Consider the following 281,658-nt stretch of genomic DNA (forward strand, 5'->3'; position numbering starts at 1 on the left):
GTCTGTTAGAGTGTTAATCCACCTGGAATTTACTTTAATATATGATTTGGCAGCATGATCTAATCTTCCCTCCCCCAAATGGCTCAGTAGTTATGAGTCAACAAGTTGTGAGATGACTTTTTAATGAAGGACGCTTTCTCCACTAGTTTGACACATACTAACTTCTGATTTATGTTTCCAGGCTTACTCCTGAAAGTGAGTTAGTCGCTCAGTCATGTCCAGCTCTTTGTGACCCTATGGACTGTAGCCTGCCAGGCTCCTCTGCCCATGGAATTCTCCAGGCAATAATACTGGAGTGGGTTGCCACTCCTTTCTCCAGGGGACCTGCCCTCCCCAGAGATCGAACCCAGGTCTCCCGCATCATGAGCAGATTCTTTACCGTCTGAGCTGCCAGGGAGGCTTACTCCTGATATTGTATTCTGCTCCACTGGCCGTTTTGTGTGTTCCTCATTATAAAAAATTACAAAACAAAAACAAAAAAAAAATTACAGAAACTTTATATGATGGAACAACTCCCTCCTCATAACTGTTATTTTTCAAAACCATCCCAGTTCTTCTTAGGCATTCAATTTGGTCAAATTCAACATTTTAAATGATAACATTTTAATGAAAAACTACTTTTTAATTGCAGAGGTTCACTTGGAGATGACAAAGCATATTTACAGATCCTGTTATCTAAGTATAAGTTTTCTAACCAATTATGAAGGATCTCTTTTCTTCTTCATCCTCAAACATTTTCCCCCAGCAATAAGCTCCTCTCTCCAGCATAAGTAATTGACCCCTTCCTGGATTATTTTAATCAGCAAATAAACACAATTTACTTTCTATCTTCCTTGGGGAAAAAAAAAATTATCCCAAACTCCACACTCTCATATCTCTCTTTCCTTGCACGTTAAAACCTTTGGGAGTAGAGTCTCAGATGTAGAAAACAAACTTTGGCTACCTGGGGATGGAGGGAGGGATAAATTGGGAGATTGGGACTGACATATACGCACTACTATATATAAAACAGATACTTAACAAGGACCTCCTATATAGCCCAGAGAACTCTGCTCAGTACTCTGTAATGGCCTATATGGGAAAAGACGCTTTAAAAAGAGTAGATACATGTATACATATAACTGCTTCACTTTGCAGCACACCTGAACTAACTCAACATTGTAAATCAACTAGACTCCAATAATGGAGAAGGAAACAGCAACCCACTCCAGTATTCTTGCCTGGGAAACTCCATGGACAGAGGAGCCTGGCGGGCTACCGTCCCTGGGGTCGCAAAGGGTTGGACATGACTTAGCGACTAAACAACAAATACTCCACTAAAAATTGAGAAAAAAAAAAAAAAACAACCTTTGGTGAGAGCTGTCTGCAGTCTGCAATAGCTACCACTTATTCACCTCTCATTCACTGTTTAACATACTTAAAAGGAGATTTTTCTCCACGAAATCACTTTGTTAACACCAGAAATTAACACAACGTTGTAAATCGATTATACTTCAATTTAAAAAGAAAAAAAAAGTTTTAAAAAAGGTAAAAAACAAAAAAACTTTAAGATTCTTCTCACGACGGTCATCCACCATGATTTCTGAAAGGACATCAAAAACCTCCTCATTTCTGACCTCCCAGCAGTAGGCCCCTGGCTGCTAGGAAACGCTCTAGCTCCTGCTCCTGGAGTCCCACAGCAATGCTCCTCCTCCGGCCTCATCACTGGCCAAGCCCATGAACAATTCACGGGAAATAAACATAGAATCTGGGTAATAAAATAAAAGTCTTACCTTTCTTTCCCTCTGTGCGGAGTCTAGTCTCTCTGGCTCACAGCGGGCAGCTTGCAGCAGAGGCTCGGATCCGGGTCTTCAGTCCAGACTTCCTGGTGCGAAACAGGCTACACCTGCACCTTAGCTACGGGAGTGGGGCGTGTGCAGAAGCTCCGCCCACAAGGCTCCATCCAAGATGGCGGCCACGGGCCGTGTGCAGAGACACTGCCTGGCACTGAGATCTCGCCCCAGCTCACGAGAACCCAGTCGACTCTCCCAGCCTAAAGGCAGAAAGACCCTGGTGGAGAACCGACTCAGGAGGGTCAGTAACAAAATGCTGACACCCTAGATGGGACAGGCTGGCCTTATTCACCTGCACTCCTCCCTAGGTTCCAGGCCCACCCTGACTCCAGCGGGGAAGATAGCAGAGGTTTGGGGAGCTTCCTCTAATCCCAGAGGACACTGTGACTGAGTGGAATGCGGCTGCCTGGGGCCAAATCCAGAGCAGCTCTGCCCAGGAACCTGATGCTAGGGTGTGGAGCACACACGCCTTAGACCCCAGTCCCCCTTGAGGGGACCACATTGTGGCATATTTGGGGTTGGAGACTGAAATGACATGACTGCCACTGCCTCCGGCTGGCCTTCCCGTGGTGTCAGCCCCAGGGGCGGAGGGAACCAAGGGCAAGAGGGAGACAGGGCAGCCTCGCCTGCAGTATCGCTGGGAGTGTGGTAGTCTCTACCTTTCTATGCCACACCAGTGCGTTGTGTCCTCTTTGCTCACCTCCAGGGGTCAATGGTAGCATCCTCCATGGTCACTTCTGGTTTGGTGAAGGATGGGACAGCCCAAGAGCCGAGAGGCAAAACTGGGAAAAGGCCCAGGTAATGGGGACACCTGACAAAACGGAATAAGGACTCTTGATCTGAGTTCGGGAAATGACATGGGGATGCCCAGGGCAGAGGGTCCCAAGGTGGGTACAGACCTATGAGGTGGCCCCACCCAGGCAGTGCTGGTTTCTCAGAAGTGAGCTGGGGGTCCTGGGGGCCCTGGGAGCCCCTCAAAAGGCCAGGGAGCTGCTGGCAAGAACAGGAAACACTCATCGGCCAAGGTTCCTGGGCTCTTCTCCCAGAATCAAAACAGGAGGATCCCAGCTGCCCTGGTGATCAGGTGAGTACCACGGGGAACCCCCCACCCCACCCCATACCTTTAGCTTTCACCTGGCAAGGGGTCTGAAAACTTCTCCTTTTCGACCCAAAGGAGGAAAGAGAAGAACTCCCCCCCACCCCCATCTGATAGCAGTGCCACCCCCTAAGGGACCAAGCTGGTCAGGAACTACAGAGGCCAACCCTCTCTGGCCAGATGTTCTGACTGAGGAAGGACTAACTAGCTCAAGCTCCAACCATTACAAATAGAGGGACCCCAGTTACATCAGAGTTCACACCATTTGGACACCTCCTATTTGGATCTTTTGAGGAATCCATTAACTGTTTGCTGCTGGGTCCAAATGTCCCAAGCCAGAAATCTTCTCTGGGTCTAATCTTATGGCATTTGTGTGACGACAGGTCAGTCCAGCTGGCCCCCTTGGAAACAAATCTAACATAGAGCATCTAAGGGATGGGGCACCAAGGGTCCACTGAGCTGAAGGGTCGCCCATTAGGGTCCATCAGGAAGAAGCATCTTACCATTCTGTGTGGTACAGCCTGGGCCCCAGACAGGCTGGGAGATGGGAAGGTGGACCTGGCAGTGGGTAGCAAACTTGGGTGACCCACCTCAGCTTCATCCTCACGGAAAGCTGGAGAAGCCACTCCAGAAAGGAACCAATCCATTTGCAGCCTCACTCCTCCTAAAAATGGAAGACAGCCTAAGGGTGTCCTGGGAGTGTCCGGGTCCTGAGCATCTGGGTCTGTAACTATGGCCTAACAGCTGGGCCTCTAGGTGGCAAGTTGAAAGGAAAGGATAATGATCTTTTTGAATAGAATTCAGAATGCAAAGGGGCCTTTGGAGAATTGAAAAAGCCATTAAATCCGGCACTGACCTTCTCAGATGGAGCTAAACCCTTTGACCTTTACTTCGAGAGAGAATGGGATCATCATGACTGTCTTCATATGTGTTAATATATGATCTTTGTCTTTTTCTGACTTACTTCACTCTGTATAATAGGTTCCAGATTCATCCACCTCACTAGAACTGACTCAAATGCATTCCTTCTTATGGCTGAGTAATATTACATGCCACAGGCCTGGAAAAGATCAGTTTTCATTCCAATCCCAAAGAAAGGTAATGCCAAAGAATGCTCAAACTACCACACAATTGCACTCATCTCACACGCTAGTCAAGTAATGCTCAAAATTCTCCAAGCCAGGCTTCAACAATACATGAACCGTGAACTTCCAGATGTTCAAGCTGGATTTAGAAAAGGCAGAGGAACCAGAGATCAAATTGCCAACATCGTCTGGATCATTGAAAAAGCAAGAGAGCTCCAGAAAAACATCTATTTCTGCTTTATTGACTATACCAAAGCCTTTGACTGTGTGGATCACCACAAACTGTGGAAAATTCTGAAAGAGATGGGAATACCAGATGACCTGACCTGCCTCCTGAGAAATCTATATGCAGGTCAGGAAGCAACAGTTATGTCCAACTGGACATGGAACAACAGACTGGTTCCAAATAAGAAAAGGAGTAGATCAAGGCTGTATTGTCACCCTGCTTATCTAACTTATATGCAGACTAAATAGTGAGAAATGCTGGACTGGATGAAGCACAAGCCGGAATCAAGATTGCCAGGAGAAATATCAATAACCTCAGATATGCAGATGACACCACACGTATGGCAGAAAGTGAAGAAGAACTAAAGAGCCTCTTAATAAAAGTTAGAACTGAACGTGGAGCAACAGACTGGTTCCAAATAGGGAAAGGAGTACATCAAGGCTGTATGTTGTCACCCTGCTTATTCAACTTATATGCAGAGTATATCATGTGAAATGCCAGGCTGGATGAAGCACAAGCTGGAATCAAGATTGCTGGGAGAAATATCAATAACTTCAGATATGCACACACCCACACTTATGACAGAACTTAAGAGAACACACTTATGGCAGAAAGTGAAGAAAAACTAAAGAGCCTCTTGATGAAAGTGAAAGAGGAGAGTGAAAAAGTTGGCTTAAAACTTAACATTCAGAAAACTGAGATCATGGCATCTGGTCCCATCACTTCATGGCAAATGGATGGGGAAACAGTGGAAACAGTGTCAGACTTTATTTTTTTGAGCTCCAAAATCACTGCAGATGGTGACTGCAGCCATGAAATTAAAAGATGCTTGCTCCTTGGAAGAAAAGCTATGACCAACCTAGACAGCATATTAAAAAGCAGAGACATTACTTTGCCAACAAAGGTCCATCTAGTCAAAGCTATGGGTTTTCCAGTAGTCATGTGTGGATGTGAGAGTTGGACTATAGAGAAAGCTGAGTGCCAAAGAATTGATGCTTTTGAACTGTGGTGTTGGAGAAGACTCTTGAGAGTCCCTTGGACTGCAAGGAGATCCAACCAGTCCATCCTAAAGGAAATCAGTCCTGACTATTCCTTGGAAGGACAGATGCTGAAGCTGAAACTCCAGTACTTTGGCCACCTGATGTGAAGAACTGACTCATTAGAAAAGACCCTGATCCCGGGAAACATTGAAGGCAGGAGGAGAAGGGGATGACAGAGAGTTAGGTGGTTGGATGGCATCACCAATTCAATGGACATGAGTTTGAGTAAACTCTGTTAGTTGGTGATGGGCAGGGAGGGAGGCTTGGCATGCTGCAGTCCGTGAGGTCGTGAAGAGTTGGACACGATTGAGTGACTGAACTGATATGTATCACAACTTCCTTATCTATTTATCTGCTGATGGACATCTAGGTTGCCTCCATGACCCAGCTATTAGAAATAATACTGCATTGAACACTGGGGTACATGTGTCTTTTTTCAATTATGGTTTCCTTGGGGTATACCCCGTAGTGAGATTGCTGGGTTATATGATAGTTTTATTCCAGAGGTTTTTGTTGTTGTTGTTGTTGTTTTAAGAAATTTCCATTTTGTTCTCCACAGTGGCTATGTCAATTTGCATTCCCAACAGTGCAAGATGGTTCCCTTTTCTCTACATCCTCTCCAGCCTTAATTATTTGTAGATTTTTTTGATGATGGTCATTCTGACCGGTGTGAGATGATACCTCATTGTAGTTTTGATTTGCATTTCTCTAATAATGAGCGATGATGAGCATCTTTTCATGTATTAGGATTCAGTGGGGGAAGGGAAGAGTGGGGTGAAATGAGAGAGCAGCACAGAAACATACACATTACCGTATGTAAAATAGATCACCAGTGGGAATTTGCTGTATGATGCAGGGAACCCAAAGCTAGTGCGCTGTGACACCCTAGAGGGGTGGGATAGGGAAGGAGGTGGGAGGAGGGTTCAAGGAGCGGGGGACATATGTATACCTTTGGCTGGTTCATGTTGATGTATGGCAGAAGCCATCACAATATTTTAAAGTAATTATCCTCTACTTAAAACACACACACACACACAAAAGAGAGAAGGGGAATCGCCCTTGGGTGTTAGCTCAAAAAGTGAGGCCCCTTACTCAGGTGGTTGCTTATTTCCCTAAACAATCACATTGATTGATAAGGAATGGTGTCTGCCTACGGGCAGTAGCAGCTACTACAACCCCACTAAGGAGGCTGGAAAGTGAATGGTTTGCTCAGCTGATAACTATATGGACTCCACTCTGGGTCCAGGCTTTGGTAAGTTCTAAGGGAACAGGATGACTATCCCCAGAAAGTCAAGTTCAAGTTCAGACTTGAACCCAGTGGCTACCTTAAAAACGTGTGTGTGTGTGTGTGTTAGTCATTCAGCTGTTCCCAAATCTTTGCAACCCCATGGACTATAGCCCATCAGCAGCTCTGTCCATGGGATTCTCCAGGCAAAAATACTGGAGTGGATAGCCATTCCATTCTCCATGGGATCTTCCCAACCCAGGTATCAAACCTGAGTCTCCTGCACTACAGGCAGATTGTTTATCATCTGGAGCCACAAACTTGTCACATGCTAAATCCTGCTATCCACAGAAATGGATATATATACTAAGATATATATGTCAAAGAAACAGAAGATTTTATTCGAGTCATGTTTGAGGATTATAACCTGGGGAGAGCATCTCAGAATGCTGAAGAACATTAGAAATCCAGGCAGTTATAGAAGTTTTTTTGAGATGGAAGGTTGAGCATTAACTGATGTGTTATAGATAGTTTACATGATTCAGATCTGCAAGTACAAAGTGGTTGGTCATCGTAATCCCTTATAAGAACAGAAGGAGTGTTATCTTTTAAGTTGAGTTGTTGTTGTGATGAGAATGTTTCTCTTTATGGTTGAGCAGGTGTTTCTGCCAATGAGGGAGGTTTGGTCAATACCTAATGCAGACACAATACACAGTGGGGAGAGGAGAGGCCAAAGGGCAAAGAAAATTTCTTATATTTAAATTATTTTTGTCTTGCCATAAAATATGAATTTATTTCTCATATGCATGCCAAGTCACTTCAGTTGCGTCTGACTCTTTGCGACCCTATGGACTGAAGTCCACTAGGCGCCTCTGTCTGTGGGATTCTCCAGGCAAGAATACTGTAGTGGATAGACATTCCCTTCTCCAGAGGATCTTCCCAACTCAGGGATCAAACCTGTGTTTCTTGCGTTGGCAGACAGGTTCTTTACCACTTAGTGTCTGTGTGTGTGTATGTGTGTGTGTGTGTGTGTGTGTGTGTGTGTGTGTGTGTGTATACGGGTATATATACTGGTATATTTGTTGGCATTTTATTTAGAATATTTGATTTTGCATATGAATCAGTCTCTCTATTCCATTTTTTATCCTATATATGTTAGGCTCTATGATCAGAGATATGAATTTTTTTCATTTCTTTCTAAAGATTTGGCTTGCTTTGTAACATAAATAACTGTTTCACAAAAAATGAAGTACTGACCCCATAGACTATCTGTAGTTAACTCTTTTTTAAAGAGGATAGAGGTTTGGGTTTTTGTCATAAATATTTTTTCTTTACTGCATTTCTAAATTCAGCAATCCTGTTTGTTACTAGAAAAATTTCTGATCTCATGTCAGCTTTCATTCCCTAGTTTTTGTTCTGTTTCCATTTTTATAGGGTTATTAAAATCACAAAGATTAACTTTGATGTTTTCCCTTTCCAACAAAAGTCTAAGAGTCTGATTATTCTTTGAAATGTATTTAAGATGAAAAATATTTTCATATGCTTTTATCAAGATTACTTCATTTGCTCCTTATCATAAGCCAGATAGGGCAATTTATATAAGATAAAACTTAGAAATGCATGAAATATCACAGCTTGGACACGAATTAGTTTGATAAGAATTTAGGAAAATGAAAGAGGAAGTGAGTTTATAGACATGTGTAAAAATGGAAAGTTTAAAAAAGTAAATGATTAAGTCCAACATCTGGAATACTATGCAGTTCAATAAATGTTATTGAATGAATGGACAAAATTCCCTTAGCTGTTAAGTCAGTTGGATTTAGCAGTGGAAGATAATTAAGCCTCAGTCTGACCTCTTATTTGGGATTAGTATTCACATCATGAGCCTCTTGTGAAAAGCAGAAATTTGAAAACCCAGATAAATACACCCAGTAGAAAAAGAAATATTTCTTTAAGTCTTTTACAATTTTCTTTCTATTATTGGTCTTACTGTATATTTCCCTTTTCCATTTGTCTTCTGTTTTATTTCTATGACAAATCAGCCTTCATTTCTGGACAAATTGGACTTCACTGTTATCAATATTGTTTTTCCATATTTTCATTAACAAGCTTAAGGGCAGTGATGAGATGCGAAGTAACCTTCACCTTTGGACTGAAAAAATCAGGTTTGCAATAACCGCTCAATTTCAGGTTCATCCTCTCCTGCAGTCAACCTGGAGAGGTGATCATGGGTCTGCATTGGGGGCAGCCTGGAGGGTGGTCTGCGAGAGTGAGGTTGGGGTCATTGCAGGGGCAGGGTGATGGGTCAGGCTTTCCCTGCTGCACCTGGAGGATTTATAAATGGGGATATTTTAGTCTTGGCACAGGCCACTCCTTAGCCTGAGAGAGCACAAATATTTACAGAAGGAAAACCAAATAAGAGCACACTGCATTGCTGGGCTGGGCTGCTGGACTTAATGACGGGTTTCTTTCCCCCTATGGATTTCAAAGCAGCCTGCACTAAGGATACCAAAGCAAACAGCATATCTGAGATTTAATGGAAAGGAAAACAGGCGTGTGGCATAAAAGCCCCATTATCATCCCTTAGCACTTAATTTTGGGTGAAGTGCGTTGCGGTGACTTTTTGATGCACCCTTCTGTCCCCCTGCCTCTGAAGCAGCCCAGCTCCTCAGGCAGTGACTGGGTTTGATGGCATCCATCACCAGCCTCAGCCTATTGAGGACCAGGAAGCGGTGATGTGCACCTAGGCTGGATGGATTTATAGAGCTACAACACCTACCAGCAGGGCCAGGGAGCAAGCCCTGGAGCCTGCGGTGATCTCAGAGAACCTGTCAGCTATGATGAGAAAGCCAGGTCTGCCAGGTGCCCTATAGTTTTGGGACGTAACTTGATAAATTGCTTTTTATCCCCCTCTCCTTTAGTCTTTATGTTTTTGATTGGCATAATTAACAAGTAGTAACAAACGTTACCACAGCACAGAGCAAGATAGAAAATATTTCCATTTCCCCAGAAATTTCCTTGAGTCCTTTCTCACCAATCCTCCCCCAAAACGAACCACTATTCAAATTTTGATGACCAAGGATTACTTGTGCCTCTGCTGGCATCACACAACACATACTCTTTAGAGTCTGGGCTTCTTTCAGTCAATGTAGTGACTGAGATTCATCTGTGTTGCTGAGTGTAACAGTAGTTCATTCTTTTTATTACTGAGTAATATTATTTTGTACAAATGTGTAATAGTTTACTCTCCTATTGCTAGATGTTTGGGTTGTTGAGTTTAGGCTTTTAAAACAGCTGATTTGAACTGGTTTTGTGAGAATATCTTTTGATAACTTGTATACGTGGAACAACAGACTGGTTCCAAATAGGAAGAGGAGGACGTCAAGGCTGTATATTGTCACCCTGCTTATTTAACTTATATGCAGAGTACATCATGAGAAACTCTGGGCTGGAAGAAGCACAAACTGGAATCAAGATTGCCGGGAGAAATATCAATAATCTCAGATATGCTGATGACACCACCCTTACGGCAGAAAGTGAAGAGGAACTGAAAAGTCTCTTGATGAAAGAGTTGACTCATCGGAAAAGACCCTGATGCTGGGAGGGACTGGGGGCAGGAGGAGGAGGGGACAACAGAGGATGAGGTGGCTGGATGGCATCAACGAGTCGATGGACATGAGTTTCAGTAAACTCCGGGAGTTGGTGATGGACAGGGAGGCCTGGCATGCTGTGACTCATGGGATCGCAAAGAGTCGGACATGACTGAGCAACTGAACTGAACTGATACCTTCTTTGCATACAGTTTGATTGAGGTTTTTTGCATATTTTTAATTGTGTTCTTTGTTTTTGGTTTGCAGGATTTATTTTTCTTTATCATTCTGGCAATGAGTTCTTTGCTAAATACTTCTTTGCTAGATATTTAGTAAATATCCCTTAATTTTGTACTGTAATCTATCAGTACAGTTCAGTTCAGTCGCTCAGTCCTGTCTGACTCTAATCTATAGAACAGGCCTAACACTGCTAATGAGGTGTTATGTATGGTGCCTAGTATCATTAGGCTACATTTCCATAGCCCTGAACACAGCTTCCAGGACAACAAATCTTGGGTATAGCTTCCCTGGTGGCTCAGATGGTAAAGAGTCAGCATGTGATGCAGGAGAGCCAGGTTCAATTCCTGGGTCAGGAAGATCCTCCAGAAGAGGGAATGGCAACCTACTCAGTATTCTTGCCTGGTGAATTCCACAGAAATAGGAACTGGGCAGGCTATAGTCAATAGAGTCACAATGAATTGGACATGACTGAGCGACTAACACTTTCACTTTCCCAACACTCTGCTGTTAGATGGAGAAATTATATTAGATATAAAATATATCACAAGTTATTTTTCACTCAAATAAGTATGACAAAAGGAATCAGGATGCCGAGCAAGTGCTCAGTCAGTGTTGTTATTGGTGGTGTCATTGCTGCTGTAGCTGTGAACATCGTCAACAGAATAAGGCTTCAAAACTGCCTGTTACACTTAAGCATGAGAGAAAAGGTTGTATTTTCAGTAAGTTATTGTTGAAAGCTAACTATGTTACCAATTTCCAAGTAATATTCCAGAAATATTTTAATTATAGTCATTAATTCTCTTATTTATTTAAAAAAAAACACTTGAGCACTTACTATGAGCCAAATACTAAGGATTTGGTAATAGAGATTTCCTCAAAATAACTTTGCCATCATAGGGTTTTTCATTCTATTTGGAGAGATGGGGAGGGAATTAAAATGTAAAAAATGTAAGTAACAACAAGTGTTACAAAGGAAAAATATCAGAAAAAAAATGGGTTTGAAATATTAATGTGGGGGTGGCTTGAAATATTAGAAATAGAAATGGAGGTCAGGATAGCCCTCTCTAAGACAAAAACTTTTGAGTCAAGACTTGAAGAAATGGGATGAACTGCCTATGTGGGTGTCCTGAGAGGAGCCCTCCAAGAAGGGACCAACGGCAAAAAAAAAAAAACAAAAAAAAAAACCTGGAAGAGAAAAGATGCTCGTGAGGGATGCCATGAAGATTCCTATGGCTGGAGCAAAGTGGATGGAAGTGAGGAGAGGAGCCGTGGTTCTTCAGGTCCCCTTTAGGTCTCTGCAGAAGATGGGAAATCCTTGAAGGGCAGAAGAGACATGTTTTAAGAAGAATAGCCCTGTGTTGACAACAGACAACCCAGAAGCAAGTACAGAAGCAGTGAGTCACCTGGAGAACCATCTCGGTCACCCTACAGGAGATGAGGGAGATGTGGACCCAGGTGGTGGCGATGAGACTGGTAACAAGAAGTCATTTCCCAAATATATTTTGAAGGTGGGTGGTGGTGGTTTCATCTCTAAGCTGTGTCCAACCCTTGCGACCCCATGGACTGTAGCCTGACAGGCTCCTCTGTCCATGGGATTCTCCAGGCAAAAATACTAGAGTGGGTTGCCATTTCCTTCTCCAGGGGATCTTCCTGACCCGGGATTTTCCTGACCCTGACCCAGGTCTCCTGCACTGCAGGCAGATTGTTTACCAACTAGCTAGGAGGGAAGCCCATTTGAAGGTAGAGCAGCTCTAAATTTATTCCCCTGTCCCTTTCTAAAATATGTAGCATCAAGGTATATTGTTCTAAAACAGCCTTTTAGGTTTCATAATGTATTGTGGCAAATTTTTCCACTTGAGTAAATGAAGAGCTTTCTCATCTTCTTATGCTTATGCTTTATTCCATCATATGAGTGTTGCCATAATTTATTTAAGCAGCCTTATACTGATGGATATTTGGATCACTTTCTGACTTTTGGCTACCACTCTGTGTGCTGAAATGAATAATCTCATATATGTGTCACATTAGACATTTGAGAATGTGTTGACAGGATAAATTCATGGAACAGAATTTTCTTAGTCAATGAGTTCTTGTATTCATAATTTTGACAGATATCTGACCTAATGATTGCCATCCATTAAAATTGTTCAAGATGACACTCCCACTAGAATGCAAGAAAGTTTCTGTTTCTCTAGAAATTTGAGACTAGATCCAAGATCATAGAGGTTTCTTCTGGCCCCACCTTAGCAACAATGTAACAAAGATTTTCTAGCTTTTTGCTCCATGTATTTATGAAAACTGAGTATTTATGTATCACTGTAGGGAATTCACTTAAAGATTGTCCACAATGTTGTAATACAAGTTTGACATTTGATAAAATTCAGTATTCATTCCTGACTTAAATCTTAACTCAGAATAAATGGGCATTCCTTGTACTTAAAAAAAGATTTTCTTGAAATTGAAAGTAAGCACAGTTTTAATAGTGAAATACCTGAAGTATCCCCACTGAAGTCAGAAACAAGGCAAAGATGCCCTATATTACTGCTCAGAAAGTCCCTGACAGTGCAAAAATAAAACACAAGAAAGTAAAAGAAAGGAATCAAATCTGATTATTTATGAGTAGTGTAATGATCTACATAAAAATAACATCAGAGTAAAGCTTTTAAAAGTTCCTTCTGTCAAAAATGAAATATCTGACATTATTACAAATTCTATTTAAATTAAATTTAAAAGTTAAGTATTTAACATAAAACAATTTAGCTTACAGTGATTATATGGATAACAAATTATGGTGCTGCATCAGTTCAGTTCAGTTCAGTTCAGTTGCTCAGTCGTGTCCAACTCTTTGCAACCCCATGGATCGCAGCACGCCAGGCCTCCCTGTCCATCACCAACTCCCAGAGTTTACTCAAACCCATGTCCATCGAGTCAGTGATGCCATCCAGCCATCTCATCCTCTGTCGTCCCCTTCTCCTCCTGCCCCCAGTCCCTCCCAGCATCAGGGTCTTTTCCAATGAGTCAACTCTTTGCATGAGGTGGCCAAAGTATTGGAGTTTCAGGTTTAGCATCAGTCCTTCCAATGAACAACCAGGATGGATCTCCTTTAATATGGACTGGTTGGACAGTAAAGCATCTGCCTGTAATGTGGGAGAACTGGGTTCGATCCCTGGGTTAGGAAGATCCCCTGGAGAAGGAAATGGCAACCCACTCCTTCCATGGATGGAACAGCCTGGTAGGCTAAAGTCCATGGGGTCACAAAGAGTCAGACACGACTGAGCAACTTCACTGATTCACTGGTTCATTGCAAAACTGAATTCAAAGCCATGACATTATATTAATTGAAATTGAAGCTGTGCTTGCCAAAACTTACCAATGTTTAAGATAATTTTAAAGATTAAGTCACATTGAAAAATACATTCTCAAGGAAAATACCAGTGGCAAGATATTACAACAAGAGATGGCTAAAACATTGGTCATATAAATATGTATCAAAATATTCATTGTGTTTGTTTGTTTTAATTTTCAAATAATTTATATTTGTTCTGCTCTTAGAGGACTCTTCCCAGGCATCTTATTTTTCAGTTTTCTCCTGCACACTAACTGCCCCATAGTCTAGGATACACCTTCATTAGATTCATTGATCTCTTCCTAGTTTCCTTCACCGTAGTCTCTCCTGCTTTTTGAGAGGTCTTTGGTTTGAATTTCTTGGATGTGTAAAATATGGACAAAGAATATGGATAGACATTTCTCTAGGGAGAATATAAAAATGGCCAAGAAGCACATGAAAAGATGCTCAATGTAATTAGTCAGCAGGGCAATGTAAATCAAGACCCCAGTGAGATACCACTTCTCATCTACTAGAATGAGTCAAATCAAAAAGTCAGATAAGATGTAGGGAAATCAGAACCATCATACACTTGTATGAGGGGATGTAAAGTGGTCCAGTTGCTTTGAAAACCAGATTGGCCATTCATCATCTTATTCATGGTCGAACTCTACTGGCAGGTGCCTACAGTCACCTGAGTTGTCTTCATGCTCACCTGTGGCACTTACTCTCAGCTTTATTATACTCAACATTACCAAAAAACAAACAAAACCAAAACAAACAAAGCAATGTTTCCTGTATGAATTTGTCTTGTAATTCTGTCTTATGTATTATAAGTCCTGTCCCATTTTCACTTGCATTTTAATGTCCTCTACATAGTAAAATATGACCACAGGGAGTTGAATGTGACCCCAACAAAAGACACATCCACCTCTTGAGCCCCACCCTCTGTCCGTATGACCTTATTTTGAAAAAGCAACTTTGTAGATGTAATGAAGTCAATGGTCTTGAGATGGGAATCATCCTAGATTATCCACTGGGACCTGATACCAATGACAGGTGTCCTAATAAAAGACAGAAGGTGAGAAGACAAACACAGAAGTGAATGCCATGAAGATGTAGGCAAAGATGGGGGTTAGGCAGGTGCAAGCCAAGGACTGCCAGGAGCCTCCAGAATCTAGAAGATGCAAGGAAGTATTCTCCATCTTGAACCTTCAGAGGGAGCATGGCCCTGCCAACAGCTTGACTTTGGACTCTTGGTCTCCAGGACTATGAGAGAATAAATTTCTGTCCTTTGTGAGAATTTGGTATGGCAGTCCAAAGAAACTAAGTGACATTCCTGCTATGGCCATCTACAAAATCAACTAATCTCTAGACTGACTTTGTTGGCCCTGCCTTGCAGCATGCTGGATCTTAGTTCCCCAACCAGGGATGGAACCTCTGCACCCTACATTGGGAGCTCAGACTCTTAACTGCTGGACCACCAGGGAAGTCCCTACTAATCTCTAAATTTTTGCAGTCATGTATATGTGTTAGTCACTCAGTCATGTCCAACTCTTTGAGACCCCCATGGACTGTAGCCTTCCAGGCTCTTCTGTCCATGGAATTCTCCAGGCAAGAATACTGGAGGGGGTTGCCATTTTCTCCTCCAGGGGATCTTCCCCACCCAGGGATCGAACCCAGGTCTCTTGCATTGCAGAGAGATTTTTTTACTGGCTGAGTCACCAGAGAAGCCCCTTTGTGCTCATAACTAAGTTCAATTTCTAGCAGCTAGAGATATTCTAAGCTAGACCAAGAGAGTCAATATGAGCCTGTTTTCACATTTTTACATCAAAATGAATCCTGCTCTTATTCTACGTCCATGATATATTCCACTAATCTTCCAAACTGTGGATTCAGTTCAGCTCATTTCCCACTTATTGATCCAGGACAACAGCTTTATCAGGCTGAGTTCCAAATTCAGATTAATTTTCCTTTTCACTAAGCCTTTTTAAATGGAGTTTAATGATAGCAAAGTGCACTTTCCAAACTCCTTTTGAAAATTTTAACTCCATACCTAGTTGGGAAACCCGAGAAGATTTGAACAAATTATCAATAAATATCCCATTTTCGGCCATGGTCCATCCCTATCCTGTGTCTCACAGCTGGTTTTCACAGTTTAGAAATCTAGTAGTCATTTGCTTTTTAACCCAAAATTTAGTGTATCCCCACAGTCACGTTCTGATATGCTTTTCCCAGTGGAAAAAAAGAGACACCTCAAAATTGTTGATATTTATACAGAAGTGTGTCCTTGTATGGAGCTTCCCAGGTGGCTCAGGGGTAAAGAATCCACCCACCAATGCAGGAGATGACGGCTCGATGCCTGGATCAGGAAGAGCGCCTGGAGGAGGAAATGGCAACCCACTCCCATATTCTTGCCTGGGAAATGCCATGGACAGGGGAGCTTGATGGCTACAGTCCAGGGGATCATGAAGAGTCAGACACAACCTAGCAACTGGGCATATATACAAAAGTCATTGTGAGATCATCTTTCTCACATACCTGAGAAGAAAGAGGGTGGGGAACCAGTGCTTTATAGAAAACCACTGTGGCAGGAAGAGGAAATGCAAGAATTTAACCCTGGCTTCTCCATGACTTGTGTAATCTTTGGGAGGTTTCTTGAGGCCTAGCTTCTTCATCTATAAATGAAGTTGGTAATAACTGTCTTGTAGGGTTGGAGTGGATTAAATGGGATGTTCATGCAAGCAACAAGGACCAGTGACTGGCACATTATAGGCCTTTAAAAATGACAAGGCTTCTTCCCCGAACTTCATTCCCTCTTTTTCTCCTTCCCAAGCCTTTCTGAAGTCCTTAAGCTTGAACACACATGGCTCCATTTGTAGACTTAGTGCTGAGAAACTCAGTCCTGTCTGACTCTCTGTGACCCCATGGACTGCAGCCCACCGGGCTCCTCTGTCCATGGGATTTCCCAGGCAAGAATATTGGAGTGGGTTGCCACTTCCTCCTCCAGGGGATCTGACCCACCCAGGGATCAAACCCACATCTCGTGCATCTCCTTCATTTGCAGGCAGCTCCTTTACTCCTGAGCCACCTGGGGTTTGTGGACTTAGTTTCCTTTAATTCCTAATTGAAGACCATCAACATCAGGACTTATAAGTCCCTCACCAACCTCATTGTTTTGGAATGAAATCACCCTACCAGATCTAGGATCCAGCCCCAGAATTCTTCTAGACCACCAAGTTGACCCAGAATCATTCCCTTTCCACCCCCTCCACCCCCTGCCATGGTTCCTTATCCACTGGAGTTTTTACTGCTTTCTCTTTATAGCATTCCAATCCATGCCCTCTCCAAACTCCAAAGTTGATTGGCCACCAGAAAACTACTAGAGCTAATCAGTGAATTTAATAAAGTCATGAGTTACAAAATTAATACACAGAAATCTTATATTACTCTACATTAACAGTGAAACATCAGAAAGAGAAATTAAAAAAAAAATAATCCCATTTATCATTGCACCAGAAAGAATAAAATATCCAGGAATAAGCCTACTTAAGGAGACAAAAGACGTGTATGCAGAAAACCATAAGATACTGATGAAAGAAATCATACGACACCAACAGATGGAGAGATACACCATGTTCTTGGATTGGAAGAATCAATATTGTGAAAATGACTATACTGCCCATAAGGGTGATAGGTAGTTTCCCAGTTACTGCCAACCCTCTCCCCTAGGGATAGGGTCAAGTTCATATTAACTCATTCCCCTGACACCCGCCCCAAGTTTTGGGCCACCACCTATATTACCCATTTGCCCCTCTTATCTGAGTGGATACTAGTACTGAGAATTCATTGATTCAATTATTCAACAAAGTGAATAGCAGCAGATACTGTCTTAGGAGCTGTGTGTGTTAGTCATTCCAAAGTGTCTGACTCTTTGTGATCCCATGAACTATAGCCCACCAAGTTCCTCTCTCCATGGAATTCTCCAGGCAATAATACTGGAGTGGGTTGCCATTTCCTCCTCCAGGGGATCTTCCCAACCCAGGGATTGAACTGTGTCTGCTGCATTGGCAGGCAGATTCTTTATCACTAATACCACGTAAGGACATACTGATAAAATAACGGTGCTCTCATGTAGCTCATAGACTATGGAGAAGATGGAAAATGTGTTCATAAGAAAAATTATAAGAAAGATAAATGAAAAGTTCCTTGAAGAAAATAAATAGGGTGATGCAGTGGGTGGCAGGAGGGGACATTTGACCCAAGAGCTTAGTGAAGGGAGGAAGCTAGCCTTACAAAAGTCTGAAAGCTGAGTCTTCCTCCAAAAGGTTAGAGCTCCTTGTGCTGCCATGACTGGGGCTGGCTTTCAAGGCCAGGTAATTTTTTGAGAACTCCAGTCCCCTCCAATGAGTAGATGTCTGTGGGTCACAGTTCTCAAAATGCCATCCAATCTCAAGTCTCTGAGGTTTTAGAATACTTTAAGCACTTTTTTCACACTCACAACAGCCTCAAATCTTTATTCACTCATTAATCCATTCATTCAAATGTTGATCTAATGTCAACAGTAATGTAAACAAAATAATAGGTGATGTGGGTTACAAAGATGAATAAGACATGGACCCTGGTCTCAAGGAACTTACAGGTAAAGTTGACCTTAATCATAGGTTGAGGGACTTCCTATCCCTGGGGGTCTGGTGGTTAAGACTTTGCCTTCCAATGAAGGGGCGTGGGTTTGATCCCTGGTTGGAGAGCTACAGTCCCACATGCCTCGCAGCCTAAAAACCAAAACAAAGAACAGAAGCGATATTTAATAAAGACCTTAAAAAAAATGGTCTACATTAAAAAAAAATAGGTTGCATTTAAAGGTTCAGTAGAGATACTGTTGGGTTAGCATTAGCTAAAACATTGGGAGGGTGAGTGGTTAGAAGCCAAGTAAAAGCGATTGAAATGAGAACCACTGAAGAGTTTAATACACAATAAAATGATGATCAGACAGGAGAATAATCAGATAGGCCAGGTGAGAGCTGACGAGCATCTGAACTAAGGCAGAGGCAAAGAGCATGGCATGGAGGGGCTGGATATAGAAGGTTTTAAGAGGTGGAATAGATTGGGTATTTCTAAATATCTGACAGTCTAATGAGGAAGACATTGCTGCACTCTTCTATCCTCCCTTAACTGAACATAACACAACATGGAGTTGCTAAAGCAAAGAGCTGGAATAGAGATAGAGTGACAGATGAGACCGGATCCTGCCTGGCAAGGTTGAGAAATATGTAGCCTTGGGCTTTCACTCCCAGATACCACATCATGGCAGACATCCCCTATCAATCATGGTGCACCTTCTTATTGAGTTCAGATGTAGCATCAGATCCCTTTTCAACAAGAGGCTCCAGGCAGGGAGGGCAAAATCCATCAGGGTGGGTGCAGTAACTGAAACCTAATCACCAGTTTGGGTGCTGGGCTTAGAATGCCGTAAGACAAGCCTTTGTCATTACTCAACAGGCAACAGGAAGCTATTGATGGCTTTTGAGACAGAAGACTGACATACAAAGGACATTATTTTTGGTGAAAATGTGAAAAAAGGCAGGAAGAGTAAGTGACTGGAGGCATGCAGATGGGTCAGAACATTAATTACTGTCTTTGATGGCTAGTAACCAGGAAAAGAGAAAATGATGTAAAGATTAAGCCATAGTACATCCTCGTGGGCTTCCCCAGTGGCTCAGCAGTAAGGAATCTGCAATGTAGGAGATGCAGGAGACACAGGTTTGATACCTGAGTCAGGAAGACCCCCTGGAGGAGGTCACAACAACCCACTCCAGTATTCTTGCTTCGAGAACCCCACGGACTGACAAGCCTGGCAGGCCACAATCCATGGGGTTGCAAAGAGTTGGACACAACTGAAGTGACTGAGCATGAACGCATCCTTGTATTTGCCAAAACATCTATATTTGTATTTGCCAAAACATCTATATTTCATGACGCTGGGTACCAATTTATCTTTATGTATCTTATCTCTGAGTACGTTTATGCACATGAAGCTTGATTATGTTTTGTGTCTACCTGCCACACAGTGGCAGTGAAACTGACAGTGAAATCTGATGAGAGCTACTGTTACAGAGGGGCTTCCCTGGTGGCTCAGAGGTTAAAGCGTCTGCCTGCAATGCTGGAGACCCAGGTTTGATCCCTGGGTCGGGAAGATCCCCTGGAGAAGGAAATGGCAACCCACTCCAGTATTCTTGCCTGGAGAATCCCATGGACGCAGGAGCCTGGTAGGCTACAGTTCATGGGGTCGCAAAGAGTAGGACACGACTGAGTGACTTCACTCACTCACTGTTGCAGAAGGTCAGCAAAGCGGACAAGATTTTGCTAACAGGTGGCTCTGGGTTTTCCTCCCAATACTCAAGTCCAACTCAACCTGCCAGCAGCTTCTGATCTGAGCATTTCAATGCTGTGGACTTCCCTTTGATTTTCAAATCAAGATGACCTTGTTTAAGATGACACCTGCTACAGACAGGCCATCCACGTGTGCAGAAAGGGCATTGGATCAGAAATTGGGAGGCAGTCACATGAGGTCTCTTTTGTAAGGGCACTAATTCCGTTCCCGGGGGCTCTATGCTCCTGACCTAATCACCTCCCAGAGGCCCCACTTCCTGGCACTATTACATTGAGGGATCAGGATTTCAACATGCAAATTTTGGGGGGACACAAACAGTCTATAGCAAGTGTCAATAATCAAGAAGATGCAAAGAAGTGGAAATGGCACATTTCTACAAACTTCATTTTTATCTGACTTCAGCATAAATATTTTGGCACTTGGGTCAGAAATTTTTGTTCTTTTCTTTTGCAAGCATTCTTCAGGGGTTGAGTTTAAGAGAATGGCAATTACAATATACTTTCCATAAACACAGACCAAGTGGTGATTGCAGAACTATACTTGGTAAGAGGAAGAAGCCACTCTCGGATGAAAAACCTGGATAAAAGAGAGGACAGTGGTAGATAATCAGGAGTTGGCTTATTGTATATCTCCATATTACATATGTAAGCATGTATATACATATGTATGTAGCAAATTAACATAAATATTATATGCATCAAGAAGATAATTGGGAGGCAGAAACCCTAAGATATGAATAACGGATGAATTACGTACCCTTGCCTTTTTCTTACTTGGAAAAATAGAGTCGAAATAAATGTTCTCTAAACACACTCCAATACTTTGGCCACCTGATGCAAAGAGCCAACTCATTGGAAAAGACCTTCATGCTAGGAAAGTCTGAGGGCAAAAGGAGAAGAGAGCAACAGAAGATGAGATGGTTAGATAGCATCACTGACTCAGTGGACGTTGAGTTTGAGCAAACTCCAGGAGATAGTGAAGGACAGGGAAGCCTGGCGTGCTGCAGTCCATGGGGTCACAAAGAGTCGGACACAACTTAGCAACTGAAAAACAACAGAAGACCCTCATGTGATCCTAATTCTCTCTGGCTCTCCAAGTATCGCTGAAAGCTGCCATGGGAGTGGCCTTCAGCTGTAACCAAGAGGAGTGGGCACCTCCGGTTATGAAATAAAACCCGAGGAGGACAGCAACACAGAGGATTCTTACCCCTGCTTTGCATCTCACATCTCCAATTTCACCCCAAACTTCTGGCCATGGACTGAGGATTCTGATAAGATCCCAGAATACATGGGGTCTTTCCAAGGCACTGACATAATCATTTATATGTTTTACAGAGAGCCTGTCCTTAGGGTGTGCCCCCACATCTCCTTATCCCACAGAAATCAGGAGGCATTTGCCGTGGGGACCTCCAACTCAATGAATGATGAGGCCTTAAACAATTTACCAACTCTTCTGTAGCTAGCAGAGCAGCCAGTGTTTCATCTTGCATCACTCTATCACGACACCAAATCAGCTCCATATGGTGGGTGAGACCCAGATCACAGAACAGAGGGCCTGCCCATGAGGACATCTGGAAGTCCTTTAACACGTGCGCCCAGAGAGACTTGAATGGATCATTTATAGTCGGTCCTGGGCCCATGTGCTGGAGATACCATTACCGTGCTTTATCTGCCATGCAGAGGACTTCCTGCCCAAATAATGCTTTCATTTTGGTTTTATCATTGCTGTGTATTGGAGGGCTTGCTTTCTTTGGAATATGTGATCTTTATGTGGTAAATGACTCTGAACCCATCCCCAGCCCCCAACATTTAGAGCCAGATGGTGCCAAGTATCTATGGTTACAATAACCCAGAGAAAAACTAGACATGGATCCCAAGGATTCTGGGGATCACTGATACTTATTGGGGTTTATGAGATTATGGAGGGAATGAATCAGCCTGTCTTGGAAAGCAGCCTGGGCATCAGGAGATGTAATTCGGTGTTCAAGTTTCTGTGGAAGTTGGAAACTGGGAGATCAACTTGACGGGTGTTGGCTCTCTTATTGGGGTGGCCCACTTGATTTCCCTCTCCAAAATTTTACAGAGCACCAGATATCATAATGTTGCATTGGCCAGTATCCCATAAGAAGATGATATGGGCTTCCCTGGTGGTCCAGTGGTTAAGAATCTGCCTGCCAGTGCAGGGGACACCGGTTCAATCCCTGGTCCAGGAAAATCCCACAGGCCATGGAGCAACCAGGCCCGTGTGCCGCAACTACTTGGCCCATGCTCTGCAACAAGAGAAATCTCAGCAATGAGAAGCCCGTGCACCTAGAGAGTAGCCCCCACTGGCCTCAACTGGAGAAAGCCCACACAGCAACGAAGACTGATGCAGCCAGAAATCATTAAAAAATTTTATAAGAACATGTGTACAGGCACAGATACATACTCTGAAATTCATAATTACTATAAAAATGAAGACCAACCAGCAACATGTTCATAGAACCCCAAAGAATTCACCATTGTTGGAATTTAAGGAACTAGAATTATCCTTTTATTATACACCATCTCTGTGCTATAAGTACAGCAGAAAACTCCTGAAAGTAGATGGAAAATATTTACTAAGCACCTTAGTAGGCTGAGGGGCTTCCCCAGTGGCTCAACAAGAAAGAATCCTCCTGCAATGCAGGAGACACAAGAGACACATGTTTGATTCCTGGGTCAGGAAGATCCCTTGGAGGACGAAATGGCAACCCACTCCAGTATTCTTGCCAGGAGAATCCCATGGACAGAGGAGCCTGGCGGGCTGTAGTCTATGAGGTCACAAAGAGTCGACCACCACTGAGCAACTGAGCATGCACACACACACACACAAATACACACACACCTGGTAGGCTGAATAATGCCCCGCAAAGATGCGTGCATGTGTGCTAAATTGCTTCAGTCATGGCCGTCTCTATGCGACCCCATGGATTGTAGCCCACCAAGCTCCTCTGTCCATGGGATTCTCCAGGCAAGAATACTGGAATGAATTGCCATGCCCTTCTCCAGGGGATCTTCCTGATTTAGAGATCGAACCCAAGTCTCTTCTGTCTCCAGCACTGGCAGGTGGGTTCCTTACCACTATCACCAACTGGGAAGCCTACCCCACAAAAATACCAGGTCCTATTTCCTGGAACCTATAAATGCTACCTGATAAAGAAAAAGGGTCTTTGTAGGTGTGATTAAGTAAATGGTCAGGAGTCGGCGAGATTATCCTGGATCATCTGGATGGGTCTTTGAAACAGCCACAAGTGTCCTTATACAACAAAAGCAGAGGGAGATTTGACGCAGAAGAGAGGAGAAGGCAGCGTGGCTTCAGGAAAGCCCAGTAGCCTCCAGGAACTGGAAGAGGCAAGACGTGGATCTCGACCACAACCTCCAGAGGGAATACAGCCCAGTTGACACCCTGATTTTGGCCTAGTGAAATGAATTTCTGACCTGTGGCCTCCCAAACAGTGAAAGAATATAATCCTGTTATTTTAAGCCACCAAGGGTGGGGAAATTTGTTAACAGCAGTGACAGGAAACTAACATTGGAACTAACATAGGTACATTAAAGTTGCTCTGGGACTTCCCTGGTGGTCCAGTGACTAAGACTCTGAGCTCTCAAGACAGGGGGCCTGAGTCTGAGCCCTGGTCGGGGAATTAGGGGGCTTCCCAGGTGGCTCAGTGGTAAAGAATCTGCTTGCCAATGCAGGAGGTGCAGAAGATTCCAGTTCAATCCTGGTTGGGAAGATTCCCCTGGAGAAGGAAATGGCAACTCACTTCTGTTTTCTTGCCTGGGAAATCCCAGGGACAGGGGAGCCTGGAGGGGTACAGTCCACAGGGTCACAAGAGTCAGACACAACATACACACACACACACACACACACACACACACACACGGAATTAGATCCCACATGCAGCAACTAAAAATCCCACATGCTATGTGCTACAACTAAGACCCAGTACAGCAAAATAAATGAATTTAAAAATGAAGCAGTTGTTTTGTGAATTCCCTAATGGTCCAGTGGCTAAGACGCTGCATTCCCAATGCAGTGGTGGGCCTGGATTCAATCTCCGGTCAGGGAACTAGATCCCACATGCCACAGCTAAGCCCTGGCACAGTCAAATAAAAAAATATTTTAAAGGGGTTGTTTTACACTAGTCGTCCGTTGTTGTTGTTCAGTCGTTAAGCTATGTCTGGTTCTTTGCGACCCCATGGACTGTAGCCCACCAGTCTCCTCTGTCCATAGGATTTCCCAGGCAAGAATACTGGAGTGGGTTGCCATTTCCTTTTCCAGGGGATCCTCCCATCCCAGGGATCGAACCCACCTCTCCTGCACTCGCAGGCGGGCTCTTTACCATCTGAGCCACCAGGGAAGCCCCTGATTTATGCTAGTACTCCTTCCTGAAACTGCTCTGCCTAAAAACGTGCTGTGGTAGAGCTGCATGTAGATCTCCTCTCTCTCTCTCTCCCCCTTGTGGTGTCCCCTTCACCCTCTTTTAGAGAGAAAAATGTACCTCTCCTCCACCCTGAACCTGATTGTACTGCAGTACCCCAGGCTGTGAAAATGTCCCAGGGGACAGACCTTTCCAAATGTCGGTGTCTGAGAAACTTCTTTTAATCAAGCCACTATAACCTCCATCTGAGGGTTGAGTCATTTCCCACATTGGTGATACTTCTATTAAGGTCAAAGCGTAGTGATTCCCCCTAGGTTGAGACACTAAATCCAGACACACTGTAGATTGAGGTGGCAGGAGGGATGGGAATGGGAACTTAATGGCTTTACCTCTTCGGCGCCCCGACTACAGTCTTGTAGTCATCACCCCTTAGGGAGAGTCTGCTGAGAGCAAAGCAAAGGAGCTGTCAGTGTGAAATACTGGAAGCCGTGGAACTTCACTTTAACACGGCCACAAACCAAGGGCAAGGGTCCCTGCCTTATCTCTTTATCTGTCTGTCGTGCTGTTAGAACGGTCAGGATTTACACACACAGATACACACACACACACATCAGGGGAAGAACCCTCTGCTGCAGGCACATCTTCTCTGCATTTTCACCATTCTCAGGAAAAGTAAAAAGTCAAATGAGTGTGAGGTGCATATTTTATTTCATTTCAAGCAGGAGGAAGTAAAAACTCCTCCCCCTTCCCCGTTTCTTCCAACAGATCAACGTTGTGACTTGGAGGAAAAGGAGAATAGATCAGAAGAAAGAAAGAATTTTATATCTTCTTGATCATTTGTTGTTGTTGTTCAGTCGCCAAATCATGTCCAACTCTGTGCCACCCCATGGACTGCAGCCCACAAGGCTCCTCTGTCCTCCGCTAGTTTATGTCCATTGAGTCCGTGATGCTGTCTAACATCTCATCCTCTGTTACCCCCTTCTCCTTTTGCCTTTAATCTTTCCCAGAATCAGTCTTTTCCAATGAGTGGTCTCTTTGCATCAGGTGGCCAAAGGATTGGAGCTTCAGCTTCAGCATCAGTCCTTTCAATGGATATTCAGGGTTGATTTCCTTTAGGATTGACTGTTTGATTTCTTGATTATTTACTCAGCCCACGGAAGAAATGATGTCATTAACTTTTACCAGTTGGCTGTTGGAAATCTATATTTACCTCTTACTGGCAACACATCTTCTGCTGTGTTTTCCAACACCTCCTCCTTTCTTCACTTTGCTTATATACTTCTCAGGTCTCTATTAGCATGATTGGAATACTCTCCAGGGGATCTTCCTGACCCAAGGTCAAACCCAGGGCTCCTGCATTGCAGGCGGATTCTTTACCATTTGAGCCACCAGGGAAGCCCATATATATATGTATATATTAACATAATGCTTCACAACAGGACCATTAATGTGCCTGTTATAAGCTCCTCAACTACTAGCTAACTAGCAGCCTCGAATTGTCTCTTCTTTATTTGCAATTTATTTCTACAAGTCCATTAAACTCCTCCTTCAAAATGAGAACAATTATTAATGTATGGATGTATAGACAAAGCATTCCAGTATGCAGTCTAAATGATGTATGTTGGGGAGTGGCTACAATTTAGAAAACACCTTTGTTTAATTTGAATTACTTCCACCTCCTCAAATTTTATATCACTCTAATTCTGTCAAATTGTTTTCAACCATGAAATGAACTTGATAGTATGTGTTATGTGTATAAATTCTCAAGTGTCTGACTGTCATTTATAAAGATATCTTGAGATAACATGAAACATAAAACTTTGAGATGAATAAACAGCTCATTGTTCACAACTTATTTTAAGAAAATATAAAAATGTGAGATTTCAAATTTCATAGGGACAATTTAGCTCTGATTTATCTAATTTTAGCTTTAATAAAAGGTGACTGTCAGTACAAGAGTAGCAAGTAAAATTAATATCATCTGATAAGATTCAGTAAAGATTTGTTGTGCCTTCTAGAAATTAAGAAGATTAATGATGAATGATTGCGTTAACAAACTGGAAGTCTGAAAATTTTACTTTGATTAATAATTACTTATCAAAATCCTATTTGCTATGGAATATATCTTATTAATATGCAAATATCTTATTTGATCAGTTACTTTGTAAGAATTATGATGATTATTTAATCCTGAATAAACATTTAACACATAAAGCCTTATAGTCAGAAGAAGGAAAGTCAGGCCTTCCCTGGTGGTCCAGTGCTTAAGAATTCACCTCTCAATGCAGGGGATGCAGGTTCAATTCCCGGCCAAGGAACTAAGATCCCACATGACACAACAAGCAGGCACAAGTACCGCAGCTACCAAGCCCACGCCCGCCAGAGCCCGCTTACCGCAGGACGCAGCAAAGATCTGGCGTGGGACACAACTCAGCAGCTCAACAGCGATCACTGAGCTAAGAGCTCTAATGGATAAAGCGGACACTGTGGGAGAACAGAGGGCAGGGGACAGTGGAAGCAGGGAGATGAAAAGTCGAAGGAGGACTCAGAAAGAAATGCTAGAGATCAAGACGCTGTAACATGCCTTTGATGGGTTTATTAGTAGACAGGGCTTGGCTGAAGAAAGATCTCTGAGCTTGAGGATATGTCAATAGGAACTTCCAAAATGAAATTACAAAGAGAAAAAAAAACTGGAAAAGAAAGCCAGAGTATCAAAGAACTATGGAGACAGGTGCACAAGGTATGACAATGCATGGGGGGTAGGGGGTTGGGGGAGAAACCAGAAGAGAGATCTGAAGCAGGATGACTGAGAATTTCTCCCAAGCAATAATGTCAGACACCAAGCCACAGATCAAGAAGACTCAGAGAACACTAAGCAAGATAAACACAAGAGAAAAAAATGACACCTTACTATTCAAACTGTGAAAAATCAAAATTTAAAAAAATTCCTGAAAGAAGTCAGAAGGGGAAAAATTAAAACCTTACTTAAGCGCCGCGGGAGCCTCGGTTGGCCTCGGATAGCCGGTCCCCCGCCGTCCCCGCCGGCGGGCCGTCGCCCGCGTACCTCGGGGCGCGGCGCGGGGCGCCCCGCCGCGCGTCGGGACCGGGGTCCAGTGCGGAGAGCCCTTCGTCCCGGGACACGGGGCGCGGCCGGAAAGGCGGCCGCCCCCTCGCCCTTCACGCACCGCACGTTCGTGGGGAACCTGGTGCTAAACCATTCGTAGACGACCTGCTTCTGGGTCGGGGTTTCGTACGTAGCAGAGCAGCTCCCTCGCTGCGATCTATTGAAAGTCAGCCCTCGACACAAGGGTTTGTTAAAAAAAAGAGAAAAAATAAAAAATAAAAAATAAAAAAAAATAAAACCTTACTTAAAAGAGTAGGAAAGATAAGAATTACCTGACTTCATCTCAGAAGCCATGCAAGCAAGAATAAAGCAGAATGAAATACTTAAAGCTTTGAGAGGAAAAACAAAGCAAAACTACTAACCAGGATTCTATATCCTGAGAAATTATCTTTCTAAAGTGAGGAAGACATAAGACTCTTTTGGATGAACAAAAATTAAGCGATTAGATGACCATTAGACCTGCCTTATGATTGAAAGAAAATGATATAGGTCAGACATGTGGATCTACATAAAAGAAGAAAGAGCATGAGAGAAGGAATAGTGAAGAAAAAACTTTTATTTTTCTTATTCTAACAGATAACAATTTGCTGTTTGTTCAAAATAATAGCAACAACATAGTTAATAATTAGAACTTATACAAAAGTGGAAATGACAGGAATGACACAAGGAACAAGAGGAAGGAATCAGGAATATTCCATTATTATATGGTACTTGAACTGTTCATGAAATGGTGTGAGGTTACTTGAAAATAGACTTGGATTTGTTGTAAATGTATATTGCAAACTCAAGGGCCAACACTTAAAAGTAAAAAAAAAAAGTATAATTGATATGCAAAGAAAGAAGAGAAAACTGAATGATGTTTAATTAAAACCACAAAAGGCAGAAAAAGAAGGAAAGACAAAAATAGAAAAAAAGAACAAGGACAATAAATAGGAAACAGTAATAAACATGGTAAATATTTTTTAAGATTTTTTTTAATGTGGATCATTTTTAAAGTCTTTATTGAGTTTGTTACAATATTGTTTCTGTTTTCTGTTTTGGATTTTGGCCACAAGGCTTGTGGGATCTTAACTTCCCCCCAGGGATCAAACTGGCACCCCTGTTGGAAGGTGAATTATTAACCCCTGGACAGCCAGGAAAGTCCCAACATGGTAGCTATGAATCCAATAATATCAATAATCATGTCAAAAGTAATTTGTTTCAATATGCCAATTAAAAGAGTAAAGTCAGTGGATGAAAAAACAAGACCCAACTATATGTTGTCTACAAGGATCCCATTTAAAATATAAAGACACATTAAAATTTAAAGTAGAGGAAAGGAGAAAGACATGCCTTGCTAACACTAACCAGAAGAAAGTTGAAGTAGCTATATTAATTTCAAACAGACAAGACTTCTGAGCAAGGAAAATTATTAGGGTTAAAGAGGGGCATTTCATAATGCTTAAATGGCCAGTTCTCCATGAAGACATAACAATCCTTAATTGTTAATTTGACAGAGTATCAAAATACATGAGGCAAAAACTGGTATTGTTGCAAGAGGAAATAGATGAATCCACTACTCTAGCTGAAGACTTCAACATGACTCTATCAGAAATATACATGTCCAGTAGCCAGAAAATCAATAAAGACATAGTCAAACTCAGCAGTATCATCAATCAACTGGATACAAAGGACATCTATCGACCACTTCATCCAACAACAAAACACACTTTCTTCTCAAGCTTATGTGGAACATTCACTAAGCTAGAGCACATTCTGGACCATAAAGCACACCCCTTGACAAAAAAGCATAGAAATCATTCACTCTGCCACTTCAGCCACTCACAGCAACATCTCTGAGCCCCTTCTGCTATTCTGCTGCTTCAGCCCAGCAAAATTCACACCATGGATCAGCTTAACTTTCACTTTCTCTATTTCTACTTCTCACCTTTAAATAGTGAAGGACAGGGACTTCCCTGGTGGCGCAGTGGTTAAGAATCTGCCTTGAAATGCACAGGATGTGGGTTTGATCCCTCATCAGGGAACTAAGATCCCACTTGCTGCAGGGCAACTAAGCCCGAGTACTATAACTAGAGTCCACGCAGCTCAAGGAAAGATCCCAAGTGCTGTAACTAAAGCCCGACACAGCCAAATCAATAAATGCCTTTTTTTTTTTAAAAAAATACATAAATTATGTACAGCACATAGAACTTTGATAAATGTTACATGGAAGCCTGGATAGGAGGGGAGTTTGGGGGAGAATGGATACACATATATGTATGGCTGAGTCCCTTCACAGCTCACCTGAAACTATCACATTGTTAACAGCCTATACTCCAATACAGAATAAAAAGTTCAAAAAGAAAAAAAATAATAAAATTTTAAAAAAGTAACAGTGAAGAAATCATACAACCTCATGAAATGGTAGGATCTCAAATCCACAAGAAACTTTTCCTGAGTCTTCAGTACGCTATGACAATTTTTCTGTGTTTCTCTCATAAGAGTTTATCTCCTGTTTTTCATGGTCACGATTTCAAACCTACATCATAGAGAATCTGTGCATTGCTACACCCCATCTCTTTCTCAACAGACCCCCAGCTTCCCACATCTCTGTAAAATAGAAATGATAAGATGGAAACACTTTATACGTTCCTGTGTCTCATCTGCAAACTCACCAGTCTCCCTACAGGTCATATTCACCTTACTTATAAAAAGATGGGCGAGGGGTCTCCTCTTAACCTAAAACTAGTCCTCCTACTTATGACCTGGATCTCATTCCCAACAGTATCTTTGGGGACTTAATTCTATTAATTACCATCTTTCTCACCTCAAGTTTCAACTCTTCATTCTATACTCTTTTCCCCCTTTAGAATTTAAAGGTGCAGTTTTTTCATTTAAAAACTCCCATAAGCACATGTCCCTCATCAAATCTTGCTCTCACACCTGATCCTTTGCACAGACTTGAGGAAAGTGTTGCCTGCAGGAGCTGTGCACACCGCTCACCAACACCCGTTGCACTGAGGTCTGTTGTGCTCAAACTTCACTGAAAATCCCAAATTTGTGATTGCCAAAGACTACTTATTGCTGATTTCTATCATACTTGACAAAGGCCTCAATAAAGATCCTCAACAAAAATAACATTAAGCTCTTATGTTTCCTGCATTGGCGGGCAGATTCTTTACCACTAGTGCCACCTGGGAAGCCCAGTGATGATTATACTTTAAAAAAAAAAGTGACAAACATAGAATCAAGCATAAAAAAATTCAAAGCAAAAACTATGACATAGGAAAGGAAGACTCATATTGTATTCATAAAGCTTAAAATTGGTAGAAAGGTTAAACTGATTTGAATCTTTATAGACGAGTTGTACTGAAATATATAAAGGGAAAATAATTTGTAATATTTGGAAAAATTGGCCAAAAAATTGAAGTAAAAAACTGTGATCCAACTCTCTAAGTCTTTGTATAATTAAGTAGTTCCCTTAATTAGTCCCTTCCCAAAAGTACAGAAGATATAAATAAGTCTAAATTAAGAGATGGATAAAGTCAGCTTTTAGTTGCTTTAATAAGCACTATTAACCATATTTTAGATCAAAGAAAATGTAAATAAATTCCTCCCAAACCAAATCGTTCATGCCATAGTCTTTGGCCCCTTATTTATTAAAACTGGGTGTTAAAAACAAAAAAATTTAATGAAATTTCAAGTGAAAAACTCAACCACCTTGAAATAGTAAACTACTGTGTTACATGTGTGTATGTATGCTAAGTAGTTTCATTCATGTCCAACTCTTTGCAAGCCCATGGACCGTATGGACTGTAGCCCTCCAGGCTCTTCTGTCCAAGGAATTCTCCAGGCAAAAATACATGCCCTCCTCCATATATAACTCCTATGATACATAACTGCTACTTTAAAGACAAAATCCAAGCTGAGATCATAGTAATATTAAACATCAGTACTTATTGAATAAAAGCAAATTTGAATTCCAAGAAAACTCAAGCTTTAAATTGTTTTACTGTAAACCAGATATATTGAAAATAAATAATCTAAACATACAACAAAAAGAAGTTAATAAAAGGAAAACAAGGGAATTTCCTGGCAGTCCAGTGTTTAGGATTCCATGCTTACACTGTGAGGGCTGTTTCAACCCCTGGTGAGAGAACTAAGACCCCACAAGCTGCATGGGACAGCCAAAGAGAGAGAGAGAGAGAATTCATATGGCATTTTAATGGTTCATGGTTTAATGTCAAAAGTACACGGACAGAAAGCTAGCAAAATCCTGATGCCATAATCTGAAAAACATTGCTTTAGAAAAAAAAAAACTTAGTCAAACTTTTATTTGTTGGTATAGAAGAAAGCTGCAAAATATTAACAAAGCAAATCTAAACCATAGTAAATAAATCACATGCAATGAAAAAGCACAAGTCTTTCTACAGAGTTGCAAAAATGAATCAGTCCTTAGAAAGATCTATGAACATAGTTAACTATATTGATGGATCAAAGGAGATTTTTCTAAAGCATATAATCATCCTCAGAGTTGCTAAAAAGATTTTTGAAATGGAAGAGTTGCTCCTAACCTCTTTGAAAGTATGGTTCTTTGTCAAATAAAAATAGGCTATTCAATTAATGTGATACATTATATCTATCTAAAACCAACAGCAAATATTACTCTTAACTCTAGGAGTCCAGAAGCATTCTTATTAAAATCAGGAGTGGCATAGATTGCTAGTAACTGCTGTTATTCAAAGTGAATTTGGAAATCTTTGCCAACACAGTCAGAAAGGAATATGTGTATGTGTATATGCATATATTTACATGTGAATATGTGTCTATGTATATATACACATAAATATGTTGGAATTATGGAACAATATTGTCATCATTCACAAATTAAATTCATGAATCCATTTTGAAAATCTGAAAAACCTATTGAAAAACCATTGACATTAATAAAAGATCTTGCTTTGGTCACTTGTGGCAGAATATGTGAAAATCAATAGCCATTTTACATTTCATTAATGATCAGTGTATTATTCAGGATTGCTTTGGTTGCAAATGACTGAAATCATTCTGAAAGAAATTGGGCGAAATAGACTGTTTTGGAAGGACATTTAGTAGCCCACGTGACCTTCAGTCCTTTGGTCCCATGAGCTGTCAGGTAAAGTCAAGGGCAGCTAGGAGCCTCTCGACCACGAGTCTCCTGGAGTCAGGTCCTGAACACTGGTGGTCTCGACCCAACTCTTGTTTGCTTTGATCATCAGTATCTGTCACTATAACTTGGGTTTCTCCACCTGGTTTGAAGTATGGTATTCCTCAGGTCCCATGTCTCACCTGCTGTATCTTCCACCACCAGAAGGGGTCTTGTTCTCTGTGTCCCAAGTTACAAGACATTGGGAAAAGACACTGGCTAGAATAATTTATCCCCATCAGTTTCCTAAAATCCTTCAGTGGATCGGTGGTGATGCAAGAGATGCAGGTTCAAACCCTGGGTCAGGAAGATCCCCTGGAGAAGGAAATGGCAACCCACTCCAGTATTCTTGCCTGAGAAATCTTCCATGGACAGAGGAGCCTAGTGGCTACAGTTCATGGAGTCAAAAGGAGTCAGACATGACTCAGCGACTAAACCGAAACAGCAACAAAATCCCTAAGAGAGTTGGAAACAGAGGTTGAAGCTGAAACTATCTACATATCTTATTTCAGAGTGTTTCACTCTAGATCCCACTTAATTCTGGAGCCAAGAGAAAACAGAGAGGTGAGCTGTTCTGATAACAGGGTCTCATCTCACCTCCAGAGCCCAAAGGCTGTTGAGTTTCCCTGAGATTTCCCTCGCAAATAATTTAAAAAGAATACATTTCTCAGAACAAACAGTTTAGGAAATATCTGTTGCGGTAATGACTGGCAGGGAGCATTGATCTGAGGTAGGATATTGGCTGTCAAACTGCCACCCAGGCAGGCAGAGAACCTCAGCCCGTCTTTGATGTGGAAATCCAGAGGGCGAGGTTCCTGTTGAGTGGGCTTCTGCAGCCTGTGTGCAGACAAAGGACAGACGCAGAGTCAATAAAGTCCTTTTCTTGTTGGTGGCAGCAGCTTGGAATCTGGCTTCCTGTGGACCAGATCCTTTTGATTCTACTGACATCTATGGGCTGTGACTTAGCTATGCTCTTTTCTTTTCTTTATAGAAAGAAAGAAAAGCAATGCTCCTATTTTTTTTTTTTAAGGTTTTCTTGTACATATGTAGTTTTCTGAAGATGATAGAGTAAAACTACTATTTTTCAAACATGGAGCTCTTGCCTTTCTGTCCCCCAGAGATAAGCGAGGATGGAAAATTCTCAAATCAAAAGCTGTACCCAGGGAGAGAAGGGAAACCTCCTACACTATATGTGCATATGTAAATTGGTACAGCCACTATGAAGAACAGTATGGAGGTTCCTTAAAAAACTAAAAATAGAGCTACCATATGACCCTGCAATCCCACTCCTGGGCATATATCCAGAGAAAAGCATGATCCGAAAGGACACATGCACCCTAATATTCATTGCAGCACTGTTTACAATAGCCAAGATGTGAAGCAACATAAATGTCCATTGACAGAGGAATGGATTAAGAAGATGTGGTACATATATACAATGGAATATTACTCAGCCATTAAAAAGAAGGAGACTGCCATTTGCAGCAACATGGATGAATGCAGAGATTGTCATAGTCCATGAAGTATTAATAAGTCAGACAGAGAAGGAGAAATATATGGCATCCCTTATATGTGGAATCTAAAAAAAATGATACAAATTAACTCACAAAATAGAAAACGAAACTATGACTGCTAAGGGGGAGGGATAGTTAGAGAATTTGGGATGGACATATACACATTGCTATATTTAAAATGGATAATCAACAAGGACCTACTGGGTAGCAGCCGGAGCTCTGCTCAATGTTATGTGGCAGCCTGGATGGGAGGGGAGTGTGGGGGAGAATGGATACATGCATTTGTATGGCTGAGTCCCTTCGCTGTTCCCCTGAGCTTCCACTACAGTGGACATGGGTTCAAGCCCTGGTCAGAAAATTAAGGTCCCACAAGCTGCACAGCAAAAAAATAAAGAAGAAACAATCAAAACTGCACCCATGATTACCCCCTTCTCCACTCTGCTTTCTTCAGTCATGAGGGATCTTAGTTCCCCCAGTTCCCCAATCAGGGATCAAACCCAGGCCCCCTGCACTAGGAGCATGGAGTCTTAACTTCTGGACCACCAGTGAAGTCCCACTCCATCGCTTTTTAAAGTGGTTGACCACATGTGAACATTTAACTGCAAAAGGAGGGAAGAGATTTTCTTTCTCAATCAAGCAACCTTGTTTCTTCACTGAGGGTAGTCCCAAATAATCTTTCATTCATGATGAGAAAATTAGCAAATCACAAATAAAAATATGAACAGCAGCATGTTCCAGTGGGCTAGGCTTTAGCCAAGAACTTCAGTGGTCCATGACCTCTGATTTTATGCTCAGTGATTGGTCAAGGATGTATTTGCCAATTGGAAAGACACCTTTCCATCCTGGGATGACCTGAAATCACAGCCACAACAAACATTGGAAGGTTGTAAGAAGACAACACTCGGCTTGATGACCACCTAACAAGAGGAACCATGGAACACCTCATTTCCTCCTTACTTTGTAGGCAGGATGTAGTAGAAAGACCATGTACTTTGCAGTCTGATAAAGCTGAGTTTGAAACTTACTTCTGCTCCTAAGTGTGTGTACATGTGTTAGTTGCTCAACCATGCTTCTAAGTATATGTCATTGTTGTTGTTTAGTCACTGAGTCATGTCCAACTCTTTTGCGACCCCACAGACAGTAGCCCACCAGGCTCCCCGTCCATGGGATTTCCCAGGCAAGAATCCTTGTGTGGGTTGCCATTTCTTTCTCCAGGAGATCTTCCCAACCCAGAGATCAAATCCACCTCTCCTGCATTAGCAGGTGGATTCTTTACCACTGAGTCACCAGAGAAGCCTACTAAGTATATAGATGAGCCTAATCAATTGACTTACTTTCACTGAGCCTTACAGTCATCAGCTGCGAAATATAAAAGCTAAGGATTTTAACCACTCAGTCAGTTCCATCCCCATTCTCACTTCTGGGCCGAGGAGAAGTGACAGCCCCCACAGGGCCCTGGGTGAACAAAGGACCCTTGTGAGAGATGAGTCTCAGCTTCCCCTCATCCCAGGAGCATCCCAGTCTCTGGCTCCTTAGCCTGGTATTTCAGGTCAGGGTTATTTTATCCTCAGGAATAACTGCAGCCTTCGGATGATGAACGCTAAGTCTTTAGGGGCCATTTTTAAATCCACTGTTAATATGGAGTGACACTGAATTCCCTGATAATCGGATTAGTGTATATTGCTCAAACTGTCATTCAGAACTCAAGCCCCTTTATCTCTTTGCTGATATGAAGCTAAGCTTCTTGACTCACTTTGCTGCTGTCTCTTCGGAGTCATCAAGAATCTGACTTCTTCGAGCCAACAATTTTATTTGCTTAATCTTGGGTGAAGAGATTAGGGATTTAGAGAAGATTTTTCAACATCCCTGCCATTCCTAGAGAGAAAGCAAATTCCTTCCTCCTGCACCCTTCTCTCTCTGCCACCAGTGCACACACACCAACTAGAGGAATGCAAACACCCAACACACACAACACTACACTCAGGTACAACATGCAACACAACACACAAAACACAGATGCTGCAAAAACCAGTTTAGGAGACAAAGAGGAACGCACGCCTGCTGCTTGTTTCATCGAAAGGTGGCATTTCTGTGGCTCCAAGAGAGCAGTTCTCAAAGTTTAGGAGGCCACTGAGATCACTTGGCTAAAATGATGCCCTTCCATTGTAAGACCTGTGAACAAAAGGGTGCTTATATCCATATACTCTGCCAGAGGCCAGCTTTAACCACAGCCTGGCAGCTTTCAAATGTGGATGCCATGAGATTAGAATGGGAGAAGATACAAAACTTCATACTATTGAGACCTGTTCAGTAATGCTCAGCAAATCCCCTGATGCCCATGGATCCTTCATTCACCATATTGCATTAGACTATGTAGTGCTCAACTCAGACTGGGCTTTGCAGCTTCACTTAGCCTCCTTCCAGGGACAAAATAAGACAGCCACGTCGTGAAAAACAAAGCTCTTTCCCAACTTAAGGACTGACAGTAACATTTTTTATTCAAAGAGGTGTTTTTGTGTAGCTAGACCAGGGTGGTCAGGACTTGGCAAAACCTAGTTTTAAAAATGGGATGTAGGGGCTTCCCTGGTGATCCAGTGGTTAAGAATCCACTTTGCAATGCAAGAGACAGAGTTCAATCCCTGGTCTGGGAAGATCTCACATGCTGTGGAGCAACTAAGCCCCTGAGCCTGCTCTCTAGAGTCCAGGGAACTGCAACTGCTGAAGCTTGCATGCCTAGAGCCTGTGCTCCACACCAAGAGATGCCACCATAATGAGGAACCCATGATCCACAACGAAGAGTAGCCCCAACTCGCTACAACTAGAGAAAGCCCGCACACAGCAACAAAGACCCACAAAGCCAATAAAATAAAATAAATAAATCCTTAAAAAAAAAAAAGACAGGGACAAAACACCTACTTAAAAGAAAAAAAAAAAGATGGGCATGTGAGTCAGATGAACTCAGATCCCCCTGTGTACCTGGCACACATCCAGGTGTAGATCCACTTTGCTTTCGTACTGATGGGCTGGGCTGCATCTTCCTCCTTCAGCACTAGTTGTGCATCTAAACATTCAGTAACTCTGAATTTATGGCTCAGAGTTGCAGAGTCCCTCCTCCTTTGACTCTACTTGTCTCTAGGAACCAGGGTAGACAAGTTAGAAATCAGATATATAAACATAAGTTACCCAATGTCAGACAGTCTTTCTCCACCCCTCCTTCCACAGCGTGCTGGGTTATGTTACCCAGGCCCTGCCCTGGATAGTGTCACACACTGTCAACTCATCAGACATCATATACCTCCACATCTCCCAGTGCTCTATGCCTCAAAGAGGTGAGGAAATGACTCTCAATTCCCAACGTGCTTTCCTTTAGCTGTCTTTATCTCTCCTAAGTTTCCTTGCCAAAATCTACCTGTCATTCTGCTATCTACTTTACCTCCTACTCTTGTGTTTGAGGGACACTAGTTTTATATGCTAGAGCTTCAAATTAGCAGAAATTGAGCCTCATCATCGCAATGAAATGTATTAGTAGTGCTTCAGAGGCTGTTCTATAGTGTCCGCAGTTCTACAAACAGGTGTTCGGGAAGCAGAATGAACAATAAACATGGTATTGTATCCATAACAATGTTCTGAACTGCCAGAAACAAAATACTTGACTAAAAGTGGCTCTGACAATATTATCTTCCATAATAAGATGTCCAGAAGAAGGTGGGTGCTGAGTTAGTGCAGTGGGCCAACCAAGGCTTCAAGGACCAGGCTCCTTTCATCTTTCTCCTCCATCAGCCCACGGATCTGGTCCTTAAGCTTACTGGCTCATGATCACAAGATGGCTGCTACTGTTCCAGGCATCATATCTTCATCCAGAGGCATTCAAAGACAGAGAAAGGCTGTTATTTTTTCTTCATCTCTGTTAATTGACTTCCCAGAAGCTTCCCTGTGTATTTCACTTTGATCCCACTGACCTACATTAGATCATACACTCAAACCCAAGCTGCAAATAAAGCTGTGGAAACAAATGTCTGGCATGGTCAGCTTTTATGTTCAGGGGAAACCTCTATCTTAAGCAGGCAAGCCCAGTAGGTTGACCATCTCATCCTGGTTTTAAACCAGAAATTTCCTGGTTTTAAAACTGGAAGCTCCACATCCTGGGAAACCCCTCTGTCTTGGGAAAACTGGATAGCATCACCCATCTATCATGGTGGATGCCTGTAGGGTGTTGGCAAAGAGGAACAGGTAGTAAGGATATGCCTACAGCCTCAGGAAGGGGCTTAGGTACAGTAGGTGGCACTTAGGAGGGATTTGAGAGGGGGAGGAGGGGCTGTTGCATGAGCTACTCTGACTAGAATGGATGGGTCAGGATTAACATTTAGCTGTGAAGCAAGAAGGGGTCATTCATGACTCAGGGGTGGGGGGAATCCTGTCTCAAGTAGCAAGAATGCCCACTTATTATCTCATAGTTCCACGAGTCAGAAGTCTGGGCACAGAGTGGCTCAGCTGAGTCTTCTGTTCAGGATCTCACAAAGCTGAGATCAAAGGGTCTATGCTTTTTCAAGTTGTTGGAAGAATTATCTTCCTTCTGGTTGTGGGACTGAAGTCCCAGTTTCCTTGGCATATAATTTTCTTCATCTTTCAGCCAAAACAGTACATTCTACCTTTTCCTGCCTCAAATTCCTTATTTTCCCTTATGGTACCAGCTAGGGTAGGATTTCTACTTTTAAGGGCTCATGCGATTTGATTAAGCCCATTCAACAACCCGGGATAATCTCCCAGTCTCTTAAAGACATTTGATTAGTAACCTTAATCACACCTGCAAAGTCCCTTGGCCATGTAGCGTAGCATATTTATCAGATTAACACCGAAGGGTGAAGGTCACGGGAGACAAAATTCTCCCTACAGATGGTTAGGTAGACAAGTTAGGAGATCGCTGGTCACATTTTGCCACAATAAAGAAGAAAAAGGTTTCTAACAATAGAAATAAGCCTTAGGTTAGATGGTCTGTCTTATGAAGCACTGAGCCCTCAAAATCTAGAGCCACCTGAAATGCTCTTAAAGAAATTCTTGCAGTGAGCAAGACGGGACTGGATGATTCCTAGGATTCCATCTAACTCTAAGATCCTACAATTCCAGTTTTCAAACAGTTATATACCTGCCAAGTAGAGAAAAATATAGTATGTTTGATTGATGAAAAGACAGAAATTTTCAGAAAATGATCAAACCCTTCTAATACAGGTGTTTTTACTTTCTCTGCAATGACTTGCAGTAAAACTTGAAAGTAAAGACTTGCAGAAACTGACCTCTCCTTTCGCATTTCATGGAGTTATTGGCTCTGAGAAAAAGCTTGGAGACACCTAGAGATCCCCAATATTGCCTGTCTTAGACTAGACCCTGGGTGATTGGGAAATATTATGAAACACTCCCTCAGAAGAAGCTGTTAGGATAGCTCACCGATTTGTAGTTGTAGGGACCTTTCCCCTTTAGGTGACAGGCAGAGTGCTGAAAGTGGAAACAGACTCTTGTGGCCCGCCCTGAGACCAGGCTTTTATTGATGGTAAGGCAGGAAGTGGTTGCAGGCTGGATGGAGCTGTGAGGAGCTGGAGATGATGGATCATGAAAATCTGCTTTGAAAAAGGAGAATTCTCATGGCTCTAAAACTCTGTGAGAGTGGGAATTTAATTAGGATATCTTTAGCTACTCAGTTCAGTTCAGTTCAGTCGCTCAGTCGTGTCCGACTCTTTGTGACCCCATGATTCGCAGCACGCCAGGCCTCCCTGTCCATCACCAACAAACACTAATATCAAAGCACAGGACACTAATTTCTGTCATATTCTTGCCAAGTGTTCATAACCTCAATAGAACCTGAGAGAGCATTAGACAAACCCAAACTGAAGGGCGTTTTATAAAATGACTGACCAGTATTACCCAAAAGCATCAAGGTCCTAAAAACTAAGGAAGAGTCCAGGTTGGAGGAGGCCAAGGACATTTGAAAACTGAACACAATGTGAGGCCCTGGATTGGTACACACTAGTCAAAACATTGCACAGGATGATTAAAGTCTGGTGTTTAACCTAACAGTATGATGCCAGTTTGAATGTCCTAGCTTTGAGAATTGTACCATGCACATTCATTCCATTAGAGAAAGCTGAGGAACTCCAGACTAATTTTGCTAACTTTTCTATAAACCCAAAAATGGTTCAAAATAAAAACTTTAAAAATGCAATGACAGGCTCTTAAGAAAATAACAATAATATTTAAAGTTGTACTCTGCAACCAATGCTAAACTCAAACAGAAATCCCTATTCTTCAATGCCTTTTGTTTTTGCCACACCATGAGGCATGCGGGATATTAGTTCCTCAACCAGGGATCGAATCCATGCCACCTGCAGGGGAAGTATAGATTCTTAACCACTGAACCACCAAGGAAGTCCCTTAAATGACTTTTATTATTAGAAAGAAAGACTGGAAATAAAAGAATCAAACATTTTTCATTCAGAAAATTTGAAACTAAACACAGATAGCTGTACATGCATAAAAGAAGAAAGGAAAAATTACAAGAGCAAGTATTAATAAGCTGAAAAAAAGAAAAACAGACTAAAGCTAAATGAATCAAAAGAGAAAACATAAGTACACAATCTAGAGTCAAAGAAAGGGATATTACCATTTATATCCATATATAGCCGTGGATAGAGAGACAATTTTTAAAATCCTAAACAAATATTGTGTATTAACCTTTCATTTTAATGAGTGGAAAATATTCCAGGAAAACATAAATTATGAAAATTGACATAGGAAAGTTAAAAAGCCTAATAACAATGGAAGAAATGGTTTTTTAAAAATTGTTAAAAACCACAAAAAGGACAATAGTCTTTAGTTTTATGAATGAGTTTTTTCAAGTGTTCAAAGAATATTGAATTCTCATGTCAATTAAACTATTAAGGGCATGGAAAAATATAGAAAATTTATCAACACATTTTCTGAAATGAGAATGATTCTGATGACATAAATTTGGTAAAGTATAAAAGTGAAAGTGTTTATCTTACATATGCAATATAATTACTATCTCAGAGAGCTTTGCTTCCCACTTGTAGAATTTTCTTCAGTTTCTTTTAAATTTAGAGATTGCAAAATATAGAAAACAGAATAAAAATAAATTTTAAAAATATTTGAGTCATTCTTATTTTACTACATTCTCTCTTAACCTATTACATCACTTGCCCTGGGGAGAGGCCTTATATATTCCTTGTAATTCTTGTTCTGGATGCATCTTAGGAAACCCCAGTCTTCTTGGTGTTGTTTTCAAGTCTCAGCATCTTTCTATTTTTACACATTCATACCAACCTCTCTATTTCATGTGCCCTCTGTTTTCTGTCTCTCCTTATACCTCTTGTACATGTTCTTTTAAAATGGGAATTATGAGAAAGTCTAGCCACATTGATTTTTTTATAGATGTCTCCCCCTTTTCTTCTTCATCAAAAAGATCATTCATAAGTATATTGTCAGAATTTAATTTTTGAGAGCGTTTCATCCTTTGTGGATGAAAGGGACCATTGTTGTTGTTGTCGTTGTTATTCAGTCACTATGTTGTGTCCAACTCTTGCACCCCATGGACTGCAGCACACCAGGCTCCCGTGTCCCATCTCCCAGAGTTTGCTCAGGTTCATGTCCATTGAGTTGGTGCTGGCATCCAACCATCTCATCCTCTGCTGCCCTCTATACAAGCACAGATATGTATGTATGAACAATATCGTAATGTTTTGTGAGTTTTTGAAAGCTGTATAAAGATACTGTAGTTCACATTCCTCTCTCTCCCTTGCTTTCTCTCTCTCTCCATACATATATACATATATATATACATATATGTATGTGTCTATATGTGTGTATATGTACATATATAGATAAGCCATAGATAAATGGAGGGATGGCTAGAGGGAGGGATGAATAGGCAAACAGACAAAGATAGATAGGTAGATAGAGATAGATAAACAGTATATATAATGCTTTCTGGTTTTACTGAAATGTAAATAAATACAGGCATTCATTGTCCCCTCCACCTGGTTCACTCACTGCTTTTCCTTTGTGGAACCTGGTACATGAGTCACCACGGTGTATCCATCAACACCCCCCTCCCCCCACTGAGAGACATTTGCCATTTCCAGGTTTTCTGATTACAAACAATGTCAGTAGGGGCATGTCTTCCAGCCCCTGTCTGGGAGAGTTAAGTATCCAGACCTAGAAGTGGAATTGCTCATCGAGAGCAGAGGTCAGCACAACACGTAGGAAATATTTTGGTATTTTAGGTCTTGGTCAAAGCTACTCAGCTCAGCTCCTGGAGCACAAATGCAGGCAATGCAAAAGGGAGTGAGGGCCCTTGTGCACTGGAGAAACTCCCACCTCTGCCCCCAGCAGAGCATCTTCAGCATCACTCCCATGGCCAAACCCCTCCCCAAGTGGTGCCCACTCAGCCTTCCCTACAGTCTTGCTTCCATCTATTTCCCTTCATCATTTCTTGTCTTAGAGATGTTTGCAGAGCTGAAAATAGAGGCTGCCCAAGTCAACAGTTTCTCCTATATTTTAGGAGCCTGGGTTCATTGAAAAGATTGCATGCTTGAGGTTCAGAGAGAAGAGGTGTATGTATGTTTGTGTGAGAGAGAGAGAGGCTTTGAAGGCCACCAGAGGGGTAAAGGAGAGATTCCCCAGACTGTGATCGGTTGCTTGCTCCCTTGAGCAGGGGCACCCTTAGTCCCTGGGAACAGGATGTGGCAGGATCACAGTGGAATGACTCAGAGGTGGCCCAAGAAGGTTCCCAGCCTCCAGGAAGAACAATCCCAGTTAAGGTGCCAGACTATATCCCAACCATCACCAGGGTGGGAATAAGAAGAGAGAGACTCCCCGCCCCCGACCACTGCAATGACCTGAACTGTTAACCGTCTAGGATTATTATGTGATCTGGAGGAGGAGAGAAGGAGGAATCCCCATTTAAAAATGTCTCTTGAGCTTGGAAAATTATTTTCCAGGTAAAGAAAGAACTTTGATATTTACACATTATATTAATGGAAATGTAATCATAGATTATTGCTTGGTTCTGCAAAGAAGAGTTGTTACATTATCTAAAAAAGGATAAATGCTGTGGCTGAGTTCTCAACTTTTAGAACCAACTCTAGACTTCATGGGTGGAAACCTTGCTTAGATAACAAAATGTAAATTTATAAACCTTGATGAAGGAAGCATAAAGTTGAGGAGGTAGATGGGAGCATTGGTGAAGTATGGGGGAAGAAAATTGCCAGTATGCAATGGAGACATCTTGGGGTATCTAGGAAAAGAAATGGACATCAAAGGACTACTTTGAATATGTAGGTGTGACTAAAGAAGGATCTGGGTGATGCTAGTCATACACTACACATAGGGGATAGGATTGGTGGTGATAAAAGTGACAAAAATCCTTATCTATCAAACTGAAAGGCAACAGGTAACAATTAGAGTGGATTAAGGGACTTCCCTAGTGGTCCAATGATTAAGAATCCACCTTGCAATGCAGGGGATGCAGGTTCAATCCCTGGTCAGGGAACTAAGATGCCACATGTGGCAGAGCAACTGAGCCTCCAGGCCACAACTAGAGAGTCCACCCACCACAACTGGAGAGTCCACGGACCACAACTAGAGAGGCCACGGACAGCTAGAGAGGCCATGGACCACAACTAGAGAGTCCACACACCGCAACTAGAGAGTCCACGGACCACAACTAGAAAGGCCATGGACCACAACTAGAAAATCCACATGCCACAACTAGAGAGGTCACAGACAGCTAGAGAGGCCATGGACCACAACTAGAGAGTCCACAGACCACAACTAGAGAGCCTATGCACCACAACCAAGATCCTACATGCTGCAACTAAGAACCAATATAGGCAAATAAATTTTTTTTAAACTGATTAGAGTAGATTTATTTGGAGTTGGTAGCCTAAATGTACTCTTTAACTGTGGTGTATGAGAAGACTCTTGAGAGTCCCTTGGACAGCAAAGAGATCAAACCAGTCAATCCTAAAGGAAATGAACCCTGAATATTCATTGGAAAGACTGGAGTTGCAGCTGAAGCTCCAATACTTTGGCCACCTGATGTGAAGAGCCAACTCACTGGAAAAGACCCTGATGCTGGGAAGGATTGAAGACAGGAGAAGTGGATGACAGAGGATGACGTGGTTCAATGGTAATCACCGACTTGATGGACATGAGTTTGAGCAAGCTCCAGGAGACAGCAAAGGACAGGGAAGCCTAGCATGCTGCAGTCCATGGGGTTGCAAAGAGTCAGACACAAACTGAACCACAAATCTATAAAGAGACAACACCCAAAAGAACAGATACACACACAAATACATATCTGTTAATCAAGGAGTAAACTAATGTCAACCACAGACTGCAACGCTTTTTAAAAAATATAGTAGGAAAAGTACAATATGCTGATGTCATGAATTTTGCTGGGATCCTTCATACTTTGGTGAAAGCTATTTTCTTCCATCAAAATCTGAGGGTAGAGGGGAGGAGTGCAGAGCCAGGATTGAAAATGAGAACAGGGGAGGCAGGCAGACAGACCAACTCAGGGGAAGCTGCCCCACGCAGGTGGAGACACTCCCAGCCAGATGGACCTTAAGTTGAATCAGGGATAAACTTCGGAATGGGAGACGGTAACCAGGAATGCAACGTCTGGCATTTTGTAATTTCTGAAGAATCCCAGTTAAATTCCCTTTCCCTTCAGTAAACAAGATGAAAACCACTGTCAGCCATGTGTGTGGTCTCCGTGGCACATAGGAGTCAAGGTCACAGCCAGGACAGTGAAAGGGAAACCCAGCAGCCGCTGGACCCCAGGTGCTGAGAGCAGGGGGCATCACCCCCTCTACTGGCATCCTGGGGGGACTGCCACTGGGAGGCTGAGCCCTGGCTTGGAGATGGGAAACCTGGAAGCCAGGAAAACTTGGACAGCGAGCTTCTCGGCCAGTAGCAAACAAGGTAACACCTTCCTCTACTGGGAAATTCCATTACGGAAGAGGAAACAAACCGAAGCCATCTTCACAGCCGACTAGAAATTTTGCAAAGAAATGATTTATTTTTAAATGATTGTAAAACTGGGTTAGAATCATCATCATCATCTTTTATTTGCCTGTGACAGTTACTTTGCAAACACTCTGACATTTGTCATCTCATCATACCCCTAGCAATTACTATTTTCCTCCTTCGCAGAAAACACAGTATCCCTAAAGTGTGACAACAATGCATGACTAAGGTCCTGCATCAATCCCAGGCATGCCCTTTAGTTTTGTCTCTGCTGTACCATCCAACCCAGAGGCCCTAAGAAGAGCCCAGTAATCAGAAAACGTTTGTGACTGCCCCTCAGGTTCACAGTGATTCCTACATCTGTAAGCACAGAACCCTCGAATGGACTGGAACCCAAAGGTGATTCCTGTTTACTCCACCCTGGTGCAGGAGGCTGCACCAGGAAGAAGAAATGAAGCCCAGGTTTTGGGATTTGTGGATTATTCACAGGCACCCACACGCGACCCACACCTCCCCTGCTTTATGGCATTGCAGGAGAGTTCATAAAAGAAACAGGCTTTTCTCCACAGCAGAGTTGCATGTTTTGAAATTATAAGACAGTAAAAGGAAGCTCAGATGAAAGAGTGGGCTGGCTGCACTTTTTCCCTGTACCCACCATTTAAACTTTTGACACCCAATCACCCTGCTGTTTCAAATGGGGAAGCCGGGTCGAAGCTGGTGAGATGAGAACCGTCAGTAGCAGATCAAGCAAAGCCTGCTTGTCTTAGCCCAGCGAGGTGGTGAGCCCCTTAGCACCTTGTCAAACACTAAATTTAATCCCAGCTTTATTTTCGAATCGCTTTTTAAAAATACACTAACCATTAAGCAATCTGGGGAAAGGTCCTTTTAAAATGATTTATTACGTGTTAACAGCTAAAGAAAACCTAAACAATGTCTCCATAAAGACCCACGATCACGTTTTTAATTAAGAGCCACAACTTTTAATGGAAAGCATAATATGCCCATTCATTTCAGGGTGCTGGTGGCAGCGGGGCCAGGCAGCTTCGGACTCCCCGGAGCACCGCAGCTTTGATTCACACCTCAGGGTCTTCTGCTAAAGAAAATAACAATAAAGTCAGATCCCTTTAAGCCTTGAGTTTGGGAATTGCAACCCAGAGAAAGGACACATTTTGTTCCACTACAGAGACGTTTGTTAGACTGTTGCTAAAGTGCCCACAATAGCTCACTCAGTGCTCTGAGTAACTCAGACGCCCCCTGAGTTTTAGTATGTGACTAGGTTGTTCTAAATGTGACCCCGGGACTTTCCTGCCCAAGCTCAGGGGAGGCTCTGCCCTCTGAGAAACAAATCATCACTCTGTCTTTCTCACACTGGCCCCTTAGATGGTTTTTCTTCTCCAGCTCTTTTATTTAAGGTTAAAATTCCATGATGGGGGAGAACAGAGCTGAGTCCCTCTGTATGGTCCTGCAGGGAAGCCACGATAGTACCACCAGCACAGATTGGCTGCTTCCCACGATCCTGGTTCTGCAGACTCTGATGAGGGCCCCAGAGCATCATCTCACGTGACCCTGGTGACAAGGCAGTAAACAGCGTATCACCCCCCGTTTGCAGATAAAACACTGAAGCTTGGAGAGGGTGAGGAATTTCCTCTGGTTGCTGAGCAGCCTCACAGCGGCAGGCTGCGGATGGGTAGGGTGGGGCTGGACCCAGTCCTTGCCCCAAAAGAGGTTTAGGTCTTGCTGGGAAGACAGGACTTGAGCACATTGAAACAGAGCCAGCCACACAGGACTGTGGCTGGAAGAATCCAGTGACAAAGCGGACAGATAGCCGCGTTGTTCCTAGGTACCTACGGGGAGTTAGTTCCAGGACCCCACAGATCCTAAAATCCATAAGTGCCCAAGTCTCACATAAAATGGTGTGGTACTTGCATATAGCTTACACACATCCTCCTGTGTCCTATTTTTATATTTTTAATATTTTACTTTTATACAATATAAAGCTTATTTTCCATTTACAGTTATTACAAAATATTGGCTATATTCCCTATGCTGGACATCTTCAAGCTATCTTTTAAAAATAAATAATTTTATTTATTTATGTCTGTGCTGGCTCTTCGTTGCTGTGGGGCTTTTCTTTGTTTTGTTGGGGGGGGGTCTTCTCTCTTGTGGTTGGCAGACTTCTCATTGCATGGCTTCTCTTGTTACAGAACAAGGGCTCTGGAGTATGTGGGCTTCAGTAGTTGTGATTCTCAGGCTCTAGAGCACAGGCTGAACAGTTGTGCTGTTCCCATCCTGGGGGACCTGGGAATGTATATAGGATATACCACGCCTTTTATTTCAGTAGCTTGTACACTAAAGAATACTACTTAGAGCATAAGTCAGAGGTGACAGTTAAATTAGATATGAAAGAGGACTAGCAGCTGGACAGGCAGGAAAAAGAGTAGGACCTTCAGCCTAAGGAAACATTTTGTATGCAGGCAGGTCTAAGGAAGTTTCTGTCCTGAGTGGCTTGCAGTGTACGGCTTTCGGTCCCGGGAGGGTATGGCCACGGAGCTCCCATTTGGCATTCTGCACAGCTCTCCTTGTCCCTCTGCCTGCCCGGCTAGCTCCAGAGGGTGGATTGAGCTGGGGTGGAATTCTAGGCTCAGGATGAGCACCAGGAGAGCATTGCCCAGAGAGCTGTGTGGAGCAAAGGTGCTCAGAGTCCAGACAAAACCCCACCCACAAATGTCCACAACCATGGTCTCCACAGCAGCAAAGGTGGACACAGCCCAAACGCCCAACAGTGGATGAGTGGATAAACAAAATATAACCTGTCCATGTAGCAGAAGACTTCTCCACCTTTAAAAGGGACCAAGTGCTTTACAAGCTGTAATATGGATGAACCTTGAAAACATTATGCTCAATGAAGGCAGCCAGGCACAAAAGCCCTCTTATTAGGTAATTCCATGTGTATGAAGCACCCTGAATAGGCAAATCCGTAGAGGCAGAGAGCAGATTAGGGGCTGCCAGGGGAAAAAGCGAGGTGGCAGGGGGACATAGTACCACTCAACAGAGTGGTAAAGAAACTCTTTACCACTGAGCCACCAGTAAAGCCCCTTCAACACAGGTTTTGAAATGCAAAAGCTATCTTTTTAAAGTGGGTGACGAGAAAACTAGACCTCGCTGTGGATTTGCGGAAGGCCCTCGGGAGCACACAGGAGAGCCACAGTGAAGGCGACCGTGCTCCCTGATCTGGTAACCAGAGCAGTCTCTTTCCTGTAGCAACTCAGAAGGGATGTCTCACGGGGTGGAGGGATGGGTGAGCTAGGAAAGAATCAGAACCTGGGTTGGTATGTTCACTCTGCCCCTCTCGAGGTGTCTGATCTTTGGCAAGATGTTCACACTTTCTTTGAACCCTAACCAGTCACCCAGGACATCCGGCTTCTAGTCAGCCTGCCCCCAGCCTCTCCCCTCCCCAAGCCAAACAGCTACCATCAGGGCAGCCCTGAGCCTTCTCTTCCACCCACTGTGACTCCTCCTCTCCTCTGCCTGCCTTGGAGTCTCTCCAAACTCCAGTGCCAAGCCTACTGCCTTCCCAGGGCCAGGTCAGCATGAAGAAGAGACTTCGCTGCCCCATTTGGTTGGCCTGCATCACAGTTCTCAGACATGATCCAAACCATAGTTATCGACCTGAGGGTCACGGGTGTCTCCTCCTCAAAGACTCCTCCCCACTCCACGTTGGGTTAGATCTGTCTCCCTTAGAGCACCTCTCCTCTCTCCAAAACCCAAGAAGACAAACTTCCAACTCAAGATCTGCACAACCTTCCCATGATTCTTCTGAAATAAAAAAGCAGAGAAGTTCAAAAAGCACTGGGACCAGAGCATTTAAAATAACAAGTCTCCTGCAATGCAGGCAGATTCTTTACCACCTGAGCCCCCAGGGAAGCCCACGAACACTGGATGGAGTGGGTAGCCTATTCCTTCTCCAGCAGATCTTCCCAACCCAGGAATCGAACCAGGGTCTCCTGCCTTGCAGGTGGATTCCTTACCAGCTGAGCTACCAGGGGAGCCAATTAAAGTAACAGGAGGGGAAAACCATCAGTGCCCACAGATTTCCAGAAGCTGTATATAATAGAAAGGATATGAGCGTATTGACAGGTGAAGCAGACCAACAACGAAGCTGAAAGTGGCAGCCTGGAGCCCGAAGTGAGCAGTTCTGAGCAGATGGAGACTCCCGAGTGGGGAAAGATGGGGTAAAATGTGATGCCCCAGAGGGTCTTGGGAAGGTCTGTGTGTGGAGGGTCTGTTAGCATCAGCATCCCTACCCCACAGGCAGAGCTCAGGCAACTGATATTATCCACCAGTGGGAAAAATCATGAACATCTCTTTCTCTTAAAAAAAAAATGTTAAAAATATTAAATGTAGTAAAAGTGTCTTTAGGAAAGTCGATTTTTAAAATTGCTTTAAGACCCCCAAATTTGCCTCACTCCTCTAGCAGGAAATGCTAGAATTGCAAATTCTCTCAAAGGGGGACTGATTTTTAAAGTAAATCAATTTAAGGACTTCCCTGATGATCTAGTGGTTAAGAATCGGCCTCCCAACGCAGGAGACCCAGGTTCAAACTCTGAGTTGGAAAGATCCCAGGAGAAGGGAATGGCGACCCACTCCAGTGTTCTTACCAGGAGAATCCCATGGACAGAGGAACCTGGCAGGCTACAGTCCATGGGGTTTCAAAGAGTCGGGCATAACTGAGCGACAAACGCTTTCACTTTCACTCTCCAGGACTCTTGCCTGAGAAGTCCCATGGACAGAGGAGCCTGGCAGGCTACACAATCTATGGGGTTCCAAAGAGTCAGACACGACTGAGTGCACATCCACACAGAGGTGGGCTGACATTCATGCTTCTGCCCCATTCTGCCAGCAGAGTAGCTCTGACTTGGGTCTGACACCCACAGGGCAGCAGCCATGCAGCAGGTGGTTAAGGGCAAGGCGTGTTCATGGACCTCATCTCAGCTGCACACAGCTATGTGTCTTTGGACGAGTTATTCACTCATGTACTTCAGCTTCTTAAGCAGTCAAGTCGGGGATAATAACACTGTCTCATCATGAGATCATCCTAGAGGACTGATTCCTCTAAATGCATAACGTGTTGACATCAGTGCTTGGCACTCACAAAACCTGAGGGAAATCTAGGCATCTAAGGTCTCAGCCAACTCCTCGCCCTCCACCAAAAGCCTGTCTGCACTTGGGCCATGCTGGGGGGAGGACAGAAAGGCTGTGGCGCTGGGAAAACCAGCCGGAATGTCCATCACTCACATCTGTGATTGTGTAGCAGGGGACAAGGTAACTTATTCCTCCCCACACATTTTCCATTAACAAAAAGAAAAAAAGGAAAACCTCTGGCACCATCCGGTACGGCCGTCCCCTGGGTTTTGTTCAGGGAATGGCGAGCAATGACTAACTTAATATCAGAGGAGCTTGACAGCCAAGGACTTAATTTATGAAGTGTTTAGTACGTTTCTGACGAAAATCGGCTCCAAAGTATGGACACACGTTCATTCATGCCTTATGGTTCCCAGCTGCGGTGCTGCAGCCATAAACACACGTTGTTGGAAGGTTGGGGGAGGCTTGGAGTGGATTTCCAGGAACGACCGTTTCTTCGAGGGAACGGGCCAGAGAGCAAGGCTCCCTCAAGACCAGGGCCCCCCTGGCTGGAGCAGGAGGAAGGGGGTGGAGTCTTGCTCCCTCTTGGTCTCCAACTCTGCAATTCTGTTGATGACCATAGCGGGCTGGGGTACAGGCCATGTATTTCCCTCTAATTTTCAGAGAGGAATGCCGAGACCTAGCATTTCCTGGAGTGGATTTGCATAAAAGAAGTGTCACCCACTTTCGTTCTTGCTGTTGTTCAGTTGCTAAGTCATGTCCAGCTCTTTGAGACCCCATGGACTACAGCACACCAGGCTTCTCTGTCCTTCACTCTCTCTCTGAGTTTGCTCAAATTCATCTCCGTTGAGTCAGTGATGGCATCCAACCATCTCTTCCTCTGCTGCCCCCTTCTCCTTTTGCCTTCAATCTTTCCCAGAATCAGGGTCTTTTCCAATGAGTCAGCTCTTCACATCAGGTGGCCAATGTGTTGGAGTTTCAGCATCAGCCTTTCCAATGAATATTCAGGGTTGATTTGCTGTAGAATTGACTGGTTTGATCTTCTTTCTGTCCAAGGGACTCTCAGCCATTTAGTAGATCAGAAAACAAAGACAAACAGGGGCTTATCTGGTGAGCCAGTGGTTGAGAATCTGCCTTCCAATGCAGAGGACTCAGATTCAATCCCTGGTCTGGGAACTAAGATCCTATATTCTGTAGGGAAACTAAACCCTTGTGTCACAATGCGACCCAACACACCCAAATAAATGTAAATAAAAATTTAAAAAGAAGAGAAAAAAAGAAAACCAAATGTGTTTTTAAGGCAATTTGGGACAGAGTCTTCAACAGGCTGAGAAAAGGTGATTTTAGTGGGAAGATAGGAGATTGAATTGTTATTCAATTACTAAGTGTCTGACTCTTTGTGACCCCATGGACTGTAGCATGCCAGGCTTCCCCGTCCTTTGCTATCTCCGAGTTTGCTTAAACTCATCCATTGAGTCAGTGATGCCAGCCAACCTTCTTGTCCACTTCTCCTGCCCTCAATCTTTCCCAGTATCAGGGTCTTTTCCAATGAGTCATCTCTTCACATCAGGTGGCCAAAGTATTGGAGCTTCAGCTTCAGTGTCAGCCCTTCCAATGTATAATCAGGGTTGATTTCTTTTGGGGTTGATTTCTCTTATCAACATTAATCTTTTGATATTTGATTACCTTGGGTTTTATGTGTTTTTTTTCCTTAAGGTTTTTTTTTTTTTTGATGTGGACCATTTTTAAAGTTTTTATTGAATTTGTTACAACATTGCTTCTATTTTATGTTTTGGTTTTTTGGCAGTGAAGCATATGGGATCCTAGTTCCCTGACCAGGGATTGAACCTGTACTCCCTGCTTTGGAAGGCAAAGTCTTAACCACTGGACCACCAGGAAAGCCCCTGTTTGTTTGTTTTTGGTTTTGCAAAAACTCCTACATACCCTGGATATGCCCTGGCTCTTCCTTCATGTTGTTATTAAATAACTTGGGGAGGCAGAGGATGGCTCATCACATACAAAACTTCATCTCCTCTGAATCCACCCCTTACCTCATGGGGAGAATTATCTTTACTCACGTGATACTGCTGCTGCCTGAAGTTTGAATAACGGAATGTCATCCAGAAACATCCGTTTGTTTATAACTTCTTTACATAAAAGTCTATGAATTAAGGAAGAATTAAGGAGGAAAAGTGGGATCTCAGCAGGGGCACACAGGGTGAATTGTGGTGGTGAGTGCTGAGTCCTTGATGATTTGTAGCTCATAAGATGAGAAAAGAACAGAGCTGGGGGGAGGGGTGGTGAAATGCCTGGGCTGTGAGGCACTTGGGGGCCCAAGACCCCCTTGTACCAGACACAGGTTCTCCCAGGTCCATCCCCCTATTCAAGGGTATTATCCATGGACACACCTATTTTAGAGACAGGAAAATTGAGGCCTGGGAATGATCATAGGAACTGACAGCAGGAGGTCTCCATGGCTAAAAATCTATGGGCTAAACCTAGAACTTTAAACGACCAGTGACTTAGTAGTCAGTTCATGTGTAAAGTTAAAAGGACTACCTAGGGACTTCCCAGGTGGTCCAGTTGTTAAAAATCCACCTGCCGGACATGTAAACTGATACAGCCTCTATGGAGAACAGTATGGAGATTCCTTAAAAAAAAAAAAGCTAGGAATTAATCTACCTTATGACCCTATAATCCCACTACTTGGCATATATCCTGAGGAAACCCTAACTGAAAAAGACACATGTAACCCAGTCTTCATTGCAGCATTATTTACAATAGCTAGGACATGAAAGCAACCTAGATGTCCATCAACCAATAAAAGGATAAAAAGGTTTGGTACATATATACCATGTGATATTACTCGGCCATAAAAAGGAACAAATTTCAGTCAGTTCTAATGAGGTAGGTCAACCCAGAGCCAATTACACAGAGTGAAGTAAGTTCAGAAAAACAAATATCATATATTAATGCATATACATGAAATCAAAAAAGATAGTACTGATGGACCTATCTGAGGGCAGCAATGGAGACACAGACATAGAGGACAGACTTTGGACAGTAGGGGAAGAAGAGGGTGGGACGAATTGAGAGAGTAGCATGGAAACATATACATTACCATGTGTAAAATAGACAGCCAGTGGGAATTTGCTCCATGACGCAGGGAGCTCAGGCCTGGTGCTCTGTGACAACCTAGAGAGATGAGATGGTGTGGGAGGTGGGAGGGAGGTTCAAGGGGGAGGGGACATGTGTAAATCTGTGGCTGAGTTATGCTGATTATGAAACCAGCACAATATTGTAAAGCAATTATCTTCCAATTCAAAAATAAATAAAATTTTAAAAAAGAATCCACCTCCCAATACAGGGGACATGAGTTTGATCCCTGGAAGATTCCACCCGCCACGGAGCAACTGAGGCCATGCCCCACAACTACTGACTGAGCCTGTGTTCTAGAGCCAGTGCTCCAACACTAGAGAAGCCGCTGCAATGAGAAGCCCACACACAGCATCTAGAGAGTAGTCCCTGCTCACTGCAACTAGAGAAAGCTCATGTGCAGCAACGAAGACAGTGCAGCCAGAAAACAAACAAGCAAAAACCCATGTGCTCAGCTCATAGCAGCCAATTCTCCCGGCAAGTCTAGAAAATAATTCACACAACTGCCAGCTTAGTCGTTTCTCAAGGCAACCTAAGCGGCAGGGTCGTGGCTGAGCTGCTGGGAAATTAACATCACATGCTGTCCTGTGTGCGTCTCATTACGACTAGTGTACACACACACACTTGCACACGCCCCACCTTTTGTGGGCTTCTTGGGAACCCTGGCTATCCTTTAATGGGAAGAGTTGGTGCTAAGTTGGATCTTGGCTCCCCTGGCATTTTATTCTCGGTAAATGGTCCATCATGGCACATAGGTCCTCTGGCTTGAAGCAGAAAGCCCATTAGCGAGGAGACAGGCTCCTAGTGGTGTTCAGCGATGCCTCACTGACTCCCTCCAATCTGTCTTTCTTCTGTTGCACAGCTGTCCCCACATAGCGCCTGGAGAAGCGCCTGAGGACGGACCTGGCTTCTAGCCGTGGTCTTCCCAGCCCAGCAGGAGGGCTTGATAAGCTGCTCTCCAAGATCCCTTCCCACTCTGATGTTTTATGAGGCTGCGATTACCTAAGATTTGTAAAACTGACACCAGGGTCTTTTATGCACGTAAAAAGAAACAGAGCTTTTAGCTCAACAATTCCACTCCTAGGAATTTATCCTAAAGAGATAATCTAACATGTGTGCAAAGCTGTAGGTATAGGAATGTTCACCGCGGTGTTATTTATGGCAGCAAAACTTGGGAAAGCTCAGGATTCAGCAATAAAGGACTGGTTAACTCAGCATTTCCCAAAGTATGTTCCGTGATATAAATAGGTATGACTGGGAGAAAGAAAAAAGAAGAAGGAGGAGGAGGTTGTGACATGACATTCCGTGGTCAACGATTTTAAAGAAGCATCACCTTAAACAAAAGAAGAGTTTAAAGGGTTTCTTTCAACCAGTATTTCATTGGACTTTTATGCTGCAGATATGAAGTACTCGATAAAAACTGTTGAATGATTGAAAATCTGTTGAATGATTGAACAGGAAGTGAATGTTTATAGTCAGCCAAAAAAACTATTGGCTTCACTGTTTCAAAGCCATGGAACATTATACCTTCCAGTATGGGAGAATGGTCATTTATAGCACCTAACGATCGTAGCCTCTAGATTATGTTTATTTCTGTCTTTATTTATTTTCAGCCTCTTTTTTTTTTTTCCAGGAAAAGATTTAAAGTGGGTGAGTGGAGGGGTTACACCTTATAAAGTTCCTGGAGGGCAAAAGACTTTGCCCCAGGCACTCCTTCAATGCAAAGACCCAGGCCTGGAGAACAGACAAGCAACAAAATATATTGTTCATATGCCCCTCCAACAAGCCCCTTCTGTTTCCTATAAAAATGATTAGTTCAGAATGGAAATGTATATTTGTTTGGAATCCCAGATCTCAGAGTCTTCAACTAGCACCTACTGACATTGCCGCTTTTCACAGGCAGTATGTATGTTCTAAATAAGACGAGGGATATTTATATTATTTATGACCACAAGCCTGCACTCCCAGGCTCTTCTCCAGACTCGTATTCCTGGTGAGTCAGGCTGGACCACATGTGAGGTAGAAAGACTTCTTTGTGCTCCTGACCCAAGACTGAATCTAAAAGTAAACATAATATATGGCAGAATCAAAAGTTTATAAACATCTTAACAGGCTGGAACATAAGACCCAAAGCAAAAAAAAAAAAGTTATTGGCCACAGTAATGCTGCTAACATTTATTGAGTGCTTTGGGTATGCCAGCATTGTTCTAGGCAGCTTTATAAGAATTAACTCAGAATTCTTACAGAAATTCTGTGACCTGAGAACAATAATAACCCCCTTTTTCACAACTGAGAAAAACTAAGGAACAGAGAGGTGAAGCAACTCACCCAAGGTCACCCAGCTAGTGACAGAACTGAGGTTTAGACCAGCAGTCTTTCTACAGACTCCATGCGCTTAGCTAGCCTACAATGCTCTTAAGTGAACCTAGGTTAATAATTGTTTAAATTGTCCTGTAGAAAATACAGCAAATTTACAGCACAGCTTGAGGAGTTTTATAAAGTGAACACAGCTGAATAGCCACCATTCAAATCACAAAATAGAACATTAGCCACAGCTCAGAAGCCTGCCTATGACACTACTTCAGGTAACCACCGGTTTGACCTTTATCACCCTAAGTTAGTTTTGCCTGGTTCTGAACTTTATTTGAGTGGAGTCATAAAATCTATGTTTCTTTTTGTTCAGTCTTTCTTCACTCGACACTATAATCTGTGAAGTTCATCTATACTGTCGAGTGTGTAGCAGCGGTTAGTTTCTCTTCATTTCTTTTTAAAAAAATATTTATCTATTTGGCTTCTTCAGGTCTTAGTTGTGGCATTTGAGATCTTTTTTGACTGCAGCATGTGACCTTCTAGTTATAGCATGTGGGATCTAGTTTCCTGACCAGGAATCGAACCCAGGCCCCCTGCATTCAGAGAGCAGAGTTTCAACCACTGGACCACCAGGGAAGTCCCCTAATTTCTCTTCATTCATTCCCAAGGAGAGAAAATGTTTTTGTACAGCCTACAAGCTAAGAAGAGTCTGTATAGTTTTTAATGGTTGAAAACAAATGCTTTTAAAGGGTAACAGTTTGCAATGTGAAGATTATATGAAATTCAAATTTCACTGTCCATAAATAAAATTCTAGAGGCACAGCCATACTCATGCATTTGTGGGTTATCTGTGGCTACTTTCACACTAGGACAGCAGAGATGAGTGCTTGTGTCAGAGGCAGTATGTCCAGCAAATCCTAAAATATTTACTCTCTGACATTTACAGACACAAGGTTCAATGCATAGCTGCCTAGGAAGGTAGTCATGCCCAAAGACAGAGCCTACCAGTGCCTTGATTCTGGATGTTCCAGCTCCTGGAGCTATAAGAAATATATGCTGTGGTTTATAAGCTGTCTGCAGTACTTTGAAGTAGCAGCCCAAACCTGCTATACAGTGCTCCATGGTACAAATGAACTATCATTTTTTTGTTCCCTTTTTGTTTTGTATTGGAGTATGGCCAGTTAAGTTGGACACAATTTAGTGACAGAACAACAAACACAGCCAATTAACAATGTTGTGATAGTTTCAGTGCACAGCAGAGGGACTCAGCCATACATACACATGTGTCCATTCTCCCCCAAACTCCCCTCCCATCCAGGCTGCCATGTAACATTCAGCAGAGTTCCCTGTGCTACACAGGAGGTCCTGGTTGGTTATCCATTTTAAACACAGCAGTGTGTGCATGTCCGTCCCAAACTCTCTAACTATCCCATCCCCCAGCCTCCCCGCCACCCCCACCCCCGGCAACCCTAAGTTCATTCTCTGAGTCTGTGAGTCCACTTCTGTTCTGTTAATAAGTATGAATGAGCTATAATTTATTATCCATTCAATTGCTGATAGGCATTTGATTTGTTTCCAATTGGCAGCAATAATAAATAATAAACAGTGATCTCATGTATATTCTTGTACTTATGTACACATTTCTGTCGATATATCTAAATATGGAGCTGCCATTAAATATTCATGTGTCTAAGGAGATCAAACCAGTCAACCCTAAAGGAAATCAACCTGGAATATTCATTGGAATGATTGACACTGAAGCTGAAGTTTTACTACTTTGACCTGACGTGAAAAGCCAACTTATTGGAAAAGATCCTGATACTGGAAAAGATAGAGGGCGGGAGGAGAGGGGATGACAGAGGATGAGGTGGTTGGATCACTGACTCAATGGACATGAGTTTGAGCAAACTCCCAGAGATGGTGAAGAGCAGGGCAGCCTGGTGTGCTGCAGTCCATGGGGTCACAAAGAGTCAGACATGACTGAGCCACTGAACAACCACAGTCTTATTAGATACAATCAAACGGTTTTCCGAAGCTGGTGATCCAGTTTACACTGTCCCCAGTGACATAAGTGGTAACCTTGTTTAGGTCATGTGACTGAATATATATCAGGCACATATGTCTTATGTCTATTCCACTTCACTGATCAATGTTCCTATCTGTATATTAGAAAAACCACAATCTTCATTACTACAGCTTTTTCATAAATCAAAAGTATAATCCTCTTTATTCTTCTTCTACCACAGCGCTTCTTATCATTTTCTTTTCCCATATGAATTTTAGAACCAGTTTGTCAATTTCCACAAAAATTAAATCTGCTGGGGTTTTGATTGAGATGCCAGTGAATATATAAATTGATGTCAAGAAAAGAAGATAATGTAACAAGATTGAATTGTCCAATCCATGAACATGGTATTTCCTTCCATTTACTGCCAGTCATTATGTAGTAGTTTTTTGTGTACAAGTCCTGAATATCTTTCTTTGGTCATTTCCTAGGTATTTGATTTTTTAAAAAATACTCTTTTGAATCACAGCTCCCCATGAGTTCTCCAAACCAATGAAACAGCTTTATTCATTGGTGCCTGAGAATCTCTGAGATGTCCTTTTCAGATCTTTTTTTTTTTTTTTTTGAATATTTATTTATTTGGCTGTGCTGAGTCTTAGTTGTGGCATGTGGGACTTAGTTCTCTGAATAGGGATTGAACCCAGGCCTCCTGCATTGGGAGCAGAGTCTTAGCCACTGGACCACCAGGAAAGCCCCTTTTCCAGGTCTTCTGAGATGACATCCTTTTTGTTTTTCCTACCTTCTAGGATTTCAGTAGGAGATGCAGGTTAGATCTGTGGGTCAGGAAGATCCCCTGAAGAAGGAAATAGCAACCCACTCCAGTATTCTTGCCTGGGAAATCCTATGGACAGAGGAGCCTGGCAGGGTGCAGTCCATGGGGTTGCAGAGTGTCGGACACAATGGAGCACACACACACGCCAGATTTCAGTTATATCTGAAGTCCAGGAAAAAAAAAAATTTCATCTTTTACTTGAAATCCTCCCAGACCTCTCCAGTCCTATGGGAATGCCCCATTGCCATCAACTGGTGGCACCTATTAACTTATTGCTGATTTGCTAATTAATGATCCTCTGTTACTTGGCCTTTTCTTGGGAGTAAATTTTTTTTTTTTTTTTTTTTTACTACACCACAAAGCATGGGGGATCTTAGTTTCCCAACCAGGAAGCAAACTCCCATTCTTTCATTGAAAGTTCAGAGTTTTAATCACTTAATCACTGGACCATCAGGGAAATCTTCTGAGTAAATTGCTAGAAAAAAATTTTTAATGTATTTATTTATTTTTGGTTGTGCTGGGTCTTCATTGCTGAGCAGGCTTTTCCTCTAGTTGCGGTGAGCAGGGACTACTCTCTAGTTGAGGTGTGGGGGGCTTCTTATTTCAGTGGCCTCTCTGGTCTCAGGGTACACTCTCAAGGGTGCACGGGCTTCAGTAGTTGTGGCAACTGGGCTCTAGAGTGCTGGCTCAGTAGTTGTGACAGACAGGTTCAAGTTGCCCTGCGGTATGCGGGATCTTCTCGGACCGGGGATCAAACCTGTGTCCCCTGCATTGGCAGGAGGAATCAACCACTGGACTGCCAGGGAAGCCCCGCTAGAAGCCTTTTCAATGTCAACACACAACTTCTGAAGTCTTGTCTCCTTCCAAAAGTACACATCCACTGAAGATAAATATTCACTATCTTTTACTTTTGGTGCCCCTTAAATATTCTTCTAGATTAGTGTGTTCAGAAGGAACTTAATGTTAGCTCCTTCTTTGACTGAATCCTAAATTAATTTTCCTGAACATAGTTTAGCTGGAGATTGATATGAAATGGTTAGCTATTTCCTATTCTTTCTATAATTGGCTCATATATCATACACATAGTAATTCATGGATTTAAACTTGTCTTGTGCTTTAAAGCTAAACTCTTCAGTGAATTAAGACAAACATATTTTTTTGTTTTTCTTTTTGATGAAAGAGGTAGGCAGCTTTTTCAAAAAGAGATTTGAGGAGGAAAAGAAACCATTTTATCATTTAGCCTATTTTTTTTTAAGTTCCCTTGAATGACGCCATGAAATTATGGAAGATGCAAATCTGTTGCTCATAATTTGAAGTTGTTGACATGCAGGACCGCCCTGTGTGGGTTCAGAAATCATTTTTCAAAATGCCAGGCAGCAATTTTTGGCTCATAAACAGCAACGGTGGCCTGTGTGACCCAAATAATTTGTTTCTTCAACTGGGAAATCCTTAGATGTAGCCAGGCAAGTTTAGAAGAAAGAAAAGCAGAAATACAGAGAGAAGGAATTGGATCGGGATTGGATTCTATTTTACTCCCACACTGACTTCCATAAACTGGGATCAGGCCAAATGATGGGCGAATAAAAATTAGAAAGATTGAGTTTTTGACAAAGGGGATTTTCTGGAGAGTCTATACACAGATCACTTGGGGCTTATGTTTTGTTTAAAAAAAAAAATCACATCACAACAACCAGCCCGATCTCTCAAAATGTTCCCAGCAGCTGGCAACTAGAGATAAGCAGAGGTATTTCACAGTCTAATACTAATCATATTTGAGCACTTCAAGTAAGATTGGACCATCTATTTTTTTCTTTCATACTGTTTATTTTTAAGTTCAAAGCAAGGGCTTGTTATATATATGAAAGATCCTCTTGAATCTAAAATATGAAACAGAGGGAGAGAGAAGTGGGGATGCAGCCTGAAGGGGGGAGGGTAAGAATGAGAGAAAAAAACTTGTCTCCTTCCAGCAGAACCTAGTCATTAATGTTGGAACTCTTATAAAAATCCAGGCTGCCCCAGCTGATACCCACATGAGGGTGGAGGCTGCTACTGAGGCTGCCAGACCTCTGGGATGAGAGGGTGGAGTTCAAAGACCAGCAGTGTCCTGGGATGTTCTAGGATGTCACAAAGAGGAGGACCCGAAGGGGAGGAGACCCATTCTGAATCAAGATGAGCAGCTTTATTCCTCTGCCAGCCCTGCAGACCCATGCTCCCCACAATCAACCATCCTGTAATTCTACATACTCGATGCTTCATTTACTTGGACCATGATTGAGGGGAAAAAAAAAAAACCTGTTGTCTATGCCAGAAAGTCTCATTATGAACTCCCTTTACACAAAACCATCCCTTCCCAGTCTTGTCCATGCTACAGGGCTCATATGTTTTCCTTCGTATATGTTAATCCAGGTATGAGTCAATGGCTTCAGGCTAAAAAAATTTTTTTTAAGCCCATCATTAAATTAGGTCAACCTCGGGACTTCACTGATGGTTCAGTGGCTAAGACTCCATACTCCCAAAGCAGGGGGCTCTGGTTCAATCCCTAGTCAGGGAACTAGATCCCACATGCTGCAACTAAGACCCAGCACAACCAAAAAAAAAAAAGGTCAACCTGGAGATAACCTGCTACTGGCCATCTTTAAAGCTGCTTCATCCCACTATTCTAGCTTTTTGTTCCAAATTATCTCATGAAATCCTACCACTCCCCAATCCCGAATCCATGTGGGATCAAAATGGGAAAATCCTCATCTGCTAATCCCATTCACCGTCACAGAGATGAGACATCACACCTCTGTAACTGTTGTCGGTTGTGTTCCCTTCAGGACCTAAAATGCTTACACTTCTGTCTCTGCTGGTTGAACTCCTGGTGTTATTCAAGAGCAGCACAGACCATTGCCTTCTCAGGGAAAATTCCTCTAAAATTCCTAGAAAGAAAAATCTTTCTCTGTTGTGCTGTCTTAGCCTTCTCCGTATAGCACAGTTGTGATACTTGACAAATAATCAAATATTTAAAAATCAACTCAGTGGTCAATCCTACCAGGTAGTGAGCACAATGGAAGGCAAAATTATTTCAGTAATATTACTGTATCCGTAATCTCCAGTTGTGGCTGATACACAATGGATATGCAGTAAAATATTGAATGAATAGATGGGTAGATGGAAGGATGGATGGATGGGTGGGTAGATAGAAAGATGGACAGCTATGTGGAAGGATGGGTGGATAGGTGGATGGAAGGATGGATGGATGGATGGGTGGATGGAAGGAAGGATGGATGGCCAGATATGTGGAAGGATGGATGGATGCTTAGATGGAGCTACAGGGAGATTGGTGCATTGATCTTCTATTGTTGAGTAATAAAGTCTGATTCCAGTTTTTGATATTTGACTGCTGACAGCATGTAAGCATCACCCCACACTATCCTCTTTCTGCCCCACATCTGGGAAAGTGGATAAGAATTGGTAGTAATGGGATAGGAAATTCACTCTGTCCCCACTTCCTACCCACCACAAAACCTCCACCCAGTCTTCTTTTCCCACTTTCTCAGACTGTTTTGGGACCTGCTTGGGAGCCACCCTGAAAGCTTCACTATGTAAGTAACAGATCTTTTCACATCCTTTTGTTGTTTGTGTGGCATCATCAGTCTCAACATCTGAACCAAATTTTGGGTGGGGGTCCACCTGTCCCAGAAGGATGGCTATCGCATGCTGTGACAAATTACCACAGACTTAGTGACACAGCTCAGAATATTATCTACAGCCCATGAGGAGGAACTAAAGGTCTTTGACTTTGTTTAATGACTTTATTATTATTGAGTTGGCCAAAAAGTTCATTTGGTTTTTAAACCCAAATGAACATTTTGGCCAATCCAATATTTTGTCCTGCTTGACTGCTTTTCTTTGCCTTTGTATGTTTTTTCATTTCTCTGATTAAATTTATTCTTTGGCAAGAGCAGGCAGAGGACATGGTGGGGTGGGTGCGGAGGGAGATCTGTTTTGGGAAGGCCCCACAGGGCTCTGCTCCATGACAGAAACCTGCTGCTGAATGAGATTCTGGGATTGGAGGAGGACAGGCCTGGGTAGAGAAATGGAAAAACTGAGCAAATTCAAAGTTAATATCTCATCGTTTTTACACAGAGGCAGTAGAACCTTTCAGTTCCTCATGTTGTCCCCAATCTTTTCCCAGAGAAAGCTATATTTATCTTTGTTTTGCCCCAGTAAGTAGCATGAATATGAATATTGAACAGGGCACAATGGTTTTCCTTGTCTATTCTGCTGACCCCATTATACCATCCAAGATTTTTAAGCTATAAAAAATGATACAAAGATGAAGTCATCACAATTATTACTATTATTACCATTATTAGACCAGAAGAATGTAACAGAGTGGAGGAAACTTTGGACCACGCATCAAGAAACCAAGTGCACCCATAATGAACTGGGCGATTTTGGGCATATCAGCTGACCTCTCTCTGCCCAGGGTTCTCCATCACCAAGAGGGGAGTTAGGTCACATGATTTCTTACGGTCCCCCCCCCCCAACTCCAAAATGTTCATTATTTTTGGCATATTTGGTGGCTTGTCTAAAATGCTGGTTCTGGATTTTGTAGTCTGAATGCATCTGCCATCCAGTCCATTTTTAGCATGGGTGGTCTTTTTGATGTGTTGGCCTCAGCAGAAGCACGTGTTAGCAGCAGTTGCTTTACCCTGGGCCCAGCTGCCGGATTAAAAGAACACAGCACGCATGTGCAGATCTCCGTAACCACTGTGTTACTGCACAGAACGCTTATGTTCACAGAGTCAGGCGTGGTCATTCCCAAAGAATACTCCTAGAGACGTCAGCATCATTTGAAAAGAAGGGAAGCTCAGGGCTTCCCCGGTGGTGCAGAGGTAAAGAACCTGTCTGCCAATGCAGGAGACACATGGGTTCGGTCCCTGACCCAGGAAGATCCCACAGTCACAGAGTGGCTAAGCCTGGGCACAACTATTGATCCCACGTGCCCTAGAGCTGGGAGCCGCACTAGAGAGCAGCCCCCACTTACTGCAACTAGAGAAAAGCCCATGCAGCAACAAAGACCCAAAATAAATAAATAAATAAAGTATAAAAAAAGTAAATAAAGTATAAAATAAATAAATATAAATAAATTTATAAATATATAAATAAATAATAAATAAACTATACATAAAAATATATAATAAAAATATAAATAAATAAAAATATATGATAAAAAAAATAAAGTATAAAAAAAGAAAAAGGAAAAAAAAAGGGGAGCTCGGGTCTGAGTTCTGCTCCCACTGGTACCACTTAGAATGTATGGAATGATGGTACCTCACCCATTTCCCTCCATCTCACTCAATCTCTCAATAGCCCTGGTGTGTTTATAAACTTTTACACGCCACAAAGATGAATTGAGAGGAGGGGGGGTGTGGGGGGTGGGGAGGAAGAAGAAATCATCTGGCCAGCTTCCACTGTTCCCTGCCCACAACCATCTGACCCACTGTTTGAGCCCTCTAGCTGGGCTCAGTTCCACTATTCAGTGTTTCCGCTGTGCTGTGCTAGTCGCTTCAGCTCTTTGTGACTCTGTGGACCAGAGCCCGCCAGGCTCCTCTACCCATGGGGATTCTCCAGGCAAGAAGACTGGAGTGGGTTGCCATGCCCTTCTCCAGGGTGTCTTCCCAATCCAGGGACTGAACCCGCATCTCTTACGTCTCCTGCATTGGCAGGCGGGTTCCTTACCACTAGTGCCATCTGAGGAGTGAGCTTTCTACTGTGTTATCCACAAGTTTCATGAGCCTAAAATCCCCTGAAAACTTGACATAAGTAAAAACGTCCCATGGGGTAGAGTCCTGTATGTCATCATTAGAGATGATCTCCCAGCTTGAGGCTGATCTTTGTTCTTCATCTTTCAGACCCAGATACTCAACAAGGTGCAATTCTTCCTAATTATTTAGTCATTCAAGTTGCTGTTTTCTGTGTATACGGAGACATTAGGAAAGCACAATTCTAATACCTTAACTCAAATTCAGTGAATTAGTTAAGCAGGAAATGGGAGGTAGTGGGAAGGGTGTGTGCGTGTGTGTGTGTGTGTGTGTGTGTGTGCACACTCAGTCCTGTCTGACTCTTTGCGACACCATGGACTGTAGCTTGTCAGGCTCCTCTGTCCATGGAATTTTCCAGGCAAGAAGAGTGAAGGTAATTAAGAGGCACAAACATTCACTTATAAGAGAAGTTCTGGGGATGTCATGTACAACATTATGACTACAGCTAACAATACTATATTGTATATTTGAAAGGTGCTAAGAGAGTAGATCTTAAAAGTTCTCATCCAAGGAAGAAAATTGGTAGCTATGTGAAGTGATGAGCAATAACTAAGCTTATTGTGGTAATCATTTTGCAATATATACCTGTATCTAATCATCACATTGTACACGTTAAACTTATAGAATGTTATGTGTCAATTATATCAGTAAAACTGGGGTTGAGGGAGAGAACCAGAACAATAGCAAAAATGCAAATATAAAAAATAAGAGATGTTCTAGGATTGCTGTATTCCTTGATAGATCCAGTCTAGCAATTCCATCAAAAAATGAATGGGTCCAGGACTTCCCTCATGGCCCAGTGGCTAAGATTCTGCGCAACCAATGAACGGGGTTCAGGTTCGATCTCTAGACAGGGAACTAATTCCCACATGCAACTAAAACCTGGCACAGCCAAATAAATAATCAGTTCAGTTCAGTCACAGCACGCCAGGCTTCCCTGTCCATCACCAACTGCCAGAGCGTGATCAAACTCATGTCCATCCAGTCAGTGATGCCATCCAACCATCTTATCCTTTGTCGTCCCCTTCTCCTCCTGCCTTCAATCTTTCCCAGCATCAGGGTCTTTCCCATGGAGTTAGTTCTTTGCATCAGGTGGCCAAAGTATTGGAGTTTCAGCTTCAGCATCAGTCCTTCCAATGATTATCTGGGGTTGATTTTCTTTAGGATTGACTGGTTGGATCTCCTTGCAGTCCAAGGGACTCTCAAGAGTCTTCTCCAACACCATAGTTCAAAAGCACCAATTCCTCAGTGCTCTGCTGTCTATATTTTAAAAATCGATGGGGTTGCAAAGAGTCAGACATGACTGAGTGACTGAACAACAATTTTAAAAATGAATGGGTCCATTCTGGTACCACATGCATAACAAACAACTTTATCTGTACTTTATTGTATTTTATCTGTATGGTCATTTCTATCTGTAAGTGCTCCGAATGCCGTCAAAAGTCAGGCAGGCAGGTCTGATCAAAAGCCAGACAATGGGTTGGGCTAACAGCCTGGCCTCAGGCATTTTTAGGCACTGATTGTGGTCTGGTTCATAGGAATAGTTTCAGTGGTTTCAGTCCTGTCCAACTCTGTGATCCCATGGACTATAGCTCACCAGGCTCCTCCGTCCATGGAACTTTCCAGGCAAGAATACTGAAGTGGGTTGCCATTTCCTACTCCAGGGGATCTTCCCGACCCAGGGATCCAACCCAAGTCTCCTGTGTCTCTTGCATTGACAGGTGGGATCTTTACAACTAGCACCACCTGGGAAGCCATAGGAGTAGTGAGTTGAAAGTCTCTCTTGATAATCTGAGTACTGGTCTCTCTCCAGTTTCCTCCTTTCCACCCAGTTCTCTCAATACCTCAGTGTGCCCTGGTAGCAGTTCTGATCCAATAACATTTAGGAATTTACGGAGAATAAGCTACAATTTCAGAACAAGATCAACCTTAAACCCTTACTAGGCACTGAATCAGGATATTTATATAAAAGAACCGAGGGTTAAGCTATTCAACCTAGAGATGGGGAAGATGGCAGTGGAATTTCTAAGAGATTTATTTGGTATGAAATGCTTTGCATAGATGTAAACATTGATCAAATTCACATGTTAATGATCTGACTGGCCACTTCTGTTTGTATCTTCTCAAGACGCCTCTGGTTCCAGGCCAGGAAGCCAAATTGCCTGCAGCTTGGCACAGGAGAAGCCTCGCTCCTAGGACAGCCCTGGGTGTAGCTAGCTTCTTGATGATGTTAACCAGAGCTGGCTTCTGGGATCTTAGAGGATCAAAAGGAATTTTTAAAAATTGCACATGAGCCCAGAAGAAAGTCCATAAAATCACTTCCTTGTGTCTGTGGGTTCCACCCAATAATAGCCTGCCAAACCCAAATACCTGAGAAGGAAACAGGATAGAGGGAGAGGAAAAGGAGAAGTTGACTGTAGAGGGCAAATGAATCAAACCCCAAATTCTGTATTCGTCAGCAGACAATAGAGGCCAATGGGGAAACGTCCTTCCTGTGTGCATCGTTGATGTACGACTTTAGGGAGAAATTTGCATTGTCTTCTACCTCTAGCTAATGGTCCTCATCAGTGTTTTAAGAAATCCAGCCAGCCTAGAAAACTGCTGCTGAATGAGGTCTAGGAGAAGAAAGTGATAAGGACAGAAAGAGGAGTGGAGACACTGAGCTAATTCAAGGACAATGAACATCTCCCCAAAGCATTAGATTCCTTCTGTTCCTCGTTTTGTCCCCAGTCTCTTCCCATTATTTTGCTTTGCCCTGGTATATCTCTTGACTCAGAATATTAACAAGGCACAATTTGTTCGCCTTATGCTGACCTCATTAAACCATATAAGATAAGCTCTGACTTTGCAGTCTTCAAATTGAATTTAATCACAAAGTCCACCTCCTTTCAGCTCAAGTTCTCTGCAAAACAGACTGTTAGGCAGGTTGAGCAGTCGGCTCCAGTGTGCTTGTGTGCATTTGCATAAGCTGTGCCCACAGTTCGCCTGCTTTTCTCCTTTCCCCACCTAGTCTCATGACTCCCCCAGTCCCGACTCCCACCCACCCGCTCTGTAGCTCTGTCTCCTTGCCACCCCCCAACAAGCAGGCAAGCGCCCGCCTCCCTGCACCAACATTTCTCTATGTTCTCATTAATATTTGTACTTCTGCTGGTGTGATGTCCTCTGTTGTTGTTCAATCGCTCAGTCCTGTCCAGCTCTTTGGGACCCCCATGGACTACAGAACACCAGGCCCTCCTGTCCTCCATTATCTCCTGGAGTTTCTCCAAACTCCAGTCCATTGAGTCGGTGATGCCATCCAACTGTCTCATCCCCTGTCGCCCCCTTCTCCTCCAGTTCTCAAACCTTCCCATCCTCAGAGTCTTTTCCAATGAGTCAGTTCTTCACATCAGGTGGCCAAAGTATTTGAGCTTCAGCTTCAGCATCGGTCCTCCCAATGACTATTCTGTGGAGTGACTCAATGGCAAGATTCTCCTCTTATTCATCTTTTTTATTATTAGCACCAGCAAATGATGGTTAAATGAGTAAGCTTTCATCAGAGGAAAGCCAGTCTGCCCCCTGTTTTTTTTTTTAAATTTCAGCCACACCCCATGGCATATGGAATCTTAGCTCCCCAACCAGGGACCAAACCTGTGCCCTCTGGCTTGGAAGGCAGAGTCTTAACCCCTGCACCATGAGGGAAGTCCCAGCTAGCCTCATTCTTTATCTTATTATGAATCTTGCCCGTCATCTTTTGTTCTCAGTGAGGACAGTCCATACATAATGGACAGGAAAGATCACGGGTAATGGTCACTGTACCATCGTCTGTGCATGTGTGTGGTTCTATAGGTGGTCTGTACATGGAGCATAGGTGCCCTTACCTTCCAGCATCTGTTTATTTATTTGTTTCTCCCCTCATCATCCAGCAAGTCACACTCAGTTCAAAATGACTGTAGTAAGAACTGAGGCATGTGAAGTGACAGTTTTGGTGCATGCTCAACAAATGATTGTTGAATAAATTAATTGAATGATGGAAGGAATGAATAAAATGTAATTTTATTAGGGGCAAGTTTAGAAGATGTTGGAGTCATTTCCTGCCATTGTCTTTATAGCATATGTGCTGGATGGGGCACAAATGCTGAATAAATGTTAGTCATCATCACCACCATCATCATCAACATTGTCATCAGCAGTGCCTGCTATTTCTATTTAGCAACAAACCCCTTCCCATTAGAGCCTGATGTCCGCCATTACAGTTAATAGTCAAGGTTCTGGGACCTCCAGCCAACTGCAATCAGACAAGCAGTAACAGACTGTGTCTGTGCCAGGTACTAGGCTGTGCCTTATGGACAATATTTCATTTAATCCTCAGAAGATCCCTATAAAGTAGGTATCATTATCCCTTTTTACAACTGAGGAAACAGCCTCAGCAACTGGGTAAAAGGCAGGAGGTTTGAGTTAGTAGGCAGTGCAATAGGAATTTACCCAGGTCTGTCAGTCTGAAACAGTGATGCTTCTTCTTTTTTTAAGTACTACACTATATTGATCTAGAATAAGAAAACAAAATGTCAAAATTCTAAATATTGACATATATTTCTTGCAAATAAAATGATCATCTCTTTGCCAAGCCCAAGATATTCAATCTAAAAATGATTGCAATATCACAAAATATAATGGAATTGAAAGACTTCTCTCCCTTCCCCCTCATTCCCTTTGGTAATCATAAGCTTATTTTCTATGTGTGTGAATCTATTTCTGTTTTGTAAACAAGTTCATTTGTATTATTTTTTTTTAGATTCCACATATAAGTAATAACATATGATATTTGAAAAAAAATAAAGGTCTCATTCAAAACAACCGTTTTTTGAAAAATTAAAATATTACATCATGTGCCCCAGTCCAGGAAATTTGCTTTCTAGCATGGCTCCCAGTCCAATTCACCCTTATTTTCCAGCACCACTCCAGAAACTAGGGCCAAGTTTTTGGCTAGGTGGGAGTGAAATTTATAAGCAATGTTCAAGGCTGGGAGAAAGAAAACAACTAATAAACTTCAAAAAGTGACATACAAGAATGAGAACAAAAGATATACCATATTCCTAGATGAGAAGACTCAATATTTATAAAAAGTCAAATATTCACAAATTTAGTTTTTATAGAAACAATGCCAATAAAAACTCTGACAGGACTATTGTCTGACATTTCACAAAATAGTTTCAACATTCATATTGGAGAACATGCAAACTAGAAAAGTAAAAAATATTTTAGAAAAGAAAAGTTACAAGAAGGATTTACCACACAAATATTAACATGTAATATATAGCATAATAATTAAATCAATATGTTATTTGTTCCAAATTAGAAAGAGTAATAGAATAGAATAGGAAACATACAGCAGACCCAAATATGTATATAAATGTAATATTTGATAAAGGTGAAATTTAAAATCAGTTAAAGAAAAATAATAATAATTCAATTGGTGGTTTGAGTGGCTAGCCATTTAGAAAGCAAATGTAAGTATCAAACTCACATTACACCCTAAATAAATTCCAGATGTACTAAGGTTTTAGGAATGTTTAAAAGGTAAACTATAAAATATAGCAAATATTTATATATAATTTTTAGCAGGGTATATCTAAGTGTCTTATCAAAAGTAGAAATCTAAGGAAAAAACCAGAGATTTGACTAAATGCAGTTTTATAATGTTTGTAAGAGAAAGGAAAAGAATTGACAAATGAACAACAAATCAAAGCAAGCCTTTGGTAAGTGCTATGGTAAGAGGTAAGTTCTATGGTAAGAGACTTAATTCCTCCACATATAAAGACCTTACATGAATCAATTAGAAAGGTATAAATATTTCAGTTAAAAGCTCGGCAAGGGGTCTTCCCTGGCAGTTCACTGGTTGAGGCTCTGTGCTTCCAACCCAGGGTTCAAGAGTTCAATCCCTTATTGGGGAACTAAGATCCTGCATGCTGTGTGATGTGGCTTAAAAAAAAAGCTCAGCAAAAGCAGGTCACAAAAGAAATGCAGGTGATTTTAAACCCAAATAAACACTAGAAATCCAAGAACTGCAAAGCAAAGCACCTTTGAGATACTGCAGTTTTGATTTTAAAAAATTATTATCGAAGTGGCAATAATTTTTTAGATTATTGACTAGATTAGAGTAAGGAGTGCTTTTGTATCCTGCTTGGGAGGAGTATAAATTCATGCTATCTTCTGGAAACTGGGGTCTCCCTGGTAAAGTGCCTACAATTCATGAAATGCAGGTTCAATCCCTGGGTTGGAAAGATCCCCTAGAAAAGAGAATGGCTAACTACTCCAATTCTCTTGCCTGGAGAATTCCATGGAGAATTCCTGGCAGGCTATAGTCCACCCGGTCTGAGTGACTAACACCTTCATTTTCTAGAAGTTAATTTTGTCATAGGTGTGAAAATGACCTAAAAACCCTGTAGTCTGCTTTGGAAGAAAAAGTAAAAAAGCAATCACACATAGCAATCAATATTTAGCGTTTAGCAAGTTTATTCAATCACAGGGACAGACCAGAAATTATCTGAATTTTGAACCTTAGAGAAATGGTTTAAAAAGTGACTCAATAGGGACTTCTCTGGTGGTCCATTGGCTAAGACTCTTCACTCCAAACGCAGGGAGCCCAGGTTACATCCTGGTCAGGAAACTAGATCCCACATGCCTCAACTAAGACCTGGTGAAGCCAAATAAGCAAACTTTTTTAAAAAGTGGTTGAATGTGGTTGAACACAAAGGAATACAATGCAGTCGTGGAAAAGGCTAATGTACAGTCATATTTAATGAAAAGAAAGACATTCAGTAAGTGAGAAAAGCTCACAGGACTGTATATATGAACAGTGCCATCCAGCAGAGTTTTCTGTGTGGATGGAAATGTACTTTATCTGTACTGCCCAGTGACTACAAGTGGCTTTTGAGTATTTGAAATGTGGCCAGTGTAACTAAGAAACTGAGTTTTTGTTTTTATTTAATTAATTCTAATTTGAGTGGCCACATGTGGCTATTGGCTGCCATAATGGATGGTCAGATCTATAGTGTGATCATACTTTTATCTACATATACCATTTTGCTGGTAGCTCAGATGGTAAAGAATCTGCCTGCAATACAGGAGATGTGGGTTCAATCCCTGATTTGGGAAGATCCCCCAGAGAAGGGAATGTCAACCCACTCCAGTATTCTTGCCTGGAGAATCCCATGGACAGAAGAGCCTAGCAGACTAAGTAAATGGGATCAAAGAGAATTGGACATGACTGAGCAATTATCACTTTCACTTTTTACATCATTTCGAAGTGCTTATGATCAGTCATGTCCAACTCTTTGCAACACTTTGGACTGTATTCCGCCAGGCTCCTTTGTCCATGGGATTTTTCAGGCAAGAATACTGGAGTGGGTTGCCATTTCCTCCTCCAGGGGATCTTCCAGATTCAGGAATCAAACCCCTGTCTCCTGTGTCTCCTGCATTGCAGGTGGATTCTTAACCCACTGAGCCATGGGGGAATACATGCAGTAATAATATCAGAAAGGTGTCCAACAAAATGTAAGCCATGGTTATACCTAAAGACTGGGACTGTGGGTGTTTTATTTGTTTAAATATGATTAAATTTGCTTTAATATGGGGGTGGGAAGAGTTATGTCCCAAATAAGAGTACAAGGTGCTAGGAACTGTTTTGAAAACACTTTTCTGTGCAGAGAGTGGTGAAAACCCTGGGTCTACCTCATGGGTCCCCATGGGTTTGCCTGGCCACCCAGGCTAAGTCATATTTCTCTGGAGCTCCCAGTTTTTTCCCCAAAGACCATTCTAGATGTCACTGCCCCATATCCTGACACACCAAAGATCACTTCCCCAGCGTCATGGCCCTGGGCTTTGGTCAATGTTACTTTCATAACAGTTTTCTTAACTGATAGGCAGAGAGAAAGACAAACTAGTGTGAGTGACGGGGACGGAGGCCTGGTTTTAATAGAAGTTGTGGGATCAGCCGTGCATGCTTCCACTCAGCACTTCTTATCTCATCCACTGTCAGAGCTTTTCATCACATCACGGGCCTCGATCCTGCGAGATTTGCTTCTCATTATGGCCCCCGGCCCTGTTCTCCATCCCAGGAGGCAGGCCCAGGCATGCCTCTAGGATGAAAGATTACCCAAGCTGCTGGTACGGTGGGAGGACTAATCCTCCCACTACAGGCACTTCGATACACTTAAGAACCCCTCTGGTGCTGAAGGAAGTATCACTGGGTAGTTGTGCCAGATGCCCACACCGTGGGCTCCTATAGAACTTTTATCTTTTTAGATATTCATTTATTTATTTGGCTGCATCAGGTCTTAGTTGCACTATCCAGGATCTGTCTTTGCAGCACACAGACTCTCTAGTTGCTCTTCAGCATGTGGCATCTTAGTTCCCTGACAGAGATCAAATCCACATACCCTGCACCACAAGGAGGGTTCTTAACCACTAGACCACCAGGGATGTCCCTCCTCCAGAACTCTTGAGAGACATCACAGGATACTCATTTTGTCTTCATGTGTCTCTGCTGCCCCCCAACACCAGCACGGAGCAATCAGGCGTGACTATAACCTTCCTCCCCTCTCCTAACTGTTTCGTTTACAGTCACTGTACCCTCCTCTGCTGAGTCCAACAAGGCCTCAGCATCCTTCTTGACAGAGGACAGTCTTCACCCATCACACCAAAACAAATCCATTTGACCCCCTCCACCAACTTAAACTTTGTTGTATGATTGTTCAGCAATAGTAGAGCCCCTATTCCAGGAGAGACTCTGGAAGCCAGAGTCTATATTTTTGTGTATATGCATACTCAGTTGCTCAGTTGTGCCGACTCTTTGTGACCCCATGGACTGTAGCCCACCAGGCTCCTCTGTCCATGGCATTTTCCAGGCAAGAATACTGGAGTGGGTTACCATGTCCTATTCCAGGGGATCGTCCCCATCCAGTGACTGAACCTTCATTTCCTGTGTCTCCCGCATTGACAGGCAGATTCTTTACTACCTGGAAAACCCATATTTGGGGGGATTTGAGAGCAAATAGTAATTTTCTATTGTGTTATATTTATAACCTGCCAGAGGTTTATAAGGCACTCTGTGCACATCTCTTGTTGTTCTTGTTCAGCCGGTAAGTCATGTCTGACTCTTTGGAACCCCATGGACTGTAGCACACCAGGCTTACCTGTCCTTCACCATCTCCCAGAGCTTGCTCAAACTCACGTCCATTAAGTCAGTGATGACATCCAACCTTCTCATCCTCTTTTGTCCCCTTATATCCTGCTTTCAGTCTTTCCCACCATCAGGGTCTTTTCAGTGAGTCAGCTCTTTGCATCATTTGGCCAAAGTATTGGAGCTTCAGCATCAGTCCTTCCAATGATTATTCAGGGTTGATTTCCTTTAGGAGTGACTGGTTTGATCTCCTTGCTATCCAAGACTCTTAAGAGTCTTCTCCAGCACTCCAGGCTTTTGTGTTCGAAAGCATCAACTCTTTGGCACTCAGCCTTCTTTATGGTCCAGCTCTCACATCCTACATGACTACCGGAAAAGCCATAGCTTTCACTATATGCAGATTGCTAGGTTGGTACATTTTGTCTAGATCATGTGACTCTAAACACAGGGTTCTCTCTGCAACATTGCACTGCAGCTCCACTCAGATGGCAGCAGGAAAGTCCCCAGGATCCCCAGGGCTGTCCACATCCAAGAGTAAACCAGGGGAGTGGTGAGGAGTTGGTTAGCCTCTAGCACTGGGTTCACAATTTTCCTTCACCACTTGCTAGTTGTGTGAACCTGGGAAATTCCTCAGCCTCTATAAACTTTAGTTACCCTAGCTGCAGAAAGTGAATAATCACATTATCTCCCTCACAGAGTTGTTGTGGAAACAAAATCATATTTAGCATGCTGCTGGGCATACAGTGGGCTTCCCAGGTGGCACTAGAACCCACCTGCCCGTGTAGGAGGCATAAGAGACATGGGTATTTGATCCCTGGTTTGAGAAGATCCCCTGGAGAAGGGAATGACAACCCACTCCAGAATTCTTGCCTGGAGAACCCCATGGACGAAGGATCCTGGCGGGCTACAGTCCATGGGGTTCCAAAGAGACACACGTGACTGAAGTGACTTAGTGTGCACGCATACACGCAGGAAAGCTCTATCACCAGTCCAATTTGAGAGCAACCCCTGGAAAGTGACCTGCCTTCCAGCCAAAGAAGATGATCTTTGCACCTGGAATCGCTGAGTATATTCCATAGAAGACTGAGAAACCATCCAGAAGAGAAGGACTGGGATTTGATCCTGGATCAAGAAGAAGGTCGCTTCTTAGACTGGAGTCATCTTTCAGGTTCATGCTGACATGATCGGGTCTGCCTTGTGACCTTGGGGACATCAAACCTGGGACCCCAGGAGTAAAAGGGGATCCAGTATGCTTGGAGGTGTGTGTGATGTGCAGGCACCGCCTGGAGGAAGGTGCTCTTGGGTTATTGTCAGCTCTCACTGGATGAGCACAACGAACAGTTGCTTCCTCTCTAGGCTCCTGCATCACAACAGGAAGACGAACCTTCTCCCAGAAAATCTGACATTTGACAGTATGCCATCCCATGCCCACCAGTGGTCATTGCAATCTTATGGGTAGCCAAAATATTTTTGCTCCAGAGGGAGCTGGGCTGGCTGGAGAGTGGGGGAAAAAAGTGGGAGCTCTTTAACCTTTTAATCTTATAATGATGAAGTTCCTAATAACACTTTGTGGTACAAAGTAGAGATTATTTATTTGTTGACACTAGTTCTTATTTGACTACATCCTCTCTCTGTCTTTTTTCCCTTACCACGTGGCATACGGGATCTTAGTTCCCCAACCAGGGACAGAACCAGTGCCCCCTGCAGTGGAAGCATGAAGTCTTAACCACTGGACTGCCAAGGAATTCCCATATTCTCCATTATTTCTACATTGGCTGAGAGTAATTTCTTTCTGGGAGAGGCAATTCACCATTCCCTGGGCTCAGTGTCCCTGCATGCTCTAACTCTGTCTACCTAAAAAGCAGCATCCTGACCACTCTCTGCCTGGTAATCCATTTCTCAAGGTTGTGTTTGCAACAGGCAAGCTTGAGCAATGAAGTGCCAATCCCTCTTGGCCAGAGAGCGACCATGCTTACCACTCACACCAAGTTCAGGATTCCTCTTCTTTTATGCGACCCACTGGGTATGAAGGCATCCATCTAGGTTCATCAGTGTGACCCTCCCATGGGACTGGGGAGCCAGGGGAATGGACATGACAGGAAGCTTGTGCTGCTTGCTATACTATGGTTAAGACCTTTGCCTCTGACCCAAGAATACCGGGTCTTCTGCCAACATCCATGAACTAATAATGGGTTTGCCTAAGAGCCTACAAGTAGGATAGACTCCTAGATTCTTTATAGTTCTTGGCACTTATACATTAACAAAATTTAGCAATTTGTTGTGTTATGTCCTGTATGGTTTCCTAACTGGAGGATATTGTAGTAGAAAGGATTACCATGGTGCCTCCAAGACCACAGCCTCTTCTAAGTGGAACCGTGTCATGAAGATGCAGTTTGCTACAGGCCAGCTGAGTATTCCCATGTGTGTGTGTGTGTGTGTGTGTGTGTGTGTGTGTGCTCTCAGAAGTGCCTGACTCTTGCAACCCTATGCACTGTAGCCTACCAGGCTCCTCTGTCCATGGGATTTCCCAGGCAAGAATACTGGAGTGGGTTGCCATTTCCTCCTCCAGGGGATCTTCCCCACCCAGGGATTGAACCCACATCTCCTGCACTGGCAGGCAGATTCTTTATCACTGAGCCATCAGGGAAGCCCCATTTTTCTATTATATCCCACTTTTTGGACCATGTCACCCTAAACCATGGACAAAACTATTCCAAAAAGTAGCAGCCTATGACACATTCCTCAAAGCCACAGTCACATTCACTGACTCTTTTTCCACATTCTCATTTTCCTTCTTTCCAAGCTTCTGTCCTACATTTCACATCAAATACGACAAACCACATCAGCAAAACCCAATCCAAACCACACGTCACTCTAGGGCAAATTAATAACAGCCTCAAGTAAAATAATAGCAGTATTGAGCAGAGAGTTACATTTAAAATGAGCTTAAGTCATTCCGATGGAGAAAGTCAGTAAACCATCATGCGAAATCAAACCCAGCAGTCTGAGAGGAATCAGAGCAAATGATTTTAAGGGCATTTTCTCAGAAACGTGGACAAGCCTTTCCAGTCAAGCATAGCCCGCCCTAGTCCATAATGCAGGTAGCATCTGTTGAACATGAAATTCCCTTCCAGTCCCCATGTTAACATTTCAGGGTTGATACCAACCACAGTTTGTAACCAGTGCGGTTCAAGATTTGCATTGTTTCCAGGCAGCTCAGCCCTCACTGGATGAGTCATTTTCAAGGGATGGGATGCATGCTTATCTCAACGTCTCCGAAGCTGTAAATTTCTTCGTGATGTCCATTTACTCCTCTGAATGAGCTGTTAGAAGGCTGGACTGATTGTAGAGGCAAATCAACCTTTAATGGGCTGCAGCATAATTACAAAACAAAAACAGTTACACACGTTCGATTCCTCTGCATATTGACGAGGAGTGACTGCAATGATTCTTCCAGACCCATACCAGTTCCTCGGTGTTTTGATGAGGTTGAAACATTCTGGTTTGGTCTCAGCTTTCTCAGGGGTGAGGGATCCTGCTTCTGCAGGAATGACTCTGTGTTTTACCAGTTTTTCCTTTCCCCCAAGAAACAGTACTTATTTTATGATCTTGTGGATGATGCATCATTGTATAGTAATATTTCATTCAAAAGCAACTGTTGAGGATCAGTGACTGAGAATTTGGGCTTCTGGAAACAAATGACCTGGATTCAAACCCTGGCTGGATGACTAAATAGCTGTGTGACCTTGAACAGGGGGTTTAATCTTTTTTACGCTTTAAGGTTGACAATCATTTAATGGATAACACTTTCACTTAGAAAAACACAATTTGCGTGTACAAGGAAGATTGGTTCTGAGAACACAACAGAATATTAGAGACAGTCAAGCAATCAGAAAAAAAGATCAAATCTCGTGGGGGAAAAATGAACTGCATTCCATGCCGGTGACTACATTAACTTGGGAAGGAGGAAGAAAGATGACACAGGATCACAATCTATGTAGAAAACAAATGTGGGTCACTCAGCCTCAATGGCAGGAACTTCTAGGATCCAGATCTCACATTCTGGCCTGACCCATTTCATGAATGATGATCTGAAATATAGCCACTGGTCTCTCCCTTCTCTTTACTTCTAAGACCCTAAAGATAACTCAAGAAATTAACTCAGTTTCCTCAACGCCAAAATAGGGATAATACTGTGTGCCTCAGGGGATTTGGGTAAAGATTGAGTCTTTCTTGGGACTCAGCTCCGTATCTGCATGAGGGGAGCATTCAGTAAATGTCAGCTACATCCTGCACAGAATATTCTTTTTTAAAAGAATATATTTATTTATTTGTGGGGTGGGAGGGAGGTTCAAGAGGGAGGGGACATAAGTATACCTATGGCTAATTCATGTTGCTATATGGCAGAAACTGACACCACAATATTGTAAAGAAATTATCCTCCAATTAAAAATAAATAATTTAAATTTAAAAAAAGAACAGTGCTAAGACAAAAATTAAAATTTATTTGGCTGTACCAGGTCTTAGTTGTGGCATATGAGATCTAGTCCCCTGACCAGGGATCGAACCCTGGCCTCCTTGCATTGGGAGCAGAGAGTCTTAGCCACGGGACCACCAAGGAAGTGCCCCACACAGACTATTCTTTCCTTGTTTTAACACAGAGGATCACACAGAACATCCTACACTTAAAGCAAGTGTCTCACTGATTTCCCCCTCTAACCTGTGGAGGCTCACGGACCCCAGAGTCAGAAGACAATGTTACAGATGGGCTGCGGCCACAGGTCTGATGATGCTGAGGTTCCCCAAGGATGGATTTAGGACTCTGCCACGGCCATTTTCCAGGCTACCCCACTGTGGGAACATTCTCCGTCATGCTGGCCAGATACCAACTCCACGGAACGTGACCTCTCACACACTCCGTGTTTTAATTAACCTTGGATCAGCAAAGCACTATCTGTTCTCCAAATACAGTCATATTTTATGCAAGCAGTGACAAACTAATTAAGTTAATTATTATAACACCTATCTGTATAATGAAACTAAGGTTGGATGATTCCAGCTGCTCCTCCTTAAAGTGCCTCCCAGTGATGATTAAAAAATAATTAATATCGCAGCAAAGACAGGAACAAGAAGTTAATTAAAAGACGGAGGTGCAGTCTTAATGAAACATATCCAATTGTGTTCACTACAATGCTCCACGGCCAAATCCTCCTCTGAATAAAGATGAACAGCCGTGAACACCAGTTGTTTCCTGAGAGCATTTAGAAAACCTTAACATCTCCCATTGGCTCCATCCGGCAAACATTCTAGAAGTCTCGTTTTGCCTTTTAACAAGATAAAAGAAACTTGTATTTATTTGGGCAAAGTCAGTTTGTTGAAATGAATTCCAAATCTGGACCAGGAATATTACTTTGGGGTGGACCTACGTTATCAAAGATTGGGCTTTCCTGGTGGCTCAGATGTTAAAGAATCTGCCTGCGACACAGAAGACCTGGGTTCAATCACTGGGTTAGGAAGATCCCCTGGAGAAGGAGTTGGCTACCCACTCCAATATTCTTGCCTGGAGAATTGGAAGGACTGATGCTGAAGCTGAAGCTCTGACACTTTGGCCACCTGATGCGAAGAGCGGACTCACTGGAAAAACCCTGATGCTAGAAAAAATTGAGGGCAGGAGGAGAATGGGGCAGTAAAGGATGAGATGGTTCGAGAGCATCATTGACTCAATGGACATGAGTTTGAACAAATTCTGGGAGACGGTGAAGGACAGGGAAGCCTGGCGTGCTGCAGTCCATGGGGTTGCAAAAAGTCAGACATGACTTACCAACTGAACAACAAATTACCAAACCTGTCCCTTCACTGGTGGTATCACAGACTCCCAAACACGAAAGTTCTGTTTCCATTTTTAGGTAGTTAATTGCCCTATTGGGACTTCCCAGTGGCTCAGTGGTAAAGAATCCCCTTGCCAATGTAGGAGACACGGGTTCAATCCCTTGGTCGGGAAGGTCCCTTGGAGAAGGAAATGACAACCCTCTCCAGTATTCTTGCCTGTAAAATCCCAATGGACAGAGAAACCTGGTGGGCTACAGTCTGTGAGGTTGCAAAAGAGTCTAACACAATTTAGCAACTAAACAACAACAGTTGTCCAATCTTCATACAGGAAAAATTAAATAAAACATCATAGTTAAGGACATTTGGAACTCTACTTTGATTTCAGCTAGTTCAGTGTACTTGTATTGCATTCCAGGCACTGGTTTTACTGGCAGAAGGGGCCAAGGATGCTTTTGCTGGCTGGCTAGGGTCCCCAAGGCCATGTCTGTAGGCAGTAGGATGGCTTGTTAGGTGGCCATGTGGGTGACTAGAACAGGTGTGGTGAATGCAGAAGTCAGTGGAGAATTCCAGGGCATCAGCCACACTCGGCCAAATCACTTTGCTTCTTAGGCAGAGGAGACAAATTTCATTTGTGAAGGAGGAACATCCCTGGAGGTCCAGTGATTGCAGAGTCCACATTTCCACTGCGGAGGTTGCAGGTTCCATCCCTGGTTAGGGAAAACTAAGGTCCCCCATGCTGCACGGCCACAACACTTTAAATAAAATAGTCATTTGCAAAGGGAAGGATTGGGAATGAGCAAAGTTCTATTTTAGCCAAAATAAGAGTCAACAACCAATCTTCCTCAAAGTTGGGAGACCGTGTTTCTGGGCGTCCTTCGACCCCTGAGCAATTTGTGTCCTTGGACAGAGAGCTTTGCTCCTCCGAATTTCCATCTCCTCGCTGATAAAAGGAGGAATCAGGATGTTACTCGAACTACGGTTGCTTTTCATGCTCTCGCTCTATGGACCTGAGCCATCACCTTGGTGTTTGTAAGGTTAAAATGAGATGACGGGGGAGATATCATCAAACCTATTCTACAGGTGAACAGCCTGATCATCATAGATCTTTCAGAATTTTTGTTCAAGTTACTCAGTTCTCTGAACCTCAGATTTCAGACTCAACAACAGATACTGCATTCGCAGCAGGTGCCCAGTTGTGACGTTCAGAACAATGTATCCAGGAGCGTCTTCCAGCCCTTCCCCTCTAAGGAAACCCCCTGCCTTGACAGATCACAGGATCTGCGGGTCCACCGGCAGCGTTCCACCACAAAGCCAGGTGGGTGGGGTGTGTTTTATTCCTTCTGCTTCCCTCATGTGGGAGGCTCCCTCACAAAGGGGAAGGGGTTCTGCTCAGGACCACATAAAAAGCGAATGTAGTCCATCATGTGGGACTTGGCTACAGTAACAGATCCTGTGGCTCTCATCATTAACACCTCATTTGCAATGAGGTTCTCACGGTCTTCCTCTCAGGAAGCAATTACACACACGTGCGCCGCTGCCTAGAAATTGTATCCTGGCTTCGGGTGGCCCGGGGCACCGGCAAAACCTGGCGGGAAGGGGTTTCTTTCTCATTTATTTGGAATGGGGGATATGCGTGCTGGTGTCCCATGAAAGGTGAAGACATTTTAGAAGGACTTTGATGCCTGGAGAAGGATGGAGGGGGAGGAGACTGTTCAGTGGCAGAACCCCGATATGTAAACTGAATTCTAGAAATTCAGACAGAGAAGGTCATTGTTTGCTTTTGTTTTGTTTTTGTTTGGGTTTTTTTTGTTTGTTTGTTTGTTTTTGCCTGCACGGCATGCGGGATCTTAGTTCCTCGACCAGGGATCAAACTCACACCCCATGCATTGGGAACTTGGAGTCTCAACTACCAGATGGCCAGAGAAGTCTTAGAAGATCATTATTTTGAGGGTTGGGATGCAAAATAGCATGGCATCCTTGGGGGACCCTCTGCTCCTCCCTGGTCAACACCCTTCCTCTTTAGAAAGTTCCTGTTATCAAAGGACCGAGGACAGGTTTCCAGGCTCAGAGGATCAGGCCGGTGGGCTGCATTGACTGGGTGCTGAGAAATGACCCTCCCGTGTTCCTGGGAAGGGAGCACAGGCAGGGAAGAATCTCAGGCAGGTGGGCACCTCCTCCACACCTGTGCTGGTCATGTTGCCAAAATCTTGACTCCCCATCCGCCCATGCCAAATAGAAAAACAGAGACTGAGTTGGAGGAAATAGAAAAGGAAAAGGAAACCCAGCAGGATAGTGCCTCAAGGACTGTGCCCCCCTTTCTCAGGAATAGGGAGAGGTTTTATATCCTCCTGAAGGTCTTGATTTTTTATTTTCTTTTTCTTTTGCAAAATTTCAAAACAACCACAGCTGGATCAGGCAACTCAGTAACTGGGTCTATGAACCTGAAGTTATCAGCCCATGATGTTCTTTCTGAAATGCAGTATACTCTAAGAGAGTAGGGGGAGAAGAATGCCAGGTGCAGAGTGTAATCTATATGGAGTCAGAGTAATCAGCTCTGTGGAGGATGAATCCAGCTTCAAGTGTTTGTTAGTAGTAACAGTTAAAGAGGGCTTTCCAGGTGGCACTAGTGGTAAAGAACCCTCCTGTCAAAGCAGGAGATGTAAGTAGATGCAGGTTCGATTCCCTGGGTCAAGAAGATGCCCTGGAGAAGGGCATGGCAACCTACTCCAATATTCTGGCCTGGAGAATCCCATGGATAGAGGAGCCTGGCAGTCTGTAGTCTGATCACACAGAGTCAGACACAACTAAAGCGACTTAGCTCACACACATGTACAACAGCTAAAGAATAACCAAGATTGTTTAATTCTTGTAGGAATGGTTGAGTGGTTTATGCCAAAGGCTGTTCACTCATGTGTTTTTGCTGCAATAGTCACAGCAAAGAACAGGCACCTCTCACAGCCACCACCTTCTCCCTACCGCACACAGATCAAACAGCTATTTTCATTATCCCCACTTTACAGATGAAGGGACTGAGGCCCAGAGGGGGAACATGGCTTGTGGCCAACATGTTACATGGATCCCAAGCAGCACGGTCACGACCTGGACTGGGTGGTTTGAATTCAGGCATCTCTACCGGTGGACCTCCTCTTACTGTGCTTCACAGATACTTATTTCTAAAAAACAAATTGAAGGTGTGTAGCTACCCTACACTGTCAGATGATGGGTTAGCATTTTTTAGCAATAGCACATTTTTAAATTAAGGTACATATGCTGTTTTTTTAAGACATAATGCTATAGTACACATAATAGTCTACAGCTAATATCACTTTTATATGTATAGGGAAACCAAAAAATTCATGCCACTTGCTCTATCATGATATTCTGTTTTTTGCAGTGGCCTGGAACTGACCCCCAAATCTCTCCAAGATCTGCTTGTACCCGAGCCCTAACCCACAGAAATGTCTCTCCCCCCCAACTCCCCTGAAGACTGCACTTTCTGATGCAGGAATTCAAGACATGCAGGTATCTTTAGAACCCTTCCGCACCATCCCTGTGTCAGAGGTCAAGACACCTGGATCTGTGAGGAATGAAATGAAATGGGTTTAATAATTCAGTTTTGCTTCCCTAAGAAAACCATGCCTTCCTTTCTGCCTTCCCTCTTCCCCTAAGCTGCTCTGTACACAGACTCGTTTACATTTTAGCCTTTTCCCCCAGGTGGTGCCCGGGAGAGTCCAGGTGGTCCGAGTCACTTCAGTAAGCAAGTGCTGAGTCGGAGGGCCTGGGAAGGAAGACCTTGGTCAGACCCCAGGGGTCACATCCCAGCTCTCCCAGGAGGTAGCGTGGATTCTGACCAAGTGGCTTCATCTTCCCTCTCCTGCGACCTCATCTGTAAAAGACAGGTAATAATTACAGTACTGCCTCCGAGGCTCCTTCTGAGGGTAGAATGAGATGGATGCCCCTCTGGCATACCACAAGAATTCAATGTTTGCTATTGCCTTTACAGGGAGAGCTCAATAATGTTCGCTCTTATTCTTAGCAAAAGTGAGGTCCGGCTGCTTGCCGCTCTGAAACCGATAAAGAGGCAAGCTTGGTGGAAAGTTTGCTTTATTTTGGAGGCCGGCAAATGGTGGTTGGAAATCGGGGGGTGGACTCCTGTCCAAAGATTGGCTCCCCTTCCCGGACAACCAGTGGGCAAGAGCTTTTATAAACCCAGGGAGGGGCTCCATGCAGAGATTGCACAGTCAGCTCTGACAGTCATCTTGAAAGTGGTCACCGGTGGTCTGACCAGCATCATCTTGATTGTTTTAAGTACATTTAGTCTTCAGTTCCAGGATCGCTTTGTCCCATTTTTCTTGAGGGCAGCTCTCTGAATTGTGGCAGCTGACGTCATAGCTACAGTCTGGTCATTATGTAGTTAACTTCTTCCACTTGGTGGGGGGTTTCAGTATCTACAGCACAGCCCATAGTATATGGCTTGGCTTCCCTGGCTCGGTGGTAAAAGAATCCACCTGCCAGAGCAGGGAATTGGGTTCAATTCCTAGTCTGGGAAGATCCCCTGGAGAAGGGAATGGCAACCCCCTCCAGTATCCTTGCCTGGGAAGTCCCATGGACAGAGGAGCCTGGCGGGCTACAGCCCGAGGGGTCGCAAAGAGTCGGACAGGACTGAGCACGTAAGCACAGCCAGCAGCCTACAACAACAACACCATCCATCGCCCTTGAGGAGGAACCAAAGGTCCTGTCTGTGCTGACCGACTAAACTCTTCTTCTTATGTCTTCTAGGGCTGTTTTCTCTTGCTCCTGCATTTTCTCATTTCTCTGATTAAACTTATTCGTTGATTAAAGTTTTCCCACAGACGAAAGGCAGGTGGAGGACCTGGGATGAGGGGAGGACCATAGGCCAAAGGGTTCCCTTTCACTAGTATTAGATTTCATACAGTGGCCTGCTCAGAGATGAAGGAGGCAGAAGTCTTGCCTCAGGGAGTTTACAGTCTAGTGGCTAGAATAACGCACAACGCAGGACCCTGTACTTAATAGGGAAGAGTGATTTTCTAAATTGTGCCAGCACCTGAGTCCTCTGGCAGGGACTTCAAAACTTAGGGCCCTCCTGTGTTTTTATTTTTGATTTATATGCTGCGCCCGCCTAGAGAGTGTCTGTTTCAGAAAGTCTGGGGTGGGGCCTGAGAACATCCATTTCTAACAAGGTCCCAGGTGACGCTGCTGCTCCGGGGGATCCCACTTTGAGAACCATTGCTATGGGCACGAAGGCACAAAGCCTGGTCTGCCCTTGAGAGCTGCCTGATCTTGAACTGAGCTCCTGTGATGGGCACGTTAGCAGGGAGGATGAATGTAAGTGAGCTCATGGGTGAGGACCCTTGCTGCTGGTCCACGTTGATCTTTGCCAGCCGGGCGAGATGTGGCAAAAAGAAGAAGAGAGGCTGATCTGGTCTCGGGTGGAGGCCTCCAGCAGGAAGTTAATGTCCATGGGATGAAAAGCATCTGGGAGTCAAAGTGACAGTCACAGAGATGCTTTGAGCCCTTGAGTAGCAAACCCCTTGGCTCCTGAGTCCGGGAGCAATTGCAGACATATTGAAGTATATTTTGATTGACTTCCACCCATCTGAACCTTGAAATATGAGTGATGGCTGGAAGCCAAAAGGCCCCCAACTCTTTCCACCGTAATCCGTGTATAAAGTCTTCGGTGTAGTGTGGCTCCGCGAGGCATGAGGGCAACATTTATCATCCCTGCAGCCAAGCTCCAGAAAGGGGCACCACAGCAAGGAATTTTTTTTTTTTAATTAAAAAACAAGTTGCTTTGTAACCCGAGCCTGTTCGCCGTTGGCACCATGATCCATTCATTCCACTCACTCATTGTTACAATTCAACACTTCATTCACTCGCAGCTCGAAGATGTTGATGTAAAATGTGGCAGCCATTTCCTGAACACACCAGAAATTTGACAACCAGCTCCCAGAAGAGTCATTTCGAATCGATCAGCGAATGTGCCCACAACCGAACCCAGGACCCTGTAGTCAAGCTGTGTCTCTGTGGTTACAGTCCTCCCATTCATGGACATTTGCCGGATCCTGAAGTCACTGAGAAAGGAGTCATTTGACATTTGGCAGCTCCTGCAAAGATGCGGAGATGTCGGCCGGGAAGAGGGGTGGGGGGCTCAGCCCCACCTGAGAAGGAGCTGGGGCGAGGGCTGCACGCATTCTGGGCTTCCAGCTGCAGCCAAGTGAGCTGAGCCTCAGGGAGGGCCTGACGCCGCCGGGCCAGCGGAGCCCTCCGGCTCACACCTGCGTCCGGGACCGCAGGGGCGGAGCCTGGGCGCGACTGGAAGAAATTGAGAGTCTGGGCTTTGCTCCAGCCCAGAGCCCGTCGGGTCACTCCCCTTCAGGAGCAAACCAGCGTTTCTCAAACACTATTTCCCGAGGTGCCCATGAGCAAGAGGTCTGTGGAGGGCCTGTCATTTCCACACACACACAAAAAAAGTCAGAATCGCTGTCTGTTTCCTTGAGACCTCAAACCAGATGTCTGCAGGCGGCTACTGGCAAGTTCCTCTCTGTCTCCCAACTCCTTCCCGGCTTCTTCCTTCCACAGCCGTCACTCATTGCCAGTCAAACTACTCCGTCAAGAAGATGGGCAGTTAGGTGGGTACATCCTGCCTGGTCCTCCTCCTCGCCGCCTGCAGAGCCCACTACATAAAAGAGCAAAAGCCACATCTCTGGACGCCACAGCTCCACAAACTGACAGGCTCTGAATCACCTGGGGCTCTTGCTGAAACGTACACTCTGCCCTCATTCAGCGGGTCTGGGATGGCGCCCGAGCTGCTGCTTGTTGGATACGCTCTCAGGCGATGCTGGGGCTGCAGGTCTGCAAACCGCACCTTGAGTGACACGGGTGTAAAGGATGACAGGGAAGTATTGAAACCACAGCAGCTTCGCACTGTTATTCCGGGTCATCCCCGGGGACACGGAGCACAAAGCTAAATGTATGACTCTTGTCTTCATGATGGTTTAATGTAAATGGATTTTACTTGTGCAGTGGCTGCCTGTGGCCATGTTAAACTTCAGGGTCATGCATGTCCTTTTGGGGGCATTTCTGGGTTATACTGAAAGCAGAAGTGAATTATACGAAATGACGCCCAACATGATGGGGTGGACACTTGGAATCAGAAGTTGATGGCATTTGAGTGTTAACCTTGCCCCATCGCTAGTGGGCGCTGAGTGAGTCGTTAACCACTGGACAGATGGACGGGACCAGTGACTGTCTTACTTACCCTAACAGGGCTGCTTAGGAGATGAAATTAGGGAAAATTTGGAAAATTTCCAATGCAGTTTCAAATGGTAATGTATTGACAACCCCCTTTGGACTCTGGGAGGATTAGCAAATATAGGATGTAAAATAGCCTTCTTAGGGACTTCCCTGGTGGCCCAGCGGTTAAGACTCAGAACTCCCAATGCAAGGGGGATGGGTTCAGTCCCTGGTCCAGGAACTAAGATCCTGCATGCTTCTCAGCATGGTTAAAAGAGCAAAATAAAAGTTTAAAAATAAAATAAAATAGCCTTCTTATATAGAAGGCAGCAAAATTTTCACTGTCACACATGGTGCCACTCTATCCCAAACTGCATCTTAACACACCACCCATATTTTATTATTCTTCTTACAGGATAATAATGGCTCTTACAGCCAAAGGAAATATTGTATTATTCCAATAGCATTCACATAAAACATAAAGAGATCAAAGTCCAGCTCATTTTCTTAATATCATAACAGTGAGATTTACACAAGTCTGGCTTAATTCAGCCTTGGCCATCTTTCCGACTAAAACGTCCCTGGAGAGTGAACATTTTGAAAAAGCGTTCTTTTTGGCCTCATGTGAATTCCTTTCTAATGTCAACCCTTCAGGAAGTAATTATTGGAAGTCCCCCAGCCAACCACACATCCAAGTGTTCCTCTTTGTTTGGGAAGATGTCACATTCTTGGAAACCTTCAGGAGGACCAGAAAGGATAACTTGAAGGTGCTCATTTGCAGAACTGGCCATCGGAAAAATGAGTCTAGCTTCCTAAAACTGAAGTCCGGTCAGAAATAAAAATCTCTCTGAAGATCATCCCTGGGTAGCATTTACCAAAGGGCCCCAGCTTCTGCGTCTAATTTGTATCACATTTAGACAAGCGATGTTACAGTGCTGGTCCTGTGTATTATACGGTTACGGAAATGTGATCTGCATTATGTTGTTAGAGTGTGAGTTGCTTCTTCTCTGGCCATGCTCTCTGCAGACCATCTGCCTATGCAGCACGGTTATTGCTGCTGCTGCTAGGGTCTTGGTGCCATATTCGTCCAGCCCCTTTAAGTCCTGTTGGGGCAAACTGGAAGTCCTCCTCGGCCCCCTGGGTTGGTTTTGATTGGACTCAACTTCTGGGAGAAACTGGACTCCTGCAAAGCCCAGCCAAGTAAACAGAGCTCTCCCTCCCTGGTGTCATTAACCCTTTTCTGGGCAGGCAGCGATCCACACAAATTTAAACCAGATGGGTGAAAGAGTCTTTGCAAGGGGGAAGGAAGCCCTTTTTTTTTTATGGGTTCCACATGGAAAACCAATAGGAGTGTGTTTCATGCATTTGTCGTCTGTTTCAGGAAATCTGTGCCGAGCATAGTGTGATGCTGGAATTGGCTGGAGGTTCAGACCTAGTGGGGAATGCGGTCTTCACGAATCATGGATGACGACCCCTCTGACTATCCGAACAGACTTCAGGACCAGGATGTGGCAGGTCAGGCTGGGTCAGTTGCAAATCAAAACTTAGGTTGATAATATCAGTTCAATCATCCAGCAACTATTTATTGTGTATATTCAGGGCAGAAGGGTCATCAGGCTTCAGACAGGGTTCAGCCTCAGGATTTCAGAGCAAGGTCAGGAAATGTCACCTTTGCAAGCTGAAGCTAATAAGAAGAAATGTGAAGTTGAAGCAATTAGCCATCTGCAGGAGGAAACCACCCTTTGGCAATGTGCTGCAGATGAGCCTGGGGTGTGCCCTGAATCTCCACCTAAGAATGGACACCCCTGAGGTCTTCAGAGGCGTTCAAGAGCAATGAACTTTAAGGAACACAGAGCCCTGATTATCCTGATGCTCTCAGAACTGGTGGGAGGTGCCCTGGCAGGTGGTGGTTTGAGAGAAACATCTCAACATTGAGGTCAGTTCATCTAGGTGCCTCACCTGGAGAGAAATAAAAAACAACCAACGCCCTTTGAGTTGTTCTGTACTTGACAAGCAAACGACCCCACTGACTGATCCCAGGACCCCTGCCCCAAATAGTTCCCGTGGTGAAATAAAAAGTGGATATTCCAGTAAGTGAGACTTGCTTGATTCTGAGGAACAAATTTACAGTAATTAAGTCTGATTGTCCCTAGCTAGATTCATAAAACTGAAACTGGTGCCAGAGAGGACCATACCCCAAATCAGACAGCTTCATTCATTCATTCTCTCACTCATATATTCCATGAACTTATAATGGAAATTCACCTGTGTATTGGAGACTGCCTGAGGCATGAGGGACCTCAAGGAACCTTCACTCACCCTGTTCCTTCTACAACGTGAAGGGTCTGATTCCTATCATGAATCCTGTATTCTGTGATTTTTTTTAAAGCTTGAAAAACACTTTACTAGAAGAAATATTAGACAGTATTTATAATGATTTGTGTCCATGTCCCTGGTGGCTCAGATGGTAAAGAATCTGCCTGCAATGCAGGAGACCAGGGTTCAATCCCTGGGTTGCAAAGATCTCCTGGAGAAGGAGGTGGCAACACACTCCAGTATTCTTGTCTGGGAAATCCCATGGACAGAGGAGTCCCGTGGCTACAGTCCACAGGTCACAAAGAGTCGGACACAACAGAGAGACTGACGCTAGCAGTTCTATTAAGAGATGTAAAACATACAAAGAAAGTCCAGACAGGAAGTGACATTAACAGGCAGGAAAGGCTTCTTAGAAGAAATAACCTTGAATGAGGTCTTGAATGATGAGCAGACACCCAACAGTGTAGAAGAAAAAAGTATTCATGTCACTTGTTTAAAAAATGGTGAGGAGGGGTTTATTCAAGGGGAACGACTGTGATAGGTGGATGGATCGCTGCAACGAGGTTTTTTTTTTAATTTTTTTTAAATTTTTTTTTTATTAGTTGGAGGCTAATTACTTCACAACATTTCAGTGGGTTTTGTCATACATTGATATGAATCAGCCATAGAGTTACACGTATTCCCCATCCCGATCCCCCCTCCCGCCTCCCTCTCCACTCGATTCCTCTGGGTCTTCCCAGTGCACCAGGCCCGAGCACTTGTCTCATGCATCCTACCTGGGCTGGTGATCTGTTTCACCATAGATAATATACATGCTGTTCTTTCAAAACATCCCACCTTCACCTTCTCCCACAGAGTTCAAAAGTCTATTCTGTACTTCTGTGTCTCTTTTTCTGTTTTGCATATAGGGTTATCATTACCATCTTTCTAAATTCCATATATATGTGTTAGTATGCTGTAATGATCTTTATCTTTCTGGCTTACTTCACTCTGTATAATGGGCTCCAGTTTCATCCATCTCATTAGAACTGATTCAAATGAATTCTTTTTAATGGCTGAGTAATATTCCATGGTGTATATGTACCACAGCTTCCTTATCCACTCATCTGCTGATGGGCATCTAGGTTGCTTCCATGTCCTGGCTATTATAAACAGTGCTGCGATGAACATTGGGGTGCACGTGTCTCTTTCAGATCTGGTTTCCTCAGTGTGTATGCCCAGAAGTGGGATTGCTGGGTCATATGGCAGTTCTATTTCCAGTTTTTTAAGAAATCTCCACACTGTTTTCCATAGTGGCTGTACTAGTTTGCATTCCCACCAACAGTGTAAGAGGGTTCCCTTTTCTCCACACCCTCTCCAGCATTTATTGCTTGTAGACTTTTGGATAGCAGCCATCCTGACTGGCGTGTAATGGTACCTCATTGTGGTTTTGATTTGCATTTCTCTAATAATGAGTGATGTTGAGCATCTTTTCATGTGTTTGTTAGCCATCTGTATGTCTTCTTTGGAGAAATGTCTGTTTAGTTCTTTGGCCCATTTTTTGATTGGGTCATTTATTTTTCTGGAATTGAGCTGCAGGAGTTGCTTGTATATTTTTGAGATTAATCCTTTGTCTGTTTCTTCATTTGCTATTATTTTCTCCCAATCTGAGGGCTGTCTTTTCACCTTACTTATAGTTTCCTTTGTAGTGCAAAAGCTTTTAAGTTTCATTAGGTCCCATTTGTTTAGTTTTGCAATGAGGTTTTGCAGTGGAGGAGAGAGCCTGGACTCAGTGCTGTAAACGACAAGGAGAAGTGGGAATTTATAGCCAAGGAGCAGGATGATGGGGTGGGGGGTCGGTCAGTGCATGGGAAATCGGGGTAGCTCTGGGCTCGGACCTGGGCTGTGGCAGAATGGCGAAACACAACCAGAATGTTGGAATTGTGGGCAAATATGGGGCCTGTTATGGTGCCCCCCTCGGGAAAATAGTGAAGAAAATTCAAATCAACCAGCAAGCCAAGTACACTCACTCCTTCTGTGGCAAGACCAAGATGAAGAGACGAGCTGTGGGCATTTGGCATTGTGGTTCCTGCATGGAAACAGCAGCCGATGGTACCTGGACCTACGACACGACCTCTTGTCACCGTGAAGCCTGCCATCAGAAGACCCCAGGACTGAAGGACCACTAGACGCACCATCATTTGATAACATTGCTAGCCTATGATAAATGGGTTACTTTGTGTATCAACAACAACAATAAAACAGCGCCTGGGGAGCAGGGATTCTGGTCGACTGACCAACAGGATTCTCTCTGAAGGAGGGCAGGTGGTCAGACATGACCTGGGAGACGGTGGAGGATGAGGCTCTTGGTGGTAGAGGGTAATCAAGTGTGGAGGATTGGGATGCTGGCTAAACTGACTTAGCCAGATTCTTGCTAAAATTGGACAATGCGGAAATGAACATGCAAGTCCCAAAGTCAAAGCCTTGGTGGAAAAGGTCTCAGAGAAGCCTGCACAGAGAATCTGGTCAAGGAGAGCATCTTTGTCACCAGACAAGGACTCTCAGCTGGAACAACAAATCTGCTTCTTTCCTTATCACCCTATTTTCTCTCTCTTCTTTTTTTAAAGACATTTATTTATTGATTCAGCTGTGTCTGGTCTTAGTTGCGGCACATGGGACCTTTTGTGATGGAGCAGAGACTCTCTAGTTGTGGAGCATGGGCTTAGGTGTTCTGTGGCATGTGGGATCTTGGTTACCCGACCAGGGATCAAAGCCAAGTCCCCTGCATTACGAGGTAGATTATTAACTACACTGGACTGCCAGGGAAGTCCCTCTCACCCTATTTCTTAACATGAGCACCTAACTCCAACCCTAGGGGCTTCCCTGGTGGCTCAGAGGGTAAAGAACCTGCCTGCCAATGCAGGGGACATGGGTTTGATCCCTGACCCGGGAAGATCCCAGATGCTCCGAGGCACAACTATCGAGCCTGTGTTCTAGAGGCCAGGAGCCGGAACTACTGAGTCCACAGCCTGAGCACTAGAGCCGGGGCTCCACAAGAAGAAGCCACTGCAATGAGACGCCCACGCACAGCTAGAGAGTAGCCCCCACTTGCTACAACTAGAGAAAAACCCACACAGCAACAAGGACCCAGCACAGCCGATAGATAAATACATAAAGTTATTTAGACAAAAAAGGGGGGACACACATTTCTCTGGGGCAGCATGTCCACTGACCACAAGGAGAGAAAACCAGATGTCTCAGACTGGGTCTCTGGAAACAGACATTGAGATGGGAGTTGTGTGCAGAAGGGTTTCCAGGAAGAGCTCTCTGGTTGCCCGTAAGGATGTGGAGGAGGCAGGAATGGGGAGGACACAGTGTGGATGCAACTGAGGCCCCGGCTAGTCCAGTGGGGAGCTCTGCATTTGGGTGGTTAACCTCGTTTCATTGACTGTGGGCTGGACCTTAGCAGGGTGTGTATCCTTGGCTGAAGGAGGGCCCTGTAGCACAGATATGGACAATGCTCAGTGAAGGACCTAGCTCTGATCCATCACTCCCACAAGCAATATTCCCAGGACCTAGAAGATGGGTGCCTAGGCCTTGCGAAGGGCAGCTGGACACTGCATACCAGGATCTAACACAGATCTAGTTTCAGCTTGACTCTATGTTCCTGCTGACATTCGGCTCCAAACCTGAGTGTGGCTTCCAGGTGAGTTGGCTGGCCTGGAACACAGGACACGTTTTTGCCAAGGCTGGGCCAGATTCAGCCCATGTGACTCCACTGCTATAAACACAGAATTCAGAAAAGCATGATGAAGAGAAACACAGCCCCCCAGCAGGAAGATATAGCAAAGCCCTCTGGCAGAAGAGGTGTATCTAAGCCCAACCCAGAGAGCGCAGCAGGTCCCCAGAATGACCAGCCCCAAGGAGAGGGTGTGAAGAACCATCTGTCATTTTTGGATGCCCAGAGTCCACTGGCTATGGAAGGGCATAGCGTGCATGCTCAGTATTGTCTTGACTCTTTGCAACCCCATGGACTGCAGCCCAGCAGGCTCCTCTGTCCATAGGATTCTCCAGGCAAGAATACTGGAGCAGGTTGCTATTTCCTTCTCCAGGGGATCTTCCTGACCCAGGAATTGAACCCACATTCCTAGCATCTCCTGCATCGCAGGCAGCCCTGGCTATGGTACCACCATTCTGATTTTCCTTTAGCGGACCATCACTCTTTTGCCATCATCAGTCTCTGGGGTTCAGGTGGACTGACCCTTTCCCTTCACTCTGTATGTTGGCAAGTTGACCAGTCTTGGCAGAGAAGAGTGAAGTGTCCCTAACCCCTGGCAGCCTTTTTCTGCTGGAGTTGCTAAGATAATAGACCATCTTTCTGGAACTGTGGATGCCCATCTGCTCTTCCCTGGGTAGAGTCCATCTGAGGATGAGGCCAATAAAGAGAAGCAGGCAGCTCAGAGGCAGAGAGCAGGACAGGTTCCTGGGGATACCTTGAGAGCACCTGGAATCCAGCAGAACCTGAAGACGTCTTACCAGCTCTACCGCTGGACTTTGCAGTCAGTTGAGCTAGTGATTGTCCTTCTTTGATTAATTCTTTAAGTTGTTTTTTGTCACCAAAATATTGGGATGGTATATTCTGATCCCTTTCGCAAGCACAGAGGAAACTATCTGGTCCCAAGTGCAGGTCTCTGCAAATCTGGAGATGGATTCTGAAAGCCGTGGAGAATGCGCCGTGTTTGTTAGGAGGCAGGCAGCCTCCTTCATTCTAGAGTTAATCCCTGCTCTGCCATCTAGCTGGGTGACCTGGGATGGTTCCTTATACTACTTGTGTCTCAGCTTCCTCAACTGTAAAACAGGAATAAAAACGACTTTCGCCTTCTACACTTGCCTCAAGGATTAGGTGAGTTAGGGGACATGAAGGGCTTAGGAAAGGGCCTGCGTGTGTGAGTGCTCAGTCACTTCAGCCATGTCTGACTCTGCGACCCCATGGACCATAGCCCTCCAGGCTCCTCGGTCCACAGGATTTCCCAGTCAAGAATACTGGAGTGGGTTGTCATGTCCTCTTCCAGGGGATCTTCCCGACCCAGGGATCGAACCTGCATCCCCTGCATTGCAGGCACTACCGCTGAGCCACCAGGCAAGCCCTGGCACATAGTTAATGAAGAAATAATATTGGTTAGAATTATACCTCAATTGACTTGAAAGCAAATGTTCTTCAAAGACAGATATTCCAGGGACTTCCCTGGTGGTCCAGTGGTTAAGAATCCACCTTCCAATGCAGGGGATGTGGGTTCAATCCTTGGTGAGGGAACCAGGATCCTACATTCAACAGGGCAAGTAAGCCTGCAGGCCGCAACTAGGGAGCCCACGGCACACAACTAGAGAGAAGCCTGCATGCTGCAACAAAACATCCCACATGCCACAGCTAAGACCCAATGCAGCCAAAAATAAATAAATATTTTTTTAAAAAGGAAAAAAAATATTCCTTCAATTTCTTAGTTTCTCTAGTTCTTCCTACTAAGGAAGAAAGCAAGACTGATCGCTGGATTCTGATCTTTACTGGGGAATCATGTCCCATCTCCACACTGTTCGGGTGTGGACTTGGAGGCTCAGAGACAGGAAGTGACTTGCCCCGGGGTCACACCTCAGTTCTGCCCCAGCACACACGGGGCTGGGTGAGGATTTTGCTTCCGACCCAGGGCTCTGCTTCTCTCCCCTCTGATGCTGGGACACCCAAGAAGGGCAGGGGGACCCTGTCCCCTCAGCGATATACTGCCCACTTCCTGCAAACCCAGCACCTTCCTGGTCCCCGTGTCCTGTCCCCAAATGCTGAGCCATCCCACTCTCCTATTTCCAAGGCGAATGAGCATCACCTCGCAAAGTTCCCAGCGGCAAAGCAGGGACACAAGCCTGGGGGGCCACCTCCCTTCCCCCACACCTCAGGGGCCTCAAAGTACCGTCTCAACCCCACCCCCGCCCCCGCTTCAGTTTAATCCATTTCCAGAAGGAAAAGGAGGCGAACAGCCCCTCGGGTGTCACTCTAAACCTTTTCATAACAATAGACTTTTGGAGATCATAACCCTAATTAAAGAGACGGAAGAAGTCCGTTGCCTCTGTGGCTGGAAAAGCAAAGGGTGCAGCAACCCACGCTCACCGCTAGGTGGCGATCGTGGAAGCAAATGCTCAAATACGGCGACCGGCCTGGGGGCCTATGTTTGGCTTCCATGCCTCTCCTTTTTGGCCCACAACGTGTTTATATATGTTCTCAGGAAATTTTGCATACAAATCTAGTGTTCCAGGCTCACTTGTAAAACAGTCCCAGGATCTGGCATCATCTGGGCCTGCGTCTCTTGGGGAACCAAGTCTTGCTCTGGGCAGAGCATCGCTCCCATCGGGAGCACCAGGCCAGGTTTGCTCGTCCTCCCCTCATCCTCACCTCCTCCTCCCCTCGTCCTGTTGATCGTTCACTCATGCCACCTGCCTGGCTCTGCAGGCTAACAGTCTGCCACCCCAGTGACCCCAAAACCTCCTAAGGGGGTGTCTGGTGAGGCATGTAGGTGTTTTTTAGACCATTGCTGACTCAGAGCAGCACAATGGGGGTTGAGAAGTGCTTGTGTATATTTTTTTGTTGGTGACTGCAGCCTTGAAATTAAAAGACACTTGAAGAAAAGCTATGAAAAACCTAGACAGCATGTTAAAAAGTAGAGACATCCATCACTTTTCCAACAAAGGTCTGTATAGTCAAAGCTATGGTTTTTCCAGTAGTCATGTACAGATGTGAGAGTTGGACCATAACGAAGGCTGAGAGCCAAAGAATTGATGTTTTCAAACTGTGGTGCTGGAGAAGATTCTTCAGAGACCCTTGGACTGCAAGGAGATCAAACCAGTCAATCCTAAAGGAAATCAACCCTGAATATTCATTCGAAGGACTGATGCTGGAGCTGAAGCTCCAATACTTTGGTCACCTGATGCGAAGAGCTGACTCATTGGAAAAGACCCGGGAAAGACTGAAGGCAGGAGGAGAAGGGGACGACAGAGGATGAGATGGTATATATGATAGGATAGCATCACCGATTCAATGGACATGAGTCAAATTCTGGGAGATGGCGAAGGACAGGGAAGCCTAGCGTGCTGCAGTCCACTGGTCACAAAGAGTCAGACACAACTGAGTGCCTGAGAAACAACACGGTTTCCCTCCTGACTCAGGTCTTACTGTCTGCAACCTCATTTCACTGCTGCTCAAAGCTGTGAGGGGCCTCAAACTTGTGCCCACAGCACACAAGAGGTTCTCTACTGTCATGATCACGGGCCTAGATTTTTACTGTCTCTCCCATTAATCTGTAAATTCTCCGAGGGCAGGGACCAAGGTAATCCTGTACCTGGCTCTTCAAAGGAATTCAACAAAGAAAGAAGGTAGGGGAAGAAGATAAGAGTGCTAAGTCCCTTCTGTCGTGTTGGACTCTGTGCGACCCTATGGACTCTAGCCCACCAGGCTCCTCTGTCCATGGAATCCTCCAGGCAAGAATGCTGGAGTGGGTTGCCATGACCTCCTCCAGGGGATGTTCCCGACGCAGGAATCAAAACCGCATCTCTTCTGTCTCCTACATTGGCAGGCAGGTTTTTTTACCACTAGCGCCACCTGGGAAGCAGGTAAGGTGGGGGAGGGTGTACTCAAACACCCTGGTTCTCAAGCCCAAGTGGGCATCAGAATCCTCTCCCAAGACTTCCCTAGTGGTCCAGTGGCTAAGACTCAGAGCTCCCAATGCAGCGGACCCAGGTTCAATCCCTAGTCAAGGACCTAGATTCCACATGCCCCTACTAAGAGTTTGCATGTTGCAACTAAAGATTACGCATGTCACAACTAAAACGAAGAAGACCCCACATGCCGCACCTAAGACCTGATGTAGCCAAATAAATTAATGTTTTAGAAAATAATAATAAAAAGATGAATTTTATGGTAGGCAAATTACATGTCAGAAAAATAAGAACCCAAGAATCCCCTCCCTGGAGCAGTGGCTATAGCTCCAGGCCACTGGTGCCCCCCCACCTCTCCACCTTGGAGTTTCAGATTCAGTAGATCTGGGTGGGCCTGAGAGTCTGCATTTGTAGTAAGATTTTGGGCAGTGTTCATGGTATTGGCCCAGGAGTCACATCTTTGAGAACGTCTGCTCTTGGTGGCTCTTTTTCAAAAGATAAGTTTCCAGAAATAGCTTACAGATTTTTAATAATTCACTCACCCTTGTCTTTCTATTTTAGAATTTAGCAGGCACTCAATAAAGACTGACACACATGGGTGCCTTTTGCTCCCCCTGCCTGCCGGGCTCTGGAGGAAGAGGGCAGCTACAGTGATTTCCTCCTGCCTGAAGCAGAGGAGTGGGTTCCTGTGTGAAGTGAGGAAGGCCTACCACCCTTCTGCCTCAAGCAGTAATGTTCTGGACACAGAGGACAAGAAAAAAGAAAAGGAAGGAGCAGGAGATCAGATTAACGTGCTACTCTGTATCCAGTGGCTTCCCAGGTGGTGCTAGTGGTAAAGAACCAGCCTGCTGATGCAGGAGGCCTGGGCTCGATCCCTGGGTTGGGAAGATCCCCTGGAGAAGGAAATGGCAATCCACTCCAGTATTCTTGCCTGGAGAATCCCTGGGATGGCAGAGCCTGACAGGCTACAATCCACGGGGTCGCAAAGAGTTGAACACAAACACGGCTAAGCGCGCGCACATTGTTGTCCATTCCTTGTGTCCTGTATCAGGATGCTACTCTGAACCCAGCATGTCCCCCTGCTACGCCCCGCTTCCCAATCACATGGTGAAGTGCAAGTGGCAAATCTGGGTGATCAAGCCTCAAATTCCTGCTCACGGAGCCTGGACTTAGGTGGGGTTTAGAGCAGCCACCCTCTGACAGTCTGAGATGTGCCCGCTCTCTGCCTAACATCCTGGAAAGATGCTTGTTGAGAAGAGATTCCAGAAACCACTGCCCTCCTTAAATCCTGGACCCAAACGCAACATCAGGAGAGACGGAGAAATCCATGATGTTCTGGGGGGTCAGGGAGGGGTTACGCTAACAGAACACAGTGCCACCGAAAGCCTTGGTTAACTTCAGGGTGTTGGTCACACGGATGCAGTCGGCAAAGGAATTCTGTGGAGAACTGAGTAACAGATGTCAAGCGAAGCCCCCTGAGAACAAAGCCCAGACTGGCAGGAACTCTTCTCCCTCCTGGGGAGGCTCAGCTGCCAGCCAGATGGAGGAGGATGGGTCCGGGCATTTTTCGCCCCCAACCGCAGCCCGTGGGCGAAAGACGTGGGTTCGCTGCCACCAAGTGGTCACTGCTGGTAACACCCCGCGGCTAAGGAAATAATGAAAACCAACCAAGGCCCGAAGAAGGGATGCAAGAGAGGATAAAAACTGTAATTATTTTAGTCTGTCCTAGTGAACACATGTGTCCGTTTCTTGTGTATAAAACACTGGGCGACAGTGATATCCAAGGAAGAGAGTCGAACTCTTTTTTAAAGATCCCAGAGCAAATATTACTGACCAAGAAAGAATGGACAGATCAGGAATTCAAGCCTCTTGGATCCCATCCAGATGTTCAACCAGCTGGTCACACCGAGTCCCCTCCAGTCAATTACTTTTCTTGATGTTTCTAATCAGCAGTATTATATATGTGATGCTATAAACTTTTATATTTAATATTAGCTCATAACTCAGGATCCGAAACCAGATGTTTTGGGTGAGAAAGAAATTGATGACTTATCAGTAGATTGAACCCAGGCCACTGGCTGCTTTCCAGGCGTTTTACCAGCTGAGCTGCAAAGCAGAGGAGTTGCTACCAGCTCCCTTCAGTTATGGAGACAGAAAAAACGAGAGAGAGAAGGAAAATGCTTATGAACAAAAAGCAGCATTCAAGGTCTTTTATGATTTTTTTTTTCTCTTATAAAGTAAGAACTTGTGGTGTTGAGTCAGTAACAGGCAGGTGTTTCCAGACCTCAGAACGCATCCTCCTCTTCTCTATGATGTCACGAAGTATGGGTGCTGGGGACGCAGAGGAGAAGAGAGTAAAATACAGGGGGATGTGGCTGACAGTCACGAATCAGGTGGGATAATGTTGTTAAATTGTAACTGACTTTTCCCCCCAGGATTCCCGTCTGCCTTGGGATAAAAGGAGCCAGGCCCACTGACGGGATGCATTGGGCCAAGTAGAGAGCAGAGAATGAAGAAATTTTCTGGACGGTGGTTTCAGGCTCCTGAAAGAGAGGAGGAATTCCTGCCTCAACATCCCTCTGGAAAAATAACCCCCAATCTGTGGATCTGGGAGCAGGACTTCAGGTGGGTTTCAGAGAAAGTTTCTGCAGCTGCTTTCCTGGGTCAGAGTCCCCGGGAGGCCGCAGAGCCCAGACAGGGTGTGGCTGTGTACACGCTCCCACATGCTGCAGCATCTAGACAGTGGCGGCCAGGGAGCTTCCCAAGGAAAAGAACTTATCAGGTCCAGAGGATGAGTTCAAAAACCTACAGCTGACACTGCTTTTGTGTGGGCACTCGTGTTTCAGATGCCTCTAAAATCACCAAAGCCAGCTCCCTGTGGGATGCCTGCCCAGCAAAGGACAGCTAGCAGAGGTTCCCTGCCCTCCCCAACAATCCTGGCATCTTTCTTTTCTCCTCCCATCAGACAAGACTACTTTTAATTCAGTTTCGTAAATAAGCCCATCTAAACCAATAGGTGATGAATTTTATATGTCAACTTGCATAGGCCATGTGAAAGTCACAGTCGTGTGCGACTGTTTGCGACCCCATAGACGGCAGCCCACCAGGCTCCCGCGTCCCTGGGATTCTCCAGGCAAGAACACTGGAGTGGGTTGCCATTTCCTTCTCCAATGCATGAAAGTGAAAAGTGAAAGTGAAGTCGCTCAGTCGTGTCCGACTCTTCGCGACCCCATGGACTGCAGCCCACCAGGCTCCTCCGTCCATGGGATTTTCCAGGTAAGAGTACTGGAGTGGGTTGCCATTGCCTTCTCCATACAGGCTGTCTACTGGTGAAAAATTAGAGTAAATCTCTCTATTACCTATGAGGTTTTTAATCTTGGGTGAATTACTCCCTTTCTGCCTTGGTTTTCTCATCTGTGAAATGGGATAATAATAGGCTAGAGGCAGCAGGACTGTGGTGAGGATTAGATGAGATATACATTTAAATTCACAGAGGCATGCCCATCACAGAGTAGACACTCACGGGATACATCCCCATCTTTCATATCTCCTTGCTGTTCCCTCTGGCTGGAATAACTTTCCTCATCTTGCCACCCTAGACATTTCCTGTTAATTTTCCAAAATCCCAAGCATGCCTTATGTTCTGTAGACTTCCCTGGCGTTATCCACTGTGCCCAGAAAATAACCATCACTAAGACACATACTTATGCTATCAGTGAAAACAACAACAACAACAACAAAAATGACTGTGTAGAAAGCCATAACTAGAGTTCTTCTACCTTCACATATTTCTTCATCCTTTTAAAAATATTTATTTGGCTGCATCCAGTCTTAGTTGCGGCACGTGAAATCTTTGGTTATGGCCTACAACCTCTTAGTGGCATCATGTGGGATCTAATTCCCTGACCAGGGATCAAACCCAGGCCCCTGGCATTGGGAGTGCAGAGACTTAGCCACTGGACCACCAGGGAAGTTCCTACCCTCACATATTTCTGTTTTAAGCCACCATGCTGGGTTGGCAGAAAATTCAGACCTCACGGTTTCTGAGTCCTCAGGCTCCCCAGGGGCCATGTCAGCTTCCTGGAAGTGGGGTGTGTCAACTTTCTAGGCTGATTGCTATACTAAACTACCACAGACAGAGCAGCTTAAATAACAGGAACATGTTCTCTCACAGTTCTGGGAGCTGGGAGAGTGAGATCAAGGTTGGGTTTCATGAGAAACCTCTCTCCTTGGCTTGCAGATGGCTGTCATCCCCTGAGGTCCTCACTAGGGTTCTCCTCTCTCCTGGAGCATCCCTGGTATTTCTTTTGAGTCTTAATTTCTTTTTCCTACAGGGACACTAGGAGGATTGGATTAGGACCCTAAGGACTCATTTTGACTGAATTACCCATTTAAAGGCCCTTTCTCTGAATACAATCAGGGTACTGGGAGTTAGGCTTTAACACATGAAATTTTGAGTGGGGCTTCCCTCGTGGCTCAGATGGTAGAGAACCTGCCCGCAATACAGGAGATCCTGGTTTGACTACTGGGTTGGGAAGATTTCCTGGAGAAGGGAATGGTAACCCACCCAAGTATTCTTGCCTGGAGAATCCCATGGACAGAATAGCCTGGCAGGCTACAGTCCTCGGGGTCACAAAGAGTTGGACATGACTGAGCGACTAACACTTTGCGGGGGTGGGGCACAATTCAGTCCATATGTTACCAAAAGCTCAACCTCTCTGAACACTGGTGCCGAATCAAATCCCGGAGACAAGGTTTTGGGTAAAGCAGAAAAGGATAGCTTTATTTGCCAAGCAAAGGGAGACATACCAGGCTTCTGCCTTGAAAAACTATGTGACTACTCTAGAAAACTTGATGAGGGTTTTCATTAACAGTGGGTCAAAGGTGGGGTCTGACAAGATCAAGGTGTGAGCAGGGCTTGCATGCCCTTAGTCTCAGGTGGTCCATCTCCTAATCTTTAGGAACTTCTCTGGTCCCTTTAATCATGCTTTGGGTGGTTTCTCCTCCCTTGACTAGCAACCTGCCCTTTGGCACTCAGGGAAGGTCATAATGACTGGAAAGAAAAGAAAGGGTTAGTCACTCAATCGTGTCTGACTCTTTGCGACCCCATGGACTGTATCCCGCCAGGCTCCTCTGTCCATGGGATTCTCCAGGCCAGCATACTGGAGAGGGTTGCCATTCCCTTCTCCAGGGGATCTTCCCGACCCAGGGTTTGAACCTGCATCTCTTGTGTCTCCTGCATTGCCAGGCGGGTTCTTTACCACTAGCACCATCTGAGCGAAGTGAAAGTCCCTCGGTCGTGTCCGACTCTTTGCAGCCCCACGGACTATACAGCCCATGGAATTCCCCAGGCTAGAATACTGGAGTGGGTAGCCTTTCCCTTCTCCAGGGGATCTTACCAACCGAGGAATCCAACCCAGGTCTCCCACATTGCAGGCGGATTCTATACCAGCTGAGCCACGAGGCAAGCCCACCACCACCTGTGGGTGTTCAATGAACACTTGAAATATGTTTCAGTATATACTGAAGGGGGGAAATATTACAGTTCACATTTGCCAGCCTCCCACCAGTCCGTAAACCCTTGGGTAAAACACCCTAAGTTTTTCTTACGGGCAGCAGCGTGCTAAGCACACTTGGTCGCGCAGGAAGTGAACTCTAAAAGGAGCTAACACTGAAGGGAGGAGCCACCGCGCCCTCTAGTGGCGATGGCGCGCGTTGCACCCCTCTGGACTTTGCCTGAGCCCTGACCCTGCGCGGGGACCAGTCTGAGTGGGACCGGTCCTCCGGGTCTGACTGGGGGCTCCGGGCAGCCAGGGTCAGAGGGCAGGCACATGGTAGGAGCCACCCAGAACATGCTCCGTGGAGGATGTGGGACGGCTCTGAACACGCGCTGAGGATCTGGACGGTTTTGTTGCTGTTTTTTAATTGAAGTAAGAGTTGATTTATAATTTTGAATCAGGATCTAGAAGACTGAACTGCTCCAGTCTGGCGCCAATTGAGAGCGCCTACCGCCTGAGGGGAGGAGCTCGCTCCCCTGCCGCGGAGAGCAATATTCCCATCAGATGTCACAGCCTGTCTCAGGCAAGAGACTGTGAGGCCCTCATTTCAGACCAGGTTCAGAGCTACCTGCTGGGCTCATAGCAAAAGAGGAACCAAAACGTTCTCCCTTTGAAGGTCGAGGGGCAGTAGACACAGGAATGCTGAGGTGTCCTGAATAGAAGGGCGCGTGGGAGAGGAGAGCTGGAGTCAGCTGTTAGGGGCTGAATTGTGTTCCTTCCCTGAATTAATGTGTTGAGGTCCTAACTCCCGGGACCTCAACATGTGACTGAATCTGAAGAGATGAGACACCCTAGTCTGATGAGATGGGTGTCAAGAAATTCAGACACACAGAAGGTGCCGCCAGGGATGCACAGAAGAGAAGCCCAGGGAGGAAGCAGCGAGGAGGTGGCCATCTGCAAGCCAAGGAGAGAGGCTTCAGGAGAAATCGGCCCTGCTGACACCGTGAGCCTGGACTTCCAGCCTCCAGAACTGTGAGCAAATTAATTTCTGTTTGTTAAGCCCCCTGGTCTGTGCTGTTATGTTATGGCAGCCTGGGCAAACGAATACTGGGCAGATCCTCTGTGCCCTCAGCAGACGTGTACAGGGTTCTCTCCAGGTCTCAGCTGTTGTTGTTTAGTCGCTAAGGGACAGTGCTTAATGCTGAGCATCTAAGGATGGATGGAGGGACTTCCCTGGTGGTCCAGTAGTTTGGTATTGTTTCTGTTTTCTCCCCAGCCTTATTGAACTTTGACTGACATATATCATTGTGCAAGTTGAAGGTTTACAATGTAATGACTTGATATAAGTACATATTGCAAAATGATTACCACCATAAAGTTAGTTAATATATCCATCACCAAGCAAAGTAACCTTTGTGTGTGTGTGATCTTTCTTCGTAACTTTCAAGTATACAATACAGTATTGCTAACTATAGTTACTGTACTGTACACTACATCTCCAGAGCTTATTCATGTTGCAACCAGAAGTCTGTACAGTTTGAACACCTCTACCTATTTATCCATGCTCCCAGCTTCTGGTAATCACTAATTTCCTCTCTGTTTCTATGAATTCCTTTAAGAGTCTCTATATAAGTGAGATCATATAGTATTTGTCTTTCTCTGACATTTCAGTTAGTATAATACCCTCAAGTTTCACCCATGGTGTTGCAAATCCTTGTTATGGCTGAGTATTATTGCATTGTATATATTTACCATATTTTATCCATTCATCTATTAGGTTGTGTCCTTGTCTTGGTTGTTTCCATGTCTTGGCTATTGTAAATAATACTGCAATTAACATAGGGTTGTAGATATCTCTGAGATACTGATTTCATTTCCTTAGTGATTTCATTTCTATATATACCCAGAAGTGGAATTTCTGAATCTTATAGTAGTTCCATATTTAATTTTTTTTAAGGAAACTCCATACTGTTTTCCATAGCAGCTGCACCAATTTACATTCCCACCAACAGTGCACAAATTTCCCTTTTCTCCACATCCTGACCGATACCTGTTATTGCTTGTCTTTTTGTTAAAAACCAGTCTGACCAGTGTATGGTAATAGCTTACTGAGGTTTTGACTTTCATTTCCCTAATGATTAATGATGTTGAGCAGTTGTTCATATACCTGATGGGCATTTGTATATCTTCTTTGGGAAAATGTCTCTTCAGGTTTATCATTCATTTCAAAATTTTGACTTTTTGCTATTAAGTTGTATGAGCTCCTTATGTATGTTGGATATTAACCACTCATCAGATGATTGGCACATACTGATTGATATTTTTCTCCCATTCCATAGGCTGCCTTTGGTTTTCTTGCTCAAATGTTTATTTTGAATACTTTTGAGGATGGTAGTGTCATTATTGTTTCAGGATTAAGCCCTGGAAATGTTTAAAATAACAGAAATGTGTTGGGAGCCGCCAGGATGCGCCCAGTCCGTGACAAAGTCATGGGACGAGAGAGGACCCTGCAAGGCAGCTCTTCCTCACACGGGGCTGCCCCAGGGACAAGGTCACGGGACGAGAAAGGAATCTGCAAGGCAGCTCTTCCTCTCGAGGTTGTCCCGGGGGCCCGGTATGTCCCTTTCTTCTTTCTGTCTTACTGTTGTTGGGCTTTCTATTAATTTTTGGAAATATAATATATAGTAATAAGGCCTCCCTGGAAAAGTCCAAGCCTTTTTGGAAATGCTGATTGCTCTGGTTCAGGACATGACCATAAACATCAAGTCAAAAAAAAAAAAAAAAAAAGAAAGAAAGAAAAGGCCACAGGTATAGTTTGGCTACTTGCTTAAAAGATTATAATGTTTTAGAATAGAGAAGAGTAGAGGCATTTAGATTTAGAAGTAGATATACTGCTTCAGTTTACTTGCTCCTTGGTTGAGAGGGTTTTCATTATTGCTATTTCTATGCTGCTATTTGTTCATTGTTTCCCTTTCTTTAAACAACATGGAAGAGTATGGGTATTTTTGTAGAGTTAGGAAATGGTGTACATAGGATTTCAATAGAAGATTTATATTAACGAGCTTCACTGCCATTATCTATTTTTCCATTATCTCACTATTAATAGAGGTGTTTTGCTGCTTTAGAGGTGTTTTTGCTGTTTAATAGTTAATCATTGTAAATTGAGATTTTGTGATTTCAGGTAAAGAAAAATATCAAGGTTTTTCTCATGGTACTATTCTCAGAAATGTCAAACATGTTACTGTGAGCCTTCCCATGTATTGTTTTATTGTCCAAAGAATTTACACTATACCTGAGATTTGTAGAACATTGTTTTGTTAGAATGAAAATGTTAGGGCATTGAGGCAATTAGACTAATGTACGGGACATTTAAGAAAAAAACCCTGGAAACATTATAGATGAATGCATAGGGGAAAAACATGGGAAAGAAAAATATTGACAGAAGCACGAAACCAATATCTGATGTAATATGTGGTGACTTACGGGGGAGGCAACGTTCATTCTATAAAAACTGAGCTGTCCTAAAAATAAAAAAAGCTGCCTCTTCTATGCAACCTTCTGTGTCTGTCTTCTTCTTCGCCGACGCCATTCATCCCTTGGGTATTCCTGGACCCGCTGGGGCTGGACCCCGGCAGAAATGAAGTTTTCCTGATCCTTTCAGCAAAGATTGCTTCAAGAACAAAATGTTTTTACACAGTTGTGTGGTATTCTTCCACAGAACCAGTTTCATATTTGATTAGAATGTCCAGGTAAAGGAAGGGTCATCCCCATTTAAGAAGTTCCTTGTATTCCAAATGGTTTAACTGAGATCTCTCAGGGGCTTTGAAAGGGGACCTAGGTATTGTTTGGCTTTTCAAAAGGTCTCTATTGGGCCGTCTACCCCATGACTGTCCCTGGCAACATTTCTTTAACTCCCAACAGCTTTTAAAAATATTTTATGTCGGTTGAAACACTTTATTTCCTTCCCAATTTTTACCACCATTCATTGAGTGCCTGGTCCATGACAGTGCCACTCAAAGCTATTAATATACCATTAGGTGATTTAATTCTAAAACCTTATGAAGTATGGGACTTCCTCATGGTCCAGTGGCTAAGACTCTATGCTCCCAATGCAGGGGGCCAAGGTTTGATTCACTGGTCAGGGAATTACACCACACACGTTGTAGCTAAAGATCCTGCGTGCTACAGCTGAGACTTGGTACAGCCAAATAAATACACAAAAATATTAAAAAATAAAACCTTACGAAGTAAAAACTGACTACCCCCACTTTACAGTTAAGGAAACGGGCTCAGAGAGGTCATGATCACTCGACTAATAAAAGACTCTCTTATCCCAGAGATTGTTCTCTTAACTCCCATTCTTGCTTTTCTTTCCAAAACCCAGTAAAACACATCTGAAACGTGTATTCATACGAACTGCAACGTAAAAGTTAGCAAAACTCCTATGGTAAAGCTCTATATAGTTTATCTCCTCACATCTAATCCTAACAACCACCACAAGGGGTTGACTCGTCTAAGGCAAGAGCTCAGGCGGCAACCGCTGACCAGCGCCTGAACCTAAGCCGACTCCAAGGACTCGCTCCTCCGCCCGCATCTCCTTTTCCGGTCCTGTGCCCCTGGAAGTTCTGCCCCGCGCCCCCGGAAGCCCCGCCCAGACGAAGGAAGATTTCCGGAAAGAAGGCCGGGGAAACCAGAAAGAGACCAGGGGCGGGGCCGTTCAGGGCGCTCTAGCATTCTTCCTCTCTATGACCACCGCCAACTGACAGGGGCAGGGCGGAGCGGTCCCTCCCTATTGGACGTGCGGCCTCGCGAAGGCGGGCAGCTAGGCTGGCGGCGCGCTGATTAGCTGGGGCGCCCCGCGGGGCTGGAGGGGCGGTGCTCACGGGGCATGCGGACGGAGGCCGCCGGCTGCGCTCGGGTCCGGGAAGAGGAGGCTGCGCATGTGGGCGCTCCGCTCGCTGCTGGGGCTGCGGTGCGCGGCCGGGCGCACCATGTCGCAGGGGCCGGCGCGCCGCCCGCGGCCGCCCAAGGACCCGCTGCGGCACCTGCGCACGCGGGAGAAGCGCGGCCCGTCATGGGGGCCCGGGGGCCCGAACACTGTGTACCTGCAGGTGGTGGCAGCCGGCGGCCGGGATGCGGGCGCCGCCCTCTACGTCTTCTCCGAATTCAACCGGTCCGTGCGCCGCGCCGGGGCCCGGTGGTGGTGGTGGTGGGGTGTCCCCTGGCCGAGCCCCTCCTCCCTAGGCTTGGTCACCCAGTTGTCAGTGTGGATGAGAGAGCCCGCACCCCGTACTGCCCCGTCCGTGCGGCTCCGGGAGGCGCCCCTGATCTTTAGGCAGAGCCCTCTCGTGTGCGCCCCATGGCCGGGGCCTCTTAGTCCGTGTGTGAAGTGGGCAGGTGTGCGGAGGAGATGATGGGAGAGGACCCCGGCACCGGCCCACCCCAGCCCCCTCCCCGCGTCTGCCGAGGAGGGTTCAAAACCCAGCGTCCTAACAGCAGACTCTCGGCCGGTAGCACCACATGGGTTTTCAGGGGTTTTTTTCCCCCCTCTACCGTGTACAGCAGAGCATCCGATCGGTGGCAGAAGCTTTACAGACTCTGACTCTCTGGTGCGATGTTCATCTTCTAGGTATCTCTTCAACTGCGGGGAAGGCGTCCAGCGACTCATGCAGGAGCACAAGTGAGCCAGCCCTCTTCCTGCGGGGCGGGGATGACTGTGCGGCTTTGACACGGGGGTCAGCAGAAGAGAGGGGCCCCGGCCAGTGTGTTGTGTCCTGCTCCAGCGCTTTCTCTTTCTTAGGCTGAAGGTGTCCCGTTTGGACAACATATTCCTGACCCGAATGCACTGGTCTAATGTTGGCGGGTTGTGCGGTGAGTCTGTTCTTGTCCAGGTCAGGCTGGAGGGAGGTCTCTGGGATTTTAACCTGCCTCCTCCCCCCACCCCATATTTTTTTGCCCATCGCTGGAAGTCCAGGGGAGCTGGAATTCTTTTTAATCCCTGCCCCTTCAGCTATAGTAGGAAGCATCCAAAAGTGTGGCTCAGAAGAGTAGGTGTTAATGTGGAGGCTGCCTTTAGGTGTTAACCACCTACCTCATTTATTGAGTTGCTGGACTGGAGGTGCGGGACTGACTGGAGTGTGTGGTCACAGTAAATCACAGGAAATACTGGGTTGGCCAAGAAGATGGTTTGGGTCTTTGCGTAACAGACTTTTTGGCCAACTCATTATGTCTGCCACTGGTACCATCAGCTACACACAGAGACCCAGTATTCAGATTTGTTGTTTAGTCGCTAAGAAGTGTCTGACTCTTTTGTGACCCCATGGGCTATTACAGCCCACCAGGCTCCTCTGTCTGTGGAGTGGGTTGCCATTTCTTTCCCCAGGGGATCATCCCCACCCAGGGATCAAACCCAAGTCTCCAGCATTGGCAGGCGGATTCTTTTCCACTGAGCCACCAGGAAAGCCCGATATCCCGATTACCCTCTTGTTTCTGCCCAACAATTAGAAAGATGGAGATTGTTTTGCTGCCACATTCTGTAACATTGTGGAGCGGGTAGGAAGGAGCAGAGGCTGGCCCCGTCTCATCCCCCAGGACTGAGACTCAGATGAGGTGAGGATGCACCCAGGGTGCAGAATTGGTGCCATCCTTTGACTCAGTGGATTTTTGCCCCCGAGGTGCCTCATTCTAGTATCAAGTCCTGAGTAAGCGTCCCTTGAACCTCTAGCCAGCACCAGGTCTGCTCTTCACGTGTTCCCTGTTAACTCTGGAGTGAGAACAAGTAGAAAAAGCAGCCAGTTAAGTCAGGACTGCACTTCCTGGCGGTGACTGCGAGTCAGGGCTATGAGAGATCTAAGTTTATTCTTTTTTTTTTTTTTTTTTTTTTTAGGAATGATCCTCACTTTAAAGGAAACCGGAGTTCCAAAGTGTGTGCTTTCTGGACCCCCACAACTGGTGAGTCTCGAAGCTGAGCCTTCCACTTTAACTTCCACAGGAATTTCCAGTTTTGCACATCGGCCCTCTGCCCTCCAGAGAAAACTCATAGCAGTGGAAACACTTTGAGTTTCAAGCTAAAGATAACCCGAGTCCAAGCCTTATTGACTCTCTGACTGGGCTCAGGTCGCAGTCCCTCCTGGACCCTCCGTGACTGTGTCTGCGAAAGGGTCACAGGGGTTACGAATTAAACGAGGTAACACAAAGCACTTGGTCACTTTGTTTCACACCACGTGGACACAGGATAGATGTCAGCTTTTATTCTTTTTTTATTTAGAATTTATTTATTTTTTTAATTGAAGGATAATTGCTTTACAGAATTTTGTTGTTTTCTGTCAGACCTCAACATGAACAACTTTTATTCTTATTTATTAAATTTCAGACATCTCTGTTGTACCTTCTAAGCCAGCTTTACAACACTGTTGAGAGGTTATAAACACATTATTGGTGTAAGGGTTCACTTCACTTCCCAGGTCCTAAGGTAAAAGGCAGCCAGACACCAGCCCTGCCTGTGACATCTGTCTCCAGAATAATGCCTTGCAGCCGTATGTCTGTATCCTCCTCATTAGCTCTGTCCCACCATGGTCTCCTGCCATCACTTCCCATGTCCATTCCTCCACCCCCGTGACTGTCCAGCACCGTGGCCACAAGGATCCCTCTCCAGTGGAACGGAAGGCAGGTCACCTCGTCCTAAAAGCCTTCACAGGTCTCTGTAAACATAGTCCAGACACCGTCACGTGGCCCCCAGGTCCTGCTGGCCCTGGCCCTCACCTGCCCTGCATCCATGCCCGGCCCCACGGCGAGGCTGTGGTGCCAGCTCTGAGCTCTTCACAAAGCCCCCGCCTGTCTCAGGCCAAGATAACTTTCTCCCTCCTGTGTCCTCCCAAACTTCAGGGCTCAGCAACAGGGCTTCGGCTTGGGATGCCCCCGCGCCCCGCCAGTGACTCTACAGACTGGCTGGATCCCAGTCTCCTGTGTTGTTTTATGTGTACAGGATGCTCAGCCCCATGGCGGCTTGTTGTCATCTGTATGATTTCTCTCTCCTCCCCTGGTTTCTAAGTTCTGTGAGCACAGGTACCCCATATTCTCATTGCTGACCCCCAGGCATCTAACCTGTGGTGGACACTCAGCAAGGAAGTTGGAAGTGCTCTTTGAAGTGTGTTTTATGTTGCTGCCTCCAGCACCTCTCATGAATTGACGCTTGAACATGTGTTTCATCCTCCTCATTTTTCTTTCTTAGGAGAAGTACCTGGAAGCTATCAAAATATTTTCTGGTCCACTGAAAGGAATAGACCTGGGTAAGTCCTTGATTACTACTCATATGCCCCCTTCTCTCAAGTCAGAATCCATAAAAGCTGACCAAAGTAGACCTTAAAAATCAAATGCTTCATCCATGTGAGATGAATTTTGAACCTATTGCCGATTGCACTTTCTCTGCCCCCACCTCATCCCCTTAAACATGGGCGGGAAGGTAGGAGTGAGTCAAAAGCTGCCAGGTATGGGGTGTGTGCAGGGTGGGGTCTCCCTTGGGGCCCTGAGGCTCCTTCCTGGCCCTGTAGGTGGGTCTCACCATTGAGTGGCCTTGGATCCCTCACAGAGAGAGGGGCTGGGAGCAGTTTTTCTGGGAGCACATGGCTGATTGATGAGAAGAGGCCTGAGCCAGGTACTGGCCGGGCCAGGGGCATCTCCGGTTGGTTCTTCTGTAGACGGACGCTGGTGTTTTATTTCAGAACATGTCTTGGCTCTCAGAGTTGAGAGCATAGGTTCCCTGGCCTGGCAGTGCTGAGTGTCAGCCTGTGTCTCTTACACTTAACCAACGGCTTCATTTTCTTTTGGCGGTTCACCACCAGTGATCCTCGTACGTCTTCTCACATGGCTGTGCTAAACGTTAAGAGCTGAAGATGTATTTTTGCTGCTTCCCTAAATATTTTCATTTACCTAGAAATTCTTGGTTTAATGCAGATTTCTGCAAAATTCCAGAGTGCTCCCATTGCTTGTGGGTGGTGATCTGAAGGTGATTCTCGTGCCCATGTTTGCTGCCCCAGTCACTATCCCGCGGTCTTTTCCCCACAGCTGTGCGGCCCCACTCGGCACCAGAATACAAGGACGAGACCATGACAGTGTTCCAGATCCCCATCCACTGTGAGTACGAAGCCACATGGCGGGGACCTCTGGCGCTCCAGTGGTTAGGGCTCCGTGCTTTCACTGCTGGGGCCCAGGTTCGATCCCTGGTCAGGGAACTAAGATCCTGCAAGCTGAGCTGCACAGGCAAAAATTAAGAAAAGCCACGTTTTCTTGGAGTGGGAGGAGGTGGGTCCTAGTTGAGGAAGGCGGGGAGGGGGGGTGGTAGAAACTACTGGTGGCCAGTGGAGGACAGGCCAGTGAGATGGGCAACTCACTGTGAGTTGCAACTGGCTGTGTTACAACTCGCCCGAGGGCTGTGTCATCTGCTCATTTCCCCTACTGACCAGGCGAGCAGACGAGTGATCAGCAGCCACCCTCGCAGAGTCCAGAGCGGCTGAGTCCACAGCCGCCTCCACACGCAGAACCAGCTGATGCGGAGTGGCGCCCGAACGGTAATGGTGCTCCGTCAGTAGCGTGCTGTCGAGGGGGCTGGGGTGGACGTGGGGTCTGTTTTAGTCCCTTGCTTGCTTCTGCTCGTCATTCAAGTTTTTGTCCTAAGGAAGCTCTCTGTGCAGAACAGACACTTCTTCCTTGTCATGTTAGGACACCTGTGGGCAGCTGAGAAGGCTGTTGTAAAGGTGGCCGCATGGAGGCTTAAAGGCCAGTGTGCAGCCAGGGGGTGGGGGCCCAAGCTTCGGGTCCAGTTTGCCCAGGGAGAGCAGGACCTGGCAAATGATTCCTACAGAGGCTTTTGTGTTTCCCATTTTCTGGTACAAAATTATGTTGTTTATTTCATTATACGGTACAGATCATTAATTAAGTCTTTACAGTTCATTACCGAGTCTTTGGAGTTTTTTGAATTCCCATTTCACATGTAGCAAGTCAGAATTTGTGTGTGCACCTGTTGTGTTTGCAAAACCGCACACACAGGAACACTGCTCTGACACCGTTGGTGTCAGCAGATGGAGAAGGCTCAGTGAACTGTTTGTGTCTCATGGAGGCAGCAGTAATGCCAGTTAGTTTTTGTGACTGCAGGACCTATCAGCCAGGCTGACAAAGCGGTCAAAGACTGGCTTTGGGCCCCCTCTTTCAGAATGACAGCCCACTGGGAAACGGGATCAGAATTCCAGGATGAGACCTACCAGAGGAATCGGGCTGCTTGAGGTGGTCCAGGGATGGGCAAGCTTGATAAGCTCCGGCCTCTGCCCTGAGGCCACGTCTGTCTGAGGACCGAGGGGCCCCAGTCCTGTGAACTGTCCTCCTTGGATGGCATGAGTGAGGACTGATACCCACGTCATTTTTGCAGGCCTTTCAGCTTTTATGTTATTTCTCACAGAGTTATTGATAAAGCACATTACAGCTTTTTTTTTTTTTTCTCTCCACTTCTTGGTAAAACTGAAAACATTTTAAAACACTTCACTTGGTCTTCTCTGGTTTGAGTTTTTGCATTTTTGTTTCCTCGAATCTCACCACGAGTTAGAAAAAAAAGAAAGTTCTGCTTGAGGGCAAAACGAGTGTGTGTGTGTATCCAAAGTTCCTTCCGTTTACATTTGTGTGACGCCAGATTAGGTGTCAGATGACCGCTGACCTGTGACACCTGCAAGACTTGCCATCCACCTTGTCATGGTCGGACTGTCTCTCCTCAGGTGTTGGCCAGAAAGTACGCGGCAGGGACACCTCCTTGGTGGTCGCTTTCGTCTGCAAGGTGAGCATGTGTCCGGTGACCTCAGGGTTTTTGGTGATCGGAAGGCAGCAGCTGTCTCTGTGATCAGAGAAAACACACCCTGGTTCCCAGTAAACAGCTTGTGCTCATCAAATGTGTCCAGATTGTCTTCCGGCCAGAGTCAGTCTCCAGAGACAGGTTTCATAGTTGGCTGTGAGCCTCACTCTTGAACTTCAGAAATAGTTAAGAAAGGTTAAGTCTCTGAAGTCAGTGGAAATAGAGTTGATTTACAGTGTTAATTATTGCTCTACAGTAAAGTGATTCAGTTATACACGTGTGTATGTATACTCTTTTTAAAAATATTCTTTTCAATTATGGTTTATCGCAGGATATTTTCTTGTGCTATATGGTAGGACCTTATATCTATTCTATATGTAATAGTTTGCATTTGGTTATCCCAAGCTCCCAATCCTCCCCTACCCTCCCCCACCCTGGACTTCCCGCTTGGTGACCAGTCTTTTTCTTAGGTTCATTTGTATCCTATTTCAGATTGGATGTATAAGCGATAGCATATGGTATTTGTCTTTCTCTGACTTTATTTAATATGATTATCTGTAGGTCCATCTGTGTTGCTGCAAATGGCATTTCATTTTTTATGGCTGTGTAATATTCTATTATATGTATACCTATATATATTTATATATCACATCTTTTTTATCCATTCCTCCATCAATGGATGTTTGGGTTGCTTCTATGTCCTGGCTATTGTAAACAGTATTGCAATACACACTGAGATGCATATATCTTTTTAAATTATGTTTTTCTCCTGATATTTACCCAGGAATGGGATTGCTAGGTTGTATGGTAATTCTGTTTCTATTTTTCTGAGGAACCTTAATACTGTTTTCCACAGTGGTTGCACCAACTTACATTTTCACCAACACTGTAGGAGGGTTCCCTTTTCAGCACATCCTCTCCAGCAGTTATTGTTTTATAGACTTTTTAATGATGACCATTCTGATTGGTGTGAGGTGGATATTTCATTGGAGGTTTGATTTGCATTTCCCTAACAGTTAGCAATGTTGAGCATCTTTTCATGTGCATGCCTATGGGCTATCTGTATATCTTGTTTGGAGAAATGTCTATTTCGGTCTTCTGCCCATTGTTCTGTTAGGTGGCTTTGTTGTTGTTGAGTTTATGAGCTGTTTGTATATTTTGGAAATTAAACCCTTTCAGTTGCATCATTTGCAAATATTTCTACCATTGTGTAGGTTGGCTTTTCATTTTGTTTATGGTTTCCTTTGCTCCGCTAAAGCTGTGAGTTTAATTAGGTCCCATTGGTTTATTTTTACTTCCGTTACTTTGGGACACTGACCTAAGAACACACTGGTATGATTTATGTCAGGATGTTTTGCCTGTGTTCTCTTGTAGTAGTTTTATGGCATCATGTCTTATATTTAAGTCTTTAAGCCACTTGGAGTTTATTTCTATGTATGGTGTGAGGGAGTGTTCTAATTTCCTGACTTACATGGATCTGTCCAAATTTCCCAGCATCACTTGCTGAAGAAACAGTCTTTTTCCCCATTGTGTTAATATATTTTTGCCACCTTTGTTGAAGATCAGTTGACTGTAGGTGTGTGGATTTACTTCTGAGCTCAATTAATAACTTTTATTATCTGGAGATATGTTCTCTCTATACCCACTTTGGTAAGAGGTTTTCTTTTTTAATCATTATTATGTTTATTTATTTCTGGCAGTGCTGGGTCTTCACTGCTACATGGGTCTCTCTAGTTGTGAGCGGGGACCCTTCTAGTTGTGAGCAGAGGCCCTTCTAGTTGTTGAGTAGGACCCCTCTAGTTGTGAGCAAGGCCCCTCTAGTTGTGCAAGTTTTTAAGTACAGAATGATGATTATGAGGTTTTGTGAAGGATTTTTTTCCATTTTAACATAATAATAGAATACTGGGACTTTTTTATTGTAACTTTTCTCTGGTATAAAAGCAGCAGCACAGTTTTGCCACATATGTGAAAAGTCGATGAGAGAAACCACCCAGTTTCCCTGTCCCTGGAGCGCCGGGTTGCATGGTGGATCCGTGACTGTTTCTGTTGGACTCTGTTCTGGTGACGCTCTGGCCGTCGCTTGACCAGCACAGGATAACAGAACGAGTGTTTCTCCTCCAGGTGCTTGGAGAACGCTTCTTACTTGGGATGGAATAGACGGCGTTTTATTAGATGTACAAGGAGTTATCAGGGTTGGGGAAGTAGGCAGCTCAGTCTTAAATTATTCGGTTTCCCGTGCTAAACTGCTTCCAAAACTGTGGTGGAATCCAAGCTTCTCCGTCAGACCCTGGCCTCACATGGTGTCCTCTTCCTCGCAGCTCCACGTGAAGAAGGGAAACTTCTTGGTGCTCAAAGCGAAGGAGCTGGGTCTCCCAGTGTGAGTGGCGGGGCGTTTGCGGGAGGGCCTCGGCGGGCACAGGGCAGCCCCGGGGCCCCGTCCTCACCGAGGCCTCGCCTGTCATTTCAGCGGAACAGCTGCCATTGCCCCCATCATCGCTGCCGTCAAGGACGGGAAGAGCGTCACCTACGAAGGGAGAGAGGTGGGTGCGGTCCCGGCAGCCACAAGCCGGGCCTGGACGCTGGACAGTCGCTGTCCGGTTTGGCCCCACTTGCAGGGGAGTGAGCAGCTTGGGTTTCATCATACGAGCCGAGCTTGCCTGGGTTTGCCCCGCATGTCAGTGCTGGCCACGTGGGGGCGTTTCTGGGGGTTTCCCTTTAGGATGTGAGGGTCCTCCTCATAGGATGGGGGCTGTCCCTATCCCTGAACCCAGGGGAGATCCCTTCAGGGTGGACTTCAGGGGTGTGGCCCCAAGGAGCGACATCCTCCCCAAGGTGGGAGAATGAGAGGACGAGACTCCGCCAAGAGCCGGGTGTGAAATGCCCTCTCGGGCCAGCCGCCCCGTCTGGTGTCAGTGGAGAGAGGGCCGGAGGTGTGGGCGCTCCCCGAGGGGGCTGCCCTGGGAGCACGTGGTGACCCCGGGGACTTGACAGATTCTGCCTGAAGAGATATGCACCCCTCCGGACCCCGGGATCGCCTTCATTGTGGTAGAATGTCCAGACGAAGGGTTCATCCAGCCGCTGTGTGAGAACACCGCCTTCAGGAGGTGAGGAGAGCCCTCCGGGCGGGAGGTGAGAACCGACATTGCTCGGGAGAGCTGGGCCCGGCTCCCGCCTCCCCGTTCGAGGTCTGCACTCTGTGCCTCCCTGGCCCCAGCAGAACCCCCACTTGCTTCCTCCCAGTTACCAAGGGAAGGCCGACGCCCCCGTGGCCCTGGTGGTCCACATGGCCCCGGAGCACGTGCTCCTGGACAGCAGATACCAGCAGTGGATGGAGAGGTATGAGGGCCCCTGGGTTCCTGCCCTCCCTGGAGGCTGGGGGCATTTGTGCCGTGAAGACTGTCCCCACGAGGGGGCGCTGCGGGCACATGTCCACTGGCCTGGGGCTGGCTTCCTGCCTGCACCCTCCACACCCTCACCTCAGGACAAACCCTGCCTGTGTTGATGATCATGTGTGTGTTTCCGAAATAAGAGACATGGAGGATAAAGTAGCAGTCTCGCTTTAGAAGCTTTATCCATATTGGGCACCTTCCTGCTCTTCCACCGCCCACCTCAGGGCCGGGTGGCTGGGGTTGGACTGGGCGCGTGGTGACTTCTCTCCCACTGGTGCCCCTGGTCCCCTGCACCTCGGGGTCTGAGTGTTGGCATCCATCACCCTCTTCCTTTCCTTCCCTCATCCCCGTGCTCCCTCGTGTTCCCGAGTCCCCAGCCCTGGAACTGTTCCTGGTGTCCCGCAGGCCTTGAACTGGGCTCTTGAGGAGGACCTGGGCTGTGTCTGGCCACTCGGGGTGACCCCTGGACAGGTCGCTCACCCTCTTGAGCACTCCCAGTACATGACCACTGCGTGGGCAGGAGTGCCCCCAGAAAGACACCATGCCGACCGTGTGTCCATCCATCTTAGGTTCGGGCCCGACACCGAGCACCTGGTTCTGAACGAGAGCTGCGAGTCGGTTCACAACCTGCGCAGCCACAAGATCCAGACCCAGCTCGGCCTCATCCACTCCGGCATCTTCCCCCCGCTCGCCGGCCCCCGCCCCCAGGTAGCCCCCCGCCACCTCCACTTGCCGGCCCCCGCCCTTGGGTAACCCCCTGACCTCCACTCACCGGTCCCCACCTTCAGGTATCATCCCAACCCACCTCCACTCGCTGGCCCCTGCCCTCAGGTAGCCCCCTGCCCCCAGGTCGTGGCTTGCCTCTGTCCCCGTTGTCCCCACCCCCATGGGTCACAGCTCTGTCTCTTGCAGGAAGGCAGTGCTGCCCAGGGTGTGCCCACAGTCCGAGGCCAGTGTCTCCTTAAGTACCAGCTCCGGCCCCGGCGGGAGTGGCAGAGGTCAGTGTGGTCTCAGGGTGGGGGGTGTCAGTGTCTCAGGTCTGCAGCCACGTGGCCGCTGCCTCCGAGCAGAAAGTCAGTCACCCGCCATCCCATCACCCTGAAACACTGCCTGTTACCAGTTTGTGATTTCTGACCAGGTGTGTGGGGGCATGTTAAGATGTGGGTTTAGGGCCTGATACACTGTCGGGCTTTTCCCAGGTCTTGATAAGAGTCTTCAGAACAAGGTTGTCACCAGGTTTCCAGGTGTGGGTGCTTGTTCATTGGAGGCACTGCAGTCCTCCTGCTACGTTAACAAAACAAGTGCCTTCCATAAAAATCCTTGGGTGGAACAGGGTTTCCTTGGAAAATGCTTAAGCGGGGGTGGGGGAGTACTGGGTCAGAGGCTGACCCTGCCTGAAGCACCTGGTGAACCCAGCTTACCCTGCAGCTAGTCACGGAGAGGTGCTTACTGCCCTCTGTCTTCAGTTTTTAAAAATTTGAAGTGTCCTTTGCACACCAGTGTGGTCCAAGTGGACCACGTTTGGAAAGGTAGCTGGACCCTGGGCACCGTTGTGGTGAATAGTTGGGGCTCTTTAAGAGCCCTCCTCCCCCACGGGGATGCCCAGCACGACTGGGGTCTAGTGAGTAGAGGTCAGGGAGGCCCCTGCCCCGTGGATCAGTGCTGCCAGGGCCAGCCCGGCCCACTTTGAGCTGTGAGGTTCTGAGGACCGGAGGTGTGAGACCCGTTGGGCTGGGGAGGGAAGTGGAAGCACTTGCAGACAGTCCCTAGGGTCGATGCTGACTTCACGTCTCATTCACGGCCACGGCGCCTTTCCATCCCCTGATTCCACCTCCTTGCAGGGATGCCGTCCTGACCTGCGACCCCGAGGAGTTCATCGCCGAGGCTCTGGAGCTCCCCAACTTCCAGGAGAGCGTGCAGGAGTATAGGAAGACGGCCCAGGATGGCCCAGAGGGTGAGGCAGACCAGGGACCAGCCCCTCCCGGGCTTGCGTCTCACCTCGGGGCCTTCTGGTCTGTTTCCTACCAGTGCCTGCCCCACCCAGCCCAGTCCGCTCAGTGGTTAGGTGATGAGGCCCACACAAGCCAAGTGGGAGGGTCCTGGGACCTTGGGTGAGGCTCTGGGCAGAACCTGGGGTCTGGTCCCAGCGTTGCTTTAAGGGTCCACGGGAGGACTCTGGCCCCATCACTCACCGTGTTGGGCTTCCCCTGCCCCAGTGGGAAGACAGTTTGGGGAACTCTGTGGCCTCTCTGCAGTAGTTGGTTTCTCCAGTGGTGGTGGTCTAAGCTCACAATTGAAGTGGAAAAAGGAGGCTGGACTAAACGGCGGGGTCAGGTTCAAGCTAGTCAGCACCAGGCTGGAGTTTCAGGAATATGCCTCCCTGGCTGCGCTTGCTGGGGTAGGTTTCTGGTTTGCACAATAAAGCTCCATTGGTATCATCGCTCGCACACGTGCACACGGGGCCTCTCTGGCTGAGCAAGGCCTTGCGGGGCCTCAGGCTTCAGAATCCAGAAGGCTGGTCCTGCCAAAGCGCAAACCTCCCGAGCTCCTCCCAGTAGGGCGGGACCTCTGCCAGGTGGGCTCAGCCCTGAGGTCTGTGCTGATTCACAGCACCAAAAGGGGCCCCTGTTATATCATCTAGTAGGAGACTTGGGGGCTTCCCTGGTAGCTCAGTTGGTAAAGAATCTGCCTGCAATGCTGGAGGCCCTGGTTAGATTCCTGGGTCGGGAAGACCCGGTGGAGAAGGGATAGGCCACCCACTCCAGCATTCTTGGGCTTCCCTTGTGGCTCAGCTGGTAAAGAATCTGCCTGCAATGTGGGAGGCCTGGGTTCGATCCCTGGATTGGCAAGATCCCCTGGAGAAGGGAAAGGCCACCCAGTCAGGTATTCTGGTGTGGAGAATTCCACGGACTGAGTTACTTTCACCACCAGGAGACTTGGGCCTGCGTAATTGCTTTCTGCCCCTTCTGGTCTAACCCCAGCCCCTCCTGGGTATCTGGACTTAACCCCAGGGCTGGCTCACGATGTGTTTTTCCATAGAGACTTGCAGCCAGTACCCAGAAGTGGTCTTCCTGGGAACAGGGTCCGCGATCCCAATGAAGATCCGGAACGTGAGCTCCACGCTCGTCAATATCAGGTAGGAGCCCTTGAAGGGAGGCGCCACCCGCAGGAGGACCCTGCCCCACTCCCTGGTGAATCAGAAGGTGCAGCCTCTCCTCCCTGGAGGCCGGTCTTGGCTGGAATGCCCAGGGAGGGGTCGGGCAGTAAGGTGATAGGTGGTCTGGGTAGCCGACTTGGACGTGGGGGGTCCGCGCAGTTGGACACCCGGTGCATCTTTGGATGAAGCAGGTGCTGCGCTGTGAGCCATCACCTGGTCACCTGGCTGAGACGCAGTCTCACCAGGCTTTCAGCTCCTCCTGTGAACTAGTCACTAACCGCCCCCACCGCATCGTTGGTGTACCCGCTCCCAGGCTCCGCTTCCCATACAGACCCTCTCTTGGGTGCCCAGCGTCTGTGTGACTCCGGGGACGCTCGTGTATGTCCCGGGGCATCGGACGTCCTCTGATATGAGGAGGAAAGATGTGAGGCCACCTTCACCTTGAGGGCAGCCCCCCGGGTGGGGCTGAGGTACCGCCCTGCCCTCCTCCCTGAGTGATCCCCCGCCTGGCCCCCCCACAGCCCCGACACGTCCCTGCTGCTGGACTGCGGGGAGGGCACCTTTGGGCAGCTATGCCGCCACTATGGGGACGGCGTGGACCGGGTCCTGGGCTCTCTGGCCGCCGTGTTCGTGTCCCACCTGCACGCCGACCACCACACGGTGAGTGGGCTCCCTCCTCGGGCCCCGTGCCTCCCACCCGGCGTGATGTCTTAGGAAAACCTGGTGGCCTAATCTCAAGGCCACAGGGTTTCCCCTGGCCAGGCGGCTGCTCGGAGCAACCTGCAGCCGGAGGCAGGCGGCAGCTTTGTGGTGGGCATCAGAAGGGGGTGGCTGATGGAGACCAGGGACTGCAAGCTGGGGTCCCAGGGCCCCAACTCAGGAGGGAGGTCGGGTCTGCATGAGGCTGATCGTGTCTCCTCCTCCTCCCAGGGCTTGTTGAACATCCTGCTGCAGAGAGAGCGCGCTCTGGTGAGTCCACGGGACTGCATTGCTCCCTTGTTTCCGGGGATGATACACACACACACACCCCTCCTCCCACTCCACACCGTTTCCGCTGAAATGTCCGCTGTGCTGGCGGCACTCTGCTCTCCCCGCTGCAGGCATCGCTGGGCAGACCCTGCCACCCCCTGCTCGTGGTCGCCCCCACCCAGCTCCGGACCTGGCTCCAGCAGTACCATAACCAGTGCCAGCCACTGCTGCACCACGTCAGGTGGGTGCGGGCCGGGCGGCAGAGCCGGGGAGGGAGGAGACCCTCGGGTGGTCCCCTTATAAAGGCCCTTTGCTTTTGGTTTCTCCCGGCCTCCTTCACTTCCAATCCCAAGTCCAGATCTCTGCCAACATTTCTCCATGAAACGGTTTCCAGGCCTCGCACCCTGCTTCCTCAGTGAGAGCACTGAATTGTTTTTTGTAATAGTGGTACTCTCTAGTCAGTGGCTTGAACATCAAATTAAATGTCTCTTTTTCTCAAATGTTTTATCTTCTTACAGTGTTATCCCTGCCAAATGCCTTCAGAAGGGAGCTGAGGTCTCCAGCCCTGAGGTGGAAAGGTTGATAAATTTGCTGCTGGAAACCTGTGGCCTGGAGGAGGTAGGGGGAGGCCTGGGCGTGGGCAGGCAGGTGGGGGCCACGGACGCGTGTGGCCGGCCGCGAGCCCACCGCCCCTCCTCCAGTTCCAGACCTGCCTGGTCCGACACTGCAAGCACGCCTTCGGCTGTGCGCTGGTCCACATGTCCGGCTGGAAGGTGGTCTACTCGGGGGACACCATGCCCTGCGAGGCTCTGGTCCAGATGGGTAAGTACGGGCGCGTGCCGTGCGGCCCCCAGACCCCTGCAGCCCCCAGGCAGAGAGCTTATTTTCAGCATCTGTGCTGCTGCTTCAGGGAAGGATGCTACCCTCCTGATCCACGAGGCTACCTTGGAAGACGGTCTGGAAGAGGAAGCTGTGGAGAAAACACACAGGTACAGAGCGCCCGGTCCCTCTGGCTCCCCAGGTGATGCTGGGCCAGCCTGCTTCCCACCGAGGGCTGTGGGGGCTTCTGACCCTGAGCAGCTGTCTCCCGAGCCTCCACTTTTATTTCTGCGGCACCTCTAAGGCAAGGCTCTGGAGGAGGTGCGGCTCAGGAAAGAACTGGGAAATATGCTGCAGCCAAGGAAGGGGGGCTGGGGCAGGGTCATGGGCGATCTCAGGGAGGAGTGTGTCGCCCCCAGTGGGAGACCCGTGTCCCCCGAGGCCTCACCAGTGGGCAGTCCTGCAAAGCAGAACCTGGGCTGCACTGGGGGTCTGGGGGGAGATGGGCTCTGCGGTGGCTTTGTATCGGCCCGTGGCCCCCAGGTGCCCAGGTGGGCCGGGTCTGGCCGGGTTTTGCACAGCCCGCTCCTCCAGCCTCCCGTCACCCTATGTGTGCAGCACCACCTCCCAGGCCATCGGCGTGGGCATGCGGATGAGCGCGGCCTTCATCATGCTGACCCACTTCAGCCAGCGCTATGCCAAGATCCCGCTCTTCAGCCCTGACTTCAACGAGAAAGTGGGCATCGCCTTCGACCACATGAAGGTGCGGGGACCCCTTGGGCGGGACGGGGAGAGGCGCCTCCATCCATGTGGACGACCAGGCTCAGCCTGCTGCCCACCATGGCCGGCACAGCCTCGGGGCACAGGCCCCCGAGGGCCCCGTGGAGGCCCACCTGGTCCCCAGAGTGATGACACGTGAGCCGCCCTCCACGCGGGCCCCGGGGACAGCGTTCAGCAGTAAAGCTGGGCCCTGGGAGCCTGGCTTCCTCTCCCCACAGCCGGGCCCGTCTTCCAGCCGAGTCTGCCTGTGAGGATGGGCGGTGCCTGTGAGCCCTGACAGCCTCGTCTTGCCTCGTAGGTCAGCCTGGGGGACCTCCCGACGGTGCCCCGGCTGACGGCGCCGCTGAAGGCCCTGTTTGCCGAGGACCTGGAGGAGATGGAGGGGCGCCGGGAGCGCCGGGAGCTGCGGCAGGTGCGGGCGGCCCTGCTCACAGGGGAGGACGTGGAGCCACCGCAGAAACGCGCCCCCACAGATCAGCCCCCCAGCCCGCAGAGCAAGAAGGCCAGGGCCCAGTAGACGCGGGGCCAGGGAGCGTGTGGAGGGAGGCCGCAGCGTCCATCAGTCTTGTGCACGAGTGCTGGGCTGGGGCGCAGCCTCAGGAACAGCGTCTCCAAGGACGAGACACTGTGAAGGTGGCGTCTGGACCCTGAGTGCTGTCCCCCTGCTGCGGCCGAGCAGGGTCTTGGGGCACAGCTCTGCGCTGCAGGTGCCCAGGGCACCTGGAAGCAGCTTGATCCTGGCAACGACCTTCAGAGTCCATCCCTGGGGAGCCAGCACCCCTCTGCAGCCTGGTGTCTTAGCCAAAGTCAAATCGTGTGGACTGTCAGCTGTGGATGGCACTGGGTGGGCGTGCAGTGGTTCCAGGAATGCAGAGACGGGCTGCCGTTCTTGCCGCGTAAACAGACTCACCGGGGTGTGGAGTGACACCGCGCGGGGCTGGCGGCCGGGCCTCCCCTTAGAGCTGGACAGCACTGAGGTCAGTGTCTGGAAAGGGGGTGGATTTTCACAGATGCCTCCAGTATTCGCATATTCTTACCACCCAGGAGGAGAGCGGGGGAGCTTTAAAGAGACACAAGTGCTGAGACAGAGACCAAGGACTGGACTCACCATGACCTCGGGGTCCCTGGCATAGCCTCCTGTGTCCTCTCAAGCTTGTTAAGACAGGAAGATAGGCCACGCTCAGGGATAATAAATCTATTTTAATAACATTACTTTCGACAACTATTTGTACACGTATTGAAAGGTAATTGTCAACCCCCGGGCTCCATTACAAATTGGGTACTGAGCTGCCCTGCCAGGAAGCGAGCAAAGCCGGGAACGTCAGAAATCAGCAAGTCCCACTGTCGGAGGAGGGTTACTTTACACTTTGTTGGGAAAAATAACGAAGCATTTAAATCTCTCATTGTACACCTGTACATGGGTTTAGATTGAATGGCTCAAATTAAACAAATATAGATTTCATATATACAAATATTATATCCAGTTTAGGTATATCTATTTTAAAAGGATAAAACTGTAAGGTTGGACTCTGCATGCATGACCGGAACCTTCTTCTCTCTCCCTCCGTCCCAGGTGTGACCAGAGCCCCCGGGGTCTCCTCCCCCGGGGTGGCTGGGGGCTCTGTGGAAGGGGGAGCCAAGCTCTGCACACTGCACAGCTTGGGGTGCGGGCCTGGGGGCTCCACGGGCCATGCCCCCTTCCCCTCTGGGCTTTGGGTGACAGGATTATTGCTATTCACTTCTGACCTCCAGAAAATGACCCCATTTCTTAGTGAGCTGGGGACCCTGGAGGGCTGCAATTACTAAGACACATCTCAAATTTTGGGGGGGGGGGGGTACCTGGGGAGCTACATTTGGGCCCCCCAGACACACTCAAGATCGTTTTTAAAATTCAGAAATAGAAAACCATAAGATAATAAAGGGAGCTTCATTCCACAGTGTGGAAGAGTAAAACTGTTAAATTTCGTCTTCAGCCATTTACATCAGAGCCCATGGAGGAAGGTCCGCCCCAGCCGGCCCCTCGCTGTGAAGAGGAAGGCCGGCCAGGGCTCCAGGCTTCCAGGCTCCTGAGAGCGAGACCCCCCCGCCCCCTGTCTCTTCCCCTCCCCGCTCTGCACCATCAGGCGGACCTCGCAGGACTCACGGAGGCCGTCAGCACGGGTGACAGCCCCAGGCTGACCACCACCGCGCTGTGCACACCCACGCTGCAGAGGACGTTTCTGACACAAGCCCTCGGGTGGGGAGGGCGGTCACCTGGCGTGGAGGCCGGAAGTGGATCAAAGTAGGCACGAAGTCAAAAGGCAAAGATCAAACAAAAGGCCAGCGTCACCACCCGGAGGGGACGAAAAAAATCCGCACCACAGGAACCTGCCACACGGCCATTCGCAGGAGTCCCGCCTGGCGGCGCTGCGACGGCATGGGCCACGTACGCACGCGCACGCAGAGCTGCTCACAGGGCCACGTGCGCGCGCACGCGCGCGCGTAGCTGCTCAGAGGGCCACGTGCGCACGCGCGCGGAGCGGCTCACAGGGCCGTGCTCTCCGACTCCTCCTCCGAGTCTCTCTTCTCAGCCACCGAGTGTCGCCGCACGTGCTCCAGGGGCCCGAGGCGCAGCGCCGACCCCAGCTCCACGTGGATGGAGGGCACGTCGAAGTGGACCAGATCTGCAAGGCGGCAGGGGCGGGGGTCGGGCTGAGAGGCTGCGGCCCAGGCAGTGCTGGGGGGCCTGGGGTGTCACGGAAGTGCTGGGGCCAGCTGATGCGGGGGTCCCTTGAAGCAGCCTCTCGAGGGCCCCGCTCCGCCCATGGGCCCAGACATCCAGATTCGTACCTGTGGTTCAGGCCCACAGGATCCTTACCCCCTGGAACCAGACTCTGCATATAGAGGACGCCCCCTGGCTGGGCCAGCTGACACCGGATTGGGGATGTCAGGCCTGCGTTTAGTTCCCTGGCGTTTGCAGGGATCGGGTCACAGGCTGGAGACACAGCTGCCTCCCAAGTGCGTGGAAGGACAGGGGGTCCTGACACAGTGGCCCAACTCGAGACTCCACGTGTATGCCTGACAGGCTGGTGGAGGTGGGGCGAGGGTCTCCCTCAGGACCCCGGGAGTAAGGGGGGCAAGCTGCTCCCTGTGGGCACCGCCACCCCCGCCCCGCTCGCCTCCAGTTAGGCCTCTGCTTATACACTGAGAGGTCACTTCCTGGAAAAGGACCAGGAGGAGGGCTGGTCCCCAAGGCAACACGCACAGTGTCTGTCCAGACCTCAGCGGGCAGCCCAGGCATTGGACGGCGGGGCCTGACTCCCCAGGGCCGCAGGGCTAAGGGGACCTGCCACTTCCTCCGGGCCTGCTAAGCGGCCTCCGCTCAGCCTCGCTGTCCCCTGAGGTTGAGGGGGGGGGGGACTGAGGACCCACACCACCGGGGAGCAGACCGGGGGTGGGGCTTCCTGTTTTTGTCAAACATTCCATCCAAGGAAGACCACGGCAAGTGGACAGACAGACGCGTGGACACTGTCTTCAAAGACACACAAACATGGAAGCTCTAGGACCAAGGCCCTCCTTTCCCCTGGCCCCCCATCCCCCCAAAACAGCCCCCTGCCTGACGGAGCAGAGATGGGGGGTGGGGGGTCCGCGGCTCCACAGCGCTCCTCCAGCTGCTGGCCTGCCCTGGAAGGTGTGGCACACCCTGCGGCTTGGGCTCAAAGCCCCGCCTCTGTCCCCAGGCGGAGTGTGACCTTGGGCGCCTTCCGACCCCGCCTGGGCCTGGCAGTCACTGTGGTGACACAGGTGGGAAGGTGCCCGCAGGCGAAGCGGGTAAAGGATGCGCAGCCGGAGGAGAGCCGCCCGGCGGCCACCTTGGCTGCTCCTTAAACCACACTGAGCAGGAGGGTAACTCAGGCAGCCGGGAGGCAGTGGGAGAGAACACCCTGCAGACCGCCGAGAAAAGAGAGGCCCATCCTTGGGACAGAGGCCCCAGGAGGCCTGTCGGGGCCCGTGTGGGCGGTGGACACCGCAAAGCCACTCCTGTCCAGAATGTGCAGCTTTCCTGGGGGGGTGGCGGGGACCCCTTGCTTCACTCTGGCTGCCCCATCTGACTCGGGCCCCAACACCTGCTTCCTGCCTGTTCTTACCTCCACTTTCCTTACGAGCTTCTGACCCTTTACAGGAGCAGGAGGCCTGGCAGAAACTGCTAGGAGGGCTCCCAGAGTATTTCATTGAATTGGACAGAAAGGCCCTGGCTAGCTGCATACCTGGGACAACATGAGCTCGGAGTGAATTCTAGAACGGACACTAGGGGTTCTTTAGAACCTGCTGACCAGCTCCCCGGGCTGGTCCTCTCCCCGGGGAGCCCTCCCCTAAACCCTGGGTACTTGTGCCTCCCCCAACACTGGGCATACGTCGTCAGCCAGCGGACCATCCAATGAAACAGGCCCGGGAGGAGGGAAGGGGCTGTCACCTCTCCCTTCTAAGCCTGTGTGGGCAGCAGCTGGGGCTGGGTGACCCTGGAAGGGGACAGTGAGGGAGAAGCTGAGCGCAGCCTCTTTTTCCTCCTGTGAAAAGCGAGGAGGCGGCCGGTGAGCCCCCAGGCCGCGGGAGGCTGCCGTGCAGGTCGGGGCGCATGCAGAGCGCGGGGTGCGGCCTGGCTGCGGGCGGGAGAGGTGAGGCCGGGACCGCTTACCCTGCAATCCCCCTCACGTGTCCACAACCGCGTCCCCCGTGTCACACAGCTGCGAGAACACAGTGACAGGAGTCGGAGAGAGGAAGAAACACGATGAGACGACAACGAACACAGAGCACGCCCACCATCACAGTCAGAGGGGCCGCAGCAAACCACGCCGACCACGCCGCTCAGACCACTGCCCTGCGGGACGAGGGGCCGGGCTGCCGCCCCCCAGGGGACATCAGGATGGGACAGGCCGGGCCCACAGGACCGCTCAAGGGCAGCAGCTCTGAGCCAGGGGTGGCCGGGGCCCCCTCCATCCATCAGGGACTCTTCCAGAACCACCAGTGGGAAGGAAGTGGTGCTCACTGTGGTTCTCCAGGGAGGGTTCTCCTTAATGTCTTAAGAGCCTCAGGGTGGACAGAGCAGCTGGGCCTTCACCATGAATCACATCCAAAGAAAGCCAGATCGCCAGACGGCCGCTCCCCATGATATATACGTCTGCTCCCCTGACCCCAGGCATGTGCACTGGACTGGTGTCTTCTAGTCAGCAAAGCACTAAACCCACAGGCTCACCTTCCATCTGGTCAAGGGAACCCTCACTCCCGAGGACGGACGTGGGGATGAATAAAAGCATAACCTGGTGTAGTCGGGACCCAGGGCCAGACCGCTCCCTCCAGTGTGTGTGTGTGGCGTGTCTATGCGGAGGCAGCTGTGTTTGTATATGTGTGTGTGGTGTGTGTATATAGTAGGTGTATATATGGTGTATCTATGTGTGATTTATGTGTATCTGTGGTACAGGTATGTGCAAGCATGCTTGCATGCATGTATCTGTGTGGTGTGTGTGGGTTATGGTTACATGTTTTCCTAGAGGAAAAATAGCTCCACCTTTGATGTTAAATTTTAAAGTAAAACTAATCTTAGTTGTTATGGGCCTGTCCCACAAAGCCCCTCAAAGAACCAGGCTTACAGAATCTTTTCTGAAACTGCATGCTCAGTCACTTTAGTCATGTCCGACTCTGTGACTCCATGGAGTGTAGCCCTCCAGGCTCCTCTGCCGATGGGATTCTCTAGGCAAGAATACTGGAGTGGGTTGCCATGCCCTTCTCCAGGGGAAACTTCCCGACCCAGGGATCAAACCCATTATCTCTCACATCTGCACTGGCAAGCAGGTTCTTTTCTGAGCCTTTTCTAAATATATTTTGCTAGGAAAAAAACCCTTTTACTAATAAGGCTTGTTTGAAGTGAAGTGAAAGTCGCTCAGTCATGCTCTTTGTGACCCCATGGATTCATGGAATTCTCCAGGCCAGAATACTGGAGTGGGTACCTGTTTCCTTTTCCAGGGGATCGTCCCAACCCAGGGATTGAACCCAGGTCTCCTGCATTGCAGGCAGATTCTTTACCACCTGAGCCACCAGGGAAGCCCAACAATACTGGAGTGGGTAGCCTATCCCTTCTCCGGGGATCTTCCCGACCCAGGAATCAAACCAGGGTCTCCTGCACTGCAGGTGGATTCTTTACCAACTGAGCTATCAGGAAAGCCCATAGGGCTGTTTAGTTAATAGGAAAATACGTCTTTGTCTCTCAGTCTCTGTTCTCACGATGAAAACTGGTACCTGAACTGCCAGTGAGGAGCCGAGCAAAGCCCCAGACACACCTGTGCTGTGATCCTGCTTTCTGCCATCACAGTCCAGTCCCTCCTGAAGCCTCCTCTTCCTAGGATGCAGGGTGCTCAGCCCCCAGATGCAGGATCAGAACCCAGGCTGGCGGGTGTTCAATTGGGAGAAATCCTCTAGGGAGCCCCCTCTCTGCAGGACAACTGGGCCCGGGGCTGTCCACGGCCTCAGGGGGGCTTCTAAGGTGACCACCCCATATGCCACAGGTGGCTCCAGCACAGTCAGCCCCGGCAAACAGGGCCCACCTGCTGCAAAGTCCCCAGTGGTCCCTGCATGCTAAGGCTCACACAGGTGCCACGCGTGCCAAGGTTACCTGTTGACATGCTCTCCCCGGGGGACACGCCATCCAGTGCGGGATGCTCTGACGACTGCGGGCTGGAGGCGGCGAGGCTGACGGTGGGCGGCTGGGGTGGCGGCAGGGTGGGCCTCTGCCGGGGCTTTGGAGTGGGCCGTGACTTGCTTAGGGCGCCCGTGAAGCCAGAGGGGGAGGCCAGTGGGGGTGCCGGGGCTGCGGGGGAGAGCTGGCCCGATGCCAGGGAGTAACCCGGGGGATAGCTGAGTCCGTAGGGCGACGGGGTGCTGGGGGGCGTGGGGGACAGGCTGAGTGGGGATGGCTGGCCGGCAGGCTGCTCAGGGAGGGGCCCTGGCTGGCCGAAGGGGACCTTGGGTGGAATGGGTGCCAGCTTCTTGGAAACTGAAAGACAAACCAGCACACAGGGTCATTAAGTGGCACTCACCATCCATCTGTGTGGCTGTGAGCACCTTTCCCCGACTCCTCACCACCAGTGTCCCCACGCCCAGCTCCTGCCACCCTGAGGGCAGCTGATGCCATTTTAAAAAATTCACCTAGAATGGCAGATTTTCATATCTGCCCACCTGTTCACTAATATTTCCTCCTCTTCTCTGGATTCCTGCTGTGATTGGCACGCATGCGTGTGCGCGCGTGCACACACACACACACACCCACCCCAGCCAAACGGGAGAACACACGTCCCACCCCCAGGCAGCGGCTGAGTTCAGGGTCCTCCCATCGCTTCACGGTGATACAAGTACCAGGGTGGCTCGGAGAAGGTGGGAGTCGAGGATGCACTGTCCAGGAGGGGGTGATTAGAGATTGGCCTGGACACTGGACCCTGGACAAAGCGATCATCCTCCAGGCAGGAAGCTCTTCTGGCTGAACCTCCAAAGGCTCTGGGATGCCGTAACAGTGACCTCTGAGCCAGAACGGAGGCCCAGAGCCTCAATCACTCAGCCTGTCTCCTCCCTGTCCTTGCCCTCAGTCCCATGTACTTGCCCCGGAAGTGTTTTCCCTTTAAGGATCCCAGGTGTAGATGTGGACAGATCTGCACTGCCCCGACCCCTCTGCACTCTTTACTTTTTTCCCTCTTTTGACTTTTATTGACTCAGGATCCTAGTTCGGTGATGACCAAGGATTGAACCTGTCCCGCTGCAGTGGGAGCAGAGTCTTAACCACCAGATCCCCGGGGAAGTCCCCACACTGCCTTCTTTCATTTATTCAGTGACAAGGGTGGTGGGGAACGTACCTTTCCGGAGAGTGTGAGGGCTCTGGTCCGCAGGTGGCTGGCCCGGACTCACGCCCGGCTGTACCCCGGGCTGCGTGCCTGCACTGGGTGTCCCCTGGCTAGAACCCGGACTTCCCTTCTGCCCTGATCCTGGAGAAAGCTCTTTGCTTTTAGAAGCGCTATAACATGAGAGTTACAAAACAGAGTCAGTCCCTGAACTCAGGCAGCTGAATCGTGAACTGAATATATGTTCTCTGGGCAGACGTGGTCCTCTCAGCCCTTCTTAAGGCCATCAGAGATGCCTGTGGAGGTGACCGGTCCCTCCTGGGGACTCTGAAGGCCCTGAGCTCCACTCCCATCTCCAGGTGGCCCCCTTACGGCCAGCTCCCTTTCCTGGCCTCGGCCCTCTCCCCAGCAGACCATCCCAGCAAGTCTCCTCTTTGTCAGTTTCCTCCTCCAGCCAGCAGCCCCTGCTTCCTCTCTCCCCCCTCCTGCATCCTGAAACAGAACCAAAGCCCGTGATTCCATGGCCGGAGTAAGCCAAGCGGTTCCTTGTCCTTTCTGGTGGAGCCATCAGTGACTACCCCATCCAGGGTCATCGCCAACCCCTGCCAACTCTGTCATTTCCTATCTCACAAGGAAAATACTTTCTACACATTAAAAAAAAATCCTGCAACCCCTTCACTTAGGGGATTGGCATCTGTGTGCGTGTGTGCACACACACAGCTGCATGCAAAGACTGGCTTAAAAGGTTCAGATTTCCAAAGTCTCCAAAATTTTCCCAATTCCTAACAATGCACAGTGGGCCTGGTGAAGTGGCTTTCTTAATTTTCTGAATTGTTGTTTAGAACAGAGACAAACGGCCAAGGGGTCTGTGCAACCCCGCTGGTAGAATCCCCTCTGACCATGCCCCTCTCAAGGGGGGCTGGGGGGACCTCCTCCCATGCGCCCATGGGGACCAGTGACCCTGTACCGGCTCAGATCACACTTTCCATCTTTGGAGGAACAAGGGCCTTTCTCCATAAAAGCTCATGGAACCAGCACTGGAACGAGCAGGCTCCCCAACTCTTCCTCCTTCATGAGGATGAAATACATGATCTTGTCACCTCCCTTCTTTACCTGACTTGCACCCATTTTAGCAGTAAAAATGGCCCCTATGCATCTAAAGGAAGAGGAGTGCAGAGGAGAACCACTGAAATTCTAAATTTCGAAACAGGCAACAAGCTGTAACAGTACAGGAGGGGACAGAGGAGCTGGGAACTCAGCTTCCTCGCCTGCTTTAGCAAGCTGCCACCTTACACGTGCGCCTGGGATGCTATTCTCAAAAAGCCTGGGCTCTCTGATCATACAGGGGCTGTGAATCCCTACCTGCTGCCAGCATGAAGCAGAAGCCAAACCAGGATGCTTAGAAAGGGGACAGGGGACATGACCAACTGCATGCGGCGCTGAGCTTGTTCAGCAAACCCGACACCCCTCATCCACGTGCACCGCAAGCTAGCCTACCCGGGGGGTCGGGTAGGGGGCAGCGCCCCGGACCCGGACTTACCTGGTCCGTTCAGCAGCAGGCTGGAGGCCGAGGCCGGATGGAGAGAGCGCGGGCGCCACGGGGCCCTCAGGGGACTGCTCCGGGAGGGGCGACGGCAGGGGCGGGGTGAGCTCGGCGGGCGGGGCGGGGGGCTGCATGGCAGGCGGGGCGCAGGATGCCTTCCGGCCGGCCGAGGAGCCTCTTCGAGCCACCCACGACGTGTCCATGACCCTCACGCCCATGCTGGCCGGGGACAGAGACACCCAGGCTTAGCTGCGCCCCCAGGGCGCCAGGCTCCCGTCCCCACGAAGCGGCCAGCAGCGCAGCCCCGAGCAGCTCCTGGACCAAGGAAGCGAGGCGGCGGCCGTGCTCCTCGGAGCATCCCGCAGCTCCAGGCTGGGGCGGCCCGGGCACTGCTGGCCTTAGGACCGCAGCGTGCCCGTCAAGCTCCCTGGAACCCAAGCTTCCCTCAGAGCAGAGAGCGGCTTCTCTGGGGGTGGGGGGTCACCCACTCCTCCCAAGTGGAGGGTGGAGGTGAGGCGGGGCGGGGGAGGGGGGCGGGCAGCATCCGACTAGAACAGAGCACCGACCAGCAGGGACACCTGAACATCCATCCTTTTTGTCACCTGGGGGTCCGGGAGCACAGGACCGACTCAGGACTCCCGGGCCAGCCCCAGGACGTTGTTTTACAACCTCTGCAGGGTCTAGAGAGCAGGGCGAGGCTGATCATGCTCTGGTCAGTCCCCGCCCCCGATTCCACTTCAAGAAGGGAGGGGACACAGCTCTGAGTACATCGGCCAAAGCAACCAGACACGCACATTCACCCCTGCAGAGCTCGCTAAGGCACCGCTCGCTATTCCCATGGACTGCACGTGGCCTCGTGGCTACCCGAGGATACTGTACCTTTGGATTTTCCTAAGGCTGCAGGGACAGAAACACACAGACATTAGTGTGGTAAACACTGCGCCTGCCTCTGGACACACAGCGGCTCTCTGTCAGGGTCAGGGGCTAAGCCTGGGGCTTCCACGGGGCCTTGGAATTGTTTGTTTAGTCCGTCTCTCCAGTTAAAGTGACTCCTGTCTGCACAGGTGAAGAGCATCCTACCAAGCTCACAGGTGGATAAAGACAGAAGCTGAAGAGTTGACACTGGTGCTTGCAGTGGGGGTTGGGGGCATGTCACAAGGAAGGGAAAAAAACCCACAGAAGCAGCCATCCACTCTTTTCTAAGTTATATGACTTAGAAGGTGGTCAATCTCCTTTCCTGTGGTCTAGGAGGTGACTGGTTCCATGATACGTAGTCAAAGCCTTCACTGACTATGGCAAGAGCTAATACTGCCAGTGTTAAGGGAGACACAGATGTTCACGCAAGGAGAACCCCGGCCAGTCCCCCGTCTCCACCGGGGATAAGCAGAGGGCTGCCCCTTGCTTACTATCACCCACGCTGGCCAGGGGCACTGAGCTCCCACACCGTGACAGTCTGCCCACCTTGCAGAGGTGCAGCGAGAGTCAAACCAAAGGTTCAAGGCTGGGGACTGGTGGTAGCAGGTGGGATGTGGTCCTTTATGGAAATGTACAGGGAGGGAGCCTCCAGGAGGGGCACAGAGGAGGATGGTGGTACAGCGGGCACACAGAAAGGGACAGCCTCTGACACACTTTCCCCTGGGGAGGGCAGAGGGGAGACCCCCGAAGGGGAGACACCCCCACCACCACCATGCCACCCCTGTCTAGTGTCACTGTTAACACATTATTGACCGGGGCATTTTTGCAGAAGCTAACGCTTGTGGTGTTAATACACCTCTGGTCAATAATGTGTTAATAGTTCTCTTCTCCAAAGCATTTTGGGGGCAGATGGTCTCTCTCTGGGATCCACTACCAACCAGCTTGCAAGTCGTCTTGGCTCTGAGGACCCCCCACCAATAAACAGGCACCTTCTACAGGGGATCCAGTCACCCCCGTAGGTCACTCAAAACTCTGCAGCAGGGTCCAATGGCATCCCCTGGTATTTAAAGCAAGCTGTGGGCAAGTATCAAACTGTGCTCTTTGGGCTTCTAAATTTATCAGGATGAAAAAGAGCAAAAAGCTTAACATTCCACTTGGAGAAGCGAACTGACACCACTTTGTTGCAATGGTTGGTGATGCTGTTCCCTGTGGTTCCTAGAAGAGCCCTAAAGAAGGGCAGTCTCATACGCGCAGGTTTTCTTTCTTATCATACTCTCTTTCACTTAGAAAGACCTTCCCTGTTTGAGATGGGAGGCATGGGCTTTGGGATCAGGGCTGATGGGGGGAACGCCTTCTATTATCAACCGCATCTCCCAGCACCATAGACCCCAGACACCAGGCTACCTGGTGATCTTCTCCTGGTTCACCAAGGGGAGGAGGCGGAGGGAGGACTGACACCATGGGGAGGACGCAGAGGGAGGACCGATGAGACCCACTAAATATCAGCAGCAAAGCATCAGCAACCAAAAATCAACAGGTGAATGGACGCTCCTGCTTTTATAAACAGCTAAGCCACCTGTCATCACCACTCTCCCAGCTGAAGTGACTTTTGTGGGGCAGGTAGCATGCCCTGTGCCCAGGGAACAGGCATCAATGGTTCATGGATGTCTTCAAAAGGCAATAAAAATCTTTACGGACCAATGAGTCACAATGACAACAGTGACAATCTTGGAGGCATCAGAGCATGTTTACCTTCAGAGGCTAATGAAAATTTTCTTGGAACACTGGCAGATTTAAGTGTCTGAATGTCTAGCTAGAACTCCACCCAAAGACAAAATTTATAAAATTGCTTGGCATGTGGCCAAGAGCAAGGGAGCTACTCAGAGGTAGTAGAATACAACCAGAAGGTCACAGAAGCAGGTCACAAGTTTCTGCTTATTGTTCTGTCACACAAAGAAGTAATAGTCACAAGAATCAAATAACTTTGTGTTATTTTAAATAAACACCAGATTCAGCAGCCGCCCAGCTAGCTCTGTCGGTAGAGCATTAAACTCTTAAATAAACACCAGATTCAATCCATCGAAAACAACCAACTCCCTTAGAAACTTCACAGATACCCACATCGCTTATGGATGTCAACAATTCCCCACAGCCACTGCTTCTGGTGAGAACGAGAAGAACTTGGTTTTCAGATCCCTTTATAGTTGAATCAAGGCAGAGGCGAGAAGCCAGAGGCCATGAAGAACGCCTGAGAAGCAAAGGGCTTGGAGAGCAATTAGCAGAAAGCAGGATGACGTGGCAAGAGTCCAGGAGGGGACCCGTTCAAGGTTCTCATCTGCTTCCCCTTGGGATTCACACAGGGCAGGCTGGCTAGCAAGGCAGCTCCACTGAAGGCTACTGTTCCCTGCTTCACTCCTAGCCTATTGGGACCTCGTATTGCAGAGTAGCTTATCCTAAGCTAGGCTTTTCTAGTGACTCAGAAGCTTAAGAATGTGCCTGCCAATGCAGGAAACCCAAGTTAGACTCCTGGGTCACAAAGATCCCCTGGAGAAGGGAATGACTACCCACTCCAGTATTCTTGCCTGGAGAATCCCAAGGACAGAGGAGCCTGGTGGGCTATAGTCCACAGGGTCGCAAAGAGTTAGACATGACTGAGTGACTAATACTTCACACTATAACCTGGCAGGCCACACAGGGAAAAGATAAGATGCAGGACCTTAAAAATTAGGAGACAAAGGCCTGCCCCAGAAAAGAAAAATCTGAAAGTTGGAGATTTCAGCATAAGAACAGGTGTCTACAGAAAGAAAACATTTATCACTGGGAACAGAAGTTTGCTCTGGACCGTTCCAAGTGATGAATTGTCAGGGGTTAGCAGCTATATTTCTTTTTGACCTTTGTAGGATAGACATCTGTCATGCTGTTTTTATTTTTTATTTTTGGCCACATCATGTGGCATGCGGGATCTTAGTTCCCCAACCAGGGATCAAACCCACGACCCCTGCAGTGGAAGCGTGGAGTCTTGACCACTGGATCACCAGGAAAGTCCCCGTCATGCTGTTTTTGAATCCTGGTCAGGAAAGGTCTTACCCAGAGGTGTTGGCCAGTGTATGGATTTAAGTATACAGAGATCTGATAGACCTTGATTTTTCATCTAGAGATTGGTTACATTTGGAATCACTGGAAAAGACCCTGATGCTGGGAAAGATTGAAGGCAGGAGGACAAGAGGGGACAGAGAATGAGATGGTTGGATAGTATCACTGACTCAATGAATATGAGTTTCAGCAAACTCCGGGAGATGGTGAAGGACAGGGAGGCCTGATGTGCTACAGTCCGTGGGGTGGCAAAGAGTCGGACATGACTGAACAACAAGTCTATCCTCATCTGGAAGGTTTCGATTTTTGTCCTGAAGATCAGTTACATTTGGCAAATACTTGCTGAGAGAAAGGAAGCAAGAAAGCCTGGTATCTCCCCCAAAATCCACAGGAGCTTTGGGAGCTCCTGGACCATTTAAGATGAACTTGGAGGCTGGGCAGCAGTGGCACAGTAGATGCCAACATGAGAGATGAGTAAGAAGGATCCTAAAGATCTTGGCTCAGCCTTGCCCACACTCCCCCAGGAAGGCCAGAATCAAGTATTTCTAGCTCCTCTAGGGATCATTCCTCTCCTAAATGCATAACTAAGTTTCTTTACCTCCTCAGGACAAATAACAAGCCGGAGGCACCAGGCAACATTTCACAGACCTTGTCTCAGCACCCACAAATGTGTGAATCCAGGAAATGTGGAAGCAGAGGTGGAGCCTGGGCCAAGAACACGCCTCCTGAAGGCCGAGCTGACAACCCAAGCCCCAAATATGAGTCAAGGTTTCCATGGTACCCAGAACCTCAAGCTCTGTCTGAAGAAAAATTCCTGCACCCTCTCACCACTCCACAACCCTGTTCAGAGTAGCTGCATTTGGGGTTCTCCATCTTTCTACTTGGTCTTCAGAGGACCCCAGTATCCACAATCACAACAGCAAGCTCCTTGGAACACAAGTTCTATCTCATGACAACAGGCTTTTTGATGTAATAAACTTGGGAAAGGATGCCATAGCCCCCTGTGAAGAGTGACAGATCACAGCATGTAAAAGACCCCACAAACTCATACATTCAAGAAAGAGGCTTCAATGTGTTGAATCACGTGTCTCAGGAACTCACGAGACCCGGGTGTCTATCTCCTCCCCGCTGCCCCAACATAACCAAGCATCAGTGGAACCTGTGTTCCATAGAGCACCTCAGGTTGCTCCTGAACCTCTCAATTACACATGCTTATTCCAAATTACAGGCTTCCCTGGTGGCTCAGGGGTAAAGAATCTGCCTGCCAGTGCAGGAGACATGGGTTCCATCCCTGGGTCAGGGAGATCCCCTGGAGTAGGAAATGGCAACGCATTCCAGTATTCTCGTCTGGGAAATTCCAAGGACAGAGGAGCCTGGTGGGCTATCATCCAGAGGGTCGCAAAGAGTCAGACATGACTTAGCAACTGAATAACAACAACATTACAAATCACAGCACCTCCAGGCTAAGGTCTCTGTGTAGACATGCCCGTGGGTTCAGTTGCCGCTGTCAGCTGACCTGGTGAGGCCCTCTGAGGGTCGGAGCAGAAGAGGCATTGCTACAGGCACGTCAAGTAGGACTGGACAGAGCAGCTACACAGGGGGGCACGGCCTCAGTATCCTTTTTCTTTTTTTGGCACACTGCATGGCATGTGGGATCTTAGTTCCCTGACCAGGGATTGAACCTGCACCCCCTGCATGGAAGCTCTGAGTCCTAACCTAAACTGACAACCTAACTTGACCACCAGGGAAGTCCCCAGTGTCCTTTTTCTTTTTTTTTTTAAAAAGCTTGTTCTGATTCTCTTTCGTTGCATAACAAACCACCCTCAAAATTTAGTAGCTTATCGATCCAGGCCACAAATCCACAATTCTGACCAAACTTGGCAGGGTCAGCTTGACTAATCCACACAGCACTAGCTGAGGTGGCTTGACTTACGTAGTTTTAGCCTCTGTACCCCTAAGGCTCCAGCAGCACCTGCGAAACTGCCTGCAGACCCTGGGGTCCCAAAGAGATGGCTCTCTATCCACAGAAATCCTGACCCTGGTTCTTTATACTCAGAAGACCATACTATAGGGGCCAGTGGACACTGAACGCCCCGAGATGCCACAGTGACAACTTTCTCGTAGGGGTCATCTGGATGGCTTTTCAGAGGGGACTGGGAGTCAGACGAGGTCTGGCCAGGGAGACGGGGAGCCCAGCTCTGATGCAGAGACACCTGGGAGCGAAGGACCACAACTGACCCTCCAGGGTATTCCCCCAGCTAGAGACGCCTCATGCAGGAACGGAATTGCTTAAAAACCACATTTAAAAGACAAATTCCAAAGCATTTGCTGGCATCAGGAATGAGGTGACAGGGCCACTTAAACTGCTGGTGGTTAAGCGCCGCCTTCCTGTCGTTCATCTCAGTCAACCCCTCCCTCCCCCAAAGCCGAGAAAAGGGACGCGAGTTCATACCCATCCTTTTTGTAAAACTCCAGCATCATGTTATCTGTGGCCACACTGAGGGGCCGGCGGGCCTGCTCGGGCTGGCGCCGGTCGGCGGGGTCCATGTCTGGGGAGGGCATTGAGCTGTAGTTGGCGTTGTGGTTCACATGCACCGGACTCCCGTAATTGCCCGTGATGTTGAACTCTATCTCTGCGGGGAAGACAGAATAGATGTACACGGTCTGTGAGTCGGCCAAGCCCTTCCTGGGTAGGAGGGAAACCAGTAGAGAAATGGCCACTCTTTTATGGGTCACCCCTGAAAATCTCATCCCATGGTTCAATGTTAGATCATCTGTTGATATTAACTCATCTTATTATATTTCATCCTATTACCAGGTGAGCCCATGTGCTCACCTAGCATGTAATAGAATAGGGACTTAATAAAGCACTTTTTCATCTGTGATTCACAAAACAAATTCAGTCAAACAGGAACAGATGGGTATTTTCTTTTTGAAAAAAAAATGGCAGAATCATCTATCTCAATCCTCACATTTAAGACTGAAATAAATGCCAGAGTGGTCTAAATCAAATCAGGAAAAAGGGCAATGCCCACTCTCAACACTGTTATCTGATATTGCTGAAGTGCTTGCCAATGAAATTAGTCAAGAAAAGAAAATAACAGTCAATATTACTATCTGTAGACAATGATGATGGGATGTCTTTTCAGAAAACCAAAGAGAAAAAAAAAAAATTACAGGATTAGAAACAGAAAGAGATCTCACTAAAACTGTGGGCTCTCAAATGGAGTCTCATCTCATCCCCTCCTGACTACAGCCGATTTATCTGCAGTGCTCATGAGCTCAGCCACAGAACCTACAGAGTTTTACCTTGAACTCCTATCTCCTTTGTTTCTTTATCCTGATTTTCTACCACTGGCCAAAGGTGGTATGCACAGGGGGCTTAAAAACAAAACCATACACACACACACACACACACACACACACACACACACACACACACACACACCCCTTTGGCCAGTGGTACTCGATTTCAAAGATTCAGAACTCACAGTAACCTCCCATTTCCCACAGAAGCCTACTCCCACATCAGATGCTGCCACGTACCCCCGGGGAAGAACCAGTCTGCGTGCTGGATGATGGGCTCGATGATCCCGACGATCTGCAGCGAGACTGTGGTCATCATCTCCGTGATGTTCCTGAGGGCACAGGGCAGAGGAGGGCAGGCGGGGTGAGCAGCCGAGGCAGGGAGGGGGCCCTGGACCATAAGCCTGCACACTTGGTTCTGAGAGCATGTGTCCTCTTGGGGAGGGCACTTCACCTTTCTGAACCTCTCCCCATGTCTACAGAATGGAGACATCCCCCAGAAGTCCTCCCTATAGGAGACGAGTGAGTAACACACACAAAATCACCAAGTCTGAGGACTGATTCTCACAACTGCCAGACTCATCCTTTCCCAGCTCTGTTCTCTCTGTCAAGACAGCACTCTGTCCTTCTGTATCCCAGTGCTGGGATGTGCTTTCCACAGAGGGCCCAGGGGCCTGGAAGAGCTTGCCAGACCTGGTGCTGACCCAGATGAGCTCAGAAAAGACCCTGGCTATAGGCCTGGCTCTGAGACTATCAACAGGAAAGATCTGAAGAATTCTGGGCCTCCTCCTGAGTCTAAAGAAGGACCAGCTCAAGACAGGCATATGACCTGACACATAAATAAGGCTAGTTGTTATCTGGCCATCCCACCCAGGCCCCCACAGCCCCCAGTGTGACCCACACACCCCTTCCTCCCTGGACTCACCCTTCAGCTTGTGGCCATAGCAGGTTGGGTCCTAATACAATGGCCATGTTACTGGGTGTCATCTTGTTGACATCTTGGTATTCTGAGAGCTTGGATAAAAACTTGATCAAGTATCTGAAAGGATGTGAGAAGGACCAGGTTTAATGAGGGCTCGATACCAGCCATGGTCCCCTAACACCAGCTGGAATCATCTTTTACTGACAAGAAGACTCATACATCCTACAATATAATCAAGATGTGTCACATGTCACGACACAAGAATGCTCCAAAAACAGACAGAGCTCTTCCTGGGCTGTGTCCTGGGCTAGCTGTAAATGTCTGCTTCAACAAACTGTGGCCAGAATAAAATTCTCCATCCTTCCTTTGACTCAGGGCATGATGCCAGAAATTCCCTCCTTCTTTTCAAACCTCTGTCACCTCCTATCTTCCCTGTGTGTAGAGGTGAGAAGTAGTGTGTAGCTGTCACTAGTGGGGACATTTTCATGCTAGGAGCAGTGTCTCAGTGGGGCTATGAGAGCCAGTGAAGAAAACGTTAGACCTAGACTTAGCATGTGGCCCAGCAATTCCACTCCTAGAGAAATACGTCCACACAAAAATGTGGACGCAAATGTTCCCAGCAGCATTAGTCATCATAGCTGAAAAGGAGAGACCACCCAAATATCCATTAAGGGACGAACAGATGAATAAAACGCAGTCCCATCCATACAGTGGAGTACTACTCAGCCCTGAACAGGGCTGAAATACTGACACATGCTACTGCATGGATGAACCTCGGAAACTTGATGCCAATGGAGAAAAGCCAGACACAGAGACCCCAAGGTGAATGACTCCATCTGTATGAAAGGCCCGGCGCAGGCAAATCGACAGAGACAGAACATAGATGAGAGTTTGCCAGGTGCTGGGTAAGCAGAAATGGGGAGTTACTGTTGATGGGAACAGCATTTCTTTGTGGGGGTGATGAAAATGTTTTCAAATTACACAGTGGTCATAGCTGCACAACTCTGCAGATTTACAAAAACCCATTTAATTGCACACTTTTAAAAGGGGACAATGGCATATGAATTGTTATGTCAATAAAGCTATTATTTAAAAAAACAAATCAGTGAGTGAGTAGCTGTGCACAAATGAAGCATAAAGAGAGCTTTCCCAAACTATACCAAACCTGCCTGGTCCCGCACAGGCCCCAGACCCCAAAGTCCATCTCTTCCCGGGCTCTTGGTTATATAGACAGTGGGTCCAGCCCCAGGCTGCCTGGACCACAGCGAAGCGGCTCCTTCAGCGACTGCTGCCCACAGAGCACAAAGACCCTAAGCCGCTGATGGGCCACCTCCACCCACATCCGGCTGCATCACACCCTCCAAGAGGCCACACATGCCTTGACCAGGTATGGGGCCTGAGCCGAGCATGGTCAATCCACGGACTGGCCAGTGGCCCAGCATCACTTCAAGAATCATTCTTGCTCTTGATCTGATTCTTGCTCGTGGGATGCTTTCTTTCAATTTTGTATATATTTAACACTTTAAGCATTTTACAGTGTGCAGTTCATTAGCATTACTTTCCATTGTGATGCAACCATCACCACCATCCATCCCCAGAATTTTTCATTACCCCAAACTAAAGCTTGACACCCATGAAATCACAGTCCACCTCCTGCTCCTGACCCCTCCCCGGTTACCTTAGCCACCATTCTACACTCTGGCAACCACCATTCTACTTTATATCTTTATGAATTGACCACTGAATGTACTGCTTTTGAGTGGAACTGTTCAGAATCTCCCCTTTTGTGTTTGGCTTCTTTCATTTACCATATAGCCTTCAACGTTCACCCATATTGTAGCAAGAATGAGAATGTCTCTTCTATTTGAGGCTGAATACTGCATTGTATGTACTTTTTGTTCACCTATATTTATCCATTGCTGGACATGTGGGCTGTTTCCACCTCTTGGTTATTGTGAATAGCGCTGGCATGAATGTAGGTGTACAAAATCAAGTCCCTACTTTCCAATCTTTTGGAAATACACCCAGAAGTGGAATTGCTGGGTCATACAGAAATCCTATGTTTGTCTCAGGACCCGCCATGAGAAGTCACTCCTGGGATTTTTAACAGGAAAACAGAAATAATCAGGCAGATGGCAGTAGGAGCTGCAGCTGAAAATATGCATCTAAGGAAGCTCCAAGGACGGGGGGAGGGCCAGGAGCGATGCTGGTGCAAAGTGATGAGGAAGCAGAAAGTGGAAAAGAGCATAAGCCTGGGAGGGAAAAGATGCGCAGAGCAGTGGGAAGTGAAACCTGGGTGAGGGTGAGAAAAGTAAGAGACAGACACATGGAAAATTGCTGGTGACAAGTGGAAGCCAGAGAACATTCTCCCAGCCTCTTCTTCCTGAAGCCTGGCTCCAGGACACAACTGCCAAGTCCAGCTCAGGATCTGGTCAGCATGGCCCCTGGGATCCACAGGCACCTGTCTTTACAATAAACCCTGGTATCTGAAAGCAACCTGCATTCACCCTTGCTCCTTGCAAACCAAAGAACTGCGTCAGCCAGCAGCTGGTCAGGTAGCCCGCAACATCCCACAGCCCCATTCAGTCTGTTTCCTCATCTTCAGGATGGTAATTCACAACCTCCCAGGATGGCTTGAAGTTGAAAAGAGAGCCTGCTTGTTAAATATGGTTTGGACACTGTGTAACCCCAAGCTTGCCAGTGACCATGCCTTTTGGCCAGGAAACGTGTGTCTGAGGCTTAAATAACCTTGACCCAGCGTCTCCAGTGTCCACTCACCGGATGTTGTTGTGATTGGCTTTGGGCAACTTCTCACATGCGTTCCACAGCGCCTGGAGCCTCTTGTCCTGGTCCTGGATGCTGGAAAATTAACAGGAAAAGCAACTGGTTGAGTACGGACCAATGAAGTCTTACCAGTACTCAGACTCACCAGCCATCGAAATATTTGAGAAAAGGAACCAGCCGTTGTCAGTGACCATATCAGTAAACTATTTTCATTCATATCTTCGGTTTTTATTATTTCCCCCTCAATAATCTTTCAGTCTTGGCTGTGCTGTTTTAACAGTACTTCCCCTGCACACATCACATGGCCCAGGTCAGTGTGAACTGGGGCAGCAGGTGAGGACGGAGGGCAGACACCTGCACCTGAGTGGGTGGGGCTGTGATGTCATCGGGAGGTTGGTTCTGGCACAGGACACCAGAAACAGGTCAGCTCCCCTTCACGCCACCACGGCGTGGTGCCCAGGCCCACAGATAGTTTAATGCACATTAAGCTTCTCGGCATGTGGAATGTAACAGACGCTCAATAAACACCTTCTGAACAAGTAAACGACATGAACTCATATAGACATAAGGATATCTGACCCTTGAAGACACAACTCAGAGGTGGATAGTTTCCACAACCAAAGGATTCTACATTCTACAGAGAGACTTGCTCGAAGGGTTTCTCTACTGATAGGTCTTCTAAGGATTAAAAGAGATTACTGAAAGGTCTATATATGTATTTGCTGTTGTTAGGACTACATTTTTAAATATACATTTTTACGAAAACCTCCATCAGGGTTTACAGGGTTAGGAAGGCCTTATGCTGAAAGAACCTTTTAACAAGAAAAACTGAAAAGTAAACAACCTCCCTCCCCCCCGCCAGGAGGCTCAGCTCTGACCCTCTGACTCACAACCCAAGGTAGGGGACGGCCATCGAGGGGGCCCCCAGAAGTCCCTGCTTCCATCCTGACCAAGCCGAGAAAAACTCCCTTTTCTGCTCATCAATCCTCTCTAAGGTCAAAAGGCAGATGCTGCCAAGGTCTTTCCTTCAATGAAAAATCAACATCCATATGGGACTTTCTTTGTAGTCCAGTGGTTAAGACTACACGCTCTCAATACAGGGGGCACAGTTTGATCCCTTTTCAGGGAACTAAGATGCCACATGCCAAGCATGGCAAAAAACAAAACAAAACAAAACAAAAAACAGGCAAAAATAAAATAAAATCAACACCCACATCCTGAGGGTCTTTGGCGTATCAGGCAGTGTCACAGGGGTTAGGGAGTGGGAGGCAGTCAGAAGAGACGGTCATCCCTCCCTGCCCCCCATCAGCTCACAATCCAACCAGCTACACAAACACAGCCTTGAATTTGATCAGTCCCTGCAGAGAACCCGGGGGATAGGGCAGACTCTAACTACCAGCTGCTGGGCACCAGTTGTCAGGAAGGACGCCTCTCTGAGGTGACCTTCAGGGTGGGACCCAAAGAGTCAGAAGGAGCCTAGGAGGCAGAGGTTTTGGGAAACCAAAACCTGTCACATGGCAGGGAATGGGCAGCGTGAAGAGGGGTCTGAGAGGTGATGGGAGCCCGGGGCCTCCCTGAGTCCTCTCGAAGGCCCAGCTGGGGCTCTGGGCCACTCTGTGGCTCCAGCCTGCGACCCACACCAGGGGACCTGGCTCTCCGGGCACACGTACAAGCCTCTCCCTACGACACACACCAAGATGCAGACTTGCCGGATCCCACGTGGCACACTCGCACAGTTTCAATCAAGGCTCCACATAAACCGCACCCACAGGACACGTGGAGACCCAGCGTACTCACTTGGAAGCCTGAATCCACTCGTCATAGAGTTCAAAGGTCATCAGAGGTTCTGGCAGCTCCCGGAGGTAAGACTTGAGAGCTCCTGGACGTGAACACCGTATGGGCCGTGAGCTGCCGGGATGCGGCAGACACCTGCTACCAGCCAGTGTCACCAGGGGGGCCAGGTTTGGGAAAGGTTTCCCAACCCTCGTGACCAGGTCACATGGTGGCTGCCACATGCCTGGATCCAAGGCTCTGGCGTGGCCGTGAGGGCCTCCCCTTTCGTGTTACCACCATCACCCCCTCCCCTGGCACCTTGGGGATGGGGAGGCCTTCCTTCAAGGGCACAGCAACCAGGCCTAAGGTGGGGTCTTGAGCGGACATGCCCGGAGCATGGCGGGGAGCCAGGGGCCGAGTGTCCCCGACAGTGGCTGTACGTATTCCATGCCCACCCCTTCCCCTGGAGCTCCTCCAGCAGCAGGGCCCACCTGCGATGGCGTGGGGGTCCGCCGAGCACTCCTGTACATCCACCACACAGCAATCCAGGGCTGCCTTGAGCTTCTTCAGCTTGGAGGCAGATGGGGCTACTCGGAAGAGGCCCTGCCGACAGGACAGGGGTCACCAGACAGCCTGCACCTTGAGGGCACCACAGCAAGACCGGCGGCAGGCAGTCTCCCCAGCCCTTTCGTCCACCATCTCCCAGGGGCCTCCTTCCCATCACCATGTGTCAACACTGGGGCAGCAGGACCAGGGCCTCATCCCTGGCTGTGGCCTCGGCACCTCGTACAGGGTGACCCGGCGTTCTGCTTCAGTATGTACTTGATTAAATGAGCCCTGGGCACTTTGACATCCTGTTCTGTGTATTTAAGATATATTTTGGAAAAACAAAAACACTAATTTGAAAAGATACATGCACCCCTGTGTCCACAACAGCATTATTTGCAATTACCAGGACATTGAAGCAACCTACGTGTCCATCGGCAGATGAATGGATTAAAAAAGATACGGCAGGTCTATAAAATGGAATAGTACTCAGCCATAAAAATGAATGAAAATTTTGCCATTTGCAGCAACATGGATGGACTGAGAGATTATCATACTAAGTGAAGACAGACATAAGGAGAAATATTGTATGACATCCCTCATATGTGGAATCTAAAAAGAAATGATACAAATGAGCTTACTTACAAAAGAGAAACAGAAACAGATTCACAGACTTAGAGGACAAACTTACTGAACTGATGGTTGCTGGGGGAAGGACAGGAGGAAGGGATAGTTAGGGAGTTGGGATGGACATGTACACATTGCTATATTTAAACTGGATAATCAACAAGGACCTACTGTATGGCACATGGAACTCAACTCAGTGTTATGTGGCAGCCTGAATGTGAGCGGGTTTGGGGGAGAATGGATACATTTGTATGTATGGTTGAGTCTCCTTGCTGTTTGTCTGAATCTATCACAGCATTGTTAATTGGCTATACCCCAATACAAAATAGAAAGTTTTTAAAAAATGGGTAAAGAAAAGGCCCCATTCACCTTCCTCCATGAAACTTTCCCTCAGGGACTAAAAAGACCTCATCTTTTCATTGGAATTATACATGAAAATGCCTGGCATTTAAAACGGGGTAAAAAAAACCTGTTTTGAATAAATCAGGCTTATTTGACAGACACTACACTTATCTGCTCCATAAGCTCATAAGCCCCCTTTTATACTTTTTAAAACAGCTCACTCTCTTATACTTTGCTTAGTAATAAAATACCACTGATAAATATTGATTGGTTGATCAGATCACAGGAAAGTAGAGTCATGATTTTTAAACTGCCTGCATAAGAAACTAAAGATGAGGTCTACCTCCCATGAGCCCACTGACACAGCAATAAAAACAATGGTTGCCAATGTCTCATAGGATTGTTTTTTAATATGTGGCTTATAAGGAGTGCTTTCTAATGTCTGTATCAATTTTCAGGATGTCTATAAAAAAAGTTATGATCTAAAGGTTAAAAGGTCTATGTTTTAAATTAAGGAGAGAGGAGGTGGAGAGTGGGGTGGAGGAGGAGGAAGAGGAGAAAGCCCCAATCTCATTACATATGCAGACAGGAGGGCCGGAGCGGGGCTATAAGGTCCTCAGGGCAGGGTATCATGTCCCACAATCCTCCACTGTCCCTGGAGAGGGAAGGCTCATGGGAGAAGCAGGACCAGTTTGAGGACAGGGGGCTTGTACTGCGTCTTCCCAGGCTTGGGTTTGTGGGGCCGGGTGAGGATGGTAACAGAGGAGGAGAGACCCCAGAGGCTCCATCTCGCGGGCGAGGAGACCCGCTCGCGGCGGAGCTCGGCTGCACCCAGACGCACCTCCTCCTGCATCCCGCATTCCAGCAGCATCGTCACGCACGCCTCGATGGGGAAGGCGATCTCCCGGCCGCTGATTGACAGGTGCTCCTCCAGGGGCTTCCCAAAGGAAGGCTTCTCCACCCAGGCCTCTGGGGGGGGGCGGGGGGGGATTCGGGTGGAGCAAGAGAGGGGTCAGCGCAGGTCACCCCCGCGGGAACCTTCCTTTCCTCCGGTCACACTGCTTCTCCTAAGTGTCCCAGGGACACGGAGCAGTGGACATGGAAGCCCCGTCCGACAATGTCCATGGAAGCACTGTCCAACTGCAGCATCTCCATTCCTGCAGTTTCGGGGGATGACGGGGAGGAACTGGGGGAGGCGGTGGAAGCCAGCCCGCTGTAAGCAGAGCTGCTGGGCTTCCTGTTACACACGCACCTCCACACACGCCCATGCACACCCTCGCTGGGGTAGTGTGTGTGTGTGTGTATGTGCTCTGCTTTCCTGCCACTGGTCAAAGTGCCTGCAGGCAGAGGCCCAGGGCTCACGTGAAGGCAGCCCTGCCGGGGAGGAGCAGGTGAACCAAGCATAGGGCCGTGGACGGCAGGCTCCCCGCCCTCCCTGCCCCAGGCAAGCCTGGCACTCACCCTGTTGTGCTTTTATCTGAGGCAACACGGCCTGCAGGAGTGTCAGGGACTTCCTGTGGTACTCGGCCTGCACTTCGATGAGCTGAGGGGACATGAGGAGAAGCGTCAGCCTTTGCCGGAGGATGGAGGGCATGGGCTGCCACACCACTGCGGTGCCCTGCCCCCTCCTCCACCCATCTGCAATGACGGGCATTCGTCCCCTCAGCCTCTGCAGCAGAGGGGTGACCATAAAGGGAAGTTTTGGAGGTGGGAGACTCGGGGAGGAGGTGACGGGGACTCTCCAGAGTTGGGCCTGCCTTCACTGCCACCCCAGCTGGGGAGCACCCTGCCCCCATTTCTCACAGCAAAAGGCACTGAAGGGGTGCAACCATGAAAAGGCTATAAACAGAGAACACATTCAGAAATCCAGGTGTCCATGAGAGGGCACCCAATGCCATGAGCCTCAATGTATCTTGATCCCCACCCCCTCCAAAAGAGTTCAAGATACAACTGGTGGGAAAACATGTGCTCGATCCACAATCCTCTTCCACCTTGGGAGGCAAAACTGCTTTATCGTGATGTGATTCAAAGGACAAAGTCCTTCAAGATGCTCTATTCTGCCCCTCCCACTACTGCAAAAGCTGCTGAAATGGTAAAAACAGCAGAGGAAAAGCAGTGAATAACTGGCACTTCATTTATTTTCTAAATTTCTCCCTGTTCCAAAAAATAAGGAAAGAAAATTGGGTATGTAGGAGGAAAAAGGAGAGAGAGAGAGGCACTTTGCTCAAAAGTCTGGTGTGATGAGTAGCTATTATCCCCAAGGAAAACTAAAAGGGAATTTTTTCTTTTTTTAAGTCATAGTGTTGAAATAAGTGGTACCCAAAGACAACTAGGCAGTCCAATAATGCTTGGAATGCCAACAATCATTTGTTTTAGATATTTTAAAATGAAATATTATCTTCACAAATAAAACCGATGGTATTTTAGACTTGAAAGAATAGACTTGAAAAGAGTCCTACTATTTTAAAGTAAACATTTCAAGTTGGAAGGAATATGTATCAGCTCTCTCTCAGTGGGGGAGAAACCCTGGACTTCTTGGCCATTGATGCTGAGCATGTGGGGGAGCACTGACTACCCCCAGTTCTGCCCCACGCTTATCAAAGCATCCAGCTTCTCAGGATTCCTCTTCTCTCTTCATCTTCTTTCCCTGTCTTTGTATCACTTCCTTGACCCTAAAGAGAAACTTTGAGTTTTATTCCCAACGTTATTTTTCATTTCAGGGTCCTAATTATTTGGGCCACATGATTCAAGTATCGATGACTCAGATCCTGTGTCTCTACTCTGTAAATCTGCTCCCATAGAGGAGAGGCAGTAAACAGGCATCAACCCTCATTTACCAACTTGTCATCATCTGGGACAAAAAAAATCTCCATTAATAACCAACAGATGCTGGGGTGCAGCTAGCTTCTTCTTCCCGAGTTGCTTCCTGATGACAGTCTCAGGTTTTGCAACCCTGACCCTGCTGACATCTGGGGATGGATCACCCTCTGTCGTGGGAGCTGGCGTCCTGTGCACTGCGGGATGTTTAGCAACAAACCTGACCTCCATCCTCTGAATGCCTGTAGCACCTGCCCCTGATAGTGACGGCCAAAAACATCTCTGCTAAGCGACTTCAGTTATGTCCGACACTTTGAGACCCTACGGACTGGGCCTTCCAGGCTCCTCTGTCCATGGAATTCTCCAGGCAAGAGTATTGGGGTGGGTTGCCGTGCCCTTCTCCAGGGCATCTTCCCGACCCAGGGATCGATCTGGTGTCTCTTAAGTCTCCTGCAGTGGCAGGTGGGGTCTTTACTGCTAGTGCCACCTGGGAAGCCCCCCTCAAATGTCTCCAGACTCAGCCAATCATCTGCTGGGAGATGACAGAATCACCTCTGGTTGAGAACCACTGCCATCGATCACAGAGGTACAAACATCTTCATGGGTGAGGCTGAACTTTATTCTCAGGGTTTTGGAGAAATCCACACAAAGGGGACTAGACGGCAGGATTTATTCACAGGTCGGACAGTCAAAGCCCCACCTGTTCTCAGGACATGCTCAACTGAGGGATCCTTGATTCAAGGCCCACGTTCCTTCCCATCCCCACTGTGACACCTGCTAACAGACTCCAAGCAGCCTCACCTTTCTGGATGCTTACCGTCTGAAAGTAGTTTGCATAGTCGATTTCTTTGGCCACAAAACTGTACATGTCAGCCGACAGCTGGTCCTGTGGGGGCAAAACACAAAAGGATAGAGAGTAGGAATCCACACATCAGAGGAAAGAACCATAACCATGGTTTAACCTCATTTTTCATAATACTAAGCAGATTACAAACTTTGCCTGTGGACATTCCGTCTCCCAACCACGGCTCTAAAGGATGACTAAGTGGAGAAAGAACACCTATGCCAGTGTTTTCCTAGCACTTTTAACGTGGGCCACGTGGAGAGTTAGGAAAGCTGATGTGGGGGAATGACACGCAAATTGCTTCCTTGCATCTCTGTGGCGTGCCCTGCTATCTGCAGCAGCCCCGCCAGGTACACACTGCTCTTCTGCTTGCCTCCCCTTGCCGCTTCTTCCCCTTGATGATGCTACTGCCTTGCTCCCTTCATCTCAATTCTAACTGGTTGATCACAGGGAAAGAGAGGCGAACACACCAAGTCGAAGGAAGCTGGTTAAGACAGGTGGGCAGGGGACGGACCGCTGATTCCAAACTTGGCAAAAAAAAAAACAACAAAACCTGGACTCAGCCAGTATCATACATGAATCTCAGTGTGAAAAGCCCTTCACCACTCAGCTCCCTGAGGGGCTGAGAATAGTGGCTGAATGCTATGTCTGGATCACGTTCCCTTCAAGGAGGACAGTGGTCAGTTTCACTGAAACACCCCCAGCACAGCGCAGTAGAAGTCCATTCGAGTGGATGTAGACTCTGTCACACTAACCGTATCTTTGAGCATGTCACACTCTCTAAATGTGTTTGTACAAGTCATGTGGTCTCTGACATCCCTCCCTGCTTGGTAGCCTTTGAGGCAGAGCTTCAGAAGAGGTGCTGAGTTAAGAGAAAAAGTATCTATCACGTTCAGGTTGGAATAAATAGGAAAACATCACCCCAACGCTTATAGCAGTGCTATTTCCAACTGCCAAGATATGGAAGCAACCCAAGTGTCTACTGACAGATGAACAGATCAAGAAGTTGTATTGTATAGACAATGGAATACTACTCAATCATAAAAAAAAGAATAAAATCTTGCCGTGCGTTAACAATGAATGGACCTAGAGAGTATTATGCTAAGTGAAATAAGTCAGAGAAAGACAAATACCTCATGACTTCATACATGCAATCTAAAACACAAAACAAAAACAGACTCATAGATTCATAGAACAAACAGTAAGGGGAGGGGATGGGGGGATGTGCAAAATAGGTGAGCGGGATGAAGAGGCATTAAACCTTCAGTTTACTTAATAATTAAGCAATGGGGATGTAACGTACAGCACAAGGAAGACAGTCAATTATACTGCAATAACTTTGCATGGGGACAGACGGTTACTAGATTTATCATGGTGATCATTTCATAATCTGTGCAAATATCAAGTCATCATGCACCACCCCAGATACAAACATGGTATTGTATGTCGACTATATCTCAATAAAAAGGGAAAAAAAGCACAGGAAAGCTGACCCGAATGCTGAAGGAGTTACAGCAGACAACTGCATGATTCAGGAAGAGTCTGATATACACGGAACCTCAAGCATTCTGCACAGACCCCGATAACCTCAGCAGCCCCTCCAGCTGGTGATCAAACTGTCCTCTGTGAGCAGGGGGATGGGAGGAGTAATCTGTTTCCTTTTCCAGGATCCTCAACAGGCAAACATCCTTAAAGCGTTCTTGCACACAAGATGATAGAACCAAGACACCAATTTCACATGACTAGCTACCAAAAGTTCAAGGTATTTTTCCCAAAGAATAAAATGGACTCCAGGACCACCCACCTCAGGTCCCCTCCACTTCAGCATCCTTTACAATGAATGCCTCCGGGAGGCTGCTGGACCTGTCAAAGGTGCTAGAGTAAGTGGTTTTGTCGGAACTCAACCTCGCCTGCCATGGCCCCAGCAGCCTTGGTCTGGAAGCATCCATCACCAGCCTGACAAGTGTGAGGGAGATAGTTCAAGTCAGGGAAAGACAAACGGTGGGGTGATAAAAAAACGACTCGGTAGACGGAGGTAAGGAAGGGAGCCTTGGGAAGGATTAAATGCCACATCAGCTCAGTTAAGTGCAGTTGCTCAGTTATGTCCGATTCTTTGCAACCCCATGAACTGCAGCATGCCACTATCCATCACCAACCCCCAGAGCTTGCTCAAACTCACGTCTATTGATGCCACATCAAATCACTTTCAACCACTCAGCAGACAATCTCCGTAAAGCCAGCCCAACGGAGTATGCCCTCAGGAACATGAAGGGGTTTTCTGAAGGTACAATCACATCACTGTCTTATAAAGTTAACAATATAGATTCCAAGTAAGCCACACAAGTGAGAAATAAAAGTGGAAACTCTAAACCAAATTTTCATTTGTCTAAATAAAATATTTATAATATTATTAAATATTTTATTCATAAACATTATCAATAAAATTTAATATTTAAATAAAGTGTAGGGAGCCCCTATACTTCTGCTGAATTTTTCCTCCTGCAGTACTACCAAGTTCTTACAGTGAACAGCAGAGAAAAGTCCTCTCTCGTTTTTCCCAAGGGGAAGGGAAAAGATTGCCATTTTGAAATGCACTAGAGCATTCTACTGTTAACAAGACCTAAACTTAGGAAAATTTTTCTTTTATTCCTGGCTGTGCCATGCAGCTTGTGGGATTTTACTTCACCAACTAGGGATTGAACAAGGGACCATAACAGTGAAAGTGTCAAGTCCTAACCACTGGACTGCCAGGAAACTTCAAGGATAAATTATTTTATCCCAGTAGAACCTGCTGGGATGCTTTCGAATTGTGATGCTGCAGAAGACTCTTAAGAGTTCCATGGACTGCAAGGAGATCAAACCAGTCAACCTCAAAGGAAATCAACTGTGAATAGTCACTGGAAGGACTGATGCGGAAGCTCCAAGACTTTGGTCACCTGATGTGAAGAGCCAACTCATTGGAAAAGGCCCTGATGCTGGGAAAGACTGAAGGCAACAGGGGAAGCGGTCAGCACAAAGGATGAGATGGCTGGATGGCACCATCAACTCAACGGACATGAATCTGAGCAAACTCCAGGAGACAGTGAAGGACAGAGGAGCCTGGTGTGCTGCAGTCCACGGGGTTGCGAAGAGTCAGACATGACTTAGCAACTAAGCAACAACCTGCTGGGGTTATATCAGAGCCCTACTAAACACTTGCTTTTAGCAGACCCTAGCCTTCCTCACGTTGAGAAAGAATTAATCAGCTCCAGCATCCTCTAGCCATCCTGTCCTACCAAAACCAAAAACTGAGAGGCTGGAACAGAACGAAAGACAACAGAGAAGCACTCAAGTTCAGGGCGCAGGGTCGCAGGTCACCCACAAGACTCACACCCAATCACAGGGCTACAGGGGCTTCCCCTGCTCCCACACCTGACCACTGCATCACCAAACACCTACGCACCACAGGGCCCTCTACCCAATCCTTCATGTCCACCTTTCGACAAAAATTACAAGGTATGCTAAAAGGCAAAAACACAGTTTGAAGAAACTGAACAAGCATCAGAACCAGAGTCAGAGGTGTCAAGAACGCTGAAATTAGCAGGCCAAGAATTTAAAAAAAAAAAATACGATGAATTCTGAAAGCCCCAGCTCTCAGGGTTCGTCCTGGGCTCTCTCCACATGCCAGCTGACAGGTCTGAGGACACAGACTCAACCAGAGGCTCACTCTTAGGGTTTTCATAGACCTCCAGCACACAAAAGGATCCTCCCTGCGGGCCTCCCATTTTTCTCCGTGGAGAGGAGCATAGAAAGGGGGTACCCTGCAGATCTCCACTCTGTTGGCAGCCTCCTCCATCTCCTCCCTGAGGGCATCGGCTTTGGCACCCGCAGGCTGTGAGCTGCTGGACAAACCTGAAGACTTGGACGTCTGCTGCCACCTGATGAGAAAACAGGAGAAAAAGAGGAGAGGTGTGAATAGACCTTGGTCCCTGCCTTCGAGGAACTTAGATTCTAGTCAGATTAGGCATAAAAATAAGTTGAATTTCAGTACAGTGTGGGTGTTTTTTTCTTCTAGCATTTTCAGACATTCTACATCTAAGTTGATGAGCCTTACAAATTGGAGTTTGTGCACATACAAACTAGTCAAAAGCACACACCCTTAGCTCTTTAGGGCTCCCACCCCTTTGCCACTGATACACGAGGCTCCAAGCTTTTTCCCTGTGCAGCTTCATAATTTCAGTGTCTTTTAGTGACAAGTTAGAATGGTGGTGAAAGCAAACACTCTGGGATTAGAAAGGGAAAATGCATGGTGAATTGGACTCAACGATAACTTTTGGCAAAGAACATTTTCCATGTAGCGTGTGGAATCTGATGCCTTATCAACCCTGACAGGGCTTCCCAAGTGACTCAGTGGTAAAGAATCCACCTGCCAATGCAGGAGACATGGGTTCAATCCCTGGGTTGGGAAGATCACTTGAGAAGGCAATGGCAACCCACTCCAGTATTCTTGCCTGGAAAATCCCATGGACAGAGGAGTCTGGAGGGCTATAGTTCATGGGGTCACAAAGAGATGGACATGACTGAGCATGCATGCATGTGAGAAACAGAACACCCTGGGGACACTGTGGGAGGCAGGGAAACAGCTGGTTATGGGTATCGCCCAGGGAATGACAGCCTCATTGCTAAGAAGAGATCAGGGAAAGGTACCTAGTACCAGACCAGGAGAAAGGGGGCCCCAGTGTCCACATGGCAGGACTAAGAGAGGCTGAGGACAGTGGCCCCTTCAGACAGAGCAAGTGTTCTCCAATCTGCGACACCTTCCCTACTGCCTCCCGAACCCTAAGGCCGAATGACATCACTGCTACTTTCTCTGAAGCACGGTCCAGGCTTTTTAGTTCCCTGCCCATCCTGCAGGCATTGAGTTGGGAAACCTTCATCTACTTGGCCAAAGTCAACCATTGGATGCTAACAGAGAGGATAAATGGGTAGGATGAAAACAAATGTGAAAGTCAAAATCTCCACCAGGAAGCGCCAAGCAGCCTTGGACCAGCATTCTGATGCCTCATGTAAATTTTCTTAAACATTTATCTCCGGGCAGAGAACACTGGCCTTCTAAGGAGGCCCCTTGGGAAACTTTCAAGGGGAAGCACAAATATTTCTGGTTGCTCCTCCAATTAAAAAATGAATTTAAAAAGCTATTTCCAGTTGCTAAGTTATCATCAAAGAATTACCAAAAGCAGGCCCTGACAGAAGGTTCTAATTACACTAAGATGCTAGTAGCTATCGCAGGGAATAGCAGTGGGGCCTCTCTCACTGTGGCAGTAAACTCAACAGTCTATAGACTCCAGCAAGTGGGAAAAATAAGTCAAATGGGTCATTATCTTAAAAACTCACCCACCCAATCATTTATTTCCTCCTTGTAACAGGGACACGAGATACAAGCTGCTTCTCGGCTCTAAGGCAAATAATCGAGTCATCAGGGTGGCAAAGGCAGCTGATGCCCGGCTGCAGTCTTGGGCAGTCGGGGGGTAAGGGACCTGGCAGGGACTCAGTGGGGGTGGGGATGGGGATGGTGGGGCCCAACCAGGAGCCTGGGCCTTGGGGAGCTGGATGTTTTCATGGACAAGCTGGGAACTGTCAAGTGTACTCATCAGATGAAATGTGGCAACAGATTAAATAGTGTCCTCTAAACACCATGCAGCCCCGGGGTGGATGGGACAAACCAGAGAGCCCTGCCGGCTTCATCTGGCTCCCGGACCGTTCACCCAACGTGGAGGCAAAAAGTACAGCCTTACCCTCATTGTGAGAATCAATAATAGACTCACCAAGTGTTTTCTCTGCACAATTCTTTCTTATTGTGTTATGTGCAAGAAAAAGATTAAGGGAGTGGAGCTGTATCACAATACCAAAAAAGAGGAAATCAGTTCTCTTTGTCATTAGCAAAAAGTAGCAAAATGAAGAATCTTCTGTCACTTAAAAAAGTGCACCCATGGAAGAATTACTTTGAAAGGCTTTGGGACATCAAGCTGGCTTGAAGCTACAGCGATGGCCACATGTGTCATGAGAAAGATTCCTTACTCATGATAAGAATTTAGGAAAAATTAGAAAGGAAATATTCCACTCCAAAATGTCAAAAAAAAAAAACAAAACTAAGCTAACAGGTAAGGATTAGTAGAAACACCTGGGTAATTCTTTCTTATAATGGCTTGCCCTACAGAAATGATGTATTTATTATTTCTTTTTTTTTAATTAGTTAACTAACTAAAGTTCTGGCTGCGCTAGGTCTTCATTGCGGTAAGTGGGCCTTCTCCAGTTGCTGCACGTGGGGGCCTCTCTTCGTTGTCGGCAGGCTTCTCATTGGTGGTGGCTTCTCTTCTTGCAGAGCACAGGCTCCAGCAGGTGGAGCACGTGAGCTCAGGAGTTGCACCAGGGCTTAGTTGCTCTGTGGCATGTGGGATCTTCTGGGACCAAGGATCAAACCCATGTCCCCTGCATTGGCAGGGGGATTCTTATCCACTGTACCACCAGGGAAGTCCAACAGAAATGATCTATTTAATGAATATCTCCAAGCCACAGCCAAATAAAATAGGGTATGTCATGGATGTAATTTGGATCTCAGATAATGAATGTACTTCCATAGTAGATTATGGGACAGACCTACAACCACCATCTGACTCATCCTGCCTGAAAAAAAGAAAGTAACCAATAAATAAGCATAAAAAATATAGTGGCCATAAACACTAAACTGATTTTTAGGGTATTATAGATCTGGATTGGTCTTTTTTTAAACCCCAAATTACATTTAATATATGTATATTAAAATGAAGACATTATTTTTCCCCGCAATTCTGTCCTGGTACTTTAAAAGCATACTCCTTTCCCCTCCCTCTATAGGGAATTTTACTTGTAATGGATAAGTTATCTATTCTGACATTATAAATACCCACCAAATGGTCCCTTTGTGGAAACTGAATAGCACAATATCAAGGAAAACTAGGCAACATTTTGTACAGGTAGTAATTTGTTAAGAGAAGTGCCACTAATCATGAATCTCGACGAACAACAGATGCTGGAGAGGGTATGGAGAGAAGGGAACCCTTCTGCACTATGGGTGGGAATGTAAATTGGTACAGCCACTATGGGGAACAGCATGGAGGCTCCTGAAAAAACTTAAAACAACCATATGATCCAGCAACGCCACTCCCAAGCACATATCCAGAGAAAACCATAATCTGGAAGGAGACATGCACCCCACTGTTCACAGCCGCACTGTTCACAAAAGCCAAGACATGGAAGCCACATAAATGTCAATCGACAGACGAATGGATAAAGAAGATACGGTACATATATATACATGGAATGGGACTCAGCCATAAAATGGGATGAAATAATGCCATTTGCAGCAACATGGAGGAACCTAGAGACTATCATACTAAGTGAAGTAAGTCAGACAAAGACAAGTATCATGTGATATCACTCATATGTGGAATCTAATTTTAAAAAACAGGGAAGCCTGGCATGCTGCTGTCCATGGGGTCGCAAAGAGTGGGACACAACTGAGTGACCAAACTGACTGAATTTTTAAAAAAAAGGATGCAAGTGAACTTACGTACAAGACAGAAACCGACTCAACAGATATCAAAACAAACTTAGGGTTACCAAAGAGGAAAGGTGGGGCGGGTTATAAATCAGGAGCTTGGGATGAACAGACACACACTACCATATATAAGACAGGTGACCAACACGGACCTGCAGGGAACTCTGCTCACTATTCTGTGATAACCTATGTGAGAAAAGAATCTGAAACAGAACGAATCTATGTACACGCATAACCGAATCCCTCTGCACTACACCTGAACCTAACACACCACTGTGAACATCTATACTCTGATAAACTTGAAATATTTTAAGAAAATCATAAATTTCAAGGAGTGATGATATTCTCAGCCAAAGGCTCTATAAATAAACTCGACAAGTGTCCTGCTCTGTTAAGGGGAGAAATAAGGATTCTTGTCCAAGAAGAGTTTGAGCTTTGAAGCTGGAAGAGGAGAAAGTTCATTTCTTCCCACTAAGAGAGCTGAGGTGACCCACCATTCTCTGGGAAAGATGCTATCACTATGATTTAAAGAAAGCTGAGCGTCCAAGAATTGATGCTTTTGAATTGTGGTGTTGGAGAAGACTCTTCAGAGTTCCTTGGACTGCAAGGAGATCCAATCTGTCAATCCTAAAGGAAATTAGTCCTGAATATTCATTGGGAGGGCTGATGCTGAAGCTGAAACTGCAATACTTTGGCCACATGATGCAAAGAACCGACTCATTGGAAAAGACCCTGATGCTGGGAAAGATAGAAGGCAGGAGGAGAAGGGGACAACAGAGGATGAGATGGTTGGATGGCATCACCGACGCAATGGACAAGAGTTTGAGTAGGCTCTGGGAGCTGGTGATAGACAGGGAGCCCTGGTGTGCTGCAGTCCATGGGGTCACAAAGAGTCGGACATGACTGAGCGACTGAACAGAACTGAACTGATGATTTGGGGATGATGAAGATAGAATACAAGGTTTAAGGAGGGACTTCTCTGGTGGTCCAGTGGTTAAGAATATACCTTCCAATGCAGAGGATATGGGCTCCACCCCTGGTTGGGGAGCTAAGATCCTACATGCCACAGGGCAACTTAGCCCGCATACAGCAACTATTGAAGCCCGCCCACTGCAACTAGAGAGATGTCAGAGTGCTGCAACAAAGAGCCAAGGCAAGGACAGATCCTGCAGGCTGCAACTAAGACCTGATGCAGCCAAATACATAAATATTTAAAGAAACAAAAAAGCCTTCAGGAAAGGCTAATGGAAAGAAAAGGGCTGGAAATAAGGGTAAGACATTTCACAGACCAGGAGAAGGGTATAGAAGGCAAAGTCATGATGACTTCAGGGTGACAGGGAGTCCAGAAGTTCTGGAAGGAAAGGGGAAAGCTGCGTTAAGAGGACATGTGTTGTTTCATCTGCCCCATCTTCTCTGCTCCTCTACCACTGGCATCCTCCATTTTCTGAGGGCCCAGGAGGAGGAAGCTGCAAGGAACAGATCCTAATGAGTACAGACTGACCAAATGTGGAAGTGGGGTGGGGCAGAGGTGGGGGCAGTGAGAACCCACCTGCTCTCCAAGAGCAGCTGGTGATGTCTGCATTTCCAGAGCACAGAGCCAGGTCTCATTCTCTGCTCTATCTTGGCAGAGTCCTCATGCTGACTCAGGGTGAAGGGTTAGAGGGAAAGGCAAGAAGTTGGGGGAAGCTGGCTTCAGAAAGGCTGTCAAGGGTCTAAGTTCAAGGTGAAAAAACACAGAAATTTGGATGGGGTGATATACACTGCCTTACCAATCCCAATACCCAAGAGACGATAAGCTGGAGACATGAAAACACTTCATTAAATACTGGAAGAGGGGTCCCTGATGACACTTCTCTACGGTTTCAAAATCTACAAGCCACCTCTGGTGTCACCATTAAACACATGAGACACATTAGATGGACCACGTCTGTTACCCAGAAGAAATTTTCCTTTACGGAAGCTGAGCGAAGAAATGTAAGTGGGCAAGGCAAGGACGAGCTCTGATGCTAACATAGCAGAAGCTGAAAATTCAGGTTTTCCATACACAAGCAGAGAAAAGACCTCAGAGCTAAAACCCAGGGCCTCAGAGGAGGAAATCACTCTGCAAACCCAGGAGCATAGTGTCCACCACCATTCTGACAATGCAACGAACAGCATGTCTGTAATCATCTCGTGGTGGTATTCCGTGGCTCAGTCCGACTCTTTGTGACCCCATGGACCACAGCATGCCAGGCTTCCTTGTTCCTCACTACCTCCTAGAGGTTGCCCAAGTTCATGTCCATTGAGGCAGTGATGCCATCCAACCATCTCATCCTCTGTTGCCCCCTTCTCCTTATGCTTTCGATCTTTCCCAGCATCAGGGTCTTTTCCAATTAGCTCTTCACATCAGGTGGCCAAAGTATTAGAGCTTCAGCATCAGTCCTTCCAATCAACATTCAGGGTTGATTTCCTTTAGGATGGACTGGTTTGATCTCCTTGCAGTCCAAGGGACTCTCGAGAGTCTTCTCCAACACCACAGTTCAAAAGCATCAATTCTTCAGCACTCAGCTTTCTTTAAGATCCAACTCTCACCTCCGTACATGACTACTGGGAAAACCATAGCTTTGACTAGTCGAACCTTGTCAGCAATATAAGGTCTCTGCTTTTTAATATGCTATCTAGGTTTGTCATAGCTTTTCTTCCAAGGAGCAAGCATCTTCTAATTTCTCATGTGACTCCCCAGTGTGGGACTACAGAAGAGAAATCTACACTATAGGAAGCAGGAAAAGGTGACTGAAAGTCCCCAGATTCAGAAATTCTCCTCTTTCTTCTCTTTTTCTGGCTGAGCCACGTGGCTTGCAGGATCTTAGTTTCCCATCTAGGGATGGAGTCCTGGCACTGAAAGCAGCAAGTCCTAACCACTGGACAACCGTGGAATTCCCAGAAAACCTCCTCTTATTACAGACGCTACACATCACCCAACCTCCTCTCTGATCTCTGCTCCCACCACTCTCCCTTTTCCCCTTCCACCCCCACCACGCCCGCCTTCATTCCGCTTCCTGAACACGTCACCCTTATTTCCACCCACAGGGCCTTTGCTGTTCCCATTGTCATGGACAGTTTTGCAGTGTATCTCTGCATAGCTGCTTCTTTCTTATCAGATCTAGTGTCATCTTCTCAAAAAAAAAAAAAAAATTCTTCTCTGTTTCACTATTTATGCCATAGCCTGTTTCTCCAGAGCCACTTCCAAACTTACACTGTGGTGTCTTCCTGAAAGGACTTATGGCTGCTGAAATGGTCTTGTGTGTTTGTGTGTTCTCTTGTCCAGCGTCCAACTCCCAAATCAGGCCACAGCCTCTCTAAGAGCAAGGCCCCTGTACTCCAGCGCCCAGCTCACAGCAGAGGTAAGAAACACTCAGTGGATGAACACACATACACACACACACACAAGCCACTGCCTTCCAACTAGGATCGCTGCTCTTTCAAAGAAGCAGAAACGGAAGCAAAGAAAACCCACCCTACCTCGTTCGTGAAGAGTCCATGTCCAGCACCAGCTTGGCTAAGTGTTTCCTCTGTTTTTGGATATTTGGGATTTCTACCTGTGGGTACAGGAAACAAACAAAGAAAACCCAGTTGATTTGAAGTCCAATGATAGATTTTTAAAAAAATTTTAAAGATTGAAGTATAGTTGAATTTCTAATGTTTCAGGTGTAGAGCAAAGTGATTCAGTTATATATATATTTTTTTTCAAGTTTGTCTCCATTATAGATGAACTTGAAAAAAAAAGATAGATATATATGTATAAAATTGAATCACTTTGCTGTATAATAGGTTTGTCCCATTATAGGTTATTATAAGATATTGAGTATAGCTCTTTGTGCTAGACAGTAGGTCTTTGTTGGTTGTCTATTTTATACATAGTAGAGGGTGTAGGTCTATCCCAATCTCCTAATTTATCCTCCCACCTTCCCAGGGAGCGAGCCTGAGCCTCTTACGTCTCCTGCATTGGCAGGCGGGTTCTTCACCACTAGCGCCACCTGGCCGCACTACACACATTTCAAGGGCTCAGCTGTCACAGGTGGTTAGTGGTCGCCAAGCAGTGTAGACGGAAACATCTCCAGCACCGGGGAGGTTTGTAGGACCAATTAAAGGGGAGGATGCGAAGAGGGCCAGGGTTCACAGCAAATAACATCCCCCAACCATTTTATCTCTTACTTGAAAAAATTTCACTTGGTTGAAGCTGGCAAAACTGTCACCTATACATTAAGGCTTCTTCTAAAAAGACAGTTTGCTTTAGTGTCCTTTAAAATAGACAGAGAAGGGCCCTGCCTAACAGAGACAGTGAAGGGGCTGCACAGAGTCTCTTGGACACGAGCCCTCATATCCAAGAACAGGGGCTTATGAATAGGGGCTGCTGTTCATTTTTTAAATTTTTTTAATTGAAGCACAGTTGATTTACAATGTTGTGTTAATGATGGCTGAACAGCAAAGTGATTCATTACACATATATATATATACATACATATATATATATATATAGTTTTTAAAATATTCTTGTCCATTATGGTTTATAACAGGAGATTGGATTTAGTTCTCTGTGCTATAGAGAAAGATTTTGTTGTTTATCCATCCTATATACACTAGCTTGTGTGCTAATCCCAAACTCCCAATCCATCCTTCCTATATCCCCTCCCCCTTGGCAACCACCAGTCTGCTCTCTGAAGGGAGTCTGTCTCTGTTTCACAGACAGGTTCATTTGTGTCCTATTTGAGATTCCACTGTCATTTCACAGAAGCCTGGAGATAGGTGGAGGGCAGGGAGGAAGATGGGGCGGAGACCCTGCGGGGGATGAAGTGATGCCACCAGCCGTGGAGTTTCACCCTCAAGAATGGCACAGGTGGGAAAAGGGGACAGCCTTCAGCTCCAAGGGCTCCCAGGCTGGGGAACCCCCTGCAGTTGGGTAGTAACGCTCCCCAGTGAGACACTGTGTCACAGAGAGGGTGAGGGGCAGAAACAACCCTGAGGCTGGAGCCAAAGGACCCCAGGGACCACCACTCTGCCCATCCCAATCACATGGGTCCAGTCTCGCTCCCACTTCTGACCTCGGCCAGCAAGAAGAGCGGTTCGATCACATCCCTCTCAACCTGCAGTTCAAAATGAATCAGCTCCTGAGCCAGCTTGTCTTCTGTCTCGCCGCAGAGTTTCAGCATCTTCCTGCAACAGAAGGGGAGGAAAACCATCCTGAGCACTCTGCGGAGAAAGACGTGACCCCTGTCCTAATGCAGTCACCTGCCAGCCAGGTAAACACCCTTGAGAAAAACCTGCTTCATACAGTTTCGTTTCTGAAACTGTCCACTTTCTAAAGGATGTTGAGTACCTACTATGTGTCTGGACTAAAAGAGGGTCTGTGGGGAATTAAGAAAGATATAGAGGGGCTTCCGTGGAGCGGTCCAGTGGTTGAGACTTCGCCTTCCAATGCAGGGGGCCGGGGTTTGCTCCCTGGTTGGGGAACTAAGATCCTGTATGCTGCAATGAAAGATCCTGTGTGCTGCAACCAAGACCTGGCAAGGCCAAATAAATATTTAAAAGGAAAAAAAAAAAAAAGAAGCTCTCTCCTCTTACCCTGTTTGCCTAAAGTGAAAGTGAAAGTCACTCAGTCGAGTCCAACTCTTTGTGACCCCATGGACTATACAGTCCATGGAAATCTCCAGGCCAGAATACTAGAGTGGGTGGCCTTTCCCTTCTCCAGAGGATCTTCCCAACCCAAGGATCGAACCCAGGTCTCCCCCATTGCAGGCGGATTCTTTACCAGCTGAGCCACAAGGGAAGTCCAAGAATACTGGAGTGGGTAGCCTATCTCTTCTCCAGCAAGTCTTCCCGACCAGGAATCAAACCAGGGTCTCCTGCACTGCAGGCAGATTCTCTACCAACTGAGCTATGAGGGAAGCCCTAAAAGCAGGATATGAATCTGTAAAGGGGTCCCCCTCCCATCTCTACCAGATGCTAATCACCAGAGACAATTCCAGACCCTTATCAGCCCAGAGAAGGCCCCAGTGGACTCCACATTACAAACTTTACTAACTCTTATCTTCTACTAGTTCCCCATATATTTACCTTCCCACAATTTGCTGCCCTAGAGACTAACATTTCTTTTTCTTTGTCTTGTCCCATCTTTAAAAATCACTGCTCTTTTGTTAAAAATGCTACATAGGTCCAAGTTCAAGCCACCCCTTTTGAGTTCCTCATCATTGAGTTCTCCCATGTGTATGATAATCAAACATGTATGCTTTTTCTCTTACTCATCTGTCCTGTCAATTTTATTTGTAGGGCCTGTGAAACAGCCTAAGATGGGAAGAGGGGAAAAGAATTTCTTCATCCTCTCCAGCACATTCACTTTGTTGTTTGTTGTTGTTCAGTCACTAAGTTGTGTCTGACTCTTTGCAAGCCCATGGACTGCAGCACGCCAGGCTTCCCTGTCCTTCACTTCCTCCAGGAATTTGCTCAAACTCATGTCCATCAAGTCGGTGATGCCATCCAATCATCTTATCCTCTGTTGCCCCCTTTTCCTCCTGCCCTCAATCTTTCCCAGCATACCTTTTTTTTTTTTAAATGCTTTCTTACTATTTGCATTTCATTCTTTTCTTCAGGACATAATCTGCCTCACATGACCTTAACTAGTTTTTCAGTGAGAACATGCAAATAGTAATTCCTCTAAATCTGTGCCTGAAGATACCCTATTTTCCTCTTATTCCTTAAGATATTTTAAATATTTTAAAAAATATTTGCTTACGTGGTTGTCAGGTCTTATTGTGGTGCACGTTGGCTCAGGAGCTGCAACACGTGGGCTTTGCTGGCCCATGCCACGTGGGATCTCAGTTCCCCAGCCAGGGGTGGAACTCTATGTTCTGTGCATTACAAGGAGGATTCTTAACCACTGGACCACCAAGGAAGTCCCTTCCCCTTATTCTTGAATGACCATTTAGTCCATCACTGAATCTAGATTTCTCACATTTTTCACTCACTACTTGAAGATATTCCTCCCTTATTTCCTGGCATTTATTTTGGCTCATAGTCAGTTATCAGTCTAAGTGCCCTTGTATACGTACTTGGTGACTGAACAACAACAAGCTTTCTCTGCTCGACTTTAAGCCTCTCTGTTGTGTCAGTGGTGTGTGGTTTTACAAAGGCGTGTCCAGGGATGGATTTCTTTTTGTGGATCTCTGTCAGGACTATTTGTGCTCCTTAAATCTGAAGACTCATCCTTTTCTTCAAATCTAGAAAAGGAAAATTCAACCATAAACTTACCCTTCTATTTTCTTCTTCAGGAGCAACTACTACACATTACTGCTCTATATTTATAACCTGCCGCTTGAGTTTCTCCACTTAATGTTGCCTGCGTCTCTAGTGCTTCTATTGGGTAGTCCAAGACTTTCATTCAGGATTTTCTGTAAGCTCTTACAGGAAAACCCAAAGGAATTGTACTTTATTCTGGTCATTCTCGTGGCGACTCCAGATGTTTTCAAGGTCACCAGTTTCCATATCTGTGTGCAACTTCCAGTCTCTCTCAAGTAAGTTTTTAAAGTATAATAAATATAATTTAAAGTTTTAAAAGTTCTGTTTGGTTTTCTTTGATTCTGCCTCTTCTTTTGCCCCCCTCATATTATTTGATTTTCTTTTCTGTCAAGAATTTTTCTGTGTTTATTAAATTTTTAAATTTCACTTTAGACGTAATTCCTGTCCACGTCCGTTCATGCCATCCTAGTATTTTTAGCTCTCAGGGTCCAATTCTCCCATCAGCTGTGCCTGCTGACCCTCCCTCATGATGCTCCTATTTTTAGCTTGTTTTTATTGTGAGCTCAAAATCAGCAAGTGTTGTTCTTCTGGGAATCCTATAAGTTCTGACATCTGACACAGAGAGATTTCATATTTGCTTCTGCTGGGGCCCAAGGGATTCTGAGTGCTCTTCAACCATTCTTTTTTTCTTTTTTTTTTTGACCATGCCTCATGGCATGTGGGGTCTTGGTTCCCCAACTGGGGATCAAACCTACGCCCCCTGCAGTGGAAGCATGCAGTCCTAACCACTGGACCGCCAGGAAAGTCCCCCCAGTTTTATGTTGGTTCCCCCCTTGGGAGCTGCCTCCTGCACAGACACTACGACTCTGGGGCCTGGGGACTCAATTTCTCACCGGCCGCCGTCCCTTCTCCCCCATCCAGCCCCCAGCCAGGCTGCAGTGTAGGCAGTGCCTTGCTGAGATGTGCACATCCCCTCTTTAAGGACGGGGACTTTCCCAGATTTGGCACGAACCCAAGCGTGGTATCTCCTTACCCAAGAAGTGTGTCATCTCCCAGGATAGCTGACCCTTCCATCAGACACTGAGCCAGTGTTGTCAAAGGCAATTTTTTCTGAAAAGGGAAAAAAGAATGTGGTGATGCAAATGACTTCAACAGTCACCCACTTGTATGAAAATAGTGAGAAGTCAAATACTTGCCTAGATACTCTGTTAGCTAAGAAACAAACTGACTTTAAAATATGTATAAAACCTAAAAATTCAGAGGATACAAAGGTGGGTTAGACTCAGAGATGTCAAAATTCAGAAAATTAAAACAAAATCTGCTAATTTGGAAAACAAGGCTAAGGTTTACATGCTGCGTTTTAAAATCTAGTAGGATAGCAACAGGGAAAAAAGAAGACTTCAAAATTATGCTAAAGACTTGAGCCATGCTTTAATTAGAAATCAATCTCTTTCTTAAGAAGTATATTAGCCCTAATTTATAAACAAGGCAGCTTATGATCAAGAAAGACAGAAAACGTTCACCTAGAATTACAACGCAAACAAAGTAATCATCAAAATAAGGCAGACTCCAAAGAAGATATAAAATGGCCAATAAGCACATGAAAAGATGCTCAACATCATTAGTCATTAAGGAAACCAAATGAAAGCTGCAATAAGATACCACCTCACCCCCACTAGGATGGCTATCATAATATTAATAACATATATTTTTCGATACATAAAATAAATATTGGTGAGCATGTGGAGAAATTGGAACCTTCATGCTTTGCTTGAAGAGATGTAAAACAGTCCAGCACTGGGGAAAAGTTTGGCAGTATTTCAATAAGTTAAACAAAATTACCATATGGCCCGGCAATTCCACTCTTGGGTATGTACCCAAAATGCTCTGAGACAGATGGCTGAATAAAAACATGCATGATGTGAAGAGCGGCCCAATGCACAATAGCCAAAAGGTAGAAACAGCACCAATGTCCATCAACGGGTGAGTAAAGAAACACAATGCAGTCTATCCACGCAAAGGAACTACTACACAGCCGTAAAAAGAGAATGAAGTCCTGACACAGGCTACAATGTGGATGAACCCTGAAGGCATCGCCAGACAAAATGGGCACATGATGTATGATTCTCTTTATATGAGATCTCCAGAATAAACAAATCCATAGGGACAGGAGCTAGATTTGTGGTTAAGAGATGAGGGGGAAGCTCCAATACTTTGGCCACTTGATGTGAAGAACTGACTCATTTGAAAAGACCCTGATACTGGGAGAGATTGAAAGTAGGAGGAGAAGGGGACAACAGAGGATGAGATGGTTGGATGGCATCACCGACTCAATGGACATGAGTTTGAGTAAACTCTGGGAGTTGGTGATGGACAGGGAGGCCTGGCGTGCTGCAGTTCATGAGGTTGCAAAGAGTCGGACACGACTCTTCAGTCGGAGCTACTGAACTGAACTGAAGAGCTGCGGCGGAGGGGGATTAATTGATGACTAAGGGGTTTCCTTTTGGGAGACGGAAATGCTCTAGAAGTAGATTATGGCGGTAGCTGCACAATACTGTCCCTGCACTAAATGTCACTGAATTGTACTCCTTAAAATAGTTAAAATGGTAAGTTTTATGTTATGTGGGAAGTGAGGGAGAGAGAGGAGGAGGGAGGCAGAAAGGCAGAATGATCTATGATTACAGAATGATACATCTTGCCTCCTTACTAAGTGTGGACAAGCCCTGTCCTTCCTGAGCCTAAACCATCCAGCACATGCTGAGAACAACAAGGTGAGAACCACCGGATCTCCTTAGATCTTCCAGTCCACACGGCCACACAGACCCCCTCCCATCCCACAGCCTTTGCCCCAGGACCCAGAGACCCTCAGCTGTCACTTACTTCCTCCCCAGAGTGAACGGGGTGCCTGCCTACCTGGGTACCACAGCTGTGATGACTGAGACCAGACGCTGCTTTCACGGAGCTTACATCCCAGGGCCGGGAGACAAATACTAAACACAGACACTATGAAGGAGGCTGTTTCGAGAGTTGCAAGTGCTGTGCTGGCAACAGAAAGCAGGACAACAGGTGGAGTGGGCAGCTGTGGCGAGGGAGCGGTGATGAGAAAAGACCCTCCCCCCAGAGAGGGTACCTTTAGGAAGCACCCTGAAGAGAGAGAAAGTCAGCCAAGCCTCCAGATGACCTGGGACAGAACATGCCAGGCAGAGGAATGGCAGGTGCAAAGGTCCAGAGGTGGGCTACCTGGCCCGCTCAGCATCCATCCCCAGACCAGCATGACTGGAGCTACGTGAGCGAAGGGGGAGCAGTCAGGAAGGAGGTGGAGGCTAGCCTGTGCAGGTCCTCATCAACCAGAGGCAGGCACTGGAGTTGGATTCTAGGGGACCTGGGGACCACTGGGGGCTTGTTAAAGAACAACATGATCTGTTAAAAATAACTCAGTCCTGAAACACGAAACTGGATGATGTGAGAGAGGAACCAAGATGAAGGTGGATTTTTAGGAATCTGGTTTGAACATCCCCAGGAGAGCGGCAGGCTCCAGGTATCTCCAGGGAAAAATCGCAGGAGACAGGTCAACCCCAAGAATGGGATGGAGTTCCTGGGGCTCCAGGAGGAGGAGAGACCAGGACACCTGAGAGATTATTGCTCTCCAGCCCAGGAAAACCCAGGATACCCTGGATGGGTGCAAGCCACAGTCGCCTCCCTGCCCTCAGAGAGGACGTCTAACTTCCATGAATGGGGTGCCTACCTACCCGGGTACCACTTCCCGGTTAGACGCCTTTCACTTGAGGAATAATCCTGCTACCCCACCATTTCACATAAAATGAGACATTCTTCTGGGTAAAAATGAGACCAGGCAACCAAGAACTAATACATCCAAACTTAAACACCACTTTCTAGCTGTCCTACAAAGCTATTGGGTCCAAGTTTCCAGAGATTTAATTAAAGGCACAGGAACAATATCTTTGGAGAGAATCTGCTCCCCCCTCCCCCGCCACCGTTCAAAAGAAGTTACTTAAAGCACATTTTAGAGAAATGTCTAAAATGGTTAAAATAGAAAAGAAAGAAAAGCAGAAAGTCTTCTTCCATCCTTAACCCTCAGCCACTTGGTTCCTGACTCCAGAAATCATGACAGTGATCAGTTTTCTGTGTCTCCTTCCATAATTATTCTAAGAAGATCCAATTATGTATGGGAGTGTGTGTCCATTTTTAATGGACACATTTTTCCCCTCACACTGTCAGCACACGATATACCCAACCCTACAGTTCAATTTTCCTTTTCACATAGAGATATCGTTCATGTCATTTCCTATCAAGACATAGACAGAACTGTCTCATCTGTTTTTTTTTTTTTTCTTTTAATGGCTACACAGATCATTGAATGATGATGACAACTTTTAAACAAGTCCTGTACTGATGGTGTAATGGTCACAAGACAGGGTCTGTGCCTGTGGACCGAGTGATGCTCCTAAGAAAGGATGTGCTGTGGAGGAGACACTGAGGGCCTTGTGAGCACATGGACTTCAAGGGCATCAGGGTTAAAGGGGTAAAACCACAATTAGTGAGATTTTGCTTGTATAGATGCTGTAAGAGTCCAGAAACAAGAGAAGAAAAGAATCAAGAAATTAAAAGGAAGCTACCAAAAGAAAAAAAAGGAAGAAATGGGTTATACCTTCATGTCAAAAATGAGACAGTGACAATCTATAACCAAAGGCAGGTGAATAGAAGAAGTTAATGGACTACAACTCACAACAGACTCCAAATCACTTCTATTCCTAAAGACATTTTCTAAGACAAAAGGAAAAGCTAAGGGCTCAGTAGACACAGGGCACCATGCTGATTAATTTACCCTAATGCCTACCTGTTCCTGAGATATTACTTGCTCTCTTCCCCACCCTCTGCTCACCCTCACTTCACTTAGAAAGATATTGAGACTTTGAAGGCTCCAACTGCCCACGTGTCTAGAAAAGCCACCATTCTCTGGCTGACAAAGATCCAGGCTGAAAGAACCACACACTATTCCAGGGACTACTGGGTTAGTCGCTCAGTTGTGTCCAACTCTTTGTGACCCCATGAACTGTAGCCCACCAGGCTCCTCTGTCCATGGAATTCTCCAGGCAAGAATACTAGAGAGGGTTGTCAATTTCTTCTCCAGGAGATCTTCCTGACCCAGGGATCAAAACTGCATCTCTTTTGTCTCCTGCATTGTAGGCGGAATCTTTACCGTCTGAGCCACCAGGGACCATTAGTGCCCATGTAAGAGATCTTAGCAAGCTTCACCCTGACCAGTGGCTTTCCAGGTCAAAGGGAAGCTGTTAGAATATACCTCCTCCTGATTCTGGAGTGCCAAGAGATGCTTAAGAGTTAAAGAAGGGGACACAGAATGTTCCAGGGTTTGCAAGCAGTCGATCTGACTTGTCTGAGATGATTGTTCTCTCCAAAATTATCTTGGGAAGAAGCAGCACAGTTTGTAGGATGACTCAGAGACAAAAAGTCTCATTCTAATATCCACCCTGCTTCCCAAACATACGCACACACACTCACACACAGCCCCATCTCTGAGAATTGCTGTCTACTATTCTCTAATCCAGGCATACTTGTTCCCTGGGGCTCAGCAGTTCTCAGGGGAGATTCCGGACCAACAACGGGGCCATAATAACAGCAGTTTCTGTTTCTTTACTATGTAGTTAGGTCAAGCACTGTGCTAAGCATTTACATGAATGATCTCACGGAATTCTCAAACAACCCTACTAGGTAGGGATTCACTGTACTACCATTTTCCAAGTGAAGAAACCAAGGCTTATAGAGGTAACCAACTTGCTCTCTGTCAGGCAAAATTTGGAAACAGCAGAGCTGGGCTTCAAGCTCAGAGAGTCACATCCCAGCACTTGAACTCAGAACCATCAACCTAAATTGCTTCTGTGAAGAATAGCAAAGATTTGGGACTTCCCTGGTGGTCCAGTGGTTAAGAATCCACCTTCCAATGCAGGGCATGTAGGTTTGATCCTTGATCAGGGAACTAAGATCCCACATGCCTTGGAGCCAAAAAACCAAAACATAAAACAGAAGCAATAGTGTATCAAATTAAATAAAGATTTTGAAAGAAAAGAATAGGAAAGATTCAAATTGGCTTGATGGTGTTGGGCAGGTCCTGTGCCTAAAATACTCACGGGCCATCCAGTCATGACACATCTATTTTTAGCACTGCCTTCACGTGGCAGGCCCCATTAGAGGCATTAAGGATGCAGCCGTGATGGGAAGATAAGATCCCTGCTCCAGTGGAGCTCACATACCAGGACTGGGAACGGACACAGGAGAAGATGAAGGAGCACAGCGATTTTAGAGAATAACACGTGCTAGGAAGAACGTGGAATCGGGGGGTGTGACTGGGGGAGGGAGCAAACACATCAGATGGTGACAGAAGCTGCACCGAGAAGGTGGCCTCTGAGCTGAGAATCAAATAGTAAGATGTTGCTGGCCTGGCTAAGCTGCAGTAGCCAGGACATGGATGCAATCTAAAAGTCCATCAACAGATGATGGATAAAGACGTGGTTCATATATACAAAGGAATACCAAGCAGCCATAAAACAGGAAAATAATGACATCTGCAGCACCATGGATAGACCTAGAGTTTATCACTCTAAGTGAAGCCAGACAGGGGAAGACAAATACCATATGCTATCACTTAAATGTGGAATCTAAAAGAGGACACAAATGAACCCATCTAGGAAACAAAAGCAGACTTGTGGACACAGAGAACAGAGGGGTGGTTGACAAGGGGGACGACTGTCAGGCGCCCCTCGCTGAAATCCCCAATACACATCGAATTACTTCCACAGACACTCTGCAAAGCGGTAAACATTTTATTTCTACTACTCATCAGTGGTTCCTGCTGGGAAAGTTAAGAAAGAAGAAATCAGGGCTGGGAGGAGAAAATGGAATGATCGATGGAGCAAGCAGAGCGGTCTGGCCCTGCAGTGTGAGCTGGGAGGACGCATCAGGATAGCCAAGAGAGGCGAAGTCAACAGAGCCCTGAGGGGCTCAGGGCAACCACCAGGAAGAGACGTCAACAAGAACTCCCGGTCAGAGAAAATCAGACAGACACCAGACACGCTGATCGTCAACTCAAGGAGGAAAGAAACCCCCTAGACTGACCCTCCTCTGGAACAAAGCCAAGTGAACGCTTAAGAATATCTTTTTGGGGGGCTTCCCGGTGGCTCAGAGGTAAAGAACCTGTCTGCCAGTGCAGGAGATGCAGGAAATGCAGGTTAGATTCCTGGGTTGGGAAGATCCCCTGGAGTAGGAAATGGCAACCCAGTATTCTTGCCTGGGAAACCCCATGGACAGAGGAGTCTGGCAGGTGATAGTCCATGAGGCCTCAAAGAGTGACTAGGCACAGTAGGCAAACAAAAAATAAATTAATATTATTTTTTTTAAAAAGAGTATCTTTTCATCTCTGTTGGATTTGGGGGAGGTGGGGGTCAAGAGGGAAGTGAACCTTCAGGATCATCCACCCCAAGGACTGTCCAATGGAGCTGCATGAAGCAATGCCTTCAGCACTAGTGCAGGTTCTAGACAGAGACCCTGGAGCCCTGTTATGCATCACGTTATCTTTACTGCATCATTGCAACAAAAATGGTCTTCATAAGAGTCTTTATAGGTCCCTTGTAACCCCCAAAACCACAGTGTAATTTTTTTCCATGTGATCTTAAGATACAATGGAGGCAAATGGAATCTGTAGATGAGCAGCAGGGGTAAGGAAAGGTGGCAGCCTCCTCAGAAGTGGGATCTAAGCCCGTCCTGCTCTCCTCGGGGGCTGCCCCAGTCTGGGGAGGACAAGGATGGGGACCACATCTTAGTGAGCGTGGGGGTGCTTCCGGCAGAGGTACGATTCTCAAACACTGGCCGGGCGGTCAGCAGGCAAATTCCACCTCCCCCGGGGCTGGGAGGGCACTTACGGAGCGCTTGTCAGCCTCGGCCCCTTGCTGGCCCTGCAGACATGCCGTGAGCTTCTTGTGTGTGCTGTGGGAGACCTGCTTCACCAGCTCCAGCCGCTTCTCTACCTGCGGACAGAGCAGGGGGCGGGGCCCCCGGGTGAGGGGAGGTCAGAAGTGGGGTAGTGGGTCTGGATAATCCAGGGACAAGATTGACCCCTGTTCTGCAGAGACAATGTCCAATGCAGGAGAGAAAAGGAGGGGATCACAGACTTGGAGACACTCTGCTAACCGTGTGGTGAAATGCCTTCATGTGTCTCCTGAAAAGTCCCACTGAGACTGCTGTGTACCATGCAGGGTGCTATTGTAAAGAGGAAAAGGTGCATCTCTAAAGGGACTGGGAGAGGAGCAGTGGAGAGTCTGAACAACATCGGGAAGGGCTTGGCTGTAAAAGGGAAGACGTCTTTGCCATCTACAAGTTACGGGCCAGTGACAATCTTACCTGAAGGAGGTCTTCGCTCAGAACTTCAGTCTTCTCGGCCCTAAAGGGAAAATGGAGACACACATCAGTTAAAAAACAAAAACTAGGAATATGGTCTCACAGTTACTCCCCACCCTCTCCACTTATCGAGTGATTCAGTGTTACATCTATACATTCTTTCATAGTCTTCTCCATTTGTGGTTTATTACAGGATACTGAACACAGTTTCTTGTGCTACACAGTAGGACCTTGTTGTCTCTCCCTCCTGGATATACTAGCTTGCACCAACAGCAACGATTTCTAACAAGAGAAAATGTAGGCAGTACTGGGATTGACAAGGAACATCAAGTAACCAGCATTTCCAGCAAAAACATAGGCTCTGAGGGGTCTCCCGCTACTGTGTGGAAACCTAGATGAAGCACAACAAACACACCTTTTCTGCCTCCAGGTATTCTTTTTTCAATTAATAGAATTAGGTAGGTTCCCTGACCCGTTCCCCTTGGTCTCCCCCAAACAAGCAAACGTGACAGAGATTGATCAACAGCAAAGACAGAGAAAGCGTTGAGTTGAGTCCTGGTAACAAATGCAAATGTCACCACTTAGATCTGGCCACTAGTATGAGGCACCTCCCCCCGCCCCAGAACGTGGAGAGCTGAAACCAGAGGCTAACACTTTCGGGGAAAGAACCTGGATGCTGGCTGGAGTGTCCCAACCTGTAAGCAATCCCTGTCTCAGCATTAGAGGAAAATGCAAATCTTCCTGGAGCAAAGCACAAAGAGGCATACTCAAAAAAATCAAAATATAAAGTAATCCACAGAAAAGAAAGAAAAAGAACACAAAGCAATTTAAAAAAAAAAATAGACATAATACAAAAAATTAAACGGCAGGCTTAAGTCTTAACATATTCATATTTATATTAAATGCAAATAGCCTAATAAATATGCCAATTAAAAGACAGAATGACAAGAGTGGACTGAAAGAAATCATATGGGCCACAAGAATCTCACTTCAAATATGATATGGGTAGACTGAAGGTAAAAAGGACAGGAAAAGATATCATGCAAACATTGATCAAAAGAAAGCAAAAGTGGCGGTATTAATACAGATAAAGTAGATTCAGAATAAAGAAAATGACCAGAAATATAGAGGAGAGTATAGTGATAAAAGTATCAATCCATAAGAAGATGTGGCATCTTGAATGTGTATGCACTAAACTACAAAGCTGCAAAATATGAGAAGGAAAGTACAAATGCATGTAGAGACTTCAATATTTCTTCTCTCAACAGCTGACAGACCAGCTAGAAAAAAAAAAAATCAGCAAGAGTATATATGAACACAATCCCAGGGGCTTCCCCGGTAGCTCAGCCAGCAAAGAATCTGTCTGTAGTGCCGGAGACCCAGTTCGATCCCTGAGTTGGGAAGATCCTCTGGAGAAGGAAATGGCAAGCCACTCCAGTGTGGGCTCCCCTGAAAGCTCAGTTGGTAAAGAATCCGCCTGCGATGCAGGAGACCCTGGTTCGATCCCTGGGTCTGGAAGATCTGCTGGAGAAGGGACAGGCTCCCCACTCCAGTATTCTTGGGATTCCCTTGTGGTTCCCGCCTGCAATGCAGGAGACCTGGGTTCAATCCCCGGGTTGGGGAGGAGGGAAAGGCTACCCACTCCAGTGTTCTGGCCTGGAGAATTCCACGGACTGTATAGTCCATGGGGTCACAAAGAGTCAGACAAGACTGAGCGACTTTCACTTGTCTTTCACTCCAGTATACTTGCCTGGAAAATCCCATGGACAGAGGAGTCTGGCAGGCTACAGTCCATAGGTCACAAGAGTTGGACACAACTTAGAGACTAAACCACAACCGCCACAAAAGAATTTGACATTTATATAAGAACACTAACACTCCAACCAACATTAGCAGAATATTCTTTTCCAGTACATATACCAAGATACACAACATCTGGGCTCATAACATTATTAGTTTGAAAGAACTGAAATCATATACAGTATATTCTGCTATCACTAACAGAAGGATAAGAAGAAAGGATCCAAACACTCAGACGCTAAACAGAATGCTTCTAAATAATTCCTGGAACAGAGAAAGTCTCAAAGGAAAAAAACGAACGAACTGAATAAAAATGAAAATGCAATATATCAAAATGGCAGACACAGCCAAAGCAGTACTGGGAGGAAATTTTATAGCACTAAAATCATACGTTAGAAAAGAGAAACATTTTCAAATGAGCAACCCCTGATGCAACAACTTATAAAAGAAGACCAAAAATAAGCCCAGAGCAAGCAGAAGGAATGAAATCATAAAGGGCGGAAATAAAGAAGTCTGAAACAAAATAGTAACAGAGAAAACCAAGAAACAAAGAGCTGGTTCTTTGAGAATACAGCTGAAAAAACCTCTAGCACAACTGAAAGCAGGAAGAAAGAGAAGACAGAATAGGAATGAAACAGGAAATATCACTACAAAATTCTGTAGATTTCAAAAGGATGTCTTTGAACAATTAAACACATACATGTAAATTTGACAAGTTATATGAAATGGACTAATGTACTTAAAAACAAATTACAATACACTCAATATGAAAAAAATTATCTAAATAGCCCTGTAACTATTAAGAAATTAAACCTGTACTATTAAAAATCTTTGAAAAAAAAAATTCAGATCCAGAGACTTCACAAGAGAACTTTACCAAATATTTAAAGAAGAATTAGCACTGATTCTACAAAAGTTCTTCCAGAATACAAAAGAGGAGGAAATACTTCCCAATTGATTTTATGAAGCTAGTATTCCTCTGATACCAAAACCAGACAAAAAAAAAAAAAACAGTAAAAAACAAACAAACAAACAAACAAAACTAACTATAAACCAGTATTCCTCATGATATAGATGCCTTGATCCAAGTTTGTATTCAACACTCACTCAATATAGTGCTAGAAGTTTTACTTAGGGCAATAAAAGAAATAAAAAACATACAGATATGAAAGGAACAAATTAAAATGTCCCTATTTGCAGATGACATGTTTGTTTATGTAGAAAATACCAAGGAATCTACCAAGAAAAAAAAAAAAATTCCTAGAGCCAATGAATTCAGCAAGGTTACAGGACATAAAGTAAACAAACAAAAAAAACATTTTATTTCTATATACCAGCAATGAATATATATTAGGATTAAAAATAAAATACTATTAACAACTGCTTTGAAAAATAAAATACTTAGGTATAAATTTATAAATATATAGGCACAGAAAGTACATGTCGAAAACTATAAAATACTTATGAAAGAAATAAAAAATCTACATCAAGGGAGAAATACTGTGTTTGTGGACTGGAACACTCAACATAATAAAGATATCAATATTCACAAAATTAGTTGTGATTAAATACAATCCCAATCAAAATTCCAAAAGGATCTGTTGTAGATACAAACAATCTAAAATCGATACAAAACTGCAAAGGAAGTAGAATATACAAAACAATTTTTAGAAAGAATAAATTTGCAGTACTCATTTTAAGACTTACTATAAAACTAAGTAATCAAAAGAATACGGTAGTGAAAGGACAGAAAAACAGATCAATGGGACAGAATAAGGAAAATGGACCTAGAGAGATATAAGCAACTGATTTCTGACAAAGATGTAAAGAGGAAGAAAAGTCTTTTTAACAAACTATGCTGGTACAATCAGACATTCATATAAAAAATATGAACTTTGTCCTATATATCACATCATATATAAAAATTCATAAAGGTTCACAGACCTAAATACAAAACAAGAGACTATAAAACTTTTGAAGAAAACATGAGAAAATATCTTTGACCTTAGGGTTAGGCAATGAGTTCTCAGAAATACCAAAAGCATGATCCATAAAAGAAAAAAAAGGATACATTAGACTTCATTTAAATTAAAAGCTTCTGCTCTGTGAAAGGCATGTCTAAAAAATGAAAAGACAATCCACTGAAAGAAGAAATATTTAAATATTTGTAGTTCACATAAAAGAACTGTATCGAGAATATATGCAGAACTCTCAAATTCAACAGTAAAAAAAAAATCCTGTTACAAAATGGGCAAAAATATCCAAACAGAGACTTTTTAAAATTTAATTTTTAGTTGAAGGATAATTGCTTTATAGAATATTGGAACAGAAACTTTACCAAAGAAGATGAATAAATGGCAAATAAGCACAAGAAAAATTGTTCAACGTCAGTATCCACTAGGAAAATAGAAATTAATACCCAAATAAGATAACACAGTTAATATAACAAAATGACAACAAAAAAATGCAAAACCCTGACTATATCAAGTTTTGGAGAAGATGTGGAACAACTGGAATCCTTACACACAGCTGAGGGTGGGGCAGTGGAAGGCAGAACAGTCACTAGGGAAAACAGCTTAGTAGTTTTTTATGAACTTGAACATACACTTGCCACATGACCCAGAAATCCCACTCTATAGAAATGAAATTTATGTTCCCCCCTAAAAAACCCTCATAAATGTTCATAGACACTTTACGTGTAACAAGCAAACATCCTAAATGTACTTCCTCGGGTGAGTGGATTAATAACAGAATACACTCAACAATTTGTAAAATACTCAGTCAATCTTAAAGGAAATCAACCTTGATTATCATTGGAAGGACTGATGATGAAGCTCCAATACTTTGGTCACCTGATGTGAAGAGACAACTCAATGGAAAAGACCCCAATGCCGGGAAAAGTGAGTGAAAGTCTCTCAGCTGTGTCCAACTCTTTGCAACCCCATGGACGATACAGTCCATGGAATTCTCCAGGCCCAGAATACTGGAGTGGGTAGCCTTTCCCTTCTCCAGGGGATCTGCCCAACCCAGGGATGAAACCCAGGTCTCCCGCATTGCAGGCGGATTCTTTACCAGCTGAAACACCAGGGAAGCCCAAGAATACTGGAGTGGGTAGCCTATCCCTTCTCCAGCGGATCTTCCCAACCCAGAAACTGAACCAGGGTCTCCTGCATTGCAGGCAGATTCTTCACCAACTGCGATATGAGGGAAGCCTAGTGGGAAAGGTTGATGGCAAAAGGAGAAGAGGGCAGCAAAGGATGAGATGGTTAGATAGCATCATCAACTCAATGGACATGTATTTGAGCAAACTCCAGGAGATAGTGAAGGATAAGGAAGAATGGTGTCCTGCAGCTTACGGGGTTGCAAAGAGTCAGACACAACTTAGCAATTGAATAAGAACAAACACTCAACAATAAGTAGGGAGGATCTATTGATACAAGTGACCATATGGATAGGTGTGTAAAGACATTATGCTCAGTAAAAAAAAGGCCATGTGTCCTTATCTGGTACTCAAACATCTTTTAACAAAACAATGCCTATTACAATAATATTTTAGTAAGCATTGTTCTGCTAAAATATTTTCTAACATTTTCTACTGTGTTCACTGTATTAATTTCACTATCACTAATGGGTTCAATTCAGTTCAGTCTCTCAGTCGTGTCCGACTCTTTGCAATCCCATGGATTGCAGCACACCAGGCTTCCTTGTCCATCACCAACTCTCAGAGCTTACTCAAACTCATGTCCATTGCGTCAGTGATGCTGTCCAACCATCTCATCCTCGGTCGTACCCTTTTCCTGCCTTCAATCTTTCCCAGCATCAGGATCTTTTCAAATCAGTCAGTTCTTTGCATCTGGTGGCCAAAGTACTGGAGTTTCAGCTTCAGCATCAGTCCTTCCAATGAGTGCTCAGGATTGATTTCCTTTAGGATGGACTGGTTGGATCTCCTTGCTGTCCAAGGGACTCTCAAGAGTCTTCTCCAACACCACACTTCAAAAGCATCAATTCTTCAGTGCTCAGATTTCTTTATAATCCAACTCTCACATTCATACATGACTACTGGAAAAATCATATCTTTGACTAGATGGACCTTTGTTGGCTAAGGTCCTAGTTTTTAATAAGCCAGATTATTATTTAATAATAAGTTGTCTCTGGTTTTTAATAAGCTTTCTAGGTTGGTTGTAACCTTTCTTCCAAGGAGCAAGCGTCTTTTAATATCATGGCTGCAGTCACCATCTGCAGTGATTTTGGAGCCACCAAAAATAAAGTCTGTCACTGTTTCCACTGTTTCCCCATCTATTTGCCAGGAAGTGTTGGGACCAGATTCCATGATCTTAGTTTTCTGAATGTTGAGTTTTAAGCCAACTTGTTCACTCTCCTTTTTCACCTTCATCAAGAGGCTCTTTAATTCTTCTTCGTTTTCTGCCATTAAGTGTGGTGCCATCTGAATATCCGAGGTTATTGATATTTCTCCGGGCAATCTTGATGCCAGCTTGTGCTTCCTCCAGTCCAGCATTTCATATGATGTACTCTGCATATAAGTTAAATAAGCAGGGTGACAATATACAGCCTTGATATACTTCTTTCCCGATTTGGAACCAGTCTGTTGTTCCATGTCCAGTTCTAACTGTTGCTTCCTGACCTGCATATAGATTTCTCAGGAGGCAGGTCAGGTGGTCTGGTATTCCCATCTCTTGAAGAATTTTCCACAGTTTGTGGTGATCCACACAGTCAAAGGTTTTGGCATAGTCAATAAAGCAGAAGTAGATGTCTTTCTGGAACTCTCTTGCCTTTTCGATGATCCAACAGATAGTGGCAATTTGATCTCTGGTTCCTCTGCCTTTTCTAAATCCAGCTTGAACATCTGGAAGTTCAAGGTTCACGCACTGCTGAAGCCTAGCTCAGAGAATTTTGAGCATTACTTTGCTAGCATGTGAGATGAGTGCAATTGTGTGGTAGTTTGAGCATTCTTTGGTATTGCCTTTCTTAGGGATTGGAATGAAAACTGACCTTTTCCAGTTCCGTGGCCACTGCTGAGTTTTCCAAATTTGCTGGCATATTGAGTGCAGCATTTTCACAGTATCATCTTTTAGGATTTCAAATAGCTCAACTGGAATTCCATCACCTCCACTAGCTTTGTTTGTAGTGATGCTTCCTAATGCCCACTTGACTTCGCATTCCAGGATGTCTGTCTCTAGGTGAGTGATCACACCATCAAGATTGTCTGCGTCATGAAGATCTTTTTTGTACAGTTCTTCTGTGTATTCTTGCCACCTCTTCTTAATATCTTCTGCTTCTGTTATGTCCATACCATTTCTGTCATACCAACTATGGGTTGGGACTCTGCATTTTAAAAACGTTGTCCGAGAGAAACCCCTGGGCATTTATCAGGAGACATTTTCAAAACGTTCAGCAGATTTTTCTTCTTTTTTGGTTAAACAAAAAATTAGGGGGAAAAGGTCATCAATAAGAGAATTAAAAAAATGGCATATATTTACATAATGTCATACCATATGTTAATACACTAATAAAAATAGTTAAATAAAATTTACCCAAAACAACATTGATGAATCTAATAAGCACAGTGATTGAGGAAAAACAAAAGACTACTTTGATATGATTTTCATAAGGCTCAAAGCTAAAAACTACTAAACGACATATTGTTGTAGTATGAATACACATGTAATAAAATGAAAAATGATGCATTTCAAATGGTGGTTATCTCTAGAAAAAGAAGGGGGGTGGGATTTGAATAGGATAAACAGGTAGCTCCAACATAACTGTTAGTGTTCTGGTTCTCAATTTGTATAGTACATTCATAGCTTTAACATGTTTCAGAATATACATATGAAAATACAGGTAATCTATGTTCCAAACAATAGATAATATAAAAAATAAGCACCAAGTATTAAGCATAAACTTGCATAAATGGTTCCTTGCATAAATGATTTATATACATATACATATATAGTGACACACACACACATATATTTAAGCCAGAATATAGGGAATCTAATGGCTAATTTTTATTTTTCGTCTTCTGGGATTATAGGACTCATTTATGCAAGTTTATATACATATACTGGAAAAGGGAATGGCAACCCACTCCAGCATTCTTGCCTGGAGAATCCCATGGACAGCAAAGCCTGGCAGGCTACAGTCCATGGGGTCGCAAAGAGTCGGATGTGACAGTGACTTTCACTTTACTTCACTTCATATACACATATGTTTTATATATAATATATATATAATATATATATAATATATGCAATATACATAAACTGTGACATTATAAACATTTTCTTTAAAGATATTACTACTTTTTCTTTAAAAGTAAGAGCTGAGTTTTAGGGCATCTTGATTGCTAGCTAATTACTCACAGTTCAACTGCACATAAAATAAAATAACCAATCAAAACAATGTAACTACATAATTGATAAGGCGGCAACAAACTCCTTTAAAAGAAAAGGATCTTGTGCTGGAGACAAATTTTGCTCTTAAAGTGTGGGGTCATACATACACTTATTTGGAAAGCAAAAGGATTTAAGAAACTCCTAGAATGTTTTGCTGACCTGGGAAGGCTGATCAATATTGAATTGATTGGAGGTCGCTTAGCCCAACTGTCCACTCGCTGGAGACTTCCTCCATTACACAAGAAGCACTTCAACAGAGCACTCAAGACTGACCCAAGCAAGGTGGTGGGCTAAAAGGTGATGCTAATTTTAGGAAGCCTGGTAATTTTGGTCTCATCTTTGTAATCATAAGAGTTCACTACTAAGACAATGAACACTACCGTTTTCAGAGAGTGTCATTCTACAGAGTGATAGGCACTCTGTAGGTGACACCTGAGTACAAGTCGTGTATTTTTATTTTTTACACCAAGAGACTAATGTAAAACAGAGCCTTCGGCAAACGGATCTAAAAATGGTGCACTGTTCTCCTTAGGGGCTTAGGAGAATAATCACCACCACCCACAAAAATCCTGCCTGTCCCCAGTGTCATAAATGAGCTTGTCAGGTCACAGAATGTGTTCCATGGAAAAATAGTTATTAGACACTTGGAAGAAAAGGGCTCTGTGGAAAAAATCCTAGGAAACCCTGAAGGTTATATTATCCATTAACAGAGTCTTATTAAAGCATTAAAGGCTCTGAGACCTCCTGTAGGAAATTAAATGGCTTAGCCAACTCGTCATTTCCCAAATCTATAAAAATATAGTTCACATAACACCAGGTTGCCGCCACACCCTGAGTGCGGAGTATGACAGAGAAGGAAACATTCACTATGGACATGCTGGAGATCTTACCTGACAAGCTGCCTTGGAGTTCCAGCCTCATCACAGAAAGACATTTAGTGGATAGAGAGCCAAGCAATCGTTCTCAGCTGTCATTACAGAACTCACAGAGCGAAGCTGCCTTTAAAGCCGAGACAGTCTCATTACAGGGTTTCCCTGGTGGCTCAGCGGGTAAGATTCCCTGGAGGAGGAAATGGCAACCCATTCTTGCCTGAAAAGTCCCATGAGCAGAGGAGCCTGGTGGGCTACCGTCCATGGGGTCACAAGGAGTCGGTCACAACGGAGCACACACGCATTGGGCTATGGGGAGTCCCTAACAGTCCAGTACCTGAACCTGCAGTGATTCAGCGGTAAGAAAATAGTGTCCAGACCACAGGAGCCTGAGAACAGGTGAGTGGAGGTATGGATTCGTGACTGGTTGTTTGCCTATCAAAGGTGTGCTTGCAGGCAAACTGTCTGCTCTCTCCAGGGATCAGCCAGGCCTGGGAGGGGCAGTCTCTCCTGAGACAATGAGACTTCAAATGCCCAATCATGAAGTATACAGAAAATATAGTGAATACAGTCAATCACTTTCTTTTTTAAAGGCAGAAGATGTTATTATCTCCAATTTTTAAAAAAATTAAGTCAACTCTAAATTAAGTCATCATCTTAGTATAATATGAAGTCCCTGGTGGTTCAGATGGTAAAGAATATGCCAACAATGCAGGAGACCTGGGTTCAGTCCCTGGGTGAGGAAGATCCCTTGGAGAAGGGAATGGCTACCCACTCCAGTATTCTTGCCTGGAAAACCCAATGGGCAGAGGAGCCTGGTGGGCTGCAGTCCATGGTGTTGCAAAGAGTCAGATACGACTTCCTGACTAACAGTACTAATACACCAAAGCATAGTCCTGGACCCACAGTATCAGCATTACTCCTGCTAGCATTCAGCTGGTGTTCTTTGAGAACTGTATCTGCAGATGTATTCTTGATGCACCCACGGAGAGAGATGTATTCCACGTCCACGTCCTCCTGCACCATCTTGACTCCCTCCTCCTGGAGGGCTTCTTAAAGCAGACTGCTGGAGCTCACTCCCAGAAGTTCTGACTCAGTAGGTCTGGTTGGGACTGGAGAATTGGCATTTCTAACAAGTTTGAAATTAATGTTGATACTGTGGGTCCAGGACTATGCTTTGGTGTATTATACTGTTAGTCACTAAGTTGTATCTGACTCTCTGTGACCCCACGAACTGCAGCACGCCAGGCTTCCCTATCCTGCGCAATTTCCCAGAGTTTGCTCAAACTCAGGTCCATTGAGTCAGTGATGCCATTCAACCATCTCATCCTCTGTTGCCCTGCTTCTCCTCTAGAAAATCCTGCTGAGTCAACAAATTTATCTCCTCAAGGTCCCCAAACGGCCCCCGTCTTCCACGCCCAGGCATCTCCCGCTCTTCATACCGATCCCCTCCAACCCTGCCTGCCTCACACACTCTATGCTGCAGGCACATCCAACCTTCCCTTGTTCACCAAACAAGCGCCCCTGGGACTCCTATCATGCCCAGCACCAGCAAAGCACATAGACACAGCACGTGCTCTATAAACGCTCATTAAAATGTAGTGATATCTTTGATACAATCGGGCACAGCGGCTTTCCCTGCTCAGACTTGCTCATTTTGGTAGACTCTGCTAACTGGCTCTCTCCTAAAGCCCATCCCCACCTCTGCTGCTTTGCTCTCTCTCACCAAAGAAGGTGGGAGGCCAAAACCGTCCCAGTTTCTCCTGAAATTAGGAATACCCATGTGTCCTGGTTCTCGGCCTTAAGACAAAAGCAGAAGGATGCTTCAGAGTCATCTGGAAAAGTTCTACTTTCCTGCTAAGAACGAAGAGGACACCGCTGTCAAGCTCTTTCTCCTCTTCCTGCTTTAAATGCGGACATGATGGCAGGAGGGGTAGCAGCTATTTTGTAATTGTGGAGAATTGTCAGAACTGCAGAGATGCTGGCTTGACATGACTGAATCACTGATAGAACTCCACCCACCATTTACACTTGGACATATTTTTGAGAGAAATCAACTCTTTTCAAAGCCATTCTAAGTGGATTTTTCTATTACTAAGCTCAGTACAACTCAGCTCAACATACTGGTTGCAGAGGGTCTCATCCTATAGCTTATCTTATTCTGATTAAAAGTACAATTATTTGGTATTCCTGAAACTGCCCATAGTCCCCTCCATCTTAAAATCAGTATAGCAATTATTAATTTTTCACTGAGAATCTTCATTAACTACCAGTCTGAACATGAATACATGTGGGGGGTGGGGGTGTGAGAATTACTGAGAAGGGCTTCCAGAGGAGGTAGCATCAGCAGGTACTGAGGGTTGGGTGGGATTTGCCAGACAGAAACAAGGGAGACAGTCCAAAGTGGCAGAGCAGCCACGAAAGGCATTCCCTTTGCACCAAGAAAAGGCAACTAAATAAAGAGAAGTAGGGTAATGAGAAGAAAATCACCTCTTGGGAATAAGGGGAGACACACGTGGCCAAGTTATTCTAACGCCAGGACAAAGCTGTATTTTCAAAACAAGGCACAGACAACGCTTAAATTGAGAAAGAAAACACTTTATTAACTAGTTTCTTCTGAGACCTTCAAGAAGAAAAAGATACCTATTAAAAACATAGAAAGCTACGAAAATAAGAACAATTAGAACACCAGAGAGATTTCTGGAAGTAAGCCCTATAGGAGTTCCCAGGGGAAAATGATGGGAATTTAGTGAGAGAGAAAGAGAGAGAGAGAGGAAGATTCCTAGAGCGAAAGAGACACCAAAGACCTCAAATTGCTAGTGCCTGGACTGTGAAGGACACAATAAAACAAAGAGATCTTAAAAGGCTGTCACAGAAGAGGAAGCTATCAAGTTGTAACAATCAGACCATCAGCAGAATTTATCAGAAATAACTGATGATAGATACCACAGACCAATTCCAAAGTTCTGAGTGAAAATCCATCTCAATCTAAAAAATTTTTTATTATGGTAACTTATCAGTCAAGAACAGAGGCAAAATAAAATCATTTTTAGAAATAGAAAAGGAGGTTACCTCTCTTTCTGAGAAAACTCCTTAAGGATGCACTCCAGGAAAAAAATAAGGATAAAACTTCAATCCAGCAAGAAATGATAGAAATAAACCTGAGACAGGCAAGAGGAAATCCCAGGATGTCAGACCCTCAGGAAGCTTGGTGAGCAGTAAATCCAATTCATAACTCAGTGGCCTTGAAGATGAAGAGTGCAAACAAGATAATAGATGGAATGAGTAAGTTGGAAGGTGTGAAGGCATACGATTCTCCCAATAAGAAGAAACAAGATAATCCCAAAGAAATTGTAGGAAAAGTGCCCAAGAAAGACAGGATTCAAATATGAATTAAAAAAAAATATGAATTGAAGTAAAGTGATGCATGATCAACTCATTTGTAGAACATAATAGAATAGTATGCATTTAACCTTGATACTCGGCAAAGTCTCCGTGATCTGAGTAGATATCTTTATGTTGGAACCACACAGCATGAAATATTATTGACATGTTACTGGGCTCTGCAATGAACAATATTTAAGTAGCTACAAAAGAAGTATTTAATTGACTTGACTTTTAGAATCAACCCATGATCAAAGCATAGAGTATGTAGTTATGGGGATTACAGGAGAGAATGAATGTAAATTTTATCAGTCTTTGAGATGTGAAAAAGAGAAAAAGAGGAAGGAAAGAAGGGAAAGAAAGGAAAAAGAGGGAGAAGAAAAGAGCTGAGAGAGAGAGGTGAATCAGGTTCACTAAAGCCATACAAGAGAAACTGTACTTGTGGCACCTGCAGAGAGATTTAAAAATAAGTTAAATGCTGTTTGTTAAAACAACTTCAAAAATGATAATGCAGGAGGAGGCAGGTCGTTTCATAGAATCAAAACCTCATCTCCCCAATAGGAAGGAAACTGTGTGTGTGCGCGTGTATGAGAAAGAACCAACAGCACAAGCATATTATTTACAGATGTGGGGACAAGTTACCCAGGAATCAAATACAGAAGCCATAGCTGTCTGCATGGCCTTCCCTGATGCCTCAGTGGTTAAGAATCCTCCCAGCAATGCAGGGTTCAATCCCTGGTCTGGGAAGATCCCACATGCTGCGGGGTGACTAAGCCCTTGCGCCACAACTATGGAAGTCTGTGCCTAGAGTCTGTGCTCCTCAACAAGAGAAGCCACCACGACGTTCTCATTTAGATGTTCTCAATTAGAGAAAGCTTGCACGCACCAACCAAGACCCAGCACAGCCAAAAATAGAAGTTATTTAAAAAAAAAAAAATGAACTGTCTTCAGAGAGCAGGCCTGGGCATGGGATCAGAGTAACAGGGCTGGTACCTTTTCGTGATAAGTCCTTCTCTACAACTTAATTTTCTGAAGGCACATCCACCTATTATTTTAGTTTTTAAGGGACAAGGGTACCTGAGTCCGGGAACGTAGGTGTGTTGACCCACAGCTGTTGGAAACACGAAATGGTTCGATCATCATTGAAGGCAATCTGGGGTCACAGAGTCAGACACAGCTGAGCAACCAACGCACTAACACAGCTGATTAACAATGATACGCTAGTTTCAGGTGCATGGCAAAACGTCTCAGTCATAAGCAATATCTTTTAAAAGCCTGAACATAGAGGAAATGTTTCTCCACGTAACTTAAAAGGAGGATCCCTTCCCAAAGAAATAACTGAGGATGTAGACAAAGACTGAACTGTAAGAAAGTTATCAGAGCATTGCTGAACAGAGGTCTACGTTTATACTTAATCTTTTGTCTCTGGCCCGTTGGAACATGGATATACTGGGGAAAAATCCAAAGAATTACCCCCCAAAATGAAAAGGAATTGTTTAAATGGATGGACTTTCAGGTAAGTATTAAAAATGATGACATATTTGACATGCAAAGGTATTGATATATTAAGCAAGGAGAAGCTATAAAACAGTACATGCAGTAAAACACACACACACATATATATATACATATATGGATGATGTTGTTTAGTCACTAAGTCATGTCTGACACCTTGCCCTGACTGGAGCCCGCCAGGCTCCTCCGTCCATAGGATTTCCCAGGCAAGAATACTGGAGTGGGTTGCCATTTCCTTCTCCAGTGGATCTTCGTGACCCAGGGAGCAGACATGTATCTCCTGCACTGGCAGGTGGATCCTTCACCACTGAGCCACCAAGGAAGCCCCGACTCAGAGGCAAAAGGAACATGCTAAGGTGTATGTCAAGGTGTTGTGAGCCCTGTCTTCCTCCCTCGTGTTAAATATTCTAATTCTTCTACAGCGAACAGTGTAAGTGTTGTAAAATGTATTGCAAAGGTGGTTACCAGGGATTACTGGGGAGTTACTGTTTCAGGGATGCAGAGTTTTAGTTTTGCTAGATGAGGACTTCCGTGGAAGGATGGATGGTGGCAATGGTAGCACAAAACTGTGAGTGTGATTAATGCTGCTGATCTGCATACGGGATGACTGTGTGAGGACGCACGGAGCAGACGGCTGTCTGCAAGCCAGGGAGAGGGGCCTCAGAAGGAACCAACCCCATGGATACCGTGATTTGGGGGTTTCTAGCCTCAGAGAAGGCAATGGCACCCCACTCCAGTACTCTTGCCTGGAAAATCCCATGGATGGAGGAGCCTGGTAGGCTGCAGTCCATGGGGTCGTGAAGAGTCAGACATGACTGAGCGACTTCACTTTCGCTTTTCACTTTTATGCATTGGAGAAGGAAATGGCAACCCACTCCAGTGTTCTTGCCTGGAGAATCCCAGGGATGGGGTTGCACAGAGTCGGACATGACTGAAGTGACTTAGCAGCCTCTGAAATTAGGAGGAAAATAAACTTCCACTGTTAAATGCCCTGGAGATGCCACTTGGTTTAGCCGCCCCGGCAGACCCCACAGGAGCCCATTCTGCATCTTTCTACCTCCACCCCGTCGTGGTCACTGAACTCTGAGTGCCGTGGACCTTCATGGTTTTAAGGATGGATTACAACATGATCACAGGGCTGCAGAAGAGAGTCACAAACCCTGCATGACTCTCATGCTCTCCTCTGCTCATGGTTGGGGTCTGTGTTTGTCAGAGACCAGGGTCTGGTGACGTTCAGAACAAGACCTGATGTGCTTCCTGAACATGAAGGGATTGATCGGCTCAGGATGAACAGATTCCGAGCTGTCCGTGGGGGCAATTTCCAGGACACCTGTCATTGCAGAAAGGTTCTCTGGGGTGGACTTTAAGTGTGATTCTCTCTGAAGTTAAAGCCTGGACTCAATGACTTGCCAAGGTCTTTTTCTGGTCTATGGTTTGGGCACGGTTTTAAAAATAAACCTGTGATCCAGTCCAACGGAAAGTGGCTTGGAAGTACAGCTCTCCGAGGGGCCAGTCTGTGACACTGAAAATGACAGAATACCCTGGTGCCCAGCTCTGGTGTGACTGGCAGATTTTATACAGGGGGGCCGGCCCCAAGGTCCAGCAGGTAGGAATTTGGACACTATTCACTACAGGGAGGGGACCGGGGCCACAAACGTGGGTTTACACTCCTCTGGCCTCCTGCTCTTGGCAGTGCTGGTCAGGCAGGGCTTAGAGGGACCAGTAAGATGTTATTTTTCCATGATCAGTGGTATTCCAAAAGTGTGCCCATCCAGACAAAATGCTGATATTGGGGCCTGTGGCCTCTCTTCTGGGGTCCTTCCCAAGCCACACTGTGAACGGTCCCAGATAGAGATGCAGCCACAAGTGAAGCCAGGCAGACCATGGTCCAGGCTGATGCTGTGAGCTGCGCAGACAAGGGCTCCAGTGATGCTCTCAAGGTTAGGGGTTGGTGTGTGTGTGTTCGAGGGGGGGCACTTTTCCAAGCTCACCGGACAGGTGAGCAGGCCTCAGCATCTGAACCACCACAGCTGACATCGAGTGCAACAGAAGTGAGCTGACCCCTCTGAGCCTTGCCCAAGAGCAGATTCATGAAGAAAACGTCACTGTTACTTTGTTCGGTCCCTAAGTCGTGTCCGACTCTTTGTGACCCCAAGGACTGCAGCACGCCAGGCTCCTCTGTCCTCCACTGTCCCCTGGAGTTTGCTCCAACTCATTAGGTCGGTGATACTGTCTAACCACCTCATCCTCTGCTGCCCCCTTCTCCTTTTGCCCTCAATCTTCCAAGCATTAGGGTCTTTTCCAATGAGTCGGCTCTTCACATCAGGTGGCCAGAGAATTGGAGCTTCAGCGACAGTCTTTCCAATGAAGGACTCATGGCTCACAGCTTCATATGAGTTGAGCCACGCCACGCCATGGTTATTGCAGACTACTAGAGTGGGGCTGGTTTGTTATACCACATTCCTAGATAACCAGAATGGTCACCATGGTTCACCATGCTAGTCCACATAACAAATAAGGGACCTGGACTCAGACAGGATTCTCTCTAGAATCCTCCGGGATTTATATATATATATATATTTTATTTCAAACTTTAAACTTTTTATTTTGTATTGGGGTACAGCCAATTAACAATGTTGTGATAGTTTCAGGTGAATAGCAATGGGACTCAGCCATACATATACATGTATCCATTTTCCCCCAAAGTCCCTTCCCATCCATGTTGCCACATAACATTGAGTAGAGTTTCATGTGCTATACTATACGTCCTTGCTGGTTATCCAAGGATTTATATTTTAATGAAAAATCTCCATAGTTTTCAAGGATTCACGTTATCTCCAGCTTTCTTGGTCTTGGTCATAGAGATATCTTTGAGAAGATTCTAGAACCATCTACTTCTTTGGTACTAAAATGACTGCCATTGAGAGGTAAAATGGGAAGAAACTGGCATAATATAATAATTCTCTTTTAAGCAAATACACTTAGTAGAAGAAGACATGTAAATGTTATGTCAGTTCTCAGGTTGAGATGCAAATATTTTGAGTTGGCTCAGTGAATGACATTAAATCTTACAAATTTTCGGGGAAAATACCTGTGCGTGACAAGAGTGAATTCACTTAACTAGGTCAAGGAGTTTCAGAAACAAGGTGTAATGGGATCTGAAAGCAGGGGTCCTGGCTTCTGGCTAAGCCATTGGTTCTCCAGGGAAGAGTCTCAGCTTCTCCGAGTTCCCTCATCTGTTAAGTGAGGAAATTGGACTCAGTGACCTTTAAAACAATTCTGCAAGCACGACCATTCTGCAAACCTTTAATAAGTGTTCATGTGTCAAGAACAAGAACATGCTGTCCACCCAACCCCATCATTTCCCAGATGGAAGAACCGAAGAGAGCCCAAGAGGTTAGCAGGCAAGTGAGAGATTAGGAGATGGAGGAGAGGAAGAAACAAGAATTCCCATCATCGGAGGAATACACAACCATGAAACTGCTTGTGGGGATCAACCCAGGCATTCTCAGTGATATTTCCTGTTTAATTCCTATTCTTGGTAATGCAATCTCTTCTCTTTCTCCTTCTTTCCAATTGCACTAGATTATCAGTTTACCATAAAAGGACGGAACTCAGGAGCAGCCAGATGGAAGAAGTGCATGGGAGAGGTGAGGAAAGGATGAAGAGCTTCTCTACACTCTGAGTTCCCTACCCCACCCAGAACCTCCACCTGTTCACCAACCCGGGAGCCTCTCTCAACTCCATCCTTTTGGGTCTTTATGAAGACTTCATTACACAGGCAAGACTGATTAGCTCATTGGCCAGTGATGATCAATACTACCTCAGACTCCTCTTCCCCAAAGGTCAGGGGTGGGGCTGAAAGTTCCAACCCTCTGATCACAGGGTTGATCCCCCCGGCAACCAGCCCCATCCTCAGGTGCCATCCCAAAGTCACCTCATTCACACAACAAGCTAAACAGTAAGAAGACACCTTTACAGCTCTCATTATTTTGTAAATTCCAAGGGTTTTAGAAGTTCTGTGCCAGAAAGAAAACCAAGACTAAATTTCTTATTATAAATATTAAATTCCTTATTACAAATATTTTTATTACAAATCACAATATCACAGGCTGAGAGCTTCAACTGTGGGAAAGGGGCCTGGAGGGCTGCTTTATCTGACCTGATGCTAGAGCTGTGAAAGGAATCCTTGCACACTTGCAGGATTCCCGCTGAAACAGTTACACCCCAGGCAGTGCCACACGGACTCGCCTAGTCCAGAAGGACTCTCCTGCCTTCTGGGCACCAGAGTGGTGGCGAGGGAGGGGGCTCTGTTTGGGGGATTCCACAGCCCCATCACAACTAGCAGAGGGCAAGGCAGGAAAAGAGAGGGGGTAAGATACAGCTGCTGTATACACGCTTCCTCTATCTGGCTGACCCCAGTGTTTTTACAATAGCAGACGTGCTCAGAACCTTCCATTCATGAGATGCCTGTGCCCACACGCTGTGGGCTAATACAGCCAAAGGCTTACTACAGACTTGGCGGAAGACTTACTCCTCTTCCTCCTTCCATGCTCCAGCCGATGCTGGCTTCTCAAAAGGATAAACTTTCCTTTTCTGATGGGGTCTGGATTCACGTTTCATTAAGCTCCTGAGTTTCACCTGAGCTGATGTTTGATATTTCAAGGCAGTTCATTCCTTACACCTTCAAAATGCTGAGGAAGCGATGCCTAAAATACCACGACGAAACACCCCATCCTTCGGTGGCTTAAGTCACTATCCTCTGCTAGAGATCCTTAGTCACTGCGGGGCTCCCTCAGGGAGGACTTAACCAGGTGCCTGCATAAGAACAAGCTTCCAGGAAAAGAAGCAGGAAGTGGGGACAGAGGTCTCCATAGGATTCTGGAGAAATGGCTTTGCCTCTAATTAGCAGTAGGGCAAGGAGGTTCGGAGAAGTGAGGCAAGCTTTTTTTTAAGTCTGGCAAGAAGTGGGGGAAGATTTGCTTGAAAAGAGTATCGTCATTATACTTCTAATGACAGGTTATTTTCAGAATACAAATTACAGAAAGTAAATCTCAAAGTCTGCAGAAGGCACAGAGAGATGTAGAAAATGCAGGAATGCATAATCACATGTATAGTCTTAATTCATTAAAAAAAAGAAAAACACACCACCACCACCAAAACAAACAGATATTTATTAAGTTCCCACTAAGTGCTTCCCTGATGGCTGAGATGGTAAAGAATCCATCTGCAATGTGGGAGACCCAGGTTTGATCCCTGGGTTGGGAAGATCCCCTGGAAGAGGAAATGGCAACCCACTCCAGTTTTCTTGCCTGGAGAATCCCATGGACAGAGGAGCCTCATGGGCTACAGTCCATGGGGTCACAAAAAGTTGGAGCTGACTGAGCAGTATGTTAAAACTTGACATTCGTTTAACTTTCCTAACAACCCCTGAGGTGGGGACTATTAATAACATCATTTTATTGATGGGGAAATGGAGGGTTAGTGAGTGCAGAGAACCAGCCCAAGGTCACAAAGCTTGGAGAGGCAGATAATGAACCCAGCCTGAGCTCAGAACCCACTTCCGTGACCTCTATATCATCATGGCTTTTTAAAAAGTTTAGAGATCCTGGCAATCCCTAAAATACCTTCCGAATAAGACCTGACTGTGGAAGACAGTGAGGAGGGGATGGGAAAGCACAACTCAACTGTGCCTACTTCACTGCTCAGGGCCCACTTCCGGTAGAGCTCTATATATAGTCTGGCTGCTTTTCAAAAAACAGCAGAAAATCATTGCTCTCAGGCTACCTACAGGGAAGCAGAGAGGAAGGACATTTCCCCGCCAGGTCTAACAGACTGCGGGTTTCATCTGCCCTAACAGCTCCAGAGGCAGCCACCCCACAGACAGTGTGACAACTCCCACTCCTGTAGCCAGAAAATAAATAAACAAGTACAGCAGAATGAGACCAAAAACACAGAGAAAAATACACATATAATATGAATGTATTGTATACAGACATATATGTAAACATATACAAATGTATTACTTATAAGTATATATTTATTATATGTATAAATATATGTACAAATATAAAAGTATTTATAAATAATACATATTATATATAACTTATATGCTTCCCTCATGGCGCTAGTGATAAAGAATTCACCTACCAACACAGGAGGCACTAGAGACATGGGTTTGATCCTTGGGTCAGGAAGATCCTCTGGAGCAGGAAATGGCAACCCACTCCAGTATTCTTGCCTGGAAAATCCCATGGGCAGAGAAGTCTGGCAGGCTACAGTCCATGGAGTTGCAAAGAGTCAGATATGACTGAGCACTACTTATATATATTATACATATATATGTATATATAATTATAAATTAATATACCACATATATTTATAAATAATACATTTATATATGTTTACATATATATGTATATAAATGGGCTTCCCAGGTGGCACAGTGGTAAAGAATCTGCCTGCCAATGCAGAAGATGCCAGAGACATGGGTTCGATCCCTGGGTTGGGAAGATCCCCTAGAGAAGGAAATGGCAACCCACTCCAGTACGTCTGCCTGGAAAATTCCATGGATAGAGTAGCCTGGCAGGCTACAGTCCACAGGGTTGCAGAGTCAAACACGACTGAGCAGCTAAGCACACATGCTAGATATTTAGCTGCAGGCTTGTAGTTGTGCCTGGAGAAGGAAATGGCAACCCACTCCAGTATTCTTGCCTGGAAAATTCCATGGACAGAGAAGCCTGGAGGGCTACAGTCCATGGGGTTGCAAAGAGTCAGACACGACTGACTGACTGAGCACACATGCTAAATATGTAGCTGTCAGCTTGGAGTTGTGCCTTCATGGTCACCAAGACAGTCATGATCATGATGTATATAAACATAAAGGGGAAAAGATAATATAAGCAACAGAGAGAATTATCCAAAGCTAATATGGTTTCTTTGAAGAGAAAAGAAACAGACAAGCCCCTGGGAAAACTAATCAAGAAAAACCAAGAAAGACACGCATGACAAATATTGTGAATGAAAATGGAGAGTTTAAAAAAATTGCCAGAAACATAAAAACTACTCAAACTGACAAAAAGTCTCTACAAGCAAAGACTTGCTGGTGAAAATATACTTAACCAGAATGTAAAATCTATCCTCCACATGATCACCACCCCCTAAGATAAAGCAAACAGCTCACATATTTCGATAATCTTGCAGACAAGCTGAGCACTGGCCACTTCCATCCTATCTCCTCAAACTCCTGCAAAGAACAGTGGAAGTAAGGCCCAATGCCTTCTACATCCTTGAAGCCAGAATCAAATAAAGGCAGCACAAAGACAGTGATGAGACAAGCTCATCTTTATAACCACAGAGTTTCTGCAGGGTATGCTCCACTCCACTCCACCTAAAAGATTAACTTACCCAACAGCCCTCTGTCCCTTCATGGATCACAGCCTTGTCAGGGCAAAGGGGCTTGTGTAACTCCACAAAGCCATGAGTCATGCTGTGCTGGACCACCCAAGATGGACGGGTCATAGGGGAGAGTTCTGGCAAAACGTGGTCTACTGGACTGCAAGGAGATCAAACCAGTCAATCCTAAAGACAATCAACCCTGAATATTTATTGGAAGGACTGATGCTGAAGCTCCAATAGTTTGGCCACCTGATGCAATGAGCAGATTCATTGGAAAAGACCCCGATGCTGGGAAAGACTGAAGGCAAAAGGACTCAACAACAACAACCGCCCTCTGACTCAGATGGTGCCTATTTGAGGCCCAGGAGATGCAGACGAAAAGGATGCACAATCTGATTTCTGGAAAGTTTTCTCCCATCGATTTCATCTATTTAGAAAGGAATTCCCTTCTTCTGTTTAGAAAGTAAGAACAATCACCTGCACGAGGGAGCCCTGAGAAAGAGTTCTGGGGTGAGAGTTTATGTTGTTCCCTAGCTTCTAGCCTTCCCTGTAGGAGATAAATAGGCTTCTGCCTTTTTCGAGGCTACCATTTTGTTTAAAGCTCTACCATTTAAGACTTCTCTCTTATATGCAACCCAAGCTGATTCCAATAGCCAGTTGAGCAGGAGAGACCCTGAGAGAGGAGACAGGACAGCTACCAGCCTGTCCACATAGCTGAGAAAACCCTGAGGGCTGTGCTTCCTGCGATGCTGGAGATGCTGTTCACGCTCACCCTGCATGGATGCCTGAGCACAGAAACAGGTAGCTGGGAGGGATCCAACAGAGAGCCACACCCAACCCTCTCATTTTACCCATGAGCAGAGTGGAAATGACTCACAAAAGCTGAGGCACTGGCAGAATGCTGATTCCAGTTCCCATGTGCGTGCGTGGGTTCCTTCCACTCCACTGAGCAATCGTCTGCAACACCAGCCAGGTTTCCTACAACTCAACTCTGACACCTGGAGATGATGTCAGATCCCACAGGTGCAGGGCTCCATCCCACGAGACTCCCTCCCTTCAGATGCCAACCCCAAGTCCAGGTTTTCTCCGTGCTTCGGACCAATCTGCTACAGATCCAAGGATCCCAGGATCCCCTCCTTAGGTTCGATCAATTGGCTAGGGGGCTCACAGAATTCAGGAAAACATTTTATGGTGGACCCTTGACCAATGCAGGGGGTTGGTTCTAGGACTTGCCCTGAGACCCAAATCTGAGGATGCTCAAGTCCCAGAGTTGGGCATCTTACCTGCAACTCTGCCCCCCGAGGACTCAACCAATTGCAGGCGTAGATGGTATAGTACTAGAGTATTTATTGAAAGAGTCCACATATAAGTGGACCCACACACTTTGAACTCATTGTTCAAGGGTCACCTGTACTTAGTAGATGCTGGTTTAGAGTATGTAACTCAGGAACAGCAGAGTAGAAGCAATGCACAGGGCAAGGTATGAAGAAAGAACCCAGAGCTTCTTCCGTGACCTCTCCAAGGATGCCATCCTCCCAACACTTCCATATGTTCACCACCCCAGAAGCTGTCCACACCCAGTCCTTCCGGGGCAGTGTGGAAGCTTCATTACATTGTCATGGATGAGTAAACCACTGGCCATAGGCAATGGATTCAACCTCCAGCCCCTCTCCTCTCCCTGGAGTTTAAGGAGTGGGATGGAAAGTTCTAACCCTCCAATCACAGGGCTGGTTTTGCTCTACCAACCAGCCTCCAGGCTCCAGATGCTTTCCAAAGATCTTCTCACTTACATAAGCTCAGGTGTGGTTGAAAGGGGCTTGTTCTGAATATCAAGACACCTTTACCACTATTACCACCTGGGAAAGTCGGAGGGTTTTAGGAGTTCTCAAATGTATATTTAGGAGCTCTAGGGACAAAGACCAAATGCATGTTTCCTATTAAAAATCACAGTATCACAAGTGTCCAAAAGCCAAAGTGGGAAAGAAAATCCAGTTCCTCTGATTTCTACCCAGGTCCCAAGCTGTCTGTGACATGCATGAGTCTCAGTGAGTAGAAGTAGCTTCTTAGAGATGATCATGCTGAATGAAGAAGTCAGACTGAGAAGGAACAGTATCATAAATATCATATGACATGCCTTATATGATGAATCTAAAAAGAAATGATATAAGTGAACTTATTTATGAAACAGAAACAGACTCACCGATTTAGAGAACGAACTTATGGTTGCTGGGAGGCGGGGGGCAGAATCTGGGGAAGGGATAGTTAGGGAGTCTTGGATGGCCATGTACACACTTTCCTATTTAAAGTGGATAACCAACAAGGACCTACCATATAGCACGGGGAACTCTGCTCAATGTTACGTGGCAGCCTGGATGGGAGCGGAGTTTGGGAGAGAATGGATACCTGTATATGTATGGCTGAGTTGCTTTGCTGTCCACCTGAAATTATCACAATATTGTGAATGACTATACTCCAATATGAGAAGGCAAAGGATCCCAAATGGGTCAGTGAAACTAAGACAATTGCAATTTTCTAAAAACAATAGTGCTCTACTCCTGCCTCTGGCTTATTTAAAGTTAGATTCCATCAACATATAACACACACAGTGAAAAGCAACTGGCTATGTATAATTGTCATTATGAAAACCCAACTCAAGCCAGGCTCCTTACCTGCCAGCTCTGGGGTGGGTCTTAGGCAACTCTTTTCAACCATCTAAACCTTCATGCCCTTGACCTTAAAACAGAGCTGGCTGGAACATATTCCCCTGAGCTTCCTTGACTCCATAACTGGATCATTTTATATTTATATTTGACTTATCCCATGACAAGTCATTATATGTCCATGACATTTTACTTTGGCAATGCTTACTGACATCCTTCCTAGCAAGCAGAAGTGAATCTGGTCCCTTGACGAAGCATAAGGACAATCTGAATGCTCTTTTATGGGCAATTTTGTTCCATCGTGGATAAAATGAACATTTCAGTAACAGACAAACTGAATCATCCCAGAGTCATACGCTCACACCAACACATTGTGGACAAGCTTGTCATCCTTGATCAAGCAGCATCAAATGCTGCCTGGAAAAAAAGGAAGTAAAGGAATACATGAGAAAATGTTGCACATCATTTATTAAGTGCCATCATGTTTTTGGACATGGCAGGAATTAATATTTTCAAAAGCCAATAATTGGCAAATACAGTAAAAAATGTTATCATCAGATGCTTTGAGAGCCCAGGTTTGGGCAATTCTTTTTTTTTTTTTTTCCCTTGGCTGTGCTTGGCACGTGAGATCTAGTTCCCGACCAGGGTTCAAATCCATGCCCCCTGCAGCGAAAGCATGGAGTCTTAACCACTGGATGGTCAGGTAAGTCCCCCTCTTTTTTAATTGTAGCTGATTTACATCATTGTGTTCATTTCTGCAGTGCAAAGTGATTCAGATACACATACACACACACATAGAGACAGTCTTTTCTTATATTCTTTTCCATTAGGGTTTATTACAGGATATTGAATATAGTTCCCTGGGCAATACAGTGAAAGTGAAGTCACTCAGTCATGTCTGACTCTTTGTGACCCCATGGACTGTAGCCTGCCAGGCTTCTACATCCATGGGATTTTCCAGGCAAGAATACTGGAGTGGGTTGCCATTTCCTTCTCCAGGAGATCTTCCCGGCCCAGGGACTGAACCCGGGTCTCCCACACTGTAGGCAGACATTTTACCGTCTGAGCCACCAGAGTATGACCCTGTTATTTATTCATTCTATATATATTATAAAACTGCATTGGAGAACCCCAAACTTCCAATCCATCCCTTCACCCACCACCACCTCCCCACCAACCACAAATCTGTTCTCTATATCTGTGAGTTTGTTTCTTAATGATCAGTCAACTTAGGGTTCATCAGGGCCAGACAAGGTGAAAACAAGGGCTTAAAAACAAAAATGAACAAAAATTGGAAGGAAAGACTAAGTTACTGAACTAACATCGGAAGCCAGAGAGATCCAAGCAGCAATCAGGATTCAAACCAGAAAATCAGATTCAGGTGAACAAGCCAAGCAGGGTTAGCAGCAGTACCGAGCATCAAGCACCGTGAGCACCACGCCCAGACACGGGGTCAGGCTGGTGAGGTGGGAGATGAGCAGGACAAGGAAGACGACCCAGGGCCAGGGGAAGGGCCGGGTCACACAGCTCTGTCCTCCCAAATGCTTTTGAATGGACTCTGTAAAGCACATGAGACAGACTATGAAAAGTCCATGCACAGAAACCTCAGGGAAAGTTCCCTGACCTGCAAAGCCTAGAAGTAACTCATTCTCATGACAACATAAAAGCTGTATTTTTAATGCTCTCTGCACCTAGATTCTGAATGTCCTTTTGCAGGCTAGAATCTGAATACAGCCAACATTTAGTTTGCTAAACAAACATGTATTTTGTGTTCCTTCTAGAAACACAGGATACTGCCCAATAAGAACCACCTCTGGGGACTTCCCTGGTAGTCCAAGGCTAAGACTCTCTGCTCCCAATGCAGTGGGGCGTCCAATGGCTAAGACTCTCTGCTCCCAGTGCAGTGGGGTACGGGTTCAATTCCTGGTCTGGGAACTAGATCAAACATGCCACAACTAAAGGCTCCGCATGCCACAACTAAGGCCTGGCACAGCCAAGTAAACAAATAAATAAATATTTATTTTTTAAAAAAAGAGAGGAAGAACTCTCTCTGCCCTCATGGATCTCAGAATCTAGTAGAGATGCTGAAGCACTCCAGGGTTTCAGAGACATCTAAGTGTGCTGATACAGGTTTGACTAACCTTCCCAGAGAACTTGGTAATTAATTTCCAGAAGTAGCTTCTGACTTTAAAAAAAAAAAAAAAAGGCGGCAAGCTTTGGCAGGAACTGCAGGAAAAACATATTAGCAAGAATACTTGACGGATATTCATGTTTCATACCCAATCAACAAATTTAATAAGAAGTGAGAAATGAGTGGGTTGGTGCTGCTGACAAGGTGACTGAAGAAGCACAGAGAGTTTCCATGCAGAGATAACAAATCATTTCAAAGGCTGGAAATCGACACCCAGAAAAAGGCAGAACAGGAAGTGCCCGGGAAGATGGCTACTTGAAAAATGGCACTTCTACCCTTTGATTCAAAGTTACCATTAATATAACATTGAACAGAAAGATTTCTAGGCTGTACCTCAAAGAACATGAATATGAGTTTCCCCATTTTTCATTCTATTCTTATTGCACACAGCAGGGAATAAGAAGCAGGCTGATACCTGATTGTATCCAAGAGCACCTTCTGCCATAAAAAAGAATGAGATAATGCCATTGGAAGCATCATGGATGGACCTGGAGACGGTCATACTAAGTGAAGTAAATCAGAGAAGGACAAACATCATGTGAAGTCACTTATATGTGGAATCTTAAAAAAAAAAAGATACAAATGAACTTGTTTAAAAATCAGAAACAAACTCACAGACATAGAAAACAAACTTATGGACACCAAAGCAGATAGCAGAGGGGAGATAAATGAGGAGTTTGGGATGAATTTATACATACTACTATATATAAGAACTATATATAAAAGACAGATAAACTATAAGGACTTACTTAAAGCACAGGGAACTATTTTGTAATAACCTATAAGGGAGAAGAATTTGAAAAAGAATACACACAGCCATATATATATTTATATATATATAAATACATATAAATAGAATTCAATTATACACACACATATATATAACTTAATTGCTGTGCTGTATCCCTGAAACCAACACTATATTGTAAATCAACTCTACAATAAAAAAGTAAACTAAAAAATAAAAATAACAGCTACAAAAAATCATTAACATGCTGGGAAAACTGCCTTGGCAACAGTGCAACCACCACACTCTACAGACATCACCCCTTCACTCACCAATTGTGACCTAATTCACTTTTTTCCCCTGGTTTGTCCAAACATCAGTTCAGTTCAGTTGATCAGTCGTGTCCGACTCTTTGAGACCCCATGAATCGCAACACGCCAGGCCTCTCTGTCCATCACCAACTCCCGGAGTTTACCCAAACTCATGTCCATCGAGTCGGTGATGCCATACAGCCATCTCATCACCTTGTCGCAAACCAGTCTGTTTCCCTAGTATTATTTTAAAGAACTTCCTGTATCCAGTGAGATAAATCAGATTGCGCCGTAGCACACTGTACCAACGCTGGGTAATAAAGATGCAGTTCAGAGTGGGATAAAGCCCAGGTAACACTGCGGGCCACTTCAATGACGACTTTGTCAGCTCAGCATAACTTCGTGGGTTAACCTGGAACAACCTGAAGAGACCATGATAGAGCATTCTCAGCTCCATTCCAGCAGGATACACGTTCTCTCTTGAATGAGAGAAGATGACGTGAAACTACTTTGTAGCATAAGCAACACAATGAGGAATTACACCTGCCTAGTTAAAGGCACTATAGGAAACACACCATAAAAACCGTTCCCCTGTTGAAATTATTTTAAGCAGACCCCAATCTATCCTTTTCACTCATTCTATTTCTGTCACTTCTACTCAAGCAAGGCTTTAGGAGAGATGGCATGGCATTTGAAGGTGTCTCCGGTTGTCAAGGTAACCAGAAACACTGCAAAAAAGGAACTTACATTACTACTTCTTTGACAGACATCTTTCCCATTTAAATAAATTCTATTTTCAGCCTAAAATATTTTTCCACAGGAGACTGAATAAATGCATTATTACATAATTTGTGTAATAAGATACTTGCATGCATGCTAAGTCATTCCAGTCATGTCTGACTCTTTGCCACCCTATGGACTGTAGCCCACCAGGCTCCTCTGTCCATGGGATTCTCCAGGCAAGAATACTGGAGTGGGTTGCCAAGCCCTCCTCCAAGGATCTTCCCCACCCAAAGATCGAACCCCCATCTCCTGCATTGACAGGTGGGTTCTTTACCTCTAGAGCCACCTGCGAAGCCCGTAACCAGATACTACGCAGTCATAAAAAAGCACAACACATTGATATGGGCTAATACATGTAAGGATGTACAGACATACGTGTAAAGCATGGACGCATATGTTTTTCAAAAAGGTTTATGGCAAACTGGGTACTGTTAAGGGCTACTGTCTCTGGAAAGGGGAACCTGGGAGCCAAAGAGTTGGGAAAATGCTCACATTTTTCTTTTTGCATTTTTTTTAAGTTATCAAGTTTATGTATTTGCTTCTCAATTTAAAATCAGTAAATGAAAAACAGTAAAGATTTTCATGTCTACCTAGACAGATCTAAGTCTGAAATCTTTTAGTTAAGCCTCCACAGGTCCTAAAATTTACCCATCCATTTGCCAGCTGAAGGTTTTCCCTAGAAATAACTTGCACCATCTCCCTGCACCACGACTCTGAAGAAAAGGGTGAAAAAGCAAGCCTAGAAACAAGGTCAAACGTTTTCACTAACCTATTTTTAGATATTTTTCTTTTGTAAATAGATTTTTAAATCTGGAGACTCTGTCTTCTATTTATTTCCAATCATCCTCTGAAGCTCGGGTCTTGCACACTACCCAGGGGCTAGTTTCATACCTTACACAGAGGAAATATACCACTGACATTTTCTGCACTGAAAGGAGTACAGCTTTAGAAATAAAGATGTAACAAACCGACTGCAGCCTTCCCAGTTCAGTTCAGTCACTCAGTCGTGTCCGACTGTTTGCGACCCCATGGACCCCAAGCTTCCCTGTCCATCACCAATTCCCAGGGATGGATAAATATCTGGTGACTCAATGGGAGAGTTCTATGTCACATTGATCAACTTAATAAATACTGAATAAGTCAATTATAACTCAATAAACAAAAAAAGAATACTTTGAGAGCCTGTTATGTACAAAGATTAAGAGGCGCAGAGCACAAAGTGATGAACAAGGTAAACAATGTCATTGTCCCCATGAGTTTACGTTTTAGCGAGGAGCTATTATTCAGTTGCCCAGTCGTGTCCAACTCTTTGCAACCCCACTGACTGCAGCACACCAGGCCTCCCTGTCCCTCACCATCTCCCGAAGTTCATGTCCATTGCATCAATGATACCATCAAGCCATCTCATCCTATGACGCCCTCTTCCCCTTCTGCCCTCAATCCTTCCCAGCATCAGCGACTTTTCCATTGAGTCTGCTATTTTTAAGAGGTGACCAAAATACTGGAGCTTCAGCCTCAGTATCAGTCCTTCAATGAATATTTCAGGGTTGATTTCCCTTAAGATTGATTGGTTTGATCTCCTTGCTGTCCAAGTGACTCTCAGGAGTCTTCTCAGCACACACACACACAGCTTTCTTTTCTTGTTCTTAAGGGTTTTGGTAAGCTTCTACTCAATTTTTTTCTTCCAGTTTTATTGATATAATTGGCATACAGCACTGTATAAGTTTAAGGTGTACAGCATAATGATTTCACTTGCATACATCATGAAGTGATTACAATAAGTTTACTGAACATCTGTATCTCATGGATACAAAATAAAATGAAAAAAGAAAAATTTTCCTTGTGATGAGAACTCCTAGGATTTACTCTCAACAATGTTCATATAAAACACAGCAGTGTTAATTATCTTTACCATGTTGTACATTACATCCCTAGTATTTATTTATCTTATAACTGGAAGTTTATACCTTTTGATCATTTTCATTTAAATCCCCTCACCCTTACCTCTGGTAACAACTCCAATCTCTTTCTATGAGTTGTTTTCTTTTCTTTTTTTTTTAAAGTTAAATGACCTACAAAGCTTTGTTAGGTCCTGGTGTACGATATAGCGATTCAATATTTCTATATATTACAAAATGATCATGACTCGTGTGGGCTTTTCCAGTTTTTTCATACTGATTGTCACCATTGGGTCATTTACAGGTTAGCTGAAAATCTCCTCTGGTTTAGTTAAGGTCTTTCTAAATTAAACTTGCAAAAGACTACAGCCGGAAACCAGAAGGGTTTCTGTGGGACGTTCTCTTTTCTCTGGATCACAATGAATTAATAATAAATCTCTCTCTCTCACACACACACACACCATAATCTGGAATGAGGAAAAATGCATCTAATTTTTCAGACCTTTCCAACCCTTGAAGCAAGCCTGCCTTTCAGTCTTCTTAGTAACCAAAACCTTGTAATAATTAGAAGCAATTAAACCTTCAATGATTAGAATAAACTGCACTTATAAAACCTAATACACTAAATATTATGATAGGAAAAAACAAAATTATATATCATGTATTTACGTGATTATTAAAAAAGGGACACCACAGCATTATAAAAGAAACTTTAAAAAAAAATGTATTTGATATTTCCCCGAGTTGTCTATTTCTCACTGATTTCAGCCAGTTTCAAACACCCAAATGTTATGCCTCTTCTGAGAAGATCACTTTTACTAGAAAATAAATTCCCTGAGGGAAAAGACTATTGTATCCTTAAGGTCGACCCAGCTCCAGAGACGGCAGACACCCTACTAGATGGATGAATAAGTGAAATCCACAACCTGGTGCAGGACTTTGGTTTCACACAACTAGTGTCCAAGGCCGCAGCACTCCACAGCAGCTCTGTTCCTCATGCAGAGAATGTGAACCTGACACTTCTATGTTTGGTCAGTTCGTGGGAGCGTACTACCAGTTAAACACTTGGAAGAACAGAGGAGGAAAGGGTCAAGGTAAGGAAGTGAGTGGCCGGAGAGTTGGTGGGGAGGGGATGAATGGTCCCTGGCATTTAGGAAGTGCTTCCACCTCCTCCAAAGGAGGTGGGGAGGACGAGAATTCAAAGAAGAGGACGAACAGGACCAGGTGATGATGCCCAGGAGGCCACTGAGAAAGGAAAACTTACACACATCTCAGTGCAGATGGAATCTGAACTGTGACCACTTTCTTTTTTAGACATCCACAACAGCTGCCCAGATATGCATCAGATCCATCACTTTGCTGACAAAGGTCCCTAGAGTCAAAGCTATGGTTTTTCCAGTAGTCATGTACGGATGTGAGAGTTGGACCATAAAGAAGGCTAAGTGCTGAAGAATTGATGCTTTCAAACTGTGGTGCTGGGGAAGACTCTTGAGAGTCCCCTGGATAGCAAGGAGATCAAGCCCATCAATCCTAAAGGAGATCGACCCTGAATATTCATCGGAAGGACTGATACTGAAGCTGACGTTCTAAATATTTTGGCCACCTGATGTAAAGAGCTGACTTATTAGAAAGGACCACGATGCTGGGAAAGATTAGGAGCAGGAGGAGAAGCGGGTGACAGAGGATAAGATGGTTAGATAGCATCACCAACTTAATGGACATGAGTCTGAGCAAACTCCGGGAGACAGTGGAGGACAGGGGAGCCTGGCATGCTGTGGTCCATGGGTCGCAAAGAGTCAGACACGACTTAGTGACCAAACAACAACAACCCTAAAATAACTCTTGACAGCCTACCCCTTAAGGACAAATATTCCCCTTTTCCATCACCGTCAATTATAGTTCTTTTTAAAATATTTATTTATTTGACTGACTGCACTGGGTCTTAGTTGCACCACACAGGTCCTTTAGTTGTGGCACGTGGGATCTAGTTCCCTGACTAGGGATCAAACTGGCCCCCTGCAGCGGGAGCATGGAGTCTTAGCCTCTGGACCACCAGGGAGGTCCCTCAATCACAGTTCTTGAACAACTTTATAGTTTTTGTCTTTATAAATCCCTGATCCTTCTTCTTCCTCAGAATACTTTAATACCAATCTATGTACCCCTCAATCACAATTCTTAAAACCCCAGATAAAGCTCTCTGTTCTCTAAGGCCTCAATACTGATTATTGTTCGACTTTATGGATTAAAATCTGTCCTTACTGCTTCACTTTGGTGAAATTAAGGAATAAATGGTGCAAGGGGTGAACGGGCAGTCAGCCAGGCTCTGCCCACTGGGCTTGGTCACTGACAGTGACCTCAAGATGCTTTCCTGAATGTGTAGAAGGAGACACCAGCCCTGCCTCACAAGAGCTGCTAAAGAATGAAGTAAGACATGGCACAAATTTAGGGCCATGTCTGGAATATCAGAACTGCTAAACAAATAATTAAGAAGGCAAATAGAAATTAACCTCTGGAAGGATTCACTAAAACTAGACAAGCCAGGCAGGGGCGGGGCGGGTGGGGCAGAAAACCAAAACCAGGGGCGTATAACACATTGAAAGAAAAGACACTGTAAAGTCAAAAGACGTGTCCCTAAATAAATCAAATTTGCCCTCCATTCTCTGCTCTAAGACAAGGGATAATGTCCCTTTAAACAACCTGACTAAACCTCTTTCCTGGTTGCTAAGTGTCGCCAAGGGATACAGGCTAAGCTTGTGTGTAAATTAATCATTGTCTGCAAATTAAGCAAAACACCAGATGAGAGCAGTCTGGAATAGCTCCCTATCCAAGGGGAAAAAAATATAACAAATTTCATAGGTTTTTTTTTTCTTGGTTAGCTGCTGGAAAAAAAAGAATTTACAGGGCACTCAGTCTGATTCCTGCATTATATAGGAGGGCAGCTTGAAGCCTCCAGAGGTAAAGTGACTTGCCCAAGGTCCCAAGGCAATTAGCAATGAAACGAGACCTAGAAGATAATTTAACCATGACTTGTCGATTTCTCATAACAGGGAGATGTAACACAGACCCGGGAAATATCACCAATAAGGACAAGAAATTTGAGTTACAAGACATCAGGTTCAAATCAGTGTGAAAAGTAAAGATTTAAGAATCTTGCCGATCCCTAAATAAACTGAAGAGGGACAGAGCTGAGAGTCTGAGCTCAGAGCAGAGACTCAGGAAAAGGAAGCATCTACTCCTGTTACCAGCACCAGACAGCATGTAAGCTGAATATCTTGGCAGAGCATCTCAAGACATAAGATAAGTTCCTTGGCCTAACAGAATTTAGCAATCAGAGCAAAAAGGCCCATTGCTCTTTGAGGTCAAGAAGGAAAGCATTCAAATAAATACTTATGAAAAGATTTCAATCTCTTCAAAATCCCAAACGCCCAGAGCCCAAACCACCAATACTTCTTTGCTGCCACACAGGAGGTCTACACTGCAGGACAAGTTCTTCACTTAAAGGCTGGTAGTCTTGTAGCTCAGTCAGTAAAGAATCTGCCTGCAATGCAGGAGACCTGGGTTCAATTCCTAGGTCGGGAAGACCCCCTGAAGAAGGAAATAGCAACCCACTCCAGTATTCTTGCCTGGATAATCCCATGGACAGAGGAGCCTGGCAAGTTGCAGTCTATGGGGCTGCAAGAGTTGGACACGACTGAGTGACTAAGCACACACACACATTTGATTTTATTCATTAATTCTAATATTTATTGAGTGCCAACTATGTTACAGGCACACTTTTAGACAACAAGATAATCAGTGAATGAATACACCAAAATTTCTGCCTCTGAGGGCCTTATATGACAATGGGGAGTGGGGCTGGGGGGAGAAAGAAAATAAACATAATACACAAGTAGAGTAAGTAGGTGATAAGTGCTAAGCATGAATGCTGCAGCACTGGGATTGCAATTTCAGGACGTGGTCAAGAGAGGCTCTATCAAGAAGGTGGCCTTTGGGCAAAGATCTACTAAATGTAGGGAAATACTTGCAGGGGAGGCAGAAGAACATTCCAAGGAGAGGAAAAACATAGTGCAAAAGCCTCAATTAAAGAGAGGAGACTTTGGTGTGATTATAACATCCAATAAAGAAAAGGAATAAAGTTTGTATTCTTTAACAGTTTGTAGGAAGGACTAATAAACAGGTTTCAAGGCAGTGACTGGGTATTGAAAGTTGGGGAGAAGAGAATATGTTCAAGATAATATTAATACGTCAGAAGGCTCACCTGACACTGGGTGTTACAATGGAAAGCTGGAAAAGAACAGTGTGAGGAGCACCAGTGATAAATCTATTACCATGGCACGGGCCCATGAATCCTCGCAGGAAGACATGGAAAAATAAAAGGACCATTTTGAGGGACCACATCAAGAAAGAATCCAAAGAATCTTGGAAGTGAGCGGGGAGAGTGGGGGTGGAAAAGACAAGGATGACTCCCAGCTTTCTCGTCTTGGTGTCTGGCACCCCTGACGGAAACAGAAAGCTCTGGAGACAGGGCCAGAATGACAAGTTTGATTTTAGAAATAGAAAAATCAGCATGATGTGCTGCTGCAGCCAACATTGCCAATAAAATGTAAGCGCCTTGGGAAATTTAAATGCAACCACATCCTTAAGTCAAGTCACGGTCCAATGACACTGGGAATGAAGTTAGCGCACTGGTTACTGCACTCAAGAAAACAGGAGAAAGGCACAAAGAGGAAGACCAGAGAAGAGGAAATCAAACAATTAAGTCAAATGGCTGACACAACTTCTTTATCAGACTCTTTAAAAGAACTGGTAAAGAAACAATCTAAGAGGGGATTATAAATGAATTATAAAGAGGCAAATTTGTTAAAGGGATCTGTTGAATCAGGAAAGGGTTTATCAATAATATACTTTAGAATGAACACAAAGAATTACTCTAAGAGCAGTGCATGCAGCCACAAGACATCACTCCCACTGGCATTGGCTATAGGTAGAAAATCTAGACATCTAACACTCCCAAAGCTACATAATTGATGTTTATTATGTATCATGATGCCTTCTACGTATCATGCACTGTGACAAGCAATGAAGATGCAATGATGGGGTCAAACAGACATGGTCCCTGTGATGGTTAATTTTATGTGTCAACTTGGCTTGGCTATGGTATTGAGTCTTGGGTTAAACAACAGTCTAGGTATTATAGTGAATACAATTTAAATTGGTAAACTTGAAGCCAAGCAGATTACCCTCTGAATCCATTTGGGCAGCTATAACAGAATAGCCTAAACTAAGTGGCTTAAAAACAACAGAAATTTATCTCTCAAAGTTCTAGAGGCTGGTAAGTCCAAGATCAAGATACTGGCATAGTCCATGTCTGGTGAGAGCCCACTGCCTGGTTCTGCCGTCTTTTCCCTGCATCCTCACACAGAAGAAGGGGAGAAGGATCTCTTTGGGATCTTTTTATAAGGGCACTCATCCCATTCATGAGGGCTCCACCCTCATGACCTAATCACCTCCCAAAGGCTCCCATTTCAAAAAACACCATCTTGGGAAATAAGTTTAAACAAAAGAATTTGGGGAAGACACATTCAGCCTACAGCACTCTCCAATGTGAGTAGGCCATCTCCTTTACAGAAGTGAGGGCCTTTACAGAAAAGCCTGAGTTCCTCTGAGGAAGGATGAATTCTGCTCCCAGACTGTCTTCAGACCCAAGACGGCAACATCAACCTCCCCTTAGGTCTCCAGTTTATTTGCCCTGCCTCACACATTCCAGACTTACCAGATCCAACAATCACATGAGCCAATTCCTTAAAATAAATCTCTCTCTTTTCTACACATATACATCCAATTGGTTCTGTTTCTCTGAAGAACTCCACTGAACATAGTCCTCCATGTCATTAAAAAAACAAAACAAAACACCAATCAAATGACTCTATAAGTGAAGTGAAAGTCACTCAGTAGTGTCCAACTCTTTGCAACTCCATGGACTATACAGTCCACGGAATTCTCCAGGCCAGAAAACTGGAGTGGGTAGCCGTTCCCTTCTACAGGGGATCTTCCCAACCCAGGGATCGAACACAGGTCTCTCACACTGCAGGCAGATTATTTACCAGCTGAGCCACCAGGGAAGCCCAGAATACTGGAATGGATAGCCTATCCCTTCTCCAGTGGATCTTCCTGACCCAGGAATCAAACTGGGGCCTCCTGCATTGCAAGCGGATTCTATACCAGCTGAGCTCCCGGGGAAAGCCCCAAATGACTATATAAAAAACATATATTTGCAAACTAAGATTAGCCTACAAAAAGGAAAGAAATCAAACTCTATAGTAACAAAGAAGACGATCGACCTAAATTGGGGTCATATGTGATGGGCAGTCTTCACCAAAAGTGGTATTTTGGCCAAGATTCTGGAAGAATGGGAGATACATAGGCAACAGTAGTTGGGCAGGCAGAGAATGACTCAGGTGGAAGGCAGAGCAGTGAAGAAGCAGGAGGAGGCAGGTGGGAAAGGACGTCAGCAAAGGACATCAAGGCCAGACCATGAAGAACCTTATATGAGGTTCACTATCCTCAGAGCAGTGGGAAAGCTCTGAAATGAATCAGCGTGGGGGTGACATCAGATGTGCACTGTGAAGATTATTCAGGCTACTGTGTCAGAAACAGGGTGAAAGAGGGTCAGAGTGCCTAACAACTGAAAAGAAAGTGATGCTAGGATTTGAATGTCGGTTTTAGAAAAGGCAGAGGAACCACAGATCAAACTGCCAACATCTGCTGGATCGTCGAAAAAGCAAGAGAGTTCCAGGAAAACATCTATTTCTGCTTTATTGACTATGCCAAGTCTTTGACTGTGTGCATCACAATAAACTGTGGAAAATTCTGAAAAAGATGGGAATACCAGACCACCTGACCTGCCTCTTGAGAAACCTGTATGCATGTCAGGAAGCAACAGTTAGAACTGGACATGGAACAACGGACTGGTCCCAAATAGGAAAATGAGTACATCAAGGCTGTACATTGTCACCCTGCTTATTTAACTTATATGCAGAGTACATCATGAGAAACACTGGGCTGGAAGAAGCACAAGCTGGAATCAAGATTGCCAGGAGAAGTAGCAATAACCTCAGATATGCAGATGACACCACCCTTATGGCAGAAAGTGAAGATGAACTAAAGAGCCTCTTGATGAAAGTGAAAGAGGAGAGTGAAAAAGTTGGCTTAAAGCTCAACATTCAGAAAACTAGGATGATGGCATATGGTCCCATCACTTCATGGCAAACAGATGGGGAAACAATGGAAACAGTGAGAGACTTTATTTTGGGGGCTCCAAAATCACTGCAGATGCTGACTGCAGCCATGAAATTAAAGGATGCTTCCTCCTTGGAAGAAATGTCATGACCAACCTAGACAGCATATTAAAAAGCAGAGACATTACTTTGCCAACAAAGGTCCATCTAGTCAAAGCTATGGTTTTTCCAGTAGTCATGTATGGATGTGAGAGTTGGACTATAAAGAAAGCTGAGCACTGAAAAATTGATGCTTTTGAACTGTGGTGTTGGAGAAGACTCTTGAGAGTCCCTTGACTGCAAGGAGATCCAACCAGCCCATCCTAAAAGAAATCAGTCCTGAATATTCATTGGAAGGACTGATGCTGAAGCTGAAACTCCAATACCTTGGCCACCTGATGCAAAGAACTGACTCACTGAAAAAGACCCTGATGCTGGGAAAGATTGAAGGCAGGAGGAGAAGGGGACAACAGAGGATGAGATGGTTGGATGGTATCACTGACTCAATGGACATGAGTTTGAGCAAGCTCCAGGAGTTGGTGATGGACAGCAAGTCCTGGTGTGCTGCAGCCCATGGGGTCACAAAGAGTCAGACACGACTAAGTGACTGAACTGAATTGACCCCTAAAATTCAATGTTTAAATCCTCACTCTCAGAGATGATAGTATCAGGGGATGAAATCTTTGGAAACTGATTTGGTCATGAGAGTAGTGCCTCTGTGCCCGACATAAATGTTCTTATAAAAGAAGCTCCAGAGAGACCACCCCTGAGCTCCTTCCACAATGTGAGGAAACAGAAAGAAAAAGTGCCAGCTAGGAAAAGGAAAAGGGGTTTTACCAGAGCCAGACCATGCTACTATCTTGATCTTGGACTTCCACCCTCCACAACTATGAGAAGTAAATGTCTATTGTTGATAAGAGCTCCAGTCTATGGTATTTTGTTTCAGTAGCTGGGATAGACCAAAACAGGTGTGGTCAATGTCTCTAACCCACCCAACTGGGTGGATGGTGATAGCAGACATGACAATAGGGAAGCCTAGGAAGAAGACCATGAAATAGGCCTTAGAGATGCTGTGTTTAAGGCACATCTGAACACCTAATGAGGCCCCCATGACCTCTTTTCTGGATATTAGCTTCCTAAAAGGTTTCCCTGCTTCCACTTGTATCTCTCTACTAAGTATTCTGCACACATCAGGAAGACTAATTTTTTAAAAATGTCGATAAAACTGTATTATTCCTTCATCAAAAATTCAAACTTTTCCACAGTGTATTAAAGACCTGGGGCTTCACCACTGGCAGCTCCAAGACAGCTTACGAGAACTCAGTCATCTGCAGAGAGTGGTCGCGGAAGTCAAGGGTATGAAGGAAATTGCATAGGGAAAGACCATAGAATCCATGAGGAAATCCATTATTTCCTGCAATGGAGATAGATAAGGAACAGTCAGAAAAACAGGAAGAATCGCAGCACAATATCATATCACTGAAGCCAAGGGAGAGGAAAAAAAGCACTTCAGGGAAAAGTGATCAACCAAGGCTGCTGAAAGGTTAAAGTGTAAAGACTCAGAGATGTCAGTGGATTTAGCCATATGGAGTCCGGCACCTTTTTGGTACGTCACTGAGTTCAGGCAGAGGGATGTGGGTAAGGAACAGGATCAGAGGCCAGGCAGAGGGAAACAGGGTGAAGAGGGGGCAAAGACGTTTGCAGCATCATGGATGGACCTAGGAACAATCGTACTGAGTGAAGTAAGTCAGAGAAAGACAAATACCATATGATATTACTTATATGTGGAATTTAAAATATGCCACAAATGAACCTATTTATGAAACAGCAGCAGACTCACAGACATACATAGAGAACAGACTTGTGGCTGCCAAGGGGGAAGGGGGTGTAAGAAGGTGAACTGGGAGTTTTCGATGAGCAGATGCAAACTGTTATATACAGGCTGGATAAACAAGGTCCTACTGTGGAGCACAGGGAACTATATTCAATATCCTGCGATAAACCATGATGGAAAAGAACGTAAAAAAAAAATGTGTATATGTGTGTAATAGTCACTTAGCTGTACATCAGAGACTGGCACAACACTGTAAATCAACTATACTTCAGTAAAAAGTTTATATTTACCAAAAAAGAGGAGGCAAAGAAACAGAGACTGTGAATACAGGCATCTTTCCCAAAAGTCCGGCTTTAAAAGACGAGAGGTAAGTCACTGTTGGAGGGAATGTCAGGGGAAATTTTATTGTTGAGATGGAAGGGATTCAACACCTTCATTGTTGATGGAACAAACTATTTGAAAGAGCAATTAAATATACAGGGGAAAGAAGGGAGACTTGACAACACAGTAAGGTTCTAGAGATGAGACCCAAAGCACAGATGGAAGGACAGAAAGAAGATGAGAAGAATTCCTCCTCTGTTGGAACAGGTGAGAAGGTAGAGAAGCTACAGACAGGAAGTTTTGACTTTCACAGTGGAAAGTCATGGCCATCTCATTCATCTGATAGAGCACCAGCTTTCTATAGGAAGTAGAAGGTGAGGTTAGTGAAAGTGCTAGGGAGGAGGCAGTTTGAGGAAAATAGAAAAAGGAAGTATTCTTGTTTTGGAGAAGGACAGAAGAAGCTGATCTGACAACAGTAGGATTTAGAGGGAGCCATGGGGGGTGGGCCCATTTGAACTGGACAGTAAAGAATTCATAAGGTACCAACCGGCCTTGTTGAGTCACCCACAACAGCAGAGTGTATGCCTCAGTTACAGGCACAGAGCTCCCCATGAAAGACTTTAAGAGGGTTCAATAGTCTGCAAGTTGATTGGAAGTATTAAAGAAGCCTGGAGTTCTGAAGATTCCTATTATCATAAAGACAATCCTGCCCTCCCAAGGAACCAATGCTGCTGCTGATCTCCAGGGTCAAGAGTGCCAGACAGAACATTACTATATAACGAGAGAGTCTACACTAAGTTGGTATTGAACCACAGCAGATTTCTGAGTTAGGAGACTATGCAGATGAAAAAAGTTAGAAAGAAGAATCTACCCATGCAGCACAGCAGATCAGGAAAAAGGTCTACCCAGTAACCCACCTTCCTGATACTTTAAGAAAACATGATTGATCCAGCACCTCTTGTTGGCTTTGACATTACCTAGTGCAGAACAACTGCCTCTTTCACAGACATAACATTTCCTAAGGCCAGCCTCTGAGTCACAGATGTGCCTTGGGAAGAGAAAGATGGAGTCACCAGGCAAGGAGGGTGGCCAAGGAAACCAGTATTTTAATATCTAAGATATCTTTTTTCTGGCTCTAATGCTGTACACAACTGCCTTTGTTCAGCTCTCATCACCTCCTTCAGCTCTCATCACTTTTGCTCAAGACATAAAGTGATGAGACAATTCTATCCCGATTTGCAGACGGCTTGCATTCTAGACTTTGGTTTCTTTCCATGAATAATTAACAGTAATGGTTTATTAAATAGAGTATGGTTTTACTGGAGCTCCACACACCTACTGGCATTGAACTCCCTGAGGCCCAGAAGTGTGAACCCAGGTACTCAAAGTGGGGCCACCACTCTCCCTCACAAGCTAGGAAGTCTATGACAACCTACTGCAGGGTCAGCAAACTATGGCCGGCAGGCAAATCCAGACCCACATGTACTATCATCTGATTTTTGACAAGGAGAACACAGCTATGTAACAGGGAAAGGATAGGTTTTTTAAATAAATGGTGCTGGAGAAACTCACTATTCATCTAGACATATCATCTTTGTTGGGCTCACTGCCCCCACCACTAAGCTTGGCACAAAAATATGGTTAAACCTTTTTATCCTTGTTGAAGGATAAATATGTGTTTCATTGGTTTTGTTGACTGAACTGTGTCACAAACAACCCCACCCCCACCCCCGCAGAAGTTACAGTTAGAATGTGACCTTAGCTGAGAATAGGGTTGTTGCAGGTGTAATTCACTTAAGAGGAGGATATGTTCGGGGTATGGGCTTCCTAGGTTGCACTAGATTCTTCCTAGGTGAAGAATCCATCTGCCAATGCAGGAGACACAAGAGATGTGGGTTTGATCCTTGGGTCAGGGAGATCCCCTGGAGTAGAAAATGGCGACCCACTCCAGTATTCTTGCCTGGGAAATTTCATGGACAAAGGAGCCTGGTGGGTTACAGTCCATGGTGAAAGTGAAAGTTGCTCAGTCGTGTCTGACTCTTTGCGACCCCGTGGACTATACAATCCATGGAATTCTCCAGGCCAGAATACTGGAGTGGGTAGCCGTTCCCTTCTCCAGGGGATCTTCCCAACCCAGGGATTGAATATTGCAGGCAGATTCTTTTTACCAGCTGAGCCAAAAGGGAAGCCCAAGAATACTCAAGTGGGTAGCTTACCCCTTCTCCATCAGATCTTCCAGACCCAGAAATTGATCCAGGGTCTCCTGCATTTCAGGCAGAGTCTTTACCAGCTGGGCTACTAGGGAAGCCCATACAGAAACACAGAGTTACAAGAAAAGTCAAAAATGACTAAGCACACACTATCACGTGTGCTGGGACAGGTGGACCCTTAACCCAATATGACTGGTGTACTTATAAGAAGATGAAAAGAGACAGAGTCAATGATAATGCCATGTGATGACAACGGTAGAGATTAGAGAAGTGTGTCTACAACCCAAGTATTAATAACACCAAGGATTGCTGGCAACACCAGAAGTTAAGAGAAAGTTCTGACACTGCTCTCTGGTACCAACCAGATGTCCTACAGTTCTGTTACGAGAAGCACACTGATTGAAACCGCCCACCCCGGCCAGGCACCCTAGTAACCATTTGCACGAGTTGTTTTATGACAGGAGATCCTGATAAGGAATACAGAACTAATAAGCCACCACCAACCAGAAGAGTTCAGGAAAGGTCGAAAGGAGACACCACATGTCCGTCCACTTCCCAGAATCCCTCTTGCTAGCATCCATCTTGGCTGAGCGATGCGTGCCCCACCAGGAAAGACTCTGAATTAGAATGATCGGCCAAAGACTACCCGGAAACGAATCCCATCACCATAAAACCCAAGACTGCGAGTCACGTGATAGAGCAGTTCTCCTGGGTTCCCTCACCCTCATGCTCTCCACCTGGGCGCCCTTCCCAATAAAATCTCTTGCTTTGTCAGCACATGTGTCTCCTCGGACAATTCTCTTCCGAGTGTTAGACAAGAGCCCACTCTTGGGGCCCTATGGGGGCCTCCCCCTTCCTACAACAACTGGCGACCACAAAGGGACACCCCCATTTTTACTGGGGCTGACACCTAGACTGCTCGGGGTACTCCAGGACCAGCTTGCCTGCCGACGGATCTGACCCAACGGCTGCAACTGGGACTCGTTTGCCCCTGGTCTCCTCCTGACGCAGACAACTGGCCAGGGTGCCCCGACTGGGTAAGGAACAAGAGATTTTGTTGACCCCTTTTATCTCACCCCTCCTTTCAACCTATCCTATTTTTCTAGTCCCCTGGTCCTGGACGCAGGAATCTGGCTGAAGGGCCTCAGCCTGAGCTGAGGATTGGAGACTGATCACCTCCTCTTGGCAGAGAACTCGAATTCTGGTAGGGCCGAGTTCCAGTCTTCCCTTATCTGGAAGCCCAGGGAAAAATCCCGTAAACCTGAGGCAGGTGGCAGGAGGCATCTGTAAGGCCACCCCTTTTTCCCCCTCTTTCTCTCCCCCAACTCCTAGACCTTTTCTCTCAACCTGGCCTTTTTCCCTCTCTTTGAAGACCCAAGGTATTTCTGTTTACTCTGTCAATACTTGGACCTGAAGTTTGGGTCTTTCCAAGAGATTTTCAGAGAGACTACGCTCTCTGCTCCCCATCAATTGTGCTTTCTGTTCTTGGGGAGACAATAGGGCATTAGAAGCCCTCCATCGGGTGCCCTGTTTCTATAAATTCAGCCATTTAATTGAGCATTTGGCTGAGTGCTTCCACATGGACGTGATTGATGGGGTTCAGTATAGTCGCACCTGGTCTTGGGTGAAAATTAACACCCTAGACACATCCTTAGGGGTTAATTCACCTTTCCGGACCAGACCTACAGCCCCACTGATTGTGCTTACTAGTGAACATTTCCTTTGGTATATACAATCAGGCCATTTGGGATAAGGAGAGAGTTTATAATCTCTCTAGAGTCACATATAGAGGCATCCACCCCAATACTGGTCCCCTGGGAACAAGATATAAACCATACCGTCGCTAAAGTGAGAAATAAGCCTAGCTTCCCTTTAGACACCCCGCTGGGTTGTCTTTTGGCCCACTGGGAGGGATACCAACTGGAAGGGCTGAAAAAGAAAAAAACTTATCAAATACTGTACTCAATATTGGCCTACTTACTCCCTGGGAGGAGGGGAAAAATGGCCCCAGTAGGGATCACTTGGATACAACACCATTTTATAGCTCAGTCTATACTGCAAACTCGAGGGTAAATACAAGGAGGTTCCCTATGTCCAGGCCTTTATGGCCCTCTACCAGGATTCCAGAAAAAAGGGAAAATATAAGCTTGAGGACTTTGATGAATGCTCTTCCAAAATCCTTTTAGCAAGGTCTGAAACAGAAGATCCCCTTGACCTTCTCTTGACCTCCTCTGCTTTAGCAGAGAGGCCACGGGGAAAGGAGGGTCAGACACGACCGGAAGTCACGAGCCCAGACCGGAAGTCAGGAGGCTAGGCCCAGAAGTCACAAGGCTGGGCCTGGAAGTCATGGGATCCGAAGGGAAGTCACTCCCGATTGCCTCGGCTCCTCCTCCAAATGTCCCCTCGCCCATGGGGTTACAATCAAGAAGTAAGCTTTGTCCTCCACAGAAGGAAAGGTCATCCTCAGACAAAATCTGCCCCCTAAGAGAGGTACCAGATGGGGAGGGGGGAACTCTGCACGTTCATGTTCCGTTCTCTATGCAAGACATTACCCAATGCAAGGAACAATTGGGCTCATATTCTGAGAACCCCCAAAAGTTTAAGAATGAATTTGAGTGTCTTAGCCTTAACTTCTCCCTCACCTGGAGGGATATAATGGTCATCCTCACCCGGTGTTGTAATGATGAGGAAAAAGCTCAAATCCTAGATCAGGCTAGAAAAGTGGCTGATGAAAAACAGCGGGTAGATGTCAGTCTGGCCCCTGCCGAAGAGGCAATCCCCTCTACAGAGCCAGACTGGGATCCTAATACAAGGGCAGGAGAGGAATCCTTAAGACACCTCATTACTTGCCTACTACAGGGAATGACCCAGGGTGTCCGAGAGGTTGTTAATTATAATAAGATAAAAGAGGTTACACAGGAAGAGAATGAAAATCCAGCTATTTTTTTGGGCAGACTCCCAGAAGCCTTTAAAAACTTTACTGAGACAGATCTAGAAAGTATGGAAGGAAGAGTCCTCTTGGCCCATTCCTTCATAACCCAGGCAGCCCCATACATAAGGAGAAAATTACAAAAACTAGGAAAAGGACCAGAGACCCCAATTTCCGATTTGGTGGAGGAGGCAAATAGGGTGTTTCTGAACAGGGACCGGGAGGAAGAAGCAAAAAGGGAGCAAAAGGAAGCCCGAAAAGACAGGAGAATAGAGAGGCAGACCCAGGCCTTGGCCCAACAACAGGCTAAAATCCTGGCCTTGATTCATCCTGCCACTATGTGAGAGTCCCGGGGAGAGCAAGGAAGAAAAGAGGATCTTAACAATCCACCGCGGCTGAGCCACACCCAGTGTTCCTACTGCAGAGAGGATGGGCATTGGAAAAGGACGTGTCCATATCGCCCTAAGGGAAGGTGTATGGAGATCCCTACACCCGCTCCCTCTGTGTCAGTCCTGGGCGACCGGGACTGACGGTGCCCAGCGGCTCGAGAAACCCCCGTGAATGGTGAGATCCAGATCACTCCTCTGTACCAGCTCTCAAATGGACACTATTAAAACTCTAAATTTCCTATATGAAAAGGGTTATCAATTACCCCCCAAGAAAGCTCAGATTAGCTTAACCCAAGTAAAATACCTTGGATTTATAATTACAGAAGGAAAAAGAATGCTCGACCCTCAGAGGAAATCCCTCATCTTAAATACCCTGTACCCCCAAACAAAAAAACAGCTTAGGGGATTTTTAGGAATGACTGGGTTTTGCAGGATCTGGATTCCTAATTATGGCAATCTGGCCAGACCCCTATATGAAAAGTTAAGAGGGAAAGAGGAAGAGCCACTCGACTGGGATGAGACCTGCAAGGTTGCCTTTAATGCCCTAAAAGAGTCTATCACTACAGCCCCAGCTTTAGGCCTCCCAAACCTGGAAAAGCCTTTCAGGTTTTATGTTTCTGAAAGGATAGGAACTGCTCTTGGGATGTTAGGGCAAATGATGGGGCCTGTATTACAACCCGTGGCTTATCTCTCAGAACAACTAGATGAAGTGGCCAGAGGGTGGCCCACTTGCCTCCGGGCAGTAGCAGCCACCACTCTTATGGTTAAGAAGGCATCTAAGCTCACCCTGGGTCAGCCCACCACAGTGTATATGCCTCACCACGTGCAAGCAGTCTTGGAAACTAAAGGGGATAGGTGAATGACAGGGGGAAGGATCACCCAATACCAAGCCCTCCTCCTTGACACTCCAGAAATAAAGTTGAGGGTCTGTCAGACTTTAAATCCAGCAACCTTACTGCCAGATCCCCCTACTTCCTCTTTGGATCACCAATGCATACAAATCATAGACGAGTTATACTCTTCTCGCCCGGACCTATCAGAGACATCTTTATCTGACCCAGAGGAAAAATGGTACACAGATGGCAGTAGTTTTGTAGAAAAAGGAGAGAGGAAAGTAGGATATGCTGTAGTGAGCCTAGAAGAAACTAACGAAAGTGGGTCTCTTCCCCCAGACACCTCAGCCCAGAAAGCTGAACTTTTTGCCCTGACAAGAGCTTTGGAATTAGGAGAAGGAAAGAGGATTAATGTGTATACAGACTCTAAGTATGCTTTCCTCAACCTGCATGCCCATGCAGCAATTTGGAAAGAAAGAGGGATGCTCAGTGCCCGAAGCTCTCCTATTAAACACAAAGAGCTCATTCTCAGGCTCCTGGAGGCAGTCAAACTTCCTGCAAAATTAGCTGTCATCCACTGCAAGGGTCACCAAAAGGAGCAAGAGGAGGCGGCCCAGGGAAATAGGGAAGCTGATCAGGAGGCAAAACGAGCTGCTAGGGAAGCTACCCCTGTCACTGCTATCTGCCCCCTTTTCCCCAAGGAAACCCTGACTCCAGATTATACCCCAGAGGAACATTCCCGATATGCTGAGCGGGGCTGGGAGATTGGGTCACATGGGTGGTTTCAGACTGGTCAGGCCCAAATAATACTCCCTGATTCTCAGGTTTGGAAAATTACTAACTCCTTACATAAAAGCACCCATTTTGGAAGAGATAATCTGGAAATCTTGCTCAAGCCTATTCTCTACCATCCCCAGTTAGCTAAGGTTGTTAGACAGGTCACACAGAATTGTGACACCTGTCTAAGAAATAATCCAAAAACCAGACCCTTGCCACCTCCTCTAATTAAACCTGTCCAACATCGGGGATCATACCCAGGAGAGGACTGGCAGGTGGATTTTACCATGCCAGTCATGGTAAAGCCAGCCATGCCAAAGACCCAAGGGTTTTCTTATTTGCTAGTCTTTATTGACACGTTCACAGGATGGATTGAAGCGTTCCCTACTAAGACAGAGAGCCACAGAAGTCTGTAAAGCTCTGCTGAAGGAGATAGTGCCTAGATTTGGGCTGCCTCGATCACTTCAGAGTGACAGTGGGCCCTCATTTACAGCCACGATATCCCAGAACCTAGCCGCATGCTTAGGCATAAAATACCGGCTCCCCTCATCCTGGAGGCCTCAAGCTTTGGGAAAGGTAGAGAGAGCCAACCAGACTCTTAAAAGGGCTCTGGCCAAGCTACGTCAAGAAACACGTAAGTGGATACATATACTACCCATAACCCTCATGAGGGTACGTACATCCCCCAAATGGCCACTATTATTAAGTCCTCATGAAATGATGTATGGACGTCCATTCTTAACTTCTGATTTGTTTTTTGATGAGGACGCCAATACACTCTTAAAACATAGAATTGACCTGGGAAGGTTTCAACAGGAACTCCAATGATATGGAGGACAGATCCTCCCTAAACCACAGGAAGACTTGAAAAATCCCCAGGTAGAGCCGGGGGATCAAGTATTAGTAAAGACCTGGCAAGAAAAAGGGAGTCCAAACCAGCTGTCCGAGAAATGGACAGGGCCATATCAGGTTGTCCTAGTAACTTCAACTGCTGTAAAAGTGAAGGGTCTATCTGCCCGGGTCCACAATTCTAGAATAAAACCCTATGGCCTACAGGAGGGGGAGACAGGGACTGAGACTCCAAAACCAGAGGACAACTATTCCTGTGAACCTGTTGAAGATCTCAGACTCTTGTTCAGGTGGAACCCCATCAACTCTCCCTCAGATAAGTAAAATGCATCATACGATGTTCTTCCTCTTTCTAATCATATCTCCCTGTATGGCTATTAACCTCTCCCTAAATGAGGCATATACGCTTGCAAACCACACTGCTTCTCGACTCAACCTAACTAGCCCTTGCTGGATCTGCATTAATGGCAGAAGTTGGGGGTATGTCCAACCTATCCCAGGGTATCAATGGCCCACCCTTCCAGCCGAGCTACAGGCTGTTACTCAGCGCACCCCATCTGGTTGCAGTATGGCCTTTTGGGAAAAAGGGGAAAAAAACTTCATGCCTTGGTATCAGCAACAACTGTCTATATTTACCCCCTCGAGAACATCTGCAATCCCACCTGAGCCCTATTTTCTCACTTGACTAACATCCCCCAAGTGACCTTCCCTATCTGTCTAAAAAGCGACTCCCTAACAGGGGTGTCAGTGGGAAATCTAGACAACTCACAATGTGGGGTGACCTTCACTGTTGATACTGATGGGAAAAACTGGGACCTAGAAATTTCACTAGGGTATTACGATTTAGCCCAAAGTTTGGGAACTAGAGGTTCTGGCAGAACTGACACACGATACCTATCCCCGAACATGAGGCTCTCCTCGAATGCTATTAACTAGTCTCGAAAATCCATGTTCTGTTCTGGACAACCAAAGAACCACACCCATTCATCCTGGTTTCTAAATCGGGCAGGCAACTCTGACCTGTTATTCCCTTGTAGGGGTACCCACCCCTGAAAACCTAACCCTATGGTGGGAGCCTAAATGAAATACTCTCTACCTTGAGGACAAAACCCAGGATGCCTCACAACACTTAAATCCCTTCCTGAATGCCCTCACTGCTGCCGGTTTTGCAGCAAGTGGAGTGGCAGTCTCCCCCCAGCTGCTAAAGGACTGCCCCTGTTCCATTATGCCATGTTCCAGTTGTAAGGCAGATGGAAATCCTGTTCCTCTTTGGCAAACCCGTTTTGCTGCCCAACCTAAACCCAGTCACGGTGTCTATTTCATATGTGGGCATAAAGCCTATTTATCCCTACCACCTTTTTGGTAGGGAACTTGCTCCCTAGGGTATGTCACGCCCCACATAGATCTGGCCTGGAGTAATACCTCCTTGCCTTTACCAGTATATAGCAACCAGAGGATATGTCATGCCGTAATACTTACCCCTCTTTTCCTGGCATTACGACTGACCGCTGGTTTGATAGGAGCTGCCATGGGGGGAACTTCTTTACATAAATTTCAGCAGCTTTCAACAGACACTGCTGTATCCATAGAAAAAACAGCGAGGACCTCCAACGCCTACAACCCCAGTTAGACTCCCTAGCCGCAACGGTCCTACAAAATCGTCGGGCCCTAGATTTGTTGACGGCAGGACAGGGGGCACTTGTCTATATCTAAAGGAAGAATGTTGTTTTTATTATAACCAGTCTGGGCAGGTCCAAGAAGATATCAAGGGGCTTTTGGAACAGGCCACAAAGATCCGGGATTTGAGTTCAACAGGTGTATGGAGTTCTCCTTCTTGGCTCTTACCATTCATGGGTCCAGTGATAACTATCTTATTAGGCCTCCTATTTGGCCCCTGTATACTCCAACTCCTTACAAAGTTTATTTCCAGCAGACTCCAGCGGTTCCAAGCCAAATTGATGTTACTACAAGGGTGGAAGCTTGTTTCAGATGTGGAACACCCCAACTTAGATCAGGGAGAGAGAGACTTCTGCTTGCTAGGCAGGCCTACGCCCAGGCACAGCAGGAAGAAGTTACAGAAGAAAGAGACCTCTGCCCCAATTCCCAAGAAGCATCTTGAGTATGAAGTCTCTCAGTGGGGAGTTGTTAGGGGAAGCACACTGATTGAAACCACCCACCCCGGCCAGGCACCCTAGTAACCATTTGCATGAGTTGTTTTATGACAGGAGATCCTGATAAGGAACATGGAACTAATAAGCCACCACCAACCGGAAGAGCTCAGGAAAGGTCGAAAGGAGACACTGCGTGTTCGTCCACTTCCCAGAATCCCTCTCACTAGCATCCATCTTGGCTGAGCGATGCGTGCCCCACCAGGAAAGACTCTGAATTAGAATGATTGGCCAAAGACCACCCGGAAACTAATCCCATCACCATAAAACCCAAGACTGCGAGCCACGCGGCAGAGCAGTTCTCCTGGGCTCCCTCACCCTCATGCTCTCCACCTGGGCGCCCTTTCCCAATAAAATCTCTTGCTTTGTCAGCACATGTCTCCTCGGACAATTCTTTCTGAGTGTTAGACAAGAGCCTGCTCTTGGGGCCCTGTAGGGGGCCTCCCCCTTCCTACAACAGTTCGACTCCATTCTGACACTAACTACCCAAAGTCAGAGCAGACCCCAGAAGTTAAGGACAGAGGGCTACGCAAGACTTCCCCTACTTCCGGTGCCAGCCCCGGTTTTGGGTGTCCCCAAGCCACCCGTGATCTGCCCAGCTGGCTGCAAATTCAGGGCTTCCCCCATCTCCCTTAGGTGGGATCATTTCTTAGAATGACTCACAGAACTCCCTTAAAGTATTCCTCTTAGGATTACAGCTTTGTGTATATGTATGATGGAAATAGCTCAGTTGGGATTAGCAGATGCAGACTATTACATACAGGATGAATAAATAACAAGGTCCCACTGTAGAGCACTGGGAACCATATTCAATCTCCTGGGATAAACCATAACGGAAAAGAACATGGAAAAGAATATACATGTGTACACCTGAGTCCCTTTGCTGCAGAGCAGAAATTAAACACACAACATTGTAAATCAACCATAGCTCAATAAAATAAAGAAGGATACAACTTGGGAACAACCAGAGGAAAGGGGTACACAGAGCCAGGTGTGGGATGGGGGGAGATGCTGGGTTTCCACGGCCTCTTCTCGTGGAAATAGGTGCCCCACCCCCAGCACCTCAATATGTTCCCATCTAGGAAGCTCTACTGAGCTCCACTGTCCAGAGATTATATATGAGTTTCATCACATAGACAGGATGGATTGAGTCACTGGTCACAGCACTAGACACCCAGCTCCTCTCTCCTCCCAGACGTTGTTGCGCCCGCCCAATGTTCCAACCCTTCAATCACAAGGTTTCTCTTTCTGGAGACCAGCCCCCATCCTGAAGCCATCTAGGGGCCCACCAAGGTCACCTCATTAACATAAGAAAGGACAACAATTAACTCAAGAAATTCCAGGGACTTTTGAAGCTTCCTGTCAGAAATAGTTGAAAAGGAGATGGTGGTGGCAGTTTAGTGGCTAAGTCAAGTTCGATTCTTTTGTAACCCCAATAACTGTAGCCCTCTAGGTTCCTCTGGCCACGGGATTTCCCAGACAAGAATACTGCAGTAGGTTGCCACTTCCTTCTCCAGGGGATCTCCCCAAACCAGAGATGGAACCCGAGTCTCCTGCACTAGCAGGCAGGTTGTTTACCTGTGGGCCACCAGGGAAGCCCTGAAAAGGAGATTCTCTTCATTACATCACAGCAAGGGATCTATCCTCCCCCGAGCCTTCTGAGAGAGCATGGCCCTGCCTACACCCTGGATTTTGACTCAGTAGCCTTTAGAACTGTCAGAAAACAACAATCTGTTATTTTAAACGCCCCTCCCACCTGGGTGTGTGGTAATTGATTACAGAAGCCATAAGAACTGACAAAGTAGGTGGAGCAAGGCTTTCCCTGTTGTAACTCTGAGCTAAAATGGGGGCTCCAGTGTAATCCCCTCACCCCCACACCATCTATTATTTCCTGAGGTTCCTCCCTTCTCTTCTTAGCAACCTGCCCCCCCCCCCCCCCCCCCCCCCCCCCGCTTCAATGCTTTGATTCCACCCACCTGCTGAGGACTCCTAACTCCATCACCACTAGACCTCCTCCTGAGCTCCAGACCCGGATGCCCACTGGAACATCTTCCCCTTGTGTTTCTCAGTGACTGGCAGGACTGCCCACCCTTTGCCCCAATCCCAAACCTCAGGGCAGTTTTATCTCCTGCTGCTCCCTCAAGTTCTACCAAGGTCCCCAAGTCAACAACTACCTCTGTAATCTCTCTGCATCTCCCCTCTTCATGACCACAGATCTGATCCAGGTGGCCATCACCTGGCTTGAATGACTTACCTAGTCTCCGAGTTCAATAGCGTCATCTCCTCACTGGTCCCTCTGCCCTATGCTTGCTCCCCTCTCCATTTGGTTTCCCATTCTGCATCCAGAGTGATTAGCCTAAAACCCAATCTCCTCCCCTGTTTAAAATAATAGCAGAATCTTACGCTTAGCCAGCTTATACTGTCCCAGAAACTATTTCAAGTGCTGTGTGTGTACTAATTCATTTAAAATATTATCCTTTATCATATCATAAAATATCATATTTTATCATTTAAAAATCATAAAATATCTGGCAATTATTAATATACCCATCTTGCAAATAAGACAATTGAGGCTGACGGAGCCTAAGTGACACGTCCAAGATCTTACAAACTGTTAAGGGATGGAGGCAAGATCTAAACCTGTGGGAATCCGACATCAGAACCCTGGTCATGACCCCAAAAGTGTGGAAAGAGGTCCAATGATTTGGTAATTTACTGAGCAATTTACCTCTGGTCCTTGTATAAAACCCAAATTCGCTGAGTCATGACAAAAGTAGGCTATCCATACAATGTGTGCCCAGGCTTTGCCCTGCTGTCCCTGGCACTGAATTATGCAACCAGTCTCAGAAGTGTCCCACTTTGGACAGTAAATTAGACAGTCTAAGCCTTACTCTGACTGCCAATGACATTCCAGACACAGAGAATTTATTTGACTTCCTTGCGGTGCCACGCTCTACATCCCTTGGCATTTCCACTCCCTTATCCTGCTAGAAATGCCTCATCCTTCGGGTCTCAGCATCCATAACATCCTCCCAAACCTCACTCCATCCAAATGCCATGATGTTCTCAGGATGCCACGAACAATGGACCTGTCACCCAAGACACCACCCACTGTCCTGGTTTAAGTGCTCTCCTCCTCACGCTCACGTTTCTAGCAAAGGACCCACCACCTGGTAGGTACAGTGGACACCAGACTCCCCTTCCGGAATGAAAGCTATAGGCCCCATCTCGTAGGAATGCTGCCATATGACGCCTTCAGCGGTCTACCCTCTGGCACTGTGCCGGCTGAAAGTCACCCTGTGTTCCAGTGAAAGGTGCAATTCCAACGACTGATCAATATAGAGATAAAAAAGGGCTCAACGTCTTCCCCCCAGCCAAGGATGACTCTGAAGAGACATCCGAACTCCAGACGCCAACCCAACGGGGAACCAGCTGAGACCTTTCCTGGGACTGCATCACGGCTTCATTTCTCCTTCTGCCAAGTCCTGTTTCCATTCACTTCTTCCACACCTGCTGACGTTAAGAGCACTTCCTAATAACCACTCTGCATGTTACTCTCAGTATCTGCTTCCTGTGAACCCACCTGTCACCTACAGTAGGTGGTCAATAGTTATCTGTTAATGAATGACTTCTTTACTCAATACATTTCCACAACGACACCTTCCTCTTTGCAAATATGACAATGCAATGGCCTGGGTCTGGCTTATGGAAAAATCATACTTTCAAATTAAAGACATTATACTTACTAGGGACCGATTCTAAAGCCATGTCCTATTTTTTTGCTTGCAGAGTAAAATCCTGGTGATTAGGAAGGCACGACTACAAGCCTCCAGCTAAATATTTAGCGTGGAAAACCTCAATTTAGAGGACTCCAAAAACCCATTCTGACACCTGTTAGAAAAGCACACATGCCTCACTGCCAGCCCGTTGAGAAGTGCCCACTCCCACTGTTTGCACAGCACCTGGGACAGCTCCGGACACGGAGGTATCAGCCTGGATCCCTGCAAAGGGATCAGTCCAGTCCAGTGAGGGGAACAGAACTGACAGCAGCTGGAGAGACCAGAGCAGGATGAGAGAACGGGTACAGAAGCAGCAGAGTGTGTGGAAGCATAAAGCAAGACAGGATCGTGGGGAGAGACAGGCAGGGGTGGCATCCGAATTGAGCTCTGAGAATGAACCTCCCAGCTTCCGAGCCCCTTCTGTATTCCAGACAGCGCTGGGGTCCACAGACTACAAGCTGAACTCTCATGATGATTCAGTACACCACATTTCATATGTTGATACGAACCAGAGCTCTGGAACACGGAAGAAGGGCCCTGACAAATACAAAGCAGAAGCAACGACATTCTGACTCAAGGTGAAAACATCACCAAGGTTAAGACTTGAACTTCTCTGACCCACACTTCCAACGACAGTCTAAAAACTCTAGTTTGAAGCATGGGTGGCCCCTGAAAAATTGGTTTTCACACTCAAAATGCTGGGTTCAACCTAGCTGCAGTCTGACTATCTACCCAGATGCCCTTTTCCTCCTCCCTTCTGGACAAGTACCCATCCCTCCCCCATGGAGCACTCCATCTCTACCCCCAGGGGTCTCCCTGCCACTCATCATCACAATCCTGCCTCCCCTGCTAGGGACTGAGTCAAAGATGCAGGCTTGTGCCCACCAGCCCCCGGCACCTCCTCCCTCAGGCACGTGGTAAGTCAATGGAAAACATGTAAATATGCTTCACAGGCTGCTCGGGGAAAAGAATTTGCTGTCCATGCAGGAGATACAGGAGATGCAGGTTTAATCCCTGGAGGAGAAAACAGGCAACCCACTCCAGTATTCTTGGGCTTCCCTAGTGGCTCAGACAGTAAAGAATCCGCCTGCAATGTGGAGGGCCTGGGTTCGATCTCTGGGTTGGGAAGATCCCTTGGAGAAGGAAATGGCAACCCACTTCAGTATTCTTGCCTGGGAAATCCCATGAACAGAGGAGCCTGGCAGAGTCCATGGGGTCACAGAGAGTCAGACACGCTGAGCACATGCATATAAACTGCCTTAGGCACCTAACTGCCTTAGGTGAGAGGAGAGGACCCTTATCCCATGATGGAGACCCTAGGGACTGCCCCACTTGTCTTAGTCATTTTGGGGCTGCTGTAACAGAATGCCTTAGGGATTCAAGTGGCTTCACATCAGCAGAAACGTCTCCCAGTTCTAGAAATTGGCAAGTCCATGGTCAAGGCGACAGCTGATCTGCTTTATGAAAATGTCTTCTCCTTGAGTCCTCATGTAGTGGAGGGGCCAAGGGAGCTTTCTGGGGATTCTTTTTTGGCTGCACCACACTACATGTAGGATCTCAGCTCCCTGATCAGGGCTTGAATCTGAGTCCTTTGCATTGGAAACTCAAGAGTCTTAACTACTGGATCATCAGGGAAGACCCTCCAGGGATGCCCTTATAAGGGCACTAATCTCATTCATGGCAGCCCTGTCTTCATGATCTAACTCCTAAAGGCCCTACCTCCCAAACCACCACCTTGAGGGTCAGGATTTCAATATGAATTTGGGGGGAACACAAACATTTAGACCCAAGCATCTCTCTCCATGTCCTCTCATGGGTTCATGAGCATGAAGACAAACTACCTCAGTTGCTGCTAGCAGCTGTATTTTGACCATGAAAAAAAGCCAAAATGCAGGTGAAGGCAAAGCAAAGTGAAATGGTGAAGCAAAGTCTCCTTACAAAGTCTCTCTGAACTGACATCTGCTACTGTAATGAAAAGCACTCTAGGTGATACAAGTGATCCAGTTTTCTTTACTGCGGAACTTGAGGACCTTAAATAGAAATATAGATTGTAAGTCTCTAAGAGGAATCGACAGTATGCCACATTCCTTGCAGTCCGAGGATTTTTTTCCCACAGAACAAAACTTGATAAAGAAGGAAAAAGGCATTCTTCTGTCCATGAATTCAAAAATATCATCTGTCCTGTGTTGCAGGAAGCCAGAGAGGAGAGATCCCAGGCAAGAATACACATAAAGAGGACGCTGCAGTAGGCGACGGTAGGGACACAGACGACAAGGAAGAACCAGGAATGTTGGGATGGACATGTACACACTACTGTATTTAAATGGATGACCAACAAGGACCTACTGTATAGCACAGGGAATTCTGCTCCACCTTATGTGGCAGCCTGGATGGGAGGGGAGTCTGGGGGGAGAACGGATACATGTATGCAGACAGCTGAGTCCCTTTGCTGTCCATCTGAAACTATCACAACACTGTTAATCGGCTACAATTAAATACAAATACGATACAATACAAAATAAATACAATACAAAATAAAAGGTTTTTTAAAAAGATACAGGAATGAAATAACATATATAAATTATGATTCACAGAGAAATTTGGAGGAACTGACTGGACATAGAGGGGTGAGGAATGACCTCAGAATACCAGGAAACAAGCTCTCCAGGTCACTGCTAAGGTCACAGCTGCCTGACAAAGTGACTGAGGTTGAGTCTTTGATGTCGCTGATTAGAGTCTCGTCAACCATCTGAGTGGACTGAATGGCCACCATCCTTTCTTGATCCTTTGGGTAGAAGTCTCTGGTGTTCCTTTTGGGAACTGCTTCTCCCCATTTGGTCTGTGTGGACATGCGATGTAGTCAACTCCTTACCCTTCCTCGGTCCCCAAAGGGTTGGCCAGGTCACATGACCCACACCAAGCCAATCAGACTCTCTCCTGCAGTGGAATCCTGAGTGGCCCAATGACAGAAAACAACTGGGAGCTAACCCCCTTTTTAAAAAATTTTTTTAATTGAAGTATAGTTGATTTACAGTGTTGTGTTAGTTTCAGGCGTATAGCAAAGTGATTCAGTTATACATTTATATAGTTTAATATACGTGTGTGTGAGTATGTGTGCATGCTAAATCGCTTCAGTCATGTCCAACTCTTTGAAACTCCATGGTCTGTAGCCCTCCAGGCTCCTCTTTCCATAGGATTCTCCAGGCAAGAATAGTGGAGTGGGTTGCCATGCCCTCCTCCCAGGGATCTTCCCAACCCAGGGATCAAACCCTGGGTCAATCTTGCACTGGCAGGCAGGTTCTTTACCACTAGGGCCACCTGGGAAGCCCTATACGTGTGTGTGTATATATATATACTTTCCAGATTCTTTCCCCATATAGGTTATTACAAAATATTGAGTAGAGTTCTCTGTGCTATACAGTAGTTCTTTGTTGGTTACCTGTATTAAATATAGTAATGTGTGTATGTTATTCCCAAATCCCTAATTTATCCACCCCCCCCCACTTTTCCCCTTTTGGTAACCTTAATTTTGTTTGCTAAGTCTGTGGGTCTGTTCCTGTTTTGTAAATAAGCCCGTTTACAGGGAAGCAACCCTTCTGAAGGTGGCCTCTGCAGGGCTGTCCTGTGGCCCCTGCACCTGGTCATTCCATTGATTTTTCTGAGCTGCCCTTCTCCTTTCCAAAGCTTCATTTTGACTTAAATTAGCTCTTCCTACGGCCGCAACCAGAGAACCCCAACTGGTCACAGGGATCCACTAGACCTCAGCTCCAAGTCATGCAGACCAAGTTTCAAAATGTGATGTGTCTTTCAAAAGTAGCCATGCACAAAGGCTATTAGCTGATCACTTCCTGTTGCTGCTACTGCTAAGTCGCCTCAGTCGTGTCCAACTCTGTGCGACCCCATAGACGGCAGCCCACCAGGCTCCTCCGTCCCTGGGATTCTCCAGGCAAGAACACTGGAGTGGGTTGCCATTTCCTTCTCCGGATCACTTCCTAGGAGATGACTATTCTGTTCTGTAAAATGAGATCTAACATGAGGTCCCTTCCAGAGCATGAAGATAAGACGTTTCCCATGTTTGAAAATCAAGGCTGAGAAGAACTTCAAACATTTCTATTTAGACCTTCCAGGGCCCCAAACTTAACAGTATCACATGAGAACTTCCAGCTACATTTTACATTTGCCCACTCTGAAAGGGTTTGATTTTTTGTGTGTGTGTTTATTTTTAAAGAATTTGGAAATTTTTAGAAAGTGCAAGCAGCAAGAAACCAAACCACTCCTAATCCTACCCAGAGATAAAACACTGCATGCTGAACTGTCCAGGCTTTCCTGATTTCCTTCCAGTCTGTTCTATGTACTCTTTACAAAAAAAAAAAAAAAACTGTACAGTCTCAACTCTGTATGCCTTCTGTATCCTGTTTCCTTATCTTAAACATTTCTCCCAAGTCATTACATTTTTTTGAATGTTAGGGAAACGCTAAGATTGTTACAACTGCATAGATGGGCCAGAATTTAGTCATCCCACTAACGTTAGACATTTCAACGTTTTCCAAATTTTTCCCTCCTGCAGACTCAAAGTGAAAAGTTAAAGTGTTAGTCCCTCAGTTGTGTCCAAATCTTTGTGACCCCATGGACTGTAGCCAACCAGGCTCCTCTGTCCATGGATTTCTCCGAGCAAGAATACTGGAGTGGGTAGCCACTCCTTCTCCAGGGGATCTTCCTGATGCAGGGATTGAACCCGGGTCTCCTGCATTGCAGGCAGATTCTTTATCGTCTGAGCCACCAGGGAAGCCCAGACTCAAAGTACAGCAATAAAGAACATCAGTGTCAGAACCAGCAAATCCGGGAGCAAATCTCAGCTGCCGTCCTTTCCTTACCAACTCTGCACCCAGAAGCATCACACGCTCACCTGCTTGGAGACTTGTGCAAACACTGGGGGTGTCTCCTGAGGGTGGATCTCTGCAGTCTCAGGGCCCCTCCTGCTGCTTCAGTAACTATGCTGAAGAGTCATGAAGATGAAACAGGAACATCTGTAAAGTGCATTCAAGTGTCTGCGGCAAGACATAGGACACACACCACCAAGAGCAGGTATGCACACGAAGCTTGTGCCCGCAATCCCAGCAGTATCCATGCCATGCCAAGTCGCTTCAGTCATGTCCAACTCTTTGCAGCTCACCAGGCTCCTCTGTCCGTGGGATTCTCCAGGCAAGAATACTGGAGTGGGTTGCCATTTCCTCCTGCAGGGGTTCTTCCCGTCCCAGGGATCAAACCCTTGTCTCCTGCATTGCAGGCAGATTCTTTACCATTGAGCCACCAGGGAAGCTCCATACCAGTATCCATAAGCAAATGACAAAATAATAAAAGTTTGGTCTGCTTTTCATTTCCCTGATATGACAAACAAGCTATGACTATATACTCAAAGTTTCTCTTAAGTTTTAAAATCACAAAAAAATGAATGCTTTTCTACAGCATTTGTTTTATAAAGGTCCCTGCTCAGTTTATTTGTCATGTAGAAGTTGGTAGAGGCTTTTGCAGATACAGAAACTGCTTTTCTTCCAATACAAAGCTTTTTAAAAAAAAAAAAAAGTACTTACAATAGGCACTCTCTCCTTATCCTTTCTGATGAAACTGCAATCAGAAAACAAAATGAAGAATTCTCTATCGGCAGATGTTCATAGTATGCTCTTTGTGGATGGCTACCAACAAGACACTCTATTACCTTGAATGAATGTGACAGTGTTATTTTTATTCATGTCAAGAGCAGTTCATTAGCATTTCCAGAACCACCTAAACTGAAGTAACAGGAGGGACCCAGAGGCTACAGAGATCCACCTTCAGGAGAGAGCAGATGAGAGGGAAGCATTTGCCTGCACTTGACCTACTTAGGCCATAGCTCTGATGTGGTCTGCTCCTGTCTTAGTCTGCTACTTCCACAAAATGGAGCTACACGGGCCTGGTGCACTGACAAGACCCAGAGGAATTGGGTGGAGAGGGAGGTGGGAGGGGGGATCGGGATGGGGAATACATGTAAATCCATGGCTGATTCATGTCAATGTATGACAAAAACCACTACAATACTGTAAAGTAACTAGCCTCCAACTAATAAAAATAAATGGGAAAAAAAAAATGGAGCTACAAAGAGCACCCAGTTTCTAGCCATGCTTCCATGCTAAGTCATGTCCCACTCTTTGCGACTCCATGGACTGTGGCACACCAGGCCCCCCTGTCCTTCACTATCTCCTGGAGTTTGCTCAGACTCATGTCCACTGAGTCAGTGATGCCATCCAACCATCTCATCCTCTGTTGCCCTCTTCTCCTCCTGCCCTCAATCTTTCCCAACACCAGGGTCTTTTCCAATGGGTCAGCTCTTCACATCAGATGGCCAAAGTATTGCTGCCATGAGTCAATAAAAATAAAGCCTATAAGAGACACTGCCCAGTCCTTGGTGACAAGAGACAGAGCTGTGGCTTTTGCGGTTCTCCTTTTCCGGGCCCATGAGGGACTGCCTTTCCCTGCCCCAGCTCCAGTTGGGGTGGGGCAGGAGATTTGCTCTAGCCACTGGATGTGAGCAGAAATGACATGTGTCACTTCCATAAAGAACCAACATATGATTCATCACATCCTCCACCATCACAGAGGTGCATGTGGGGCATGGGAAGAAGGAAAACCTCTGGCAAAGCTAGTCCAGGTGAAAAGAGGGAAACTCAAATTTGGCTGACAAAGGAGGTATGACTATATACTCATAGATTCTATTGGGTTTTAAAATCATTAAAAAAAAAAAAAAAAAAAGAATGCTTTTCTATAACACAGGTTACTAAAAATGACTCAGGAAAAGATAGAAAACATAAATAGCCCAGTGATCACTGAAGAAACTGGGAAAGCTGCCAAAGAACCACCTCCAAAATCTGTCCTGGAAAGGTTGTTTTGAACCTTCAAAGAACAAGTAATTCCCCACCTGACCATTGCACAGGAAAAGAAGTGAAGAGTCTGTTTAACAATGTTATGGCTCAGTGGTAAAGAATCCACTGGCCAATGCAGGAGACATGGGTTTGATCCCTAGGTCGGGAAGATGTCCTAGAGGAGGAAACGGCAACCCACTCCAGTATTCTTGCCTGGGAAATCCCATAGACAGAGGAGCCTGGAGTCCTGCAGTACCTGGGGTCACAAAGAGTCGGAGAAGACTTAGCAACAAAAGAACACATAGGAATACTGAATGCCCAAATCCTAAACAACTAAATCTAGCATTGTATAAAAATAACTAGCAAACATAGTCAAATAAGATCAACTGCAGGAAGGCAGGGAGAGCTCAATACTAGAAAATCTACTGAGGCTCAAGAAGGTAAAGCACAATGTCTTCATGTGTAGGAACTGGAGGAACTATCATTGGTGTATCACCAGCACAGAAAACAATGCCTGGAACATAGTAAGTGCTCAATAAATATCTATGGCATAAATTATTGAGTGAATATCATAATAAATTAAAGGAGAAAAATACATGATTACCTCTAAAGACCATGACAATATAGTCAAATTTAACTTCAGTGCCAAAGAAAAATTCAAAATAATAAATTTATGCAACATGTAACATGATTAAAAACAAAGTCTCTCAAACCAATTATCATGCATTTCCAGAGATAATAAGACAGGGAAGTTCACATTTCACCATATATTCATCAGTAGTTTAACTCTGTTCTACAAGTCCTAGACAAGGCAATTAGACAAGAAAATATGGTAAGTATAATACTGGAGAGGAAGAAACAAAATTACTATTTGTAGAAAATATGATTACTACTTGGAAAACTCAATAGACTCAATTTCTTTTAAAGTACTTATAAGCAATGAGAAAGTTTGGATGAAGGTGATTAAGATAATTATATAAGAATCAACAACTTTCCTACGTTCCAACAATAAAGAGTAAGAAAATATCACTTAACAAGATTCCAACCATTAAGGCTACAGTAATGACAATAACAAATTACCTAAACATAAAAGCAAGATTATTCAGGACCTTTGTAGATAAAAAACTAGATTATAGGATCATAAACAAACTTGAATAAACATGTCATTCCCAGACAGAATTCTCATCATACTAAAAACTGCAAAATTGTCAATTTTCCCCAACTTAATGCATACATTTTAAAACATACTAAGAATAAACCAGAGAGCAAAGCCAAAAGAATATAATCAACATTTTTTTTTTAATAAGGAAGCTATTTGTAGTTAGCTGTGATTAAAGCACAAGATCTTTAGGCAAAGCTGTTGAGTCCTCATTGTCAAGCCAAGGAGTTGCCCCAGATGAAGCTGGGATGAGGGGCCCAGACCAACTCCACTGCACTCCTGCCCAAAGGATGGGATGTACCGATCCACTCCTGCTCACCTGGGCAGCAGAGCCCACCTCAAATCCCTGCTCAGTGCCAAAGAATTGATGCTTTTGAACTGTGGTGCTGTAGAAGACTCTTGAGAGTCCCGTGGACTGCAAGGTGATCAAACCAGTCCATCCTAAAGGAAATCCACCCTGAATACTCATTGAAGGACTGCTGCCGAAGCTCCAGTACTGTGGCCCCCTGACGCGAAGAGCTGACTCACTGGAAAAGACCCTGATGCTGGGAAACATTGAGGGCAGGAGGAGAAGGGGACAAGAGAGGATGAGGGGTTAGACAGCACCACCGATTCAGTGGACATGAGCTCTGGGAGAGAGTGAAGGACAGAGGAGCCTGGCGTACTGCAGTCCATGGCGTCGCCAAGAGTCAGAAACAGCTTAGCAACTGAACAACAACTGCTGTTTAGAAAGAAAAACTAAACATGACACCTATGGGACATCACACACCAAAATCACAGAATTTGACAAATAAAAGATCTGGTGGCAAAATAAAATTATATAAATGGTAATGAAAATGTGTCAATATTTATGTAGTCTTAGGCTGGGAGAAGTGTTCCAAAGCATAACATTTAAAGCACAAACCATAAATTGATAGACTTGAGGTCATGAAATATTAAAAATGACATAAAACAAAATATCAAAGGCAGAGAAAACTATAGCGAGAGTGCATGGAATAAGACAAAGTGTACATGCTTAATAATATTAGCAACGACCTTAAAATCAATAAGAAATAGTCATGAACACGACTGTAAAGAAATGGGACAAAGACCTATGCAGGCAACTCAGAAAAGGCCACAAACATCCAACAGACATAAAAAATGCTCAACCTCACTATAGAAATTTGAGAGGAAAAAGGTTTTGGTTTTATTCAGGTAATTAATGAAGTCATAAAATTAGCTACTGATGTAGTTGGGGAGAAGAAATTAACAATTCTTCTGAAGATGAAAACAGAAAATGTGAGTGCGATTCATATATATGAAATATATACTCACACAGTCTTAAAAACTCACTTATTCTTTGGTCGAGAAATTCCACTTCTAAGACTTCATCCTAGGAAAGTAAACCCATAGGAAATACTTGCTACATGAGTACCAAAGGACCTCAGTGGACTCTAATGTAATATTATATAGCTTTGAAAAATCATGCTGTAAACACAGCTATTGACATGGCATGATATTCAAAATATAACACAAAGGGGGAAAAGACAGGTTGCAAAAAGCACATAGCCAATGGTCTCTATTTCTTTAAAAATAGAAATATACCTATTAAAAACTTGGAAGACTACATCCAAAATATTACTGTGGTCTCCAGGTAGTCAGATTACTGGTTTGGGGGCTTTCTGTTTTGTTTTCTGGCCACACCATGTGGCAGGCAGGATCTAAGCTCCCAACTAGGGATTGAACCCGAGCCCCCTGCAGTGTAAGTGGGGAGTCTTAACCACTGGACCTCCCGTGAAGTCACTCCAGGTAGTGAGATTGATGATTTTTTTTTTTTTTTGGCTTTTTGCCCACCCACAAGTTTATAACTTTTCTACAATAAACAAGTATCATCTACATAACCAAAAAGAAAGCTTTAAAAAAAGTAAATTGAATTCTGTGGGAAAATAAACATTTATCCTAAAAATAAACTCTGAAGTTGGAAAATGAAAGCAAAAACATCTGCTTCCTGGACAGAAAGGAGAGTTTAAAATTGTTAGACAGCCACACACTTCCCAAAGGCAGCGGTGTGTCAGGTGCCAGCTTGCTGGGACTCTCTGCACCCAACGGGAGAGCCCTGACTCCCCCCCCACTACCGGTCTCCCCACACTTCTCTCCAAATTACCACTAACTCCGTGCAGAGTTGAAGCTTAACTGTATTATTTCCCATGGTCGTCAATATAGCATTTGAAACAAATGTTATCAATATAGCATTTGAATTTCTTGATTATTCTTAAAAGAGATCAAGAGATCCTTACTAATCCCCTCTAAAAGAAACAACCTTCAACTGAATGACTGTTTTGCTCAGCTACTGATTCACTTTGTCTAGAGGGGAAACAGTCCTTATCACCCATCATGATACATTTCTTCGATGGATGGACAATGGGAAGGGGAGTCATTATCTGCTGCTGAGAAGAATGGCTCCCTGGCAGTGACTTGCAGGTCTGGGAGAACAGTCCTGCAGGAAGTCCTCACAACCGGGAGCAGCCCAGCCCGAGGCTGCAAGCTGGCAGCTTTGCATAGTGAGGAGCCTGGAAGACTAAAGCAGAGAATACGTTCCAGATCTGCTAGCCTGTTCATCCGTCGGTGAGTACATTCTGTTTCTCTGTCATACACATACCGCAGCAGGTGGCCTGACACAGGCTTCCATAAAACTAATGAACAACTTCACTCTGAGACCTTACAAATGTGCACAGTGCTCCTTGGGAGACAGGTTTGGGTCTGCCCAGCCCTGTTGCATAAAAGAAAGACACAGGGAAATATAGGCAGGAGCTAAAGAGTCCAATGACTAATCTGGAGTTGGTTCTGACTTTTCCGTGACGCCCTATCAACTGGGCCATGGCTCTTAGGAGGCCTGCTGATGGGCAAAGTAGAGTCTCAGAGACACCTTCAAGGAAAAGATCCTCGTTGGTCTTGGCTGCTTTGGCTCGAGCCAAGATGTCTGCAGCACCAGTGCTCCTGGAGGCGGCTGCATCCTCGGCATCTCTCTGGGTACCCCAGGTGGCGGCTGCATCCTCGGCATCTCTCTGGGTACCCCTGGCGGCGGCAGTGGCACCCTGAGCGCTGCACAGAGGCAGTGATGCTCAGCCCGCCCGGCTCTGCCCCAGAAACCAAGCCTGCTCAAGGTGGCAGGGTGAGCAGTCTAGGAGTGGAAGACGGGGCTGTGCAGACCAAACTTGACCTTCCACTCCCCCAACTCAGAGCTTCAAGAACCAAAGAATCCAACCCAACTGGACTTGCTCCCTCCCACACTTCCAGAGCTCCTTGTCTACTCTTGAGTCCCTTGAACATCACCCTGTTTTGCACATGAGCACTGAGGGCTTCCCAAGTGGCACCTGCCAATGCAGAAGACATAAGAGACAGGGGTTCGATTCCTGAGTCAGGAAGATCCCCTAGAGAAAGAAATGGCAACCCACTCCAGTATTCTTGCCTGGAGAATCCCATGGACAAAGGAGCCTGGTGGGCTATGGTTCATGGGGTCACAAAGAGTTGGACACGACTGATGCGACTTAGCATGGAGCCCATTGACAGCCACCACTGGCCAGTGGCTGTGGGCGTCTGAGAAGCCCTTTACACTGGGGAGCCAGTGTTTTCAGAGGACTGAATGGGCACAAGGAGCCTCACCAACCATTTCCTGGGTCCTCGATATAAGCCAGGCTCCCGTTTACTCTTAATAGACATCTAAGGCAGGGGCTGCTATGATATCCACCACCCCTCACTGGAGACTGAAGAAACCTCCTCCTCACCAAGTCAAGGGGCCAGTTTTACCTCCATTTTCTCAGTCACCTAGTGTGTTAGTCGCTCAGTTGTGTCCGACACTTCTGTGACCCCATGGACTGTAGCCTGCCAGGATCCTCTGTTCATGGAATTCTCCAGGCAAGAATACTGGAGTGGGTAGCCATTCTCTTCTCCATGCGGATCTTCCTGACCCAGGGATCAAACCCAGGTTTCCTGCATTGCAGGCAGCTTCTTCCATCTGAGCCACCAGGAAGGCCAGTTTTACTTCTATTTTCTGGGTCACCTAGCAGGTCTCTAAATCTTAGTTCAGGCTTCTATTTCCACCCAACACAAACCACATTCCATTTGCAGAAAAAAATACTCCATGTCTTTCAGAGTGCCTCTCACCCCAGCAGCCGATAGACTCTCTGGAAGGTAAAAAACCTGGTATCCTAAGTCAGCATGAACTGATTCCTCCCTTAACTCCTGCTCCATCCTTCCAAAGCCCAGGCGTGCAGCTGTGCTCACGCATCGGTACCCCATCACCATCCCAAAAGGAGAGAGGGGCTGTGTCCGGAGCCTCTTGCATCCTCGTCTATGACACCGGGATCTCTCGTTCATTTATTCAGTTGCCAAAGAATTTCAGAGAACCAACTATATGCCAGGCATCAGGACAGCTGTCCCTGCCTGCAAGGAGCTTAAAGTCTACTGGGAAAGGTAAACGAGACAAGATAAAAGTTACAGTACACAAGAGAAACGGGTTTTGTTTACTCTGCATGGCAACAGTTCATGAACCAGCACAGAGCCCGGCAAATAGCAGGCATCCAATAAGCATTTACTGGATGAATGAAAGAATGAGCATACAAGCCAGGAACAGCATCTGCCCAAAGGTACTTGTGGCTACTATTCACGAAGCATGCACTGGCTGAGCATGGTTTTGGGTGCTTTCTGGGGGTAATCCCATGACCTCATTGCCACAATCACCACATCACTGGTACTCAGTCCAAGCTTGTACTGCTCGACACAGAGGAGGCCAATAAATCGAGAGATGAGCTGTTGGAGCAAGGAACAGTGACTTTATGCAGAAAGCCAGCAAACCAAGAAGATGGTGGACTCGTGTCCCAAAGAACCATCTCGCCTAAGTTAGAATTCAGGCTTCTTTTACATTAATACTAAAAAAAAAAAAAAGGGGACAGTAAAGTCAAACATTTCTTGGTTTGGGTTAGCCTCCAGAGGGGATGTGTTAATTTTTTCCTCCCTGCAGTCATTCACAGGTGGGCCTGATCAGAAAGTTTCCTGGAAGCTAAACAAAGGTATTTTGGCTTTATGTTCATGACCTGGGGGGCAGGACTCCCAGAGATGGGCCATTATGTGTAATTTATGCTTATAGGCAATATCCCTTTAGTGATGAACTTGTCATAGAATACAAAAGGTCCTTCCTTATTACATGACCTCAGCACAACACTTATTATGCCCATTTTGCAGATAAGGAAACTAAGGAGCAGGGCCCAGCTCAAGATCCTGTAGTCAGTAACCAACCAGCCAGATCCATCCCACTCCAAAGCCAGTGCCACCCGGAACCACCAGGCACTTGGTGGTACAGTCTGGAAAGTCGAGAGATGCTTCCCAAAAGATGGGCTGAAGTGAACGGAGAGGAGAAGGAATGTGTGCACAGATGGGAGAAGCAAACCAAGGAGGAGACGACACTTTTCCTAGTTAACTGCAGTGGGCTTGAAACTTTTCCCAGTTGCTGGCACCCTCTCTATGGAGAAATACTGACTTCAAGAGAAAATACTGCTAACTCCATAAGGTATGTGTAAGTACAGCATTTCCTCGTTGTTAAAGAGACTGGATCTGATCCCTGGCAGTTTTATATTCAGAAGACATCCAGAACCTACAACTTACAGAAGGCAAGCCGGGTGAGATGCCAAGAGGTAGAACCACACTCTAACCCATCTCTTAGCCCTCCCTCAAAGACAAAAATGTCATCCTTTCAAAGACACAGGGAAAGCATCCAGTGGCTTGTTAAAGCATCACTTGGTGGTCCACCAAGGCCACACCTAAATTCCAAGCATCCAATCCCACTGCCTCCACCAAGTCAAGAAATCAAGAAGCAATGTTAGGATAATGCCTTGGTACATTCTCCATAAGAGAAAGTGAAGGCTGCCCCCTTTTACTTATCTGCATGGACCCCACACTCAACTGGATTAATCAACCATGAACTGAGCACCAACTGCCTAGAAGGCATTGCACTATACAGACTGAGCATACAATGGCAGTCCGTACATTCTATGGACTTTCAAAGAGTGATGAGTGCTGTGACAAAAATGAACAAGATGATGGGGGGAGTAGGGCCTCTCAAAGGTCTCTGAGCAAAGACCTGGATGAAGAGGAAGAGGCATGCAGGAAGAGCAGACCCTCAGCCAAGCAGGAGAAGTGGGAAACACCTGGAACAAGATCCCCAGATAGAAATGAGCTTGGTGCGTTTGGGGCAAGGAAGGCCGTTGTCGATGGAGCACAGAGGAGGAGGGGTGGGCGGAACAGAATGAGAATGAAAAGACCAGGAGGGAGTCAAGTCTGGCTGGGTCTTGTAGGCCCCTGGAAAGATTTGGGGCGCTCAGTGCAATGAAAGGCCACTGGAGGCTTTCTAGCAGCAAAATAATACAAACTAGTTTTTGCCCTAAAAGGTTCACTCAACTCAGAATGTCATCAAAACAGATAGAGACTAGTGATTAACACAATAGCGGACTAGTCCCCACACTACCTGATAGAGAGTCAGAATTCATCCACATGCCAGCAACCAGCAGTGTCTCCATAAACAAGTGGAAAGTACCTCTTAGTGACCAGCTGCTTGGAGCTCCAAGAATATGTTTTCAAATTAGTAAGAACACCTGGTACCTATTCTGAAACCCAACCTCCATTCTCCCTTGGTCATTCCATCCATGGATGAGGCTGGAAACCAGCTTTTATGCCCAAGGTTTGTAGTAAATCTTCCTACTTTGAAACAAGTCCTGAAAAGATACAGCTGGGTTTTAGGGGTACCGGGGAGAAAGCATGAACACCTGGCTAACATTTTGCTTCAATGACCGAAGTGGAACCTCAAGACCAAGTGAGAAGGGAGATCCAGGTCTAAGGTTATGGGTCCCCGGTAACGTGGTTGGTCTGGCATGAAGACCTGAAGACCCATGCCAACCCCTGGGGTGATGCAGAAGTCAATCACTAAAGACAGGTCAACTGGACCGTCATCTGCTAAATGTCCCAGACAGGAAAACACGGTTTCCGCATCCAACATACCGAAAGGCAGCCCACGTGAGGCTCTATCTGTGGCAATACCATGCCAGAAATCTGGGCTAATCTGACTCTGCTATTCATAAATTCTCCCCCCTGTGAAAGCACATGTGTTTGGGAAAAAGGAAAATGCATCCAAGTCCATTTTAGACATGGTTGCTTGGGAGCCATCTGGAAGCCTAACAAGCCGCCCGCACCCCCCTGCCCTCAAATGCCCACCGTAATTAGGGCAGTGTGCTTACACGGGTGTTCAGTGTCCCCCAGGAAGGTCCCCACTCCCGACTGGCCAGATGCCAGTTGGGGCTCCATTTCCCACCCAAGAAAGGTATTCGGTTTCTTGGTAAACCTAGTGGAGGGCCCTCGAGGTATTGAGCTCCTACTTGAACGGCACCCAAGACTGGGCTCTCCGCTTTCCGCCGGCGTTAAGACAGCACACCCAAATTCCTTGGCCACAGAAGCAACGGAAATCTCTCTCCAGGGACAGAAGTTTCACGAAAATCCCTCTCTACCTAACCAGTCTGTGTGCAGAGCTTGGGAAGAGACCCACCGGAACCCTTATGTAACAGGAATAGACGCCGGCACCCCACACAGCGGCCCCAGGAGACACTAGCCCAGATGTAGCCCATTTTGGTGATGACAGCCGGCGGCGGGGTCTTGCGGTAGGATCCGGTTCTTTCCAACACTGGGGCCGGGGTCCACTCCCCCGCCTCCCCTACCTGGCTGTGATCTTCTTTCTGCTTATCTCATCTTCCAGAGGAGTTGGGCCTCCTCCTCTGCAGCCTTCACCGCCAGCCCGCCCCCCCCCCGCCCCCCGCCCCGCCACTGAAATCAGTCTCAGGACCGAGCGACTGCCGCGCCATTCCACCAGCACCCTCCCTGCAGCGGCCCCCACCCCTACCGATCTCTCCCCGCCACCTAACACCTCGACAAACCCGGCCGGGAAAAGAGATCCAGCATCTCGCCCAGCCAGAGCCACCGGAGGGGCAGGCTCAGCTCTGTCAAGCCGACCCACCAGGCCCAACACGCACCCCCCGCCCCGCGCGCCCCCGGACCCCCCAAGGAGCCCCGAACTCGGAGCAGGAGGAGCATGCATCTTCGAAGAGCGACCGCGGGTCGGCGGCCTCCAGCACGATCAGAGCGAACACCTGTTTCCAGGACGCTCTGGTGCCAGAGGGAGAAGGCAGTCCCGGGGTGGGGGTAGGGGGCGTACAGGGAGGACGAGGTGAAGGGGCAGCTGGGGACGCAGGTAAAGGATGCGTCATTCTTCGCGCTTGGCAACCGGAGCCCCGGAGCGGCGGGCAGAGCTCCAGAATGGCTCCGGGGTCCGAGAGAAGTTCGGGGAGGGGGATCGCGCCCGCGAGCGGCGCCCAGAGCTAGGGGAGAGGACCCGCGGGGGCCGGCGCGCCCGCTCCATCACCTACCTGCGCGCGCGCGGGGGGATACAGCCCCGCCGCGCTCCCGGCCCGCGGGTGACCTACCTGCCCACCGTCTGGTTGGCCAGCTGGCGCATGCGGTTGAACTGCTTCTTCATCGTGGCCCCGCTGGCGCGCTAGCCCGGAGCTGGGGAGGATGGAGCAGCCCGGAGCCCGCCGCAGGGTTACATGGCTCCCGCGCCGAGCCTCCCGGGCGGCGGCACTGCGGAGCCTCCCGAGCCGTCTGGCCCGCGCGCGGCTCCCTCCCGGGGGCTCCACCGCCTACTCCTCGTGCAGCCGCGGAGCCCTCATGGCCACGCCCGGGCCGCCCTGGGCGCCGCCGCCGGGTCCGCCCCGGCCGCTGCCCCCAGCCCCGCTACGGCGCGGGACCCGGGTCTCCGCAGGCTGGCCGCTGACCGGCTGGCCCGGGGAGGTGGGGGGTGCGGGGGGGTGTCCCCGCTGCGCCTGTGCGGAGGGCGCCGTGCATTCTGGGGCCTGTAGTTCCGCGCCCGGCGCCCACCTCGCCACGGTCCCGGGTGTCCACGTGGGGCCAGCGGCTCTGCACTTCAGCGTTCTAGGAAGGGAAAGGTTTTCCTGCTTTAGAAATAGCAAAGTGGAACCGAGAATAGAACAGCAAATAAGGAGCATCCGTTGCCTTTTTTTTTTTTTTTCTTTTTAATGAAATACAGGGCATGTACAATATCATGTCGGTTTCAGGTGTACTGGGCTTCCCTGGTGGCTCAGAGGGTAAAGAATCTGCCTGCAATGCACGAGACCTGGGTTCAGTCCCTGGGTTGGGAAGATTCCTTGGAGAAGGGAATGGCTACCCACTCCAGTATTCTTGCCTGGAGAATTCCATGGACAGAGGTGCCTGGCCGGCTGCAGTCTACAGGGCCGCAAGGAGTCGGACAGGACTGAGGGACTAATACTTCAAGTGTTTTACATGATGATTTGACATTTGCATGCATTATGAAAAGATCACCACCATAAATCTAGTAACCAGCTGTCCCCACACAAAGCTATTACAATGTTACTGACCATATCCCTTATGTTGCAAAGAGTGCAACAGGACTGAGCAACTGAACAACTGACATATAACTGGAGATTTGTGCCTCTTGATCCCCTTCACCTCTTTTGCCCTCTGCCTCCCACCCTCCTCCTTTCTGGCAACCACCTGTTTGTATTTTAAGAGAATGTGAGGCATTGCTGCTGAATTCCCAGGAGGAAGACATGCCTGCAAGAAGATGGCTCATAAAGCTGCAGATGATTAACACTGAGGGCCAGGGTTAAGCTTGGGGCGAGAGTGTCGGGCAGATTTTGCACCAGGTGTAGCATACATCCCAGGAATGTGATGCTTGCTTTTCAACAAACCTAGTAGGTAACCAGAAGCCAATAAAATGATAGTGGCATCATGATCACGGGTTCCAGTTTGACCAGGATCACTTTCTCGTGTGGCTTAGACTCCAGCCTCATGTCCCTTCTAGCACTGAAGACCAAGAGCCATCAGCTGTGGCTGGCCAGCAGCATCCTACAGGGTGGCGGCGTATTAGCATCAGTTGGCTTTTGAAAAGGGGTCATGACTTTCTGCAGCCTTTATCCTTTGGAAAACAATGGTGACTTCAGTTAGGTTATATCATCAATTACCAAGTAAGGCAGTGTGTTGGGTGGGAGGGTCTTTGGATCAAAGAGATATGAGTATCTATTAGAACTCCAAATACCAGTTATATATCCTTAGGGAGAAAGTACATACCCTCTCTAAGTCAGTTTTCTCATCTCCAATAAAGAAATAAAACCGCTTGAGAGATAGCAAACTTAGAGATCTATTTGCGAAATTATCAACAATCAAGTAACATCTACATTTCTATATAGTACATTATGTCCTCTTCATTTACTACAAATAAGATTAGCATGAGTGCAATAGAGAAAAATGCTATTCCTACAGCAGAATTACTAGTCTGACAAATGAAAGAACTTTTTTTTTGCAATGGGATATTTTGCATAGGTTGATTATAGTCGCAAGATGTACCACATATGGCTGTAAGTATCTTGCTGACCAGCTGAACAAAAGATGGTTTGAGGCATGTCTTGGCTGAATGAACATGAAATCTTTAATTAAATTGTGAATTTAGCCTCAGCTTATTAGGTCAGCAGCTCTAGCCAATTAATAAGTTAAGGCATTATTTGCTTTTAACCAACTGAGTTATGCCTATAATGTCAATATAATTTTTCTACAAACTAAAGTTATTTCCATTTTGAGAATTTTTTAAAAAAACCAAGTCACAGCATGTTTTTAAATGTATAAATAATAGTGAGGCAGTGAGGACACTGGGTGACTTCTATTAATAGTAGCACTGTCTCCCATAATGTCTAAAGGGTCCAGTATAGTAGTCACCAGCGGCACATGGCCATTGAAATTAAAATTTAAAATTTAATTCCTCAGGATTTCCCTGGTGGTCCAGTGGCTAAGAATCTGTACTTCCACTGCAGGAGGCATGAGTTCGATACCTGGTCAGGGAACTAAGATCTCTGCAAGCCACCTGGTGCAGCCTAAAAATTAAAAAAATAATTTAAAAACATTGGGGCTTCCCTGGTGGCTCTGTGGTAAAGAATCTGCCTGCCAATGCAGGAGTCACAGGTTCGATCCCTGATCTGGGAAGATCCCTGATACTGCAGAACAGCTAAGCCCTCTTGCCACAGTTATTGAGCCTGTGCTCCGGAGCCCGGGAGCTGCAACTGCTGAGCCCATGTGTCACAGCTACTGAAACCTGAGGCCCAGAGAGTCCGAGCTGCGCCTCCGCAATGAGAAGTCTGCACCCCGCACAGCGCAACAGAGGGGAGTACCCGCTTCCCAGCAATAGAGAAAAGACCGTGCAGCATCAACGACCCAAAACAGCCAAAAATAAATAAATCTTTTTTTAAAAAAATAAAAATACTATCCTCCAATTAAAAATTTTAAAAGCAATAAAGTTTAGTTCCTCCATCACCCTAGCCACGTTTTAAGGGCTTCATAGCCCCACGTGACTATGGGGTTGCTGTGTTCTGCAGCACAGAATTAGAAGATTCCTATCATCTCAGAAAGGTCTAGTGGACAGCATGTGTCCTCCAGAACTCTGGTAGACAACTCCAATATCATGTCAGCCTCTGCCTTCAATGCTGAGATATTTCAGTTCTGTCCTGCTTCTCCTCAAAAGACAGCCTACCCTGCTAGACTGTGGTCTAATAATATGTTATTAACTGATGGTTTCTTCACAAGTTTCTGTTCTCCTATGAGGTTTTCCTCCATTCAAGAAGCAGCCAGGGCTTTTTCTGCTTCCTACCCCAGGGAGGGGATGACAGTGCAGAAAAAAGAGAAAGGAGTGTCAAATCTTTTCATCTCTCAAAGCAGACTTCAGAAACACATGTGAGAGAATAGAGGTTGTTTTTTTTTTTTTTTTTTTTAAAAGGGGGTTTTGAGTTTGAAGATTATGGGCTTTGGAATGTTTATGTCTATGCCATAAATAGCAGCGTTTGAAGAGTATCCTACCCCATATATTCTAGATAAAGAACCCCCAAGCTGTGGGATACTGATGATGATGATAGGGGAGTGGGAAAGGAGACAGGGAGAGGAAAAGTAGGTGATGAATGTGCTGATTTTATTATTGTTCAAAAATTTCACTGCCTATCTCCATAGGAAGGGATTTTACTTCCTCTTCTCTTTGAGGTCAAGATCAATCACGTGATTTTTTTCCTGGGACATAGAATATGCACAGAGGTGGTTTGTGCCACTTCAGAGTAGAAGTTTTAAGAGTCATTTTGTGATCCACCCCCTTCTTTCCTCACACTGCCATGAGACCAGCAATGAGCAGTTGGGGGCTGCTGTGGACCAGAGTCATGGTGATCCACTTGGAGTGAAAAAACAATACCTTTGTTGTTGTAAGTCAGAGGTTACTGGACTGTTTGTTACTGCAGCGTCACTGAGTCTAAACTGACTACTACAGAAGGAATCTCTAAGAAAGCAACTTGCCCTGTGCCCTTCCCAGGGTCACAATTTAAGTAGAGTCCAGGCAGGTTGGAGACAGGGAGATTATATAGCTACGAGTCATATAGCAAAGGTCACAGAGACCCTCCACGTGGAGGACCTGGAGTGCCCAAAACACAGTGCCACATGCAGTGAACGTGGGTGCTAGGAGGGCCTGCAAAGGTACCAAAAGAGCTGGACATGATGCTGTTGGCAACAAAGATAAGAAGAAGGCAGCAATGGCTGAGGTGTGGAATGAAGAAGCCCCAAATTACCTGAAATTTGATTTCTACCACCTGAAGAATGGACTGAACATTTCAATTAAGTGCATTTGAAGAAGATAAAAATGGGGAGGAGGAGAGAGGAAGGAGGAGGAAGGTGAGGGAGGAGGGAAGAAAGGAAGAGAAGGTGGACAAGGAGAAGAAGGAAGGGGAAGAGAAAGAAAGAACATTCCACTTCTTATATCCCTGACTTTGATCTATGGAAGGGTTACACTTCCTGCTCCTGTGGACCTTAAATGTGACCACATGACTTGCTTTGACCAACAAAAATAGGGGCTTCTTCCTTGCTTCAATAATGTTGTAGTACTATTTATCTGAGATCCCTTTCCTCTGAAATCTTATATTCCACTTGGAAGCCCCTGAATTAGTTTTAACATCTTCATTCTGTGCCCCAACATTGGTTGGAGCTGCCTTGTCCAACTCAAAAGTCACACAAGACATATGTTTATTTAAATTTAAATTAAATTCAATAAAATTAGAAATTTAGTTCCTCAGTGACACTAGCCACATTTCAAATACCACCAAACTACACGTGGCTAGTGTCTGCCATATTAGATAATGTAAAATAGAATACCTACATCATCATTGACAGTTCCACTGGACAGTACTGGTCTGGAGAACAGAATTCAAAATACAGGGCAAAAATACCATATGATATCACTTATATGTGGAATCTAAAGTATGAGACAAATGAACTTATCTACAAAACAGAAATAGAGAACAAACTAGTGGTTACCAAAGAGGAAAGGGGGTGTGGGGGAGGGATAAATCAGGAGTTTGGGATTAGCAGATATACACAACTATCTATAAAATAGAGAATCAACTCCTATATAGCACAGGGAACTATATTCAATATTCTGTAATAACCTGTAACAGAAAAGAAACTGAAAAAATATGTATGTGTATATGTGTGTGTATATGTGTTTGTATATGTGTGTGTGTGTCTATGTGTGTGTGTACATATATATGGGCTTCCCAGGTGGCACAGCGGTAAAGAATCCACCTGCCAATTCAGGAAATTCAAGAGACATAGGTTCAATCCCTGGGTTGGGTAGATCCCCTGGAGGCAACCCTCTCCAATAAACTTGCCTGGAAAATTCCATGAACAGAGGAACCTGGCAGGCTACAGTCCATGGAGTCGCAAAGAGTCAGACACTACTGAGCGCACACACACATACATATACACATACGCATATGTGTATACGTAACACATACATATACACATACGCATATATGTATACGTATATAACTGAACCGCTTTGCTCTGCACCTGAAACTAACACAACATCGTTAATCAGTTATGGTTCAATTAAACAAAAGGATTTCTGCATCACAGTGTCTCACATTTTCAAATTATTCTTGTGTTGCCAAATTATCCTCTAGATTAAAAGATGGAAACATTTTGCAGACCCACCTACCATGCATAAATGTCCTATTCTGCCTACACCCTGACCTACATGGGACATTACCACTTTTAATAATCCTGCCTGATGAATAGCTGAGAAATAGCATTATAGTGCTCTTTTAATTTGCAGGGTTTTTCTTCTTTATCACAGTAAACACATGTCTCACATTTCAGGGCTCTGAGCATTCCTTCTTCAGTTAACCACTCACTTCTTCATGTCCTCAGCCTGGTTTTCTCTTATGGGGCTCCATATTATCTTATTGATTTTAGAAAGCTCTTTAGTTATCTTAACTACACCAATGCTATTGTTATCTTATGTCAGACATTTCCTTTAGTTTGACCTTCCCCCTTTAAAATCTCTAATGTTGATTTTTGTCTTCCAGGAAGTTTACATTTTTAAAATGGTCAAAGCCATCCATCTTTTCCTTTATGTTTTATGCCTCTAGTTTAATGCTTAGAACACCTACTCTATCCCCAAAGCGTAGAAATATTCAACTGTATTTTCATCTAAGCTCCTTCATTTGTTAATTCTCTTTATTCAGAGTAAATTTTAAATTCAGTTTTGGGGACCAAAAAGTTAACTAGAGCCAGTAGCCTTGACTCATTTCTTCCTCCAATATCATTTTGAAATAACTCAAATATATCTATACACACACAGACACACACACACACACACACACACATCAGAGAAATTCTATTTCACTCATGGAAATTAGGGAAAGATCCCACTTGCTATTTTGGCAGAAAATGGCAGCAGTCATTACATAGGAAACCTCAACCTTAAGAGTAGAGACTTCATCTTGGACCTCTTTTTGCCCAAAATAAGACCTGGGTATATAGAAGACATTCAACAACTGTTGATTATAATAAGGAGTATGTACAATGGAAATGGAAAACTGAGATGGAAAGAACTGAGAACTTCATGCAGTAAGTTCTGATGGCAACGGTGTCAAATTTTAATGAAGCAACACGACATGACAAACAAATGCAGGATCAGTCTTGGCTTAGTCACTTACTGAATGATCCAAGACAAATTACTCAACTTCTCTAGTAACTCAGTTTCTTCCTCTGGAAAATGAAGGCGAGAACCTTGTCTCTGCTGGTCACCATTACACCTGCAGTTCCTACTTTGCAAGATTGCTATGAAGATCAAACAAACACAGTAATGCACACATGTGAAATGTTCACTACATTGAAACTAAGGAAGTGGTCATTATTATTACATATATTAATAATAATAAATTTTGTTCTTACAGGAAAAAAAAAATGGTACCAGTGATTTCTGAGTCAAGGAAGAACTGGCCAAGAAAAAGTTACTATGTATGGTAACCTCTTGAGGGAAATTAAATGGAGACCAACATCATCTCTGATAGATCACCTCCCCCACCATCTCAGCCACACCTGACTAATCAGACCTCTCTACCTGAGAATGAACAAACAGAAAAAAATCAGTAATTAAATAGTGAAGATGATGATAAAGATGATGACTACAATAATGATGGCAAGATATGATGAAGATAATAATAAATCATATAGTTTAGTCATGTTCAACTCTGTGACCCCATGGACTACAGCCTGCCAGGTTCCCCTGTCCATGGAGTTCTCCAGGCAAGAATACTGAAGTGGACAGCCATTCCCTACCCAGGGGATCTTCCTGACCCAGGGATCAAACCCAGGTCTCCTGCATTGCAGGCAGACTGTTTACCATTTGAGCAACCAGGAAAGCACAATAAGCCATATAGCTAAAAGTGAAAGTGAAAGTCACTCAGTCATGTCCGACTCTTAGCAACCCCACAGATGATACAGTCCATGGAATTCTCTAGGCCAGAATACTAGAGTGGGTAGCCGTTCTCTTCTCCAGGGGATCTTCCCAGACCAGGGATCAAATTCAAGTCTCCTGCATTGCAGGTGGACCCTTTACCAGCTGAACCACCAGGGAAGCCCAAGAATACTGGAGTAGGTAGCCTATCCTTTCTGCAAGGGATCTTCCCAACCCAGGAGTAGAACCGGGGTCTCCTGCATTGCAGGCAGATTCTTTCAACGTACATCATCTTATTTAATCCTTTAAAGAACTTTAGGAAAAGGCTTTTATTACACCCATCGAATAAATCAAAGCTCAGAGGGTTTCTGTGAAGAGTCATTCATGCATCACCACTGAGATGCCAGGTTTTTCTAGTTCAAATGCTTGTGCTGTTATTACAGGTTATTACCTCCATAAAACAGGGAGGCTAATCTGAGAATTCAGAGAACTGTCCTCCAGTGAAAAAGTTAAGCAGGAAGTAAGGGAAATGTATTTTTAAAGTCTAATTTGTATTCCTGGTGAGAACAGAAAGAACACTGCTTTAATATGACAGAAGCGGGCTGCCATGAAAAAGAGCCGTCTTAAACAAGGAAGAGTTCTTGGATAAAAAAACACATGACTTCTAAACTAATGAAACTCAATAGAGGCAGGAGATAACAGATTTGCCACTGCCTGAAGCCAGACTGGTCCATTCCAGGATGGGCTGGAAGAAATCTCCCAAAATTCAGAGGAAAGGAGGAGGTAATTCCATGAAAAGAAGGGAAAAGGCAGAGATGCAGAATCTTTCTCAGAACATTGAAAAATATACATGTAATAGCATTTCCAGAGAAGATGAATAAGAAGAAAATAGCATGGAAATTCTTGAAAAGATATTTTGCACAGCTGCAGAAAGGCCCATATCAAACTTGAAATCATTCATCAAGTGCCAGAAACTACTACTGCAGTGGGTAGAGGTGGGGGCCCCAGAAGTAACTGGGTAAAATTTCTAAATTTCAAAGGTAGATACATACTGTATGGTGTATTTGAAAGTTGCTAAGAGAGTAGATCTTAAAAGTTCTAATCATAGGAAATAAATATAATTTGTGTGGCATGGATGTTAACTAGATTACTGTGGTGATCATTTTGCAGTATGTACAAACATCACATCATTACATTGTACTCCTGAAACTAATATAATATTATATGTTAATTACACCTCAATGTAAACCACCACCAAGGCCAAGGGGCGGCGGGGGGGATGGGGTGAGTGGTGGAGTGGGAGTCTGGGGTTAGCAGATATACATTTTTATATATGGAATGGATAAACAACAAGGTCCTACTGTATTTCACAAGGAACTATAGTCAGTATCCTGTGATAGACCATAGTGGGAAAGAATGTAAAAAAGAATGTGTATATAGTATATGTATAACTGAATCACTTTGCTGTACACAGCAGGAACTTACACATTGTAAACCCACTATACATCAATAAATTAAAACTACCACAACAATACAAATACAAAGATAGATATAAATGTATATAAGTACTGTTCAGAGAAAAGAAGTTTCTCTCTGAAGAAAAGCTGATTCCCTCAAGCTTCCTTTTTGCAATAAGGTAATAAAGTTTCGAGCAATATTTACAGAGCTCAATGGAAACAGGTTGTAACTCAAGTGGGACTCAAAAACTCTGCATCTGGTCTAACATTCACAAACAAGGATGAAAAATAAGGGATTTTTAAACATGCAATGAACTGAAAAGGTTTATCAGGTACCCATTTGCTAAAAAAATTATTCTTCCCAAGAGAAATAAAAATCAAAATAAAGAACAAGTAAGAAGATTTTCTATAGGATCTTGGGGTAGGAAAGGATTCCTTAAACATGATACCAAAAATTCTCACCTTAAAGGAAATCATTATAAATCGTATTACTTAACAATAAAAGACTTTGGTTTATGAGATAATATCATTAAGAGAATAAAAAAGCAATCCTTAGAGTGGGAGAAGTTACTTGCAAAAACCATATAATAGTCAAAGACCCAACTCCAGAATACGTAAAGAGTTCTGTAATACAACAGGAAAAAGGCAGGAAACTCAAAGGAAAAATGGGCAGGGGACCTGAACGGTCACCTTACCACAGAAGGAATCCAAATGGCCAAGGAAATATGAAAAGTTGCTGAACCTATAAGTCATCCAATTGATGCCAGGCGATTTTACCAAATCGCCAGGGAATACCAATTTTACCAATTTACCAGGGAATACCAAAACAATCCACAGCATGGGTAAAACTGAAAAAGACGGGCAAAACCAAGTGTTGGTGGGGACATAGCTCAGCCAAAGCTCATGTATTTTGATGGGAGGGGGATGCGGACAAGCCTCTCAGAAAGCTGTTTTTCCATCATGGGCTACGACTTAACAGTAGGCAAACACCATGACTCAACAATTTCACGCGTTCAACAAAAATACCACGACCCAACAATTTCACATGTTCAACAAAAATGTAAGGAGACTTCCCTTGGAGGTTCAGTGATTAAGACTCTGTGCTGCCACTGCAAGGGGCATGGGTTCAATGCCTGGTTGGGGAATTAAGATTCCACATGATGCAAAACTCAGCCAAAAAAAATAAATTAAAAAAAAAAAAAATTGGTAATGTCTGTACCAAAACGCATGTGCTAGGATGTTTGTATCAGCAACATTTCCAATTGTCAAAAATTGGAAACAACTGACATGTCCATCAACAGTAGAGAGGATAAATAAAAGGTGATACAGATGTGCATGGATGCCTACCACTTTCTCTCTTCTGTGTACTAGCTAATTCTCATTCTTTTAAAAAATTAGCTCAAATATCTCTCCTCTTGAAAAATCGGTCCTTTAAATTTCTGTCTGCTCTGGTCTTGTGCATCTTCTTCCTCACATGGCCATGCCCCTTGATAGGTGATGCCTGGATTCAGTCTCCATTTTCTCATTCCCCTCACATTTTTTTTTTCTTTTTTTGGCCATGCTGCATATGACCTGTGGGATCACAGTTCCCCGACCACGACAGTGAAAGCTTAGAATCGTAACTACTAGGCCACCAGGGAACGGCCTCTTCATTGCCTTTCAATTCCTTGGTCCACATCCACTTGGCTTTTCCAATGCACACATGATGCTCTCACCTTGGTTACCGACCATTCACCTCCTTAGTATTAAATCAAACAGTACTCTTTGTTCCTTACCTTACAGAAACAGCAGCACCAGACAGGATTGAAGATTCTCTCTTTCTACCACCTTGGAGCCTGGGATACTTCCTTCTTCCGGTCTTCTTCCTTGTTTCCTAGTCCCGCCCCTTCCTCCCCTCTGCCAATAGCGAACCGTGTTGGTGGTCCTCGGCATCCCCTTTTCTTATCACTCCACAGGTTGTGTAGGTCACAGCCATCCTCATGATTTCAGTGACCTTCTGAATGCTGTTATCTCCCATCTCTAAATCTCTGTGCAAAGGACTCTGAGGTCCAGACCTCTCTAGTGAATGCTTTTGACTTGAGTGTCCTACAGGCGACAGACACTCAGATTCACAATTTTTCGTATTAAGGTTACTCACTCTGGCCTTTTGCCTCTGTGAATGGAATTAACATACGCTGGACATTCACCTGGGCTTCCTAGGTGGTGCTAGTGATAAATAACCTGTCTGCCAATGCAGGAGACATAAGTGATGCGGATTCCATCCTGGGTGGGAAAGATCCCCTGGAAGAGGGCCTGGCAATCTATTGCAGTATTCTTGCCTGGAGAACTCCAGAACAGAGTAGCCTGGTGGATTATAGTCCATGGAGCTACAAAGAGTCAGACATGACTGAAGCAACTTAGCATGCACACACGGATATCCACCTCTCTCTCCCAAATCTGAAACCTCTCTCTCCTTTGCCATTCCCATCCCATGATCAAGTCCCATACTTTCCATTCTATTAACATGTTTCAAAACTACCTTAGTCTCTATTCTGACAGTTGTTTTTCTTAGTTGAGTCACCAACTACTTTGGCTGGTTTATTAAGGAATCTTAAGTCACTACTTTCACTCCAACCCCTACCGTCACTCCATCATTTCTTCTGTACTGAATTCAGTATGTTGAATTTCCCTTGAAGTTCTTACATCTGTAGAATAAGGAGGGCACCAGTGATTTATCAAACTAATTCACAATTTACTACGTGTATTTTAATAGCATATACGTAATTGTAGACTCACTAATGTCCTCATTTGATTAGTGTGGGTGAGATGTACAGTGTATGAGATCAGAAGCACTGCAGATAAGTACAATGTGATCCCTGGTTCTGCCAGGTTTCAGATGTGTAACCTTAAGTGATTAACTCAGCCTTTCTGGACTCAGTTTCTTCATCTGTAGACTGGGGGTGATTGTGATACTGTTTCATGGTACCATTGTGGGGATTTTACAAAATAACAGCACAATGCCTGGTACATTGCAGAGTCAAGAAAAAAAGCTTTCATCTCTCTCTAAAATAAACATTTTATTTAAAAATATACATATATTTTTAAAAAAAGAACACATGCCAACTTTGGTATTTAGCCATTGCTTCTTTTCTCTTCCTGGTCACCCACATTTCTTCCTAGTTATGTATAGTTGAGCAAAGGAGCCGACATGAAAGCTCCACCACATGGGGTCCCTGCAGAGAACATATGCTGGCTCTTTGGATTTCTTTGCAAAGTGCCTCTTTGTGTTTCCAGGAGGCAGGATTTCAAGCACCCAGCTGTGCACTGCCCTCTTTCCTAGCTGCAGGCACGTTGGAGAGAACTCTGGGGAGCAGTGTGGCTTCCCTTCCTTTGGAAAACATTACAGCAGCCTCCAGGATCCCCATCATTCTATGACCTTCTCCCCAAAACCCTCTGGAGCTGTTAAAGCACACACAGGGAGCTCACAAGGCCAAAGGTGATTGAAGTAAGCACAAGAGACCACCAGGAGTTTGTCTTAATCCATAGAATGCTAGAACCTTAGATTCCACCAACTCCTACCATCAGAAGGGAACTTCTTCATGTTATCAAACCCAATGAGTCTATAGCAATTTCCCTGGGAGGTAATAGAGAAATTTTTCTCGAATCTCTTCCGGTCTTAAAGTCATTTCCTAATGCATAGTCTCACTCTAGCCAGGGCTCCTCTGAAAATGTGGATTCCAGAATCAAACCCAGCTCCTCACCACACTGAGCAGCTCTCTAGCTTATAGGACTGTCTTGTTTTGTGGCTAGCAATATCATCTAATAAAGCACTAGTTGAGTTTCCTCATCTCAACTGCCCTGCTGGTTTCTACTGGATTTATAAGAAAACTTAAGACTCCAGACTCTTTCACTCTGAGTTCTCTCACAGCTGACAGCAAACTTGGTGCATCTGTTGACCACAGCCAAGCCCTGAAGGGGGGCCAAGCTGCCCTCACAATCCTGCAGCTTTTTTTCCCTAAAAGATAGAGGCTCTTCATGGGCACTGTACCCTCTAAGTGTCCCTTTTGTCCAGAGAGCTTGTTCTGAAGATCAAGATGAAGGCATAGGACAAAATAATAATACGTTTCCTTTATACTTCTCTGATTTTCCAAATGTTTCTGTATCTGGCAATGAAGACAAATCCTAAAAGCTCAAACAGATGTTTTAAGTGGTAGAAAGACATCTAAGTCATATGATGCTGCTGTTTGATCACAGAAGAAAAAAAAATGTCAGCATGGGTGTAGGTTTTAGCTAAAAAGCCGCTTCCCCTTTGGGAAAACGAAGACCCCCGCTTGTCATCAAAGGTAAAGGGATTCCGGTTGGAAGACTTGGAAATTAGCAGGGTTCTTGCAACCTCCCAGTCCCTCAAGATGGGAACCATCTGTGCAGAGTCTACGTGGTACTGGACATCTGGGACAGGGGATGTGCTCTGCACAGGTAAGACATCAAGTTACTATCTGCTGGATGAGTAAATCTGACGCAGGAGTTTTCGGCCAAACCAGCACTGGTTTCTAGAAGAGGTGATAGAAACCTCTTTAAGAGGTCTTTAGAAAAGACTGTCTTGAATGCTTGGGATAGGTTTTTGATTCCCCCCCCACCACCCCTTTGGTTCAGATTGGAGATAAATGTTTCTGGATGGCAAAGGCCACCAGTTCACAGACCCTTGATTGTTCAACTGAACACCCTCCTGCTTTCCTTATCTGCCGGGGCGATCACTTCATGAAGAGAATGGTTTCTCAGTCCAAGCTTTTCGATTTCTTTTTCATAACATAATGTCTCAGCCGAACTGAGAGGCTGTGACCTGACCTTCCTTCCTTTCCTCCTTCTTTCCTTCCTTCCTTCTTTCCTTTCCCCCTTCCTCTCCCTTTCCTTCTAGTAGAATGTGTATCATCTCAATAGCACTGTTAGAAGCAGGGCTTCTACTGAGCACAGGCTTAATGGAAGGACAGAGGAACTTCCTGAATCCGTGGGATAAGGGTGAACCCACAGGACTGCACCAGAGTTGGCAGCAGCTGCAAATGTCTGCAGGTCAGCTTTGCCACAGGGTAGTCCTGGGGACCTTGAGAGGACCACATGTGGTCAATTTCAGGCTCTAAGAGCCTTAAGAAACTTGACCGTGGCCATCTTCTTAAGTCTCTGTACATCTTTTAGTCATGCCCAATTTGTCACCAGAATAGAAGACACAATGAAGAGTTTAAAAGAACTTTAAAAAAAAAATCCCTTATAGGAAATATAAATTAACACAGATGATCAGGGAGCAACCAGCTTCATCAACCTTTTCCCAATTATCCTCAGTTTTATCTTTCAAATCTCACATCTGATCTAAGGAAAGAGAGCGTGAAGATGGTGGGTGGGGGTTGTGGGTGGAAGTTGAAAGCAATGATCCTGGAGTCTGCTCCGGGTTGTGTGCCGGTGTGTAGCAGCAAATATCTTTCGTTAACTGTGAGGCATATATGTCAGTGCCAGATAATAGCCTAAAAATATCCCAATGAAAATGCATAGTCTTACAAAGACAGGGGCCTCCTAGCCAAGTCTAGCCCTTCAGACAGAAATACCCAAAGGGACAAAATAATCGACACTCAGACCAGAGTCTCAGAGATTGCTGTGAGGTTGTTTTCCAAAGGAAGGGGAATAAAAATAAGATTAAAAAATTCACACAACTTGGCACATGAGAAGCGGACTGACCAGCGAGCTTTGTCAAGATCCCCCCCCGCAAAATGTCAACGTCTGAGGAACACACAAAGGTGAGGAATGTGTCAGGAAGGTTTCCTTCCCCATAGCTTCATCATCAAAGAAGAGATGGCAATTTTCCCCTCAGGATCTTTGGTTTTGATGACAGACATCAAAGCAAAGTGGAAAATGTACCGTGTGGCTCTTTTAAAGCACAAGGCTGATGAAGGAATGTAAAACGACGGTCGCCTTCCACCGCTGCTCTCTGTGAGAGGAGGCAGTACCCTTCCAGTGACCAAAGGTGAATGCTCCCTGTCTCTTCACATCACAGTCGCTGTCGAGACGGGCTTGTTCATCGTAAGCAGCTGGCTGTGCGTCACTGGGTTGGAGCCGTGAGTCATACGTCGAAGCAACTTGCAGTCTGGGTGATGAATCGGGAATGCGCAGTGAGAAAGGCCAAGATCATTTCACAGCAGATGGAGGCTTAAAGGCTTTTGGTATAGAACTCCGTTGCACTGCCTTGAAGATACACACACATACACACATGTGTATGTATATGTACATATGGATGTGTATATATGGATGCACATATCCACACATACCTATAGACACACATACATATACATATGTATATATCTATACACACATGCATATGTGTGTGTGTGTATATATATATATACATATACATATATAATATAGATATTCCCCTCCTCCCCTCCCCACCCCCCAGTAAGATGCGGCAGCTTTCAGAGTAGCAATCACCAAAAACACTGTGTTCACACATGTTAACAGGTTAACAATGGAATGACTTCTAAATCTTTTTTTTTTTTTTCAAAAAGAGAACTTCTAAAATCACAACATGTTTGGTTATTTTCTCCATAAGTGCACAGTGAACAATTTTTTTTTACAAAAGAAGAAAACAGTGCCTTAGTGATTTAAATAAAAAATAAAAACAGCGAGAGCTACCTTCTACAGCATGCAACACTATGAATCTGTGCATTAGAACCACAGTGAGCCTTAGAGACGATCCTGCAATTTAAGTTTTCAACTCCCAGCAAAAGCAGGGGAAGTGGCGAGGAATGCACAGGAGACCATCGTCTTTTTTTCCTTCCATCCTTTCGACGTGCGATTGTGTTTTCTTTCAGAAACGCAGACCTAAAATACCCTTTCCTTGGAACTATACTTTGTATTTACCTTTACAACATAACGAGTTCCGGTTTTCCCCAGAGCAACCCAAATCAGTGACTGCCAACCAAATGGGGGTAGGGGGAGCTTCATGACTGTGGATGGAATCATTGGTTTCTTTCCTTCGATTTCTTTCTTTTGACTTCCTTTTACAGCAAGTTATTATGCAGATGGAGAATGAGTTACCCGGGAGAACCTTGACTTTCAGCTTTTTAACGTATGGTTTTATTAGCAGTAGGACAGCTGGTAAATGGAAGAAATCCTCTTCTCCCAATGTTGGGGCAGAGAAAGGGAGATCTTCAAAAGAGGGGAGAGAAAGGATGGAGAATTTGAAAGAAAAGTATAGAGTGGGGGAAAGATAATGGAGGTGAACCCCTCCTTCCAATAAGAAAATAAAAAGAGAAGCCGAACGTCCATAAATAATCACCCTGTTATATGAATAGCAACCCACTGTGTTTATTCCCATCATACGTGAAATGATGTTCTTTCGTGCTGTCTGCCTTATTCCTGATAACAGTTTCTTGAGACCAGAGAGATACTTCTGATTTGCTTACATGGTCGTCTCTAGCCTTTGACACTAAGGAGGCTGTGCTGGAGAATGGCAGGAGGTTTTGTCTCTCTCTTGCTTCAGGGTTCTCTTCTGTTTCACAGTGCTCAACACCATGGCGGGGATTCCCAGGTGGCTCAGTGGTAAAGAATCCACCTGCCAATGCAGGAGACCCAAATTCGATCCCTGGGTGGGGAAGATCCCACGGAGGAGGACATGGCAACCCACTCCAGTATTCTTGCCTGGGAAATCCCACGTACAGAGGAGTCTGGCGGGCTACAACCCAGGGCATCGCAAAGAGTCGGACACAACCAACCGAGCGACCGAGCACACACATCACCACGGAGACAGTGACAGTGATCCGGCCACTGGTTAAGAAAGGGAAATTTCAGGTGGGGTTCTTTGGGCCAAAGGTAGGTGGGTTGTTTTCAGTGACCACATGGAGTCCTGGGTACAGGGTTGGGGTCACTGTAGGGGGTGGCTTTGTGGCCAAGGGATACTGAGGTCACTTCACTTCCCTGGGAATGGATTGGTCCTGTCCCTCTGTTCTGCTTTAAGAACCTGACACTGGGCCTGACCTCTATTTTGAAAGGCGGGTGACGGAGACAGGAGAAGCAGCCTTCAGGGGTACGACTTCCATCACCTTTGAAGGACTGGTTTCTGTGGGTTCCCCAGAGAGCTTACAACTTCTTTCCATGGTAAGAGTAACAAATTCATGAGAAAAGCTTACAAAGTGAGATTATGCCCCAACAGTGCCTGAAAAAAAATACAAGCTAGAAAAAAAGGTTAGTGTTTGAAAGGCATTGGAAGAAAATTTTTTTTTGCATTCTTGATCTGAAAAAAACATAATTTTGAAGGCATTGCAGAAATCAATAACGGTCACTGAATGTTGGCAAAAATTACACTATCCATCTATTAAAAAAAAAAGACTCCTGTTTGTTCTTTCTGGTCGTCACAGAAGTCTCCACGCTTGTTTTTCATTCTCTCCAGCTCCTCCTCTCCTTCTTCCTCCTCCCTCTTCTTCCTCTCCTCCTCTTCTAGCTCCTCCTTCTTTGGGAGAATGTAAATATTTGTGGTCATGTGCTTTCCCCGATGGGATTCCTCTTGGCCTTCCTTAGCACTTCATCAGGTGTTTACCACTGCTGTAAGTGGAGGTCCATGGGGGAATTCAGATTGAGATCCGTGACATCCAGGAAATCAATGTTGAAGATGCTGGGGCCCCCGGTAGATAGGGAGCTGAAGCTTGGGGTCGAGCTGGGCGGCGTGAGGTCCAGCCACTCCATGCTTTCCCAAGGAGATTCTGTGAAGCTTAAGGGCAGCCCACTGCTGTCCACAGAGGAGGGTGAAAACTGAGTCTGCATGGGGGACAGGGGGCCCGGCAGGATCTCGTGTGCATTGAAGAGGTCTTCCGCAGCCTTCCCTGAGAATCCATCCATCATCCCGTCGAAAGGGGGCTCCTCACTCCCGATTTTCAGAAGGGCGGTGTCGCTCACCTTCCCCAAGGGGCTCTGGGAATTTAATAAGACTTCCAGGTGCTCATCGCTGTCAGCACCGAAGTGATCAAAGGAGAGCTGGCCTCCTGCGGACGCCGGTTCAAAGGCTGCCGAGGACTTGGGGAGGGCACCAGTGGGGCTTCGAGAAGACCCGGGGATCTTTGGGACTCTGTGAAGACATGAATGCTCCTCTCTGGCGTCAGCGGGCATTTCTGTTGGTAAAACACAACAGGAATTGTTCAATCGCTTCTGATCGATCGTGATCATTCAAAGATCGACCAAAGATACATTCAAACTTGAATGAATCTTTGGAATGAATGAATGACTTACAGAAGGAGATGGCCATGCTTCTTGGGTCATGGCTCTTCACCCATTCTCACCCCTAAACCACTCTATATATTGCAAGTTCTTCCCTTGGGTCTCTCCCCAAACCCTCTTTTGCTGGAAATTCCACTCTGTGATTATCAGACGCTCACAGCAGGTGCTTTTACCTGCTCCGCACTGTCACCTGGCTGCCCCTGAAGACTCTGCACCCTCACTAGACCCGCAGTGGGGGCTCTTTGCTGCCCAGCCAGAAGATGAGTCAAGTCCTTTCCTGCCACCATTGTCTGATCGTTACTCCTCCTCCTTCTTATAACTCCTCAGTGGTTTGGAAGGTCATCCTGCTCTCAAAGTCTCCCCACCCACACCCCCGTCTCCTGGTCCCTCCTCCTCATCCATCAAAAACTACTCCCCGGCTCACTGCCTATCTTCCACTTCAACTCTTGTCATTCTCCGTGACTTCAGCATCCCGGAAGCAACTTGCTGTCCAGAGGGCCTCTCCATTCCCTGACACCCCATCCCCCTCCGTGCAAGTGATGCTGCCATTGCCACTCTGCTGGACACACCCTGGATCTTGTGGCCCCAAACACTGCATCCTCTGAAAGTTCAGTTTCATTCACCATTTCCAACTCCCTGTCCATCGCCTCCCACTCCTCAAGTTCACTTTGTAAGGACCCTCTGACAACAAATTCTCAGCCATTTTGAGTCACCCCAGTCTACTGACTCCAAGATTTTGTCATCATCAGACAGCTCCTTCTGGTTTTCAGTTATTTATTTATTTTGGCCACTATACACGACATGCAGGATCTTAGTTCCCTGAACCAGAGATCGAACCTGCCTTCCTTGCAGGGGAAGCACAGCATCATAAGCACTGGACCACCAGGCAACTTTCTGGCTTCCACCTCTTTCCTTGTGCAGTCTGTACTCTTAATCCACCACTCTAATTACTCTCACATATATCCTTAATCCCCCTGCACTTTTCTTCTATCACCCTACCCCCTTGGCAAAACCCCACACCTGGATGAATCTGACCATCTGTTTTCTCTGAGCCCTTCCAGGATTGGCTGGACTTTTAAGAAAAAAATCGCACAATGAAGTTGCCCAGTTCATTTTTAAATTCATGATGTCAAGTCTATAAAGTGAAAGTGAAGTCGCTCAGTCATGTCCGACTTTTTGCGGCCCCGTGGATTGTAGCCTACCAGGCTCCTCCGTCCATGGGATTCTCCAGGCAAGAATACTGGAGTGGGTTGCCATTTCCTTCTCAAGCCTATAGTCGGCACTTAATACTGCCTAGTAGGGGGCTTCCCAGGTGGCTCTAGTGGTAAAGAACCTGCTAGTAGTAAAGAACCGGCCATCCTGCAGTTGTAAGATGTAAAAGACGCAGGAGATGTAAAAGACGCAGGTTGAATCCCTAGGTCGGGAAGGTCCCCTGGAGGAGCCTGGCGGGCTACAGTCCATAGGGTCGCAAAGAGTCAGACATGACTGAAGCGACTTCGCATGCATGAACTCAGGCACAGAGAGAGGGTGATCCTACTGTTGTTGCTTGTGATCGATTCATCACTGTTCTTTACTGGAATTCCCCAGGTTCCACTCCCACACCCTGTTTGCAGACCTTGCCACATACTTCATTAAAAACATAAGGGTGTCTTCACTGCTCTATTTAAACTGGATAATCAAGGACCTACTGTATAGCACAGGGAACTCTGCTCAGTGTTATCGTGTGGCAGCCAGGACGGGAGGGGAACTTGGGGGGAATGGATACATGTATATCCATGGCTGAGTCCCATTGCTGCTCACCTGAGACTTCCACAATGTTGTTAATCCGTTATACCCCAATACAAAATAAAAAGTTTAAATACAAAATATAATGGTGTCTGATAGGAACCTGCTCATCTTTCCATCATGAAACAATGATACAGACACCTGTGCCCATGTTTTTCTTCTTCCCTCTTGCTACAAGGGAGGAACTGCCTGTTTCCTTGCATGGTGCCCATCTCTCATGCCAGACAGCAAACCCCCTAAAAGTGGAGACTTTGTCTGGTTCAGGGATGGACCTAGTCCGATGCCTGGCCACTTTCTCTCTGAAACTTTCAATGCTGTCACTTAAGCGCTCAGCACTGAAGAATTGATGCTTTTGAACTATGGTGTTGGAGAAGACTCTTGAGAGTCCCCTGGACAGCAAGGAAGTCAAACCAATCCTAAAGGGAATCAACCCTGAATACTCATTGGAAGGACTGATGCCAAAGCTCTAGTACTTTAGTCACCTGATGCAAAGAGCTGACTCATCGGCAAAGACCTTGATGCTGTGAAAGATTGAAGGTAGGAAGAGAAGGGAATGATAGAGGATGAGATGGTTGGATGGCATCACTGACTCAATGGTCATGAGTTTGAGCAAACTCTGGGAGATACTGAAGGACAAGGAAGCCTGGCGTGCTGTAGTCCATGGGGTAGCAAAGAGTTGGACACGAGTTAGGGACTGAAAAACAGCAACAACTTAAGGTCTCCAATATGGAGTCTTTTCTTTTTATCCACACATTCTCCTTACAGGATCATAGTCACTTGTGTGCTTTCAAATTTTAGGCACAACTATGTAACTGTTTAGAAAGAAATAAATGAATGACTTAAAAGGAGGCAAAAAAGAACACACTGATCACTGTCACTGCTTGAATGATGTGTGAACATGAAGGGCCCATTGGTGGGAGATTCATTTTGAGTAGACTTGCTTTACCTGCTTCCTTCTTCTCATAATTAAGAAGAGAGGGACATTGGGATTAGAACAGTAAGGGGAAATGGTTTAGCAGGAAAAACATTGGAAAACAAGGACCAAGCTGAAAGATGAAAACTGTTAAAACGACTGCTAGAAAGTTTTCTGAGGACAATGGAACAAAGGTGATGAGGGATCACCCTCTAGGACTTCTTTTATCTGCTCCAAACATGGACAGGAGGCTCAGAGGCAGGGACGCTCCACCCCGACACGGCTCTTTGGTCCAACTCACAATGAGCATCTGACCTCGGCCCTAAGAGTCCACACCCTAGAGCACACACAGGGGCAGAGCATCCTGATATCTTACCTCCACTTTCAATGAGGACATCCAGGAGTTCATCCATCTGCTGGCTCCGGGTCATTTGCTGTTGCCAATTAACCAAAGGAGAACAGAGAAATTAAAACGTAGCGACTGCTTCTGTGGGAAATCATCGGAAGCAGTATGACAGGTTTTTGAACTAGGTTTGGTTAGCAGTGTTTTTTTTTTCTTAATTGTGGTAAACTACAAACACCATAAAAATTACCGTCATAACCATTTCAGAGTATAGTGTGCAAATGCATTAAGTTCATTCACGTGGTTGTGCAACTGGCACCACTGTTCAGCTCTGGAACTTTTTCATCTTGCAAAACTGAAACTCTGACCCCATTAAACACTAACTCCCCATCCCCTCCTCCCTACAGCTCCTGGATGCCACTGTTCTGTTTTCTGTCGCTGTGGATTTGATGACTCTAGGTATCTCATGTAAGTGGACTGATACAGTACCTTTGGGGCTTTCCTAATAGCTCAGTTGGTAAAGAATCAGCCTGCAATGCAGGACACCCTGGTTTGATTCCTGGGTCGGGAAGATCCGCTGGAGAAGGGATAGGCTACCCACTCCAGTATTCTGGCCTGGAACATTCCATGGACTGTATAGACCACGACGGGGTTGCAGAGAGTCAGACATGACTGAGTTGCTTTCACTTTCACAGTGTCTTTCCCTTTATGGCTGGCTTATTTTACTTAGTATAATGTCTTCAAGGTTCATCCATGTTGCAGCAGCGGTCAGAATCTCCTTCCTTATTAATTCTGAGTAATATTCATTGTGGGGCTTCCCAGGTGGTCCTAGTGATAAAGAACCCACCTGGCAATGCAGGAGACTATAAGAGACTTGGGCTCAACCCCTGGATGGGGAAGATCCCCTGGAGGAGGGCATGGCACCCCACTCTAGTATTCTTGCCTGGAGAATCCCATGGACAGAGGAGGCTGGCAGGGTATAGTCTATGAGGTTGCACAGAGTCAGACATGACTGAAGCAACTTAGCACGCAGGCACAATATTCATTGTATGTATAGAATACGTACTTCATTTATCCATTCATCCTTCAATGAACACTTGGGTTGGTTCCACCTTTTGGCCTTCACGAATACGGACTAAAGGCTGGCTAAAGGTTTTGGTAGCATGTATTTTTGGACAGGAAAACACTAAATAAAACAATCTGACACAACAAGAGAAGGGGGGAAAGGAGGCAGAATGATCCCTAGCCCAGAGTTGTTCAGAGTAAATTCAGTGATTTGAGAAGTTTCCATTCCAGGAGATGGGCACCTTAATATATAAGTAGTATGGCCATTTTTATCACTTTGAAGTGACTTGGCTAAGACACAAAATAAGCCTCAACAATCAAGCATCTTTTCTGATCACAACGGCATGAAACTAGAAATTAATCAGAGAAAAAGCAATGGAAAAAAATGCTTATGTGGAGGCTACACGACATGCTACTAAAACATGAATTGGTCAGTGATGAATTCAAAGAGGAAATTAAAAGATACCTAGAGACAAAGAAAAGTTGGTTTTAGTCTAAAAGTTGGACTATAAAGAAAGCTGAGCATTGAAGAATTGATGCTTTTGAACTGTGATGCTGGAGAAGACTCTCGAGAGTCCCTTGGACTGCAAGGAGATCCAACCAGTCCATCCTAAAGAAAATCAGTCCTGAATATTCATTAGAAGAACTGATGCTGAAGCTGAAACTCCAATACTTTGGCCACATGATGAAAGGAACTGACTCATTGGAAAAGACCCTGGTGCTGGGAAAGATTGAAGGCAGAAGGAGAAGAGGGCAACACAGGATGACATGGTTGGATGGCATCACTGACTTGATGGACATGAGTTTGAGTAAGCTCCAGGAGTTGGTGATGGACAGGGAAGCCTGGCGTGTTGCAGTCCGTGGGGTTGAAAAGCGTCAGACACGACTGAGAGACTGAACTGAACTGAGAGACAAATGTCAGTGAAAACACAAGCATGCAAAATCTATGGGATGCAGCGAAAACCGTTCTTAAGAGGTAGTTCATAGGGATACCGAAATTCCTCAATAAAATAAGGAGAATCTCAAATGAACAACCTAACCTATCATCTAAAACAGTTAGAGGGACTTCCCTGGTGGTCCAGTGGTTGAGACTCTGCACTCCCAATATAGAAGGTGTGGGTCCTATCCCTGGTTGGGGAATCAGATCTCTCATGCCGTGCAGTGTGGCCAAAAAAAATAAAAAAAGCAACTAAGGAAGGGGGCTGGGCAAAAAAAAAAACAATTAGAAAAAGAGCAAACAAAACCTAAACTCAGCAGAAGGAAGGACATTAAAGATCAGAGGGGAATTACATAAGATAGAGATGAAATAGCAATAGAAAAAATAATCAATAAATCCAAGAGCTGGTTCTTTCAAACAGTGAACAAAATCGACAAACCTTTGGCTCACCAAGAAGAAAGGACCCAAAGAAAGAAAATAAGAAATGAAGTGACTTGGAACTGCCTCCTGTTTGGGTGCTGAGGATGTAGCTCTTGTTTCTCTGGCTCCCCGTTGCACTTGTAGTGAACACACCTTCCCTTCTGGCTCATCTGAGTTAAGTAAACTCTGTCTGTGGGAGTCCACTTTGCCTGGCCCTCTTCTTTTCTTTTGAAACCACAAAGGAGCCATTTGATGTTTACAGATACCAGGGGATGGGAATGAGGAGGACAACGGCATACATGGACCTCAGTCCCTGGGATCGCTGAGTTTTGAAGCGAGGAAGAAACTTAGAAACAGTTACCCCAGCAATTACTTTCATGTGTTAATATTTGAGTACGTATCTTGTGTCAGGACAATGTGATCAATACTATGTCATCCAGAACCCTTATTCAGTAGATATCATCTTCATTTCATAGAAGAGAAGTTGAATTCTTGACCAGGGTTTGTGGCAATGGCAGCTGGCACCAAGTCTGGGCATTTGGGTGCTAAGTCAATCTCCTCTCTTTCTGCCTCACACAGTGTCTCTACACACACCACGCTTCTTCACAGTGAGCATCTGGACAGTCTGCTTGTTCCAGCGGGGGAGGCAACAGAATCTACACGCGTGAAGCCACGTCATATAAAACAACATGCAGTGAATCAGTCTGTTCTTCCATGAAGATCAAATCGTGCGCTTACCTGCTTCACTGCATCTTCGTAGGATGGCGGCTGGGTTATTTCTGAAACCGTGGAAGTGGACTTGGAAAACGTTGGGGACGGAATTGGAAACTTTGGCCCTGCCTTATCAGAAGAGTGCAGACCCACCATCTGCATGAGTAAAATGCAGAGAAAGACGATCAATCCATGCATCAGACATTGTATATAGCTCCTGTTTTAGAAACTATAGACTCAACTGTAGAAAAAATTGATTAAAAGGGAAAAAAAGAGCTGGGGCTTAAATATATATCACAGAGATGTTACAGATATATATCAATAACAGGGCACATCACTATGGACGAGATGCTGGAGGCAAGTCAGGATGGGAACCTCAGAAATTCATTCCCGTTCTCTAAGGTGCACCCTGTCTGTTGGGAGAAAGCAAGATGAGAAAAGAAAATGAAGCAGTGTCTATCCAGTCCAACACAAAGAGCTCCATCAACCCAGGCATTTCCACAATAATTTACCTCTCAGCCTGTGTCATTCCTAAACGAAAGTGTTAGCTGCTCAATCATATTCAACCCTTTGCACTCCATGGACTGTTGCCCTCCAGGCTCTTCTGTCCATGGGATTTGCCAGGCAAGAATACTGGATCCCCCTTCTCCAGGGGTTCTTGCCAAACCAGGGATTGAACCCAGGTCTCTTGGATTGACGGCAGATTCTTTACCATCTGAGCCACCAGGGAAGCCCATTTCATTCCTAAGTGAGTTGATGTGCATATATTGCTGGAGTGTCTCTTCATAAGCCAGCCCTGTGTGCTATGAGTGTGTTCTGTGAGGGTACTCGGGACATTAGAGAGTCTCTATCCCCAAAGGATGCCCTGCTCTGTGGCATGCAGCACTTTTGTGTCATGGCCAACTCATGTCTGCCACCTTTTTTTTTTTTTTAAGACTAATTTTATTTAATTTTTTTGAACTTTTTATTTTGTATTGGGGTATAGCTCTTTAACAAACAATGCTGCGATAGTTTCAGGTGAATAGTGAAGGGACTCAGCCATACATATACATGTATCCATTTTCTCCCAAGCCCCCTTCCCATCCAGGCTGCTACATAAAAGTCTGCCTCCTTTTTGACTGCCTTCCCACTGATCCTTGCATTCCCCACATCCTGCATCTTTTACCTCTCTGATTCTCCCGCCTGCTGACATGTGTCATCTCCTTCCTTTTACACAGCGACTCCAACTTTCTGCACCTCTCCATTCATTTCCGAGGATCCACTATTTCTCTCATTCTCCACATTTTTTTCCCCATGTGCCCTGACTCCTATCTTCAACTTCACTGAACTTGGTCTGTTTGCCACGCTCTTTTGCAAACCTGCCAAGGCCATTTTAGTTGTCATAATTTCTGGGATGAACCCTGGAAATGATGCCTTGGAGTACTCTCACTTATATCCGTACATCCATTTCTGTCCTTTTCAAGTAGACTTGTTTCAATCCAAAACGTCATTTCTTTCTGTTTGAACCTCAACACGGGGAGGAGAGGGGCCCCAGAGAGAGAAGAGGCCAAGCTGGCTCCCAGTTTAAACCTTTTCCCAGGTGCCTACCTTTTGCTGCACACCTGGGCTTTTGGGAGAAGGTTTGCCCCCGGCACCATGACTGCTGTCTGCCGCGGTTCCAGAGAAAGGGGGGTGCAGGCTGGGAGGCTGGGGAGAGAAGCTTGGAGGGTGGCCCTCGTGTGCCCCTGAGTTCTGCGGAGAGGAAGAAGGACAAATGAGATGGCTGGTCCCTGCCCTGGTGTCTTATCTTTCCAAACCTCCCTAAATTCCATCACCAAAGTCTCAAATCCAGCTTTGGACATTTCACCTCCTGTTCACAAACACTCCATGGTTTCCACACATCTACAGTGGAGGGTCCCCACATCTAACCAGGGTGAGTCTTCAAAATGCTCCACGGTCAAGCATTATTCATTTCCCTCTGGGAGCTTACCTGGGTACATGTTCAGTTGCTTCAGTCAGGTCTGATTCTTTATGACCCTATGGACTGTGGCCCACCAGACTCCTCTGTGCATGGGAGTCTCCAGGCAAGAATACTGGAGTGGGTTGCCATGGCCTTCTCCAGGGGATCTTTCCAACCCAGGGATCAAACCCTCGTCTCCTGTATTATAGGTAGATTCTTTACCACTGGGCCACCAGGGAAGCCCTCTGCGAGCTTAAATTCTGCTCATCCAGCCACAACTTGTACATTTTGCTTATACTTTTTTCACATGGAGTGACCTTTTCCAGATTCTCCTCTTCCAGATCCTCTTCTGAAGTCCAATGGCTTTGCAAGTCCTCGCAGACTCCTCTAGCCCTTCACAGTCGACACCCACTCCCCGAAGGCTCTGTGTAGCATTTAACACCATGCCACTCAGTGATGTTATCCAATATTGCTCTTTGTCTTTTTATTTATTTACTTCTTGCCATGGAATCATTCATGTCTTCAAAGAGTGCTATGTAAGCCATCAATTACTGTACAAGTGGTGGTTCTCCTATATCCTTCACTTGAGCACCTTCTGGTCCAGAGGTATTCCAAGAGCTACTTTTACCTTTGATGCTGAGGACACCACATTGACACCTGTTGTCAATGAGGATGAGAATCATGTTAAATTTCAGCGTCTCCCAGAGTGCTGACTCAGGAGTGAGCATCCTTCATGTGAATGTGTTGCTCTGGTGGGTTCATAAAAGTGTGTCTGCATTACCCCGCCTCATACTCCCAGGATAGAGAATATTCAACGTGAAAGAGGCATACATTTTATTAATAGTATCAGATAATCCTTGGTTGTTGTGGCCCTGGGCAACTGGCTTCACCTCCCTGGGCCTTATTTTCCTCAGTAGTGAAGAATAACAAATTGGAATTCGTAAGGCTATTTTGGAATTCATAAGGACCACCCTGGTGGCTTAGACGGTAAAGCGTCTGCCTACAATGTGGGAGACCTGGGTTGGATCCCTGGGTCCGGAAGATCCTCTGGAGAAGGAAATGGCAACCCACTCCAGTACTCCTGCCTGGAGAATCCCATGGATGGAGGAGCATGGTAGGCTGTAGTTCATAGGGTTGCAAGGAGTCAGACACGACTGAGCGACTTCACTCACTCACTCACTCAAGGCTGTTTTGACAATTAATGAGTTGCTCACATACATACCTCTTTTAAAAAATACATTGTGATTTTTTTTTAAAGATCTTATTGTTATTTTTTTGACTTATTGATAGATTGATTTTGTTGCTCTGGGTATTAGTTTCAGCACATGAGATCTTCAGTGTTAGTTGTGGCATAGGGGATTTGTAGTTGCAACTTGTGGGATCTAGTTCACTGACCAGGGATCAAACCCAGGCCCCCTGCACTGGCAGCATGGAGTCTTAGCCCCTGGACCACAAGGGAAGTCCCATACATGCCCCTTAATACCTGGCACATGGCAGGGATCCAATTAATTTTTCCTCCTATTCCCTTCCTAATAACATAGATTTCAGAACCTTCGTAATTTTCTTTCTCAAAGAGGCTTAGACTTTTCTAATAATTTTTTGGTTTCATGGACAGAGGAAGTCTTGGATGCTCCCCTTGGTCTAGTCTTTGAATCGGATATTCTTCTGAGCCATCCCTACTTTGAATCGGATATCCCTTCTGAGCCCCTCATTCTGCTCCAGCTACACCAGCTTCTTTCTGATCCTGGGCTATCCCACACATGCTCCTAGAACAGGGCCTTTGCACTTGCTGTTCCTCCTTTGCTTATAATGCCTTCAACCCACACACTTACAAGGTTTTCTCCTTTATCCCCTTCAAATGTCCCTGGCCCTTCCATTTAGACTTCCAAACTTCTCATCTCCCTTGTCTGCTTTTTCTCTGTAAGATGTTTCATCTTCTAATATATTAAATACTTTACTTAGATCTTTTGTTTACTGTCTATCTCCCTATGAGAATAGGGATTTTTGTCTGGCTAACTCAACACTAATCCCCAGAGACTAGAACACAGCCTGGCACACAGTAAGTAAATATTTGCACTTTACAGACCATTACTCAGAGAGAACAGTAAGGTCTGATAACTTTCCATTTGGCCCTCTTGATGAGTTAATTTGGCCTACAATAAAGCTTGACACCGAGGAGTCCTGGGAACAGCCGCATAAGCCAAATCTGGACCCCAGCTTGTTTTTATAAATAAAGTTTTATTGGAACAGCCATGTGCATTCATTTACCATGTTGTCTATGGCTGCTTTTGGGTTCCAGGGATAGAGCTGAGTGGCTATGACAAAGACTGTACATTCCACAAAGAAATAACATTTATCATCCAGCTCTTTGCAGCACAAATTTGCCATCCTTGTCTCGTGAGTTTGTCCAACCATAAAGGCTTGTGGATCGTGGTGCCCGCGAGTTACTATTAGACTTTTAGCAAACCCTCCCCGTGCAAAGTTCCAAGGTCAGCTAGTTAGCAGTTGCAAATTTGCATTGCACTTTCAGGAAGAGCAGGGGGCCAGTTCTTACCTGCGCAGTGCACACCTGGCCGCCGACAGGAGAGGAGACCCTGTGTTCTTCTCCTTGGGCGCCTGATGACGGGGGAAGGAAGTAATGGTTGTTCGGCGACGGGGGCAAACTGATGTGCTGCGGGCTTTTCACAGCCCCGAGGGGCGAATGCTGCGGTGAGCACTGCGGGCTGAGGAATGTGGAAGACAGGACGTTGGTCTGACCCGAGGGCTCTGCACAGTGAGTGCTCCCCAGGGGCAGGAGCTGAGCGTCTTCGCGAGGCGGCGGCAGCTGGCCCTCCGAGCCGGGGCTCTGTCTTTTCATGGCCGTTTGCCGGGATGAGAAAGGACAGCTGGACACAGCGTCCTCCTGCTTGATGGGGGCGGCCGGGAAGGGCGGTGGCTTCTTGTCGGGACAGCCGCTCCTCTTGTGCTGCTGCAGCTGCAGCCTCAGCTCCTCCACCTGCCTCTGTTCCTGCTGGAGCTTCCAAGTGAGCTCGTTGATCACCTTCTGCTTCTCCACCAGCATCTTGTCCTTCTCCGAGTCTAGCCCGTCCAGCTCCGGAAGCATGGAGCCGCCGTTCAGACTGCCCATGAGGGTTTCCTCGGCGCACGCGGGCACCGGGGAGGGATGCAGGCCGAAGGATGGGGAGGCGTCATTGAAGGTGTCGGGCAGGGACCCCGCCACCGACAGGTCAGACGAGGCGGGCGAGATCGGGGGGCTGGAGCTAGTGCTGCCGAAGTGGTAGAAGCCGTTGGACAGGGCGCCGGTGGAGGGGGAGGACTGGTAACTGGGCAGCGCATTGCTGGGCGTCACCGGAAAGGTGACCGTCGTGATGTCACCGAAGTTGGGCACAGGGTTCCCAGAGCAGTCCTGGAAGGGCCGGAGTCGGTCCATGAGGGCCGTCTTGGTACCGGACACGGGCAAACCTCGTATTCGAAGCTGTTGTCTTAACTCAGAGACCTGAAGGAGCCAGACCGGCATTAGTACTGGTTAGTGACAATCTGTTTTTTTCCTAAAGTATTGTTACGGCAGCTTTAAGATGTCACAAATGGAATCTAACATGTCCCCATATTTGTTTCCGATTTTGGTATCATCTTGCACATTTTTAATGATTTGAAAAAAAATCATACACCATGTTTTCACAGTCTCAGATTACAGAAACATCCAGCTCAGATGAACCACAGGGGTCACCTGGTCCACCACTTTGCAACCCCCATCCTGGTCCTTGCCCCCACTTAACAGGTGAGAAAGCTGATACCTGCCTGGGTTTAGACATCAACACTTAACCAACAACACAGGACAGCCTGACATGCCAGGACCTCTGTGCCCTTGGTGAACATCCTGCTCACCCCATCTTCCACACCTGGCAAAAGCATTAGAGCAGAGCCATTCCCCCCCATGGGGTTCCTGATTCAGCAGGTCTGGGTTGGGCACTGAGAATCCAGATCTTGAAGAAGTTCCCGGAGGATGCTGTCAGTGCCAGGACCAGGCTTTGAGCATCACAGTTCTGCGTTACCATGAATGTCCTAATTTTAGTCACTGGCTGGATAACAGTCATATACTGAGAGAAGTGTGTGCAGAGATGAGACCATCAGTTCAAATCCTGGCCCCGCCTTCTCCCAGCTCAGTGATCGCTCTGTGAAATGGGGTGACAGTAGCTCTCTTACACATTTTTGTGGGGATGAAAATGGCTTAGGACTTGTAAAGGGCTTGGAGTAGCTCCTCACAATTGTTGATGTAAGGTGCTTGCTTTATTATTATGTGGATTCACATGTATTTATTTTAACCCCACATTTATATATATAAATGTTTGTTGCTGTTGTGTTAGTCACCTCAGTCCAACTCTTTTCGACCTCGTGGACTGTAGCCCACCAAGCTCCTCTGTACATGGGATTTCCCAGGCAAGAATACTGGAGTGGGTTGCCATTTCCTTCTCCAGGGGATCTTCCTTGTCCCAGGGATCAAACTCGTGTTTCATGTGTTGGCAGGTGGATTCTTTACCACTGAGCCACCAGGGAAGCCTATAAATATGTGTATATGTATATATATCGAAACCTCTGCTTGCATATGAAAACATCTGGATAAAAAATAAGCTAAAATTCTAAAAACAGTTCTCTTTATCTGTATTTCTAAAATAGCCCTCATCAGCATATTACTGTTGTAATCAAATACATAAGTGTCAATAATTCCATACAACAGCCAGAAATTGGTAGGGAGATATTCTTGTGACATTTTGTACAAAAAGGTCTTTTTGAGTCTCAAAGCTAAGAGGCTAATAATAAAAATACTGACCACAAAACTGAAAACTATAAGTCAAAAATACTGGGAGAAAATCCAAATAGCCATCTCATTAAAAAAAAAAAAAAAAAAAACAAAAACTGCAGGGTAAAAGAGTATCCAAAGGATATCAGTGTATCCAAAGGAAAATATTGACATCCAAACTAAAACTGGGTTATGGACATGATCCAACCCTTCACAAACAAAAGATAAAATTAAAAGAAAATGGGGACTTCCCCAGCAGTCCGTTGGTTAAGACTTCACCTTCCAATGCAAGAGGCGTGGGTTCGATTCCTGGTTGGGAAGCTGAGATTCCACATGCCTTGTGGCCAAAACACCAAAAGATAAAACAAGCAATATTGTAACAAATTCAATAAAGACCTGAAAAAAGGTCCACATAAAAAAAAAAAAAAATCCGGGGAGGAGCCAAGATGGCGGAGGAGTAGGACGGGGAGACCATTTTCTCTCCTACAAATTCATCAAAAGAATAACTGAACGCAGAGCAAACTTCGCAAAACAACTTCTGATCGCTAGCTGAGGTCATCAGGCACCCAGAAAAGCAGCCCATTGTCTTCGAAAGGAGGTAGGACAAAATATAAAAGATAAAAAGTGAGACAAAAGAGCTAAGGACGGAGACCCGTCCCGGGAAGGGAGTCTTAGGCGGCATTGCTTGGGGTAGGGTCCGGGCCTGAGTGCCCTGAGGACAATCGGAGGGAGCTTCTGTGAGTTGCCAACTTGAACTGGGGGAGACCAAAAGAGAGAGAGTAAATTAACCGGCCCGAACACACTGCCGGCTGTTCGCAGAACAAAGAGACCGAGAAAGTCCAGAGAAGAGCTCGCAGGCTGCGGACCGGCCCAGCCCCGCCGGAGGCAGGAGGCAGGGGGGAGGGGAAGGTCGCGGAGAGACACAGGGCGCAGGCACCCGACCGGCGCGGGCGGAGACTGGGGCTGGGGACGCGGAGGGCAGAAGGCGCAGGCACCCGACTGGCGCCAGCGGAAACTGAGACTGGGTCCGTGGAAGGGAGTGGGCGCGCCACACCTGGGGAGAGTGCGCCCACCAAGCCACTGGCTGCCTGGACCGCTCTGACGGGGAAGGCACAGAGAGCAGGCGCAGCTTTTCACTCCGTGCTTTTGTGGAACACCCGAGGGCTGGAACCTCGCGCAGCGCGGGCCGCGCTCCATATAGAACAGCCGGGAGCCTGAGCAGCGCAGACGGAGAAAGCGGCGTCGGCCCCTCCCGGCAGCGCCAGCCCGTCCCCACAGCGCCAGCCCCTCCCTGCAGCACCAGCCCCTCCCTGCCCCGCAGAGCGACGGAACTAGCTACCTGAATAAGAGTCCACCTCCGCCCGCCTGTGTCAGGGCGGAAATGAGGCTCTGAAGAGACCGGCAAACAGAAGCCAAATAAATAAAGGGAACCGCTTCAGAAGGGACTGGTGCAACAGATTAAAATCCCTCTAGAAAACACCAACTACACCGGAAGGGGCCTGCAGATATCAAGAAGTGTAAGCTGGAAAGAGGAGCTATCTGAAACTGAGCCGAACCCACACTGACGGCAACAGCTCCAGAGAAACTCCTAGATATAATTTTACTTTTTTCTCTTTTTTTATTTTTTATTTTTTTATTTTTTCTCTTTTATTTTCCTTTAAAATCCACTATTACTCCCCCATTACTCCTTAACTTTCATTTCCATAGATATTTACGATTTTTTTAATTAGGGGAAAAAAATTTTTTTCTCTGTTTTTTTTCTTTTTCTTTTTTTTTCTTTCCTTTTTCTCTTCTATTTTCTATTTTTCTTTTTCTCTTATTTCTTTTAGTCCTCTAGTACTCCTCTACTACTCCTTAATTTTCATTTTCAATACACTATAACCTTACAAAAAAAAAAAAAAAAAGAAGAGAAGCCCTATTTTTAAACCGAAGATTATTCTCTCCCAATCTTGACCCTCTGTTTTCTACCTCAGAACACCTCTATTTCCTCCTTTCCCCTTCTCTTCCCAATCCAATTCTGTGAATCTTTGTAGGTGACTGGGCTACGGAGAACACTCTGGGAACAGACAGCTGCGTAGATCTGTCTCTCTCCTCTTGAGTCCCCCTTTTTCTCCTCCTGCTCATCTCTCTCTCCCTCCTCCCTCTCCTCTTCTTCATGTAACTCTGTGAACCTCTCTGGGTGTCCCTAATGGGGGAGAATCTTTTCGCCATTAACCTAGAAGTTTTCTTATCAGTGCTGTATAGTTGGAGAAGTCCTGAGACTACAGGAAGAATAAAACTGAAATCCAGAGGCAGGAGACTTAAGCCCAAAACCTGAGAACACCAGAAAACTCCTGACTACATGGAACTTTAAGTAATAAGTGACCGTCCAAAAGCCTCCATACCTACACTGAAACCAACCACCACCCAAGAGCCAGTAAGTTTTAGAGCAAGACATACCACGCAAATTCTCCAGCAACGCAGGAACATAGCCCTGAACGTCAACATACAGGCTGCCCAAGGTCACACCTAACACATAGACCCATCTCAAAACTCATTCCTGGGCACTCCATTGCTCTCCAAAGAGAAGAAATCAAGTTCCACGCACCAGAACACTGACGCAAGCTTCCCTAACCAGGAAACCTTGAGAAGCCAATCGTCTAACCCCACCCACTGGGTAAATCCTCCACAACAAAAAGGAACCACAGACCTCCAGAATACAGAAAGCCCACTCCAGACACAGCAATCTAAACAAGATGAAAAGGCAAAGAAATACCCAACAGGTAAAGGAACATGAAAAATGCCCACCAAGTCAAACAAAAGAGGAGGAGATAGGGAATCTACCTGAAAAAGAATTTAGAATAATGATAATAAAAATGATCCAAAATCTTGAAAACAAAATGGAGTTACAGATAAATAGCCTGGAAACAAAGATTGAAAAGATACAAGAAATGTTTAATAAAGACCTAGAAGAAATAAAAAAGAGTCAATTAAAAATGAATAATGCAATAAATGAGATCAAAAACACTTTGGAGGGAACCAAGAGTAGAATAACGGAGGCAGAAGATAGGATAAGTGAGGTAGAAGATAAAATGGTGGAAATAAATGAAGCAGAGAGGAAAAAAGAAAAAAGGATCAAAAGAAATGAGGACAACCTCAGGGACCTCTGGGACAATGTGAAATGCCCCAACATTCGAATCATAGGAGTTCCAGAAGAAGGACAAAAAGAAAGGCCATGAGAAAATACTCGAGGAGATAATAGCTGAAAACTTCCCTAAAATGGGGAAGGAAATAGCCACCCAAGTCCAAGAAACCCAGAGAGTCCCAAACAGGATAAACCCAAGGCGAAACACCCCAAGACACATATTAATCAAACTAACAAAGATCAAACACAAAGAACAAATATTAAAAGCAGCAAGGGAAAAACAACAAATAACACACAAAGGGATTCCCATAAGGATAACAGCTGATCTATCAATAGAAACCCTCCAGGCCAGAAGGGAATGGCAGGACGTACTGAAAGTAATGAAAGAGAATAACCTACAACCTAGATTACTGTACCCAGCAAGGATCTCATTCAGATATGAAGGAGAATTCAAAAGCTTTACAGACAAGCAAAAGCTGAGAGAATTCAGCACCACCAAGCCAGCTCTTCAACAAATGCTAAAGGATCTTCTCTAGACAGGAAATGCAGAAAGGTTGTATAAACGTGAACCCAAAACAACAAAGTAAATGGCAACGGGACCACACCTATCAATAATTACCCTAAATGTAAATGGGTTGAATGCACCAACCAAAAGACAAAGATTGGCTGAATGGATACAAAAACAAGACCCCTATATATGCTATCTACAAGAGACCCACCTCAAAACAAGAGACACATACAGACTGAAAGTGAAGGGCTGGAAAAAAAATATTTCATGCAAACGGAGACCAAAAGAAAGCAGGAGTCGCAATACTCATATCAGATAAAATAGACTTTCAAATAAAGGATGTGAAAAGAGACAAAGAAGGACACTACATCATGATCAAAGGATCAATCCAAGAAGAAGATATAACAATTATAAATATATATGCACCCAACATAGGAGCACCGCAATATGTACGGCAAATGCTAACGAGTATGAAAGAGGAAATTAATAGTAACACAATAATAGTGGGAGACTTTAATACCCCACTCACAACTATGGATAGATCAACTAAACAGAAAATTAACAAGGAAACACAAACCTTAAATGACACAATGGACCAGCTAGACCTAATCGATATCTGTAGGACATTTCACCCCAAAACAATCAACTTCACCTTTTTCTCAAATGCACACGGAACCTTCTCCAGAATAGATCACATCCTGGGCCATAAATCTGGTCTTGGAAAATGCAAAAAAATTGAAATCATTCCAGTCATCGTTTCTGACCACAGTGCAAGATTAGATCTCAATTACAGGAAAAAAATTGTTAAAAATTCAAACATATGGAGGCTAAATAACACGCTTCTGAATAACCAACAAATCATAGAAGAAATCAAAAAAGAAATCAAAATATGTATAGAAATGAATGAAAATGAAAACACAACAACCCCAAACCTATGGGACACTGTAAAAGCAGTGCTAAGGGGAAGGTTCATAGCATTACAGGCTTACATCAAGAAACAAGAAAAAAGCCAAATAAATAACCTAACTCTACACCTAAAGCAATTAGAGAAGGAAGAAATGAAGAACCCCAGGGTTAGCAGAAGGAAAGAAATCTTAAAAATCAGGGCAGAAATAAATGCAAAAGAACTAAAAGACCATAGCAAAAATCAACAAAGCTAAAAGCTGGTTTTTTTTGAAAAAATAAACCAAAATTGAACAAACCATTAGCAAGACTCCATTAAGAACAAGAGAGAAGAACCAAATTAACAAAACTAGAAATGAAAATGGAGAGATCACAACAGACAACACTGAAATACAAAGGATCATAAGAGACTACTACCAGCAGCTCTATGCCAATAAAATGGACAACTTGGAAGAAATGGACAAATTCTTAGAAAAGTATAACTTTCCAAAACTGAACCAGGAAGAAATAGAAGATCTTAACAGACCCATCACAAGCAAGGAAATCGAAACTGTCATCAAAAATCTTCCAGCAAACAAAAGCCAGGACCAGATGGCTTCACAGCTGAATTCTACCAAAAATTTAGAGAGGAGCTAACACCTATCTTACTCAAACTCTTCCAGAAAATTGCAGATGAAGGTAAGCTTCCAAACTCATTCTATGAGGCCACCATCACCCTAATTCCAAAACCAGACAAAGATGCCACAAAAAAAGAAAACTACAGGCCAATATCACTGATGAACATAGATGCAAAATCCTTAACAAAATTCTAGCAAACAGAATCCAACAACATATTAAAAAAATCATACACCACGACCAAGTGGGCTTTATCCCAGGAATGCAAGGATTCTTTAATATCTGCAAATCAATCAATGTAATATACCACATTAACAAATTGAAGATAAAAACATATGATTACTCAATAGATGCAGAGAAAGCCTTTGACAAAATTCAACACCCATTTATGATAAAACTCTCCAAAAAGCAGGAATAGGAAGGAACATACCTCAACATAATAAAAGCTATATATGGACAAACCCACAGCAAGCATCACCCTCAATGGTGAAAAATTGAAAGCATTTCCCCTGAAATCAGGAACAAGACAAGGGTGCCCACTCTAACCACTACTATTCAACATAGTGTTGGAAGTTTTGGCCACAGCAATCAGAGCAGAAAAAGAAGTAAAAGGAATCCAGATAGGAAAAGAAGAAGTGAAACTCTCACTGTTTGCAGATGACATGATCCTCTACATAGAAAACCCTAAAGACTCTACCAGAAAATTACTAGAACTAATCAATGAATATAGTAAAGTTGCAGGATATAAAATTAACACACAGAAATCCCTTGCATTCCTATTTACTAACAATGAAAAAAACAGAAAGAGAAATTAAGGAAACAATACCATTCACCATTGCAACAAAAAGAATAAAATACTTAGGAGTATATCTACCTAAAGAAACAAAAGACCTATACATAGAAAACTATAAAACACTGATGAAAGAAAACAAAGAGGACACAAACAGATGGAGAAACATACCGTGTTCATGGATTGGAAGAATCAATATTGTCAAAATGGCTATACTACCCAAAGCAATCTATAGATTCAATGCAATTCCTATCAAGCTACCAACAGTATTTTTCACAGAACTAGAACAAATAATTTCACAATTTGTATGGAAATACAAAAACCCTCAAATAGCCAAAGCAATCTTGAGAAAGAAGAATGGAACTGGAGGAATCAACCTGCCTGACTTCAGACTCTACTACAAAGCCACAGTCATCAAGACAGTGTGGTACTGGCACAAAGACAGAAATATAGATCAATGGAACAGAATAGAAAGCCCAGAGACAAATCCACGAACCTATGGACACCTTATCTTTGACAAAGGAGGCAAGGATATACAATGGAAAAAAGACAACCTCTTTAACAAGTGGTGCTGGGAAAACTGGTCAACCACTTGTAAAAGAATGAAACTAGAACACTTTCTAACACCATACACAAAAATAAACTCAAAATGGATTAAAGATCTAAATATAAGACCAGAAACTAAAAAACTCCTAGAGGAGAACATAGGCAAAACACTCCGACATAAATCACAGCAGGATCCTCTATGACCCACCTCCCAGAATATTGGAAATAAAAGCAAAAATAAACAAATGGGACCTAATGAAACTTAAAAGCTTTTGCACAACAAAGGAAACTATAAGTAAGGTGAAAAGACAGCCCTCAGATTGGGAGAAAATAATAGCAAATGAAGAAACAGACAAAGGATTAATCTCAAAAATATACAAGCAACTCCTGCAGCTCAATTCCAGAAAAATAAATGACCCAATCAAAAAATGGGCCAAAGAACTAAACAGACATTTCTCCAAAGAAGACATACAGATGGCTAACAAACACATGAAAAGATGCTCAACATCACTCATTATCAGAGAAATGCAAATCAAAACCACAATGAGGTACCATTACACGCCAGTCAGGATGGCTGCTATCCAAAAGTCTACAAGCAATAAATGCTGGAGAGGGTGTGGAGAAAAGGGAACCCTCTTACACTGTTGGTGGGAATGCAAACTAGTACAGCCGCTATGGAAAACAGTGTGGAGATTTCTTAAAAAACTGGAAATAGAACTGCCATATGACCCAGCAATCCCACTTCTGGGCATACACACTGAGGAAACCAGATCTGAAAGAGACACGTGCACCCCAATGTTCATCGCAGCACTGTTTATAATAGCCAGGACATGGAAGCAACCTAGATGCCCATCAGCAGATGAATGGATAAGGAAGCTGTGGTACATATACACCATGGAATATTACTCAGCCGTTAAAAAGAATTCATTTGAACCAGTCCTAATGAGATGGATGAAACTGGAGCCCCTTATACAGAGTGAAGTAAGCCAGAAAGATAAAGAACATTACAGCATACTAACACATATATATGGAATTTAGAAAGATGGTAACGATAACCCTATATGCAAAACAGAAAAAGAGACACAGAAATACAGAACAGACTTTTGAACTCTGTGGGAGAATGTGAGGGTGGGATATTTCAAAAGAACAGCATGTATACTATCTATGGTGAAACAGATCACCAGCCCAGGTGGGATGCATGAGACAAGTGCTCCGGCCTGGTGCACTGGGAAGACCCAGAGGAATCGGGTGAGAGGGAGGTGGGAGGGGGGATCGGGATTGGGAATACATGTAAATCCATGGCTGATTCATATCAATGTATGACAAAACCCACTGGAAAAAAAAATAATAAAAATAAAAATAAAAAAAGAAAGTAAAAAAAAAAAGAAGAAGAAAACACAAGAAAAAGCTATTCTAAAAGTGGCTCTTGGGTTAAAA

General features: G+C 45.7%; 3 protein-coding genes and 1 pseudogene across 14 annotated transcripts in view; 2 read left to right on the forward strand and 2 right to left on the reverse strand.

The window, feature by feature from the left end:
* Positions 1-91,006: 91,006 nt before the first annotated feature.
* On the forward strand, positions 91,007-91,271 carry LOC122445524 (annotated as a pseudogene).
* Positions 91,272-107,142: 15,871 nt separating this feature from the next.
* On the forward strand, positions 107,143-123,449 carry ELAC2 (elaC ribonuclease Z 2). The gene is made up of 24 exons (XM_043473801.1): positions 107,143-107,462; positions 107,919-107,969; positions 108,090-108,160; positions 109,176-109,240; positions 110,520-110,577; positions 111,353-111,421; positions 111,751-111,855; positions 113,050-113,108; positions 115,442-115,500; positions 115,591-115,663; positions 116,115-116,227; positions 116,364-116,459; positions 117,082-117,220; positions 117,425-117,510; positions 118,354-118,466; positions 119,552-119,648; positions 120,191-120,329; positions 120,600-120,638; positions 120,770-120,879; positions 121,157-121,256; positions 121,340-121,460; positions 121,549-121,627; positions 122,076-122,220; positions 122,536-123,449. The coding sequence occupies exons 1-24, from the start codon at positions 107,230-107,232 to the stop codon at positions 122,752-122,754; spliced, it is 2,439 nt and encodes an 812-aa protein (XP_043329736.1). The 5' UTR covers positions 107,143-107,229; the 3' UTR covers positions 122,755-123,449.
* Positions 123,418-243,133, reverse strand: ARHGAP44 (Rho GTPase activating protein 44). Of its 6 annotated transcripts, none has more exons than XM_043473750.1 (23): positions 242,761-243,133; positions 172,893-172,932; positions 172,415-172,519; positions 165,493-165,569; positions 162,269-162,380; positions 160,689-160,765; positions 156,248-156,274; positions 153,411-153,528; positions 149,585-149,653; positions 147,412-147,493; positions 146,792-146,919; positions 144,927-145,038; positions 144,460-144,541; positions 142,657-142,737; positions 139,882-139,995; positions 139,197-139,288; positions 138,103-138,283; positions 132,522-132,539; positions 131,640-131,861; positions 130,115-130,272; positions 128,884-129,264; positions 124,733-124,900; positions 123,418-124,692 (listed from the first exon to the last, which is right to left on the reverse strand). In XM_043473750.1, exons 1-22 carry the CDS (start codon positions 242,811-242,813, stop codon positions 124,761-124,763), a joined length of 2,469 nt encoding a protein of 822 aa, XP_043329685.1. In that variant the 5' UTR covers positions 242,814-243,133; the 3' UTR covers positions 123,418-124,692; positions 124,733-124,760. The 6 variants fall into 6 exon arrangements, with proteins under 6 accessions (XP_043329685.1, XP_043329694.1, XP_043329680.1 ...); XM_043473759.1 differs by having other exon boundaries at positions 123,418-124,689; positions 124,730-124,900; XM_043473786.1 differs by lacking the exon at positions 123,418-124,692 and adding an exon at positions 126,913-126,961 and having other exon boundaries at positions 124,771-124,900.
* An 11,497-nt stretch (positions 243,134-254,630) lies between these two features.
* MYOCD (myocardin) overlaps positions 254,631-281,658 on the reverse strand; it is a 96,251-nt gene continuing 69,223 nt past the window's right edge. For 6 of the 7 annotated variants that reach the window (XM_043473813.1, XM_043473832.1, XM_043473858.1 and 3 more), the window contains 5 exons: positions 271,492-272,433; positions 268,586-268,729; positions 267,026-267,154; positions 263,899-263,956; positions 254,631-260,718 (listed from right to left, as the gene is read on the reverse strand). In XM_043473813.1, the coding sequence (XP_043329748.1) occupies positions 260,147-260,718; positions 263,899-263,956; positions 267,026-267,154; positions 268,586-268,729; positions 271,492-272,433 (1,845 nt within the window). In that variant the 3' untranslated portion in view covers positions 254,631-260,146. The remainder of the gene's footprint in view (positions 260,719-263,898; positions 263,957-267,025; positions 267,155-268,585; positions 268,730-271,491; positions 272,434-281,658) is intronic. The other variant, XM_043473822.1, reaches the window with a different exon arrangement.

This window comes from Cervus canadensis, chromosome 1, assembly GCF_019320065.1.
Source record: "Cervus canadensis isolate Bull #8, Minnesota chromosome 1, ASM1932006v1, whole genome shotgun sequence".
NCBI classification, from domain to species: Eukaryota; Metazoa; Chordata; class Mammalia; order Artiodactyla; family Cervidae; genus Cervus; species Cervus canadensis.

Excerpts from the sequence above, each read along its gene's own strand:
- ELAC2 (XM_043473801.1), top strand. The coding sequence starts at position 107,230 with ATGTGGGCGCTCCGCTCGCTGCTGGGGCTGCGGTGCGCGGCCGGGCGC. Across the intron at positions 109,241-110,519 it reads TTTCTGGACCCCCACAACTG|GAGAAGTACCTGGAAGCTAT; the intron begins GTGAGTCTCGAA and ends TTTCTTTCTTAG. Across the intron at positions 118,467-119,551 it reads GGCCCAGGATGGCCCAGAGG|AGACTTGCAGCCAGTACCCA; the intron begins GTGAGGCAGACC and ends GTTTTTCCATAG.
- ARHGAP44 (XM_043473750.1), bottom strand. The coding sequence starts at position 242,813 with ATGAAGAAGCAGTTCAACCGCATGCGCCAGCTGGCCAACCAGACGGTG. Across the intron at positions 160,766-162,268 it reads CGCTCTTCTTGCTGGCCGAG|GTAGAAATCCCAAATATCCA; the intron begins GTCAGAAGTGGG and ends CTGTACCCACAG. Across the intron at positions 138,284-139,196 it reads AGACTGGTTCTTCCCCGGGG|AGATAGAGTTCAACATCACG; the intron begins GTACGTGGCAGC and ends TCTTCCCCGCAG.